The following is a 288,358-nucleotide window of genomic DNA, read 5'->3' on the forward strand; positions in this document are numbered from 1 at the left end:
AATTCACAAAACTAGCACTGCAAATAATTTTAGCTCTAGAATTTCTTTTTTAAACACTTTTTGAAGAATTTATAAGTATTATGGGATTTACCAACTAACACGTTCCTCACTTTGGAATTCCATGTGATTATACCACATTGAGACAAATTTTTCACCTATTAGTGGGCAGGCAGCTCATGTAAACATTCAGAGGGAAGCCTTTTGTGGCTTGGTGAAGAACTGGAAGAATAGGGGAGAGAATCTTCTGATAGGTTCCTAAGTTTATTTGGACTGGACTTTTCACTTGCGCTGAAGTAAAAAATACATAATGCATCCATACACCATGGTCTTTTATATATACCATCATTATTTCTTTAGTATTTCTCAGAAATACTAAAAATTATTTAAGAAAAATAATTTCTTAAATTATTTTTAGAAAGCCATGGGAAAGCGAAGGTTCAACTGGCCCCACTGACCCCACAGTTATGGAAACCTAATTTCTATGGTCTGCCAAACAGCTGGTTCCGGTAGTGGGCCAAGAAGAGATAGAACAAGATTTTATTCTTCCTGGAATAATACTAGGCAACTTGGGAGAGAAACCATCAAACATCACAGGATCTTGGACCCTGACTGTAAGAGATTTTAAAGAATAAAGCCTGACACCTGTTTTCATTCAAAAGACTGAGTTAAAACCTAAATTACATGAAATCTTCAAAATATTCCCTTTTCCCTCTTAGAAAATGGCCTACAAAGCCCTATGCTGTCATCTCCACCTCAACCTTTGGCCTCATTTTCTGTTACTTTTGCACACTGATGTGCCTCTAGCCACATCAGCTTCATGGACAAGACGTACTTCTACTGGGAGATGTTTGCATGAACAGTGCTCTCTCTCTACCTGGAACTCCCTGCCCTCACCATCTGCACAGGAGGCATGCTCTTATCTTTTGAGATCTTTCTCCAAGTTACAGTGAGGCTTTTCCCTGACCACCCTAGTTAAAACCAAAAAGCAAAAATCTACCCTCTGCATTTTCTATCTCTTCTGTTTTATTTTTTGCAGACCCCTTACCACCTTTTCACATACCCTATCATGTATTCATGCCATTCCCCACCAGAAAGCCTGCTCCATGAGCTCCATCTCTATCTTTCACTGCTATATTCCCAGAGCCAACAGTACTATCTGGCATACAATAGGCACCCAATACATATTGCATGAATAAATGAGTGAACAACCCATGTTCAAAGTCGCTAATAATTTTCACAGAGTCATACCCTGGAATTTAGTAACCGAGCAGGACTAGACACAGATTTTTCTGACATATCCTTTACAAAAATTAAATAATATGACAGTAGCATGTTCAAAAGACTTTGAGATAATATAGGTACCAGTCTGAAACATAAGCCTCCTAATATTTATACAGACCTTTTATAATCAAAAAGCAAACTTACACTAGCACTCTTTTAATTCTCCTGACTACCCTATCAGGCATAAATTAATGTCTCTATTTTACAGATTATAAACTTGATGCTCAAAGAGATTTAAAAGAAAGATAGGTTAAGATACAATGAGATCTATTAAGCATGGTCTCCTTCCCTCTGAAACACTTCATTCGGCAAAAAAAGATGCACTGCAGATTTCCACTGAATATAGTTCTCCTAGTACCAAATTTAAAAATGCAGTCCAATGTGCCCATAACATTTCAGATAAATTCTTAAGGCATAAAGCAAGTGTTCCATTAGTATCAGTCATCTGGATTTCATCCCTCATTTTGCCATAAGCTTTTATGAACATAATTCTGAGGTCCAAAAATAGTTGTATAACAAAATAGTTTACTTTTCTTCTTCATACATATTTTGATTTTAAGTTTGTGTGTGTGTAATTTGTTTTGTTTCAGTTTGAGAGGATTTACCAGTCTTTTAAAGCATCCAGGCCTACTTTGAACAAATCCAATCACCCAAAAAGGTCGGTATATTTAAAAAAAAACAAAACAAAACAAACAACAACAACAAAACCACTCAAGGAAACTAAAAAGAAACAGGAAGGAGAAAGGGCAAATAATTAAAAAAAAATAATTAGCTGGGGAAAATGCAAAAGTTATTCCATTAAATTCTAACAATTTTCAATGAATTACCTGCCTGTAGGCTGCAGGCAGATTGGTCTTACAAGCAACCTGTACTTCTGTCAATTTTCTGCCCTAGGAGAGAAAACCTTAGTAGTGTCTCATCTTACAGTCCAAAGGGTCAGGTGGAGGATTTCATTGAGTTCATTATACAGTATACAGGTCCCAGCAGAAGCAGAGCCTGAAATGGATAAGCTTTGTTGAATCATAGAGACAATCTATTGTATTCCCAGGTGCTATGACTTTACTCTTCCTGGTAGCTGAGCATCGTTATGGCTTGCACTTCACAAGACTGAGAAATGGAGGAAAGAAGGCTCCCACAAAGGCTTGTATAGAGAGCACGGCCAAAGGACTCTCCTGTTATTTTAACTGGTTGTGTCAGTTGTTTTATTTGGCATCTCACTTTAGATTTTTATAAAACTTAGTGCACAAGATGACTGCCTGGGGGTTGACCACCATGTGAGTATTAAGTGCTATAGAAAAAAAGGAAACTGATCATTAATGAAGTTAATTCAAATTATTTTATTTTTAAAGTTTATTTATTTATTTTGAGAAAGAGAGAAAGAGAGTGAGAGTGGAGGAGGGGCAGAGAAGAAAGGAGAGAAGATAGAGAGAGAGAGACAGAGAGAGAGAGAGAATCCCAAGCAGGCTCCGTACAGTCAGCACAGAGCCTGATGTGGGGCTTGAACTCCCCAACCGTGAGATCATGACCTGAGCAGAAGTTGAACACTTAACTGACTGAGTCACTCAGGCACCTCCAAATAATTTTAAACGTAAGTAACTGAAACAAAAGGAAACAAGCTATAATGGTAAACTAAAAAAAAAAAAAAAAAAAAAAAAAAAAAAAAAAAAAAAAAAAATTCCTAGAGTATTATCAAAGAGAGATATCTCTTTGCTAAACATTCTAGGAATGTGATTTGTATTCATGGTTTGTGACATCTCCACATTATTTCCAGTGGCTTATAAACTATTAATGTGCCTGGGTTAGATACTGGCATTTTTCCTCTTAAATGCAACCCAACGAAGCAGATACAAACATCCAACACTTTTGCTGAGTATAGTCCTTGTGTCTACTTGTGAGATTCTTTGGCCTGTGAAGATATGAAATTTACCAGATTTGATGACTCTAAGAACTAGAAAATCTGGGCCTACAAGATATACTCAATATACCTTTTTAAAAAATGTTTTATTTTTTGTTATTGAGAGAGAAAGAGAGAGAGAGAGAGAGAGTGCACACAACCAAGGGAAGGGCAGAGAAAGAGGGGGACAGAGGATCTGAAGCTTGCTCTGCACTGACAGCAGTGACCTGATGTGGGGCTTGAACTCACAAAATATGAGATCATGACCTGAGTTGAAGACAGATGCTCAACTGACTGAGCTACCCAGGTGCCCCAAGATATACTCAAGATATCTTAAGCAAATGCCTCTACACCACAGCTGTATGGAACACTCTTTTGAAATCCAACCAAATAAAAATTTCTCTCAATGCCAAATGACAACGGACCTTGAACAACACAGGTTTGAACTGCATGGGTCCATTTATACATTCAGTACATGCAGTATTTTTTACAGAATAGTACTGTAAGTGATTTTCTCTTCATATGATTTTCTTAACAACACTGTCTTTTCTCTAGGTTTTTATTGTAACAATACAGTATACAGTACATGTAGCATAAAAATATGTTTATGTTATTGGTAAGGCTTCTGCTCTACAGTAGGCTATTAGTAAATTTTAGGGGAGTCACAAGGTTATACATTAATTTTCAGTTGTGTGGGGAGTCAGTGCCCTGTGTTGTTAAACGGTCAACTGTATAATAAGGTCACAACTAGAAACTCACAAAATTTAACTGATTTATAAGAAGAAAGAGTAGGATTTAAGGTCTTTTCTATGTAAAATGTGTTTACAACAGAGACTTTTGGTTTCAAGAAAATTTATCTGGGGCAATAATATATATTGTAGAACACAAGTTAAATATGTTAGCAGCTATCTTTATCAAAATGGTAAGCTAATCCATTATAGGAACAAATCCTAAAGAGAATGCTTCCTAGTGTAGTAATTAGGAAACTATGCAACAAATTCTCTGCAAATACAACAGTACTAAATGTGTCTTTTATGGACTTAAGCCACACACATGTGCATTGTGGTATATTTATAGACAATCTATACATTTGCAAATAAGCATTTTTTAAATTAGAATATTAAAAAGTCCTTATAATAAATGGAAAAAAGACTAAAAAAAACCCCACTAAATTCATAGCATCTTAGGCTCCAAAGGAATATGTGCTTCACTTCTAACTTTAGTGCCTTAAGGTATTATGATATTTAAGTCATTCTAGGAATGGAAAAAATCATTTGGCAACCATGACAAAAATTATTTAACAACCAGCCTTGAAACTCTACTGAAATTATTAATTATAAACTTGATTTTTACAGCCTGATACTTTTTTTTTTTACTAAAACTAACTAAAATTAAGCTCCCAATTTAAATAGATGAAGATGAATATCAAGGTGCCTTCCTATTTAAGAGTTCAGAAGATAAAACCTCTATTTCCTGGCTTGGTCTGAGAATAAGCTTCCCATGCATTACACTTCAAAGTATTAGAAGGCACTAACATTACATTTAATGAAATTTAAACATGGGATCAGGGGACAAAGATGGAATCAAAACCATTAAAGAAGTTTCATTACTCCAGAACCCCAATTATGGACATCTCTTGGGATAGTGTGTGTAGTGTATGGTGGAGCATAGGAGAGAGTTCTGGTCAACAGAGGTCAAAATGAGTCATCTCTTCAAACTCTACCCTATCAAAATTAAATCATCTCAGGAAGTTCCACTTTCTTGCGTCTTACTTCTCCACCCTTCCATCATCTTTAAGACTCTCCTGTGAACAACTTCCAAATGTTCATCATTCCCCTCTGGCTTTTGAGTTTTAAGTTACTTGATCAAATGTCAAAGAAGGCTTTTATTAGTCTTGAGACTAGAATTTAGCATAATTTCAGGAGCAACTCTTAGAAATCATGACTTAAATGATAGCTACATAAATCAAAGAATGAAGCTCTACCACCTCAGTGGAATAGGTTACTAAGAGGGAATTATTTCACTAGTGTTATATTATTCATAGGAAAGAGTTTTTACTCCAATATATGTCATAAATTTATTTATTTGAAATGTTGGGGAGGAGCAAAGGAGAAAGTGATTTTAAATATCCATTGGCTACACTCTTGTTTTAGGAAAATCAATTAACTCAGGAGTAGGAAAATGCTTATGGCACAAGTACATATTTTTATGAGAGCACACATCATAAATGATATGGCATTTTGGTGGGAGGGGTGCATATTTTTACTAGCACACATATCTTTATTGACATGACATTTGAAGAGAGGTGCACACATTTTTTATTAACACACATACCTATGATGACATTTGGACATACATGATATTTTGGCAAGAGGATCCTTAACCCTTTCCTCTCAGGCCTACCAGAATAGAGAAAGGAATCCAACTGCCTTCCTAGCTGCCTTCCCCCACTCCAGCTATTTTTGCCTCCAAGTGTTTGAGTCTTCCCAGATAACAACCAGAATCAACTGCCAAACCTGTGAGTGAACAGCATTCAGATGGCTCCAGCCCACGTTTCAACCACTGTGTTAGAGCAGAGACAAGCTGTCCCTGCTGAGCCCTGCCTAAACTGCAGCTTTGTGAGAAAATTAAATATTGATATTGTTTTAAACTACCAATTTGGGGGATGGTTTGTTACATAGCAAAATATAAGTGGAACACAGACCTTACTTCTACCTGTAGAGAAAATCAGTTTCACATAGAAAAATGGCTAAATGGGTAGTCTCCAAACTTCTTTGATCACACACAATAAGTTGGCTTACTTATTTATTGTAAGACTACACTAATGTATGACTACACTAATGTATTACATATAAATATAGCCCTTTAGAAGGTTCAGCTAAAATCAGAAATTCTAATATTTTCTCCCTGCCCCAAAAGGATTATCATGCTCACCCAACTTTGAAAACTTCCGGAGTCAGTATGTGAATTGTTTAGATAATAGCTCTGAAGCTCCAGGTGATTAGACAACCCACTAGTCAGGAACGGATTAAAAGTGCCAAGGTTTGTCCTCAAACCTTGTTATTTATATATCATTAATATCATATATTATATATCAAATTATATTTGATTTATAAATATTTATATTTGATATATATATATCAAATTATATATCATTAATATCATATATTATATATCAAAGCATGTTATTTATATAATCTTTTTTTAAGTCACTTTAACAAACAATGGAGACTTTTAGAATAAACAGATGTCTTGAAATTTTAAATGAAAATTTCTCAAATCTGGTATCAGCTATGCAAGTTATTTGTTACAAGTATCAGTTAAAATACAGTAATTTATGAGGCATTCTCTTTTTAAGAAATTAAACTGGGTCCCAGCAAGTCCCCATAATAAGATCTACCCAGTTGTTCACGTTCAGTGGTGATTCCTGAAAGCAGACAGCATTGTGCAATGGTCAGAATCACTATCTTGCAAAGACAGTGTAGCTTGGTGGTTCAATGCTCTGAGGAAGCCCACTGCTCTCCACTTAAAGATTGTGTATCCTTAGTCAACTACTTCAATTTATTTGTGCAATTTCCACTTCTGCAAGTGGGGATAATAATGAAATCCAACTCATAAATTTGTTATGAGGATTCAATGAAGGATATAAAGCTCTAAGCACCATGCCTAAACTGAAATGAGTGCTCAATAAATATTAACCACTGATTTTTGTTATTATTGTTCAGAAGGAAAAGAATTACATTTTAAATTTGAGGAATTGAGAAAATATATATCCTGCCTATAAATATTATTGCTTAAGTCAAGATCAAGACATAAAACTAACCGAATCTTCTGTTCATGCAATCCCCCACTCCTCCACCCCAGCTCAACCTCAAATTATTTATAAACGAGGCAACTGAAGTAGAGGGCAGAAAAATGTCTTATCTCAAATAATAAAGTTAATTAATGACAAAAGCTGTGTCAATGTGTAACAGAACTAAATGTATAACAGAAATACCAATGAATTTTAGAGTCATTCACTGGGAACTGTAATATATATCTTGAGGCTCTTGTGTACAGCAAAGTAAAAATATGTGTAATATACTGCTTCTTACACAAATGTAAGGTAGAAACACTATTATAAGCCATAGTTCTTAAAGAAAAGCTAATACCTATTCTCCTCAATCTATTTCAAAAAACAGAAAAAGAGGGAAAGATTCCAAGTTTATTCTATGAGGCTAGCATTACCCTGGTACCAAAACCACACAAAGACACTATAAAGAAAGAAAGTCACAGAACAAAGTTCATTATGCCTAATGAACATTGATGTAAAAATCCTCAACAAAATATTAGCAAAACAAATTGAATAATATGTTACAATAATTATTCACCACAAGCAAGTTGGATTTATTCCAAGGATACAAAGATGGTTCAATATCTTTAACTCAATCAACATAATACATCACATTAACAAAATGAAAGATAAAAACCATATGATCATCTTAACAGGTGCAGAAAATTCATTTGACAAAATTCAGTATCTGCTCATAATAAAAACTCTCAAAAAAGTGGGTTTAGAGGAGACATTCCTCAACATAATAAAGGCCATATATGAAAAACCCACAGCTAACATCATACCAAATGGGGAAAAGCTAAAAGCCTTTCCTCTAAAATAAGGAACAAGAGAAAGATGTCCACTCTTGCCACTTTTATTTAATATAGCACTAGAAGTCCTACCTACAGTAATCAGACAAGGAAAAAAAAAAAAGACAAAAGACATCCAAATTTGTAAAAAAGAAATAAAACTGTCACTATTTGCAGATGACATAATACTACATGGAAAACCCTAGAAACTCCACCAAAAACCTATTAGAACTAATAAATGAGTTCAGTAAAGTTGCAGGATACAAAAAACTAATACACAAAAATCTGTTACATTTCTACACTAATAATGAAGTAACTGAAAAAAAAATTAACAATCCCAATTATTATTGTACCAAAATATTATAATACCTAAGAACTGATATAACCAAGGAGGTGAAAACCGTACACTTTGAAAACTATAAGACGCTGTTGAAAGAAATTAAAGATGACAGAAATAAAAAGATATGCCATGCTCATGGATTGGAAGAATTAATATTGCCAAAATGTCACACTGCCCAGAGTAATCTACAGAGTCAATGCAATCCCTATCAAGATACCAATAGTATTCTTCACAGAACTAAAGTAATTAACCTAAAATTTGTATGGAGCCACAAAAGACCTTGAATAGGCAAAGCCATAATGAAAAAAAGAACAAAGCTGGAGGTATCACAATCCCAAATTTCAAGATATACTACAAAGCTATAGTAATCAAAACAGTATGGTATAGGCACACAAATAGACACATATATCATGGAACAGGATAGACAGTCCATAAATAAACCCATGCTTATATGGTTAATTAATCTATGACAAAAGAGGCAAAAATATATAATGAGGAAAAGATAGTCTCCTCAATAAATTGTGCTAGGAAAACTGGATAGCAAAATAAGGAAACTGGACTATTTTTTTACACCAAGAACAGAAATAAACTTAAAACAGATTAAAGATCTAAACATGACCTGAAACCATGAAACTCCTAAAAGAAAACATAGGCAGTAATCTCTTGGACATTGGTCTTAGCAAAATTTTTAGTCAAGGTAAACAAAGCAAAATTAAACTAAAACTACACCAACAATAAAAAGCTTTTGCACAGTGGAAAAAAAAACCATAAACAAAACAAAAAGGCAACCTGCTGAAAGGGAGAAGACATTTGCAACTGATAGATCTAATAAGGGGTTAATATCCAAAATATATAGAGAACTCATACAACTTAACACCAAAAACTAGTCCAATTTAAAATGAGCAGGGGACCCAAACAGACATTTTTTCCAAAGAAGGCATACAAATGGCCAACAGATACACGAAAAGATGCTCAACATCAGTAATCATCAGAGAAACGCAAATCAAAACCACAATGAGATAGCATCTGATACCTATCAGAATGGCTAATATGAAAATATATCTAAAGTATTGGTGAGGATGTGGGAAAAAGGGAACTCCTATGCACTATTGGCAGAAAATGTAAATTGGTGCAACCACTGTGGAAAACAGTATGAAGCTTCCTCAAAAACTTAAAAATAGAAATACCATATGGTCCAGTAATTCCACTATTGGGTATTTACTGATATATGTGCCCCTATGTTTATTTCAGTGTTATTTACAATAGTCAAGATATGGAAGTAACTTAAGTGCCCATCAACAGACGAATGGATAAAGAAGATGTGATATATAAATACACACACACACACACACACACACACACACACACACACACAATTTATACACCCAATGGAATATTACTCGGCCATTAAAAATGATACCTTGCCATTTGCAACAATATGGATAGACCTAGACAGTATTATGCTAAGTTAAATAAGTCAGATAGAGAGGGGTGCCTGGGTGGCTCAGTCAGTTAAGCATTCAACTTCAGCTCAAGTAATGATTTCAGTTTGTGAGCTTGAGCCCCACTTCAAGGGAGCTCAAGCCCTACTTCAGGTGAACACGAGCCCCACTTTGGGTAAGCCCCGCTTCTCTATTTACCCCTCATGGGATTCTCCCTCTCTCTGCCCTTCACTCACCTGCACCCTTTCTCTCTCTCTCAAAAAAAAAAAAAAGTCAGAGAGACAAATACCGTATGATTTCATTTATATGTGGAATCTAAAAAAACAACACAAATGAACAAGCAAACAACACAAATAGAATCATAAATATAGAGAATAAACTGGTGGTTGCCAGAGGGGATTGGGGTGTGGGAATGGGCAAAATAGGTGATGGGGATTAAGAGGTACAAACTTCCATTTATAAAACAAAGTCAAAGGGATGAAAATTACAACATGGGGGATATAGTCAATAATATTGTAATAACATTGTATGGTGACAAGTGTTAACTACACTTATGGTTAGCATAGCTTATTGTATAGAGTTGTCAAATCACTACATCGTACACCTGAAACTAGCGTAGTATCTATCAACTATATTTCAATTAAAAAGAAGCCACAGTTCTTAATTCTAGTTGTAATATGTTTTACGCCAATGTTTTTCAAACTATATATAGGTGTTTATGCACATGACTTATGGAATCCATTTGGTGGGTGGCAACCAGAATTTTACCAGTATTAAATAGAATAGAAAATAACATTTCTAGTAGTAAGTTTCAAATTTGTTTTGTGAAACTGTCATAGAATAATACATTTGTGATCATGTAAAAATGTTTTCTCACTAGACAAAATGTTTAAAACCACCATATCAGTAGTTCTTAAACTTTTCCAGGCCTCAAAATCACCCACAGAGCCTCTTAGAAATATAGATTTTCAAGGAAAGCAGGTTCTGTGAGAAGCTCCATGGGCAATCTTGCTATATGGAAAGATCTACATGGTACCACTTTATGAGACAGACAAGAGAGAAAAAGAGGTATACATTCTTACTTTCTCTACTTGTTCCTAACAATTAGATTTCCATTGCATTAGTAAGATTTGGTAAGAAAACTTTATATATTGAGGACTGCTTCAAACATCTATTGAGGAAAATGCACTTAAAACTCCCAAATACTTTATTAGATCACCAACCAAAAGGGGACAGGAGCTGACCCCTGAGTTCCTTAAATGCTTTATACCAGCCCTACAGTGTGAAGTGCTGGCAGGTCATGAGTGAGACCAAACATTGATCCACTCTCACTTTCCCACCTGCAGATCACAGTCTCGATATAAGCTGCCAGGTATCTATCATTCATTCATTCCATAAATATTTATCAAGCACCTGCTGTAAGCCAACTTCTATATTAGGAGCTGGGGAAATAATGGTGAACAAATTGCTCTTGCCTCTGTGACTGGGCAAGTTTATTCCAGTCCTGGTGACAACATACAACATGCATTACTTGAAGCAGTGATGCTCTAAAGTTTTCATATTTAAAACAGTATAGCTGCTAAAAGAACTTTGATATCCATTGTCTCCTTAAGTCTGTATAGCAATGGTCTAAATTATTAACAGATATTTAGTATTAGCCCATTTTTACATTAAAGAAAGAAAAATCTAAAGGGGTTAAATACCTTGTCTAAAGTTAAACAAGATGTAGGTGGTGGGACCACAATTCAAACCTGAAGGTTTGACCCCAAATCCTGTGCTCTTTCTTTTTTTTTTTTATTTTTTTAATGTTTATTTATTTTTGAGAGAGAGAGAGAAAGAGCATGAGCAGGGAGGGGAAGAGAGAGAGGGAGACAGAATCTGAAGCAGGCTTCAGGGTCTGAGCTGTCAGCACACAGCCTGACACGGGGCTTGAACTTACAGACCATAAGATCATGACCTGAGCTGAAGTCAGACACTTAACCCACTGAGCCACCTAGGTGCCCCTATGTTTTTTCAACCATAAAGTCTTGCTGCTCCTGACTCTTCCCATTCCTGGGCTGATGACAGATGAAAATGAGGAGGAGAACATGAGGCTCAGCGCACCAGGCTCCTACAGAGCCTACTTTGCTCTTGGTGCTTCTGTCTGACTGCATTGCAGGAAACAGATATTTCCATCATAAAGGGTTCAAATGCTGAAAGAAGGTGCTTACAAAATCTTTAGAAGTGCTGAAGGAGAAGTCAGACGACCCCACTGGGCTCACACCACTATACCTTTAATCTAGAGCTTGAAAAAACTACAGCTCACCTACAGGAACATTCTTGATGGCACCAGAGTGACATAAGAAAAGGCCTCTCTACGATGTCTCATGCAAGTGCCTCCTACTGGCAAAACCTGTATTGCAGCCAGACCCCTACCTGCAAGGGAGTCTGGTCTTCCAATTCCTGGGATACAGGGGGAAATACAGAAAGATGGGAAAAGATGTCAGTTGCCAATCAACAATATTCAACACCAATCATTCCTTTCTCAATACTTTCTGTGAGGCTGCCATCCTCCCAATTTTCCATTCCCTCTTTAAATTCAATTCTATCTTCTTGATATGCTGAAATAACCCCTCAGTGGTGTCTTCCTTAACTCCAGTGACAACATTGCATTGTAGGATGCAAACCTTGACCACCTTCTTCCTCTCTTTCTGAGTCAGCACCTCACTTGTTGCTGAGGAATTGAATGAAGTGCCACTCTGTAGGACATGAGACCTGTTCTCCTACACAGCCACTTAGGAGCCAGATAAGGCAACTGGAAATGTAGAAGAGGTAGTTCCCCAAGGAATGAACCTCGACTACTGGAAAAAGGGAGATAGGGAGAAACCAGGCAGATAAACTCCCTTTCCTTTATCTTGTGTACTACTTCAAGGTACAGTGCTTCCTTGCAAACTTTCTGGAGAATTCTCTGCTGCTGATTGAACATGCCTGCTGAATCACCTTTTGCGTTGCTCTATGGCACTCAGTGATGCAGTCAGTCGCCAGCATGGTGACACATTGTGTTCCAATGAATTACACTTGTTCATATCTTGTGATTACATCTGGCAAATAATCCATTATACAATCACTATTTCAGATTCTCTTTCTAGAGGGCCTACGTTAAGTGACATAGATTTGGCACTACAGTAAAACCTTGGTTTGTGAGCATAGTTCATTCCAGAAACATGCTTGTAATCCAAGGCGTATTTTAAGAACCCCTGGTTTGTGATCATGTGATGTTCCGCATCACGTACTACTCGTATTGCAAAATGTCGCTCATTTATCAAGTTAAAATTTATTAGAAATGTTTGCTCATCTTGCAGAACACTCACAGAACAAGTTACTCGTAAGCCAAAGTTTTACTGTATTAGCATCTGCAAAGCAGGGGTTCTGAGCAGAGCTGTGCATCAGAAATACTTTATAAAAATTATATACGTTCTTGTCTAACTTGAGGCTGACTAAATAAAAATTGCCAGAAATGGGATGGAACTTAGGTATGTATATTTCCCTAAGTAATATTTTTTTTAAATTTTTTTTTCAACGTTTATTTATTTTTGGGACAGAGAGAGACAGAGCATGAACGGGGGAGGGGCAGAGAGAGAGGGAGACACAGAATCGGAAACAGGCTCCAGGCTCTGAGCCATCAGCCCAGAGCCTGACGCGGGGCTCGAACTCCCGGACTGCGAGATCGTGACCTGGCTGAAGTCGGAGGCTTAACCGACTGCGCCACCCAAGCACCCCAGTAATATTTTAGAAATCTATCAATTAGCACCAGCACAGAACTAGGATCAGGTCCACAGATCTGATCTTGCCCTCCCCCACCCCCTGCCACCCCCCACAATGACCCTAAAGTATTTACCAAGTAACAAAGAATCTTGTTGACATTGTATATTGAGAAAGGTGTATGACATCATTAAGCAGAAGCCAAAAATGAGGAGAAAAATGCTAAGGAACATGCTTTGGGTGGCATAACTAAACAGGTGTGATAAGCTTACAGCACAAGAAGGCTAATGAACATTTGAGGAGTTACAGAAAGTTGATATTCAGAGTTTTGTAAGAGGTTAGCACATCTCATTACACTCTTTACCTTTCCTTTCAAATGTTTTCTTCAAAAAAAAAAAAAAAAAGATTCAACAGCAGCCAGCTGGTAGCATGCATTGTCAGTAAGAAGTGACGTAAGCCAGGCTAATTGATCACTTTTTAAAGATTAAGTGGCCTATTCTCTGTAATAGGACATACAGAAAACAGCTTTGACAGCAATGAAGTAGTTTACTGAGTTCTGACTGCCAACTGAAAATTTAAATCATGCTTATTTTTTGTAAGGTAATCCACTCACAATAGGCAATTTACATGATCTCATCCTATAAGAAAAGCTCTGATCCTCTTCCTGAACCTTCTACCTGCTGTGTTGCTGTGATGCACCTGCATTTTGGAAAGATGGTTGAAAGGATAGGGTTGTAGAAGGACCTGAAGATCAATTTGCCTTGTGTGTCTCAGGCAGAAACAGACTCTCCCTCTGTGTAATCACTGAATGAGTTCCAAAGGCCTTTATGTCTTCCGTGCAAGCTCCAACTCTCTAGGTCTCATTTTCTTAGCTTAAATATGAGATAATCATAATACCATTTTTACCTAATTGTGATGATTAAATGGAAAATATAATTAGCTTATCAAATTGAATGTGTACTACCAATATTACACATTATAAGGAAGGCCTGCTTTAGGGAACTATTCACATCCTATAATCACTCTTTCTCTTCAGGGTCACACATCTTAGCTTATGCTTCCTCCTGCTCTTAAGTATAGAGGATTGGGAGAAGCAGCAGCACTGACAATTCACAGCTAAGGGTGAGATGTGGAGAGTGTGGGAAGATTAGAAGAAGAAAGCAAAGAACGCAAAGTTCAAGACTTGCCTTGGAATCCTCCCTCTGCTCCTTTCCAGCTGGATGGCTAGGCCTTCATCCCTCCTGGATTCCATTCCCTACTCGGTAAAGTGTGGAAAATAACAGCTACCATTGTTGTGTTTGGCGATTAAGGAGGACTGTGTATGTAAAGTGCTAAGCATCCTGACCCAAAGTAAGAACAACAAATATCAGGTCCCTTCTTCTAGGTGGCCTGAAAAGATGGAGCAGTGGGGGTGGGGGAGGGGTGAGGACTTCTCCTTGTATACATATACTCTGGTCCTTTTTCAGAAATGAGGAAAAGATATTTCTTTCTATGTCCCTCTTTTATAGATTTCCTCAAGTGGCTCTTAAAACTGCAAGCTGTATCAGAAGCCCCCAATCTACCTTCTTTATCATGAGAGATTTTTAAGAATTGCTCAGTACTTTTTACGAAATATATCATACTGTTTCACTTTTCTTGATCAACCTCCCTCCCAACCTGCCTCTTCATGAGAATCACCATGGCTTAAGTATGCTGAGACTTAGGACAGGATCTAGAGAAATCAAGTCAGTTTTAATGTATTCAATAATTCAGGTTTCAAACTAAATTTTAAATGATTTTTTGAAGTCCAAGATCCTTATTATACCAGATAGCTAACTTGTTGAGTATTTATAAAATGACACCTAAAATCTGAAGCCTTCTTGTGACCATTTGTAACAACAGGGAAGCACTCTGAAATTGGGACACTCCTGAAAAATCAACAAATGATCACAGCAGGTATCATGCCCCAGGGCAAGACTGTTTGTTCTGTGAGGCTTGACCAACTAAGGATGCCAGTGGAAATGCTGATTGTCTGTTTTTAGAAAAGGCTGATAAACAGACTGCCTTTTATACATTTGCCTTCTTCGAATAGCAAATTTCCCACCTCATGGCCCCTTACCCTTACTCAGAATATGAGACAGACCTCAGTCTTTGTGCCCACCATCCTGAAAACTTGGCTCAGGGATTCCCTACTTCTAAGATGCAGCAGATGGTGAAAAAGAGTGCAGTCATTACCCAGGACAACTGAGTCTTCGATTTACAAGACTGCTAGGTTTGGTTTGGAACAAAGACAACAGACCCATTGGCACTACAAGATGGCCTTCCTATTACTCTTGTCCTTAATTGCCTGTGCCGCACATATTGTAGGCCCCAGCCAGCCCATCGTTTTCAGTTGCTCAAACTCAGGAACCAAGAAGAGGTTTGAACACTCCTGCCCTAAACATCCCCAGGAGACCTTCTCTCTCTCCTACTGTTTAGTGTTCATAAATTGCTTCAAGATGGGGATTTCTCCACCTGGGTCCTCCTCTATGCTCTTTCAACGAGCAGACCATCTCTGAGATCCTTCTCTTATTCTAACAGTGCTCCTGATTACTCTTCACTCTTTTTACAACTTTTTTAACACTTTCCAATTAGAGATTTCACTCGAGCTCTCTCTCATCCTGAACCAAATGGGACTCATTCATTTATTCACTCATACAAATTTAACAAGTACTTCCTATGAAGGCGGCACTATTTCAGACACAAAGAACACAGTAGTATTAGATGAAGTCTTCACCTTTATGGAATTTCTTTCTGTGGTGACAAATAAATTACAATTAATTAATTTATACTACAATTTCAGGTAGTGACAAGCATAATGGGAATATACATCTAAAATCAGTATAAAGGCTCTATAGAATAATTTGGTAAAAATGTTGGAGGGAAATTCTATTTTAAGTAGCAAGATCAGGGAAAAACTGAAGAAGTAACATTTCAACAACAAAATTAATAATAATAATAGTAATAATAAAAATACTGTGATGTAAAAATCTGGAGGAAGACATTTCCAAGGAGATGGAACAATCAGCAGATGCTCTAATGTGGAAATGAGCTTGGCCACTCATACTTTGGCAAATTTCTTAATTTCACTGCTGCTTTGTGTTTTGTTTGCTTGCTCATATCCCTGTGTCACTTTTCAATTAAATATGCCAGTGAAAAGAAGCCAGTTTTGTATAACTCTTTGTAAATCTTCATAGAGTATCAAGCCAAAGGCATGAGAGAGTATTTATTAAATGTTTTGATAATGGTGAAAGCTACAGATTTCTCCTACCCCATGCAGTCTAGGGGAACACATAAACAGTGACTGTTATAAATGCTCTTTAAGTAAGAGCTCTACTCTGAATAAATAAGTACTCAGAATGACAACACAACTGGTTTTATACAAATGGGGAGGGGATAAAGTCTGGGGTAGGAGGTCATTTGGTGCATTTCAAGTATAGGAGAAAGGGACTTTCACAGCTCTGGAAAAAGCAGGAAAAACTAAATTGTAATAACTTCAAGATGACAGTTAACCAGAAGTGGTTACATAAGAAACATTCAAGGGAATTTTAATGTGCTGCAGCAAACAGGATTATAGGCAATAAAATTTCAAGGTGTATTCTAGTTAAGTCCTAAAGATTTTTGCAGGGGTTTTGAAAAGAGAATGCAAGTGTCTAGAACTTAAGGGAGAATTTGTGCTTCACTCAGCAGAAACTGCAAAACATCTACACTTGCTCTTTGCTGCAAAACAAGCAAATAGCCAGTGCCTGTCTATACAGGGGCTACCTGTAGGGAGTTCTTCGGAGAGCTCCCAAGAAGGCACATTTCAAGGACTATTACCTTTATCTAGACTCCCCATTAGTCCACAGGGCTCTTTATGGTGCTCCATGCAGAGCTAAGCCTTGTGAGTAATTAACCCCAGGGTGGCTGAAAAATTAATTTTCAGCAAGTAAGTTCTACTTACAAGTGGAATCTAGCCTTCTAAAGGGCAATGGACCAGGTCTTTCACTTCTTTTTGGGTCTCAGAATCCAGCACAGGGCTAAATACATAAAAGGCATTCAGCAAATATTTAATGAATGAACCATGTCTCAAAGGGTTTGCTGCTATGGGTAGTCTATGGGAATGCAGTGTTTACAGGTACCTAAAGTTAGATATTAAGTTATAAATTGTCCTTGACTCAAATTGTAGTAAAAATCTTTTTCAGACTTATTTTGTAATTCTATATAGGTTATAGGGTTGCCTGAAAAAATACAGGACTCCCAGTTAAATTTGAATTTCAGATAAACACAGGTAAAATACTGCAAGGAACACTAACTTATACTGAATTTTTTTTTCTTCATTGCTTACCTGATTTTCAAATTTAACTACACATCCTGTATTTTTTATTTACAAAATCTGGCAACTCTATTTTCAGCTGTTAGGTCTTGAATCTGATTGAATTTGTTTCTCTTCTTTTCTCTGATAATTGAAGTTTAAAAAAAAGATATTTTAATAATTTTTAATCATTCCCCTTTAAAATTAAAAACATATGAACTATGTTCTTCTCGATCTTATTTAAAAAGATATAGAGGAAGAAACTCCAGAACATATGCAATATGATATTAATGCATAGAATGGCATTATCCGTGGTGCCTAGTGTAGTTTATGTTGAATTTTGCTAAAAGAAAAAGAAAAAAATAAATAAAAGAATAGGGTTTCAGCTGTTTTCTAATGACATGGCCAGATGATGCCACAAAATCTTGGCATTACTGATAAGTACACACTGTGCTGGAAAATCAATAGTTTCAGAAGGGGATCCTGAAGGGAACTTTCCATTATGGAGGTTAGAAATAACTTAGCCCCATACTCATAAATTCCTACTCAGGGTGCTCCACATCCCTAGGCAAGAAAGCACAGGCTTTGTCCTAACTTCATAAACTGCTAAGCTGGAATTAGTAATTTTTTAACTACTAAAGGTCTACTTTTTAAGACTTTTTAAACTATTTCTAATGCCAGTGATTGAGTTGAGAAAGCAAATAAAAGAACGGTGTCCCTGTACTTTAAGAAAACCTGATAGGCTGGAAGAGAAGCTTAGGTAAGCAGATAAATTTTGGAAGTGGTTATTTACATTAAATAATAATTCATTTCCACACTCCACTAAACATTAGTCTCTGGAGCCTAGCATTAAAAAATATATATCATTTACTCCTTTGCCAAGAGTTGCTAAACAACTTTTCAGGGTCTTCTATATATTTAGGCTGTGAAAGTTGAGTCCTTGCTCATTTTAGAACTCCGTGTTTATACACATCTGCACAATGGTTTGTTGTTATATTTAGTATTGCCCTTCCTTAAAACTCTAAGGTAATATGAATTCCTCCTATTATTCTGCAGGAAAACACAGCCTATAACTCAGCTGTCTTAAACCTTCTTTCTTTTCTGTAAAACCAGTAGGTAAAGTTTCTCTACAACTTTGAAGTAAAACACATCATTTTATTTTCACTCCTTCACATGTTCTCCTAATACTCTAAGTGCAGAAGACATTAAAAAAAAAAAAAAATAAAATTCACTATTCACCATTATTTTTACAAATAAACTCACTTCCCAAGAAATAGCAAGGAAGGGTCACTCAGTCTTCATTTTTTAATAAACTTTTGAAAACAGTTTTAGATATACAATTTGTGAAGATAGTACAGACAGTCCCCCATTTCCAACACCCACTTTCCCCATTGTTTTTTATTTTTTTTTATTTTTTTTCAATGTTTTTAATTTATTTTTGAGAGAGAGACAGAGCATGAACGGGGGAGGGGCAGAGAGAGAGGGAGACACAGAATCGGAAAACAGGCTCCAGGCTCTGAGCCATCAGCCCAGAGCCCGACGCGGGGCTCGAACCCACGGACCGAGAGATCATGACCTGGCTGAAGTCGGATGCTTAACCACTGCGCCACCCAGGCGCCCCTCCCCATTGTTAATGTGCTAGGATACATCTGTCATAATAAACTGATATTGAAATATTATTTCAATAATGCTATATTAAAATTTCTTCAGGTTTTACCTAATGCCCTTTTCTGTTCCAGGATCCTCTGCAGGATACCACGTTACATTTATTGGCCATGCCTCCTTAGTCTCCTCTTGACTGTGGCAGTTTTCAGATTTTTCCTTGTTTTGATGATTTAAGGAGTACTGGTCTGATATTTTATAGGATACCCCTCAGTTTATATTTGTCTGATGCTTTTCTCATGATAAGACAGAGATTATGGGTTTTGAGAAGACCACAGAGATGAAGTGCCATTTTCATCACATCAAAGCACAGTTACTTTTTTCATCCTTTTCCATACTGTACACTTTGGAAGGAAGTCACTATGCACAGCCCACACTTAAGAGGTAGGGATTTAAGCTCCATCTCCTTGAGGGGGCAGTATTTACATAGATTATTTGGAATTCTGCACTGGAAGTTTGTCTCTTTGCCCCATTTATCCATTCAATTCTATTTCTGTGTGAACACATGGATATTTTATACTTTGGGTTATAATCCAATACTACTTATTTTGTTGCTGTAATTGTTCCAGCTTGGGCCACTGAAACTTTTTCAGTTGGCTCTTGTGCTGTTTTGACATGCTCCGCATCGTTGTGGTTTTTAACTTTTTTATTTTATTTTAGCAGATCATTGCTTTTTGGAACTACAAGATGGATTCTCCAGCTTCTTCTGATATCTTCTTTGCTCTATCTCTAGATTCAGCCATTCATCCAAGGAGATCTGGTTCCTTTTTTTTTTTTTTTTTTTTTTTTGGAGCATGGCATTAGAAGCCAAGAACTGGGCCTTGATAGGTGAAGGCTACTGTCATTTTGAAATCATTTCTCTTCTTCCTCTCCTACCTGAATGTATTTGCCATTAGACTGAAGGATATTCATATCATTTCTTTCAAATTTGGTTCTAAAAAGGCAATTAGCTAAATTTCTGAAGTATTTGATGATTTTAGCACTTATTTTACTTTATATTTAAGGGCTGATTTTAATTTCCTTGTTTTTTGCTTTTTTTGGGTATTTTTTTTTTCCTTAAATGAGTAGAATGGTTAGGTAATGAGCTTCCTAAGGAAAGAAAGGGTGGGTTACTTCTCTCCAGGCTTAGCTAGGTGCAGCCTGGTAATTCAACTAGAAATAGCAGGGTGTATCTAAGTCTAGGAGAAGGTTAACATATACTGTCTTTATTCAACCTTTGCTTAGAAAGAATTATATGATGGCCACAGACATGTGAGGGACTCGTTATAGAAGGATGAAGAGGTTGCAACAAAGGAAGAAGCGAGTAACACACAAATTCCATTATCAAACCAAATAACCATCTTGTATTTTTTATGATGTATATGTGAGGGAAGCTGGCTTTTAATATGGAGGGTCTCTTTCATAGATGCAGTGTCAAGTATGCATTCTATCCAACATCAGGACTTTAAGCGGTTTTAAAACCACAATATGTCCTATAATAGCCTAAGCTTACCAAATTACCATTGCTACTAGTATTGAGAAAGTCTCCAAAATTACACAAAGAAAAAAAATTAATAAATTAATCTATGCCCCTGGTCATCTGAATAGGTGAGATTATGTCAAATGCTAGTCAAAAGGGCAGTTTATTTGCACCCAACACTCGCACACACGCAAAGCGTAACCTATTAGAATGCTTTTCTTCCACTTCTCATTCCAATTACCAGCTTCCAATACTTATTCCCCTTCTCCCAATGTGAAGTCTGAATAATACTATAGAGGCTCAAATTATATACAACGACTGATGACTGAATTGCACCACTTGGGCTACTCATGAAAACCAAGGCCCACTAAAGCCTATTAGAGCCCTGTAGTCCAGATCCATGAGTCTCTACTGTTGGTGGCAAATAGGTCTGACTTCTGCAGCTGCTTAACATTGCTAAGTTCATACCCAGGGGAAAAAAAAAAAAAAGAATGGCACATATTAGCTAGACTCTTTTGGAGCTAACTGAGCCAGTCAGAGATAGGTTGGCTGAAAGCTGAACATTTTAATGTGTGCTCTAACCAAAAATTTGCTGAGGGCTAGTCTTCTCCCAATATTGCCTTGTCTTTTCTCATGGAATTGAGTTGGTATTCAGAGGACATGGTCTTTAGCCAGCACAGACATTGAAGACAAAAGACACAAACCAATAGAAAAAAATAACTTCTTTTTATTTACAAGAAAAAAAAATCCAAATATTGGATGCTGTAAACAAAATTCACAATCTGTTCCCTCTAGCACTGATTCAAACATGTCAGTTTTTAAGAGTCCATTCTCCATCAACTCCTTTTCTGCCTGTGACACAGTCTAAAGTCAAAATATTCCAAAGGGTGACCCAAGGTGCAGTTTGCTGCAATAGGACATCTCAGAGCAGGCAATGGTTGTAGAGGTCGGAGAGAGAGACAGCCAGCGGGCAGAGCCTCCTCCATTCTGCAAAAGGATTTGCAGCAAATTTTGCCAAATTACCTTGACATCTTCCACCTTTGTACTTTTAACCATATATTTTGTTAGCAAGCCATTATTACAACAAAATATTACACAGAGATTCTTTCTTGGCACTGAAAAGGCTATGCTATAAGAAATCTTAAAGAAAGAATATATTCAAATAGGTGCTATATGTAATTTTTTTTTTTTTTACTTTTTGGTTTCATCTAACACACGTTGTCTTCAAACAACAAAAAAAGCTTATTTTTGAACTGCTGACAGCTTTCAACATAATACATTTCATTTACAAAATAGTTCACAATATTTATTTGACAAGCACTGTTTTGAAAACAACTTTATGCAGTGAAGCAATCAACGATACGCTAACAGAAAGGGATGACAAAAACAGTATGTTTGCTTTTCTTTGCATTTCTTCCGTGGCTTGGGTCACAGATATTCTTCCATCCTTGCATCATTTGGAGCCACATTAAAATAGTCCACCCACTACCAAAGTGAGCAGATACCTGACCCCACGTCAGGAAGGGAAAAGTCCATCTTGATGTAGCACTTCTTGAGGCAACCAGATTTACTGCAAATCCAGTCAACTTTTTAAAAGGGCACTGTCACAGGTTAAATTTTCTCTGACATGCCAAACTGGACAGGTGAGAAGAGCCTCCAGAAGATAAGACTTCTTCCTGTTTTAAAGTTAACAGCACACTAGGCCAGATAAACACAAAAGCAAGCAAATCACAGGCACTAATCAGGAGTTGAGAGCTGTTCTTTTCTCTGACCTATACACACGGCTCTCTCTCACCAGACATTCAAACTCTTAGGTTACACATCCACAAAGAGAGACATCTATTCCACTGTTTTGTTCAACTACATATGCACAAGACTATAGTACATACAAAAGAGAAATAAATTATCTAAGTTTTAAAGTAACTGCTGAAGGTTGTCTTGAGCACAGCCTGTTCTATCTGAATGGCAGGTGTTGGCACTTCCAACTATGCTACCAACCCTGGAGTAAAGCAAGAGAAGGACATAAATATTTCAGAAAATAAATGGAAAGTATTTTCAAATAAGGCCCCTCCAAATAAGAAATCTGTGTCATAAATTAACAGCAGACTGTTCCTATGGCAGAGCCAGAGATCTCCAGATTCTTTTTCATATAGTGGACGATTCACTTCTCAATAGTTAGGATAAGAAGGAAGTAGACAGATAACCATCTGCTCCTATGTTCCCGAATATTCCCTTCGTTTTCTTTTAGAAAATCCAAAACAGGTAAGCAGGCGGAGCTCTGGTTTCTGACAGTTAAGTATCAGGCTTGATCTGCAAATGGAATAATATTGCCTGGAAATTCAAAATTAATTCTCAAACCCAGGGCTGGAGTGAGGGAGACTGAGCCAACATGGGAGAAGAAAGAGTTCCCTAGGAAACAGTGAGTGGCAGTGCAGTAGCTGTTACAGCTCAGACAGAATTCACAGGGAAGCTGCTACAGCAGACCCATCAAGTTCCTCTTAAGGCTTCAAAGAAAGATGTGCAAAAGGTAGTTTCAGATGGATTAACCTAGAATTGAACATGAGTGATGCCTAGATAGCAAACAAATGACACTGCCAATAGGATGATGCTATTTTCTTCCCCAATCCCTCTTGAACTTGATGACAAAAATATGGTAGGTTCTTCAGAGGAATTGTCATAGTAAGCAGTCATCCACTAGAGTTGAGAGGAATTGTGCGGTTGTTTCACAACACAAAGGAAAGGTTTGCATGTGTTAGCTTTGTTTTTAACAAACGCATTTTCAGAGACCAGTATCCAGAGGAATTAAGAGGTGGGGGAAAGAATGGTTTTAGGATTAGCTGTCACTGAACTGAAATAGGGATGCCAGTTCATTTCACAAAGGTTTAACTGGTCTCTTGGGAAAGAGATAATAAAGTTGGATCTGATTCAATGCAAAGTGACTGAATTTTAAGTACAGTACTAAATATTTAAATGCAGTGTGATAACCAGATCAAAGATGTTTCATATTGGCATGAATTTATAAAATTTCATATATAATATACATCTCATATATAAATTTTAAGCAATTGTGCAAATACTCTTTAAAAAGGATAATTTCACATTTACTAAATTCTAGTGGTCCTGGAATGCAGAATGCATTCATTAAAAAATTCATTTAAATATTAATAAAGTAGTGTTCAGATCACCAGAAATTTTATTAGCAGTCAGGGATTTAAATGGACTATCACTGATCCATGATCCACTGGATTATACACCATGGAGGCATGCAAGTATTACACAAAATAAAAGGGTTCCTACTGTCAAAATGGCAGTTCAGTACAAAAAGAGTGCTCTGCCAAACAAATATTCTCCCATTTGTAGAATTCTATGGCTCACAATAAAAGGAAAAAAAAAAAAACACACTCACTAAAAATGTATACTCTCTGCTCTTCCTATCAAATATATTACTTGCTTTCCTCCTTCATTTGCTTTAATTTTCTAGATGTGGGTTTTAATTCATCACTGCAATATGCCCACGTCTCATGTCATCCTGTTGAAAACATAAAAGCACACAGTATTTAAACATTTTCTATTTGCTACATTATTCTAGACCATAGTCAATGTACTGTGTGTATATATATACATATATGAAGTATGTATATATATATATACACATAATATACACATACATACACATGTACCTATGATAATATCACACCAACGTTAACTTTATACAAGTATTTGCCAAGAAAAAATAGGGCATTTCCTCCACCATTCACAAGCTTATATGTTGTTTTATTTTCTTCTTGAGTCCCTGATAAAATAAAATAATCATTAAACCATAAAATTTTTCCACTTCAAATTTTCAGAAGGCAACAGGCACTTTGATGTTTATTGGTGTGTAACAAATATAGTAACTCTTTATATATTCTACTATATCTCTTCTACTTGGGTATTTTTATCTGTTAAATCTTTGGTCCTTGAGCATACTTTCTTTGTTACAGCTGTTTTTGCTTGCATTTTCACATTTTAAAAATGCAAGCTATGCATGCAGCTGGAAATAATGGATTGTGTCATCGTAAGTTCTGCTGTTTGTTATGAGAGCTGCACCAACCTACTACTGTTCATTAGGAGCAAGCTGTTTCTGTTAGCGTAATAGAATGGTTCCACAGAAAGCACTTGCTAAAAGTCTCAGATAGTAATCCCAACGTTGGAGTACCCTTTCTTCTTCCATTATTGTTACTATCTGAACTTCTGAATTGAAAACTAGGTTGGGGTAAGACCTTTTTTTCCTCTGCATTTTCCCTTTTGTGAATTCCATGTTATAAGAAACTCTCCATTTTTTCCCCCTATGGCAAAGCTATGGGAGCAGGTACTGCAAACCCATATTGTCATCAAGCATTTTTTTTCCCTTGTCATTTTAAGAGAACCTGGTTGCTTTTAATGACAGGTCTTTTTGTTTCAAGATAGAATCCAATTGGGTAGGAGGAACAGGTGAGAGGGTTGGTGGGTGAGGAGGGTGGTTTTGAGATCAAGCTCCCATATTTATGAAGAGATCCACAAGCTTTGCCAAGCTTAAAACCAGGAGCAGATCATCATTGCACAAAACACATCTTTAATCAGGGCTGCGTCACTCAGCCTTTTTATTTGTGAATTTATTTTCCCTATCTTGTCTGAAACAGCTTCCCCACAGGACACTTTTAAATGATTCTTAATTGCAGGGTAGCCAAGTGGAGTATGTCTGTTGCTGGCACGTGAATACTGGCTGGACCTGGGCGATGTAGTAATTGCTAAAGTTGGCATCTGCTACATAGGGGGCTGGCTGGTAATAGCAAGTGACATTAGCCACATTAGGGATGACATTTTGGTCAGCTAGCACCCGGATAGCCAGCATAGTGATAAGGTTTAAAGTCTGTCTTCTTTCATGTCCCATCAGGCACACCGTACTCTCATTCACCACTCCATGAAGGGTCATGAGATAGTCATACTTGCGGTCTTCCAATCCCACGAAGTGGTTCTGCAGATAGGACTCCAGTTTTCTTTGCTGCTCTCCAATGTCTGAGAAGTCGATGAAAAACCTGGAACACATATACCTCTGAAGGGTCTTGATTTCATCAGAGGCAGGCCTAAAGCCCCTCACTAATAGATTGCAGTACTTAAGCAGGCCGCCCCCTCTGATTTCCTCTGGGTTCCGGGTGGCAATGATCTTGTTACAAAGATGATCAAAGGCTTCATGGAAATCACCATAGACGCTCTCACCAATTATTGTGGGGTGAAATGTTTCAGTCATTGGGTTCTCTGAACATTCATAAAAGAGGAGAAGAGAGTCTAATTTGATTTGAAAAGAATCTACACTAAATTCAAACTGCCTCCGGAGGGAATCCACAAATTTCAGTTCCACATTTTTGCCACTGTTGTTTGACAAGGATATAAGACTCCATCGGTCAGAGTCATTGCACACTTTAACCATTTTCTGCACATAAGCTTCCTACAATTTAAAAGATAAAACAAGATGAGAAGACCTAGAAAAAATAATAAGTAGATAAATACATCTTCTTCACAGTTGAAAATTATTTTGCTCCTTCCCTTTTGTTTTGTCAAGTTTCAGCAAAACACTACCTACAGGCTTAAACAGTCCTCTGAAAGCAGAAAAAAAACGCATTTAACGAGTGGTTTTACCGTCTGGGAAAGAAACTAGAAGTAATAGTTTGAGGCTTTTGGCAGACGTAGCACAGTACTAAAAGGTTCTGTTGTCATGTCTGACTTCTGAAATGTTATTTTTTGAAAATGGTCTTATAGATACAATATTCACACAACATCCACACAATACTCGAAAGACAGAAGGGCATACAGCAGAAGGTTGGTCTGCCCCTCACCCTTGTCCCTAGTGAACCCAGTTGTACTCCCCCTAAGGAAACTGATGCGACCAGAATCTTGTCCCTCCAGGGGTACTCTGAAACCCAATATGAACTAAATTAGGACATTCTGGGAGTCTAATTCCTCATGCAATTTTAATTGTATAAAACACGCTTTGAACCAAAGTGTGGGGGTGGGGGGGGGGGTTCCCACAATATCCCTCACACGTGAACCGACCAGGAGAAGCACCACACATATCCTTCACACACCGAGTCAGCCTCATGCAGCTGGGAAATCTCATCACATTTTCCAATACACCAATAAGCCCACTGACTCCATTCTGCTTCAGACTGCTCTCTCCCCAAAGACTAGATCGTAAAATGACTCAAAAAAGTGACTTATATCATTTCATTCTTTCACTTAATCAATCTACTCTGGACAAGACTGAAGCAAGGAAAGCCAAGAGTTAAAAAAAAATAAGGAAGAGAAGGGAGAACAGAGGAAGAAGCAGAAGAGTAGTGGCGCTGAAGAACCAAGTGAACTAAAACATTCAATATCGTCCATGCACCTTAGTTTACTCATTAAAAACAAAACAAAACAAAACAAAACAAAACAAATATAGAAGCATGCCCAAACCCGTCACGGCCGCGGGTCTGTGGCATCAAACGGACGCCCCTCTGCCCGCCGCACCCCAGCCCGGTCCGGGCGAGGACCCAAACCCAGTTCGGGTGGCTTTACCTTGAGGGTGAGTGGTGTGATCTTCTCTTTGTTCACCCCTTCGGGTAAGAAGTCCAACAGGCAGTCCAGCACGACGTCCTTCACAGTCTGAAACTCCTCTTCCCCGCGCAGGTCGGCGCAGAAGATGAGGTCCAGGTCCTTGTAGCCCAGGCCGCTGTCCTGGTGCAGAACGTGGCTGGCGGCCGAGCCGTTGAGGCGCACGTCGCGGACGCCGATGCGCTTCTCGGCCAGGCGCCGCCGCACCACCTTCACGATCAGGCTCGGCTGCAGCTCGAGCGTCGGGAAGTTGCCGCGCCCGTGGATCGGGATGGTCTCGCTCAGGATGCCGTCCAGCCGCTGCACTTGCTCCCAGTTTAGCACGTTGCAGTGCGCCGTGGGGCTTTCGCAATAGTCCAAGCAGTGCCCGCCGAAGTCGCCGCCGCCACCGCCGCCGAAGTCGCCGCCCAGGGGTATGTAAGCGCCGCCGGTCAGTTCGTCCTCGGCCATGGCAAAGTACGCTTCGCCTTCCGCCATGAAGTGCCCTCCGAACGCCACTTGGCCCTGGTCAGTCCTAAAAGCCAAAAGGGGGAAGGAGGGCGGTGAGGACTCGCGGCACCGGACAGGGGCCCAAAAAGGAAAAAGCGCGCCCCCTCCCCGGTCCCTCCGCAGGCTCGAGGGCTTCTGGGAGACTCTCCCTCCCCAGACTCCCGCGGTCCCCAGCCGCGCGCCGCGCCCCGCAGAGAAGCCCCGCACCAAAAGTATCTCTGATGCATCTGGAAAGTGCAAGCGGGAGTCCCGTCTGTGTCACCTGGAGGCGGCCGCCCCTTCGAGGAGCGCAGCGAGCGAGGAACCGCGAGGCGGCAACACTTCTAGGAGCAGCGAGTGCGCTCCCGGCAGCGGCGAGCCACTTAGTCCTTCCTAGACCCCGCCGCCTGCGCTGGCCACTCCCGCCCCTCGCCCCCGCCCGCGCCGCTGTCGCCTCAGCTGCGGTGGTCCCGGAGGTGGCGGCTCCAGCTGCCGCCGTCGCCGCCGCACACGCTACTGTCTCTGGAGCTTTAGCAGTTGTGCGGGGAAACGTCTTCACTACTTTTTTTATACCAGGCCTTTCTGCGCTTCCGGGGCCCAGGCGCTGCGCGCTCGCCACACCCTCTTCATCTGCATAGGGCGCCGCCCCCGCCCGCCCTGCGGACCGAGACTGGCTGAGCGGCGCGGCGAGCCAAGAGGTCCGTAGAGCGCAAGGCCGGTAGCTATTTGTAAGTACATGTATATGTGCGTGTATTTGTACATATACTTAACTTAGAGACGGTCTTTCGCGCCTAAGCCTCTCTATTCTTTTTTCCTCAACGGGAAGACCCTGAAAATGCCTCGAGTTGTAAGTGGCCCGAAAAACTGAATCACGAGTAAAATCACGCAAGTGCAGAAAGTCGCCAAACATAAAATTCTCTGATTCAGTGCGTCCTTATAGCTTAATGATGGGGCTCCAGAGGTTCCTCACGACCTCCCGCTTAAACAGTGTATCGGTATAAAGCTAGACCGTTTTTTTTAATCAAGAAACGCTGTCTCGGTGTGAACTATTGAGCCCACTCGTCCATGCAAATCAGTCTCCGCGAGTGAGGGGAAGGGCTTACTAACTGTGTTTCGATTCTCGAAACCTCGGGAAGTGCCTGGGAGCTCCGGGCAAGCCCGAGGAGACGCGGGGGCGGAGCCGCGAGGTAGCGTCCAACTCGTGCGCACGAGCCGCTCCGGGCGGCCGGGAGCGCGGCGTAGGCCAGCGCGCGTCACCGAGCGGACGCCCCGGCGGGTCGGGCGGCTGGGCGGGCGAGCGGCCAATAGCCGAGGACTGCGCGGGCCCGGGGTGCGGCGCGGAGAGCGCGCCGCCGCTGTGTCGCGCGAAGAGCTGCTGCGCGCGCCCGGACGCACCGTGGCGCGTTCTCCCGCGGACAGAGGAAGCGAAGCGCGTTCGTCCCAAGCTAAGGTTTGCTTTTCTAAAGTGAATACAGATGTCAGTGTGAAATTGTCTAGTTTTCCACAAAATGTGACAGGTCGAGTCTAAAAGATGAGTTTTTCGAACCTGCTTCAGTCACTTTGGCAGTGCGAAAGGAGTGTAATGGTTACTCCCACACGAGCTCACCACCGAGTTTGCTAGAAAGCTTCCTTTCTTGCGGCCATCTATTCCGGCCGCACGCTCTTTCCAAACTAACTACTTCATGCAAAGGCTGCGGGAGGCAGACTGAGGTAGGGCAAAGAGGAACATGCTGGAGAAGATGAAGGCTCTCCCTGGACCCTGCACAATCTCGGGCGCCTGGCATGGGAGGAAGAACAGTCCGCCCCGCGAGATTTGAGGGAGCTCGGTCCTACTCGCCCAAGCTGCGCGCCCTCGGTGAGGGGGTGGGGGTGGGGAGAGGACGGTTACCCGCGGAGCATCCAGATGCGTGGCAACGCCGCCCCCTGCCGGTGCCCTGCGGAGCCGTGTCCCAAAGCGCAGAAACCGACTGCACCTTAGAAGCCATTATCCTTCAGTGTCCAGCCTAGCACTGTAGAGGGGGTTGGGGAAGGAACGTTAGGACCACCACACAATTCTCCCAGGCCCATTGCCTCCCTAAAGGACGTATATTCCCTTGTTCAGCCTTCCACACGTGAATCCATTCTATCCAGGCATTCAGAAAAATTACATATGTGTATATTTATGGTTTGACCAGTTATTACGTGCCACGCACCAAGCTAAGTGCTGAGGATGTGAGAATGACTACACTTCACACAGTCTAGCCGGCATGACAGACAAGCATGTAATTATGGTTCAGCCTTACCTGCATCGTGGGAGAAGTATGTGCTAACTAGGATCAGGAGGACTGGGAGAGAAGACCAGAAGAGAGGTATCATTTGGACTGAATCTTAAAAGGTGGACTTCACTTCTATAGCTGAGTAAGGAGACAGGCATTATCAATAAAGGGAAGAGAGCCTTAGAGAATGTTTGAGAAAGGATTATAGACTGCCATGGTGGAAGGGATGAGATTGGTGGTGCATTTGGATAAGGTTTGTGGGGTTCCAGGAATTTATTGAGCGCCTCTGGGCTCTACTCAGGGCTTTACACCTATAAACTTCATTAAATCTTCAATTTAGAAAGAAGGTATTCTATGTCCGAGGGATTTAGAAGCAGAGCAACTGAGAGATAAAGAGACTTGCCCAAGTTTCATGGCTAATACGTGATTGGGCCAGACCCTGCACCCGACCCATTTGACTGTGTGAGTGCTGTTTAGTCATTTTCAAGAACAGGATTATTTGTAGTTTACCTGTACCTTCTCATTGGAACTCAAGACTTAAGTACAAACAGCAAAAATACTTAAAAGAAAAAAAAAAAAAAGACCTGTTAAAAACGTTACTTTCAAAGGCCAGTGTGAATTCTGCCCCTTCTAAAAATATGGCCAAAGGGGTAAATCATGCATTAGGTACAGCGCAGCAAAAACAAGGGTTTAACCCTGCTGCTGTTACTTTATGCTTTATTTTAATCCTATCTCTAAAAAGTGAAGGAAAAATAAAAATAAAAACAAGTCTCAGAGCTGTAAGCACCTGTACTTCAGGCATGCCCAGAATTTTGTTCCGTGGGGCTAAAGGAATGTGCGTTTTACCAAGTTGTCCACATAAGCCTGGCACAAGGACTCAGCCACACTTTGCACTGTCCTGACAACAGCCACTGCAGCCCAGTTCTTTAAATGAGGATCCTCTCCCAATCAGAGGCTGCCCGTCTCTGCCCAGCTGCTCCATGGCCTTTTCAAAGAGTAGACGGCATGGCTGAGAGGCAGAAGTAGAGTTTGAGGCCAGACATAGAAGGCCTGCTATGCATGAGACCCCGCACTGAGGAAAAGAGGAATTTTAGTAGCAGTGGGTAAGTGCCCTTTTCCGAAGCTGCCAGGGCTTTGTGGCTGACACTTCCTTAAGCCTTTATCAAAGTATTTCCCACTCCCCAGTTGGATTCCCCTCTCACAGCAACCTTCCATATTTCCATAATCTAGACCTTGCTACCTCCTGTACTAGGACATCTGGATAGCTTGTTTTTGGAAGTACTTGGTGAGGCTTTGACTGGATTCATACGTGCCTGATTCATAGTGGCCACTCTATAGGTACTGTTGAATGAAAGCATCTGTTGTTTTCTGTTTCTCTTCTCCTTGTCTTCAAACTGAGATAATATTTACATTCTGGGGGAAAAAATGTTCATCCTTCCATGAATTTTCAAATTTTGCAATTGCAAGCATTTATTTTTTTCTGGATAACCAAAATAATTATCACATGAGAAAATCTGTACTTTCCAAATATATTCATAACTTAGAGGTCTTTCAACATAGTTCAACACTCTTAGTTTAAATTTAGGTTCAGAGTTGCTTTTTTTCCCCCAGCCTTCAGCTTCTGAACCTACTTGGTAAATAATTTACCGTCCCCCATTTAAAACAAAACAAAACAAAAAAATCTACGACAATAAAATGCTATGAATCCCTATCTGAAATTCTTAAAAGAAACCTTTACCTATACTTTTGAAAACACTTGTAGTTAGCTGATCTTGGTTTTAAAGTGACAGTAATGATCAGTCTAATAATAAGAAAAGAAAAAATTCAATTTTGGTCTTGATAATAGTTATCATTATTGAGTTTGTTACAATGTGCCAGGCAGTGTCCTCAGTATTTCATATACATTATCTTCTTTTAAGCCTTCTGCAAATCTCAAAACTTTACATGTTGCATACCCATTTTTCAGGTAGGGAAAATAAAGCAGAGGATGGTTGAATAACTGTGAAAAGTGGCAGAGCCTTGGTGCAGACCCACACGTGTGCCTCCTCTCCTAGTTCCTTTCATTCTGTGAGTCTGCCTTGTCCCTGTCTTCTCATTTACCTTATAGACTTAAAACCGATTGGAACTCCACTCTGCTCCTTTCAAAGTACTGGACATTCAGATTGGACACAACATTGAGAAATAAGATATTTTGTCTTGAAGCAACTGCCGAAATGCAGAGTGGCCTAAATGGGCTGAGAGTTTCTTCCACAGTCACTAGTGACCTGACTATGGCAGTGGAGAGCTAGCAAGCTGGCAGCCTTACAGAGCTTACAAGTAACTCTGTACACACTGAAACATAGTGTGAAGTTTGAGTCTGCCCCCAGGTTCATGTAGCAGTGATAATACCTTTCCCATTTTGCCTTGTCTGCTTCCTATCCTCTAAAACCTTTCTTAGAAGATAGGAAGAAGACAAATACATGATTCCCCCAAGCTCATACCCAGAAGGAGAGAGAAGAGCCCAGAAAACTATTGTTAAGACTACTACTTCTCTGTCCCTCAGCCCTATAACCAGTCTCTCCCCATATTCTTGTCGTATTCTTAATCTTTCCATATCAGCCCTCTCCGTACTCTCTATTGGTTTTCTCCCTTCCACTGCTTCTGCTCTTTGATCCCTTCCACAAAAAGTGACATAACCCTGTGGAAGCACCTTGCAGTCCAGGCAGAGCAGTGGCAGTGTGAGGAATTTGAGCCACCCCTCCTCTCACCCCATTGGATACACTGCCTTCATAGGGCAAATCCCAGTGATTCCTGAAGCCACTAAGGGACAGAAAGACATCCTCTTCCAAGCATACATATGCACCAGTCTACATTGCAGAGTAAACTGGAGATTTCCCTGCTGTCTGGTTAGTGTTAGTAGAGCAGCAGCTAATCAGAGTGCTTCATGTAAAAACTAAAACTCGGGAACCTACATTACCTGTTTTCCCAGGGAAATGGTGCTGTGAATGGCTTTCCCCATGCTTCTTCAGGGAAATAATAAATGTTTTTTATTCAGGGCCTATTTAAGCCCAGAAATATCCTAAGCCATAAAACTTACAGATAAGTTTGGGAATAGCAGCTCAACTTTTTATTACTTATATTATATACTTGTTAGCAAGCAACAGGTTAACTTTTGTAGTTTTAAACCTTTCAACCCTTTTTATTCTATAACATCTAATTTTATCTTCAAAATTATTCTGATCAATGTGCCATCCTAATTTTAGAAAAGAAGAAAGGCCAGGTGATTTTCCCCAAGTTTATAAAGTTATTAGTTACTATCAATCATAGGCCAGCACTCCTTTCTCTTGGCCACACTGTATAATTTTACATCTGTGTGAATGGATTTAAATGATAAGTTCAGTTTGAAGGCATCCTCTAGCTACACAGAGGGTCATTTGTGTAGACTATGTTCACACTTGTGAATGTCTTACGAAAGCATCACTGCTCTACTCTTAAGCATCTTGTAAATGTAATTTCCTAGGTGTTATTTTTAAGGATGTTTATTTGAAGTCTGTGACCTCATAAAAATAATTTTATACACTGTCATGGATCAGTGAGCTTAGGAAATTCAATATGCAAGCAGCAAAATGTGGTGAACAGATGTACATCATCACTCCTAAAATCACAATTGATATAGATTGTCCTTTAATAGAGTTCTTCGTCAGAAAGACTAGCCAGTATTTTCCTGTTCTACTATCAGTGCTAATTATGCCATAAGTTCTTCCTGTTTTGACATCACAGTGAAATGCTTGCCGTTTCAATCAATGTTGTAAGTCCTGGGCCAGACATTTTCCTTACTCCAAACAAGAGACATAAAAAGTTGCATTCATTTGGCAAACTGTAAACTAGAAATACACATATATTTTCAAAAACTACCAAACAATGAATAAACCCTTATTCTCTAAAGTAATATTTGTATTATGAGTTTTTCCTTCTGTAAGTTTGTACTAGAAGAATGTTTAACTTCTCAGAAGAAAATGTTAATGTTTACTTCTGGTGCTGGTAAAGCTTTGAGAAGGGTCCAAGGAGGGAAATATAATAAATTATCTTTCTTTTTAAAAAGGAATTTGGTCGGGGTGCCTGGTTGGCTCAGTCAGTTAAGCGTCCGACTTCTGCTCAGGTCATGATCTCATGGCTTGTGGGTTTGAGCCCTGCGTCAGGCTCTGTGCTGACCATTTAGAGCCTGGAGCCTGTTTCAGATTCTGTGTCTCCCTCTCTCTCTCCCTCCCTGACTCATGCTCTGTCTCTCTCTCAAAAATAAATAAACATAAAAACATTTTTTTAATAAAAATAAAAAGGAATCTGGTCAAAAATACCTGTGTACATTGTAGGGGAAAAAAAGACCGTCTTCTATGGGTATAGCTAGTTCATTCTGATATTTTTTCCAGTCAGTTCTTAACTTGGACCTATGTTAACAGTTTGACAGTTGATTTCTTTTATATGAGCTTTCAGCATTTTAGAGATATTTAAAAATACTATATACCTACTTTACTAGCACCATTTTGATATGCCAAAATCAGAAATTGCATAACTACCATATGAATTTGTAGCAGCTTTAGAAGGTATATTTACTCATATGCATAGACCATACATTAATTCAATAATACCTCCTTGTTTGAGATAATTTTTTTTTTAAGTATTTCAGGCATCACTATGTTTCTAAAGTCTTTTCCTACTAACTTCATCCCTTACCTCAAAATTTTCTGCTGCCAAAGAAAGAAATTACAATTTAAATAATATAATTAATGTTATCTTGATGTTTGGGAGAAATTACTAATCAAAAAACACACTGTCTTCGAAAGTGTGAGAAACTGAACACAACAAATGACACACAAAATGTTTTCTTAAAGCTACTAGAATCATGATCATTTTTAAGAGACAGTTTTGTTTTTTTTAAACTGTGCAAACTGGACTCTAGGAATAGAAATCTGACTTGAAAGTCCTGGGTTTCTTAGGTGAAATATGAGTGAGAAAACTAGCTGCAGAGTCTCTGCAGGAGGTGGGGGAACACCAAGACACCTAAACTTATTCTAGCAATGTGGGATAAAATAGATTCAAGTTTAATTCCCTAATAAGAAGAAAGGCTTCAAGATGATGGAATTAGGCATTGCTTGAGAAAGTGTAGGGGGAAGAAAAAAAGAGCTATCAAAGTTATTGACATTTGAAACAGAAGCTTCTGACTGGAGAAGATTGGTTTCTTATAAGCCACAACTCCAGCAGGGGTGCTAGGGATTAAAACGGAGTTTGGACTAACACATGATTAAGTAGCCACAGTTTAGATAAGTAAGATATCTCTGAAGGGCAATAAAAGAACTGCCCTCCAGGTTTTGAAATTTGTAATTACTCAATGAAGTAAGTGTTTAGCATAACGCAAGTGACATTCTTAATTTTTCTTAGCAGAAAGATAGCATATTAAAAGAGAAAAAAAATATATGGTGCCTGGGATTCATTGTCTCCATATCATCCCTGGTTTCCGTTAAAATTCTAAAAACATTTATTTTTTCTTAACTGGCATTAATTTGGCTGCCACATGCTGCTCCCATCTATTTAACATGAGTTCTGTATGAAGGGTAGTTCAGAATGTATGGCTTTGCTGTGTGTTAAAAAATAAATGCTTCATGCAAGTACTTGTGACCTGTCTGGTTGTCTTCCTCTTTTCCTTACATGTCTTTGAACATCATCAGTGTCCTTATGTGGGTTACAGGACTTGTCAAGGAGGTCAGCATACTCAGAAGTGACACAGGTGCCTTTTACACTGCTAAGCACTGGAAATACCTGCAAGGTGAGTCCATTTCATACTCAGAGTAGTATGTCCATATTTTAAATTCATTATTTAAAAAAATAAAATCAACAGTAATAAAAATACATTAATAATAACTATTATATTTGGGGCGCCTGGGTGGCTCAGTTGGTTAAGTGTCCAACTTCGGCTCAGGTCATGATCTCAAGATTTGTGGGTTTGAGCCCCATGTCGGGCTCTGTGCTGACAGCTCAGAGCCCAGACCCTGTTGTGATTCTGTGTCTCCCTCTGTCTCTGCCCCTCCCCCGCTCATGCTCTGTCTCTCTCTGTCTGAAAAATAAATAAAGCATTTTTAAAAATCTCTTAAATAATAACTATTATATTTTACTTTAAAATGTGTCATGTTTATATAATACATTGCAATGTATTCTATTTTGTATGTTACTACTCTAGACAACAAGAAGAGATGACTTCAAAATATTTCTGACACCAAATTACCCTTTGCATATTGGATAGGTCTTATTTTGAGTCACACTTTCTTCATAAATCAAAGAAATTGAGTTATCATGACTAACTCATAATCCACTTTCTGTCTAAAGATAGCAAACATTTGAACTAAAAAATTGAAAAACAAGCTAATTATTTAGATGTTTTATCTACATGATATTAAACAGCCAGATATCTGGCTAAAGTTTTTGTTTTTAATGGGGCAAAATGGAAATTTCAGTTGTTTTCTGTATTTAATTAAAGACCAATTTGAATGCCTGTATTGATCAAATTAACCAGAGGTTCTACAGACTGTACTTTATGCTGCACTCAAACGTGGGTAGCCTAAACTCAGCAACCCTCCGGTCCTAATAGTGCACTCATATCTCTGAGTTTCAGTGAGAGGGAAGGACGTTCAATGCAGCTGCACTGGGAGGTGAGAGTGTGTGTACACAGGTATTTATATCTCCCCTGATTTTTTTCCCTTGACTATTCCTTCACTCATCCTTTCTCATTTCCTATTCATTTATACAGATGCATAGCTATTGAATCAGTCTAGTGCTATCAGCCACTATTAAGCTACCTTTTATGAATCCTTAGTTTTGATCACTCTGACTACCTGAAATTCAACTGGCAAATAATCTAGATTAAATGGCCTAAATATATTCTGTGTGTCTATCGTAAAAAATACTCTCTTTAGGAGGATGTTTTCAGTTGAAATGTGGTCAACTTTAAAGTTTTAATAAATATCCTCAGTGCTATTATGAAACTAAGTTTCCAGTTTTATGATCATTTGATGACTAATTTTTCTGAACCCCTAGTTATATATGATAGATAGGATTTTATGGGGGATTTAACTTTTCTCCCTTTTATTTGCTTTTTAACACTTCTGGGAATCCTTCAGAAGCTTCCACCACTTTTCTGTTTTATATCAAGTAGGGTATAAAGACTAATCAATTTGAGATTTCAAATTATGCCTTCATACATGTAATACAAAATTAAAAATATACCATTTACTTTGATGAGGATTTTATGTTACTACTTACTCAAATTCTTATTTTTTGACTGCACACCCAGTGTGGAGCTTGAACTCATGACCCTGAGATTAAGAGTCACATGCTCAGGGAGCCTGGGTGGCTCAGTTGGTTGAACATCTGACTCTTGGTTTTGGCTCAGGTTATGATCTCTTGGTTTGTGAGTTCAAGCCCCGTGCCAGGCTTCTCACTGACAGTGCAGAGCCTGCTTGGGATTTCTCTCTCCCTCTCTTTCTCTGCCCCTCCCTGGCTTGCTCTTTCTCTCTCAAAAACTAAATAAATAAACATTAAAAAATAAAACTAAATTTGCTGATTCTAGTACTTGATATCAAGTGAAATTATACAATATTTGTCTTAAAAAAAAAAAATTCACATGCTCTACTGAGTGAGCCAGCCCCCTTAATTTCTGTACTAATAAATGTTTTGACTAAAATTTGTGTTCTTATTCTTAGAACATTTAAGCATTATGACTGTGTGCCCAAATCAAAAATTAAATTATGTGGTATAAAAATACTAATAAACTTATGAGGACAAAAGGACTATATATTTTAAATCTGTTTAGTTCTTCAAAATATCTAAGATGCATGGTCATCCATCTACTGTAGAGGATTCAGATTCCTCCTTCAGTTTATTTCCCTCTGACAATGACATTTCATATTAGCCATTGTTAAGGTATAATAGGAATGAAATACAGGGGATTTAATTCAATATTCACAAACCCACAGAGATATCATCATACTCTCCCACTTAAAATTAAAGGCTTTTGCACATTTAGTTGAAAGTACAGACTAAAACGGTGCCTGGGTGGCTCAGTCAGTTAAGCGTCCCACTTTGGCTCAGCTCATGATCTTGTAGCTCATGAGTTCGAGCTCTGTGTCGGTCTCTGTGCTGACAGCTCAGAGCCTGGAGTCTGATTTAGATTCTGTGTCTCCCTCTCTCTCTCTGCTCCTCCCCCACTTGTGCACATGCGTGCTCTCTCTCTCTCTCAAAAATAAATAAACATTAAAAAATTTTTTTAAAAGTGCTGAATATAAATAATCAGTTTTATAAAACTGAAATGTAAGTTATTCTCTCAAAGTCTGTGGACAAATGTGATGTCTCACTAAAGAGCATTGTAGTTTTAAACAGTTTTAAGTCTCTGACTGTGACTTCTTACCTATTTGTATGGTTTTCTTCTTCTTTGACCTCAGTCCAGCTTGCTTTCATTTGGGACTAATGCCATATTTTGTTTGTTTTTGTCTTTAGTCAATTTTGACTAATAAATCCCTACAATATATTTTACTGTATTTAATTGCACTAGGAAATTGGACTTTGATTACAATTAAGTAGAACATTTCAAATATAATATCATTATAGCATAAGTTGTTTCAACAATTGTGTTAGATTACATTATCCAAACACAGGAAACAGTCAAATTTCTGACTTGGTCATCCCCTGCAGGCAGTGATCTGCTGTTTCTTGCCAGTTGAAGTCTGTTATCTTGTTACTGCTCTCACTGTCAATGGATTATCCTCACAATTCCATAAATGATGTTGAACTTCCAATGGTTTCCTGCAGTTCTTATCTATTACATTATTCAAGAATAAGATAATTATTTTAAACAAAACAAAAACAATGAAGAAAGAAAGAAAACAAGAAAAGGCTGTTCCTAAAGAACTTCACAAGCCATTTCAATCAGGATTTAGGTAATACCTCAAACCCTAGCCCAAAATAGCCAGTTCATTTTGTATTTAATAAATTGTAATTCAAAGAAACTTGGCCCAGGAAGAAACTGGATTTGTTCCAAAGGTCCAGAAGCAGTGGAGATCATCTTTCCAGTTTCTTTTAACCTTATGGCAAGGCTGCCTTGGTTAATGCACATCTTCCTTATTCATTGGTTGGGAAAGTCAATGGCTAACATGGAAACAGCTGAGTAGATTATTCTCAAGTGAAGTGGTTGAGAGTTGGATGCAGGAACCCTAGGGATGGATATTTTCCCCCTAGTTCTTGACATAGAATCTTTCTATTAGAACTTAGAGCTAGTCTCTTTAAAAGCATCCCATGCTTCATGTGGGCCATGGTGAACTCTCTTCAAGGTTGAGCCTAGGAGGAGAAGTGGGGTGAGTAAAATATTATCACAAATCTTTGTTGAGGAATTATGGGGGACTGGAAAGACATGTATCATAACACCCTCAGAACACGTACATTCATATCATAGCTTTGGGGAAATGGTCCCCTAGTACTGAGGTGAAAAGGAATAGACAGAAGAATATGATACAGGGCCAGGCTGGGAGAGCAGGCTGGGCAATATTAAATGAGAAAATACATATAAATATATCTTAGTGCATGCCTGATGCCTTGTAAGCTAACTCTTCCCAAGATCTGGAGTGGAACCTAATTCTTAAAAATAGAAACCATCAGTAGCAGAGGGAGAGTCCAGGGACCAGGTGGTACTTCTAAGCACCAGGCCCCTGGGGGTTCAAATGATAGTCTCAGCCTTCAGGGAATCCTTTTTCAGGGCATCCACTTGGAGGCCCAGGGAAATTTAGTTGATTCCAAGTACCACCTGAACTCAAAAACTCAAAAGCAAGTATATCCTTCATTCCCATCCTCTCAAGTGGCTGCTGGTGAAGGGTTACACCATGTACAAATATCTGCTTGTAGACTTGGAACTGCTGGGATAGAAATAGGGACTTTCAATCCCTAGGACAAAGAGGGTTATAGTGCCCCTTCAGCAGGACTACTCAAAAACATCTGGCAAGTTATTCATGATTTCCATAACAGGAAGGGTCTCCAAAGTTAGAGAAGATATTTCAAGGATAGAAATATCGTTCTTATTAAAAACAGCATATAAAACCCTATAAATAAGTTCTGAGTCAAGAATAACCCTCAACTAGCAGGAGCTGACCCCACCAGCAGCCTCTGACCCTTGTATCTGAGCACTGCCTTTCTCTAGGGCCTCTCACTCTACCTCTGTCACCAGACAGCCTCTCTTTAATTTGTTGACTTACATGTAGTCACAGCCTTCCTTTTCTTCATTCTTCTTAGTGAAACAGTGACATGTAGCATTTTAAAATGTAATGTGATTCAATACTAAACAAAAATTAAAAGACAGTAATAACAGAAAAGATGCTTCACATGAAGTCACATTTCCAAAGTCCAAGTTCCTGATTTTAAGATGAATACAACCTAGCCCTTAAAAATGTACAATCTCCTGCTCTGGGTCTTTTTCCCACCACCCCAACCTGCTTGGTACTTGGTCAACGTTCTCTAGCTGCCACGTTTTTTCTGCATTTCTGCAACTGTGGTAAATTTTTAAATAGGCTGAAATAGATAGTAAGGAATGACTTCATCTAGAGTGTCCAGAAAGCTTCCCTGTAGAGAAAATAAGGCAAGATCTAACGGACAAGCACCAGCTAGCCATGAGAAGTTGGGAAAAGAGGGTTTCTGGCAGAGGGAACAGCTTGTACCCAGAAAGGCAAGGATTTGGTGTCCTAGAGGAACTGAAAAAAGTTCTGTGGGGCCAAGGCATATTGAAGAAGGGAGAAAATACAGAAGATCATTCTGTGGAAAAAGTAAAGGGCTAGATCATAAAAGCCACTGTGAGGAGTTTGGCTTTTAATATAAGTGTAAGAAGCCACTAAAGGCTTTGAGCAGGGGAGTACCATGATCTAATTTATCTTTTGAGGGCTTTCTTGCTGCTATATGGAATAGGGAATCGAAGAGAAAAAAGTGGAAAAAAGAGAAACCAGTTAATACGCTACTGCAGGTATCTGGACAAATGATGATACTGGCTTGGATTACTGTTTTCCAATCTGTGGGTCACAACCTTTTAGAATCACACAATGATTTTAGTAGTCTTAACCAGCAATATCCGTGAAATAGATGTATAATAGAAAATATGAGGCTATCCTATCATTTCATGACATTTTCATCAAGTTTGTTATGCATATCCACAGAGACATGCATATATTAGATTGTACTATAAAGTGGCATACCACTCTGCATAGTGATCAGAGAAGCCACTGGCCTAAATGAAGGTGTTAACAGTGGAGGCGAAAAGAAGAGGGGATTCATCAACATAAAGATGTCTCCAGATACATGAAATAGAAGAGGTCATCTTAAAAATGATGTAATGATAGAAGAGAGAGTTCTGTGATTATTTTATTTTATTTTAACTATTACATTCCTATATTTGTACTCTGTTCTTTAAAAAATTATTTACAACCTATGCAGAGTAAAAATATAAAAAGATTGTACCATGAATATAGGAAAACAGGAAAATGACAGATAACCAGAAATTATTTTTGGAAGTCTACATATAAAAAGAATTGGAATGTAACCTGATGGTCACCAGTAGTTCTTTCTCTCACATTTTTTCTGGATATTACTTTTTGGGGTCATCGATATATCTCTAGCAGTGATTATAAGCAAATTCAGAATATTTACAAAAAATATGTATACGGGGGAGGAAATAGTAAAGTATATCTATTCATTCTTCATTCCCTCTAAGAGAGAATGTCCCTTGGTCTTCTGAAGCAACGATTCTAACTTTGTTGAACTTCTTCACAACACACAACCAATCTCTGTTCGGTTTAACATATAAAGTCAACACCATACAACTAACTCTTCAAAAACTTGCATTGTCACCACAGTGAGTAATAAAAATATACAGCGCCTTGGGTAAGATGTCATGTTTATGTTTTATTTTGTCTAATATCAGATATAATACATCTCTTACAGAAGATCATCTTAGCAAATATCTCTAACCATATCTACTTGAGCAGCTTGGATTTAAAGTGCTATTTAGGATAAATTTTTAACCTGATGAGAAATAGATTTATATTAAAATCACTGAAACTCAGCAACTTGCCTGGAAAGGGTACATGTCATAGGCAATTAGCAGATGCAGAAATCCTTTAATTATAAGCCACACCCTTAACTGGAAGCCTTTATACTCTGCTGACGAAAGGCTGAATCCAATAATACTTTTTATTTCACACACTCATATATGCACACCCACAGTCTATGAGCATGTTAAGACCCATATGTACAAACACCCATTTACAAATTGCTAGATGAAACCAGCATTTACTCCCTACTTCCTCTGCCATTTAAAGATAGCCAGTTTACTGTTTCATCACCTTTCTTCTTCCTGAGATCCAGTTGTAAAAATGCGTTTCTCTCCCCTCCTTCTGTCAGATACCGGTCTTGCTTTGCAGTAGGTGACAGGCAAAAACTATAGTTGTGTTTCAACAGTAAACTCTTAAAGATCTACAGAGTCAAAGGAATGAGTCTCTAATTGTAGAAAATTAACTTCCAGTGGGAGCAGCTCTAGTTGCTACTTGAGATGCCTTTGTCAATGTTTCTCAAACCAGACCACCCAGGTAACTAACTGCATATGCTGCATGTCCATACATTTATTTGTTTGTTTTTTAATTTTATTTAAATCCAACCTAGTTAACATATAGTGTATTAATGGTTTCAAGAGTAGAATTTAGTGATTCAACACTTACATATAGCACCCAGTGCTCATCTCAAGAAGTGCCCTCCTTAATGCCCATCACCCATTTAGCCCATCCCTCCTCCCACCTCCTCTCCAGCAACCCTCAGTTTGTTTTCTGTATTTAAGAATCTCTTACGGTTCGCCTCCCTCTCTGTTTTTGTTGTATTTTTCCTTCCCTTCCCCTATGTTCATCTGTTTTGTTTCTTAAATTCTACATATGAGTGAAATCATATATTTATCTTTCTCTGACTGACTTATTTCACCCAGCATAATATACTATAGTTCCATCCACGTTATTGCAAATGACAAGATTTCATTCTTCTTGATCACTGAGTAGTATTCCACACCACATCTTCTTTTGTTTTTTGTGTTGTTGTTGTTTCCAAGAGAAAGGGAGGGAGAGAGAATCCAAAGCAAGCTCTGCACCATCAGTGCAGACCCCAATGTGGAGCTCAAATCCACAAACTGTAAGATCATAACCTGAGCTGAAACTAAGAGTCAGAGGCTTAACCTACTGAGCCACCCAGGCAACCCAATACCACATTTCCTTTATGCTTCTATCAGTTGATGGACATTTAGGCTCTTTTCATAATTTGGCTATTGTTGATACATCTCTTCTTTGAACATTGGTGTTCATGTGCCCCTTCAAATCAGCATGTTTGTATCCTTTGGATAAATACCTAGTAGTGCAATTGCTGGGTCATAGGGTAGCTCTATTTTTAATTTTTTGAGGAACCTTGATGATGTTTTCCAGAATGGCTCCACCAGTTTACATTCCCACCAACAGTGCAAAATGGTTCCCCTTTTTCCACATTCTCACCAACATTTGTTGTTGCTTGGGTTGTTCATTTTAGCCATTCTGACAGGTCAGAGGTGGTATCTCATTGTAGTTTTGATTTGTATTTCCCTGATGATAAGTGATGTTGAGCATCTTTTCATGTGTCTGTTAGCCATCTGGATGTCTTCTTTGGAAAAGTGTCTGTTCGTGTCTTTTGCTCATTTCTTCACTGCATTATTTATTTTTTGTGTGTTGAGTTTGATAAATTCTTTATAGATTTTGAATACTAACCCTTTATCTGATATGCCATTTGCAAATATCTTCTCCCATTCCATCAGTTGTCCGTACATTTTGACAAAGCCACCCAGAGAACCACTCCTGACTAGAACCACTCAACGAATTGTGCTGCTGATTCTACTGTAAAGCCATTCCTGTGCCAGATGAACCACAGAATTTCAGCAAGTAAGAAGCTAAAGACAGGGTAGCATCATGATTTTCAATCTGTTTCTTCATTTCCAAACCTCACAACAATGTTGAACTTCTCTGTAGAAGTTCAGTTTGGTTTTTATTATTCACTGAGGAAGTCTGGTACATATAAAAGCTTCCTCTTAGCATAGATAAGATTAACAGGCTAACAGTTCTTTGGGTAAGTAGGATTAATTATCAGGAAGCTGTTGATAGTTCACTGCTGACCTATAAAAACCTGGTAAAAATGAGGTCAACTAAAATAATACATCCATTTAAAGTTTGGGTCATATAAGACGTCATTAAGGATCACATTATTTCAGCAAAGAAAATATTGCAGAGAGCGCTCCTTTTAAAAGAAAATAGTTTTTCTGCTGGAGAACTTCCAAACCACACCATTGCAAAACCTAAACACTTCAAACCATTGAAAGCTAATGTTTAACTGTCTGGTTCTCATCTTGAAAACCTTTTCCCTCTTGGTAATTGGTTTTTGTTGAAATCCAGGTGTCATTTGGCTTTTAATTTCAATTATGTTCCTTATGTTTGGCCAACATACTTTCATTTCCCAGGGGTTACTTTTTTATACCCCACATAGTATAGAGTGTATTCTATTCTGCTCTGTGTGATTAGGAGAAGTAGTAATCAGCATTTTACTAGAGTTGGGGAAAACAGTAAAGAGCAGGGTTAGCCCAAGGCAGGATTGTGAAATGCCTGAAATTGTTAAAGCCCTTGCCTCCTAATTTGTCACTTAACTCTTTTTGTGTCCTAATCTCTGTGAAATCTTGGTCAGCCAAGAGCTATATGATCCCTCTGAGCATTAGTGTCCTCCTCTTTTGGAGGATGGACTGAGACCATGTGTGATGCATTGCACAACATATGGCCTGATACATAGTAGATGTTCAGAAATGTTTAGGTCACCATTCTCATGCTCATTAACATCTCCTAAGCCTCAGGACTAAGGGATATTTAATGCCGATTTATGATGAAAATACTTATAAGAATGTTTCCTTTTAATAATTTTATTCTTGAGGATTGGAAAACTTTCCAAACTCAGAGGAATGTGTCTCTAATGCTGACATTTTAGGTCCTATAGGAGGAGAAGAAGAGATGTATCAGGTTAGGGGAAGCTTCAGTGCTCTGCAGTGATGACAGCTGCTTGTTCATTAGACTGACCTTGCTAGGGAAAAACCAAAAAAAACCTAAAAAACAAAAAACACACAATGATTGTGTGAGTCAGGCATGGAGGCCAGCATGTGGGACCTGAATGCTCTTACCAGAGCCAGAGAGCCCATTCCCCAGTTCAGTTCCAAAACCACTTTTCTGGCAGCCCACAGATTAGATTCTTCCACCTTTCTCCCACCATCAGCCATTCACTGAAAGTCTAATTAGTGAATTTTTAAGTGCTGTAGTGACAGAAACAGGTACCAAATTTGAGAGGAATGAAGCTTATATAATTATAGGGGCCCTCTTTAGTAGAAAGAATGCAAAATAATAAATAATAAATACAAGGGTGAATATTTAATTAGAATAAGAAATCACCACAAAGTAGACTTAAGTATATTTTAAAAGATGATAAATACCACAAAACATCACAAAATCCATAAAAATAATGTTTGTTAATTATCTTCCTTACACACCCTACCGTGTTCCCCCCCTCCCCCCGTTTTTTTGGTTGGTTGGTTGGTTGGTTTGGTTGTATACTCTGCGCCCTCTTGTATTTCCTGGTAGGAGAGAACTTGTGAGTTAACATTGCATCAAATAAAACCAAAACCTTGCTTACAATTTTATATGTAGGATGGTTTGAAGAATTTCCCACAAATGAACAGCTGAACATCTCAAACATTTTTTTTCCTCCATCACCCACATATTTCTGGCATTGTAGGGGTAGGCTCATATAGCATTAGAACCTCTAACCCTGTGTCTTCATTCCATGACCTCAAGTGAGTAGGCAGTGGGAGTATTTCTGAAAGTGTTCCTGCATGAGGACAGGCATCAATAAATTAGCTACACCTGGAAGTTAATGCAAACCACATAACTGCATTTCACTAAACTCAAACTAAAATGATCTTCAATTCAATTTCCCATTAGCCAGATACCCAATATGTCCACCCTGAAAATTTAAAGATTTTTGAGCTTCACAGAAAATTCATTTCTGCACAGAGGGGTAACCCAACCCACCTGAGGATGAAGGAGAGGTCCTACACTCTCACTTTACAGAAAGAGCTCTTTCATACTGAAGTACTTGGTAACTTACAAGACTTATACAGATGTAATAAAAACAAAATTAATATTATCACTAAAGTCCATTGTGCCTAAGCACGAAGCAGCCTCAGGGACAGAAATTGCAAGAGGAGAGGAGGAAAAGAGAAGGAATTTTTGTTGTTTTTTCCTGAACCATCAAGAACCTGGTTTTCTCCTGCCCGCTCCTACAGCCAAGGCAACTGAAAAAGCAACTTAAAACTTAAATTGTGTTAAGAAATTTTTTTGTCTGGTTCAACAATTTTAATTACATTATTATTAAATTATTACATATTTATCATTATTAATGATTATTTAAATCCTAACTCTGCCACTACCAAGTTATGAGAGCTTGAACAAATTAGTTTGCCATTGTAAGCCTCAGTTTTCTCATCTATAAAATGGCAATAATACTTTCCTTGCAGAATTATAGAAAGGTTTAAATGCATAGCATAGTTATACTGCTTGGCTCCTAGTAGATGACTAAGATAGTGCAGCTATTATTTCAGGTGTTAACAATAAGGGAAGAACCAAGAGGGAATGTTAGACAGGCGTCCAGGGACTCCAGATGTGCCAAACACAGTGTGAAAGATCAAACTCTATAAATGCTGAAAGGGATACTTTCAGTTTCAGCTTTTCCAGTTTGCCCCAGGGTTCAGTGGCAACACACTGAAAGTGACCATGGTGATATGACAGCAGTAGTACTCTATGAATAGCATTTGTCAATAAACATGAGGCTTTTAGGAGGCAATAGTAATTCATATCTAGCTCAGATTTGCCTTCTGACGTATGCTTTAATTCTGAAATTGCAGGAGATTTCTAAGTGTTCTAGCCTCAGAGAGTTTGGTAATTGAACGAGAACAGCAAAATGCCCCTGGTGATATCTGCAAAGAACTGACATTGAGTGCCTAGCAGGTAGCAGGGGCCCTGTAAAGGTTTCTTGAATTCAGCTAAAGTGATTTATCCTCAGGAGGCCTGCGCACTGCTGCTTGGGTTGGATATGGCTAGGCTCTGAATAGCATGAGTTTTCAGGTAATTTGAGGTAGCAAAGCACGGTCATTAGTGATTGGCCCTGAAACCAGACCACATTAGGGCCTAAATCTCAGCTCTAGCACTCAATATCTTTATAACTTTGGGCAAGCTACTTAAATTCTGTGTCTCAGTTCCCTCATTCTGAAGTGAGGATATTAAGTACTTCATAGGATTGTGGTGAGTATTAAAATGAATATTAAATGAGACAATGTTTCTAAAGGGCTTCAGAGTAGTGCCTGGCACATTGCAAGTACTCAGTAATAGCTCGTTCTAATGTTAAATGGGTTATCTGGTGGAGTGTCCACTGGGTATTTGGTTTCGTGTATCTGGCACTTAAAAAAGAGATAGTAATTAAAGATAAATTCTAGATTTTTTAGTTGTATTAATTTCCTAATTAGTGGCTAATTAGTTCCCTAATTAGTGGCTGCTATTTAACTTGGGTTTTAAAACAACAGAAATTTATTCTCCCACAATTCTGGAGGCCACAAGCCCCAAATCGGTACCAATCAGCCAAAGTCATGATGTCAGCAGGCCATGCTCCTTCCTAAGACTCTAGAGGAAAATCTATTTCTTACCTCCTCCAGCTTCTAATGGCTGCAGCAGTTCTTGTATTGTGACCTCATCATTCAAATTTGTATCTCACATTATCTTTTTCTCTGCTATCTGTATGAAATCTCCACCTCCCTCTCTCCAACAAAGACACCAATGATGACATTTAGGGCCCACCTGGATAATCCAACATAATCTAGGATAATCTCCTCATCTCAAAACTGTTGTCTTATTTATATCCACCAAGATTCTTTTTCCAAATAAGGTAATATCTGCAGGTTCCAGAAATTGGGACCTGATGTCTTCAGAGGCCATTATTCAGCTTACTACACTAGTTAATATATGATACTGTAAGACACAGGGGAAAATGAAATTACCAGATGAAAAGAGATCTAAATGTAGGACCCTGGGAACCATAAACATTTAACAGGGAAGCAAAGAAAGAAAAGCCACTACAAGGAAGTGAGTGAGCAAAGAGGAGCAGTTAGAGAAGGAAACAATGGAGATAGGGATGGGGGAGTGTTCAGATTCCAAGGACATAGTAAATTTCAGAAAGGACAGCATGCCAGAAACAATTCAGAGAATCATGAAGAGTACTGGGAAGGATCATTGGGTTTAACTATTAAGAAAAAATACTCAGGAGGAGTTAAGATGGCTCCATGGCAGCATTGAGACCCTTAGCTTGTCTCTTCCCTGAAATGGAGCTAGACCAGCATGAAACCATTTTGCACACCTAGGAAATTGATCTGAGGATTAACACAACAATCTGCATAACTTGAGCTACAGAACTCAGCATGTACGTGGTGTGGAGAGATGCACTTGGGGAGAGAAAGACTGTGGAGGGTAGGAAGCTGTTTTTGCAGAGAGAGGACAGAGAAAGGGGGAGAGTCCAGTGCACTGGAAGAGTGTAGGAAAAACACTCTCCCAAAAGTAGTTGGAGAGAAAGAGAGAGAAAGAGGAAAACACAGGGGATGGAACAATAGATCTGTTCCCCAAAACCACTTATGGGAAGAAAGGAGAGGGTTTCAATACCACCAGGATTCTATAAGCAGTGGGTCACAGAGTCTGAAGTTCTGGAGCTCAGTGCCTGGCAGTGCTCTGGTGAGGAAGCAGGGTGAGTCCCTAGTAACACGCAGCGAGATCTGATGGATCCATGTGCCACATGGGGAGAAGTGGTTAGCCTGCTTGGAGAACACATGGTAGAGGCCATATGGCTTTCTCACAGGCAAAGATACCAGCAGACCTCCGAGAGCATCCACATTTGCTGGTGTTGGGACAAAGACACCAGAGTATGGTGAAACTTGGCACCAGATGTGTGTTGTGATTTTCCATAATCTGAACCTCTGCCGCTGCATGATCTCATGAATGTTTTCTGGGTTAAGCTGGCATCTGGCCATTGCTCCATGAGCCCCCCCCCCCCTCCCCCAGGGAGTCGGTGTGTGTCCAAGCCTCAAGGGTCTTTGAAGTGTGGGGTTTTGATATACAATCCCATCTGAGATAAAACTCTGGAGTGAGTTGCCGCCTAGCAGGTGGATGGCTTGGACACAGGGTAGAGGTGGGGAGTGGGTGGAGGCCTGAGACAAAGGGAGGAGTGCTTGATTGTGGGCTGATGAGAACACAAAGTTCCTGTGCCAGAGACTAGAGAACTGGGTGAAGCCATTTCTACCTCTCACATGCATGCACATCCACCCCAGTAAGCTAAACAGCATCGCCTAGTGGAGAACAGAGCCATTACACCAAGCCCTGCCCAACTGTACCCTCCAAACACATCCCCTAGAAGACAAGCAGAAGTCCCTCCGTCTGCTTATTGTATGGACTGTGGAGTGCTTCATAGTTTGTGTTCTAGGGAAATGTTGTAACTTCATTTGGGTTTCATTCTGTTTGCTGGTTCATTATTCACTTTTTTGGTTCTATGTTTCTTTAAATTTTTTCCTTTTTTTTTTCTTGGATATAGAAAAATTTATTTTTATTTTCTTCTTTTAATTTTTTTAATTTTTTTTACTTTATTTTGTATTTTTTAGTTTGTATTCTATTTAATTTACTTCATTTTATTGTATTTTATATATATTTTTTAATTTTTAAACTTTTTCTTACCTTTTTTTTTTCTTCCTTTTCTCCCCCCCCCCCTTTTTTAAATATTCTATCAAGCTTCTTTCAACAAGCAGACAAAACACACCTAGGATCTATCTTCCTTTATTTCATTTTTTGTTTTAATTTTTTAATTTTAATTTTTTATTTTATTAATTTTTTTCTTCCTCCAAAATGACAAAACAAAGGATTTTACCCCAAAAGAAAGAACAGGAAGAAATGACAACCAGGGGCTTAACACAGATATAAGATGCCTGAACTAGAATTTAGAACCACAATAATAAGAATACTAGCTGGGGTCAAAAGACATAGAAGCCTTTACTGCAGAAATAAAGGAAGTAAAATCTAGTCATTATTAAATTAAAAATGTTATAACTGAGATGCAATCTCGAATGGATGCCATGATGGCAAGCATGGACAAAGCAGAGCAGTGAATCAGTGATACAGAAGACAAAATTATGGAGAATAATGGAGCAGAAAAAAAAGAGGGAAACAAAGGCAAAAGAGCATGATACCAGACTTAAAGAGAACTCAGTAACTTGTTAAAAAGGAATAACATCTGAGTCATAGGACTCCCAGAAGATAAAAAGAGACAAAAAGGGGCAGAAGGCTTATGTGAGCAAATGATAGTGGAAAACTTTCCTAATCTGAGGAAGGACAGAGACATCAAAATTGAAGAAGCACAGAAAACTCCCATTAGATTCAACAAAAACTGACCATCACCAAGGAATATCATAATCAAATTCACAAAATACACAGACAAGGAAAGAATTATGAAAGCAGCAAGGGGAAAAAAGTCCTTAACCCATAAGGAAAGATAGATCAGGTTCACAGTAGACCTATCCACAGAAACTTGGCAAGCCAGAAAGGAAAGGCAGGATATATTCAGCATGCTGAATTGGAAAAATATACAGCCAAGAATTCTTTGTTTGCCAAAGCTCTCATTGAAAATGGAAGAAGAGATAGAATTTCCCAGACAAACAAAAACTGAAGGAGTTCGTGACCACTAAACAAGTCCTGCAAGTCATTTTAAAGTGGACTCTTTGGAGAAAAGATGAAACAAACAAACAAAAAAGACCAAAAGTAACATAGACTTGGAAGGACCGGGGAACATCACCAGAAACACCAACTCTGCAAGCATCACAATGACACTAAATTCATATCTTTCAGTACTCACTCTAAATGTCAATGGACTAAACACTCCAGTCAAAAGACATAGGGCATATGAATGGATAACAAGACAAGATCCATCTATATGCTGCTTACAAGAGACCCATTTTAGACCTAATTACACCTGCAGATTGAAAGTAAAGGGGTGGAGAACCATCTATCATACTAATGGTAATTAAAAGCTGGAATAGCCATATTTGTATCAGACAAGGTATATTTTAAAATAAAGACTGTAACAAGAGATGAAGGGCATTATATCATAATTAAGGTGTCTATCCACCAAGAAGATCTAACAATTGTAAATTATTTGTGCCTCCAACATGAAAGTACCCAAATATATAAACCAATTAATCACAAATAACTCATTGATAATAATACCATAATAGTAGGGGACTTCAACACCCCATATACAACAATGGACAGATCTAAGCAGAAAATCAACAAGAAAACAATGGTTTTGAATGACATACTGGACCAGATGGACTTAACAGATATATGCAGAATATTTCATCCCTAAAGCCTCAGAATACACATTATTCTCAAGTGCACATGGAACATTCTCCAAAATAGATCATGTACTGGTACACAAATCAGCCTTCAACTAATACAGAAAGATGGAGTTCATATCTTGCATATTTTCAGACCACAATGCTATGACACCTGGAGAAAAAATTTGGAAAGACCATGAATACTTGGAGATTAAAGAACATCCTACCAAAGCATGAATGGGTTAACCAAAAAATTAAAGAGGAAATTAAAAAGTACATGGAAGCAAATGAAAAAAAAAAAACATGACAATCCCAAACCTCTGGGATGCAGCAAAGATGGTCATAAGAGGGAAGTATATAGCAAACCAGGCCTTCCTAAAGAAGGAAGAAAGGTCTCAAATACACAAGCTAACCTTACAACTAAAAAAGCTGTAAAAAGAACAGCAAATAAACCCCAAAATAGCAGAAGATGGGAAATAATAAATATTAGTGCCAAAATCAATAATATCAACATCAAAAAAAAAAAATAGTAGAACAGATCAATGAAACCAGGAGGTGGTTCATTGAAAGAATTAACAAAATTGATAAATCCCTAGCCAGATTGATCAAAAAGAACAAGGAGAGGACCGAAATAAATAAAATCACGAATGAAAAGGAGAGATCATGACCAGAAGTGCAGAAATACAAACAATAATAAGAGAATATTATGAGCAATATTTTGCCAACAAACTGGGCAATCTGGAAGAAATGGACAAATTCCTAGAAACATACAAACTACGAAAACTGAAACAGGAAGAATTAGAAATTTTGAACAGACCCCAAATCACTAAATAAATTGAATTAGTAGTTAAAAATCTCCCAAAACACAAGAGTCCAGGGCCAGATGGCTTTCCAGGGGAATTATACCAAACATTTAAAGAAGAGTCAACACCTATTATTTTGAAGCTGTTCCAGAAAATAGAAATGGAAGGAAAACTTCCAAACTCATTCTATGAGGCCGGAATTATCTTTATTCCAAAACCAGACAAAGACCCCCACTAAAAAGAACTATAGCCCAATTTCCCTGATGAACATGGATGCAAAAATTCTCAACAAGATACTAGCCAACTGGATCCAACAATACATTAAAATAATTATTCACCAAGATCAAGTGGGATTTATTCCTGGGATGCAGGGCTGGTTTAATATCCACAAATCAATCCGTGATACATCACATTAATAAAAGAAAGGACACGAACCATATGATCCTCTCAATAGATGCAGAGAAAGCATTTGACAAAATACAGCATCCTTTCTTGATAAAAACCCTCAAGAAAGTAGAGGTAGAAAGATCATTCCTCAAGATCATAAAAACCATATACAAAAGACCCACTGCTAATATCATCCTCAATGGGGAAAAACTGAGAGCTTTCACCCTAAGGTCAGGAACATGACAAGGATGTCCACTCTTACCACTGTTATTCAACATAGTGTTGGAAGTCCTAGCCTCAGCAATCATACAACACAAAGAAATAAAAGGCATCCAAATTGGCAAGGAGGAGGTCAAACTTTCACTGTTTGCAGATAACATGATACTCCATATGGAAAACCTAAAAGATTCCACCAAAAAACTGCTAGAACTGATCCAGGAATTCAGCAAAGTCACAGGATATAAAATCAATGTACAGAAATCAGTTGCATTTCTATACACCAATAATGAAGCAACAGAAAGAGAAATCAAGGAATCAATCCAATTTACAATAGCACTAAAAACCATGTAATACCTAGGAATAAACCTAACCAAAGAGGTGAAATATCTATACACTGAAAACTATAGAAAGCTTATGAAAAATTGAAGAAGACACCAAAAAAAAAAATGGAAAAACATTCCATGCTCATGAATTGGAAGAACAAATATTGTTTAAAATGTCAATACTACCCAAAACAATCTACATATTCAATGCAATCCCTATCAAAATAACACCAGCATTCTTCACAGAGCTAGAACAAACAGTCCTAAAATTTGTATGGAACCAGAAAAGACCCTGAATAGCCAAAGCAATCCTGAAAGAGAGAACCAAAGCTGGAGGCATCACAATTCTGGACTTCAAGCTGTATTACAAAGCTGTAATCATCAAGACAGTATGGTACTGGCACAAAAACAGACACACAGATTAATGGAACAAAAGAGACAACCCAGAAATGGACCCACAAATGTATAGCGAACTAATCTTTGACAAAGCAGGAAAGAATATCCAATGGAAAAAAGATAGTCTCTTCAGCAAATGGTGTTGGGGAAGCTGGACAGTGAGATGCAGAATGAATCTGGGCCACTTTCTCACACCATACACAAAAGTAAAATTGATGAAAGACCTAAATATAAGACAGAAAGCCATCAAAATCCTAGAGGAAAAAACAGGCAACTTCTTTGACCTTGGCTGCAGCAACTTCTTACTTGACATGTCTCCAGAGGCAAGAGAAACAAAAGCAAAAATGAACTATCGGGACCTCATCAAGATAAAAAGCTTCTTCACCACAAAGGAAACAATCAGCAAAACTAAAACACAACCGATGGAATGGGAGAAGATATTTGCAAATGACATATCAGATAAAGGATTAGCATCCAAAATCTATAAAGAACTTATTAAACTTAACACCCCAAAAAACAAATAATGCAGTGTAGAAATGGGCAAAAGACATGAATAGACACTTTTCCAAAGAAGACATCCAAATGTCCAACTGACACATGAAAAAATGCTCCACATCACTCATCATCAGGGAAATACAAATCAAAACCACAATGAGATACCACCTTACACCAGTCAGAGTGACTAAAATTAACAACTCAGGAAACAAGAGATGTTGGCAAGGATGTGTAGAAAAGGGAGACATTTTGCACTGCTGGTGCAAATGCAAACTGGTGCAGTCTCTTGGAAGACAGTGTGGAGGTTCCTCAAAAAAATTAAAAAGAATTACCCTACAACCCAGCAATAACAATACTAGGAATTTATCCAAAGGATACAGGAGTGCTGATTCAAAGAGGCATTTGCTTCCCAATATTTACAGCAGCACTATCGACAACAGTAGCCAAAGTATGGAAAGAGCCCAAATGTCCATTAACTGATGAATGGATAAAGAAGATGTGGCATGTATATATATATATACATACATGTGTATATACATGTGAGCATGTACACACACACACACACACACAATCAAATACTACTTGACTATCAAAAAGAATGAAATCTTGCCATTTGCAACAACATGAAAGGAACTGGAAGGTATATGCTAAGTGAAGTAAGTCAGTCAGAGAAAGACAAATACCATATTATTTCACTCATATGTGGAATTTTAAAAAATGAAACAGATGAGCATAGGGGAAGAGAAGGAAAAATAAAATCAAAGAGGGAAACAAACTGTAAGAGACTCTCAAATACAGAGAACAAAGTGAGGGTTGCTGGAGGGGTTTTGGGTGGGGGAATGAGCTAAAGAGGTAATGGACACTAAAGTGAGCACTTGCTGGGAGGAGCACTGGGTGTTATATGTAAGTGATGAATCACTAAATTCTATTCCTGAAATTATTATACTATATGTTCATTAACTTGAACTTAAATTTAAAAAATTTACAAAAAAGAAAAAAGTATATAAATTTGACCAATGTGGATTTATTAGCATGTGAGAGAGAAAGCCAAATTGTGGTGGATTAAGAATAGAATCACTTACCTCTGTGATATACTTTGTGTATAGGCATAGATGGAAGGGAAAATGGTACAAACCCACATCTTGACAAACTGCTCTTCCATCTACTCTCAGTGGTGTTTTCTTTCGATTTCTAACAACAAAAGCTCATCAAAGGCCCTGAACTTGCCAAAGTGTACATGGCTCATGATTAGAATGGGCGGGGTGCCTGGGTGGCTCAGTCAGTTGAGCGGCTGACTTCAGCTCAGGTCATGATCTCGCGGTCCGTGAGTTCGAGCCCCGCGTCGGGCTCTGTGCTGACAGCTCAGAGCCTGGAGCCTGTTTCAGATTCTGTGTCTCCCTCTCTCTGACCCTCCCCCGTTCATGCTCTGTCTCTGTCTCAAAAATAAATAAACGTTAAAAAATTAAAAAAAAAAGGGGGGGGAAGGCACTGACTCCTGCCCATATAAATATGTTTGCTCTCCAGCTCGAGAGGTTGATGACAGAGGCTTATTCATCCTTGTAATTGCTCAGCCTACTCTCTCTCTAAGGTGTTAATGACTAGACTAGTCAAACAGTGATATTTTTAAATCTTATACTCTTTTGCAGTATCTTCAAGAGGACTCTAAATATTAAAGTAAATAGTTTGGTTTTTTTCTGTAATCATTTAGTCATCCAGGAATCATTATAGAGCACAATGTGCTAAGAATTGTATTGGGGATAATGTAAGACATATTACAGATAATGTAAGATTACTATAATACTAATGGTTAACATTCTAGTGCCTTGTATGTGACAGGAACTGGTTTAAATACTTTATATATCAACATATTTCAAAATCTGATGAGAAATGAGACACTAGTATGATGTTAGTATTATTGCCCTATTTTATAGAAAAGGGAACTAATGACAAAGATAAGGAAAAGTCACATGGCTAGGAAGTATGAAATGTGAGGCCTATTCTCTGAACCAATATGCTGTACATTTTTTTTCAGCATCTGCAGGAAAACACCTCTGACACTTATTTGGGGAAGAAGCATACAAATAAGCATTATTTCTAGTGATATAACAAAAATCAAATTTTGACTTTAAGAGAATCTCATAATACTGAAAATCCTATCTACTGTTAATTTTCTTATTTATTGATACCCACCAGGTGTTAGGCAATGTGGTAGAAACTGAATTTTCAAAAATGGACAAAAGCGCCTGTCCTCACGTTCAAGTGAACTGTATCTTTCAATTTCATGTAATAATCAGTACTATCACCATAGTCCCAGAGCTGATTGAGATGAAGCCAACTTTCCCCTAACTGCATATGAGAGAACAGCACAGACTCATTAGAAGAAGAATTACATTTTATGGTAGAAACTACCACTACCCACTGCTGAAATCATCTTTTTGGGAGAAACTGTACTATACTGAATCATGGGTGAAAAATATCACAGAAACGGGGTGGGGGGAGGAAAGGAGAGGAAAAGGGAAAAAAAGAAAAGGAAAAGAGAGGAGAGAAGAAGGGAAGAAAGGGAGAAAAATCATATATGGAGAATGTTTTTTTGCAGTTCACTGACCTTTCAAGCATCTAAATCAATAATCCATAGAGGCAAATCCAAATTCATAGAGGCACTATCTTCGTAATATTGAACAGCTCATTAGATATTTCTGGGTCTGTTTCCTGAGGATTGTATTAGCTGACATTTAAGGTAATTTTCAGTCCACTTACTGTGACCCTCAGTAACAGATATAAGGAGTTAAGAGGAAGCCATAGAGCTCTTCATGTTCCACTTCCTACCCACTTACAAGAAGGAATCTAGAGAAATTTCAAAACCTCAAGTAATCAGAATAAGATAGCCCATTCTGGACCTCTACAACAGTGAAACATGAATCCTCAGAGCTCTGGTACCTTCTCTCTTTCACCCCTGTGATAGCCCCTTCCCATCAGAATTTATCATTAAAACTCATATGCCTTTTATCCCAAAATAAAACTTGTCCTTCATCTCCAGGCATAGTTGCCTGATAAAATATAGCAAGCTTGGTGGAATTTGAGTGGATGTTGTGTATTTTTATTTGCTGAGTCTGGCAACATAGCCAAGGTCTCTCAGTGCCTTAGGAGAAAAGGCACCATACCCAGGAAGACTTCCCTGATCACCCAGGCTACGTTGAATTGCCATTTCACCTCCCTCAGTAGTCCCTGTCTTACTCGTGTTAATTTTCTCCATAGTATTGATAATCATCTGAAATGTGATACATTTTATCTGATTGCATTTTGGGTTTTTTTCTCTGTTCTCCCCTCCTCCCATGAAGATGAAAATCCTACAAAACTATAGGTATTTATCTACTTTGTTTATGCTATCCAGTGCCTTCAGTAATGCCTCATACAGAAAATATCTGTCAATGAATTATGAATTTAGTCTCTTCATTTGATGTCAAAAATATTGCCATTATAATAAATATCATAGGTAAATTGAAAATAACTAATTATACAAATAGCTGGTATTTACTGAGCATATAATATCTACCAGGCAGAATACTAAATTTATGTGTATTAACTCACTTAATGCTCACAAAAATCCAAGAGGTAGGAACTGTTATTCCCATGTTACAGCTGAGTGAACTGGTAATAAGAAAACAAACAAATGGTAACTTGTCCCAAGTCACATAGGATAGCATTTGAGATTCAAACCCATCAACCTGACTCTAGATTCTTGAGTACTTTACCTGAGTCCTTTCCTTGAAAAGAATGCTTTTACTTAGGGACACTAAAAATGCTAAAAAAAACAAAACAAACAAAATAAAACAAAAAAACGAGTTAAATGGTTGCATAAACTATTAAACGGTTTTGAATGAATAAATTACTGCCCGGGCCAAATAATTTTATTTAGTGGATTCCTATATGTGAAGTAAAACCTGGCTATGGACAAATTAAGACATTTTTATATAACAGACAAGTCATGTTAATAGAGCATTTGGTTAGAGAGGAAGATGAGGGAGAAAGGTCATAGCTGCTCATCTTTTTTTCCTCAATTTGAAACTGAGAATCTTGGCTCCAGCGGGCAGTAACATATAACTGGCCAAGATACCACATATATATTTAGGATGTTTCTTAGGACTTCATAAAGACAGTGAAGAGATTTGTAGGTGATAATTGAAACCACTCTCCATTCTAGAATGAAAAGTATTTTCACTTTACTAACAATTAATTTGAACACAAATATATGCAATTCTGGGTAGGATCTGATTTAAATTTCTAGTTTCTCCTCACTAAGGAACAGACTATACTCCATACCACGGACACAAAGGGAATCCCCTCTATCTTACCCATTCAGAAAGCCCTTTTCTTCCCCCCTTGTGTGTTGACTGTTTTTAACTCACACTGCTCTGTGCTGGGTTCCTTTTGTATCAAGATACTGTCATTTTCACATTATTCTCAATCTCTACTAAAATTTTCCAAGTTTATGCTAAGGACTTCCTATTATTTGGTTTGAACACCAGTATGCTATACCAGTACCAGGACCCCAGTAACAACTCATGCAAAGCAGTAACCTAGTGTTGTTATTGGTTAACTACTATTTGCTCTTTTATGGACAATGCTTTGCTTGGTCTTCTTCAAAAAATCTAACCCAGAGATCAGCAATCTATAGCCAGAAGGAAAAATCCAGCCAACAGCCTGTTTTTGTATAGTTCTAGTACCTATGAGTAATTTTTACAGAAAAGCATTTGCAATCAATTGGATGATAAGGAACAATAAAGTTGAACCTCAATTAAGTAAAATGTTATAGTGAAATAAAAATCCATTCATGGATAGGCTTGTATTACAAAAAATTGTACTCAGTTATTATTATAGTTTAAATGTCAACAATAAAAATTGTGGAAATATTTTTTCTATATGATATGTAAGTACCTACTTCTTGTACTCAATTTGGCCTCTTAGCCCACAAAGCCTCAAATATTCACTATCAGGTTTTTTACAGAAAAAGAATACTGATCCCTGATATAATGTTTAGGCAGTAGGATTCAACAAAGGCCAATTGGTAATTTTTTTTTTTTATAGAGAGTAATACTCTTCCACCAATTCTAACTTTATATTTAATTTAAATACACCATTTTGTGGTGTCATTTTTAAAATTCATATTTATTTGCCACACACAGTGTTGGTTTTTTATGGAGAGGGGAGTATTGTTGTTACTATTTTTCATGTTCAAAGGATGCTCACCTTTCTAGCCTGTCTTGTCTGTTCTATTGTCACAATTGACTATTATTAAAGCGTTCCTTCAGGCACCTTGATTTTGGTGGATGCCAAATTATGTGCAGTGCAGTATTAAAAGATAATTTAGATCATCTAAATATATACCCCTATAAATCTAGAAAGTCTTTTTGTTTGGGGTTATTTCTTGCAATCAACAAAAATGTTAATGATTTTGTTTTCCCAATTGACTACCATCTGTTTCAGAAAAAAAAAAAAAATGAAAGAGAACTTGCTAAAGAAAACTTGCATAAATATCTATTTATACACTAAGGAATCCCTTTAGTTATCCCAAGAAAAGTATGGAGCATCATTCGTGGAACTATAAAGACACAGTTGTGATTTGTTCCATAAAACTCTCCCCCTTTTTTTCCTTGGTAGATATTGAATCACAAAGGGGGAAAGGAACACATAGGATTGGCCACATCCCCAAAGCTCTATCTAAAAGCCATCATTGGGGGCACCTGGGTGGCTCAGTCGGTTAAGTGTCCGACTTCGGCTCAGGTCATGATCTCACAGTCCGTGGGTTCAAGCCCTGCGTTGGACTCTGTGCTGACAGCTCAGATCCTGGAGCCTGCTTCGGATTCTGTGCCTCCCTCTCTCTCTGGCCCTCCCCCATTCATGCTCTGTCTCTCTCTGTCTCAAAAATAACCACTTAAAAAAAAAAATAAAAAAATAAAAGCCATCATTGGATTTAATCAGGCCAGGATTATGGAGCAAATAAATTCAACATGGACTTGGAGCTGTTTATTCATCACTTACCTAATCCACTCAGCACACCTTTACTGAGAACTAAGCAACTGTTTCTGCTTCAGTGGAAATTATAGTTAGTTTAATCCTATTCTGCCAGTTAACCCTAAGAGAAACTATAATTCAGGTAAATATGTTAGCTATTTCACTTTGTTTACCTATATTGCCTTCACCTTTTTAAAATTACCCTTATTGTTGCCCCTTGGATACCAAAGATTTGTAGTACAGCCCTTCGATTCCTGCCTTAGCTTCTAAGTCAGAACCTACTCCTCAAGACACCATCACATCCTTCCCTATGGCTCATATCCAGGCCATTCCCCATAGTACCCCAAACCAAGACTTCCCTTTTACTGCTGTATTTTACCTCTTTCCCATCTCATTCCTTCAAGATCAGATTGATTCTAGTCAACTACCGCTTTAGAATGTATACTCATTTCTCAGACTTCTGAATGAAAATAATAGCTAACGTTGATCAGTTTTGGCACTTGTTCTGTTCCATACACTTTACCCAAATCAGTTAATTTCCCTCTCACTATAACCTTATGAGGTGAGCACTCCTATCATTTTGGATTTTGAAGATGAGGAAACAGGCACAAAAAATGTAAACAATTTGCCCAAGGCCGCCTGCTGAGAAGTGGAAGGGCCAGTATACAAAGCCAGCTGGACAGGGTGGTAGCTTATACTCTCTCCATTGCCTCTAACAAATAGGTCATGCATAGATTTTAAGAGGTGATCAGCCAGAGGTAGTCTTTCAAGTATGTCCTTACCTCAAACAGAGACTACTCTGAGGAGGGGAATTTTGAACTAAGGATGAGGGTATAGGCATCCTTGCTTGTGGGGAAAGACACTTAGTAAAAAGACATCCTACACTGGTCAGTGTTGAATCTAGAGGCCTTAAAGGAAAAGTTCCATCCATAAAAGAGGCCCATTTCTTGAAAAATTAGAAATGAATAGCCTTTAAGGCTTTGGTGCCCTGGCTTGGTTTACCTTATTTCTGTGCATAATCCACTGGGACTCACCCAGGTGTTTTTTCTGTTTTGTTTTGTTTTTTGTTTGTTTGTTTGTTTTCCACAGCAGTAACAGGATAATCCAAGACCAGGTTGCAGCCAGGTTGAAGAGCTATCAGGTTCAGCCAGGACTTGTGAGTTACCCACTCTAGTCAGAGGCCAAGTCCTTCAGAGAAATCCATTTGTCACATAAGGAGAAAAAGGCCAGAGCCAGTTGACCAATAATCCAGGGTTTTCTGAGCTACAAAATCCTTCAAGTGTGGGATGTCATGTCAGACTAGGCTACTGAGAAGTTATACATGAATAAAACTGCCAGAATGAGTTTCCGTTTTGACTTTTGTGTATGTGCCCGTCCTCCAGAAGCTGTGTTGAATGTGTCAAAGAGGCCTTCACTTATGCACTCATACTAAATAAATGACCATAAATGAATTGTAGAATAGCTTCCACAGCATTCCTAAGCTTTCTGGCATCCCCTTCCCACTCCCTCCCATGGGCTCTGAAACTGACTGGCTTAGATTCCAAAAGAATGGAGACAATGTGACCCCTCCCTTGGTCAAAAGGAGTAGTAGTAGCTTTAGGTGCCCGAAATGACAAAAATCTATACCCCACAGCAGTGTAACAAGGATAGAGATGGGGTGAATTCAGTTATTATCACCAGATGCCAATCATTCTTGCCAATCTAGCAAGGAGAGTTTTAACTTCAGGGCTAGTGTTTCAGGTTTTGACCTTTTACACATAATTCTTTACTACTTAATACTCTTGCTTTTAACTGATATTTGATGTTTAACTTGGATAAGCTAGGTAGCAAGATACTAGAGTGTTTCACAGAAAGGTTTGCCTGTTTGTGTGTTTTGTTTTTCTCCATATATAAACCAGTCTGTATATATAAAGCAATTTAGGAGATTATTTGATATAGATTTTTGAGGACATCAGAGAACCTTCCAGAAATCCAAGATATTCTATGAAAATGTGCTCTATGTCCCACTTAAAAGACAGAGTCTACTACGCTGCCCAAAGCCACATCTTCTACACTCCGCTATAGGATGCAGCTTGACTTTTCAAATGACTGGACTAAGGGCAGATAGGGAGACTGTTGAGGGGGTAATGATTGCTGTGTCAGGCTTACAGGAATTCAAGGAATGTAGAGGAGCCATGATTTCAGAGCTCCTGGAAGTCCTTGTTTCTTTCCTTCCCTTTTACCTTCCTTCCTTCCTCTCACTCTACTCTTACTATTTATTATTGTGGAAAGAGTAAGTAACTTGAAATTTGGGTCAAAAATCCTGGCTTTACCATTTCCTATTTGCTAGGGTCTTTCTCACATGTAAAATTGTAATGATACTCACCTCACAGGTTAATTTTGAGTATTACATACAACATTTGGGAAGTTGAGAATAGCCTGATGCTTAGCAAACCCTCAAAAACTAGGGCCACTAAAGCTTTCATCTGTTCAGATAATGCTGGAAACCCCTTTAATTTTGAAGAGGCCTTTTGATTAGAGATAAAAGGTGATAAAAATCAAGTCAATATGTTAATAGAGTCTATTCGAGATTTTGATGAGAGTGGAGCAAAGTTCAACTGGTCTTTAGAGATTTCTAACAGGAAGGCCTTTGGGTGGTGAATCTCACTTTATGCTTTAAATTTGACCAGATTTCTTCAGAAAACTCAGTTGCAATGGGAAGAGATTTCAAGCAGTTAGGTTAGCTCTATCTAAAGAAATAATCAAACTAGGGTTTTCTCCTTTGTTTTTCCATCTACTTTTTAAAGAGATTGTAAGAATTACATATTAACGTAGCATTTTAAAGTATGCTATTATTTTTTAAAGATTTATGTAATCTCATTAATAAACAATAAATGACCAGAAAAGAAATAAAAGGAATAAAAAATTAAGGTGATAATAGTGCCAGTGTTTATTGAGCTCTTATCCTTGCCAAACCCAGTTCTAAGTGTTTTCCATGTGTGAATCCATTCCATTGCACAACTTTATGATGTTAGATACCCTTACTGTTTCCATTATATAGGCAAGGAAACTGACTAGACCAAGGTCATAAAGCTAATACTGGCTCCAGAGCATACACTCTTATGGCCACATACATACCTAGTCTTCAGTTCCAAGTTATTGACTAATCAAGCAGATGGAATAGTTATCCCAGGAGTATTTTATCCAACTTAAAAGTCATAAGACCTTAGATTTAGGTAGCCAACAGACCTTAGATTTAGGTATATACTGCTTAATGTGAAAGGGGAGTTGGTAATTGTCTTGTTTATTCATAATCATATACACACTTGATCTTAGCCAAAAGGCCGAGAAGCAATTATTCACAATCATGTAATGTTAGAGCTCAAAAATATAGGGAACATCTAGCCAACTCCCTGATTTTACTCATAGATAAATTAAGACTCTTGACTCCAGTTATATAGTTAATTAGTAGCAGATCCAGTTCTATAGATCTATATATCTATATATATCTATATCTATATATAGATATAGATAGATATAGATATAGATATATATATCTCACATCTTCTTTACCCATTTACTTAATTGATGGACACTTAGGTTGTTTGTATGTATTAGCTACTGTGAATAATACTGCAGCAAACATGGGAATGCAGATATCTCTTCAAGATAGTGATTTGGAAAAAGAAATATAGTGATTTCATTTCCTTTGAATATATACCCAGAAGTGGGATTGTAGGACCATGTGGTAGTTCTATTTTTAATTTTTTGAAGAACCTCTGTACTCTTTTCCATAGTAGCTGCATAGTAGCTGTTAAATTTATCCTAGATATTTTCTCCTTTTAGATGCAATTGTAAATGAGATTGTTTTCTTAATTTCTCTTTTTGATGAGTCCTTATTTGTGTATAGAAAAGCAACAGATTTTTATATATTGATGTTTTACCCTGAAATGTTACTAAATTTGTGTATTAGTTCTAAAAGTTTTTTGATGGAGCCTTGGGATTTTCTGTATATGTTACGTGCAAATAGAGACACTTTCACTTCCTCCTTTCCAGTTTGGATGCCTTTTATGTATTTTCATGCAGATTTGCTCAGGATAGGTTTTCCAGTACTATGTTGAATAAAGGTAGTGAGAGTGGGCTGGGCATTCTTGTATTGTTCCTGATCTAGAGGAAAAGCTTTTAGGTTTTCACCATTGAGTATGATGTTAGCTGTGAGCTTGTCATATATGGCTTTTATTATGTTGACACGTGTTCCCTCTATACCCAGTTTGTTGGCATTCTACAGCATTCTTGTAATAACAGCACTGAAGACTCACTATGTGTTAAGTCATTGATTTATATTTTGCTATTTAATCATCCCCAAAATCTTATTAGATATTTTCACATTTGTTTTATAGGTGAGGACTTATATGGTCTATGTATGTATGATCCAAAGCTCATACTATTAACATTTACTTTAATAGAATAATATTTTATAAATCAGATTTATTACTTAATTTAAATAAATTGAGACCTAAAAGAGTCCAGTTTAGTTTTTTTCCAGGTTATTTGACGTAGCTCTGTCTTCAAGTCACTGAGTAGTAGTCCATCTCTCCGTAAGACTAAATTGAAAACATTAGTAACTTATGCTACCTGTTGTTCTTTCTTGTTTACATAAGAGAATGAAGCAGAAGGTTCCACAGGCTAAAGCGCTTTTCTTCTAAGTGAAAATCCTTTCGTAAGTGAAAATCCTTTTGAAAGGTACTAGAAGCTATTTTTAGTTTCATGATTCATTCTAAGAGCCTTTGTTATTTAGACAGCAAATGTTAGGAGCAGAGCTGAATGTCTTCAGTGTGTGCAATAAAGTCCAGCTGGTATCTGTGTGCTTTTCAAACACATGAATCTGACCACCATTCTGGAGGAAGTGGGAAATTTTTCATTGTATTCTGGTTGCTGCATAAACAGGATAAAATGACAGCCCAAATTAGGAAGCAGTACAGAATCCTGATAATTTTTGCAAATAATGCAGGTTTATCTGTTTCTGCTTTTGCTTTTGTACGTTATCGTTCTTCTTGTTTTGTATTTTCTCCACTCCCAACTGCCCAGTTCAATTAACTGGTCATCAAATGATCTACTAGTGAGGCATATCAAAAGGTGCCATAATCCAAGAGAACCTAGTGGATTTACATACTGATACTTACTGATATTAAATACAAATTAAAATTAAATATTGTTCTTTAACAAATAATTAAATCAATTATAAATGAAAATAATAGTTTGTATTAATAAATTAATATCAAAGTGCAAATCATCCGGGCAACTGAAACTCTAAAGAAGAGGTGCAAAAGGAACTATATAAGCTGAACATTTAAACTAACTGCATTGTGGGGCGCCTGGGTGGCGCAGTCAGTTAAGCGTCCGACTTCAGCCAGGTCACGATCTCGCCGTCCGGGAGTTCGAGCCCCGTGTCAGGCTCTGAGCTGATGGCTTGGAGCCTGGAGCCTGTTTCCGATTCTGTGTCTCCCTCTCTTTCTGCCCCTCCCCTGTTCATGCTCTGTCTCTCTCTGTCCCAAAAATAAATAAAAAACGTTGAAAAAAAAATAAAAAAAAATAAACTAACTGCATTGACAATTCCTATTCAAATTTAAAGAAAACACACACACACACAAAAATCAACATTCACTTATTTCTAAAACTCCATATTTAGTAGGAGCCCTCAGGACCAATTACATGTGTTTGACTAAAGTCAAATGTTGATCTAATCTTCATGATATTTTATACTTTGGGTATAGCTTCACCATACCACAGAACCATCTAAAAAGCAAATATAAATTAATCACATTAAATTATATCTTATAAAATAATTTTATGCTCATTACAAATCATCCATTATCCTTAAGCCAAAACTTATCACACATCTTCACATCCATGTTGTATAAATTATTAATTGATGTTCAAAGGGCTTAGCTTAAATGAAGAAAAATTTAAGTACATTTGGAAAGGAACGACTTTTTGCTAGTCAGTTTTGAACATGTACGTTTTAGAAATAAGGAACAGACTTCTAATAACTGTAATAAACTACACAACAAAAACAAAACTAGAAGTAAATATTCTGTGTTGTGTGATTCAACTCTGTGACTACCAGACTGGATTTGTGATGTTTCCTTAGTATGTGGACAATTTTTTTAAGGCTTAAGTGACAGTTCATATTTTAAATTACATTTTCCCTTAATAATGGCTATTTGATTACCTTTAAGATTTGAAGGTCTCTATAGAAGAATTCTAATCTATTTCAAACCCAGCACTTTATTTAAACCTCAGGAATGGCTCTTTAAATCAGAAGGAGATTTCATAACTCCAACAGTCTATGCTGGTAACAAGTTGTAGAAGATTGTATTTTCCAAGAAGGCTGCAACAGTAGCCTCCATCCCACACATTCTACTATAGTGTGGCCCTCCTCTTGAATCTCTGCTGGTTTATGATTACCTGATAAATAGTAGAATGCAGCAAAAGTGATGAATGTGATTTCCAAAGCTAAGTCAAAAGAGCCAATGTAACTTGTGACTTGCACACCGGAAAGCTTGCTTTTGGAGCCTTCAGTTGCCATACAGAAATTTCAACTATCCTGAGACCACCATACTGGGCTGTAGCCCTAGCAACATGAAGAGACCACATGTAGGCACTCCAGTCAATTGCCCAGCTGAGATGCCAGTTAATAGCCAGCATCAACCACCATATACATATGTGAAGAACATCTTGAGATCAATGATATCCAGTAGGAATATAATATGAACTACATATATAATTTAAAATGTTCTATTAGCCACATTTAAAAAATTAAAAAGAAACAAGTGTAATTAATGTTAATATATTTTATTTCACCCACTATATCCAAATATTATTTCAATATATAATCAATATACAAGTTATTAATGATAGTTTAAATTCTTTTTTTCATAATAAGTCTTTGAAAGTGTGTGTGTGTGGTGTGTGTGTGTGTGTGTGTGTCTGTCTGTCTGTCTCACGTAGAGCACAACTCAGTAAGGTTAGATATATTTCATGTGCTCAGTAGCCATCTGTGATCACTGCCTACTGTATTGGACAACACAGTGCTAGATGATTCCAGACTCCTGTCATCATGTTTCTCTGACCTTCTGTCAGCCATGGAGTTTTCCCACCTGAGCGCTATGTAACGTAGGGGCCTCTCCATAGCCTAACTGGCAAGATGCATATTTTGAGCTGCTAAGTTTGGGGCAATATGGTGAGCACTGAGAGTGGAACATAGGTACCACTAAAAAATGTAGGTTATGAGAACAGATGTGTTTTTGCCTCTACTTAAGCTTATTTTAGAGAAAGGCTAAACCATGGAATCTTAGAAGCCCCAAGAAAAGCCATTAATGAGCATTTATTCCAACCTCTTGCCCAGTGCCAAAATCATAAGATGATCCACACCAAAAAGTCTGTTCATCTTTCCTTGATTATTTACAAGCTCTACCTCACACAAAAAAAATGTACTGGATTTTTCAGCAACTGTGATTTTTTTGAAGATTTTCTTTATATTAGATAAAAGTTACCTTGCTAATTCCTCTGCAGCAGTTCTATTCTGGCCTCTGAGGCTGCATATCTCAGCTTGCTGATGTAACAGCTGTTCAGAGCTTTGAATATACAGATAGTGATTATATTTTCCCTACTCCTGTCACTCCACCCTCTACACCACCACCAATATTCCTTTTTCCAGGCTGAACATTCCAAATTCCTTCAGTTGTTCCTGTAAACAGAACTTTACTATAACTTTACTACAACAAACTTTACTATAACAAATTCCTGGCAACTCTCTACTTTACGACTCTTCATAAATCCCAAACCTTACAATATATTACTCAGAATAGAATATATGCTTCCGATATGGCCTGACCAATACACAGTTCAAGAAGACTGTACTACATGATGTATTTTCATGAAGGTAAATTATAATTGTTATTCTCAAAAGTTATTTTAATGAAGACAATGTTCTCTCCATCTGAACAGACTTAATCCTTTAGCTGCATGCAGCACCTTAATATAACTTAGGAGGATCCCAGGACTTAGGAGAAATCTAAATGTGAGATCTATATAAATATAAGGTCCTTTTATTATTAAGTTAATATCAACCTAAGTATAGGCCTTGATGCTTATTTCCGTTACACTTTATCTTCCTGGTTTGGGCTCACCATCACAGCTCATGGAGAACTTCCCTTAAAATGTTACTCAGTCTGGTGGACTGATTCAATAAACATATACTAAGCATTTATTTTGTGTAAGACCTAGCATTATTGGTTCTCCCCAATGCCTTAGAAAGTCTATAAAACTTTAAAAGCCTTTAGGTCGTCCATTAGTTGCTCACAGATATGTCAGAGTTTTTTAATCAAAGAGAGTGATTTGATTCCAGCCTCAAGATGCTGTTCTTTATACCTCTTGATCCAGAACCTTGGGACAGGCTGCCCAGAACAGTGATGGCAGCAGTAGTAGCACCAATAGACCTAACTTCACTTTCGGGGCTGGTATAAGGTCACTTGCTCTGTTCCAAAGCTCCTGAAGTCAAAGCAAGCTAAACACGTGGCAGAATAGAAGAGCCTTTTTAATTAGTAGAGATAACAAATCAAATGACTCTGGGGGCACCTGGGTGGCTCAGTCAGTTAAGCATTGGACTTTGGCTCAGGTCATGATCTCATGGTTTGTGGTTTCAAGCCCCACGCTGGGCTCTGTGCTGACAGCTCAGAGCCTATAGCCTGTTTCGGATTCTTTGTCTCCCTCTCTCTCTGCCCCTACCCTGTTCATGCTTTGTCTCTCTGTCTCTCCCTCCCTCTCTCTCTCTCTCCCTCAAAAATAAGTAAACATTAAAAGAAAAATTGGAAAAAAAAAAAAAAAAACCTCTCAGACTCAGACTGGTACAGGGCCATAGGCAGTTAGGGGTCAGGAACTTATAGAGGGGGCTCCATTTCTTTGCAAAGCCTCTAGTGACACCAGACAGAGGAACAAGCTACAACATTTGGGCTTATCATACCAGTACACAATATACTCCACTGAAAGAAACCCAAGAGAGGAGCATATTTTTCATGCTCTTTTACTTCATTTTTTTTCTGTCTCCTATAATGACATCTATATAAAGTATACCAACCTTAACTCTAAATTCACTGAAAACAATGTGACATAAAATAGCAAGTTACTTTTCAGATTATGGTATGGCAAAGATATATTACTGATTTCTTCTCACCATCTCATGAATATTTGGAGGGACCTTATGTATCAGCTAGTAGTACACACTAATTTACAGGAGAGGATTGAGCTGGAGTGGGTTACTTAAGATTCACAGCAAACTAGCAACAGCACAGACTACAATTTTCTATCTAATGAATTTCCTCTGTGCCCTACTGATTAAGCAATTAAGGAGTTAAGCAGCTGAGAAGATCACATACACACACATATGCATACACACATTAAGTTGGGAGTGTGAGAGGAACTGGGACTGATACTTCTAATCTGATTCATGGTTGTTTCCCTTCATAAATGGGAACTGGATGGACCAGTTTTCTATTTCTGTTTTTGTTTTTTGTTTTTTTTTTTTTAAGCTGCAGTGAACTGACATTATTTAATGCATCCACTGTCATATAGCCCCGTCTTCATTTCATGCAGTGTCCCAAAATTCCATCAACATCTATAGAAATATGGGATCTTACATGACTCTGTTCTAAATGTGGGATTTAAAATAGAATTAACAAAGAAGAATAGGAGACAATTATGGAGCATTTTCCAGAAGAGGGGTGATCGTTAAGGGAGTAAGAGTAATGAATTTCTCTAGAGAAAGGAAGATAAAATGTGAAGCAAATAGCATCTAAAAATGTAAACCTGGAAACCATTAAGAGGGAGATGACAGACGAATAGTCTTGTCTGTAGTAGGAGGTGGATGTATGGGAAACTAGTGGAATGGCGTGTGAAAAGGTGGTTTTTGGTACAGTCTTGACACTACCTGGATATGCCAATGTGAGCAGGCCACCTTTACTGCTTCTTGCACAGAACAACAAATAATTCCAGAGTGAAAACAATTTGAGTACACTTTATATTTGTAGTATCTTGTGGGACAAGTTTCAAAGAAATGCACACCTCCCAAACATGGCGTTGATTAGGACTAATTAACACCAGCTTTATTGTACACCATGAGAGAGCAGAAGTGCTCAGACTTCACTTTTTCATCTAAATCACTCTGTAAAATCAAAACAAATATTTAATTTGAATTGCCCTGTCAGGAATTCTAGAAACTGTGCATTTATTAGTATTTCATGGTTTACCAAGTACATTCACAGATTGTTTTATTTGGCTCTCTCACCAACCCTGTGAAGGCTGCTATTAGTCACATATCACAGATGGAAAAAAACTGAGTCTTGAGAAGTTCAGTGAATAGCCTAAGATTACCCAGTGTGTAAGTCCGTACTGGGGCTCAGACCCAGTTCTAAATTCATGTCAAGTTCTCTTTCAACTGAACTATTACAGGGAATAGTATTGGGCACCTCCTTGGGTCAACTGCCTGCGGAACAGTCTTTCTGATAGAAGTAATGTCTGTTAAGGTGGTAAAGATACCCCTAGCCACTCTGAAGAGTTAAACATTAGACCAGAGCCTTCTCTGAAATTTTAAATTTAAATTTAAAAATTTAAATTAAAAGAATTAATTTTTTTTTAATGTTTATTTATTTTTGAGAGAGAGAGAGACACAGAGAGATGGCACACAAGCATTGAAGGGGCAGAGAGAGACAGAGAAACAGAATCTGAAGCAGGCTTTAGGCTCTGAGCTGTCAGCATAGAGCCCAATGCAGGGCTTGAACTCACGAACTGTGAGATCATGACCTGAGCCAGAATCGGACACTTAACCGACTGAGCCACCCAGGTGCCCCTGAAGGACAGTTTTAAATTTCTCAGAGTGGTTCCATGGAAAGTCTGCCATAAACATTATGTTAGTGGATCATGTGATTGCCGTTATTGTGTATAGGAATTTGGAATTTCTAGGATTCTGTAAGTGTATTGAAACAGAAACTTGAAGCATTGACAGATTTTTAACCTTTACATTTTCTGTAGAAGATGAATTATGTAGGTAACAAAATGTTTGGATTTACTTTTTAATTGTTTTTTCTGCTATAATCTCACCTTTTCATTTAATCTTCAGAAATTTCTCAGTTACCTATAGTTTCATGGTTTTACATTTTCTGAGCCAGAGACATTATTAAAATATTCACTGATATTTTATATTTTAGTGCTTTAGTTTCAGTTTCACTTTTAGTAAATTGACAATATTTTTTAAGGATATATTAGAACCATTTTGTCTGCTATTGTGTCAATGCAATTTCTTTCTTGTTTTTATTTATGTGAGTCATTTTTTGCTTTGTCTACTCACATACATATCCTTGTTTATTTTTTAGTGGTTTCCATACTTTGTTTTCTCTTGCCTAGTGGCTGTTAGTATTTTTCCTCTTTCAAAAATCACGGTCCATTTTAGGGGCACCTGGGTGGCTCAGTCAGTTGAGCATCTGACTCTTGACTTCAGCTCAAGTCATGATCCCAGAGTCATGGGATTGAGCCCCATGTCGGGCTACATACTCAGCGTGGAGCCTGCTTAAGATTTGCTCTCTGTCTCCCTCTGCCCCTCTCCCCCATTCACATTCTCTTTCTCTCTCTCTAAAAAACAATAAACAAAATAAACACAAAAATCACTGTGTTTTAAATAGATTTTTAAAACGTGATATTTTGCTAAATGAAAGGTATTCTGTCACTTACTTACCTGCTCAGTTACCAAGGTTGCTTTCTCATCATCTCCCCAAAGCAAGTTTTCCTCAGGACTTCATTTTATGTCAAAAACTTGGCAGGAAAAGAAAAGGGTCATTATTTAACTCCTTTTAAAGTCCAATAAGTTGCATTATTGGCAGTGTAAGAAAAAATCTATTGAGGATGACAAACTGGGAGTATTGCCATTTTGATGGACACTACTACTGGACAGGCATAAGTAATATCAGTCCCAGAAACTGATTCTCAGACTGAATCTGGATATAAAAATCTAACATTTCTATTATTTTTTATTTTCTTAATTCTCAGGCTGATATTTAAAAAACATTGAAAGACAAGGGGCACTAGGGTAGCTCAGTTGGTTAAGCGATCAACTCTTGGTTTCAGCACAAGTCATGATCTTGTGGTTTTGTGGTTCAGTCCCCTTGTCTCTGAGCTGACAGCTCGGAGCCCGGAGCCTGCTTCGGGCTCTGTTATCTCCCTCTCTCTCTGCCCCTCCCCCACTCATGCTTTATCTCTCAAAAATAAATAAATGTTCAAAAAAAATTTTTTTATTATTTTTTTTAATGTTGATTTATTTTTGGGAGAGAGACACAGAGCCCAAGCAGGGGAGGGGCAGAGAGAGAGGAGACACAGAATCCGAAGCAGGCTCCAGGCTCAGAGCTATTAGCACAGAGCCTGATGTGGGGCTTGAACTCAGGAACAGGGAGATCATGACCTGAACTGAAGTCAGATGCTTAACTGACTGAGACACCCAGGTGCCCCCCCCCAAATTTTTTTAAAAAAATAAAAAATAAATAGCTATTTAAGGTGCATGACATCCTACATTTGGAGAGCATATTTTACAGTATTGCTTTGATTCTGGAAGCAACCGGAAGAGCTTTGCAGAGAGCACACACTAATAATCCCAGTTTCAAGGTGAGGCAAGTAGAGGTCAGAGGGTCTGAAAAACTCACCAGAGGACCAACAGCTAATTAGAGGGAGATCCAGGTCTCTAGATTCCTAGTCCATGTTATTTCTACTATTTGGGTTGAATGACTTTTAAATTGCTGACCCTAGAATTTTTCAAACAATCAAAAGGGTAAAATTCATATGGTTTCTCAAGTCAGCTTCCTACAATGAATGTTAGTTGTTGTTGTTTTTTTTTTATTGGAGGAGGGCATGGAATAGGAGGAGATAGTTTTGAATTTTGTATAGTTCCTAATTACTTTGAAGATATTGGGCAAACATGTAACTTAAGTTCATGTACTCTTTTCTCCTACAAAGAGGAAGTCAGTTAATTAATTGTGATAACTATTAACATTGAGAAGTAACAAATGGTTTGGGGAAAACTGGACAGCTACATGCAAAGGAAGGATCCTGGACCACCTTATTGTACCATACGTAAAAATGAATTCAAAATGGATTAGCAACATAAATATGAGACCTAAAACCATAAAAATCCTAGAGGAGAACACAGGCAGTAAGCTCTTTGACATCTGCGATAGCAACTTCTTCCTAGATATGTCTCCTGAGGCAAGGGAAACAAAAACAAAAATAAATTGTTGGGACTACATCAAAAGTACAGTGAAGGAAATAATCAACAAAACTAAAAGGCAGCCTACAGAATGGGAGGACATACTTGCAAACGACATATCTGATAAAGGGTTAGTATCCAAAATCTGTAAAAAAACTTATAAAACTCAACACCCAAATAATGAATAATCAAATTAAAGAATGGGAAGAAGATATGAATAGACATTTCTCCAAAGAAGACATACAGATGGATAAGACACTTGAAAAGATGCTCAACATCACTCATTATCAGGGAAATACACATCAAAACTACAATGAGATATCCTCTCACCCCTGTCAGAATGGCTAAAATTAACAACACTAGAAACAACAGGTGTTGGCAAGGATGTGGAGAAAGGGGAGCCCTCTTGCACTGTTGATGGGAATGCAAACTCGTGCAGCCACTCTGGAAAACAGCATGGAATTTCCTCAAAAAGTTAAAAATAGACCTACCCTACCATGTAGCAATTACACTACTAGGTATTTACCCAAAAAATACAAAAATACTAGTTCATAGGGATATATGCACCTCAATGTTTATTGCAGCATTATCTACAATAGCCGAATTATGAAAACCACTCAAGTATCCATCGACTGATGATTGGATAAAGAAGATATGATATACATACATACATATATGTATATATGTATTTCGTTATATATAATATATATAATATATGTATACATGTATTATATATATATATAACGGATAATATATATATATATATATGTGTGTATATATATATATATATATAAGGAATATTGTCCAGCCATAAAAAAGAATGAAATCTTGCCATTTGCAACAGCATGGTCAGAGCTAGAGAGTATTATACTAAGCAAAATAAGTCAGAGAAAGACAAATACCATATGATTTCACTCATATGTGTAATTTTAAGAAACAAAACAAATGAGCAAAGGGGAAAAAAAGAGAAAGGCAAATGAAGACACAGACTCTTAACTATAGAAAATAAGCTGATGGTTACCAGAGGGGAGGTTGATGGGGGGCATGGGTTAAGTAGGTGATAGAGATTAAGGAGTGCATTTATTGTGATGAGCACCAGGTATTGTATGGAAGTGTTGAATCACTGTATTATACACCTGAAACTATTGTTAGTTAACATAACTAGAATTTAAATTTAAAAATTTAAAAACCTGAAAAGTAACAATTTCCATATGTGAGGTCTAAATGTTTATTGTACATATGCTGAGTTTAGTTATACAATAATACAGATTAAAGTGTTTTAATAAATGTTCAACCCCAAGCAGATTTGACAACACCTTTCTGAGTCGGGTATCTCTATGTCCAGCTATCTATCCTTAAGAGTATCAATAGGTCTGTACCACTGAAGAAAAAATCAGAGAAACAATTTATTAATCATTCTAGATACAGTCAATTTGAAATGTGATTATGAGGAAGTAAAAGCATAAATTTTGTGGTCAAGCTTCATTATCAAAGCAGTCTATGCTGTGCTAGAAAATTTCAAACCTTATATTACTATGGGGTTTAACAAATGGGTATGAGGAAGATACACCATCAACCTATGTTACCAAATGAAATATTTAATCCAAATACCCACTTTACCCTCTGATCTTCCTCAAGACAGTTTAGCTCTTTTTATATCTGAGATTCTACCTTCTTCTGGACTCTATCTTGATTGGTTGATTTTAAAAGAAATTTTAGTAGTAATCAGAATGGAAAGTCAATAAACTTAATGGAATTGAGAAGGGGAACATGGGAAGAGTTCTAAGGTAAGAAATTGTCCCCATTCAGTCAGAAAGTAGAGAGCTCTTGATCTCAAAGGGGATGCTTACTCCCAACCAGGTGACAGAGATTTTGTTGCTCTGTTGCTTGAGACTGTCTCTGTGCAGTGCCTTCGCTCTAGCCCAACTGCCATTTCCATCTTCAGAGAGCAACTTTAATAAAACACTCTGGCCTGCATGGAGGAGCAGAGAAGCCATTCCTCTTTAATCAATTATTTAGTGTGTCATGCTCCCCAACCAGCAGGTTCCACATAATTTCCATTCTCTTAATGCCAGAAAGAGGTCTTTATTTGTAAACAGCATGTTCCAGGAAGCTCCGTACACCTGCCATCAGTAAAGCACTGCTCAGTACTTTGGAAGCCAGTGACTCAATGGTGTTTGTTCTGTTTCTTTTATTGCTGCTTATGGAGGATTATGTACAAAGAAAATTAAAGCCTTAAAAAGCAAAACAGTCAGTTCTGCCAATACTGCATTGATAAAAACTGTGCTACTGACTCCTGTTTGCCTCACAATTAACCCAGGATTTTTAACAATTTAGTCCCAATGGAAACTTTCTGATTTAGTGTTTTCAGGGATAAATTGTGCCTTATAGCCAGAGCAGGCAAAATATCATTAGTGGTTAAGAGTGAGGGCTTTGGAGTAGACCACCTACATTTGGATGCTAACAGCACAGCTTACTAGCGATATGCCCCTGGGCAAGCTCCGCCTCAAATTTCCCATATACAAATGGAGATAATAATAGTATCTACTTAATAGGGATTGTATGAGGATTATATGGATTAGTACATGCCAAGCACTTAAAATAGTGAATAGAACATGAGGCTGTCACAGGCATCCGTTCAGGTGTCCAACTATCCCAGTGTTACTGTGTTCATCTTCAGAGGCAATATGCCCATGCTCATGGTAGCCTTTCATGGATCACGGCCACAGAAGTTATAAATCAAACATCACCTCAGTTCTTGATTCTTTATGACAGCACAATGTACTGAAAGAGCACAAACTACTCCTAATTAATATGGGCTGGAAGTGAAAAGACCCAGATTTGAGTCCATGTTTGTTATTAACTCAGGCAGGTTACTTTTCCTTTTGTCCCAGATTTTTGAACTATAACAGTAAGGAAAATTTTCCAAGTCCTATCCAGACTTACTATGCTACAGTTACTTGACATTTGAGGGGCAAAGGGAAAACCCATATGGTTGGGTGAACTGGAAATAATTTATTCAGTGAACATTTGCTTGTCACATACAGTCTGGAGAATGATGCCCTCCTGGAGTTTACGTTCAGGAGAAGAGAATCCATCACTCAATAAGACTAACAGATAACAAGAAAATTCCAGGCTGATAAGTGCTATCAGTAAATTAACACATGGTAAAAGGACATGGAGGGAAGGTTACTTTAATTTGGGTGGGAAGGAAAGTTGTCTTAGAGATGTCTTAATTTGAGAGCTGAAGGGCAAGAAGAAGTCAACCATGTGAAGACTACGAGAAGAGCATTTCAAGCAGAGGGAATGATGATTCAAGTCCTAAGGCAGGAACTCTGTGAAACATTTGGGAACAAGGGGAAAACAAAGAACGTGGGAAGAAAGAGTGGAAAGAGATAAGGCCCAAAGGCAGGATAGTATCTTGTAATCTTTATAGTCATGCTAAGGAGTTAAGGTTTTGTCCTAAATGTTATTGGAGACATTGAGCTGTTTCAAACAGGGGGGAATTGATGACTCATTCTGATTTGTAGTTTATAGTGTATATTTTTGGATAAAGACTGGTTCTAGAAACCTCACTTAAAGAGGCAGTCATAATTTCCTGACCAGGGAAATAAATTGGTTACTTATTAATTCATTGGTTCTGAGTTCTTGTCTCAATTTAGCTCTTCATCACGAGGGCATTTGGGAAGGTCATATAATTCTTAACTGCCTCCTTTAGTGTCAGAAAAACAAGAATCAGAACATTTTCTCACCCTGAGTTTGGAAGTGTGATAAGAACAGATTACAGCTGTGAAAACCTTTTGGGTTGCTTTAAGTGTAATGTATTCTATACATTTCTAATTCAGTGTTGTCAAGTGTTCTGTATTCCTGTGGGAAATGGGGGCAAAGTCAAGGAGGGGACATAGAGTGGATATCTGCAGTAGTAGGTCATTAAAAATACAGACCTAGGAGTCAGACTACCAAGTTAGTATCTCTGCAATCCTGAGAAAATTACCTAATGCTATTTGTATATTGGTAATACTAATACCTGATTTATATGGTTACTGTGACTATTAAATAATGCCCATATAAAGTACTTAGAACAGTACCTTGTACTTATTAAGTGCCCAGTTAATAATCACTACTCTGTTTGAGCTCCCCAGCTTGCCCACTCCATTCATTTCAGGTGACTCCCATCGTGCTGTATTTATGGATGCCCTGTCATCCACTGTGGAAGCTGGGGATATGGTTTACTCTCTCTCCCACCTCTGGCAGCCAAGTGCCGGTGACCTAGTCTGTATCAGAATTAATATGGTACAAAGATGGTGGTGTTCCTAGATCTTATTCACATTTAGGCTGCCGTTGCTAAATGAGAAATTTTGGGTGCTCCTCCATCACCTTCATCACTCCTGCTGTTTCAAGGTGCTTGCTGCTTACCTGTATTTTCCAAGTTCAGTACTTCAGCCTCCCACCGATGCCATGAATTCCACAAATATCCCACTAATTCATTTCTCTCGGTTTTAGACAGCCAGGACCAGTCTTATTTAATTGCAAACAAACCACTCCTAATTAATATGGGCTAGAATCTTCCATCTGGCTCTCCTTCCAGCATCGTCTCCTCGCTTCCTGGTTACATCTTTTAATATGGTTGAGTTGGCAGATGACAACTAGTTATACTAGAGCTTATAACTAGAGTTATACTAGAGCTGTCCAGTCTTGCCTAGCTAATGATATTCCCAGAGCTGTCCAAAATGCTATATAGTGGAAAGTTTTCTTTTCACTAAGGACACTGTCACTACATCCCTCCTCCTCCAAGAAACAGAAAGACAGGTCCCTTCCACTTTCATATTCCTACCACACAGTTGGATATAACAGTAGCACTGACCACACTTTGTTTTGCATCAGAATTATTTGAGTGTGTTCTGTTTCTGCTCTGGATTGTTAGCACCTAGACAGAAGTAATTACTAATTCTTATTTTTAAATTAATAGTTAAGATACATTTAATTCATTACTGTGATCATCTTTAAGAATTAAAATGTTGTAGATATGGGGCGCCTGGGTGGCGCAGTCGGTTAAGCGTCCGACTTCAGCCAGGTCACGATCTCGTGGTCCGTGAGTTCGAGCCCCGCGTCGGGCTCTGGGCTGATGGCTCAGAGCCTGGAGCCTGTTTCCGATTCTGTGTCTCCCTCTCTCTCTGCCCCTCCCCCGTTCATGCTCTGTCTCTCTCTGTCCCAAAAATAAATAAACGTTGAAAAAAAAATTAAAAAAATAAATAAATAAATAAATAAAATAAAATAAAATGTTGTAGATAATACTTAAGACTCCCTTTGATAATTGTCTTTAATCCTGGTCCCCTTCACTCCCTGAGACTAACCACAGTCATCAGGTTAATGTAGGGCCATCAGAATGGCTGCCAGACTGTCACCAAATAGCCTGTCTCCAGTGGGAATAGCACTCCTGCCATTGTGCAGTAGGAGGATCTACTTTGGAGGATATTCTTCCAGGGGTGTTTACTATGCATCTAATGATTATGGAGAAAATATATTGTGTGTGTTTACACAGAATACTAAACTGGATATAAGTATCACTTTGTATAGTTAGTTTTTCTCTGAATCATGTGGACACCTTTCCATATACAAACCTACCTCACAGTCTACAAATGATGGATGATTTTCCATTGTATGAATATCTCATGGTTTATTTTGCCAGTCTCTTATTGATAGACATCTGAGTCACTATTATAGACAATACTTCAATGAACATATTGATACATGTCCTCTTGGGTTCAAGTATGTGTTGATAAGAATTGCTGACTTCCTCATTCATAATATGTCCCCATCACATCATCCAGAACAAAATCTGCCTTGTAGTGAGCCCTTAGTAGATATTTTTTTTGAACTAATATGAATGATCCCAGCTCATGCCACCTCTTCTAGCTCCTGTTCCCCAAATGGGAATCAAGTTCAAAGACAAAGTGAGCTGAGACCCATACTGCCTGTGCTGAGACCAGAGGCACCTCCTCAATTCTAGAGAAATCTGGGAAGTCTTTCTACTACAGGACACAATTGAGTCCAATATTAATCATTGTATTTAAAAGACCTTATTGAGGGGCACCTGGGTGGCTCAGTTGGTGTAAGCATCTGACTCTTGATTTCTGCTCAGGTCATAATCTCACGGTTTGTGAGATTGAGCCTAGCACTGGGCTCTGTGCTGATAGCACGGAGTCTGCTTGGTATTCTCTCTCTCCCTCTCTCTCTGCCCCTCTCCTGCTCATGAGCAAGTAAACATTAAAAAATATGTATCTTATTGAAGCAGACAGAAAACAAAATTTAAATTAGCCTTAAAGAGGTACTTCTATAAAAGCAAGCAGAGCCATTTATTTTCATAGCAACCAAACTTACCGACATATCCTTTTCTGCAGCCCAAATGCCTAATATTTGCAGATGAAAAAATTGTCCCCATCATGAACACTAAATGATATTTATGTAATGTCCGTCTGTTCCACAACTTCCATATACTTCATGTGACTTCATTCACTCACAGCAGAGGTACATTAATAGCAAATGCTAAATGATGAATTATTTCTCACGGGAAAGATAGTTAATTTCACTGACACCGCTCCCCCCCCCCCCACTCCCCTGCATGTGTCACGATTCAATGCATCACCCTGTATGAGGAAGCAGACCTATGGAGAGGAAGCAACAAAAAAGACAAATCAATGCAAAGCTCTGTGATCCAAAGCTAAGGTCATTTTTAATGGAATAAAAAGGCACTCCAAGGCTTTAGTTATTATACCACAATCACATGCCACTGTGCCCTCAACTATAATTATAGCACAATAATACACATCCTAGGAATTGTTTCTAAGTGGCAATGAATGCTGGGAGAGGGATGAAAAAGGATTACTTGTCAGGTAAATACTAAGACTAAAAAAAAAAAAACCAAAAAACAAAAGTAAATGCAGCATTGGTGGAAATAATCCATTGTTTCTTCTATTGGAATATCTTTTACTTTGTCCCCTCTGCTAGTCACCAGATGTAAAGCATCCTTCCCTTAAATAACATTGATATTAATGTACATACTATTGCAGGATTTCAGTTACCAATCATGGGACTATTCCTTATTTTAGAGGTTATATAGTTTGTGAATTTTCTGATGGTAGGGGTCAAATCATGCATTTCTTGGCAGTGGCAGCAGAGGATATGTTTATGGCAACTGGATCTCTAAATAACAGTGTACTATTTCTGAGAGCATGTGAGAACAATGTATACAAAAAGCTCTCCTAACTGCTTTAGGCCCTGATAGTTTTCTAGGTCTGCTACTATGTGCACTTCATTAAGCATGTTTTCTTGAAATGACTTGAGTCAGTTTGTTTTCTTTGTATCTTAAAGTCCCCAAACTGAAGAGCAGTGAAGTGTCAAGATTTGTTACAACCTATCATAAAAAGTAAACCCAATTCTTGGACTGTGAGGTCCTTTTCATGAATTGGGTTTCTGTACCTTGGCAAGGACCTATGTTTTCATCTTTCATTCCAAGTTACTTGTTTTAGTTCATATTTTTTAAGCTAAATGCAGTAGAGTCTAGAAGACAAAAGAACATACACAGAAAGATACTTCTCATAAGTAATCTTACTCCACTTCACCTCTGTATGCTAAGCAAGGCTACTCCTAACATATGCGACTATTTTAACGGTTCCCATTGAGTTCCTGTAGAGTTCTCAGAAATCACATACTGTTTCTTCACCAGGAATTATGATTCTGTTCAAGTGGTGAGGAGTAGATTAACTGAAGCATTTGGGGATATGTTACTCTGATTTCCTTTCTAAATTAGAATTGTTTGTTGAAGGAGGAGGGGGGGAGAAAAAATGTTGGACATATTTCACGTTAAAAGGGACTAGATGTTCACTACGTTTAAAGAAATGGTGTTTTAATTTTTACTTCTACTTCTATAATATTACAGTCAGAATTCAATTATTGGCTCTATTTTTTTCATTATCAAAGAAGTACTGTCTCCTTGCCCTTAGATACCCAACCCAATTGGGTGTGTGAGTAGATTTTTCCTCCCAAATATTCTTTAAAAAAAATAATTTTCGTGCTACATAAATGGTTTCAGGGTAGAGAATGAAGGAAAGCTTTATAGCTTATTTATTGTAGAACTAGAAAAACCCCACTGTAGCACAGTCTCAAATATGAATTAATAAAAAAATAAATAAAATATCAGTGTTACATGTAAAAATAAAATAATAATATCCCACTATGTATTCTCTAAATGCAAGGATGGCTTAGTATTAGGACATTTGTTCATATAAAAATTATTAATTTATAATACATATATTTTTAATTTTTAATTTTAGAGAGAGTACATGTGCATGAGTGGGGAAGAGGGGCAGAGGCAGAAAAAGACAGACAGAGAGAGAGGGAGGGAGGGAGGGAGGGAGGGAGGGAGGGAGAGAGAGAGAGAGAGAATCTTAAGCAGGTTCTACATGGAGCATGGAGCATGGAGCCTGACACAAGGCTTTATCCTACAATACCGGGATGATGACCTGAGCTGAAATCAAGAGTCAGACCACTCAACTGACTGAACCCCTGAGGCATCCCTGGTTAATTTATAATATATTCTCTTACTTAAAATTATTCTGGATGTGATTGCCAATACGTTCAGAAAACATGTAATAGGTGGTATAAATATTAGAAAAGTGAAAATTATCAGTATTTGCATATGGGATGATTGTTTTTCCTTCTTGGAAAACCCAAATGGAGTGGCTTTAAAGAAAATGTTAGAACTAATATGAAAATTAAGTAAGGTGACTTGTTACATATTTAATATAGTTCCTCATATTCTGATGATAACCAGATAGAGAATATAAAACATGATCAGTTCATAATGACACCCCAAAATAAAATAATCTAGGTGTGAACTTAGCAAATAATATGCAGTACTTCTTTACTGAGAAAATAAATGGAAATTTTCTATATTGAAAAGAAGTTTGTCATTTCCAAAAAATCTAAAGATTTTGCTCTCTGTAATGAAAGTTCTCAAATGACAATGTGCTTTTTTGATATTTAATCAAGTAATGATGGTGAACTTAACTTGTATATTATCAAATGTATCACAAACCCAATACTGAATAAAATATAAAGATATTGGTACAGAAGTAGAACAAGAGACCACTGAAAGAATAATAAATTCAGAAATATGCTCAAACATAAGAATTTGGTATGTAATAAAGGTAGCACTTTAAATCAGTGAAAGAAAATATTCTATTAATGGTGTTCGGACCACTGACTACACTTGGAAGACAGTAAAGCTAGTTCCTTACCTCATCTGTTTTCTTACTTTGAAATAAATTCTAGATGGTTGATGTTAAAAAGAAAAGAGGAAAAGAAAAGAAAAGAACAGAAAAGAAAAGAAAAGAAGGGGTGCCCAAGTGGCTCAGTTGGTTAAGTGTCTGACTCTTGGTTTTGACTCTGGTCAAGATCTTGTGGTTCATGAGTTTGAGCCCAGTATCTGGCTCTGTGCTGGCAGCATGGAGCCTGCTTGGGATCCTCCCTCTCCCTCTGACTCTGTCCATCCTCTCTCTCTCTCTCTCTCTTTCTCTCTCTCTCTCTCTCTCTCTCAGAATAAGTAAACATTAATAAAGAAAATAAAACATAAAACCACTACACAAAAATACTGATAAACTATTATATAATCTTTATGTGAGGAAAGCCTGTCTAAGCATAATACTCAGTGCAAAAACAATAAAGGAAGAAAGGGTGTTATATTTCCTGTGTAACAGCTTGAAACACAGGTATGTCAAAAAGCATTTTTAAAAAGGTTAAGAGACAAACCACAAACATTGAAAATATTTGCAACACAAATAGCAATATTACTTCCTTTTATATGTGTGAATACACTCACATAAATATTTGGAATCAATGAGAAAAAATAAATTCTCATACAAAAGCAGGCAAAAGACATACATAGGAAACTCATAAGATATGCAGATACTCAACAGAAATGCTCTTCTTGTAAGTAATCAAAATGCAGGTTAAAACAAGATAACGGTTTTGGACTTTCAGGTTGGCAACAGTTAAAAAAGATAATACTCATGTAATTATGAGATTGAAGAATGGATCTGCTCACATAATTCTAGTGGGAATGATTGGAAATTAGCATATATTGTCCTGAGAACAAAATATGCATTGAAAGCATTTAAAATTGCATATTTCCTTGGTACAGCAATTCTAATTTTTATCTCCAATAAATAATTGAGAAAATTAACAAATCATGCTTATACAAGAATGTTTATAGTTGTTAAGAACTAGAATTTTATTAAAATCTCATCATATGACCCAGCAATCACATTCATGCATGTATTTGTCATAGAGAAATAAAAATTTACATTCTCACACAAAAACCTGTATGCATTTATAGCAGCTTTGTTTGTAGTAGCCAAGCAGTAGAAGCAACCCTAAATTCCTTTCAGCTGGTAGAGAGATGAACAAACTTGGGCACATTCTATTCAATGGAATATGCAACAACTTAGATGGATCTTATGGGTATTGTGCTGAATGAAAAAAGCCAGTTACAAAAAAAAATGGTATACAGTTTGATTCTATTTATATAACATTATTGAAATGCCAAATTGGAGAGATGGAGAACAGATCAGTGATTTCCAGAGGCTAGAATTAGAAGGGTGTAACTATTAAGCGACATGAGGAATTTTCTTTGTAGTAGTGTAACAGGTCTATGTTCTATGTTAATGGCTACACAAATCTGTACATGTGATACAATTGCATAGAACTACACAAACACATACAACACACATAAGTGAATGCCTATGAAAAGTGGTAAAATCCTAATAAGTTCTGCAGTTTAGTTAATAGCATTGCACAAATGTCAATTTCCTAGTTTTGGTAATAATATGCTATGATTATGTAAGGTGTCATCATTGGGGAAACCTGCATGAAAAGCACATGAGAGCTCTCCTATTTTTGCACTTCTTGTGATTCTAAAATTACTGTAAAATAAAAGGTAAAAAAAAAAAAAATGCTACCAAACCTCCTACACCCTCTTTTCAAATGGTTTCACTGACTTAACCTTTTCCTGTCATTTGGCCTATTTTCCCTTTCCAATTTGGATTTGATATCTCCCTCTCTTTCTCTTCTCTCTTCTTTGAAGAATTTTATTCCTCTTATAAGACACTTCGAATATTCAGCTTTGTGGTTAGTATGCTTTTGTCTTATTACCATACTAGGTTGTAAAGTTTTTGAGAATGGAGACTGTACCATTTGCATGTTAGTATCTCTGCATATTTGCCATTTACAATGAATGTGCACAACACTGTTCCCAACATAATTTATATTCAATGATGTTTGATTAATTTACTTCATTTCATTTAATTCTTTAAATTCCTCTTAATCATAGAAGAGTAAAGGGGCTAAAATACTTGCCCCGGTACTACACTGTGGTGAATATCCTTAACTACTCTGAGCATATAAACATAAAGATAAAGGTATTGAAATATACATAAAACATTTAGCATGTTGTGAAGTTCTCAATAATAATATTTACTGGATTAAACTAAAACTAAGATTCACTTTTTGTGTGGAAGAAGAAAAGTGAAATTTCCATGCGAACTCCATGTAAAATGTCTCTGAATTCTTGAACTATTGGGATTATGAAGAAATTTGTTATATAAATTGAATTTTGATGATGAATATTGGTGTTTTTTGTTATAGCAGCTCCAAAAATCAGAAGAATCAAATTTCCAAGTTTCTAAATATTTTGCTATAATTGTATTTGTCTTTTGAGGCAGAAGATACAAAATGATCTTGCTTGAAACTTTCCACTGTATACAGCCTAAGAGTTTCTTTGGAGGAAGTCAAGGAAGTAAAAGTTTCCAAATGCTTCCCAAACCTGCTAGTCTATTGTAATGAATGTGAAAGTTTCATGGCTTCTGCCTTCTCATATCCTTAGTTAAGAAATTGTCCCTCATACACTGCTATTTTGATGGGTTAGAGAGACAAGAACATTCTCTTATTTATAATTAAAATAAAAAAAATTGTCTCTCATAGGGAAAAAGAGACTATTTTATACAGTATTTGTCAGAAGGCTTTTCAGCAGAGATTATGTAAATTCATGTATGTACTATTAGTAGCCTGATGGATAGCATTAATAAGTAATATGATGAGTAATATGAACAAATGCTCATATTAGTAGCATTTAATAAAACCACATGGGATTTGATCCCCATTATATTCAACATTCTCTGACAAGTGAATGACACAGAGTCATAATTTTATTGGGTTCTTTCCTTAGAATGTATGTGGATAAACTTGAGTTACGATTTGTAAGCTATTGGCATGGCCAAATTCAACCATGCTTTGAAGACACATGCTATAAAAATTAAAAAGTTCTCCCACAGTCTAGTTTCTTTTATGCTACACATTGAGCTCCTTTTAGGAAAAAATAGGGAAATGAGGGACACACAGAAAAATCTGAGTTCTTCTATGTCTTATGCTGGAGGTTTTGACTTTTTTGTGTGTGTTTTGTTTGTTTGTTTGTTTGTTTGTTTTTTGACTCTGCTTTCCTTTGGACAGAATCAATGGTTTGAGATGAGTAGTCTTTCACTTTGCCTCACTTTACTAACATAAAATGCCACTTGGGTGTGGCAGTATGGAATGTGTGCCCAGGGAAGAAACCAAAAAACCTACACTATTTGTCTTATTACTTTCAGCTATGGAACAAAATGAGGATGACTGATTTTTTTATTAGATGACAGACATGGTTTTATCATGCTTGGGATGCTTAATGCAAATTCACTTTTCCTTTATCCCATTATTGGCAGTAAAGGCTGATTGTTCATTCATTTAAGATACTTACCTAATACCACTGAAGATTAGTATGCAATAGTATTTCTCAAATCCTTTTGGATATAATGTAAAATTGGGGTGGGGGGGAGGGACACCGAATACAATATGTGTGCTGATATCTCCCAGTCCAGGTACACTCTTTACCCTTCTTCACCCAGTGTCTTGCCAAGGGCAGTGGCTGAACTCTGTGGATTCTACATCAACAGATTTCCTTGCCCTCTGATTTCCAGTTTGGTTTGACCAATGGTAAGCAGCATCAGGAGGTTGGAATGCAGGAACAGAGAGAAATTGGAGTATTTATTTCCCTACCTATCTCTGCCAGGCTATGTTTGACAGTGGCTGTATTTCCTACCAAAGCTCATATCTGTAAATCCTTTCTATCACTGTTGCTCTTCCAGATTCTAATAACCATTCTTTCCCTTCCCTCTTCAGGCTGGGGTAGTAATGGCTACCAGGTACTTTACCATCCTTTCTTGGGGTTTTTGGCCGTGCCTGCACACTTATAAATCAGTTGTCAGTTGAGTGGGTCACCTGTTTTTTGTCAGGACTCTGACTAATAAAATGTGGGAATGCTTATAAGTATTTTAAAACAGCCATATGATGGATAATGTATAATCATTAAACATCATTTCTATAAATAATACTTAACATCATGAGAAAATGCACAGAATGGGAAAGAGAGGGATATAAAATGATGGTAAGAATTTGATCTAAATTTTGAAAAGGTAGAGTGTGGGGCTGTTTGTATGTATAAACAAAATTTTTTAAAAAAAAGATTGGAAGGAAATATACTGAACTATTAAGGACTTGTCTAATTGGTAGATTTTAGAAATGTTTACAATGTTTTCTTTTGCCTTTCAGATTACTTATTTTGAGCCTACATTATTTTACAGTCAAAATTATAAACAAGTTCTTATTTATGTCAATAGATGTCTGTTTATATATGTGTGTGTGTGTGTGTGTGTATTTTTTTCTTTATACCAGAATCATAGGTTAAGGAAGTCTATAATGTACATTTTCTTTAAAGTAAATTTTACCTAAGAAAATGATTTTTATTGTCTTAAAATGCCATATGTGTTCTAAGCATAAAATTATCAGGGTATGCTGGATGGAAAAGATCACTTATTTTAAGTAAAAATTTTACAGAAGAAAGAGATAATATAGAATTCTATAAAATTGAAATATTTCAAGACTTTAAATAGAAGACAGTTCTTATCAAGATAGGATAATAGTCATTAAAGTAAAGCAACAACTCCTACCATTTCTATAGTACCTTTAATTTTTAAAGCCCTTGTACATACAGTAGTTCATTTTCTTTTCCTAACAACCCAAAGAGAACTTTGTGTCCATTCCCCGCCCCGGAAAATTTTAGCACCATGCAAGACTCTGAAGTATGGACATTTAAAACTCTGGAATCCACCTGCATATGTCAGTTTTCAGGGCTAACTAAATGTGATTAATAAAGTTATAGGCTATGGTTAACCAAATTTTGTTCAGGAAAAAACCTTTGAATATGTAAATAGGAGCATTGTGATAGCAATGCCCAACTGTTTCATAGTCTAGTCCATTTTTTGGTAAGAAAGGAGATTTTATTAATTGTTATACATGAAAAGAGTTGTTATCAAATAATTAAGTATGGGGTGAGAAAAGAACTCAGAAAGTGAGAGAATAAAAGATAAAGTAAGAGCTAATCATAATAACCTAATTAATATTATGCTGATTCCTGGGATTTAACTATATTGTATGATCAGTGATCTAAATGCCAATAAATAGAACAGATTTTTCCCAGGTTTTTTGCTTGTTTGTTTGTTTTGATTTTTAATTCAAAGTTTTGTTTCAGGGTAAGTTTATGATAAGCTCTAATGAAATAAAATACTCTTTTCCTGGGCAGCTAGTAGAAGCAGTTTAGGTTCAGAATACCTAATAATTTCTCCTGCACAATCAGTCTCACACATTGCTCTATATCTAGTTCTACTCTTTACATTTTGTTTCAATAAGATAGATAATCATTGTAAAGAGTAAAAATAAAACAGTTGGATTAAATAAAAAATTAACAACTTTTCAGTTCTCCCACACCAAACCTACTCCTCTGGGATAATCACTTAAAAATTGTGTATTGCCCCACGTGGTTTTATGTAAGTCTGTGTGTATGTGTGTGTTCCTTTGATCCTTTCCACACAAATAAGTCATACTATTCATACTGTTATATAATCTGAGTTTTAGAAAAATTTAATAATAAATGATAGACATTTTTGCTTATCAGAGCATATTAATCTACTTCATTTTCCCTTCTCCACCAAATTTATCTATCATTTTAAATTGCATAAATATACATACATTCATTTTGTTATAAAATCTCTTTCAGTTTTCACTACTATCTCTCTGGGACATACATGAGGAAAGATCCTATCATTAAAGACTCCATATTATGAACCAATATTTTCCTTTTTCCTCTACTTTCCTGCCTATGCTTTCTCCATACTTCGTATATCACACTCGAGCACAATTGGCAAGTACAAACACATGGCATTACTAACTGTAAAGTGGATGGATTTCTGGTCAGAAGCAATGCATAAACAATCTTCAGGCTAAATCTCAGCCAGAGTTGCACATTATTTTATTTGATTGGCACAAATATGAGGCATTCTTGGGGCTGCCTCCCTTCCTATCATTTTTTCTTCATTCATTTTTCTCCTTACAGCTGTCTCTTATAAAAATCACATCCAGAGCTAGAGCAGTCTCTTTAAGTAGAAATAAAATATTATGGATTTCTGCACTTCTCCATTATGCAACTAAAAATAAAGCAAAAATAAACCTGTAAATAAATATTATATACATATATTTCTTGATTTTGAAAGTTTATAGTGCATTTCTGCTTTTTTTAAGTTTGTGATTCATTGTGATTTTTAAAATTTTAAAGCAATTTCCTTTTTATAAATAATTATATATTTAAATATTTATACCTATACTTACATATATTTATATCTAATTGTGTTCATGTTTTTGTCTTCTTTTCTTTAAAGGCCTCACAAACCCCATAAAATTTGGATATGTCTTTATTATTTTTCTTGTACCTTTACATATTTTACAAATATTTCCATATATATTGAATATTTATTAAAAATAATAACATTTTAAAAAGAAAAAAAATCTTTTTCTTTGTAACTGCTGATCCTGGGGCACCAGGGTGACTCAGTTGGTTGAGCATCCAACTCTTGATCTCAGCTCAGGTCATGATCTCAGGGTTCATGGGATCGAGCCCTGCATCAGGCCCTGTGCTGAGCACAGAGCCTGCTTAGGATTCTCTCTCCGTCTCTCTCTGCCTTTCCCCACCCTCTCTCTCCCTCTGTCTAAAATAAACTAAAAAAACAAAAAACAAAAAACAAAAACCCAAAACTGCTGATCTTTCTCTGCTGTTCTATTCTAATTCCAGTTCTAGGTTTCTGTTTCCCTCCTTATGCATCAATTTTTATTCTAATACTTAGTTATCTGTGTTTCTATCTTATTTCTCCTTCTTACTTCTTACCTATCATTCCACCATCCCTTCCGATGCACAGTCTTCCTTCATCTTATTCTAAGTCCCAGTTTTCTATTCTTCTAGAAAAGCATCTTTCATTAAAAAAATTCCTGTCTCTTCTATTTTGGCTGCTGTTTTGACTTCCCTGACACTTTGAAACCTTCTGTTGCCTTCTTGTAGGCAATATACTCCTCATCCTGCAGACCTGACCCAGAAGCCTCCCACAGGATGGGCCTTACCAGCAGCTCTTCATCATAATGCCCATTGCTGAGCACTCCCCTTACCATTACTCTCACCCCACTCCTGTCTCCAAGGCTTTTATGGGACCTTGCCTGTGTCTGACCTGGTCTTGGGGAGAATGTAAGTCCCTTCTCAGAGGTATTAAGTACAGTGGAGAAATTACTTGCCCCTCTCCTACGTGCTTTATTTTCCATGAATACTAGTGCTGTCATCTGCTTTTGCAGGCTCTAAACTTGAGTCCGCTTTGATATTGCCTTCTTTGCTTCCTACATCTAGGCTGGTCTTGCGAATATTTTGTTTTTCCTAATGTTTAATTTCATCTCCATTTCCATCACTAGCTTTTAAACATTTATTGCCAATAATATAATGATGGTGATGATGATGATTATAAATTTTTTTGGTCCAGACACTGTGCTAAGTGTTTTGTCTTTATATTTTACCTAATTATCACAAAAAATGATGAAAAAGATATTATGCTATTATTATACTTTTTTTTTATAAGAAATTCAGGTTTAAGCATATGAGTAACTGGCCAAAGGTCATTCAGCTTATAAATGCCAGAGCCAAACATCAAATTCAGGATATTTAGCAGGAGTTATCTCCTAACTGCAAGTCTGTCAGTCACTCTACTCCTTTTTTATCTGCCTAAATTATTACTTCCATATTTCTGTATATTAACTTTACAATAGCTTTTTAGTATCTACATAATAAAGTTCACACTTCATTGCATTAACCCTAGAGCTAAACTCTCTTTCTGTATTTTGTTTACCCATGCTTTCCTTCTTTATCTAACCTTATTAAATTGTCATCTATCTTTCAAAGCATTTTTCAGTTCTCACCTTCTTTATGAAGCCATTTTCAAGCCCCCAGCCCATAACCATCTCTTTAATTCTTTAGCAATTGTCATATGCTGCTTTATTTATTTATTCATTTATTGCTTCTTCATGTGATCATATTTTTCTCCCCAATTAGTCTGCAGCATTTCCAAAAGCAAGTATAAGGATCTTACATCTTGTTAGTTTTTACAACACTTATCAAAACATCATATAGTAGGAACTCAGAAATTGTATGTTGATAGTTTTCCTGAATTTTCTATAGCAGACTTTCGAGTCTTATTTTAGTAGTTCACACAAGAGATATATAAATTAATCTGAAGAGTTTTTAAAGGTGATATTCTGGCACATTTCTTTGTACCAGACAACCCCTCAGTGATATCTGTCACTTGTGGCTAGTCAGGTCCCCTGAGGCCACTCAAAAAGTTTAACACTAGGGACTGAGTCATAGCATCAGGTGTTCTTAAGTTCCCAGAACGTCTTGTCATCATTTCTTACAAAGCAAATTGAAACTATTGCTGAAAAGGAGCAATAAGATGATGAAGAAGATGAAAGACTAAAAGAAGATGAAAAGTGCAGCGAACCTGAAAACAACCCAGAGGGCCAATTTTAAGGATACTAGAGCAAACACATTATAGCTCTCAGCCTCATAAAAGACTTTAAGAAGATTCAGTCACTGAAAACCAGGACTATGCAAAAGGAAAGGAGATAGCTAAAGGGGCCAGGAGATTGTGTCATCAACTCCATTTCCTAATTCCTTTCACACACTTAGAATCATGACAAAGGCAGTTATACTTCTGGTTTCAGTGAGACCAAGGGGTTAATAGGAATGGTGGTTGTTGGCCCTGGGAATTTCTGTCAGTGATCCTGTAGCTACACCAATATAATAATTTTTAGAAAGTTAATGCTTTCTCTTTCTGCTCACTTAAGCAATATGAATACAAGCATTTTTAGAAAACTTTTTAATATTTATTTATTATTTTTATTAACTCATTATTTTTATTAACTGAAAACATATATGAAGTAAAAACACTATGGAAATTCAGCTTCCAAACGAGTCCACAATCTGCCTTCCAGCCATATTGTTGCCTCCAGAATTCTGGAGCTGCCTTCAATGAAAAGGCAAATTTGTTGCCATTGATATCATGTCCCTTGCAATCCCTCTTGAGGAGGTAACGTATTCCATTCCACATTCAGTTTCTAAACATTGCTTCCTTTTGGAATCACCAACCTCCTTCCAGACCACTGTTCCAGTATCATCATTGAAAATCCCATTTGTATGTATACCCACAGCATCAAGGTTTCCATCTTTCTCGCTTTTGCCCTGTCACCTCTCCAGGTGACCTCAACATAGTTCTAGGACACCTGACTCTCACCATCTTCTTTTACTCTGTTCTTTATACCATTAAATCTAAAAAGTGGCCTAACCAACAACCTACTCTCGATTTCCTCAATTTCAATGACTTTTATTTTCATTTATGTTTAAAAATATTATGGCTACTTGGAGCTTCTTTATTTTTTAAATATCACCTTAAATAAAAGTTTCCTTTTGTGCCCATAGCTTTCTATACTGGTGCCCACCTGTATATTGCATATTGTCTTAGGGTTCTCCAGAGAAACAACCAAAAGAATGTGTGGTTGGTTAGTTGGTTGGTTGGTTGGTTGGTTGGTTGGTTGGTTGGTTGGATGGATGGATGGATGGATGGATGGATGGATGGATAGATAGATAGATAGATAGATAGATAGATAGATAGATAGATTTTAAGGAATTAGCTCATGCAGTTGTGGAGGTTGGTTAGTCCAAAATATGAAGAGTAGGTGTCTTAGTCCATTAAGGTTGCTGTAACGAAATACCACAGTCTGGGTCGCTTATAAACAACAAAAATGTATTGCTGACAGTTCTGGAGGCTAGGAAGCCCAAGATCAAGGTGCCAGCATTCTTGTGATTAGCTCCAGATTAGCCAGTACCTCCTCACTGTGTCTCAGACAATAGATGGGGCTAGGAATCTCTGTGGGGTTTCCCTTATAAGGCGCTAATCCCATCTATGAAGGCTCCACCTTTATGATTTAAGCACCACCTAAAGGCCTCACCTCTTAATAGCTTCATCTTTGAAGATTAGGATTTCAACATATGAACTTGGGAGTTGGGGGACACAAACATGGACAGCAATAGGACAGCAGGCTGGAGACCCAGGGGAGGGTCACAGTTTAAGTCTAAAGGCAGCTTGCTGGCAGAATTCCCTTTGTCTTGGAGGAGGTCAATCCTTTTATTAAGGCGTTAAACTGATTGAATAAGACCAATCCACTTTATGGAGGGCAGTCTGCTTTATCTAAAGTCTACTGGTTTAAATGTTAATGCCATCCAAAAAGATAAATTCATAGAAACATCTAGAATAGTGTTTGATCAAAAATGTGGGTACTATGGCCTAGCCAAGTTAACATATAGAAGTTACAATCACATACATACAAAAGTCTCACCAGGGCTTCTGGTAGATCAAAAGCTCCTGTTAATCAGTTCTATTTGGTTTTGCTTCTTTGCCTTTCTTGGCTGCACATGTCTACTTTGTAATCACCCTCAAAATCCTTTCCTCAGGCTTTCTGTCTTATCTGCTTCACATTAACTCTCCATTTTCTTTTTCTAATTTTTTTTGTTTTTGTGAGACAGACATAGCACGAGTGGGGGAGGGGCAGAGAGAGAGGGAGACACAGAATCCGAAGCAGGCTCCAGGCTCTGAGCTGACAGCACAGAGCCCCATGTGGGGCTCAAACTCACGAACCCACGAACTGGGAGATCATGACCTGAGCCGAAGTCTGATGCTTAACCGACTGAGCTACCCAGGCGCCCCTAACTCTCCATTTTCACTGCCATCACTTGCTCATACTCAGCCTCTACTCCGCCACACCAAACAACTCCACTTTCAGACTTCCAAGCATTCTTCATGAACTTCACAACACTTTTCCCCTATAATGCCTTCTTACCATAAGTACCCACTTTCATTCTGCTGATAGTATCTCCACAAAGACTTCAGCAAATCCCCATTCTCCCTCCCCAGGTTCCATTGATGTCTCCCTCTCTTAAACAGTCTTGGATTTTTATTCACACTGTCAATAGAGCTATTGTTCTCACTGCTAAATTCTAAGCTTCATCAGGATATTGATTTCATCTTTATAGCCACAATAAATTTTTGATATAACATATCTGTCTTTGTGGGAACCCATTATAATTTTATGAGTTTAGACAAGCTATCACCTCTATTGCTTCTGTTTCTTCATCTGTAAAATAGAGATACAAACCTCACCAAACTATTGTGAGGTATAAAAGAGATTATGAATCTAAAGTACTTAGAACAATACCTGGGATCTAGTGTGCACTAGATGTATGGGAACTATTATACTAATAATAGGTGTTATTGTAACGATTAGATTCTACTAATAATCAATTAGTGTGCTATTATTATTATATATAACTATTACTAGTATATTTATTACTATAATAACTATTATAACTATTTTAACATGTGTTTCCATCATCCTTCAGCAAGGGTGTACTGGAGCTAGCTCATTTGATTGTTAATATTTTTAGGAATTTAATCAGCCAATTGTTAATTATTCTTATTAAAAATTAAATTTTAGGGGCAACTGGGTGGCTTAGTTCATTGAGTGTCCTCAACTCTTGATTTAGGCTTAGGTCATGATCCTAGGGTCATGGGATTGAGCCCCGCTTTGAGATTTTCTCTTTCCCTCCCTCTGTCCCTCTCCCCAACTTGCTCTCTAAAATTAGAAAAAATATTTTTAATTTTATGAATTTTTAGTTCAATAGATTATATTAAAAATAAAGGTCGTGGGGCGGCTGGGTGGTTCAGCAAGTTAAGTGTCTGACCTCAGCTCAGGTCATGATCTCACAGTTTGTGAGTGCAAGCCCTGCATCAGGCTCTATGCAGACAGCTCAGAGCCTGGAGCCTGCTTCAGATTCTGTCTGCTCTCTCTGCCCCTCCCCCACTCACCCTCTGTCTCTTTCAAAAATAAATAAACATTAAAAAAAAATTTTTTAAGAAAAAAAATAAAGGTAATAAATATTCAAAGCTCATTGCATCTCATTTATTTTACACTAATATCTGTGCACTTGAGGTTATTTAGTGCTATTATATCAGCATGGTGAAAATACCATATGATGGTGTGCTACAGAGAATCACTTTCTAACTCCATTTTAGTGATGTTGTATTGGTAGCTTGAAAATGGTCATGATAGCAATGTTTCACCATGGAAAGTAGCTAACATTACAAATCAAGGCCTGATTTATTGTCTTATTGATTGCTTAGACTAAAGAAAGTAATGGAGTAAATGTAAATTGCACTTAGTGTGCTGTGTCTATTGCTGAAGATGAGTTTTCTATTTAATGAATATGACTTTTGTACAAGAGTTAGTACTAGCTCAATAGTAAATCCTGTATCAGATTTAATGACAAAAAAATTATTGGAAAAGAGGTAGCAGGTTGGATATGACTTTATTTGTTAAATCATGGTTGAATTGCATACGAAGTTCTATAAAAACTAACAAAAGCATTCTATGAGAATCAATTGGATATCTGGAATTTACAAAAGAACATTTCATATTTTATTATTTATAAATTATGTGTTACACATCCTTTATAAATGTAAAATCTGTAATAAACATACATGTATGTACATATATATACACACATATTTTTTTCCTAAGAGCTTTATTGTGAAATATTTGCCAGCATGTCACTGCCTTCAGATTTTCTTCTTTTAAAAAAAGAGAAAAAAAATAGTTTTACTAAGGCTGGAATTCAAAGTGAAAGGAGACGATGAAAAGGAAAAATTGGCATCACCTGAAGTAAACCATGAAATCATTTAAATGAGAATATTTGGAATTAGTTAGCTATCGGTAAGTAACAAACTACTCCAAACACAGAAACTTAAAATGATTTTTTTAATGTTTATTTATTTTTGAGACAGAGACAGAGACAGAGTGCAAGCAGGGGAGGGACAGAGAGAGAGAGAGGGAGACACAGAATACAAAACAGGCTCCAGGCTTTGAGCTGTCAGCACAGAACCCGATGTGGGGCTCGAACTCATGAACCATGAGATCATGACCTGAGCCAAAGTCTGATGCTTAACCAACTGAGCCACCCAGGTGCCCCATGGATTTTTTTTTTTTTTTTTTAATGCTCATGAGTCTACAGTTCAACTCTACATTCAGGCTAGATCAGCCCTAATCCTGGGCTTACTCATGCATCTACAATCAACCAGGGTGTCACTTGGGACCTAGCTGGTCTAGAATAGCTTTACTCACATGTCTGGTTATTGACTAGGGTGACGAGTAAATCGGCCTTATGACTCTCTACCAGCAGGATAGCCTCCGCTTAGTTCATAGCACCTAGGCAGTATTAATACGAGGCCTCTTGAAGCCTCAACTCAAAAGTGGCATAAACTCACATTCTCCTCATTCTGTTAGCTAACGTAACTCACAAATCCAGCTCAAGACCCAAGTAGTGGGAAAGTAAATTTCCATTTCTTAGTGGGTGTCTGTGAAGTACATTGCGAAGGGAGTGGATATTAGAGAGGCATGAAAGATTTGGGTCATCAGTCTACCAGTGTTTTCTACATCTACATATGTTTATCTCAGGATAGAGCTGAAATACTGTTTATCTTGGTTAAGCAAACTGCCTGTGAATGGAATCAGGCCAGCTATAAACAAACAAAAATCTTCTTTGTCTCTGAGTTGTGGTCCTGCTATCCTCCCCCATTTTCTGCATATTAGCAATTTTAGTAGATCTAGTCTAGAAAAGGGTAAAATATCTGGAATTTATAGTTATGGTTCCTCCTTTTCACACAAAAAAGAAGTCCATATAATGCACATAAGGAAATAGAATCAAGTTATCAAGGAAAAACTTCAAAGAGATTTAGTAGAATTAAGCTGAATAAAATTTAACATCCCTAATACCAAGAAAAATATACTCAAAATGCTGTGAATTACAAAGGGTGAGAAATAGACACCCAAAACAAATATGCAAAGGGAAAAAAGTAGGGGGGGGGAAATGAATTGCTTTGCTTTTGGATAGCAAGCCTAAGATTAGGAAGGAACTACATTGACATATAATCCCTTTCTCTTTCTTGAATTGGATGGCTGTTTTGTTGACTCCTGTGTTTTTGGCACCTAACACAATATCTGGCACTGTAAATACTTAAATATTGAGTTAATGCCTGAATGAATGAGATGGGAATGATATTTGTAGAAAAATTAAAATCATGTATGCATTTCAGTAACATTTTCCTTTTTAGAATCACTTCCTCCATAGTCTTCAAAAGTAAGACAGTAGAGGGGCGCCTGGGTGGCTCAGTAAGTGTCTGGGTTTAGCTCAGGTCATGATGTCACGGTTAATGAGTTTGAGCTCCATCAGGTTCTGTGCGGACAGCTGAGAACCTGGAGCCTGCTTCACATTCAGTGTCTCCCTCTCTCTGCCCCTCCCCCGCTCATGCTCTGTCTTTCTTTCAAAAATAAATTGACATTTAAAAACAATTTTTTTAAAAAAGTAAGACAGGGGGCGCCTGGGTGGTGCAGTCGGTTAAGCGTCCGACTTCAGCCAGGTCACGATCTCGCGGTCCGTGAGTTCGAGACCCGTGTCAGGCTCTGGGCTGATGGCTCGGAGCCTGGAGCCTGTTTCCGATTCTGTGTCTCCCTCTTTCTCTGCCCCTCCCCCGTTCATGCTCTGTCTCTCTCTGTCCCAAAAATAAATAAAAACGTTGAAAAAAAAATTAAAAAATAAAATAAAATAAAATAAAAAAGTAAGACAGTAGAAAGGAAGGGCCTCTCAAATATTGGAAAGTATTTGAAGATGGCGTGGTTCTTTTTGGAGGCTGCAGAGGAATTCCAGAATCATACTAACCTTCACATTTACTCACACTAATCAGCCCTGTTCCCTCAGCATATCAGTATAATCCACACAAATAATACCCATGTGTCTGTTTATAGTGCTGCTATGTGCAGATCACATTCACCCATTTGGTTTTCAATCACAGTAGTGACTAACTCTCAGGTTATTTAGTCAATCATATCATATAATCCTCCCTGCTGATTCAGAATAGAATTAGGGAAGAAAGGAGAAAAGAGATATTTAATATTCATTGAGTGATTAAGAACCAGGACCTATCCTAGAGACTGTAAGTACATCATCTCATTTGACTATCTAAAACAATTCTTCAAGATAAGTATTAAAATTCCCATTTTACAGGTGACAAATCAAGAAATTTACAGAGAGAGTCAAGCAATTTGGTCATGTTTATGGTTTGTAAGTGGGAAATGTGGGATTTGAACTCTAGTATGTACATCTGACTATATAGCTTTTGTTCTTTCTACCCTGTAACTATACTATCTCATCTGCTGTGTCCTCCTCAATCAAAATGAGCCTGTTCTTTTTATTTTTATTCCTTTTATTTTTATTTCTTTAATTTTAACTGGGAAGAAATTTTATAATTTATTAGTAGAAATGTAGTAGAAAAAAAAAATAATTCCTAAGCTGCTTCTTCCATTAATAGTGCTTCTGGAAAGCACTATCAACTGAGTATTCCATGTTTCAGCCCTCAGAAATGTATATTCTCCCCAGTTACTGTTCGTTCTGAAACAGAATTCCTCTTTACCCATGACTAAAATATGCTCCTCCTTCTGCTAATGAAGATCCCTAGTACTGCTTTACCCCTGGTATCATTCATCCAATTCTGGTTGGCACTGATCCATGGCTGCACTCCCAGAATCCGTGCATTCCCAAGCCAAACCATTCTTTTATTTCATATTATGTCTGCTTTTATGGAGGGAGTCTCAGAGAAAAGGAAACAGATATAGGCTGTGTAAATAGAGCATATTGTAGGGTTGGGAGTGAAGTAATTTCAGAGGAAGTTTGAAATTTTGCTAAGTAATAGCAATTATAAAGTTTAAGTACAATTACATGTAACCACCATACATAATATGAAAGAGAATGATACCATAAACAAGTGGTAAGAGAAGACAGAGGCAGACATCAGTGCACACACAGGGATAAGAAAAGAGCCTTCTGAGGATTAATATAATTTCTTTCAGAGGCAAGCGCAAGGTATTTTAATTCCACTTACTCTTCTATTTGACTTAGTTTTATGATCTATGATATTCCTAGCCAAGTATTTTCTAATCCAGTACTTCTCAAACTTGGTTGTGCATGAAAATCACCCAGAGAGCTTGTTAAAATGCAGATTCTTGATCCAGTAGCTCTGGGGTGGGGTCTGAGATTCATTTCTAACAAGCTCCCAGGTGGTGTCCATGCTGCTGACTCAAAACCTCACTTTGTTTTTTGTTTTGTTTTTATTTCTTTTAATGTTTATTTTTGAGAGAGAGATAGTGTGAGCAGGGGAGGGGCAGAGGTAGAGGGAGACATAGAATCCTAAGCAGGCTCCAGGCTTTGAGGTGTCAGCACAGAGCCAGATGAAGGGCTGGAACTCAGGAACCCTGAGATCATAACCTGAACTGAGGTCGGACGCTTAACCGACTGAACCACCCAGGTGCCCCTCAAAACCTGACTTTGAACAGCAAGGCTTTTATCTGTAAAACAGTCTACTGGGGAGTGTGGGTGAGGAGAGGAGAAAGAAGATCCAATACCTTAGCAAGTGAGGTAAAAAAGAACATTTGTAAACTTTACATTTTTAAACTTTTTCACTGTGTACTATAAGCATTGACATTCCTTATAAGACTGGTTTCAGAAACCTGGTAGGTTTATCTTTTAAAAAAAAAACAATATTGGGGCACCTGGGTGGCTCAGTTGGTTAAGGTTCCAACTCTTGATTTCGGCTGAGGTCGTGATCTCACAGTTCATAAGATTGAGCCCCGAGTCAGGCTCTGTACTGACAGTGCAGAGGCTGCTTGTGATTTGCTCTCTCTCCCTCTTTCTCTCTCTCTGTCCCTCCCCTGCTTGCACCTGCTCGCTCTCTCTCTCTCTCTCTCAAAATAAACAAACAATATTTATTTATTTTGCTGACCTCTGGGATTTGAGACTAGTCTAGTTCCTCAAATATTAAAGCTATGTTTATGTAACTGAAAATGAATCTAGACTTTTACTTTCAAAAACCCAATAAGATTATTTTTTCTTATAGGGACGAGTTTGTGAAGCCACAAAAATCAAAGCATTAATTTCGTTCATTTGTATGGATGTACATATGTCATCTAAATGAAAATTATGACTTTTCAACACAATTTTGGAGTTTCTTGTTGATAAGCAATGATAAGTTTCAGTCTACCCAGGGATAGCCTAGTCCAAGAAAAGGCTCCATAAATGTAGAGGGACATAGGTTTGCTCCCTTTCTTACAGAAGCTTCAGACTAGAAAAAAGAATAATGGAGTAAGATTTTTTTTTTAATTTGTAAAATAAAGCAATATCTTTATCAGTGATGTTATCACTTCTCATGCTTCTCATTTCCCAGTTTGGAAAAGCAAGGCACAGAGAGGTTAGGCAACTTGTTCAGGATGGCACAGTCATCAGTCCAGAGGAGGCATGAAGATGAAATTCAGCCTACCAACAGAGATGGCAGAGTTCCCCACCTCAAGCCACACTGCAGGCATACTTAGAGTCTGTCCAACTTGGCTTTCCAGTCCCCTCAACTTCTTGCCCTAATAACATGCCATTGGCCCCTTGGAGAGTCTGTCTTTTATCATTGAATTTTCCAGGAAGTTTCTAACTCAGTTTGCCGGTGAGATGTTAAGATCTAGGTTTCAGGAAAAGTGGCTATCTTATTTTTATCAATAATTTTGCCTTGATCCACTGGTATCCATAGTAGAGTTCCCTTGCTGCTTCCACAGCTCTGATCATGCACAATGAGGATTTGAGAAATCTGTAATCTTCCTTTCCCACCGCAGCTTACTCCCACTCCTTTTCCATGGCTCTTCCTAGCCACAACTTATAGAAGCACATGATTCTGCCACTCACCCAGTTCAGTTATTCAGAGAGTCAAGAAAAGAAAAAGTGAACTGTCTTATTTTGGAGAAACGTTTCCCCTCACAACACTAAACATTTGCTCTGTCCCTCACAGCTGGGATGATAAAGTAATTTATAGTCTGAATCAAGATGCTTTGAAAATGAAAGGGGAAGGGGTGAGGTTAAAATTAAGCCCATATTATAAGCATAAATAGGAACTGTCCTGTGCACACAACATATGGCTTACATGGGTCCCATATACAGAGTCCTCTTAGATACCACTGGAAGAGGTCTTGAATGCCAGGACGTTTGGTGAACCCTGAGCAGTTCCTTATGAGTGAAATGTGGGGTTGCACTTCTAGAAGTTCCAGTACATTATAACCTTCAGGTACCAGTTGGTTTAATAACTTTTAAGAATTTATAATGAACACATGCAGAGATATGTGCAAAGCAATGGATTAGAGGGACAGCTAAGGCTTATTTTAGTGTTTTTGTTCTTGCTTCCAGCTGATTTAGAACCTCTTACTGTTGGATGTAAAACATTATGTTTTCTGACCACTTAAATCAGACACCAATGTTGGTCAAGAAAAGAAAACCAGGAAAGTTTATATTTAATTACCTTTGGCTTTCCACTTCCATTCTTTGTTTAAAAGCCAAGCTTGTGTTTAATTTAAAAAGGAAATAGGGGTCAGAATGATTAAATTATGCTAAGTAGGTGTTAAAATGCTTTTATATTATAACACATTTTAAAATACAAAGGTTCCCCTGTGGAGTGACATCTGGTCTTCTCATGGACAAATGCAATGGCAGAGAGGAATGGAGAGTTGTATTGTTTTAAGCTGCTTTATGGATTCCACTTCTAAAATATTTTCCCCTCTACCCTACAGCTCTCATTTTCCTAACTCTGAGTACTCTTCAGTTTATCTGCAGCCCCTGTTATCTTTTGCAAATGTTAGTTTGAACCTGTAACTCACTAGTGTAAATCCTTTCAAGGGTACCCCATAAAGGAATTCCAAGATCTTTAATCCAATTTACAAAATCCCTGTATCATCTCCACTACCAGCCTTATCACTAAGCAAGTAATTTGCTCTCATTTGTTGAATGTTTATAACTGAAGATAAAAAAGACACGCCAAGGCCTCTCCCTCAAAGGGCTCTCTTTGAATAGGTAATTACCCTACTGGTATTGAAATGGACTGAGACTCCCCCGCAAGGGCTAGTTTGAGCACAGTTTTTATTTTTGTTTTGCTGAACATGGTGGTGATTGGGGAAGCAAATAAGAGGAACGACAGGGGACTGAAAGTGTTTTGGTCTAGAAAGCAGGTCAAGGAACTGGGTCCTAAACTGTGGAGAAGAGCTGAAAACTGGAGAAGGGAGAAGAGAGACCAAGAATGGAGAAGAACTTTTTGAACCACTTTTAAATCTTCTTCAGGTTGTAAGAACTCATTCAAACAAGGTTAAGTTTATGTTTTGTGCCATAAATGTGGACCATCTGGCTCAGTGATTCCCAGTCTTGGCTGTACATTAAAATCACAAGGGGCTCTATAAAATGTTAACTCCTAGGATTCATCTCCAGATGTTCTGATGTAGCTGGTCTCAGGTGGGGATGAGAAATGTAATGTTTAAAAGCCCCTAGGTGACTCGTGAGGATTAAATGAAATTACACATGTGAATGCACTTTGCACAGAGCTCTCTAAAGGTTAGCTCTTATCAATGGGACAACTAAATCAATTAGCCACTGAATTTCAAAGCGAAGGGGAGCTATGGATTCTGCTAGGGCACAAATTCAATGTAGAACAGATTTTGTACTAAATCTTGAAACCTAAGTTAGGTGAAAAAGGGGGTCTTGCAGCCCAGAAGAAGAAACAGAATATGCAAAGGAAGAAAGGCGAGAAATAACATATTCTTTGTAGGATATAAGTTTCATTTTCTGTTTGATCAACAGCCATTTTTGCATACTTAATTCACGCTTTCTACTGTCCTGTTCAATGGAGGCATAAAGGTTATTCACAGAGTAAGGCTGTCCTCCCCCCCATGGTGCTTAAAAGTGTAGGTTGGGCAAGTTGAACTTTAAAGATACCTTTAGGAATAAGCAGGGGACAGGAATGGCTTTCTATAGTGAAATTCTCATTCATCGACTAATCCTGAATTAAAGAGATGGATATGAGGAAGAAAGAACTGAAAAGTTCCAGTGTGATTAGGCCTCACAGGACTAAAGTGTGTAATATAGTGGGTAATGCGTGATGGAGTTTCACATGCGTCCTTTTCATGGCACACTGCAAAGTACTCTTCAAATCTAAAACAGCATTATTATTATTGACTCTTCACAAATAAATGTTAAAAAATTAATTATAAATTAATATTATAATTTTAAATTAATTATTTCCGTTTTCCTAAGGAGATACATGTATGAATCAAGGGCAGCTGACTTGGTCAGTCCAGGGGAACAAGGACCAAGAACTAGGGAACCCCTGGACACTGAAGCTGTTCCATAAAACAATCATGAATTGACAGGGGAAGCTGGAGACTCAAGGAAGACCAACTGCAACACATCAATTAGTACATTGGTTTGAACATATGGTCCTGGGACTAGTTGTGTCAGTATCACCTGGAAATTTGATAGAAATGCAAATTCTCAGTCCCCACTCAGGATATACAGAATCAGAAACTCTAAGGCTTGAATTCAGCAACCTGTGTTTTAACAAGCTCTCCAGGTGATTTGATGAAGTTAGAACTTCAGAACCAGATTAGTGGTTCCCACGACTGGCTACTTATTGAATCTATTTAAGGACTATATTAGTTTTCTAGGACTGCCATAACAAATACCACAGACTGAGTGGCTTAAACAACAAAAATTATTTTCTCACAGTTGTGGAGGCTGAAAATCTGAGTTCAAGAAGTCAGCAGTTTATTTCTTCTGAAGTCTTTCTCTTCGGTTTGTTTTGGCCTTCTTCCCCTTGTGTCTTCACATGGTCTTCTCTCTGTGCACATTTGTGTCCTAATTTCCTCTTCTTATAAGGGTACCAGTCATATTAGATTCCAATTCATCCTAATGACTTCATTTTAGTTTAGTTACCTATCTAAAGACCCTATCTTTAGAAGCAGTCACATTTGAGGTACTGGGGGTTAGGCCTTCAACATATGAACTTGAGGGGGTGGCACATAATTCAGACCATAACAAAGGCCTTTAATTTAAAAAAAATTATCAGTGTCTCAACATAAGACCAACTAAATCTGAATATTTAGTGGTGGAGCCCAGAAAAGTTCATTTGTGGTTCAAATGTGTAGCTAGGACTGAAAGCCAGGTGGCTATAATAGATGAAAAGTCAAAAAAGTGGACTCACAACAGGGACTCTGGTCATTAGTGGTCACATGCTGCACAGTCAGGTGGGCAGACCCTAGCAAGGATGAAGAGAGTTATAAGGTAGCAGGAACTTGATCATGGGAAGTCTGTTGAGGGCAGCATAAATTGCCAAGCCCTAAGGCAAGAGTTGAGGAATTCAGGGCTAGTTCGTAAGAAAACAGTATCAGAATGGGTGCAAAAGATTAGAACTCAGCTGTGATCTACACAGCTGGTATGACTCTGGGATTACAGGTTTCTGACCAGGGTTCCTGTCCAGGAAGTTGTTCCCAGGTCTATAGGATGTAGCTGTAGGAACTCAAGAGATGGCAGTGAAGGAAGTCAGATGGTGTCTGAGGCTTCTACAAGACATCCTGCCTTTTGATATCTCCAATACATCTCTTTAGAGGGTTTGTAGAAAGAGAAAACAAGACAAATGGCAACCAAAACCAAACCACTGACCTGAAGATATAATGTTTGCATGGACTTCTGCTGTTGTGTGAAAAGCTATACAATTCTAGTAAGTTCCTGGACTTTATTTCATGTGGATGATGGGGTGTCTCACAGAGTGGTTGATTAAGCTTCTAATCACCTTTGTCAAAGCCAATAATCTCGGCTTTGTTCTCCCTCACAGAAAGGAAGCCAGTCATGTTCAAATTGTTGTTATTAGCTCCATTTCCAACACCACAAAATTAAAGGACTGTTGCAAAGAAATAAATGGGATCAGGAAGAACATACAATCTCTTTGAAAGAGCTCACCTCCTCACCCTCATCTACCCACCTGGCCCAGAAATGGAAGAATTACAGGGAACCCAGCTGAGTAATAATGTTATTGATTCCCTGCTAATCGGATTTTTCTCAAGTCCAGCAACAGTCAAGTGTTTACAAGACTTCTCTTTTTCAAAACAACTCAAAAGTCATTCCCAGCAGAGAAGCTAGAAACCAGAAAATCAATAATACAGAAACTGCTACTAAGGATTTTCATCTACCCAGTGAGGAGGATATTTATTTATAGAAAAACTGGCCACTCCAGTTTAGTGTGGTAATAACATGGTACAGCTAGTTCAAAGAGTGGCATGGTTGAACACAGCCTTGTATTATGCCCACTGTAAATGGTCTGTATGAGAAAAAGCCTATAATTTAGAGAGATTTGCCATGAATGGTAAAGTCGAGGTCATTGTAACAGATACTTTTTACTAGCTCTATTTGTGGAGATGGCATGTAAAAGGAAGGAAAAGGGTTAGCTTCAGGAAACTTGGAAGGGGAAAGTGAGCCTCATTTGGTTTTACCTACATGAGAACTATATGATGCCCAGTCTGAACCCATGAATGGTTGAAGACTTATTTATTACAAAGCCATAGAATTTTTTTAAATGGAATATATATTTTACTCCCTAAGGAACTATTTCTCCACTGTTCTACTTATACTTATCTCTCTTTACATCTTGAACTCTGGGTAAAGCTATGTACTCTTTTCAGTTGCATTTTTATAAGGTTTATCATTGGATAGAAGTCAGGAGACACTGATGTGTTCAAAATGTGAAGCTATTTTCCAGGGAACTCCTTGGGGTATGGTCTGTTGACCTTCTGTAGTGCATCCTATCCATCTTTGTAGTTGCTGCTGGAAAGCAGGAGGTGCAAATTATAGGTGTGGATTCTCCAAAGCCAGTCTCAAAAGATCCATGAAGCAATCTTGTAGACTTATTTTAAAAATAATCATCAAGGAAATATTCTGTTAGGAATTAAGGAATAGTGGATCTGAACTTTAATCTCTGCATGCTTGTCTACCATTGTCATTTCCAGTTTGTATCAGCTATGATGAATTCCCAAGGATGACATTTGCACAATGGTATGCTGACAGAGGTTTTAAACTGGCTTTCCAGGGAAAATAGCTCTGATTTGTATTGTTTTACAATTTCCATGGTATAAATATTCCCATGTGGCCCATTTAAAGCTACTGACATGAGTCACTGAAAGCAGAGTTAGGAAAAGAATATATAACTATGTAGTATTTCTATGTAGCATAACCATGTAGTATTTCTAGAATATGGATATAGCTAAAGTTTTAAAAACCCTCAGAAGTACACATAATGATAAAATGTAGTAAAATTATTAGGAACTGATGAGTTCTAAGTATTAATGAATTTGTTTTTAATATAATTTATGTAAGTTTGTGTAATTTTTAATAATGACTGTGTTTATCATCTAGCTTGAAAAATTACACCAAACATAAAATTGGTTCTCATGAGGCAGTAGAGGTTAGTACCAGCACACCACTGGTCCTCCAAAAGGTGAAGCGTAGATTTATGAATTAAAGAAAAATCCAGGCCCACAACATCAAGTACTAGGTAGTATGCAAAACCTGTGCTTGTGAGCAGAGACGAAACTGAGTAAATAGTATGACAGTGTTGGGGGAAAAATCCAGAACCAAATTTTTAGATTCCTGCCTGTAAGGCAGAGGTTACCAACTAGTGATCTAGAGATGTGTTTTCTTGGGGAGTTCTGATGCCACTGGGCCAGTTTGTCCATTATTCAGGGCAGAAATCAGCTAGATCTGAGGGGTGACTGCTACCTTTGGGCCACATTTGTGAACTCTCATTCACCATTGTCCAAATAACTCTTTGTTGTCTCTTCCCCATAGCTTGTTTCACTCATGTATATACCTCTGAAGGTTGGAGCACTTCAAAATCAAACTTCACTAAATATACCATCTCAAGAAGCTTCTGCTTCATGCCCTTAAATAACAGCTGCATGCTGATGATACCCACGTTTATATCTCCATGTTGGACTTCTTTCCTGAACTACAGACTCTCATATCTCACTGCCTTCTCACCATATCTACTTCAATATTAAAAGACATCTCAAACCTATCATGTTTGAAACTGAACTCTTGCTACAGTCTTCACCAACTCGGAAAATGCCTACTCCATTCTTTTAACTTCCTGGCCAAAACTCACAGAGTCATCTTGACTCTTTTGTTTCTCTCTCTGTCCCACATCCTATTCATCAGTAAGCCTTGTCAGCTCTACCATAAACACCAGAAACTGCCATTTTCTTTTTAATCACATTCAACACAGCTTCCATAATCTCTGCCCAAGTTATTGCAATAGTCTCCTACTTCTGTCCTCATCCACCTACAGCCCATTCCCCAAGCAGCCAGTGTGAGCCTTTTACAATATGATTTGAGTCATGCATTTTCTCTGCTTAAAAACCTCAATGTCTTCCATTACACTTAGAGTAATAGATAGTCTTCAAGCCTTTGTTTCCGCTTTCCCTGTCTGAATGTTCCTTCCCCAGATGTTCCTATGGCTCTTTTTCTTATCCCCTAGGCTTCCCAGATGTAATCTCCTGACCTCTCTATTTAAAATTTCAACCTCCATAAAAATTTCCCATTTTAACTTTTTTCTTCATGACAGAGACTTTTCTCTGTTTTGCTAGCTGCCAAGTCTCCAGCACCTAGAAATAATACCTATTATAGTAGAGACTCAGTAAATATTATTTGAGGGGATGGATATCCTGCTTGTAGGCAGAGATATTTCAACATAATTAGGGAAGAGTGGTAAGATAGGATTTAAGAAAAGGTAAAGAAAAAAGAGTTTAGGAAAAAATAGGTAATTTTGTTGGGCATCCGAACCTAATCTCTTCAGATTTCCTGCTGGGAGTCAGAGAAGGTCATGGAACTCTAGAAAACTCTAACTCTCTTGGTGTGGAATAAAGGAGTATCTAAGGACAGACTGTGTGCTCTCCTAGAAAGAGTGTTACTTTTGAAGTCAGGTAAATGCTGTTGCTGCTCTTAACCATTGTTTGCTTGGTTATGTGACTTAATCCCTCCAAGCTTCTCTTGGTTCTCTTCTTTGAATTTTCTTCCCCCTTTTAGACAATAGGCTTTTCTGGCAATTTTAATGCCTTGTTTTCTTAAATGCTATCTTCAGCACTTTCTCCAGTACCCTCTTCTCTAGCCTGATAAGACCATCTCCATGATTTTCCTCATGCTACTTCCTCAACCTGATGAAAACAGACAATACAAACTCAACCACACTCTCTTTTCAGATCAAACTGCCTTTGTGTTCCCATGGTCCTTTCTTACCCATCTCTTTCATAACTTCAAAATGTCATGGGAAAGTGTGAGACTTACAGCTGAGTCCATCAGGGGATCATTATTTCATAACCATGTTGACTTGAATCAATCACTTAAACTTTCTAAGCTTCAGTTTTCTCATGTAGGCAATAGTAGGTCTTAGAGATGGACAGGTAGAAAGACCTAGTGCTTCTGGTGACAGACTCTTAGGGTTGTATTGCAGCCCTACTATTTTTTAGCTGAGTAAAGGAGCGAATTAGTATCTCTAAGCCTCAGTGTCTGCCTCAACAGTAGTATAAATAATAGTACCCACCTCATAGGGTTGTTGTGAGGGTTTGTTAAGGTATAAAGCACCAATACACTGTCTGACATATGTCAAGCACTCAGTCCAGGTTAATTATTACTATTATTATTATGGGACTGTTGCAAAGACTGCATGAACTACATACGTGTGGTAGACATTTATTTGCCTCTCTAGATCTACCCCCCAACTTTCTGTATCCTACTTTATGCTGGCTCTAGGCCACCTGGAAGACTCTATCAGAGGGCATCTTTGTCCTCTGGCTCCAGTCAGGCCAGTGGAGACATGAACATGAGGAGATGGGCTTCCTCCCTGGGAAGGCTCCATAGGTCATCTCTCTACTGAAGGCCACAGCTCCCATCCAAGGGCTCTCTACTCCTTCTCTGGAAACTAATAACCACTCTCTCCTCTTGATAAGACTTCCTGCTATTATGAGCTCTGGGATGCTATACCATCTTGGTTTTTTCTTCACCCTGTCTGCTTCCTTCCACCCTGTCTGTTTGTGAGTAGTCCCTTTATCAAACTCTACACAGTTTGATCATGTGAACTGCTTTCTGCCTGAAATCCAGTTGATATATTGTATGTCAGAGTAATTTGTGAAGTTAAATCATACATGCCTTTAAGCCTTCATTGCTATTTTTCCCTGCATCCCTAGCAACTAGCAGTTGCAAGAATAAAAAGAAAAATCCATTGTTCTAAATTAAAAAAAAAATCTACTCTCTACAAAACATCTCCTAGATATCCCTTAAGAACCTCCAACTCAGGATGTCTACTATTGAGTTGTCTACTATTGCCACCTCATCAATCTGCTCCTCCTTAAACACTTGTTAAGGATATCACCACCATTCTGACTACCTGTGTGAATGCCTCGAGTCATTTGGCCTCTCCCTGGGACCTCATGTCCTAATAGTGCAAGGGGAAGGCAAATATCAAGAAAGTTGGATAGAACAAGTAGCACTGATCTGAGTACCGTTTACCCCGTCTTCACAACTATTTCTTCAATTACACTTTCTAACACCCCTCCATAATTCTGGTCACAAATTACTATCATATGATAAATATCTTACAATCCTGTTTTATCCGCACAGACAATAAAGAGTAAAAATATACTCACTAGAGAAGGTTTTTGAGGGTGTAAGTGTGTCCTATTCATTGTTTATTCAAAGCACTCAGCAGAGCTCCTGGCACATGGTAGATATTCAACAAATGAATGAGTAAAAGAGAGAAACTTAGAATTAACTTTTTTCTGAAAAAAGTTATGTTCTTTTTCTGACTCTTTTTGACACAATATTGGAAACAAGTCACTTTAAATGGGACTGGCTTTTTTCAAAATGACACTTCTCCTTATTAGGTGTTCTTTGCTAAACCTTTTATAAGAAGTATTAGCATTTCTCATCCACACCAGTGGACAAAAAACAGTACCAGGTGCTAAGTGCCTCTGCAAAGTGAACACCTTAGAGCCACTGGAGAACTGAGGATGCCTCTGTTGCTCCATAAGACTTTGCTTCTGTGACTTCCTTCCATCACTCTCAGTCTCAGGCCTCTTTTTCTAAGCTTCCAGGTTAAAGTCCTTTTGCTATTGTCAGTTGTTTGCTTGAACCATAGCCATTTCCAGCTGTTAGCTGTAGTGCAGTAACCATTTACAGGCCTATTACACTTCCTCCTGGAGATAATTGATGCTAATGAGGCATGAAGGAACCATTGGAATAATTGATATAAAAGTTTCAGTTTCTTTTCCTGGAAAAGAAAACCCTCAAATTTGATCATGTGTGAAAGTAAGGCATTGCAATGAAAGGAACTGATTTAAAAAAATAATCATCTTTTGTCATTAAACTACCTGAATAGAGAGGGTGGTTGGTCCAAGGCAATGTAATTGAGATTCATGTTTATTATTCCTTTGGTCCTGCCCTAATGGGTTCATGAGAATTGACTATAATGAACAAACAGTGGTTCTGATGAATGAGTTTATTGGTGAATTCATAAAACATATGGTAGGCTTCCTCTGCCAGGAGTATTTGGGCAAAGGAAAAGCAAATGAAAATCAAGAATAAATAAATGATATGACATAAAAACAATGTTTTGAAACAGACCAGAAAGGTCAATCAATTAGGGTTTTATTGATCTGGAAAAAAGGAAATCCCAGTTCTATTCTAAGCACATTTGTGTAAAGCTCTGCTTAAATTGGATATGAAGATTGTGTTTTATTAAAACCCAATGGATGCTGCCCCAATTTCCACACTCTTCTGTGTTGTCACAGTTTTGTTCTATAAAATTCATGCTGTGAAATTAATGAATGCTATATATACAAGGAGCAGTTACCATCCTTATATTAGTCTGGATAGGTGAGTCTGTGGTGTTCTGTATATACAAAGAGCAGTTACCATCCTTATATTAGTCTGGTTAGATATACCTATGCTGTTCTATTAAAAAAAACTCAGAATCACAGTGATGTAACAACAAAAATTTATTTCAGTTCTCATACAAAATGTACTGCTACTTCAGATAATTCTTTAATCTTGCTTTACTTCCCATTTTAACATGTACTTCTAACATGATTGATCACTTTTATCAGAGAAGAGGGTACTGAAGGGTCTTCTACCAACAGTTAAATACTCGAGCCAGAATATGTCACATAATATCTGATGTCAAAGACTCAGAACCATTACTGTAACACAGAAGTGCTATAGAACTGCAATCACTAGGGCCACAGTTCCCTCTAAGTGCAGACCATAGTCAGGACTTCTCAGCTTATGTCTTCTTCTGCCTTGGAGGATGCCACATTTTTTCCAGAAGATTATAGTAGGAGGGATCCTCAGTTTTACTTCTGGCTTCACCATTTCCAAGGTGAGTGACCCTGGACAAATTATTGAGTTTCTCCAAGTCTCACTTTTCTGATTTGTCAGATGGGAATAATAGTATCTACCTTGTGGGATTTTGAGATTGAAAGGAACAATATATGAAAAGTGGCTAGCACTGAATAAGAACTCAAATAAATGCTTTGTCATTCAAAAAAGTGTAATCATACCCAAATATGTACTTGCTAGCCATGTCATCATACCTTCCTCATCCATGGAGAAATGCCTGGGAGAGAAAGAAATAAAGCAGCACTGGCCAGAGAAGACTGAACTAGGGGACAAGCAACTGTTTGGGTCTAAAATCTCAATATAAAGATTATGAAGTGTCTGTGTCACTAGAATGAGAGTTGTCTCTGGTCCCTGCAAATGCTATACTATAAGTGAATTTCAGTAAAATGCTATACTATAAATGAACTTTTGCAAGTTCTTTGAAAATGGCAGTGGTAGACCATAGGCAATCTAATTTTCTGGAACCTATTCAAAGCTGACTTAAGTTTACTTTGAAATATAAACAATGGTCTATATCAGCCTTGTAGATAAAGCCTGCACAAGACCTTACTTAAAGGTACACTTTACTTTTTCAGCTTGCTTTAAGAAGAGGTATAGATGTAACTGTATGTAAACAAAACCCCCATGTGAAAATTTTGAATTATGTAAAATAATTACAGGTATAATTCCTCACTTCACAACAGGATTCAGGAAAGAATCTATTTAAATATCAATATTTCCTGCAGTCTAAAGTGTTATGATTTGCCAACAAAATTTTAAGAATACAACTCTAACTGTATAGGTATCTGTGATGGCTGTGGATCATGACCAGAAGACATCATTTCCCTTCGTCCTTTCTGCAGCTTTCCAAAAGATTCATGTCAATATCCAAGTAAGCATAATCATAGGAATTTAAATTATGATGATTTCCAACCCCCAGAGAAATATTATTTCTGGAATTACTATATTATTGCAAATGTCTACTTTTCAACAACAACAAAAATGAGGCATGCAAAGAAACAAGATTGACCCATAGTTAGGGAAAACAAAACAAAACAATCTCTAGAAGCTGCTCCTGAGGAATATGTACTGACAAATTTACTGTTCCTGTTGTCAGATTTACTAGACAAAGGCTTTAAATCCGTTAGTTTAGATATGTTCAAAATACTGAAGGGAAACATGTCTGAGCAGCTAAAGGAAAGTGTAAGAACAACATCTCCAAATGTATCAATAAGGACCTAGAAAGTATTTTTTAAAAACTCAGAAAGTCTGGAGTTGAAAAGTATAGTAACTGAAATGAAAAATTCTGTAGAAATGCTCAACAGCAGATCTGGGTTGGCAAAATAGAAAAACAGTGAATTTGAAAACAGGTCAATTAAGTTTACCCCATCTATAGAACAAAAATAAAAACAAATGAATGTGAACAGAACCTTAGAGAATTGGTGGAACACCATCAACTATACCAACATAGGTATAATGGTAGTATTAGGAGAGAAGAGACAAAGAAGCAGAATATTTGGAGAAATAATGGCTGAAAACTTCCCAAATATGATTTTAAAAAATAATCTTCACATCCAAGAGACTGATTGAATTACAAATAGGATAAACCAAAGAGATCCACACCAAGATACATCATAATAAAACTATTGAAAGTCAAAGACAAAGAGAAAATCTTGAAAGCAACAAGAGAAGAAACTCATACATACAGGGGACCCCCAAGAAGGTAACAGTTGATCTCTCATCAGAAGCTACAGATGCCAGAAGGTAGCAGAAAAATATATTTAAAGTGCTGAAAGAAAAAAGATTGTCAACCAAGAAAAAATATCCTTCAAAAATGAAGGAGAAACGAAGATACTCCCAGACACACAAAACCAGAGAATTTATTGCTAGCAGACCTGCCCTACAAGAAATATCACTATGAATAAGTGTGTATGCTTAGAAAGAAAGAAAGAAAGAAAAGGAAGGAAGGAAGGAAGGAAGGAAGGAAGAAAAGAAAGAAAGAAAGAAAGAAAGAAAGAAAGAAAGAAAGAGAAAGAAAGGAAAGAAAGAAAGAAGAAAGAAAAAGATCTAGATAAAATAGACATTCTCAGAAAGCAACTTTCAGAATTGATCAAGGAGAAATAGAATATCTGCATACATTTATAGCAAGTAAAGAAATTGATTTAGCTATCAGAAATTTCCTGGGTGGCTTAGTCAGTTGAGTGTCCAACTCTTGGTTTTGGTTCAGGTCATGATCCTAGGGTCATGGGATTGAGCCCTGCATCAGGCTCTGTGCTCAGCATGGAGCCTGCTTGAGATTCTCTTTCTCTCTCCCTCTGCCCTTCTCTCCGACTCACACTCTCTCTGTCTCTAAAAACTAAAAAAAATTTTAAAAAAAAGAAAAGAAATAAGTACAAGGAAAATACATAGGATTAGATAGTTTCACTAGTGAATTCTACCAAATGCTTAAAGAACATCAGTCCTCCACAAACTTCCCCCCAAATTAGAAAACACTTCAGAACTCTTCTTATGAGGTCAAGATAACACTGCTACCAAAACTAGACAAAACTAGATGTCACAAGAAAGGAAAAATATAGGTAAATATCTTTTATGAATGTAGACAAAAAAGTCATCAAAAAATGAACAAAACCTAGCACATTGAATTCAATAACCTATAACAAGGATTGTACACCAAGATGAAATAGAATTTATTTCAAGAATGCAAGTTTGGTTTAACATACAAAGATTACTCAGTGTAATATATAAGAGTCTGGCTCCAGGCCAAAATTCTATGTGTGATCTTTCAGGCCTGACTAAAAACAATTACAAAGTTTTATCTGATAGGCCTCTTAGGAAAAGCTGCCCCACCAACACACACACCACACTTAGTGCATAGCCATTGTATCACATTCTCTACTGGGAATTGCAGTAAAGGATTCAGGTCCCTCTGGCCATCCTTGCTCTTATGAATATGTGCTTTCTTAGTTCAGGAGCTTTCATTCAGAGCTTTCCTCCTTATTGGAGGAGCCTCAGCCAAAGCCTCTCTCAGGTGCCTCTGCCAAGCCCACTTTCTAGGGGGAGGGGAGTTGAAACACTTTTCTCAACTCTGACTCAATATTAAGTATTTTTACACTAATAACCCTTCTCTCTCTCCCTCCCCTGTATCCCTGGGTCCATAAAACATCAGGACCCTTTTGTTTGGGGCTCCCTCAGCAGTGAGATGATCCCCCTGTCTGCATTAATATATCTGACCTCCCTCCCATTATATGGGGAAACAGTACACTGGGGGAACTAGTACTTTCTCTTGTTTAGTTTCTTGCTTACACTAAAAGTCTGACTGTTACTTTCATTTTGGCTTGTTGCTTTAATTGACTACCTAGAACCTAGACAGCTGAAAGCTCAGGTCTCTCCAGCTATGCTCTGGACAATATACCATATTAATATAATAAAAGACAAAACTACATCATCTCAATAGATGAAAAAAAATTTGACAAAACATAACAGCATTTGATTATAAAAACACAATAAACTAAGAATAGAAGCGAATTTCTCAACTTGATAAAGGATATCTATGAAAACTCCCTGCTAACCATACTTAATGGTAAAAGACAAAGTTTTCCTCTTTTTTTTTTTTTTTTTTTTTTTTTTTTTCCAACGTTTTTATTTTTTATTTTTGGGACAGAGAGAGACAGAGCATGAACGGGGGAGGGGCAGAGAGAGAGGGAGACACAGAATCGGAAACAGGCTCCAGGCTCCGAGCCATCAGCCCAGAGCCTGACGCGGGGCTTGAACTCACGGACCGTGAGATCGTGACCTGGCTGAAGTCGGACGCTTAACCGACTGCGCCACCCAGGCGCCCCAAGTTTTCCTCTTGATATCAGGAATAAGACAAAGATATTTCACTCTCATCAGTTCTTTTTTTTAAATTATTTAAATGTTTATTCATTTACTTTTGAGAGAGAGAGAGAGAGAGAGAGAGAGAACACAGCAGGAGGACAGGAAGAGAAGGAGACACAGAATCCAAAGTGGGCTCCAGAGCCTGATGTGGGGCTCAAAGTCACAACCATAAGATCATGAGCTGAAGTTGGATGCTTAACCAGCTGAGCCACCCAGGCGCCCCTCTCATCAGTTCTATTCAACATCACACTTCATGTTTTAGTCAGAACAATTAGGCAAGAAAAAGAAACAACAGGCATTCATACTGTAAAGAAAGAAGTAAAACTATTTCTGTTCCCAGATGGTATGATCTTATATATAGAAAATTCTAAGGAAACCACCAAAAACTATTAAAGCTAATAAATGAATTCAGAAAGGTTGCAATATATAAGGTATGCAAAAGTCAACTATATTTCCACACACCAGTAATGAATAATATGAAAATAAATTTGGGAAAATATTTGCATTTAAAATAGTATCAAAAATAATAAGGGGTGCCTGGGTGGCTTAGTTAAGTGTCTGACTTTTGGTTTTGGCTCAAGTCATGATCTCACAGTTCATGAGTTCCAGCCCAGCATCAGGCTCCTCGCTGGCAGTGGAGCCTGCTTGGGATTCTCTGTCTCCATTTCTTTCTGCCCCTCCCCTGCTCACACATGCATGTTCTCTCTCAAATTAAATGAACATTTAAAAAAATAAATAATAAAATAGTAATAAATTTAACAAAAGACATGCAAAACTTGTATACTGAAAAGTATAAAACATTGTTGAAAGAAATTTTAAAAGATATAAATAAATGGAAATACTTCCCGTGTTCATGGATCGGAAGACTAAATATGGTTAAGGTGGAAATACTTTTCAAATTGATCCATGAGTTCAATCCTCATCAAAATCCCAGCTTCCTTTTTTGGAGGAATTGACAAGCTGATCCTAAAATTCATATGGAAATTCAAAGGTCTGAGGAAAGCCAACACCACCATCGGAGAAAAAAAAGAATAAAGTTGGAGAATTCACTCTAATTTCAAAACATACTATAAGACTACAGTAATCAACACAGTGTCATACTGGCCTCGAATGGACGTATAGATCAATGGAATAGAATTGAGAGTCTAAAAAGAAAATCCTTCTAGTTAATTAGTTTTTCACAGGGGTGCAGAGATGGTTGAAAGGAGGAAAGAATAATCTTTTCAACAGGTTGTGCTGGGACAGTTGGATATCCACATGCCAAATAATGAAGTTGGATCCCTACCCTACTCCAAATAAAAATTAATTTAAAACTTTATATTAGATCTAAAACTATAAAACTCTTAAAATAAATCATAGGCATAAATCTTTGTGACCTTAAATTAGGCAATGATCTTTTAGATAGTAACTCCAAAAGCACAAGTTACAACGAATAGAAAAAAAAAATAGGTAAATTGATTTTATCAAAATTAAAAACTACTGCACTTAAAAGGAAACCTTTGAGAGACAATCTACAGAATGGAAGAAAATATTTGCAAATCTCATATCTGATAAGACACTTATTGAGAATATATAAAGAACTGTTACAACTCAAGAACAAAAAGACAAACCAATTTTAAAAATGGGCAAAGGATCTGAATAGAAATTACTCAATACATAAAAAATGGCCAATAAGCACATGAAAAGATGCTTAATATCATTAGCCATTTAGGGAACTCCAACTCAAAACTGCAATGTGTACAACATCACACCCAACAGAATGGCTGGGATTAAAAACACAGAAAAATACAAGCACTGGCAAGGATGTGAAGAAATTGGAACCCTCTAATGTTGCTGATATAATTGTAAAATGATGTGGCCACTGTGAAAGATAATTTAGCAGTTACTCTAAAAATTAAACATAGAGTTACCATAAGATCTGGCAATTCCACTTCTAAGTGTATGCCCAAGAGAATTGGAAGCATATATATCCTTACACAAACTTATAGTGGATGTTCATAACAGCATTATTGGTAATAGCCAATAAGTAGAAACAATCCAAGTGCCCTTGAATTGATGAGTGGAAAAACAAAATGTGGTGTATTCACACAATGGAATATTATTCAGCCATATAAAAGGAATGAAGTACTGATACATTACACAATATAGATGAAACTTGAAAACATTATACTAAGTTCAAAAGAAGAGACACAAAAGACCAGATACTGTATGAATTCCATTTATATGAAATTTCCATAATAGACAACACCACAAAGACAGAAAATTGCATAGTGGGGAGGAATACAGAATGAGTGCTAATGGCTACAGTCTCTTTTGGGTGTGGTAAAAATGTTTTGGAGTTAGATAGGTAAGGATTGCACAACTTTGTGAATATACTAAAATACACTGAATTTTATACTTTAAAGGTATGAATTTTATAGTATGACTATAAAGCATTATAGTATAACTAAAAATTAAAACTCAGTATTTAAAAAAACCTGTAGAAAGATCTAAGAAGAAAATTGAAACTATCTTTATGACCTGGAGACAAGCACCACTAACATTCTTGAATATTCCATTCCAATCTCTTTCTTATACACATATATACATATTTTTATTAAGTCAAGTTTATGTATACATTTACATGTTACAGATACAGATATATAAATTTCCTCCCATGGTATTGTGAGGTGTTTTTTGTTTTTTTTTAAGGACAAAAATATTAAGACATATACTAAGGAATCCTTTTTCTGAAAAAATTGGCTAATATTGTGTCAGTATTTCAGTTTAAGCTCATCTGCTGCTTGGGCAAATATAAGAAAATGCTTTCTATGAGCAGGTATTCACCTTGAAAATAATTTTGAAGAGCGATGAAATTGAGTGCCGAGATTTACTAAGTACCAAAGTGTAGCAGAAAAATTGTTCAACGTGGTAGTTTTACAAAACTTTTTCTTTCTCTCTCAACATTCCTTCCTTTTATAAATATCTCTGTTTTTAAGTACAGGTCATAGTCAAAGGCTGTATGCTAACTAATGATTAACTAGCTGCCTTCATTATTTGCCAAGCTAATGTTGTACAGGAATACTGCATGTTGAATGATAAAAACCTTGGTTACCACACATTAATTCTGGTACAATATGTATTCTAAATGTTCCCCATTTGAGTAGGAATTTCAGTACATTTTAAGTGTTTATCTTTCTGCTTGCATTTCACTCAGAGACTAAAACAACACACCATGCTTTTCTAAGTACACAAACAGCTCCAGTGTCCTAATTTAGTAATAAATATTAGAAATAAAGACACCAAATTAAAATACAAAAGCATTTTTTTTAAATGTTTATTTTTGAGAGAGAGAGAAAGAGTGCGAGCAGGGAAGGGGCACAGAGAGAGGGAGACACAGAGTCTGAAGCAGGCTCTAGGCTCTGAGCTGTCAACATAGAGCCTGACACAGGGCTCAAACCTGAGCCGAAGTCGGATGCTTAATCGACTGAACCACTCAGGCACCCCAAAATACAAAAGCACTGTGATCCTTCCTGGTTACTTACATGACATAAATATTTTTCAGTTAAAGCAATTGTTCTTGTAAAATGGATCCTATTTATAGTATTGTAGAAATATTTCAGAAGATGGTTTAGGTTAAATATATGTCTAGATTATAGCCATTACAAAGCATTCATATAACACTGTTTTCTAGGCCTTTGATAGATTGGTTATCAGTTACAGCATAATAATGCCCCAATTTTTAGAAAAGACAATTGAAACGCTCATTGTTAAATTTGCTCAAACCCACCCAGTGACCCAATGGCAGCTTGAAAGTCTTGGTTCTTTAATTCCCAGGTGTTTCTTTTCTTTCCTTCTTTTTTTTTTTAATGGCTATTTATTTTTGAGAGAGAGAGAGAGAATGACAGAGCATGAGCAGGGGAGGGGCAGAGAGAGGGAAACACAGATCTGAAGCAGGCTTCAGGCTCTGAGCTGTCAGCACAGAGCCTGACATGGGACTCGAATCCATGAACCATGAGGTCATGACCTGAACTGAAGTCAGACCCTTAACTGACTGAGCACCGAGGCACCCCTCCCAGGCCTGGTTCTAATGCAGCTGGGTCACAAGGCCTTTATCATAGAACTCATAAAAACACATTTTATGTGAGACTAGTTAGAAAAAATATGACCTTTCAAATTATATCACCATTTTCCACATAAAAGCCTCAGCCAGCCTCTTAATTCATGCAACCTTTGGAAGCCATAAAATCACTCCAGGGAGAATTGATGTAGATTTGATTGGGTGACTGTTCCTTGAGACTCAGAGTGGGTAGGAGCCAGCCACCCACAGCACATCCCGGGAAATTGAAATCCACTCAACACAGGGAGAAATTTCCTGTGTGAGGAAGACTTGAGCCCTTACTGGACTTCCTAAAGACAGTTATTTATGCTGGCTAAAGGTTTAATCTTTATCTCTTGATTGCAAACCAAAGAAAACCTTTAGACTTGCCAATGCCTAGAAAGGAATGTTTCATAAATATTAATAAATACAGAACCCTGTAAGTGAAAATGCTAAGAGTATTTATGCATAAAAATTAAAGTTACCATAAAAGAAAATTCTTCCTGATGAAAATTGCCATATATAATGGAATTTCTATTTTTCAGGCAATATTATCCTCATTTTATGTTTTTTTTCCTCATAATAGGTGTACTCTTTAATCCCCATCACCTATTTCACCCATCTCTTCTCCCCGCCCCCTCCCCCCCCCCCCCACAGCTCCCTCTGGTAACCATCCATTTGTTCTCTATAGTTAATAGTCTGTTTCTTGGTTTCTCTCTCTATTTTCTTTGCTAGTTTGTTTTATTTCTTAAATTCCACATATGAGTAAGATCATATGGTATTTGTCTTTCTCTGATTTATTTTGCTTAGCATTATACTCTCTAGCCCTATTCATATTATCACAAATGACAAGACTTCATTCTTTTTTATGGCTGGATAATATTCTATTGTATGCACATACTACCTCTTCTATACTACCTCTTCTTTATCCATTCATCTATCAATGGACACTTGACTGCTTCCATAGTTTGGCTGTTGTAAATAGTGTTGCAGTAAACATAGGGGTGCATGTATCCCTTTGAATCAGTGTTTTTGCATTTTGGAGGTAAATACCCAGTAGTGCAATTACTGGATCATAGGGTAGTTCTATTTTTAATTTTTTGAGGAAACTCCGTACTGTTTTCCACAGTGGCTGCACAAGTTTGCATTCCCACAACCAGTGCAGGAAGGTTCCTTTTTCTCCACATTCTTGCCATACCAAAACTAAAGCTGGGATTTCTATCTTTTAATAAAGTAGTTTTACTTTGTAACTTGGTGAATGGCTGGTGAAACAAAAGAAAAAGCAGAGGGACTGGAAATTTTCTATTTTAATACCTTCAAAAGTTATCCTATTTTTAATACAAAGTTTTCTTTTTTTTTAAGTTTATTTACTTGAGAGAGAGTGCATGCATGTGAGTGAGGGAGGGGAAGAGAGAGAGGGAGAGAGAGAATCCCAAACATGCACCATGCTATCAGCACAGAGCCCAACATGGGGCTCCATCCCATGAATCTCAAAATCATGACCTGAGCCAAAATCAAGAGTTGGGTGTTACCAACTGAGCCACCCAGGTGCCCCTATAAAGTCTTCTTTATATTATAGCTTCATAATAGGAAATACTAAAAGGTTGAATGAATGGAAAAAATACAATTAAAGTTTTTGAATTTATGTTCAGTACTTTTTTTAATATAGAGATTTATATATACAGTTGTTGCATCCACACGACTCTAAAACAGAATGCTACGGGCACCAGTGACAGTCACAACAAAATTTTTTGCAATGAGAGGCAAGGCCAACTGATAGGGACCAACACTCTTGCCCAGAGTGTGGGTCCGAACAGCCGGGGTACAGAGTTTTTATAGCCGACCACATCGTCTTATCATCACCTGAGGACAGAACAAAGAATTAGTTCCCAGATGGGGGTGGAAACAGTTCAGACGTGCCTTTGCCCCAATCCAATCAAACACTAAACCAGTTGATTTTCCTTAAACTTTTGTTCCCTTGATTGATAGGACAAGGCTGTTATCTCTTAATCTACAGTGTTAAAACGAAACTGTTATTTCTTAAGGCTACAGGTTAGCCCTACACTACAATCTAACCCTGACACGGTGAGGTCTTATTCTGTATATATTTTTTAAATCTACTCTTGTTCATAAAACCTTATATTCAGCACTCCCCCCATGTAATTACAAATTCTATGAGAACGTCATGTTAAACTGCTGTAATATCCAACATGTAAAATATACCATAATTTATTGAAATATTACATTATTCAGGAACATTTAGACAATTTTTTAACTTTTGTATTGTAAATAACAATCCAGTGAACATCTTTGTGGATAAAAGGTTTTCATGCATTTCAGCTTCTGTTTGGAATCAATAAACAAATAATGTGTTAAATCACCTTCATCATTGAAAATGAAAATCATCAACAGCCTTTCTTTTTTCTTCAGTCATATTACAGTCTTCTTTTTGTGTTTATAATCATTGAATTTCGACTTAGGGCCAAGGAATCAGGTTCAATACTGCATTTTTACTTGTATGGCACTGATATTCCATAGATTTATTTGATGATAATTGCTCTGCCTTGAATAACACCACAAATTCATTTAAGATATAAAAATGAACTTTGAACAAGAGATAACTAGAAAAATTATCTAAGAAGGAGGCAGAATAAGTGATACTCTTGGCTCTGGTGATTTTCAGGCAGCTTTGAAAATCATTTTATCTTATGTTTTATTGCTATTCAGCTTAAACCCTAGTAGGGCCTGAAGGGACAATTTTTCAAGTACAGGTTTTCTTGTATAGCTTCCCCCTAGAAATGCCTAGAGTTCTCTGAACTACATTTGAAAACTCACTGGTTTGGGACATGTAACATAGCACATGCACTTTCATAACTGGGTGAACAAACAATTCTTTTTGTTTCAGGGAAATTTTTAAATGCAAAGTAAGGCTTGCCATCCTTAAAGGCAACATTGGCATCCTAGGACAGTTTTGGCCATCAGATTCTTAAGTGTTTGGCCAACAGCTGTGGCCAAAATGGATCATTGTGCCTAGTTAAATTTAGTTCTCTCTGACATCACACATCAGAGGAAAGCAGCACCACACATTTTTCTTCAGAGAGGGTGGAGATTTCGTATAGATGATTCAGAATCAAGGAATGAAAATGACAACAGACATTCAGATGTAACACTGAAAATAAAAATCTCTCCAAGTTTGTTGGCTAAAGAGACAGTAGAAAATTCCCAAGTAGAACCAAAAGATGTGACTCCTGTGGTTAGTGGCAAGGAGTCATTTGCAGCACCATCAGAAAGTAAAGGGGAGGCAACAGAGCAAGGCTCTGTTACGTCTGTTTACTAAGCTCTGTAGGCCTCACAGGCTATCATGTAGTCTTTTTGTGGAAACTAGATAAACAACATGCGTCACTGTGGCTTTTTCACTCTATCAGAGAAGTTGAAGGAAGCGCTCTATGAACTGTAGATATTTGCAGAGTACACATCTCTCCAAGCAATTATTCATTGTACAAAAGAAAGAAATTGAAATGTATTCTGCCAAAGACTAATTTTTTAAAAACCAAGTCAAACAGAAAAATATTTCTAAATATACAAATGCTTACCAAGGTGTTCCCAGAGGCACCCATGTGGGTGTGACACCCTCAATATCACCCTCCATATTTGGGGTTTTCCTGGCCAACTTTCTATCCCCAACTCAGAACCACTTCTAGGAAGTCTAGTCCTCTAAGATTTTTAATGTCTTTACCTGCCTCTAGCACTGCAGTCTTATGCTGCAGGCAATGAAAGGAGAGAGGAATCCTTTGCCCTCTGTTCACTCCACCTTCCTCTAATCTCTGCTTATCAACAGTTGTTGATTGAAGAGCTGATATATTGTGGGCTTGCCTCTTTCTTGTGCATATTAAGTTTTGATGGATCCTTACCCTTCCTTCTTGCCCCTCTTTTTTGTGATTTTAAGTGATTTAACAGACACATCCCTGAGGGGACTCGGGTGTGCAGGAAAGAACATAATGTGGAACAAACCTATTCCTTCCTGTCTATGGGTTAGTCTTATCTAACAAATATATTTAATTTAGAAGGCATTATCTGCCCCAGAAAAGTCTGATGTAAGGTCAACCTTTCCTCCCTCTCTCACCCCTGTTAATACCCAGCTCCCTTGCTATGCCATGTTTGTTTGCTCCCAAGGAAGACCCCTTCTCCCCACTTCTCCATTTGTCCCAGACTCTGGCAAAGTGAATTGTTGACATGAGAGTATTGTCCAGAGGCACAGTGATCATTGAACTCAGTGACAGATCTGATTAAGAAAGAGGAAGACAACTCTTTCTGAGTTGTGTGGCCTGTGGGCAGGGGTCCACAATGGAATAATGGGAAAGGAAATGGGTTTGGAGTCAATCAGACCTGGGTTAGAATCCTGGTTTACACAGACAAGTCTTTTAAACTTGAATGTCAGTTTTCTCATCTTTAAAATGCACCGCATAACACCCACCACAAGGAACTTCTAGATGAACTAAATAAACTAATGCATGTGAAATGACTGGTAGGTATAGATGATCAATCTCAGGGTCAATCTTCCTTACCTCTCCTGCTTAGTTTCATCCCTTCTATCTTCCCAGGCCCTCTTTCATCCCATATCTGACACATAGACAAAACAATTAGTAGCTGTTAACTGAATGAATTAGTGTGAGTATGCTAATAAATAGATCATGTTTGTAAAATGTGTATAGTGAAATCCCCTTTGTGACCAGCCCAAATTCTTGCTGTGCATAGAGATTTCCTTAGGCTCCAGAATTCCCCAGATGGACAGCAAGAGGGATACAGGTAAGATGAATGCTGCTGTTGTTTTTTATGTGCATCAGTGTATATAATTACACATCAAGTAGATTTGTGCATAGGGTAGATTTATACAAATTTTCTATTTCTAGGAAAGAGTTTCTCACATTATACTCTTCTGTGCTTACTTTTTAAAAAGGCCTTAAATAGTGTGGCCTCTGCCAACCTCTCCCATCTCATTTCCTGCCATCTTGCCTCCCTTCTGGTACTCCAACACCTTCTAAATTACATTTTACATAATTCAAAAGTACTGCTACCTTCTCAGTGCCTCTGCATAAGTCATTTCTTCATTAGATTCATCTTCCCTCAATCCCTCCATCCACTATCTATTAACTAATCCTTTACTCAATGGTTACTTCTGGGAAGACTTTCCTAAAACCACCTCCTCCCTTTTCATGGTTCTTTGGACTTTTCCTTTTTTGCCTACCATATTTATATAATCTTACTGCCTGCTAGTTTGTTGCTGTCTTCCCTTCTAAATTCTCATCCTCATGAGAGCAGAGTCAACATCTTTTCTGTGCTCTTCTGTGTCCCTACAGTACTCCACATTTCCTGGCACATAGTAAGTACTTTAAAAATATGTGTTGAAGGAATGAATGAAGAGATAAAGGAACTTCGCAAATTCATATTTTTTCTCCTCTTAAGGTAATGCTCCTATCAGTAAGAAATGGTTTGGTATATTTCCCACAGGGTCATTTTATATATTTGGAGAACTTGAAGATGACTATTTCTATCTTAGGCTTTGGTGTCTAATATTGTTAGACAATTACTCATAATAAAAAAAAACCAAACTTCCAGTGGGCAAATAGAAGAATTATAGGAAGAAACACCCTTTTTAAACAGGCAGGTTCCTTGAGTCATTCACTTCTAATGATCAGCAGAAGCAATTTTTTTTATTGGCCCCAATTTTATTACATCTACCCATGATTTTTCAATAAGGATCCAACTATATACCTGTGATTTCCTTCTTAGAATCTTTATGATGTTGTAGACGCAGGTATACTCCTTCAGTAAGTATAAAATGATTCATAATATAACATCACAGAATGTTTGACAAAGAAAATAAAAGGTAACTAGAGTTCAGTTGCTTAACTGGTGTTACTAGGTTACTATTCAGTAAACTTCCCACTAATCTTGAGCCTCTGATGTTTTCAATTCTATTTAACGAGGATTGGAGCTACCTTGATGTGTCTAGCCCTATAATTTATTAAGAGTCTGGCCATAAAGGTGGTTATTCATAATAACAGGAGGCTGAGTATGTTTTTTTTAAAACCCTACAGTTAGAGAAATGGACCAAATTATCAGGAAGGACGGTGATAGGAAACTTTGACTGACTGACTTTGATAATTTTTTTTCTTAGTATCTGACTGCGTGCAATTTTTCACAAGACTTACCTACCAACATAAATTGGTAATTTGCTGCCCGTTCATGGTATTAACATTTTTGACCTGTTAGACACATGTATTTTGCCTCTAAATGTTTTTGTTTTAATTTTTTTTAACGTTTATTTATTTTTGAGAAGAGAGCGAGCATGAGCGGGAGAGGAGAGAGAAAGAGGGAGACACAGAATCTGAAACAGGCTCCAGGCTCTGAGCTGTCAGCACAGAGCCCGACGCGGGGCTTGAACTCACAGACCTTGAGATCATGACCTGAGCCAAAGTCGGGCGCTTAACCGACTGAGCCACCCAGGCGCCCCTTGCCTCTAAATGTTTTTTAACACAGGTGGAAGAAAATTAAATGGTATGTTTTTCAATTGTTCAAGTTTGTGTAATGGCAACACAGCTTTCCCAGAAATGTAAGAATCACCCACAGACTATCATAAAACACAAATATTAAGTGATGTAAATGGAACATAAGAAATAGCTATGGACTTTGATCTTCATTTAGGCCTCATAGAGCTGTCAAAAAAAAAAAAAAATAAGAGAAACTCTTAGTAAATAAGAAGAGTCATTTATTTATCCAGGCAGGAAATCCTATGTATGTTTTAAGCAGCTAATATGTGTCGGGGATAGCACTGGGAGAAAGGGGGGCATGGAATTAAAACTGTGGAAATATAAAGTTCATAAGGTGCTGAACTCTGGGAGTCAGACCCCTAAATTAAATACTTATAGTAATGTTGGGCAAGTGCTTTCGTACATAAGCAAAGGACTAAGAGAATACAATGGGAAATTCTAATGTTTCCTGGAGGAGTTCAGAGGGGCTTCAGAAAGCAGGTAGCATTGAATAGGTGGATGCATATTTCTTCACCAAAATCTCCATAGGGTATTGAGGCAATCCACTGCACTGCTGAGCTGAAAGGTTTTGAAAGAAAATAAAACACATCAGAGGACAGATTGCTATTATCAATTACCTTGAAGTAAGCCCTTTTCAGTGGACCTTAGGTTCCTACAACTAACTCCAAGATAATATTAACAACCACAGCAATTACTAGTGGTATTACTAACATCCATTCACGATCTGTTATTAAAAATTATCATTTGGGGCACCTAAGTGGCTCAGCCAGTTAAAAGTCTGACTCTTGATTTCGGCTCAGGTCATCATCTCACAGTTCGTGGGATCAGGCCCCATGTAGGACTTAATGCTGACAGCACAGAACCTGCTTGGGATTCTCTCTCTTCTCTCTGTCCCTCCCCTGCTTTCTCTCTCTGTCTCTCTGTCTCTGTCTCTCTTTCTCAAAAATAAATAAACATTAAATATAAAAAAATAAAAAAATAACCTTTAAAAATTATCATTTACTAAATATTAAGAATCTATAGCATTTAATGTTAGGTACCAATCTCATTTAATTTCTACAGCCAAGTGATGAAAATATTATCCCCATTCTACAGATGAAGACTTTGAGATGAAGGGAGGTTAATTGTCTTAAGGTTATACCGTCAGGAGTAGTGGAATGAAGATTCAAAGTAGTCTGACTTCAAGGTGTATATTTCTACTTCTTACTTCAAATCCAGGGAAGTATTCGAGAAATAAATTAAGGTTTTAAAGGCACGAGACAGATAAGATGACAGGTTATCTCCAGTTAACAGTGAAAATATATGATTCATTGAGGCAAAAGGCAGAAGCAGAATGTACCTGGAAGTGGTAAACATGGTTCTTTTATCCTGGAAAACTTCAAACATCAAAAACAACAACAGAAAAAGCATAATATAATGAAACAAGTGCATGCATTCACCACCTGCCTTCAACCATTACCAACATTTTGCCAATTCTTTTTTTATCTTAACCTAACTCTTTTTTTCCTTGAGTATCTAAATGCAAATCCAGATAGCAAATTTTTTTTTTCTCTTGTAAATACTTCAATATGCGTCTCTATCTGATAAGGATATTTTCCTTCTATTACCATCATAGATACATTTGAAAGCATTATTTTCTTTAAATACAAAATATACCACTGAATATTTTCAAACTTAAAATGTAGCCTCTGTAAGAACAAAATAACAAACAAACAAAAAAACCTTTTAGCTCTACTATTTAGATATATAAAGTCATGTTGACATCATTAATCAAATCACATGCAATTGAATTAATTCTGAATCTGTGCTCGCTTCGGCAGCACATATACTGAAGTAATTCTGAATGATCAACTTTTTATCATTTAGGCACACATAACAGAATCTATAGGTGTAAGAAAGCAGAAATCCTTCATTGGCTCAAGATGAATGAGGACATGTATTGAATAATGATATACAACTTAAAAATGTGTCTTATGAAAATACATGGGACAGAATTTAAAAGTCCTGCTCTTTACATCTATTAGACAAGAAGAAAATGTACAAACACAAAGAAATTAGTGCCAGAAAACATAGATATGAGTACTCATTCAGCTATATATAATAAAAAGGACCAAAGAGCTAGAATGAATTCAATTAGACGTTTATCCTAGTCAATACCTATATCAAGTATACATGTGTCATTTTCATAAGCAAGTCGCTTTTCCTCTTTCAAAACCATTCAGCTAGGGGCGCCTGGGTGGCGCAGTCGGTTAAGCGTCCGACTTCAGCCAGGTCACGATCTCGCGGTCTGTGAGTTCGAGCCCCGCGTCAGGCTCTGGGCTGATGGCTCAGAGCCTGGAGCCTGTTTCCGATTCTGTGTCTCCCTCTCTCTCTGCCCCTCCCCCGTTCATGCTCTGTCTCTCTCTGTCCCAAAAATAAATAAGCGTTGAAAAAAAAAAAATTAAAAAAAAAAAAAAAAACAACCATTCAGCTATAATGCTTATTTCACATTCACCCTCACCCCAGTGTCTAGACCAAAGTGTCAAGTCATTATGTTAAGCAAGAAGTCAGGCTCTAATAAATACAATAGAATCAAGATAAAAATGATCCTTAGTTAAATGATTTACTGGCCCAACCATTTAACTAAGCACAAAGAAAATTAAGCATAAAATACAACTTTGCCAGAATATCACAATAGAGATTTCATAAGAGATATTGAAGCTGGGTCTACAAAAACTTAGCCAAATTGGGCTGGAAAGAAAGCAAAAATTTAAAGCAATAACAAAACAACAACAACAACAAAACCCATGTCTCATTAGCCATAGCTTGCCAGTAACTCCACTAGCAGCTAGAATCCCTAGCATTTTCCTCCATTGATCGTGAGGCCAACTTTTCAAACAACCCTATTCCTGAAAGGCCCCAGTGAAAGTCAGCTCCTACAGACATATGCTGACTCAGTTAAGAAAGGCCAGCCAAGCACCACTGAGAGCTCACCTGGTTGAAGGATCCATGAGCTGGTCAGTTCACTTCTGATGTGAGAGAAAGAACAGTTCATTTCTTCTCTAATTAGATACTAGCAAACTAAATGAGTAGATTCATAGAAGTAGGCTATCATTTTGCCACCTGGATGAGAAAACAAGAGATGCCAGAGATATGATTCTTCAGCAAATTGGCTACAGCTGCCAAATTGCAGATTTGGACAGCCCAAGACAGCAACTATATAACAGAATATCTGTGTTAGACCTAAAATTTTCCTGAAATATGTTTTTATATATCTTACGTTGCAATCATCAGGTATGTCGGGGTATATGCTAAGAAGTGCCCATTAGCTATTACTTGGTCTTTCTAACTGGATTGCCCTAGTGATAGAGCACTGAAAAGAGTGATTCATTTAAGGTTCATAGCTTGACTTTTTGTGCCTCAGTTTATTCATCTGTAAAATGAATGAGATAAACTAATATCTGTCTAGAAGTACCTTCTATGGGCGCCTGGGTGACTCAGTCAGTTAAGCATCTGACTCTTGATTTCAGCTCGGGTCATGATCTTATAGTTCATGAGTTCGAGCCCCATGTCAGACTTGCACTGCTGACAGTGCAGAGCCTGCTTGGGATTCTTTCTGTCCCTCTCCCCAACTCTCTCAATATAAACAAACAAATTTTAAATAAATAAATAAATAAATAAATAAATAAATAAAGTAGCTTCTAGTATTGAGCTGAACATAACATAAATAAGAAAATGCATTTTAAGTTAAAACTGCAAAGTATAATTTTTATCGTGGATGATTTTCCTCTTTAAGCTATTTTTTGTTCTTGTTTTCTTTGTGTTTTGTACCTACCTTTGTAGTACAAGAATGCTTAATATTTTACACACGAAAGAAAATTGGTCAGAGGTAATGGTAAAAACAGAATCAGATGTTAATCTACAAAAGTACTTAACTCTTTGAGGTCAACTATATTCTTTTTTTTTTAATTTTTTTTTTCAACGTTTATTTATTTTTGGGACAGAGAGAGACAGAGCATGAACGGGGGAGGGGCAGAGAGAGAGGGAGACACAGAATCGGAAACAGGCTCCAGGCTCTGAGCCATCAGCCCAGAGCCTGACGCGGGGCTCGAACTCACGGACCGCGAGATCGTGACCTGGCTGAAGTCGGACGCTTAACCGACTGCGCCACCCAGGCGCCCCAAGGTCAACTATATTCTAAGTAACAACCTCAAAGAACATGTAAGTAATGAACAAAATGAACTGTGATTTCAAGAAATAGATCATTTGCAACCTTCTTGGGTCTAATATTCGTAAACTTCTTTTTGGACTTCAGGAAAAGGATGCAGCAAAAGAAATTGTTTTTGTACGTATCACATGTTGATTTTAGGCTCCACTGAAGAATATGATTAGAGTTTGGCTCACAAATTGTTGACAGAAAAATTGTTTTAATATTTTATTTGGTAATTTTTATTAGTGAAAAGTATGAAGGTAAGGAAGATTAATGTCCTTTCTGTGTTTTATATACCCCTCCCTATTCTGTCCTTGTATATATATATATCAGGGAAGGATGTGGGATAAATGGGAGGAAAGCTTTATTTAAAAAGGACTATTTTTTCTGGCCAATTTTCAATCTCATCTAAATTCCTAAGAAAAGAAGATGTCTTCTGTGGAACTGCTACTTTGTAGACAGTTTCTGCTGTGATTTCAGAACAGCATAGTGATTTAGGGTGTTTACTCTGAAATCAAAGTTACTGAGTTGCTGTTTCTGCTCCACCACTTACTAGGTATTTGACAGAGAACAAATTATTTAACTGTTCAGTTTTTGTGATCTGGTCCATAGAATGGGAATAATGTGGAATAGTTATGAAGGTTCAATGAGTTAATACATAAAGTGCTTAGGACAGAGTAATTGCTCAGTAAGTTTTGCTTATTACTTTCAGATATATTGCACATTAAAAAAAAACACCTTTATTTGGCATGGCAAGTACTTTAATCTTCTTTGCTATGTTTGAAAATAAAAGATGCTTAAAGTAAAAAGAGAAAGAAAAAAAAAAATTATACTAGCTGCAGAAGAAACCAGATTTTAAATCTTACTTAGAATTGAAAAGGAAGACTCCTGATAAGAGAAGACCTAGTCATGCCAGAAGAAAAAATTGCCCATGAAACTTTTTCTTTCATGCTCATGAAACTTGAACTATTGCTACAGAGGCCACCTTGGGAAAGCAGGACCCTGCAGGCATTGGTGTAGATGCAGTCCCTTTGGAGAACAGCCCAGGGATACAAATCAAAACTAGCCAGCTTTCATTCTCTGTAACTTAGTGAGCAATTCTTGGGAACCTAAGTTCTAATAAATTAGTCAGGAGGGGAATAATCTCTATCATGTTCATAAAAATGGTCATTGTAATATTATGTATAATCATGAAAAAGTAAGAAATGACCTAAATATCTCATGAGAGAATGTCTTATTGATGAAATATTGTATCATTAATAAACTCGTACATATAACTTTAGCAGTATAAAAAATAAAGGTTAATATTAAGAGAAATGGGGGCTTAAAAGTGTATATACCGTATTACTGTAACTGTGCAAACACATATTTATAGGTATTTTATGTGATTATATAATTACAGGAAATAAGGGAATTGGGAGAAAACAACTGGGTTTTGTCTGGAGCAATCGAGTAAAATTTCTTTGAATTGTTCTATATTGGTGTTTAAAGAATAATACAAAATTAAAACACAAACACATATGAAATATAATGCTAAAACTAATCAATGAATTTATGTTTTAACAAACTGATAGTTTATAGATGGATTTCATTAATCCTTGGAGGATTTTTTACTGCCTTAACACTATTCGTAAAACAATGTGCATTTCATTTGTGTGATAGGATACCTATGTTATGACTTGGCAGGTTTGAAGTGAGAAAATATTTTGTTAATTGTTCAACAGTTAATAACTATAAATATTGGGAGGCAGAGTAGAAACCAAGATTATTAAACACCTACTATGCAATATGTAAGTTTTAAAAAAATTGACTTTTCATTGGAAATACTACAAGAAAATTATGATTAATAATACCAAAGTACAAAAATTTATCCAATACCACTCTGGTCAGGCTGAATGCTAGCCGCTAGGAATTTCATAAAACCACAAATGTACACTGAAAAGAGTATGTGTTCAGTCATAAATGGATCCTGAATTCCCTCACTGCTAACTTACTTCAGCAACAGATTTCAGCCTCATTCTCAGAAACATGACCTGGCAAAGCACACCTGAGCTGGGTAGACCCAAGGATTGGACAAGCCATCTCATGGCAGAAACCAGCAAAAGACCAACATGAGACCAAGTGACTCCTCCTCCCAATATCAAGGGAAATCATAAGGATAAACAGACACCATCTTGGGAAAGAAGAAAAGAAAGAGAGAAGCCACCATAATAAGGACTCAAACTTAGAACTCATAGGAATATTTACCTCAAAAAGAGATCTGAAATCTAAACAGACTATAAACTAGAGGAAGCAGAGAAACCATTAGCTGACAATACTTATCTCTTTCCTTGCCACCCAGAGGAGTACAGTGGGGGTGAGGTGTTTATAGGAACATTAGATAGGTGATAGAAAATAGGACAAATTCTCTTTGTTTAAGCTGCATATGAATACCTTTGTACATTGTAGGGTGGTCCTAAAGCAGAAAATACATTTTACTATTCTACTTCTCCCACATTAGAAATTAGGACATTTGGTTATACAAGAAATGACACTGAATGAATAAATCATAAGAGTTGAATGGAGCAAAGAAGTGTCCTAATTCATCATCCTGATTTAAGGTAGACTCACATAATTCAGCCCAGAAACCTTTAGCCTGGGGACCTGAAGCATTTATAGTGGGATTTGCTCTTGGTCTGTTGTGGTGAGGAGGCAGAACAGTCAGTCACTCTCCACCAAGCCTATCCTTTCCTTTCTTTCCTTCCATGTTGACTTGCAGGAAATTTTATTATTATTATTATTATTTTTACTATTAATAAATTTCTGCCCTTCCTCTCTCCACTCCTCATAGGAGGGACTGATATCCTCCTGGGTCTGAAGTGCCAAGAGGTGCAAGCAGTTACTAGAACTTAGTGACAGAGGGCAGAGATGGAGAGACCATGTGGAAAAGGCTGTTGGCAAGAGCTTGGCCTACAGTAGACAGATGCAGCCTACCCACAGTGAACTCATCCTTGAGCTCCATAACTGGCATCAGAGGATAAGGGAGTCTATTAATGCAGGTCAGACTCTTGGAGAAATGGCAGGGTGGAGCCTGGATCTGAAGAAGCAAATAAACAAGATACAAAAATAATTGGGATTGATCCCTCAACTTCAGGGTGATGGCTACCGCTAATCCATAGGCACCTCTCTATGTAAATTGGAAAAATGTAAATTGTAATGGATGTTGGACTCAGATTTATTAGTACACATAACTGTGCTTTTGTGAGAATTATGAAAAGACTATCCTTCTTCCAGGAAATATAGCCCAATGCCAGAGTGCAAAGCTTGGAAAGCAGATAGTGGGCTGGATTCCAGTCCCCATTGACCCCCCTTGGCTGAGCAATCTAACCAAGAATACCAGGAGTCAACCCTAATTGATGTGAGCCAACTTAAGTAAAGACATCTCCTTGTCAGAGCTATTGGTTCAGTGGTGGGTGCAGAGCCTAGCCCAAGCCAATCTGCATCTGACTATCCCCTGATTATAGCCAGTGGTTCAAGGGCAGGCACATGTCTTGATAGAAATGAAGTTCAGGACTTTAAGTCTGTGACTGCTCAAGAAGTTCTTTCCCCTACCCCAGAAATAAATGAGGAAGCATGTGGCCCTGGGAGATTATAAACCATAATGGAAGCCAGCCTAAAATGAGCTTGATGCCTAGAGAGAGAAAATGGAGAAAATCATCCAGAACTCTCATAATATCACAGCGTCAGAGTCAGATTATGCCTGAAGTCTCTACTTTTCAATTGCATTAGTTAATAAATCTCCTTCAGTTTTTAAGCTAGATAGAATTGGGTTTTCTTTTGCTTGCAAACAGAGACTTACAGTTCTTCTTGCCCTCCCATTCGGACAATGTAGGTTTTTTCAACTTCTTCATTTCCCAACCATTTGGGACCAGGAAAAAAAAAAATCTATTCAACCCAAACTGCATCTTCAGCTCAAACCAGATTGATTTTCTTTTTTTTTTCTTCAATATATGAAATTTATTGTCAAATTGGTTTCCATACAACACCCAGTGCTCATCCCAAAAGGTGCCCTCCTCAATACCCATCACCCACCCTTCCCTCCCTCCCACCCTCCATCAGCCCTCAGTTCTCAGTTTTTAAGAGTCTCTTATGCTTTGGCTCTCTCCCACTCTAACCTCTTTTTTTTTTTCCTTCACCTCCTCCATGGGCTTCTGTTAAGTTTCTCAGGATCCACATAAGAGTGAAAACATATAAAATATGGAACGCTTCACGAATTTGCGTGTCATCCTTGTGCAGGGGCCATGCTAATCTTCTCTGTATCGTTCCAATTTTAGTATATGTGCTGCCGAAGCGAGCACAAACCAGATTGATTTTCAACCATTCCTATATCTCTGCCCTTATTCTTATTTACTTAAAAGTGCCTCCAAAATTCTTTTGTACATCCCAAGTCATGTTTTCTTTCTGACACAATCCTTAGCATAATTGCTATTGAAATATCTTTTATATCATCTATTGTAACAATTATATTTGCATTTGTACACATTGCCTCCTCTGATACCTACCCAATATATCTTTTTCATACCCACAGTTGGATTTTCTTTTGGTTTTTTAATATTTTGCATTTAGCTTTCTTGCACACAAGTGTGAAGCTATAATAGCTTATTAGAGATACTGCTATAAGAAGAAATAAAAAACAACTGAAGTATAGCAACTCAAGAATTGGTCAGTTTTAACTATCAAGAGCTATAGTACAAAAATAGATTAAAATGTGGCAGCCCTAATCTCTGTAGTGATCAGAGCTTGTCTGACTCCTTACAACAACCTTTTAACCAGCTTCCCTATACGTGATCTTGACTTCACTTGCATACCACCCTCAAGAAGTTAACAATTACCTTCCTGATTGGAGAGGAACTGACATATAATAAAGCTTCAGTAGACATTGGTACGGTTCTTGCTTTACAGAATTGTGTTCAGGGATTTCTGCTTTCCTTACTTTCTCTTCCATGCCTTACAGTTTACTTTCCAGCATCTTCTTAACACAAGTGTTTTTTCTACCTGTGTCCTTTCTACATTTCCCTCCTCTACCTGAAATGTTTTTTCAGCCTGTCTTCCATAAACTTCCCAGCTTTACTTGGGCAATTCCTATTCAGGTTTAAGTCTGTCTTTTTTTTTTTTTTTAAACATTTATTCATTTTTGAGAGACAGAGACAGAGTGCAAGTGAGGGTGGGGCAGAGAGAGGGAGACACAGAATCCAAAGGAGGCTCCAGGCTCTGAGCTGTCAGCACAGAGCCCAATTTGGGGTTCGCATTCACAAACTGTGAGATCATGACCTGAGCTGAAATCAAGAGTCGGACGCTTAACCGACTGAACCACCCAGGCACCTCTTAAGTCTTTCTCACCTGTCACCCACTCCAGGAAAGCTTCCCCTTTCACTCTTCTGGAAGTTGCTCTTCCTTTGTGATCTCTTTTTTGTTCTCCCCTTTAATCTGCCATGCATATGTATTTATACATGGACTTGCCTGTTAGATTGAGCTTCATGACAACGGGGACCATTTCTTACTTCATTTTGTATCTCTATGACCATCAGAGAGAAAGAGCCAGGCTCTAAAGGGAATCCACATACAAAAGAACGTTTTTATCTCCTTAACAGTTAAGAAACCAACAACTAAGAATCTCATAAATATGGCTGAGTCAACTCAGAAAATTTTTGCATTCAAGTTAGACATTGAGTTGCTGTTAATTATGAACTGAGTAGGATTGACAATTTGAAAGTCAAACAAAATTTTCAATTAACATCTAAAACTGTAAGTAGCATTTTCGTTTTTCTAGATACCATCATAAACAGTTTTTTCCAATAGCTCACTAATCATATTCCAAATACTTTGGGCTACTGCTATGATGGTACCTTCAAAAAGAACCAGCAGAGACAAAAAAACAAACAAACAAACAAAACAAAACAACTATTGCAAAGCATACTTTAAAAATATGTCATAGAAAAATTGTTGGTGAAAAGAGGTTAATTCCAAATTCTGAGGGGCTTTATTCCAAGCTGCTTGGCTCTCATCTTCGTTCAGCAGGAACGAAGGGAATTTAAAAGGGCAATTAAAAGGCATTCTGATTTTTCTTAGGATGAAGTCTTTCTAATTGAAACCTGTCAAGAAACTCTCTCTTCCTTTTTGAAACCATGTAAAGAATATAACTTGCTTGCCCAAGGGTTTTGACCCAGCTGGCAATGAGTCTTCCTATCACCCAGACTGTTAATAATGTTAGACAGACTGGGCCCTGGACCAAAATGAGTGTCCACGATGAGGCCAGGCATGGCACATGGTTACTGTGTGGGGACCATGCAGTCTAGCAGCAGTCATGGTTGATCAGCTCAACTAGGGAGATAGTAGGGGGGGACCTAACTGATCTGGCAGGCCAGCTGAAGCTGGAATCCTTCATGAACTAGGAAAACTGTTGCTGGCCTTAGGGTACAGGTGGCCCTGTATATGGGTAAAGAGCACAGTATCTGAAAGAGAAAATAATGCAATGGTAGCTGTGACAGAGAAAGTTTTTTCAGAATAGAGGCAGTCAACCCTGTTTTTTTATAAATAACTAGACCCTGCAGCAAAGGGAAGGAGCCCCAAAAGCCCCATAGCCAATTGTCAGAGACCAGCTTGAGAGTAAAGAGAATACTGAAGGATGATGAACCACTGAGGCAAAAGAATGAAAGGACCAAGACTGCCACAGGCCTTAGGGCAGAGACATTGAAAACTGACCAAAACCACATTATTCTCTCTCTGATTAGTTATGTGTGTGCCCAAGATCACTAAGAAAGCATGCATATAATTTTCCTAGAATGCCACTTTGATTCCTTTCAATTAATTACCCTTTTATTTCTAAAACTCCATGTTAAAGTTACTAGAAGTTGTTCTTTAAGAGAGAGAAGAGATGCCAATTTATTTATGATATATTGTCAGCTATAAGATGTAGACTGATTATAGAAATATTAAAGAAAAAAAGACTGTCTTACAACCTATAAAATATTGTACCTAGGTTCTATCAGTTCATTTCATGGTAGTGTTTGGATGAATATTAACTTGAATGAGTCATCTAGGATGCCATGTACCCTAAAAACGTTCCCTACTGATGCCTAAACAGACGTCAACCCAGATGGGACATTGATGTACCAGTAAAGTATATAAAATTATGTCAAACAGGCAAAACCTTTTTTAAGGAGGGCATGGGATATATTTTTTTTAATCCAAGTATCACACAGTGTTTAATTCTTGCCCCTAGAGAAATTAAATTTGGATGAAGTTATTATGACTTGTTCCCAATCCTTTTCTTTGAAGTTACTCAGTTTATTTTTGTGATACTCTTTACTATTGCCATCACCATTGCTTTCATTTTGCAGTCTCTTAGAATTGCTGACAATCCAAGCCAATGGCCCTCAACCTAACTGCACATCAGAATTACCTGAGAAACTTTTGAAAAAATAAACACCTAAATTTCAAAAGCTTAATGACATACTCTTTTGGCTAGACCGTGGAGAAAATCTCAAACATTGTTGGTGGAAATTTAAAAAAGCATTCACCCCCTATGGAGAAGAGTTTGGAAATACCTATCAAAATGCCTTTTGACCCAGAAATCTTGACTTATAAGAATTTACCCCAAGGTATACTGCTATAATTATGAAAAAAAAAAAGTTTTCACTGTTGTAAATTATTATTTGTCATGGCAAAAATTGGAAACCACCCAAGTCTATCCATAGGGGCTGGTTGAACGAACCCTGCTATGCCCAGACACAATACAGCACTGTTTTACAGTAGAGCTATATAAAAAAGAATGAGGATCACCCCTGAGAATGAATATGGAGTGGAAAAAAGCAAGGTGCCAAAGAATGTGCTGTTTTTTATATATCTACACCTACATAAATACATAGTTGTTTATTTTTTCTTTTTTAAATATATTTTTTAAGTTGATTTATTTTCAGAGAGAAAGCATGAGTGGGGAAGGGACAGAGAGTGAGAGAGAGGGAGAGAGAATTCCAATCAGACTCCACACTGTCAGCACAGAACCCAAAGCAGGGCTCAAACCCACCAACCATGAGATCATGACCTCAACCAAAGTCAGACGCTTAACCAACTGAGCTACCCAGTCTCCTGTATAGTTGTTTATTTTGACCAAAAAAATAAAAACAAAAAACAAAAACAAAAAATAGAAAGGATAGATCAAAAGAATATATGTGGTTCCCTATCTGGGGTCAGCAGGAGAAGGAAGGGAGTAGTGACAGGAATTGGAAGGTACATGAGCCTTCTCTGAGTACAACGTTTTCATAGTTGTGGAAGTTTTGAGCCCTGGCAATATTTCATATTTTCAAAAATAAAATTATATCAATAATAATGAAAAAACCTAAAATTTAATTCAAAGAGAAACAAATGAGCTCAGTTTTATGTTACAATGATAACACAACTTTTAAATAACTCTTGAACACATTTCTCTGACTGTATACCCTTAATGAGATATTTTCAAGGTAAAAAGAACAATAATATCATGAACATTACTTAGTAGGATTGTTGTTGATTCTTAAAACTATTCTTTTGTGTGTACTGTAAGATAAAACAAATGAGTAAATATATTGGTGGTTTAAGATTCAGGGTTCTCATTGTGGGAGAAGCAATGTATAAATATGGAATGGGGAAGGTAAGGAGAAGCCCTGAAGTGTGGATTTTTAGTGGAGTTGTCATCATGAACTTATGATTTTAAAAATATTTTTAATTTTTTGAGGAACCTCCACACTGTTTTCCAGAGTGGCTGCACCAGTTTGCATTCCCACCAACAATGCAAAAGTAGGTGATGGGCATTGAGGAGAGCACCTGTTGGGATGAGCACTGGGTGTTGTATGGAAACCAATTGGACAATAAATTTCATATAAAAAAAGAAAGAAAATAATAATAATATTTTTATCTCAGATAAATATATTATATCTCAGATATATTTCCTATCTCAGTCAACCAAAGGGGCTCAGAAACAATTTCACCCAGAGGAAATGAACATTTTAGTACCAAGATCTTGGTTTTAAAACACCTATGTTCACTATTGAACAGAACCAGTGTTCCCTGGAGAAATGGTTGATTCCAGTTCAGAGACAGAGAACATACAAAGTGAGCCTGGAACATCTTATGTGAGAAAACAAAATAGTGTCCAGAAAATCATAAGTACACGTCAAAAAAACAAGGCAGCAAGTATGAAGGGCCAAATGGATTTTAATGGATTTTAAAAATCCACGAGTACATGGAGGTATTGGAGGAGGGAATCTTTTCTTCACAAAAGATGCCAGCTAATAAATGTAGGAGGAAAATAAAATTAGGAAATTACTGTTTTGCAATCTCCAGTCTGGCTCAGACAAGGGTCATCAATGCATGCTGAAAGTCCTGCTGAAAGTGTGTTCAATATAATATTAACACAGTATCAAAATATCATCCCATACATTATTTATTAATTATAAAGGGAAGAGGACACTTTTAAAATAAAAAAAAAATTGGTAGACATAATCTTAACCTAGTGACCAAACTTAGCACAAAATTAGCATATGTCATGTCCTGGAGTGATGCAACGGGATGGGCACAATAGAACCTGTGTAGTATTCTTACTGAAAAGGTTTAACCTGACTCTAATCGTGAGAATAAGATTCAGACACGTTCCACAAAACAATTACCCTAAACTCTTCAAAAATGGCAATTTCATGAAAGGTATAACATAGGTAGAAAAATGCTTTGCACTAAAAAATTCTAAAAAACAGGGCAACTAAATACAAGGTGTGTAATCTGTGATTGGAGTCCAGATTTTTTTAATTAGCCAAAAAGTACATTACTAAAAAATAAAACAGGCAAAAAATTACTGGAATAATTGAGACAATTTGAATATGGACTGGTCATCATATTCACTGGAGTATAAATCTTTTATTTTAAATCTTTTCCTTTACAGGCACCTGGGTTTCTCAGTTGGTTAAGTGTCCAACTGTGGCTCAGGTCATGATCTCATGGTTTGTGGGTTCAAGCTCTGCATCAGGCTCTGTGCTGATAGTTCAGCTTGGAGCCTGAGGTCTGCTTCAGATTCTGTGTCTCCCTCTCACTCTCTGCCCCTCCCCCATTTTCCCTCTGTCTCTTTCTCTCTCTCAAAAATAAATAAAAATTTTTTAAAAAATAAAATAAATCTTTTCTTTTAGAACTCAAATGATATGATTTGTGTGCAATGGGTATCAAAGTTTCAATGATCAAACATTAATATTTAAACATATAGCTATTCTACAGCATTTCATTTAATACTTTTGACACTGGTTAGAGTGTTTTATATCATAATGAAAATATAGTTTCAAGTGTAGAGATTGTTTTACATTTGGTAAACATAAAAGCTGAGGCTTATATGATTTCTCCGTTTCTCTCTCTGCCCAATCAACTTAGAATAATTGTTTTACAGCTAGTCAACCACATAAAAACTCACCACAGAAAGCAAATTAAAAAGTAACCACAACCAATAAACCAAAGAAGAAAGTAAATTGAAACAATTCATGCATATGGACAAGGGCCTTGACTTTTTAATCATTCTTTTCCTGTAATAATTAGCACAAGGCCTTTTATAGGACTGGTGCTTGTCATAGCTCAAGACTCAGCCAGTTAACTAACGGTACAGGGTACAACATGGGGATGCAATTTCCAGGACATGGAATACAACAGAAAAGCACTAATGATGACTAGAGCACAGAAGAGAGCTCCCAGTGATAGATACTACATCCCAAAGTGTGGGTCAAGCATGATAAAGACTTGGTGCTCAACTGCCCCCCTTTTTTTGTATACCTTCGGCAGACATCAGTTTTTCATTGCCATATTGTTTCCCGTTGTCTCGCTATCTCTTTCAGTCTACCACTTTTCAAAGTCACCACAAATAATAAATAAAAAATGCATTTCATATGAAATTTTAAAAAGACTGCAGTTCGAAAATTCTCTTGTTTCAGATTAGGCTAGAGTTGCAAGCAGAGGAGGGGCCATATTCCCACAGCTTTGGGAGGAAGCTTGCCAGGCTGTCAACCAGACAGGGATGAACAATGCTCAGTAACTTTCAGTTAGAAAGTTAACTAAAATATGGAAGAGCAGCAAAAAACAATTTCCTTCTACATTGCAGAACATATCATGTCCTCAAAACATAATATGCCAAATGCTTGTCTGGTTGCAAACTTAGTAAGAGCAAGAGGGCTGCTCCCATTTCAAAAAGGCAAGCTACTGATTGGGATAACAGAAAGTGAGTCTGAACCAGATGGCTACAAAGAAGTTTTCCTGGGGCTTGGTGGTATCTGCTAACCTGTGGTGTTTGAAATACCTTCAACAGAATTCTTGATTGTGGTTTCCCTGACTCCTTTATAAATAACACCCATGCTTTTCCACTCTGAAATTCTACCATTATCAATTTTCTTTCAAAACTAGTCTTTCAAGAACAAGATAGGGCATACAGTAAAGCAGTTTGAAATTACATGTAAAATGACATGTTTTTGAGAAATGTGTATGCAGCACTTTTTGTTTGCAAAATATTTTTTATTGCAAACATTCTATCTAATAATTCTTCCTAGTTATTCAGGGTCTGGCTCACCCTTAAATTACCTATGTGAAAAACAAGACAGGTAAATTTGATTTGAGTTAGCTGAACTTTGCATGCCTCCTAGCCAATGGAAATTGAAAAAGCTTGCACAAATTATGCAGTAAAATCAATCATCCAGTCATGATTAAAACCTTCAGCCTCTAAAGCTGTAGCTCAACTCATTGAACCATTCAGCCTTCATAAGGATTTTACTACTTTGTAATATATTCATTTTTTTCTTGAAAAAATTAAAGTCTGCCTTTCAGCTTCCATGGTAAAGTGTATAGTTGTCAAAATTACAGTTGTTGACTATTTAAGAAATGATGAGACCATTTATTTGCTCTGTGTCTTCTCTCTTTTATATTCCTGATGTTGCCATCTTTTTTCTCACAACTTTTAAATATAAACATGCCCAAGATTTTTCAATTTTATGAACTCTCCTGATTCTATGACCCCATCGATGTATTACTTTATTATTCCTTCTCATTTCAGTCAAACTTCACAGTCTTAATTCTGGCACTACCCAATAACTTTTCAATCTACTGAACTTTACTCTGTGCCCCAACCAATCAACTGATAAGTTATGTTCAAGTGTATCAATAGATCTCCATCTTGAATAACTAAACTTTATACCAATTGCTGTACGGCATAGCGCCTATAGAATTGTACTGTAATGTGCACTTTAAAACTTGTTAATAGAGAAGCCCCTGGATGGCTCAGTCAGTTAAATGTCTCACTCTTGATTTCAGCTCTGGTCATGATCTCACAGTTCATGAGATAGATCCCCACTTCCAGCTCTGCACTGTCAGCACGGAGACTACTTGGGATTCTCTCTCCCTCTTTCTTTGCCCCTCCTGGTTCGCTCCTGGGCCCTCACTCTCTCAAAATAAAAAAATAAACATGAAAAAAAATTGCTATTAGAGTAAATCTCATGCCAAGGTTGTTTTTTTTTAACTAAAAAACAATAAAATAAAGAGTTACAAATAAGTTTAGAGGTGACAGATATTACCTTGATGGTACTGATGTCTTCCCAGGCATATACACATGCCCAAACCCCTAAAATCATATACATTAAAAATGTGAAAATTTTCATATATCGGTTATACTCACTAGAGCTGTTTGGGAGAAGTATATCTTATAACCTTAATTATTTCCGACTCCAAACGGCACTTTAAGACTTCATTCATCTTTCTGGATCTGACTGATGCATCAGACTTTGTTGAGTTCTCTTTCTTGGCTCTCTATTTTTGCTTCTGTCCATTCCTTTTTTCTCTTGTCTGATCTGTATCTCTTCAAAATGTTGGAGTTTCTGACTTCTATCCCTGGTCCACTGCTTTTCTTACGGTACAGCTTCTCTTTGGACTGTCCTCCACTCTCAGGATCTTAACTATCTCCTGTATGCTAGTGATTTCCAAAACTAGATCCCTATTCATGATCTTTCCTCCAGATTTCAGACTTAATATTTACAAATACCTGTTAGACATTTACAATCTTGTGAAATCCACTAATATTCAAAGTACAATTTACCCTCAATCCTGCTCCTTTTATATTTCATGTCACTTATTGAATTCATATTTACCAAATCTTTTTTTTTTTTTAATTTTTTTTTCAACTTTTATTTTTTTTGGGACAGAGAGAGACAGAGCATGAATGGGGGAGGGGCAGAGAGAGAGGGAGACACAGAATCGGAAACAGGCTCCAGGCTCTGAGCCATCAGCCCAGAGCCTGACGCTGGGCTCGAACTCACAGACTGCGAGATCGTGACCTGGCTGAAGTCGGACGCTTAACTGACTGCGCCACCCAGGCGCCCCGACCAAATCTTAACTCTGAGAGCTTTGCTAGCCTTCTTGCCCTTACCTTCCATATTCAATTAATCAACAAGTCCCTGAAATTATATGTCTTAAATATTCATTAATCTTCTCTGCATCTACTATCACTAACATAGTTTAGTTGTTTCTGATCATTTTAATTCTGTTCTAGTTGAGTTTCTTGTTTCTAGTCTTGACTTCTTCAAATTTGTTCAGTGCACTAAAGCCACAATAACCAATGTAAAACAAAATATGACAACCATTCCCCTTCTTACAGTCCAAAAGTTTCCCTATGGCTTACAGAATAAAGTCCAAGCTTATAAGGGTGGCAAAAAGGATTTTTATAACCTGGCTTTAATCTACCATTGCCAAAAAAGATGCCTGCTTCACAATTTATTTAGCAATACCAAATGTTTATAATTTCCCATCCACATGGAACATTATCAGGCCTTACCTCTTGGTTCTGTCTGGACCACTCTTCTGGTCTTTACCCTGTAGCAATCATTAGTACCATTCACCACTATTTCAAAATATTCTCCTCTGGGTACATGATAGGATTGTACTCCCTACACCACTGAAGTTAGCCACAATCACGTGATTTGTTTTGGCCAGTGAAAAGTGAGTAAACAATGTGTGTCATATCAAAGCATAAGCCATTATGGAGCAAATGTATGATTTTCTATCTTTCTTCCTCCTGTCATGGCAACTAGCAACATTCCAGATGATGGACTGTCAGTTTCAGTCCCTGAGTAAGGAAAATGTCCTGAGATGGACATGAAACATAAGGGAGCAATGATCCTGTGTTGTTTTCAGCCCTTAAGAATTTTGAGATATTTACCACTGCAGCATATTCTAACCTATCCTGATACATACTTATTCTAATTTTTTAAATCTAATTATTACTATGCTTCAAATTTTACTTGGTTATTACTTCCTTTCAGAAAGTTTTTCTTGAATTTCTAGGGTATTTCCTTAACTACCAAGTGAGAATAATGGAGCTCCTGTAGGTTTAAAAGAATTAATTCACATAAAATACTTAAAATGCTAATTATCTAGATGTTAGCTTAATAATATGTGCCTATTTATGTGGTTGCTATTATGCCATAACTGTGTCAGTTACCTGATTTCCATTTCTTTCTATTTTTTATTTTATGTATATACATAACTCCTATATCCTTTATAAAAGAGCAATCTAGCCAATATATATCCCCAAATATCTTTCTTTATTAAAATGCCAACATTATAATTGCCAGTTTCAGGACTAGTTATGTCCAGAATAAAAAACGAGATGGTGTAGACACTGTAGTCAGGCTCCAGCTACACTGGATAGCCAAGGTTTTTCATGCAGCTAGTATCTCTGAGCTTTAATTTCTTCAGCTGTAATATAAAAATAGTAATGTGCAAAGTTTTTTGGGAGGAGGAGGATTGAAGTAAATCACACATACATAGAATTTAACATATCTGGTACATAGTAATTTTTCAATATGTGATTATCATTACGAGTTACTGTTATGCTTATCATCCATCATCACTAATTCTGTGGACAGGCTGTTGTTCTGGGGCTGAATAGGTTGTAACTTTGCCTTGCCTCCACTAAAATTTTAAGACTATGAGTTATCAAAGAGCAGGTATCCCCATTGCATTTTATTTATCCAGAATGCCACATATTTAGCTCAGTAAATATATATATTCAATTCAGCTGACATTTTAAGCAGATGTCTTGCTTACTAACCCAAACTCATAAGTCATCATGTTGAGGACAAAGTTAGGGTTATATTTGGATATGGCACAAATCCCAGTTCTCTCGCAGCTGGGAGACAGCCACCATTGGCATGCTACTGGTACAAAAAATTGCCCCTTCATCTGACCTGTAGGGAGTTGCCAACTATGATGTTGCTGATTGTTCACAAATACTGAGCATACATTTGTATCAGGAGATATGAGTGTGTCTTCTGGACAATGAGATACTGGAGTACCTTATCTGCAAGGTTCAGCTGGCTGGAGAATTCAAAACATCTGGAGGTTGAAATCTCTGCTCCCCTTTTAAGGTGTGGCAACAAAGGCAAACTGCCTGAAAGTGTTTGTTGAGCTCTATATGAAGGCAACCAGTGGAATGACCGACAAAAGACTATATTATAAATTGAGGAATTCTGTCACTTACCACAGAAAACCTCATGGAAATAAATAGTATAGAAATTTGAGAATTGGGGAAACTGGCTATAAAAGTATAATATATTTTGTCTGTATTTCATGCTTTATTTTCAGCACGGAGTGGGAACATGGGTGCTTTAAAACAGTTTATAGAAACACGATAACCTGCAGACCAACCACAATGAGGAGGGAAGAAAAAAAAAGAGAGAAACATTCTCAGAATAATTAGATGCAGTTCAGTAAACCACACAGAAAAATTCATCCGTAGGTTCTGACAAACTAGTATTGAACGAAGAGAATTTGTGATTATATTTCCATGCCACGTGGTTCAGATAAAGAAATCCTTATGATTAAAGTCACGTAAATATTATGACAGTCAACTGGAAAACAGATGATTTGTCCTTTTTGATGTGATGTCTAACTTGTTCAGTTTGCCCTTTAGATACTGTAATCATTGAAGGTATCTCAGAGATACCTGCAGAAAAGAAAACCAACGACCAGCCTTCATCCTACACAGTGAAGATATGCCATTTGGCAAGATGCCAGCCCCCCAGACCACACCAGCACTTTGGCATATGACAATGACAATGCTGTAGACAATAAGCAGCTGAGCATCGAGTCCTGAAGAGTCCATGTGATCTTCGTGTTCTGCTTCCTTGTGCAAAGCACATTCATCTTTTACCTACCTGATCACACATAGGGTCTAATTAAAGTAGCTAGCATGAAGACTTTGGATTTTATGAAAATGTGTGCATTAGCTAAAATAAATACATGCATGCATTAATTCTTTTAAAGTACCTTATTCTTTGTCTAGTTTGCATTTTGTTTATTTTGTCAGGCACAAGAAAAATTCTTTTTGGCCAAAAAAAGAAGTATTCAAAAAAAAAAAAAAAAGAAGAAAAAGAAACAGTTGCTAGAACATTTTATTCAGATCTCTTCCTGAAACTTTATCTGGAAAGTCATATTAGAAAACATAACATAATCTGCTACAATTTTAAAAGTGACCGGGAATTTTTATTATCAATCCTGGTGTTCTGACCAAAACTTTCTCTTCTACCTCTAAGGGCCAAATTCTGCATTGACAAATGCTTTTATTTGACAAATGCTTTTATTCATGGTTGATAAAGTTATTCCAATATTTTAGGAATTGGATGACTTTTTGGTTCATAATGATTTTGTGGGAAATGGTATTTGTGAAGAGAGTGGTGAACTGATATCTAATTTCTCCAGTGTGTGTGTGTGTGTGTGTGTGTGTGTGTGTGTTTTCTGGCTTAAACAATTAAATTTTGTTGGCACGATAGAAATGGTTTATTCTTTAAAAAATTTTTAATGTTTATGTATTTTTGAGAGGCAGAGTGTGAGTGGGGGAGGGGCAGAGAGAGAGAGACACACACACAAAATACTAAGCAGGCTCCAGGCTCTGAGCTATCAGCACAGAGCCCAACCCCAGGCTGGAACTCACCAACTGTGAGATCATGACCTGAGCTGAAGTCAGACTCTTAACCTATTGAGCCACCCAGGAGCCCCAGAAATGGTTGATTCTTACATATATTGCTTAATGTGGCAGAATGAAAGAGGGAAAAAAAAGATGCTGGACTTCAAAATTAAACCAGGAATTGAATTCTAACACAACCTCTTACTAGTTGCTTGAAAGCTATATAACTACTCAGAAATCTGGTTTCCTGTCCTTTCCTCCCCCTTCCCCTCCCTCTCCTTCCCTTCTTTCTTCCTTCCCTTCCCTTCCTCTTTCCTTTCCTTTGCCCCTCTTTCTCTTTTCTTCTTCCCTGCCTCTCTCTCTCCTGCTACCTCCCTCTCTTGCTCCCTCCCTCCCTCCCTCTCTTCCTTTCTTCTTTCTTTCCTCTCCCTTCTTTTCTCCCTATCTATCTATTATCTCTCTAAGCTATCTAGAACTATCTACATTAAAAGAGTATTGGGAGGAATGAACACATGAGAGCACACTGAACCTTGCCTGGAATGTAGTAGGCCCTATATAACATTAGTTTCTGTTCATTTCACCATTTTGCCATCTGAGAAGCCCCAATTTGCTGATGAACAGAACATCTAAGTAGGCTTTTCACACTTTGACATGCATCAGAATCACCTGTAAGTCTTGTTAAACACAGATTCCTGAGCCTTACTCACCTTGGGGTAGGCCTGAAAATTTGTATTTCTTTTTCTTTTTTTTCTTTTAAAGCACCTGTTTTAAGAAGCACTCCAGTTAATTCTTTTTTTTTTTTTTTAACATTTATTTATTTTTGAGAGAGAGAGACAGAGCATGAGCAGGAGAGAGGCAGAGAGAGAGGGAGACACAGAATCCAAAGCAGGCTCCAGGCTCTGACCTGTCAGCACAGAGCCCAATGCAGGGCTCGAACCCATTAACCATGAGATCATGACCTGAGCCAAAGTCAGACGCTTAACTGACTGAGCCACCCAGGTGCCCCAAGAGTTTGTATTTCTAAAAATACCCAGGCAACGTTGGTGCTTCTGGTCCATGGACACAATTTAAGTGTCATTGATCATTCTAACAGATGGCAAACAAGTTTTATCTCTTGGGCCACCTCCAATTGATTGGTGTGCTCTGTTGAGTTTTGAGGCCATGTTAGGCCAGAAGATTGTGTCTTTGAAGTGCTGAATATTTAACATCTCTACCCTCCCTGCAGTAACTTTTTTCTTCTTACCACTTTCCCATCTCTCAGTCAAAATGCTGAATCAACATCAAATTCCAGCAACCTGAAATCATCTGACCAATCCTCATACACAATCAGCACAATTCAGATTTGCTTCATCCACTTCCTGGTACCAAACCTCCTTTCAAACCCAAAGACACCTATGGACAGTCAGAGATGAATGCCCACATATGTCTATCAGCCACATAGAATGCATAAAGTCCATAAAAATAAGTAATAACAATAAAACAAATTAAAAATAAGTGTAACTTATCTGACTATGGGCCAGACCCTAAGATAAATGCTTTCATAAACATTATTTTATTTAATTCTCCCAGAAATTCTGTGAAATAAATATTTATATCCCACTTTAGAAATTAAAAAATGATGCTTATAAGAGTTTTCCTAAGGTCATCCAGAAAGTATGTTAGATATTTCTAATCCCAAAGGCTGTGTTTTTAATCCCTATAGAAGTAGGAAGCGAGAATACTGAAACATTTTCTCTGGTTGTTAGGAAAAACCTGTTGTCCTTTTGGGGTTAGGATTTAGGTTTTTTTGTTTGTTTGTTTTTAATGGGTGAAATCCATCATTTTAATGTCATATTTAAGTGAAGTACTGAATGCCCATGTAAATGGAGTTGTATGCAATTAAAAAGTCATCTTTCCTAAATATAAATCTGTATATGTGCTCTTGCCTAGTATTCTTTAGTAGTATTCTTTGTTATCAACTGTTGTTATTACAGAAGTACCTCATGTAAAAATTAACACATCTTAACTCAGGTCTGATGATTCTTGTTTATCCCAGTTTCTAAATTTAATGCATATTCAATGCTTGGTTAGGCTTTAATATTAAAATGTCCTTACTTTTTACTTGTAAGGCACCAGGGTGATTTTTGATTAAAGATTTCTTGCTTCTGCATGTTCATTATCAAATTAATTTAATTTATGTATATCCATGCATGATTCATTCCTTATTTTTAAGAAAAAGCATATTTAAAGTGGTCTGTTTATTGGTGAATTACATGCATGCTAGAAATAATTTGATATGACTGATTAAGAAGCAAAGGACTACTATAAAAATCATCCCCTCAAAGCTCTAGAGAATTTAGTTTGTGGTAAAAGCAGGAGTTGCCCCTCCCCTTGCCCCACTGGGTGTTATGTTTATAAGATTGGATAATCAAAGCCATTTTAAAATGTCATTCATTGTATTCCTTTTATGTTTGGAAAACGTCTCTGAAATAACATATTTGTTTGTGTTGATAGAAATTAATTTGGCACTTGCAAATGTTGCTTCAAGGATAGTACTATCAGTTGTTTTTAAGGTTTCTTATTCTTTAGGACAGCTCATACTGCCATTAGCACCATGAAGGGAAATAGCTTGGTATTTGTTTTTCTCTGCACCTTACGGAGCTGCTTTGAGATCAAAGAGATTCCTGTGTGAGAAGGAGGTCCACGGAGTACAGGGTGAACAGGCAGCTGATGCCAAACAGGCAGGGGAGTCTGATTGTGGAGACCAACTTCCAAGTCACCAAAAATATCAGCTGACTTACAGAAATAAGAATCACAGAATTGTAGAGCTTGGAAACCCAATGGTACATAAGAGAAAACCTAGTCTGACATCTTTATCTCATAATTAATTTTACTGAAGGAGAGAAAGCATCCCAAGGCCATAAAGCCAACTGCAAAAAAAAAAAAAAAAAGTTAAAATAATTACAAATAATGCTACCGGAAATCCTGAGAGTCTTAGCCCAAACCATGATTTTCCAGAATAAAAATTAAGTGACACATTCATCATTAAGCACCCACATGTAGGTGGGGAAGAGCTTCAAGACACTGTGGAGGAAGAAAACCAAGAGTGAAGAGTCCTTTGCAAAAAAGTGGAAATTAGTTTTATCATCTTACTCCATTTACTTATGTCTACAAACTCTTAAGAATGAATTAGAGAAACATTTGCTGAAAAAGTGAAAAACTCCTTTGGACTAGGACATCTTTTGTTATGTTTAGGAACAGCTTTGACAAAAGTTTGATTTCCATGGTGACTTCCAAGAAGTTAGATTCAACAGGGGACCTACAAAGAGATGACTCTGATCATAAGAAGAGAAGCACTAATACAGGATCCTGTATGAAAAGACTGGGAGGACACAAAGGAGAAATTTTGCCCACTCTGCACTCTGGCCCATGATGTGATATCCAGCATTAACTGTGGTACCATCCTGGCTTAATCACAAGACTTACAAGGTTGAAACCATGATTCTAAAATAGACCTTATATAAGCAAATTTACTATAGAATTTGGGTCTACAAAGGAGGATAAATATAGTAATACAGTGTAAAGCTGCAAGTTAACACACACACACTAACAAATAATGTCCCCAGAATTAACTCAAAATTTTACTGAAGGAAACTTAAGTTGTCGTATTTATCAGTACAATGAGTAAATGTTTGCCTTCTTTGTCAATAGGTAGTAAAGGTACTTAAATAGTATAGGTACCTGTTTACTTATTAGGCTGGTGTTGATTCCCTTGTTGCTCTGGGAGATGGTTAAAGTTGATTTCACACTCTAGCCAAAAGGCTTCATATCTCTACTTTGGGAGGAGCGGATGGCTTCTATTGCTGAAAGCCAAGGTGTTCTCTATGTGATCAGGCCCTGCCTGTGTGTTTGTTTAAAGCATTTCTAGCAGTGTTGGTGTTACTCTAAGTAACCAGGAATTGTTTTCTTTTTTGGATATCGTAACACATTTACACTGGCATTCATGACAGTATTCAGGAGGAGGAAATGATAATATGAGATTAGCAGCTAGGTGATTTGCTATGTATCCTAGGTGGACTATTGACTATTTCCTGAACATACAAGCTCTTTCATGCCTATGTTAATTGCACACTCCATCTTAGCTGCTTAGAATACCCTTTCTTTCCCAACAGTGCATTCCTAGCTACCCTGAAGACTCAATTTTCTTTATCTTTTGTATTAGAGAATACTATATGTATAGCATTACAGATTGCTTTTCTCATCTAACAATACATTTAGGAGATTCTATACTCCATCATTCTATATCAGCATATATAGATGTATTTTTAATAATCCACTGCCAGTTTCTCTTGGGTCACATAACATAATCTGTTTAACCAACCACTTACTGAAGGATGTTAGTTATGTCTGCTGTGTGAAATTACACAAAAGGCTTCAAAGATCCTGAGTTTGTATGTATGTATCTTTGAATGCATGTGAGCATATAGCTAGAAATTACTGGGTTAAAGAGCATATTTATTTTAAATTAAAAGAATGCGTCTTTTATAGTTATCCCTGTTAAACTTCACTTTGTTTGTCTCGACCATTCTGCCAGCTGGTTTTGAGTGGTTCACTGCATTAAACCACCCCTCTCCCCTGCCTTGTGCTTATGCCCTTCCATAAAGTACAGCATTGTCTTCTTAGTCCAAGTTTCTGGTCACAGTGTGCAGTGTGTGCATTGACCAGGGCCTGTCTGCCCATCCTGACAATATCCCATGGGGCCTCTTAGTCCTGGGCTTGTTACAGAGGCTCAGTTTCCTATGTCTGAGCTCTGAAACATGCTTAGAAGAACTCTCCTGAAAAGAAACTATAAACGGGGACGTTTCTGCCATATTTAAATGAGTGTTGCTCACCCCCACCTCACACCACTCATCCTGCCTTCTCGTAGTTGTTTTTGTCAGCTGTATAATCAATCCTGGTGACTCATATCTTAACTACTGAGGGAAAGAAGATGAAGGAAAAGCTCAGAGAAACAGGTTCCTGATTTAGCATATAAAATCTACTGACTAAATGAACAGAAGTTCCGGGTTTGTTTTCCATCAACTAATATACTTAAATGTTACAAAATCATCTGATTTATCAGATACATTCACAGAAAGTTTCTTTTTTTTCTTCTTTCCTTTAAAATAGTAAATTTGGCTCCATAGCTCAGGGGTTAGAGCACTGGTCTTGTAAAATAGTAAATTTAATTATTGAAAAACAAACCCGGCCACTGGTTGACCTAACTCAATCCCCATTGCCCTTCGTTTCATTTCTTACTATGCTCATCTTATTTTCATCTGCAGATGACTAAAATTTATTCAAATTCCTTAGCATATCCATCCAGATCTTTTCCCCAGATCTTTTTAATCATGAAGCACTGCCTACACATACCCACAGAACTATGTCTCAGGGCATGAGATGTCCAAACTCCTCTTCAGAGGACAAAAGGGCGGGGTAGGCAGGAAGGGATAGACTTCTTTCAAATCACAGCATGTCTAGACTTATACCCAAATACATTGGTTCATGATAAAATAGTAAGTAGGACTTTTGTGGAAAAATATATGGTAGAGAAAACAACACAGAAGCTTACATCCTTTGAAAATTGGACATAGCATAGGGTTCAGGAATTGTCTAGCCACAGGTTGTTTACATGTGGTCTGAGCATTTTCTTAATGTGATCCTGTACTTAAGTGTATATAGGTTCAGCCAGAAAAGAGAAAGATGAACATCAAAGTTGTTGCAATGCCAGAAGAAAATTACAGGGTGTTTCCATGTTTGAAAGATCACTAGTTTTCACTATTGGTTTAGGGCAATGAATTATCCATAAATAAAAACCTTAAAGACCTCTGACGAAAAACATATACTGTGTTTACAGAAAGTACAAGTTTAATGAGTAGGAGCTCCTATCACAAAAGATCAAGTGTACTCAATTAGGAAAAAAGAATTAGAGGAACTAAAGACATTGAAGTAGTTTTGGAAACATTCTGCCAACACATTCTAGAGGTGTTTTCTTTTTTTCCCCAATATTGATTTATTACTATTACAAAATAAAACACTAAAAAGGTTTTAATAACTAATTTTATTAGGAATATTTGTGGGGTGCCTGGCTGAGTCAGTTGATAGAGCATGCAACTCTTGATCTTGGGGCTGAAGGTTCGAACCCCATGTTGGGTGCAGAGATTATTTAAAAAGGTTTGTAACTAATAATGACTTCCACTTATTGCTTGCTTACTCTGTGCCAGGAACCATACTAATAAGTTTACATGCATCATCCCATATGAACCTCACAACAGTCCTGTTTATTGGTCAGCACAGGTTCTGTAGCTATGACAAATAAACCCATATATCTCAACACAGTTAACAACATGCAAGTTTATTCTGATGAAATTCGGGTCAGGTAACTTTCAAGGGTGGATCTTCTGCTTCCAGATCACTTCAACAGGGAACAGTTAAAGATTGCACAATAGCAAGAAAATTCTTTGGACTAGAAGTGACATAGATCACTCACTTTTTTTCACACCTCATTGGCCAAAATGAAGTCATATGTCCAGACATAGCTGCAAAGGAGCTTGGAAATGTAAAGAAGTACATGAATATTTTGTAAGCAGTAAGTGTCTTTTTCATATTCTATAAAGTAGACATTATCTCCATCTCATAGATGAAGAAAGTGAAGCATTTCCATACATTCTAAGCTAAGGGAAGTAAATCTGGAATTCAAACCCTAAACTCCAACCAGCTGCTCAGCTCTGGGAGCCATTTTTGTTTTGCAAATGGTGATACAATGCCTTATTCATCTTTTTATAAATTCTATATACTGACAAATCAGTAAATGAATTGAATATAGATATAATATGGCTTTTCCATGAATTAAGTCATGTAATTATTTCTTAACTCCTTAATTACATTATAATTGACAGAGTCCCATACTTGTTATCTCTACAGTCCGAGAACACAGAACTCACAATGAAAGCTCATTAAATATGTGTTAGTTGACTGAAACCATTTTTAGCTTCCCATTAATACTTTCAGTTTTGGCTTGATATTTGCATTTTTACCTTGTGATAGCAGAAGAATAAATAAAGACAAAGTCCTTTCAAGAAAAAAAAGAGATTTATTTATTTTCATTTTTCTTGGCTTGCTTGATTTTTAATTCAGATAAAACAGCAATTTAAAAATTATTAAAAGCTGACACATACCATAAAGTAGCAGAAAAGGAAACATTGCTTCCAGTCAGTCATCATGATTTGGGCTATTGTATTCTTTTTAACACATTATTTTCTATTTCTAGGATAGTTATGATTTTACATGAGTTTTTACCAAATTTCTTTCTCTGCCTTTCCATATTTTTAAAAATTTTCTATCCGTTTTATTATTCTTGTATCCTCCTATTTTGTTTTTTTTTCATTTCTTCTATTCTCTGCTATATTATCTTTTATATTTTAAAATAATATTCAGTCTAGTGTTTATACGCTTCTTCATTCTTTTTTTTCCTAATTGTTCCTCTCAACTGTCCAGAAGTTTTTATTTTACAGCTTCAACAGGACTTCTTTGTACCCCCAAATAACACTCTCCTTGGCACCAACACACAGTTAAGTATCACTTATGGATTTAACAGGTGACATCAACTTTTTATAATGTCTTTCCCAATGAATGTTCATTTTCTTTATTTTGTCCAAGTTCCTATGATGCTTTTTTGTTCTGTCCTTTCAAGAGATCATACATTTTTTTCTAACATCTCATCTTTAATTATTTAATACCTTTATCATCCTGTTCATTTGATGGTTTTGTCACTCATTTTCTGTATAGCATCTATATAATTTATGTCTTAATGAACAAGTGCTCTTAATGCTTTTTCAATTATGTCTACGTGTATGATTTCATCTATTTGTACTTAAGCGCTTTAAATAAAACAACCAGGTAATCAAATCTGCTTGAACATAGTTTGTTTTGTTGATATTGCTGTTTTTATAATCAAACATGAATAAAATTAAAGACAGCGAGTATTTCATGATTAATGTATTTTTAACTAATGAGCTATTTTCTTTTGTTTTAATTAATTTATTTTTAAATTTACGTCCAAGTTAGTTAGCATATAGTGCTATAATGATTTCAGTAGTAGATTCCTGTGATTCATCTCCTATGTATAACACTCAGTGCTCATCCCAACAAGTGTCCTCCCTAATGCCCCTTTCCCATTTAAGCTATCCCCCACCCACAACCCCTCCTGTTTTGTTTTCTGTATTTAAGATTTCTAATTCCATTCTATTGTGGTCAGAGGACATTCTTTATATAATTTCAATCCTTTGTATTTTATTGAGTGTTGCGTTATAGTGCAACATATGATTTAACCTGGAGAATGTTCCTTATGAACTGGAGAAGAATATATATTCTGTTGTTTTGCAGTGAAGTTTTCTATGGATGCCCTTTAGGTCCATTTGGTCTATGATATTGTTCAAGTTTTCTATTTCCTCCCAGATCATCTGTCTAGTTGTTCTATTATGAAAATTCGGATATTGAAATCTGTAATGATTACTATTGAATTGTTTATTTCTTCCTTCAATTCTGCCACTTTTTTGCATCATATATTTGGGGGCCCTGTTGTTGATGAATATATCGGATAGTTTTTCAAGGTTAAAAAAAAGTCTCATGTTTTTTTCCCTCCTTGTCCCCCTCTTTATTTTTGCTTCCCTTCCCTTATATTCATCTGTTTTGTATATTAAATTCCTCATATGAGTGAAGTGTCATATTTGTCTTTCTCTGACTGGCTAATTTCGCTTAGCATAATATCCTCTGCTATATTATATATCCTCTTGTTCTATCCACATAGTTGCAAATGGCAAGATTTCATTTTTTTTGATTGATGAGTAACCCCAATGAGTTATTTTCTTAAAATTGTCATGCTAACTGATGGGAACCTCAGCACTGGCATTTTAAGGGTTGCCATAAAAATAAGTCTTAGGGTGCCTGGGTGGCTCAGTAGGTTGAACGTCCAACTTCAGTTCAGATCATGATCTCGTGGTTCGTGGGTTCAAGCCCTGCATTTGGCTCTGTGCTGACAGCTCAGAGCCTGGAGCCTGCTTCAGATTCTGTGTCTCCCTCTCTCTCTGCCCCTCCCCCACTCGTGCTCTGTCTCTCTCTCTCAAAAATAAACATTAAAAATAAAAAAAAATAAGTCTTAAAAAAATTTTTTAACAAATATTAGGTTCCAGACATCATGTTGTATACAAAAGTCACATCAGAGAAAAACATAGGCAAAGTGCAGACCTTCATAAAGCTTCCATTCTGGCCAAGGAGAAAGAAAATAAAGCAAACAGAGCTATAAAAAGTTGTTATGACAGATATAAAACAACTCAAAACAAAAGATACGTAAGGTATATCTACTGTCAATAGTGAAATAAGGAAAGACTTCTCTAAGGCAGTCATATTTAAGCTTCTGTCTACTAAACAATAAAGTTCTTATAGGAATAGCATGGGATCTTGAAGAGAGAAAGAACTCAGTGGGTTTGTATTGAGAGATGTTTGAATTTTATTGTGGAAATGGGAAGCTCTTGAGTTTTAAGCAGAGAAGCAGCATGCCTGTAGTATTGTTTGCATCAACATGTGTTTATTAAACACCTACCATGTGCCAGGCACTGTTCAAGGCACTGGAGATACAGCAGTCAATAAAATAGACATAAATATCATCTAATGGTGGAGATTTCCTTCTAGTATTTTAAAAGTATCCTAGTGATTGTTAGGTAGAGAGGGGAGTGGGACAAGCAAAATTATGAGAATAAATGGTCAGAAGACATGAAAAGACACTTTTCCAAAGAGGCATCCAGATGGCTAACAGACACATGAAAAGATATTTAACATCACTCATCATCAGGGAAATACAAATTAAAACCACAATGAGATACCACCTTATACCTTTCAGAGTGGCTAAAAGTAACTACTCCAGAAACAACAGGTGAGGATGTAGAGAAAGGGGAACACTTTCGCACTGTTGGTGGGAATGCAAGCTGGTGCAGCCACTCTGGAGAACAGTGTGGAGGTTCTTCAAAAAATTAAAAATAGAATTACCCTACAACCCAGCACTTGAACTACTAGGTATTTATCCAAAGGATACAAAAATGTTTTTGAAGGGGCATGTTCACCCCAAAGTTTATAGCAGCACTGTCAACAATAGCCAAATTATGGAAAGAGCCCAAATGTCCATCGACTGATGAATGGATAAAGAAGATGTGAGATACACACACACACACACACACACACACACACACACACGCACACGCACACGCACACACACACAGGAATACTACTCGACAATAAAAAATAATGAAATCTTGCCATTTGCCACAATGTGGTTAGAACTAGAGTGTATTATGAAGCGAAAAGAGAAAGACAAATATCATATGTCATATCATATTACAAATATATGTGGAATTTAAGAAACAAAACAGATGAACATAGGCAATGGGAAGGAAAAATATGGTAAAAAGAGAGAGGGAGGCAAACCATAAGAGACTCTTAAAGACAGAGAACAAACTGAGGGTTACTGGAGGGGAGGTAGGTAGGTGGATGGGCTAAATGGGTGGTGGACATTAAAGAGGATACTTGTTGGAATGAGCTCTGGACGTTATATGTAAGGTATGAATCACTGGGTTCTGCTCCTGAAACCAATAGTACACTGTATGTTAACTAACTTGAATTTAAATAAATATTTTTTTAAAAAAAAAGGATAAAAAAAAAAGAAAGAAATGTATCACAAGAGTCCAGCAGAGAGATGATGAATGCAGCAGTCCAACTGAAAAAGTCATCTACCCTGGGATGATTTTATAAATAAGATGCTTTGTGGTTTTTTTAAGTTTTTATTTATTTATTTTGAGAGAGAGAGTGGGAAGGGCAGAGATGGAGAGAGAATCCCAAACAGGCTTTGCACTGTCAGTGCCGAGCCTGACATGGGGCTCAAACTCACAAACCATGAGATTATGACCTGAGCCAAAATCAAGAGTTGGACACTTAACTGACTGAGCCACTCAGGCGCCCATAAATAAGATGTTTTGAATGCATCGTCCCTGTCTTTTACAATCAAACTAGGGCAAAATTGAAAACTACAAAGTTACAAACTAATATACAGCGAAAAATACACATTAATCATTAAATCAAAATAAATCGTATACAAATATAGATTCCAGATAGACTAAAGATCTTAATATGGATAAATAAAACCAAAATATAGAGAAATATTTTCCCAATCCTGCTGTGGGGAAAGCCCTTATAAGCATAATATGAAACACAGAAACACTAAAAGAAAAATTGTAAGGTTTGACTACATAAACAAAAACCACTTTTGTAAAGCAAAAACACCATAAATGTAGTTTAAAAATAGCAACAAAATGGGAGTGGGGAGAATTGACATCATACATACAAAGGTTAAAATATAATACAGAAAAGCTTCCAAAAAATCAATACAAAGCATTTTTTAGAAACACATTTTAATTTTTGTCAATATTAGCATGATATATTCCATCTAACTTGACCACCTGCTACTGTGCTTATTCAACAAATTGCAATAAATGTTTATTTAATCCTAACTCATGCCAAGTGTTAGAGTTCAATATGAACAAAACAGATGTATACCACCTTCTCATGTAGCTTACAGTTCAGATCTGATATTTATATGATAATAGCATTTCATAGTCACTATAGATGCTACAAGATCATCTTTCTACAACACCAATAATAATAAATAATCTCAATGTCTGTTTGTCTTTCCGCATAGTTCTATAATTATTTCCATTGTTCTTGGGAAATCTACCTCTCACACTATGAAGTTCCAAAAGGGGGGTTGGGTATTTTTTGAAGGAATACTTCCTGTTTCCTAATTAATCATCCTTTTAACAAATTTACTGAGTCACACTCTGTACCCAGGCTGTAATATATGCTAGGACTATAAAGGTGAGTCGATATCGTTCTTGCTTTCAAGGAACTTATAGCCTAGAGGGAAGATAGACTAGTAGATCAACAATTATGGAGTGGTAAGGTATATGCTATGATAGAGGAACATATGGGACTGGATAGGAATATAGAGAAAAGACATCCAAATCAGTATTTGGTTGGGAAGAAAGTCTATGGAGGATTTTGGGTTGATGGTGGTAAAATTTAATAAAAATTCTCAAAGACAGGTAGGTTTCAGCCAAGTGAAGGAGAGGGGACATTCTCAGCAGGGGGACTAGAATGTGCAAGAGCACACAATAGTGACTCAAGGATGTGCTCGGGGAAATTGCTAAAGAGTAGAGCATGCATGACAATGAATATAATAAATTAAAAGGCAGATAAGGAAGCTTGTGTTGAAGATTTTAAGAAGTATTCTGAAGCAATGGGGAAACAATGAAGAAATTTAAGGAGGGGTTTGACAAGATCCATTTAAATTTAACAATTTTACCCTAGAAGTATTATAGAACATAAATTAGGTGGCAGTTGCGTTAATCCATCTCAGAAGTGGTGGGAACTGAATGAAAGCAAGGCTGGATCAGCTATATGATGAATATGAGAAAAACTTAAAACATAGTTGATGACCTATCAGATGGGAGGGATAGAAGCATAAATGAAAGAGAAGGGTTCGAATGACTCCAAGTTTTCTAGTGTTGATGCTGCAGTGAATAATGGTTCTATTCACAAAGATGAGGCTTTAAACAAGGGGAAGTTTGGAAGTAAAGAAGATAAATTCCATTTGGTCACATTGGATTTAAGGTGACTTCACTATCTAACTGAATATATCCAGGAAGTTATAATTTGGGTCTGGAGCTCAGGAAAGATGACAGGACTGAATATTCAGGTTTCTTACCATACAAATGATAAGAGAAGTCATGGCTTAATATAAGACCACCCATAAAGATGATATAAGTATCATCATATCTTATGAGAGAGATTCTTTAGATTGGTACAACTGGGGAATGTTTATAATGAAGTATAGTTCTATGCTGAACCTTTAGAAGAGGGTAGAACTCAGGTAAACAGAACAGTAAGAGAGGGATGTTCTAAGATAGAAAGAATATGCAAATATAGGAATGTCTATGGGATATACATGGACCAATAGTAGATTCGAGATATTTAAAGAAGGTAACTTAGGTAGGAAGCATGGGGTTTAAACTGTGATAATGGAATTCAAATGGGAGGTAACTGAAGAATCAAATAACGTATCAGAGAAATAATTCATTGATCTGAGTGTATAATATCAATAAAAAGGAGAAAGAGCGATCTAAAATGATTTTGAATTTTGAATGATTTGAATTCCTAAATGATTAGGAATGTTGATAAATATGGGGCTATGTTGAGAGAAAGCTGTTTGGAGCCAAAAAAAGGATAAGCATAGATTCAGAACTGTTAAGCTTCAGAAGAGGACCCTGGTGGAGATATCCAATGGAGAAGAGCTTGAGCTCAAGTGAGTATTATGGGGTAGGCCAGGAATTTTGAAGACATCTAAGCACAGATGGTTGTTGTAACCATGAAAATAGATAAGATCCCTGAGGAAAAAAGGTAAGCAGAAGTTTGCAACAAAAGCTGTGCCCATATTGAGAACTTAAACAGCACAAGGAATCTATTGTGTAAGATACATCCATAAATAGCAGAGAGGGCGGCTTCATTTTTATCAGTGCAGAAAAAGAGCTTTTAAAGGAACCATCAATGGTGCCAGAATTACTGGGTAGAAGTGGAAAAGAAGCATTGGATACATCATAGATTAAGAGCCTAATGGTAGTCTTAAAGAGAACAGTGTATACGGAAACTAAATCACATTCACATATTCTGTAAATAACTATTGAGCATCTACTAAGAGCCAGAGTCTGAGCTGAATACTAGAATCATAACAGAGCATAAAATAGGTGATGTTCCTAGCTTTATGCTTTATACTTTAGATAGTAAAATGGACAAATAACCAGATAATTAGAATACGATGTAATAGGTGAAGGTAAAAATAGGGGGAGGTCAATACTGATGAGAGCCCACAGAAAGACCTGGGGAACAGTTAGTGCTGTGTTGTTGCTGCTGTTGTTTGGACAAAGTGATGCCAAAGTCAGACAATGGAGGGTAATTGGAACGATCTGAATATTGTGTTGGTAGAGGAGAGAAAAAAGTAATCCAGGAAGAGGAAAACATGTTCACAGACTCTGAGGCATGAAAAGACATGATGAGAACACAGAGTGGAGAGATAGGACATTATTAGAGGTCAGATTGTGTAGGACTTTGAGAACTGAGTTAAAGAGTTTCAACTGCTTTATCACAAGACTAATGAGGAGCCTTTAAGAAGTTAGATTGCCACAAATGGACTTGGGGTTCAGAAATGTTCTTCCAGATGCATGTGGTGTGGCAAAAGGTTTGCACGAGAGTAAGACTGGACAGGGGATGAGAAGTGGTGGAAGGAGAAGCCACTGACTGAGAGCAAATACCGGGTTGGACTGAGAATAGAAGTGTCTTCTAAAGACTTAAAGTTTCAAATAGCAATGGAGAGACCATTGTGTAGTTTTTTTAGGTGTTTTTTTTTTTTTTTTAATGTTTATTTCTGAGAGACAGAGCATGAATGGGAGAGGGGCAGAGAAACAGGGAGACACAGAATCTGAAGCAGACTGCAGGCTGCTCAGCACAGAGCCCCACATGAGGCTCGAGCCCACAAGCAGTGAGATCATGACCTGAGCCGAAGTTGGATGCTTAACTGACTTAGCCACCCAGGGGCCCCGACATGATTACGTTTTCAACAAAGACAAATATGGATTTTGTTTCGCTCAGTTAAGGGCCCAAGTAATGTTAGGTAACCTAAGTGCACAATGGACTATTTAACAAATGCTATAAACTTTATGCAGCAATGCTAAGTGAGCTAGGAGGATTAAGACTTTAAGCATGCTCTGGGGCTAGTGATTAGTATGACATTCAAAGTAGAAGGCTATGAATCTCATAGATAAATAATTATGTTGGAACTGCTCATCTTTGGCTAATATCATCCAAAGATGGATTATCTAATAGCTTTTACCTTGAAAAAAGTTCAAAAGCTGATTTTGGAGAGAGAAAAGAGTGGGTGAGTAGAGCTAGAACCACAAAGCTCTAGGATGGAAGTGGAGGTAGACAAGTAGGAGGGAACATTGATCATCAGAAGTTGGTCACTTAAATGCATTAAAAGATTCTACAGTACAAATTGAGAGATATATCATATGTGGATCCTGATAAACTCAACAGAAGACCAGGGCAGAGGGGAAGGGGAAAAAAAAAAGTTACAGAGAGGGAAGGAGGCAAACCATAAGAGACTCTTAAATACTGAGAACAAACTGAGGGTTGATGGGAGGTGGGGGGGGAGGAGAAAGTGAGTGATGGGCATTGAGGAGGGCACCTGTTGGGATGAGCACTGAGTGTTGTATGGAAACCAATTTGACAATAAATTTGATATAAAAAAACAAATTGAGAGATATAGAAATATCATATAAATGCAAAATATGATGAATATGACAGGGCAATATGTCTGTTTTGTTCATTAATCTTTCCCCAGAGTGGTAATGGTGCACAATAGGTTTTAATAAATATTAGTTGAATGAATGAATGAATTTATTGATAATACTTGACAGAACATAAAGGGCAGAATTACTGGGGGGAAAAAGATGCAAAAGAAGGAAATATTTCTTTAGCTTTAATTTTGAAATTAGTGTTACGGAGCTTGCTGAGAAATAAAGATCTAGTAAGGGAATGAGTCCAAAAGGAAAGAGGCTTTTAGAAACAATAATACACAGAATGTGAATACATCCCAAGAGCCTTCAGTTTATTGACACATCTTCCCCAGTCTGATTATGTAAATGTACAATATTTAATATATTTATTCTGAAAGGCACAGAACAAACCAGGATATCTTCCTCTGCAGCATCGTGTGTCGAGAGACTTTGGCTTTGATCCTTCGCTTTGTATTTTAGCATAGGAAGTCTTTTAGGAGACATTTGACTACATATACTCAAACAAAGGCTTAACTGTTTTAATACAACTCAAATATTAGAATTATAAACATTGACAGTAATCTACATCTTTTAACCCATTACATTTATAAGTACTTTTCATTTGTGTTAACTTATTCCCCAGTGGGAACAACTCTATATATAGAAAAGACAGAGATATTTCATAGATGAGTAACAAATGCTCAGGATTTACAGGATTTATTCTGGACCACCTGATTAGAGGCCAAGCAGGGACTAGAATTTAGTGTGCCCAACCCAAAGCAGCATTCTTTCCAGTACCCCACACGGACAAATCTCAAACCACAGTTGAGTCACATTTTAGAGCATGGCTATGGCCCATGCTACACAAGCTCTCAGTCTGGTGGTTTAAACACCACTTGGCTTCAGTGCAGAGCTTCAGCCCAGTGACCCAGTGCTGAGTCTGAGTGCATTGTGGAAATCTGGGTATAAATCCTAAGGCAAACGTTGTCCTTTTCCAGAACAGTAGGCACTGGCATCCTTTAGTGTGCATTTTGTTCAGGGTAAGTAATTGTTCTGAGGTCAAGACAGAGCGTCTGAGCCATAGACTTCTACCAGCTTTCTTTCATAGCACTGGGTCTGGGTAATGTTTTGGGAGACACCAGGCAATTTGCCTTTAGATGAACAAAATAAAAAACTGCAAGTAGCCACTCCAGAATTACTTTATGAAAGACTTAAAAAATACTGTGATATAAAAATAAGCCTATTTTTCTGTCCTTTTGGTGAATATCCTAGAAAACTGATTCTGAAGGCAAGCATATTCTATCCTATACCAAGAGGTTTGGTTTTTCATTCTTCTTTGCCAGCTATGCAACTTGGTTCAGAGCACTTGCTTTCCTTGAGCCTCAGTTTCCTTGTAAGTTAAAGAAAAAAAAAAGTCCTCTTCCAAATCTATGATATCATCATTTGAATCTTTTAAATATTGAGACTTGATTGAGTTACATTTTTATAACTGGAACACTAAAATATCCCAAGCATAAAGATAAGTCATAGAAACACTGAATCATGTTAATACCTGTCAAAACTGGGGGTTAGTAGAAATACATCGGAGGTACGACTTTTCATATCTCTTTTTTTCCTCTCTGAGGTTTCTTGAGTCCTTATTCATTTACCCAAGAAAGCTTAATTTAGAATTGGCCTGATTCAGAGTCTTTAGGATTGGTTAGGAGAGTCCTAAGTGCCACTTAAATGCCACCTTCCATTTCCTGGGCAAGAGTGCCTGGGCTGGCACAACCCCACAGCCCAGCAGGGCAGTGGCAGTTGTGGTAGGAGCTGCAGAGGGGTTGCTGTTTCAGCCCCTAAAATTAGTGCCTAGAGAGCTGGAAATTCCGGTAGTCTCTGATCAGATGGTCCGGAACTAGAAATAACAGGAGTGAGAAGTTCATGAAAGAGAAGGCTACAATCCCAAGGGAAATTTGCACAAGTGCTGCACACTGCTTTCAGCAAAAAAGATTTCTACTCCATTCCTTCCTGGCTGTCTGTCTGCAGATCTTCTGTCTCCTCCCAGCTATTGACATTTAATATCAAATCACATGGCACCTGTGTCTAGACCCATACAGAGAGAACACCAACCCCCACCTCGCCCCACCTCTCCTGTCCTCTTTCCTCTTCCTCACATTCTTTCTTTGTTTTTCTTTGTCACCTCCCCTTCTTTCTGATTGCAATTCCTCAAACACAATATATTTCCCAGCAATTCTTACACACTTTTTGAAATTTCAGGCAAGGAATAAACATAAACCAAAATGCTCAAACTTCATGTTTAGTTTTTACATTGCCAGAGGCGGGGATATGATTTTGCATTACCAAAAGTAATGTTGGTGTCACATTATCTATTAAGATCCCAGATAAACCCTGAAAAGACCTGTTAAAGTCCATGTAAGACTTCTCTCCCCAGCCCCATCCCATGGTCACTCATTCAGTGACTGATCAGGTGACTTGTAAAAGTATAATTTTCCAATAAAGGGGGAAAATATATAATACATGTCAGTACCAATAGTCACTTTTTGCTAAAAGTACCGTACCTTTTTGGAAGTAAAATAAATTATGGATCTCTAAATTGGTATTCAAAGCTGGCACACAACAACTCTATCTGGAAAGGAGCAGCTCATGATTCCTGACAGTGAGGCAGGGAGCTGATACAAATAGGGGAGACATTGATAGTCTGATTACTCAACCACTGAACTGATAATTAAGAGGAAGGCCTGGGTTTATCTACATCAAGATAAAGAGCTCCAGGAGATTAACCAGAGTCAATGTTTGAGAAGGGGAATATCAGTTAACTTACTTCTTAACTATTTTGAGAGTGTTGGTACTAAGCAAAAGAATGACAAGGGCAGTAGGTACATCCAGTCTTACCCATCTTCAAGCTGTGCCTGTAAATTCAGTAAAGCAGAATAATCTATAATTATTTACATGACAAAGGGAAGCTAGTCAAATACTATAGATTCTCTGCTCATAGACCTTATACTCTTCCTGTATCAATTTTCTTACCTTCTTCAAGTCAGTCTGGCCTATTCATGGCCACTAAGCATTTGACAACATTAACTTCCCTGTCTGAAATCTCTTCTCCTGTCCAGGTTGTGGTGCATTGTTTCCCATTTTTCAAAACCAACTCCAATACCCTAAGCGAAGCTTTTTTCCCAATAGACTCCCCTGGCAGAGTTAAAAACGTTCTCATGGGGGTACCCCACAAAATTTCCTTTTATAAAATTGAGCACATTATATTGTAACAAACTGTGTACGTGTCACCACTTTCCATGTCTTCCCTCCCCATCTTACCTCTGAACCCGAGTTTCACTGGAGTAGAGCCATTTCTTAGTTATCTTCTTATCCCTAGCACAGATCTGACATATAGTAAATACTCCATAGATACTGAAGATGCATTGAGAAGGTAGCTGAAGTCGTTAGAGATGGAATTGGAGATACCAGGGGCCCAGCAATAAATTCACAAAAGTTCATGGAAGGGAAGGCCTTGGAGAAAGCTCTCATCTCTCCATGGTATATTAGATAATATCCAGGAGATAAGTAAGTTGTATGTTTGTGTTGTAAAATTTTGAAGAGTATTGTATTCAGCAAAATGGAATGAACTTTCTATAACTGTTTAGGAAAATAAAGGCAAGGAAACCATTCATGAACATGCTTCAGTGATAAGAAAAAAAAAGTTATCTGTCTGAAGTCTCAGATAAGGACTAATCCCCATTAGTGAATTCTGGGTTAACTCCTACATCCAAGTTTCCAAAATTCAGAGTGGAACATTTAGAAGGAAAAAAAAATCTGTAACTGCAAGTAGAGCAGTGAGGAGTACCTCACAAACATAAAAGAATTATAATCTCTAGTTTTCTGTCTTTTTACAGAAAGCTTACAAATGCTTCCACCCTGCATAATTAATGTAATGGTATGAAAAGCTACCACTTATAACTTCCCACTGTTGATCAGACGGGGAGATGTCCGGGAAGGCTGGGAAAAGCTTGCTGTTACCTCACGGATTCTGGGAACAGATTTCACTCATCTGTATGACTTCACGCACGTTGGACTTGAATCTGAAGTGAAGTCCAAGACAATTTCACAAGAGATGAAACTTAGAATTTTTCAAAGAAGGGAAAATAAAACATCATCCATGTCTGGGCAAGAGCACTGAGGCAGACTCAACATGTGTTTATGAACATTGGAGTGATGACTTATGCATGCTTGAAGGAGGCAGAAATATATTCATTTTTCTTTGCACTTATCTCTATGCATTTATGAGGTACAGAAATTTGTGAGCCCTGAGACAGAAGCAGAAAAAAAAAAGACATCAAGAAGACGGCAAAATTATACCACAATTTCCACTGAGGTGTGGTATGTGAGAACCTGGAGGCAGAGACCAACAAGTGGAGTTATCCACTGAGAGGCACAGGTGTGGCTCTCTATCTGGCTTAGCCTCTCTAAGAAGCACTGAGGAAGAACATGAGAGGAGAAACGTCAGGCCTTGTATTCAGAAATCCACTCTGGGAAGACACAGCTGTGAAGACTGCTGGTTCATCAGAGGACAGGAGGCAGAGCAGGTTTGACAGGAATGGGATTTGTGCTGCTGACAGTTCTGTTGTGCTCTGTGCTGGTACAAGGCTATAAGAGAAGCAGGACAAAAGGGCATTGATGCTCTTTGGCTCTGTCTGAATGAGAGAAAGTTGTGTAAGGGGCCAGCAGGCGGGTAGAATGAATGGCATCATTTAGAGCCAGAAGTCAAGCAGAAGGGATGGGGCAGGAACATTTTCATTTCTATGTTCCATCCACACAGTCCCTAGAATTGTTCCTCATATACTTGGGAACTTGGTCAATATTAAGAAGAAGGAAGAAGCACACTTAGAAGCATGAAGTACCATTGAAAAAGACTGAACATGGGAAGAGGGGAAAAAAAAATGGGGAAGGCATACTCATTTGGAAAGTTGAGGTCAAATCTGTAAGCTTTCAGCCCGATTGAAAAGCTGATTCCAAGCTTCTTGCATAAATTCAATTTTAGGGTCTTAAAGCAGACAAGACTGAGTTAGTGACTTCAGCAAATAAAAGTTTTCCTTTGTTTGTTTGTTGCAATAGAAAGAAAGAGAAAAGATAAGGTCCAGAATATCTGGCATTGCTGAAATTCTATGCTATTAATGAACTGGGTTGGGGTGGGAGGCTGGGACTGAAAGGCAAGAAGCTCATTAGTGGCTTCTGTGGAGAAGTGTGGGGCACTCAATGCTGGAAGGAAATGGAAAAGCGGCCAGTTAACAGCAGGAACATCTAAATCATCACACTTAGGAGGAGAACTGGAAAAACAAGACAGCATTTTACCCTCCACAGAAAAATAATAGTGAAAGAAAGCCTTCATTGAGTATATATTCGGAATGTCTTAAGTCAGGCTGCTAAATAAATAGTTGCTGTTGATGAAGGCAAAAAGATAAACAGTCATTCATAACGGTCAGAAGGGCAGGGAGCATCAGCTCTGGTATAGAGTGCACCTTCAACTCTAGATCACTAAATCTTACATACCTCAGGTAATACTGACTCAGAAATGACCATATTATTGCCCCCCTCTGTCTGTGGCAATACTAGGCCCAACTTTAATATAATATAATATAATATAATATAATATAATATAATATAATATAATATAATATAATATAATATATAATATAATATAGCGTGTTGGCCTGGGTCATATCAAACAACCGATCAATGTTTATTAACTTTACCATGTGCAAGATACTATGCTAGTCACTGTGGGGAGACATGGAAGCATCCCTCCTCTCAAAGCATTTCCTATGTATGTTGAGTAACAGGATGTAAATGCATAAAAGGATAATGTAAGCAGCAGTGCAATTCCCAGCATAGCAATGAATGGCCAAATGATAAATATTCCAGGGATTGAAAGGAGGGCAAGATTGCCAGAGTATGAGGCATTCGAATGGACTGTTCAGAGACAAAAGTACATTTAAGTTGAAAGGGAGTTTATAAAGCAATACAGTCCAAACTTTTTAGAAATGAGAAAGTGAAGGTCCTAAGAAGTAATAATTTATCCACAGTGTCATAGCGACTAAGTAGTCTTTCAGAAGGATTGAGTATTTGAATCCCAACTCCATCATGTATTTCTGGAAAATTATTTAAACTGTCTACACTCAGTTCATGAATAAAGTGGGAGTAATAATACTCAGCACAAACTAAAGGAAGAATTAACTACGATTATTATTATTATTACAATTATTACTCAGACATGATATTTTTCCCTCTGATCCAAGCTCAGCCTCAAAACCTTTCTCAACACAGACCACCAGCTTTTCCTAATTGTACAGAATTACCAGTGATACTAAACATACATTTTTAGTCATATAAAGGAGGTTTTTCCTGTTATTGATGACAAAGATCTATAGACATATTTTAAAACACTTTTTTTTTAATTTTTTTAACCTTTATTTATTTATTATTTTTTTTATATATGAAATTTATTGTCAAATTGGTTTCCATACAACACCCAGTGCTCATCCCAAAAGGTGCCCTCCTCAATACCCATCACCCACCCTCTCCTCCCTCCCACCCCCCATCAACCCTCAGTTTGTTCTCAGTTTTTGAGTCTCTTATGCTTTGGCTATCTCCCACTCTAACCTCTTTTTTTTTTTTTTTTCCTTCCCCTCCCCCATGGGTTCCTGTTAAGTTTCTCAGGATCCACAGAAGAGTGAAACCATATGGTATCTGTCTTTCTCTGTATGGCTTATTTCACTTAGCATCACACTCTCCAGTTCCATCCACGTTGCTACAAAAGGCATATTTCATTTTTTCTCATTGCCACGTAGTACTCCATTGTGTATATAAACCACAATTTCTTTATCCATTCATCAGTTGATGGACATTTAGGCTCTTTCCATAAGTTGGCTATTGTTGAGAGTGCTGCTATGAACATTGGGGTACAAGTGCCCCTATGCATCATTACTCCTGTATCCCTTGGATAAATTCCTAGCAGTGCTATTGCTGGGTCATAGGGTAGGTCTATTTTTAATTTTCTGAGGAACCTCCACACTGCTTTCCAGAGCGGCTGCACCAATTTGCATTCCCACCAACAGTGCAAGAGGGTTCCCGTTTCTCCACATCCTCTCCAGCATCTATAGTCTCCGGATTTGTTCATTTTGGACACTCTGACTGGCGTGAGGTGATACCTGAGTGTGGTTTTGATTTGTATTTCCCTGATAAGGAGCGACGCTGAACATCCTTTCATGTGCCTGTTGGCCATCCGGATGTCTTCTTTACAAGTGTCTATTCATGTTTTCTGCCCATTTCTTCACTGGGTTATTTGTTTTTTGGGTGTGGAGTTTGGTGAGCTCTTTATAGATTTTGGATACTAGCCCTTTGTCTGATATGTCATTTGAAAATATCTTTTCCCATTCTGTTGGTTGCCTTTTAGTTTTGTTGGTTGTTTCCTTTGCTGTGCAGAAGCTTTTTATCTTCATAAGGTCCCAGTAATTCACTTTTGCTTTTAATTCCCTTGCCTTTGGGGATGTGTCGAGTAAGAGATTGCTACGGCTGAGGTCAGAGAGGTCTTTTCCTGCTTTCTCCTCTAAGGTTTTGATGGTTTCCTGTCTCACATTCAGGTCCTTTATCCATTTTGAGTTTATTTTTGTGAATGGTGTGAGAAAGTGGTCTAGTTTCAACCTTCTGCATGTTGCTTTCCAGTTCTCCCAGCACCATTTGTTAAAGAGGCTGTCTTTTTTCCATTGGATGTTCTTTCCTGCTTTGTCAAAGATGAGTTGGCCATACGTTTGTGGGTCTAGTTCTGGGGTTTCTATTCTATTCCATTGGTCTATGTGTCTGTTTTGGTGCCAATACCATGCTGTCTTGATGATGACAGCTTTGTAGTAGAGGCTAAAGTCTGGGATTGTGATGCCTCCTGCTTTGGTCTTCTTCTTCAAAATTCCTTTGGCTATTCGGGGCCTTTTGTGGTTCCATATGAATTTTAGGATTGCTTGTTCTAGTTTCGAGAAGAATGCTGGTGCAATTTTGATTGGGATTGCATTGAATGTGTAGATAGCTTTGGGTAGTATTGACATTTTGACAATATTTATTTTTCCAATCCATGAGCAGGGAATGTCTTTCCATTTCTTTAAATCTTCTTCAATTTCCTTCATAAGCTTTCTATAGTTTTAAGCATACAGATCCTTTACATCTTTGGTTAGATTTATTCCTAGGTATTTCATGCTTCTTGGTGCAATTGTGAATGGGATCAGTTTCTTTATTTGTCTTTCTGTTGCTTCATTGTTAGTGTATAAGAATGCAACTGATTTCTGTACATTGATTTTGTATCCTGCAACTTTGCTGAATTCCTGTATCAGTTCTAGCAGACTTTTGGTGGAGTCTATCGGATTTTCCATGTATAATATCATGTCATCTGCAAAAAGCAAAAGCTTGACTTCATCTTTGCCAATTTTGATGCCTTTGATTTCCTTTTGTTGTCTGATTGCTGATGCTAGAACTTCCAGCACTATGTTAAACAGCAGCGGTGAGAGTGGGCATCCCTGTCGTGTTCCTGATCTCAGGGAAAAAGCTCTCAGGTTTTCCCCATTGAGGATGATGTTAGCTGTGGGCTTTTCATAAATGGCTTTTATGATCTTTAAGTATGTTCCTTCTATCCCGACCTTCTCAAGGGTTTTCATTAAGAAAGGGTGCTGGATTTTGTCAAAGGCCTTTTCTGCATCGATTGACAGGATCATATGGTTCTTCTCTTTTTTTTGTTAATGTGATGTATCACGTTGATTGTTTTGCGAATGTTGAACCAGCCCTGCATCCCAGGAATGAATCCCACTTGATCATGGTGAATAATTCTTTTTATATGCCGTTGAATTCGATTTGCTAGTATCTTATTGAGAATTTTTGCATCCATATTCATCAGGCATATTGGCCTGTAGTTCTCTTTTTTTACTGGGTCTCTGTCTGGTTTAGGAATCAAAGTAGTACTGGCTTCATAGAATGAGTCTGGAAGTTTTCCTTCCCTTTCTATTTCTTGGAATAGCTTGAGAAGGATGGGTATTATCTCTGCTTTAAACATCTGGTAGAACTCCCCTGGGAAGCCATCTGGTCCTGGACTCTTATTTGTTGGGAGATTTTTGATAACCGATTCAATTTCTTCACTGGTTATGGGTCTGTTCAAGCTTTCTATTTCCTCCTGATTGAGTTTTGGAAGAGTGTGGGTGTTCAGGAATTTGTCCATTTCTTCCAGGTTGTCCAATTTGTTGGCATATAATTTTTCATAGTATTCCCTGATAATTGTTTGTATCTCTGAGGGATTGGTTGTAATAATTCCATTTTCATTCATGATTTTATCTATTTGGGTCATCTCCCTTTTCTTTTTGAGAAGCCTGGCTAGAGGTTTGTCAATTTTGTTTATTTTTTCAAAAAACCAACTCTTGGTTTCATTGATCTGCTCTACAGTTTTTTAGATTCTATATTGTTTATTTCTGCTCTGATCTTTATTATTTCTCTTCTTCTGCTGGGTTTAGGCTGCCTTTGCTGTTCTGCTTCTAGTTCCTTTAGGTGTGCTGTTAGATTTTGTATTTGGGATTTTTCTTGTTTCTTGAGATAGTCCTGGACTGCAATGTATTTTCCTCTCAGGACTGCCTTCGCTGCGTCCCAAAGCGTTTGGATTGTTGTAATTTCATTTTCGTTTGTTTCCATATATTTTTTAATTTCTTCTCTAATTGCCTGGTTGACCCACTCATTCGTTAGTAGGGTGTTCTTTAACCTCCATGCTTTTGGAGGTTTTCCAGACTTTTTCCTGTGGTTGATTTCAAGCTTCATAGCATTGTGGTCTGAAAGTATGCATGGTATAATTTCAATTCTTGTAAACTTATGAAGGGCTGTTTTGTGACCCAGTATATGATCTATCTTGGAGAATGTTCCATGTGCACTCGAGAAGAAAGTATATTCTGTTGCTTTGGGATGTAGAGTTCTAAATATATCTGTCAAGTCCATCTGATCCAATGTCTCATTCAGGGTCCTTGTTTCTTTATTGACTGTGTGTCTAGATGATCTATCCATTTCTGTAAGTGGGGTGTTAAAGTCCCCTGCAATTACCACATTCTTATCGATAAGGTTGCTTATGCTTATGAGTAATTGTTTTATATATTTGGGGGTTCTGGTATTCAGCACATAGACATTTATAATTGTTAGCTCTTCCTGATGGATAGACCCTGTAACTATTATATAATGTCCTTCTTCATCTCTTGTTACAGCCTTTCATTTAAAGTCTAGTTTGTCTGATATAAGTATGGCTACTCCAGCTTTCTTTTGGCTTCCAGTCGCAGGATAAATAGTTCTCCATCCCCTCACTCTCAATCTAAAGGTGTCCTCAGGTCTAAAATGAGTCTCTTGTAGACAGCAAATAGATGGGTCTTGTTTTTTTATCCATTCTGATACCCTATGTCTTTTGGTTGGCGCATTTAATCCATTTACATTCAGTGTTATTATAGAAAGATACAGGTTTAGAGTCATTGTGATGTCTGTATGTTTTATGCTTGTAGTGATGTCTCTGGTACTTTGTCTCACAGGGTCCCCCTTAGGATCTCTTGTAGGGCTGGTGTAGTGGTGACAGATTCCTTCAGTTTTTGTTTGTTTAGGAAGACCTTTATCTCTCCTTCTATTCTAAATGACAGACTTGCTGGATAAAGGATTCTCGGCTGCATATTTTTTCTGTCTAGCACCCTGAAAATCTCGTGCCAATTCTTTCTGGCCTGCCAAGTTTCAAAAGAGAGATCAGTCACGAGTCTTATAGGTCTCCCTTTATATGTGAGGGCACGTTTACCCCTTGCTGCTTTCAGAATTTTCTCTTTATCCTTGTATTTTGCCAGTTTCACTATGATATGTCGTGCAGAAGATCGATTCAAGTGACGTCTGAAGGGAGTTCTCTGTGCCTCTTGGATTTCAATGCCTTTTTCCTTCCCCAGTTCAGGGAAGTTCTCAGCTATTATTTCTTCAAGTACCCCTTCAGCACCTTTCCCTCTCTCTTCCTCCTCTGGGATACCAATTATGCGTATATTATTTCTTTTTAGTGTATCACTTAATTCTCTAATTTTCCCCTCATACTCCTGGATTTTTTTATCTCTCTTTTTCTCAGCTTCCTCTTTTTTCCATAACTTTATCTTCTAGTTCACCTATTCTCTCCTCTGCCTCTTCAATCCGAGCCGTGGTGGTTTCCATTTTGTTATGCATTTCGTTTAAAGCGTTTTTCAGCTCCTCGTGACTGTTCCTTAGTCCCTTGATCTCTGTAGCAAGAGATTCTCTGCTGTCCTGTATACTGTTTTCAAGCCCAGCGATTAATTTTATGACTATTATTCTAAATTCACTTTCTGTTATATTATTTAAATCCTTTTTGATCAGCTCATTAGCTGTTGTTATTTCCTGGAGATTCTTCTGAGGGGAATTCTTCCGCTTGGTCATTTTGGATAGTCCCTGGCATGGTGAGGACCTGCAGGGCACTTCCCCTGTGCTGTGGTGTATAACTGGAGTTGGTGGGCGGGGCCGCAGTCAGACCTGATGTCTGCCCCCAGCCCACCGCTGGGGCCACAGTCAGACTGGTGTGTGCCTTCTCTTCCCCTCTCCTAGGGGTGGGATTCGCTGTGGGGTGGCGTGGCCCGTCTGGGCTACTTGCACCCTGCCAGGCTTGTGATGCTGGGGATCTGGCGTATTAGCTGGGGTGGGTAGGCAAGGTGCACGGGGGCAGGAGGGGCAGGCTTAGCTCGCTTCTCCTTAGGTGATCCACTTCAGGAGGGGCCCTGTGGCAGCGGGAGGGAGTCAGATCCGCTGCCGGAGGTTTGGCTCCGCAGAGTGCAGAGTTGGGTGTTTGCTCGGAGCGAGCAAGTTCCCTGGCAGGAACTGGTTCTCTTTGGGATTTTGGCTGGGGGATGGGCGGGGGAGATGGCGCTGGCGAGCGCCTTTGTTCCCCACCAAACTGAGCTCTGTAGTCAGGGGGCTCAGCAGCTCTCCCTCCCTTTGTCCTCCAGCCTTCCCGCTTTCCGAGCAGAGCTGTTAACTTATGACCTCCCAGATGCTAAGTTGCGCTTGCTGTCGGAACACAGTCCGTCAGGCCCCTCCGCTTTTGCAAGCCAGACTCGGGGGCTCTGCTTGGCCGGCGAGCCGCCCCTCCGCCCCGGCTCCCTCCTGCCAATCCGTGGAGCGCGCACCGCCTCGCTGCCCTTCCTACCCTCTTCCGTGGGCCTCTCGTCTGTGCTTGGCTCCAGCGACTCCGTTCTGCTAATCCTCTGGCGGTTTTCTGGGTTATTTAGGCAGGTGTAGGTGGAATCTAAGTGATCAGCAGGACGCGCGGTGAGCCCAGCGTCCTCCTACGCCGCCATCTTCCCTCCGATCCCAACCTTTATTTATTTTTGAGACAGAGGGAGACAGCATGAATGGGGGGGAAGGTCAGAGAGAGAGGGAGACACAGAATATGAAACAGGCTCCAGGCTCTGAGCTGTCATCAGCACAGCCGGACGCGGGGCTCGAACTCACGGACCGTGAGATCATGACCTGAGCTGAAGTCGGATGGTTAACCAACTGAGCCACCCAGGCACCCCAAACACTTTTTTTTTTAATGTGCAATCTAACTCCTTTCTTAAACCTAAATTATTTCTTGGTTAATTTTGCAGTTTCCAAGCCCCATGAGGATTATCTCCATTAGTTCAAACCAGTTACTCAGAGATTCTCCAAAATACCTGATTGTTCCCATAGTCTGCTTCAAAATGCAGATTACTTCTTCCTTTTTAGATATGACAAGCAGTGTTATGGTCTAAATTTATTATGTGGCATGTCCTGAGGATGTTCATTAGCTCTCTTACACTGAGAAAAGCCAAGCTTCCCCCACTTCAGTCTTGCAGATGAGGAGGCTCAGGCCAAATACAATCACCCCCAGTTGTTTTAAATGTTTCGGTCCGCCGTCATTTAACTATTTTTCATTTAATGGGCAGAGCAATCCAGGAGCCACCAAATGTTAAATGTGGGAAGGGACTTTGGAAGTGATTTAGTTCACTTCCATCTAATGCACAGTTCCTAGTCACTGAAGATTATCTTCTAGGGCAAGTTGGAAGTTACCCATACCGTTTATTCAGCAAGTCTGAATTAAAGACATGTTCATCACCTGAAGAGTGAAAACAGCTGGAGCAGGAGCATCAGTGAAAGAGAACCCACCTATTCAGTAATCTTCCTACCAGGCCATTGACTGCTTATCCAATTCAGTGCAATATTGTATTTACATATGATACCATGGGACCCTGAGATGCAGAGCTAAAGAAGCCCTAATGCTGAATGATCAACAATATCATTAGTAAAAGATGGAACATTGTGAAAATAGTTGAGACCAAACATGCTTGTCCTCCATGGTTCAAAAGGGCACATTTGCAATGCAGCAACACCCAACTCTAGAAATGGGAAGATGTTGGGATGGAAGTAGCATGGTGACAGTTCCCTCCAGATTGTTCAATGGGAAGATTGTGTGTTGTATCCAGCTTCATAATGGAGAGAATCTAAAAGGCTTGCTGAAAAATGCTGATGAAAGTGCTCAGCTGCAGACCACTATTTACCTCCTTTGATTCACTAAAGTATAAATAATCAAAATGATACATAAATTTAATTGCCGGTGTCGTATAGTTATTTTTGAGGAACAGCCACAAATCTGAGATCTGGTATTTAACAAACAGCTCAGGCTACCTACTCAGACTAAACACATAGTGTGTTTTCCAGGCTGTAATTTTATAAAAACAAAATGTCTTGAAAGAGAGAACAAGCTAGTACGATTGCTTTAAAAATCACTTTAGGAAAAGTTTCCTTACTAAACTAAAATAAAACGTAGACAATCTAACCCATTTTGCTGGCTGGCCCTGATCCGCCACCCTGCTGTGCCATGTTATTACCTTCATTTCATTGACTTCCCACACGAATATCTTCCCTCTACCAGTCTTTAGGAGCAGGTAAACTCTTCTCTCATGGGGTTTTGTTTCTCCAAGAACAGAGGTTTACATATTTTTTAGTTCTAGACTCTTTAAACTCTTAAAAATTAGAGACCCCAAAGACTTTTTGTTGTGTCTGTTGTATATATCAATATTTAATTTATTGGAAATTAAACCTGTCTTTATAAAAATAATTGTTTTAAAGCCAAATACAATTTAGTGAGAAGAGTGACTTTTTTTTTTTACACTTTTCCAATATGAATCTCTTTAATGTCTGGATTAACAGAAGAAAGCTGGATTCTCATATTTACATCTATGTTTAATCTGCTGGGATATGTTACTTTGGTTGAAGTATATATGAAAATCTATCCCCATATAGATATGTATATAGAAAAGGGAAATTTTTTTTTCAACGTTTATTTATTTTTTGGGACAGAGAGAGACAGAGCATGAACGGGGGAGGGGCAGAGAGAGAGGGAGACACAGAATCGGAAACAGACTCCAGGCTCCGAGCCATCAGCCCAGAGCCCGACGCGGGGCTCCAACTCACCGACCGCGAGATCGTGACCTGGCTGAAGTCGGCCGCTTAACCGACTGCGCCACCCAGGCGCCCCTAGAAAAGGGAAATTTGATTCTAATAACCTTTCAGAGAATTATGGATATTCTTCTACCATTCTACTCAAAGTCAACTAGTAGTAATTTCTTACAAATTAGTTGCAGTGTGAAGTCTGATATTATCAATGAACTTTTCATATTCTGTTACACTAAAACCCATTGGTATATCTTGCATTTTGAATGGATCTTTTACTCATGTATGATTTTATAATATTATGCATTGGTCATTTTCAGTTGTTATTATACAGTATCTTTAAAAAATCACACACTTCAATGACATCACAGTTGCATAGAAAAGTCTTGAAGTATTAGGAGCTTTCAAGCTCATGCCGATGGACATGTTTTTCAAAATTCTGAATATTGCCCTAAAACTTGTATTTTATCATTGACCAAAAATACTGTCAGTTATTTTCCTTGAAGAGTCAGGCTCACTTTGTTCATTTTTGAGAACATGTGTACCCATCTCTGAACTACCATGGTCTGTCTCTCAGACATTATTTCAGATAAAAAATAGTGAAAACTGGCCAGAACCCAATTAATTGCACAAGTACTTTTCCTGGAGATAACCACCATACTTTGATAGCAGAAGTGATTTGCATGTACTTCTCATAGAATATCAAAAAAATGTATATTCAAGGATCAAAACAATAAATTTAGTAATTTATGCTGCTTCAGCATAGACAATTTAAGTGAAGCTGCTTTTTAAAAAATTGTTTGTTTATTGTGACTATTTGGAGAAGAATACAATGACCCTTAGTACAGTTTAGAACCACTGCCTTGATTTGTGCTGAGGCACCAGCAGTTTTATTCACCATTGTTTTTGCCCTATCAATGCAAATGTAACACAGTGAGAAATGCAAATAATGCTTTGTATTGTTATGAAAATAATTCTGACCTGCAGATACCCTAAAAGTGTTTCAAAGACCCTTAGGGATCCAAGGAACAAAGTTTGAAAATCCCTGTCTAGTCAAGTCAGCATAATTTTATGTAACAGGAAGACTATCCCAATGGATAGCAATAATTAAGAAAATTTCTTCGTAAGTGATTTTATAATAAAGCCAATGAGAATCTCAAGATATAAGAATGTTATGTTCCCAAAACAAAACCTTTTCCTCTTCCCCACAAATCTGGCCTATAACTCTTGATTACTTAAATTCATCTGTACTTGAGATCTTGCAATAAAATGGAAATAACAAAAGCAGCTATCTAATAGGAGTGTTTGGAAGATGAGATAATTCCAAGTCAGGAGAGTACTTAGCACAGTGCCTGGCACATAGTAAGTGTAAAATAAATGGTATTGGCTACTGTTTTTTCCATAATCCTTCAACAGCCTTAATTTCCCTCACTGTTGCTCAAAATGGATATCCTCCCTTGTGAACATTACAGACATTTCATTTTTTCACAAGTGCAAGCTCTTCATTGACGACATCTCTGACTCATGAGTGTGAAGTTATTTACAGTACTCTTCTGTGATAAAAATATAACTGGGCTCCTCCTTTTAGTGTTCTCATATCACAATGCGGTTTCATAATTTCTTCCTAAAAGATTTTTAAAAAGAAACTTAATGGTGTCAAGGAAAAACTTGAAACAAAGTGCAAAGAGCCTATATAATAAATACCTACTTAACAGTCAGTTAAGTGACCGACTCAGTACCAATTTAGGTCATGATCTCATGGTTCGTGGGATTGAGCCCACATCAGGCTCTGTGCTGACAGTGCAGAGCCTCCTTGATATTCTCTCTCTCCTTCTCTTTCTGCCCCTCCCTTGCTCCTCTCTCTCTCTCTTTCTCAAAATAAATAAATAAAGTTTAAAATAAATAAATAAATACCTACTATATTGTATCTATAAGCAAAGGACAAGAGGTAGCTCTCAGCCCTTGTACAGTATGACTATTAACTCAGAATGATGAAAATTATCCTGAAAGAGTTTAAGAGTTTCATTATACAACTCAAGATTTTAATGGATGAACAGCATAAAATATTACTCTTGACATGACTTGACTTTTTCCTTTATTAGAAAATATTTTTAAATAGTTAAGGAACAACACCATTAGCAAAAATATTTAATTTTTCAGAATATTATGCTGGGTGCCGGCTGGCAGAGGATGAGACATACTGCTTAGTACAAATTCCGCAGGCTGAATGAAGGCTTTGAATTTGAATGAATGTTCACATACTTCACAAAATGTTGCCTTCCTTCTGGCTCAGACTTTGAGAAATACCTCTGTCGGTGTTTATACAGTTTTAGGAGGGCTCCACGGTTTATGATCAGATTAGCCTATTTTCCTTCCAGTGCATGGCTCTCAAATCCACATGTGGAAGTGTTTCTCTGAGACCAGGAATAAGGTAAGCATGTGCTTCAAAAGTTCCTACAGTCGTGAATTATCGAAGTCTAATAAGGGTAATCAGTTTGAGAAATACTAGATTTCAGATGAGATTTTAGCAAGCTAGATTATAGGGAGAAAAACCTGGGTTCTTAAATACTATTTGAAAATAATATTCGAAAGTAAGTCCTCCCTACCCCAGTCCCCTGAAAACTAATAAAACATCTATATGAGTTTTAGGCAACAACTTCCATGTTAAAAATGAAAATTAGATATAGGATTGGGGCAGTGCAAAGTATGTGGGTAATTCACCATCTGTGTCTCTGCTGCATGCTTCTGAAGTGGCCTTGAGATGGGGAAAAACTGAGTCAATGGAAAGACTCCCAGACACTGACACTGGCTGTGCTCATGTATAGGCATGGATGATGACATGTTTCTAATCCATGTATGGACATTGAGCCAGTGAGTGGTACCTCTGATAGACCACTATGAAGAAGAGCTGTACATTATGGATATCAACGTCTAGAAGACAATGGTTGGAACATATCTGTCTAAGCACCCTCTTACCAATCAAAAAGTCTTAATATGCACTTAACTGTGTTTAATGGACTTACACTCCGATCATTGGATGATAATGTTCATTTCAACAACATGCTTTGTGCAGATCATAAGCCTAGGAGAGAGCCACCATAAGGGTCAACGTGTGTTAAAGAAAGGGTGACCAGTGAGCAGAGTGTTCTTGGCTATAAGAAGAAAAGAATATGAAGCTTTGCCCCCTTAACAGCAACATGTCTTCAAATATATACATAAAGACAAGTGAATGAGTGAGTATGTACATGAATAGACAAAGGGATCACCAGTAATCCATCAGTAGAAAACCCAAGCATCTTCTACAACTTGCATAGATACTGTAATGAATAATTCACTTTCTTACTTTGTTTCTGCAGCCTCTTGAGCTCAACTTAATCCTTGCACAAAGTGACAGCTGGAAGTAGTATTTCACTTTTATAACTTTCAGAACATTTCTTGCAGTCAAGTATTTGGTTTTGTGCCCATGTTTGTTTTTGCACCTCCTTGTGCTACACAGCAACCCTGCCTTCTCCAAGCCAAGGCCAGACAGTCTGGGAGACAAATTTCAAATGGCTGACAGTGCCAGGTTCCAGATATAAAAAGTCATCTTTCCTCTGTCTCTCTCTTTTTCTGGTGACAGAGAGAGTGATTTCTCTGCAATGTAACATTTGAAATTATGCCTAGCTTTTGCTAACGATAAGCAAGCTGCCAACTCTGAAAGAATTGGGAGGACACAGGATTTGAGAGCCCAAGCAGTGTTGGGAAGTTTATTCCTCACCTACTTGTATGGTTGTGGTAAGAGCCAACCACACTCAATCACCCTCTCCATTTCCAGGATTCTGGACAGTCCAGTGAGACAAAAGAAATGCAGACACACACCACACACACACACACACACACACACACACACACAGAGAAGTAAAATAAAATAGACAAAAGTAGTTAAAAGAAGAAAAATAACTAGACTTTCTAGTAAAAAAAGTAAAAAGAAAACCAAAGACATATTACATATAGGATAAGTGTCTTTGATCATATCATAAACATCAAAATTAAGGTAACATTAATGTCAAGAAAACTGTGGAAGACTTCAAAATTAAAGGCTTAAATGTTTACCTCTTCGAACAAGTTGTCTTCCCTTCAGTTGAACTTGCAAAGTATTTACTGTCTCTGCCTTTGACACTTTATACCAGCTTTAAACATAGTAGGCATGAGTTACAGTGAGAATTATGAAAAAGGAAATTCTGGGGAATCAAAAGCCAGAATCCTATAGCTTTTCATTTCCTCCCCACTCTTACTATCAACAACAGACTTCACACCATCTCTGCTAAATTTCAGATGCCAACTCCTCTCCATTTTTATTACCCTCTGCAAGTATCATCTGTATATTATCACCTTATTAAATTTCTGTAATGGTTCCCAAAAGTTCTTCAGTTGAAAGCAAAACTCATAATCATAGGCTTCTCAATTTATCAGCTGCTAATTCCTTCATTAAACACTTATTGCACACCTAGTACATGTCAGGCATTTAAGAGATGTGGGAAATACACAAATGAAAGATGGGCTTATAGTGTTGAACAACATGCAAAACACAGTTTTGGAAGAGAAACTGATATATAAATCGCCTTCCACCAATCAGAGTGATGAGTGCTACAGGTTGAAGCATATGGAAGTCTTTCTGAGAGAGACAATTATTTGTTTGCTTTAAAATAAAAAGTAGACATTATCAAAGTGAATGAAGTCCACTCACAGGGAACAGCATGATGTAGAAGTGCACAGAGGAAAGAAAGCACATAGTTCAGGGAAGCAAAAGAGAAACAGCATGGCTGGAGTATAAAGCATACGTGGCAGGTGATGAAACCATTCTATTAAGTAAGAGATAGCTCACTAAAAGCTCTCAAAGGGTTTGCATTTTAACTCTAGTATAATGAGGTGACATCAAAGATTTTAAGCAAGAGGATTTAAACATGATAACTTTTTGTATTTTAGAAAGATTTCTCCAAAAGTTCCGTGGAGAATGGATTGATAATAGGACCAATCCAGAAGTTATTATAGAGGAGAGAGTATGGAAAGAAAGATATGGAACGATGAAATTTAGAAACAGAACAGAAAACATCTGGTCACAAATTGTATTGGGGAATTATTGTTGAGAGCGAGAAAGCAACAAGATTCCCAGCTAACAATTTTGTGACTTTAAAGAATGATCAGATTTGGGAGGAGAGATAAACTCAATTGTTGACATGGTGGCTTTTTAAATGACCTTTGCATGTACAAGCCTCTGCATGTAAGGCATGTACTGGAGCAGGAGGAACATATTTAGGCGTCATCAGCCTACTATTTACATATATATTAATTAAAACCCAGGAAAGTAGATGAGGTTTATTTGAGTTTTATACCTAAAATACAAATCAATGATGTAAAAGTGAGTCAAAAGAGTGATGTCATGAAGCGATGGGAGAAGAGAGTTTCAAAAACGAAGTCATCGGGGCGCCTGGGTGGCGCAGTCGGTTAAGCGTCCGACTTCTGCCAGGTCACGATCTCGCGGTCCGTGAGTTCGAGCCCCGCGTCGGGCTCTGGGCTGATGGCTCGGAGTCTGGAGCCTGCTTCCGATTCTGTGTCTCCCTCTCTTTCTGCCCCTCCCCCGTTCATGCTCTGTCTCTCTCTGTCCCAAAAATAAATAAATAAATAAAAACGTTGAAAAAAAAAAAACGAAGTCATCAACAGTATTAAACACAGCAAATCTGCTGGAAGTAATACTTGACACCTCTTTCTTATTTCACTGGCAACACAAGTAATATGGTCACAGAAGGCAGAGAAATACAATACACCTTGTGTCCCGAAAAAGAACTAGGATATTGGTGTACAGCCTTCATGAGGATATTAGGGCATCGCTAGATACAAAAGGTTATTAGGTTTAAGGACAGATTTTTGTTTGGATTTTAAGAGAAAGGTAATGGCACAAGTGAAATGCATTTCCACAGCTCACACTTTGTGCTCTTGTGTGTAACCTACTCGGTAAACATCATTTATGTCCCTGCAGGAATATCCTTCCTACTACATTGGCTATATCTTCAAAACTCTGCTCAAAAATTACTTCATGTGGGAAGCTGTCCATTGATGAGGCTACTTGGCTGCATGTGTCTAATTCTATTTAGGTAAGTATATTTCTTCATGTTTTCATTGTTGACTTATTTGTGTCTTTTTCACGTGTTTCACAGTCTTTCCCCCTAACCTTCTAGAGGGCAAGAATGTTCCCTTTGTTTCTTTTCTTTCCATGTGGTAACTGGCCACAAGGTATATTCTCAATCCGAACTGTTTCTTTATGGCCAGAGAAGTCTCTTCAGCAGAGTTCTTTTAATCTGACCACCCCTGAGGACATAGAGTCATTTATACAATGGTTTATAAAGAAAACTGCAACTTGTTTTTTTCCATGGCTGAAGAAGCAGGAAATTGAGCAGCAGTGGCCTAACTCTTATGGAAACTCCACCCTGTGTACTGGCACCATGGTAATTTTGCCTAGACTGCTTTCTGGGACTAGCCCAAACCTGTCAAGCTCTCACTTTAAAAACTTGCAGATGTATCCACCACATATTTATACACTCACATTTATTTGCAGAGAAGTTGCTACCGAGATGAGACACCTCATCAAGGAGCCTTACAACTGAGTTGTTTTTATGATGACAGATTTACACAGGTATACCTTCATTCTCTCATCTGGTTCTCCAGGACCATGGCCATATATGTGCAGAGTACCTGTCTGGGTTCAGAGTACAGTCTGACCTGCAGGACATGTGTGCTAACTGGCACCTACACATCAAAACCATAATCTAGGCCTCACTAGCTCAGTGCAGTCTCCTGAGCTAAACTACCACAGATATGCAAACTCAGAAGGGCCTTAGAAGTGAAGCAGGTGCAGATGCATTGTGGTAAGGATTTCCATTATGCTCAGAGCTGAAAATTCAGATTCAGTCATTAAATTTTTGAGCTAGGAGGAGTCACAGAAACCACCCACACACAAAATAAATAGGCCAATACATAACCCAGACAGACCAGAAGAGAGTTTTTAAAGAAAAGGGGAAATTTGTCAAGAGTGTGTTTAATGGGAAGATGAGTTAGGCAGGAAGGACAGTGTATGATTAGAAAAAAGCTAAGCAGGGGCTATTTGGATGTGTCCTAAGGACAGGATCTATTATGATTCAGTAAAGCTACTAAAGATCTTTCTCAGAGAGGTGAGAAAATGCAATTTTTGGCCCTAATTCCACTTCTTGATTCAGAGTAAAAGAAATACTAAAGAAGTCTCACAGCCAAATTGTAATCATAAATAATTTTCCTCTCAAGTGAGTTGACTCCAGTTGGCACTTATCAGCTTACAGGTCAGCACAAATGTTTTTCTAATGAGCCATAAAAGGGGAAAAGTATAGTCTAGACTGGCAGTCAAAAAACCTGCTGCTTTCTTTCAGCAATTCGACTGAGTCTGACTCGGGGTTACTGGCCCAAACTGATAATATCAGCTCCCTGACATATTAGGTGCCAACAGGATCTCACCTTAAGTGGTGTAAACTATTGTAACAATGGGCAACGTGTATTTCAGGGCTGAGTGGTCTGGGCCACTGACTGGCTTCCAATATACTCACACATTTCTTTTTCTTTTTTTTTTCCCTTCTAGTCCTGCCTATATTTCTACTTTTATTCAATGCGTCTCCAATCTGATACGTTTTAGGCCTTGCTAGTGGTTCCCACTAGAAGCTTTATGGAAGGGTTAAAGAAGTTGCTGTCTCATTATTTGTAGTGAAATGCTGCTGAAATGGAAGTTCCATAAGGGCAAAACTGTGTATGCTTTGCACATAGTGGGTCCTCAATAAACATAGACATGTGGTGTTTAATATGTTTTCAGTAATTGAAACTCATTTCTCTTAAATTTTCTGATGAAAATATGTATGAACAGTATTGAGGTACTATATCCTATCCCCATTCCCCAAACATCTTAAAGCACCAGGAGCAGAAAGCTGCTTGTTAGAGACTGTTTGCATCTCCACAAAATTCATAAACTGAAATCTAATCCCCAATGTGATGGTATTTGGAGTGGGGCATTTGTGAGATTATGTCATTAACGTGGAGTCCTCTTGAATGGAAGTCCTCCTTACATAGGAAGAGACCAGCAAGCCAGCTAGCTCTCTTTCCACCACATGATGATATAAGAAGTTAGCAGTCTGCATCCTGGAATTGGGCCTTTATCAGAGCCTGACCACACTAGCCCTCTGATCTCAGATTTTCAGCCTCTAAAACTGTGAGAAATATATTTCTATTGTCTATAAGCCACCCAGTCTATGCCTTTGTTATAATAGCCCAAACAGCCTGTAATACTGTTTATAGAGTACCAAGTCTTGAGTGTTTCCAGCCAGCCTCTCAATCAGTAGTTGTATTTCAGTAAAATCAAGAGAATAAAAAGGGAAATAGAACCAGGAAATAGTTTGGATGTCCCTAACTCATTTTACTCATTTAGAACAAGACTTCACAGGATTTTGGAAACTCATATTGTCACTGTTGCCTTTCTAATATTTACCCCAACAGCTAAAATTCTCATACCATAAAAAAATTAAAAAAAAAATAAGTTAAAAAAAAAAGAGTACAATACAAAGTCTTTAGCAAACTATGAGGAATGTGAGCCTCTTATGGGGAGGTGCTGGGTTGCAGCTCAAAAGACTTGTTGGAAAAGGAATAGGTCCAAATTGTAATAAAAAGAAACAAACAATGCTTAGCACTTCTGATCTGTAAACAAGTGGAGATGTTTTCCAATTTTATACTTCTAGTAACTAATGTCCGGCCCTATCCCTTCAAATTCCATTGACTGGTAACCAGCACAGGCCAGTTAACTAACTACTTTACTGAGTCCTATGGTGACCAATGAAGACTTACAAATCATTATTCAGTTTTTTTTTTATGACATATTGTGAATTTAGAGACGAAAATACCGAAGTCACCTACTATAAATTTAGACTTCTACTTTAGATTTGAGGCCTTTTTATGACAAGGGCAATAGAAATTTTAGAGTAAACCATCATTAGCACACCCAGCACACTACCTTCCAAATCTTTAGGAAAACCATCATTCTACAACCTTCCTGTTTGAAAACAGAAACACAGACTACTTTTACCCAGGAGACCCAGGAGGGTCTTTGCAGATACGTGCCATTCCTACAATCTAAATAGAAGGAAATGACTTAAGAAATACAAAGATCTGTAATTTCTTATGCTATAGCCAGGTAAACTGAGTCTCACTCCATTGACCCAAGGGCATGGCTAAATATTTTAACTTAATATCACAGTTTGATTTTGTGGCATACTTTTTGGCTACTCCGTATTAACACAGGTGATCTAGTGGTGCATTCCCCAGTTTCTGTGTTAACCCTGGAATGCCCATCAGAGCTGCACCTCAGTGAGGGAAGTTAGTATTTTCCAAAGAAAGAGAGCCCAAAGGAATGATATTGTGATAGCCTCACCCCATCTCAACATGCCCCCTATTCACATCCGATAAACCTTTTAAATCTAGAAATGGAATGGCCACCTTATACCTTAGCATATTCAGGAATCCTTACATGCCAAGAGCCAACATTATAAACAAAAAAGTAATCTTTAGTAGAATAATTTAAAACCAACTCTTGTCTCCTTTCAGGCACTGAAAAGAAAAAAAACTTAAGAACTAATGAAATGCTCTAATTCACAGGTAAAACATCATTAGATTTAAATCTGAGTCATTAGATTTAAATTGACATACCCTGAACAATGTAACTTAAAAAAATTCATTTTTAGAAAACAGATAAAACTGATGGTTTTTTTACGGGATCTGAATTCACTTAGAAAGAATATGAAATAGCCACTTTCTATTTAAAAAAAAAATGAGTTCTCTGATTTGGACAACCTGCAAAATCCCACTTCCTTTCTCCTAAAGAAATATCTTTGTTTATTCTTTTGAAGATTAAAAAATTAACATTTTAAACACTTTATGTTATTGTTAGTAGTTGGAAAAAAGTATATACAAAATTGGTTTAGATTTTTCAGAAAATTTTAATTATATCTAAGTGGTATACTTTTCAAAGAAAGAGGGAACAGTTTAAAACAAACAGACTCTATTTGCTTGTTAAACACAATTCCACTAAATTTCTAAACTTCTAAAAAAACTCATGACACTAAAGTATTAATCAGAGTTTGTCAACTGGCACGTATGGTTCATAGCAACATCCTGGTCTATCCGAGACAACCTTGCGATTTCAAAATAATAAACAGTAAGGAATTGCCATCAACCACAGTGAACACTGCAGAACTTTCATCCAAGTTAAGGCAAGGCACGTGATGACAGTTGAAAAAGCAACAAGGAAATTAATAATTGTAGAAGACTTAGCATGAGTTAGAACACCTCAAGAAGTATCTCACTTAATCTTCACAGTAAACTTTAAAATACATTATTAACCCCATGCAAAATAGGAAGAAACCAAAGCTCAAACACAAAGTATTTCCCCAAGGTCTGTCAGGGAGTTATCAGTGGGGCCTTAAGGTACAGGCACTATGAACTGAACTATGTAGCCAGTATAGGAGTATATTTGTGTTTTAAGATCACACTGTACTTCTGAACCCTCCTTGGAGACACTGGTGACTCCGTTAGCAGTCCTGGCATGTTACAGAAGACCTCAGTGAGTTTGCATCCAGATCCTGAGGCTCAGTTTTACATATGTGAGTAATAAAGCCAGTCAGAGGCAAAATTGCGAAGTTGGCAGATGTGGTCTTTATTGTTTCCACCCTACTTTGCCCTGAGGCATCCTGATTCCTTGCAGATGCCTGGCCCCTTCAGTTGGCCCAAGCACTGACTGGAAATGGCCACTCCAGCCCCTATAACACCTCATACTGCCTTGAGTTATAATCACCTGAGTGTCTACCTCCCCACACTCTCCACCAGATTGTGAACCTCTAAAGCACATAGAGAGCATCTCATTTTTTCCATGCTCTATGATACTTACCCCAGAATGGGTGCTCAGTGAGTATTTGTAGCAAAAATAATGAATATAAGACTCTTCTTCCTCCCAACACTAATCAAAATATTCTAGGCCTATAGTTCCACCTTACAGTTCTCCAAACTTTGCTTCTTAAGATGACAAACAACTAATAATATGAGCGGTTAACTTATTAAGAAATGACTTACTGCTTGAGTCAGATCTTGTATATCAGTATTGTTGTATATGTGTGTATATGTTTTGAAGACTAAATACCTAGTCTCTGTAGTACATAAACTGACTACTTTAAACTTGGGCAGTTGGACACAAGTTATTAAAGTGGACAGTATCGGGGCACCTAGGTGGCTCAGTCGGTTAAGCCCCCAACTTTGATTCAGGTCATGATCTCGCAATCCCTGAGTTCGAGCCCCGCGTCGGGCTCTGTGCTGACAGTTCAGAGCCTGGAGCCTGTTTCAGATTCTGTGTCTCCCTCTCTCTCTGCCCCTCCCCCATTCATGCTCTGTCTCTCTCTGTCTCAGAAATAAATAAACTTAAAAAAAATTTTTTTTAATAAATAAAAATAAAGTGGACAGTATCTCATTAAGATTGAATATGGAACAATAACAATGCATGGGCACAACCAGCATGCCAATACCTAGGGTGATGTGGTTAACAACAGTAGAAAACTACAGGTGAATGTTAATACTGCACATTTGACATATGTTATCTTATTTAATCCTTAAAACATTCTTTGAGGCAGATACTACTCCAGTTTTATTGAAGGGGAAAAAAAAGTCCAGAGAAGTTATATATCTTGCCAAGACCAATCATGGAGTAAATGGTAGAGATAGCATTCATATCTGGCCTAGCAATAGTTCTCTTTTACTATGCCTGAATCCCTGGTCCTCAAAGTTATTGTCCAAGCAGCAGCTGGAGGACTGATGACTTAATCTACTCCAAAGAAGTTTGCCATGAGGACTAGAATTATCAACCCTCTGTTCATATGACCAAAGTGAGAAATGTCAGGGTAGAGAAGAAAAAAATCCATCTGGGGCACAATTATCAGAACCTTGGCAAGGACTGCACCTAATATGCCAAGAGTACCCTTTCTCTTATGATAGAAGCCCTTGCCCTGGTAACCACACAGCTATTTCTGATTCTGAACCAGCCAGGTCTCCCCAAGAGGCCCTCTCCAATGAGAACCTGGAGGGTTTCTATAGCAATAGCCTCAATAAAGATCCTATTTAATTAGAAATTCACTTCATATCCCATCAAGATATTTCAGTTCTATCTAAAAGTCACAACACAAAAATAAAATTCAAAACAATCTTGTGGCTGATTAAATGGAGACAGTGCAAAGAATGAAAGACTGACAGACAGGAAAAGGGCCTAACTCTTGTCTCTGACACCAACTGTGAAATCTTGGGTCACTCCCAAATCATGCTAAATGTCAATTTTCTCAGCAACAAGGTTGTAATGATGGCAACTAGTTTTTAATATGCTTGTGACAATTATATGAGATAATTCATAGAAAACATATAGTAGAGGTTCAATGAATTATGGCTCTTATTATATTGGAGACTTCTGTATATTTAAAAGAGATTGTTGATATTATTTTAAAAGGAAGTTGTGAATATTGACAACCAACCTGATATTCAAATCCGTTTTTTCCTAAGAGGAATTCATACTGAAATGACCTTAATTATTTGCTGGTAATCAACATGTAGTTAGATCCTGTGGAGTATATCACAAAGCCTCTCGTGTTTATCCTGTGGGCATGAAGACAATCAATAGGGCTTATACAGTTAGGGGGACTCATGACTGTTTAGATAACCATAGTGGCGATTATTATATATCACCCTGTAGTAAATTTATAGGACTTTGTAATAGCCCTGCTCAGTTTTTAGAAATGTATTTTTTTCCAAAGAGTACAAACCTCTAGTTATAAGATGTACACAGGGGTATTTTTAATCTCCATTTTACTTAGTGTTTTATCAGCATTTGGTCCTGACATCTCTTTGACTTCAGGTGTCTTTTTTTCTTCTTTCTTTCTTTCTTTCTTTCTTTCTTTCTTTCTTTCTTTCTTGTATGTTTTATATTTTAAAAATTTTATTTATTAATTTTTTAATATTTATTTATTTGTTTTGAGAGAGAGAGAGGGAATGAGTGGGGGAGGGGCAGGGAAAGGGGGTGACAGAGGATCCAAAGTGGGCTCTGTGTTGACAGCAGCAAGCCTGAGGTGGGGCTCCAGTTCATGAATTGTGAGATCATGACCTGAGCTGAAGTCGGACCAACTGAACCACCCAGGCACCCTGTTTATTAATTTTTTTTTTATCAAAAACTGCATACTGCCCTAGCTGAGTGTCTTTATTATTGTTTATTTGTTTGTTTGTTTTAGTTGAAGTAGAGTTGACACACAATGTTACATTAGTTTCAGGTGTACAATATATTATTTTTTTATGATTGCATATAAAACATGTTCATTTTTGAGAATTCAAAAATCTTAAACATTATAAGGAAGAAATGAATATCACCCCATATCCTAATATTAACATTGGGTTTATAATCTTCGGTTTCTCTCTCTTTCTCTTTTTTTTTTTTTCAGTCTTCAAATGTGTGTGTGTACCACAACCACACAACTCTTTTAAATGTGCTGTTCACATGAAATATGTGATGACTATTAGATGTTCTTCTAAACATGGTTTCTAATGGCTGCTTCATGTTGCATCTTAAGAATTTCTTGTATTTTTTTAAACAATTCTTTTTTTTTTAATGTTTGTTTATTTTGAGAGAGAGAAAGTGTGTGTGAGCAGGGGAGGGGCAGAGAGACTTAGAGAGAGAGAATCCCAAGCAGGCTACACACTATCTATCAGTGCAGAGCCTGACATAGGGCTCAATCTCATGAACAGTGAGATCATGACCTGAGCTGAAATCAAGAGTCAGACACTCAACCGACTGAGCCACGCAGGCAACCCTATTTAACCAATTTTCAACGGGAATTATAACTTTATTTTTAATGTTTTATAATTTTAAATATTGATGATGAATATAATTGTAGACAAATTTTTGCACATATTTCTTTTTTTCTAAAATAATTTTATTTTCTATGACACATTTGTAAATTTTCTGTGAAAATAGATTGCACATTTTCATTCTTTGGATACATATTTCAATATTTGTATTGAAATACACCTCAGTTTATCAATTTTACTCATGAACTACCAACTACCAATATTTACTCAAATCTACAAACTCTGGGCATTGTGATAAAAAGATCTACCAGTTTGATAGGTAAAAATGCTACCAAATTATTACTCTGATTTATAAGTCTTTCTGACTTGTGAGTTTGAGAATTTTTCAGACATTTATTGAACATTTGTTACCCCTTTTTAAAGAATTATCTATTCATAACCTTCTCCCAAAATTCAATTGGTCTTTATCTATAATTTCAAATCATTCAGAGGAGCTTCTAAAAGACTAATAATATAAATCTTTTCGTGGTCCCATATATTATAAATATTTTTCTCAGTTGGTCACTTGTGTTTTCTTATTGCTTAAGGTGTTTTGATTTTCCATATTGAGACATTTTTCATTAGTCAAGTCTGTCAATCTTTTAAAAAGAAAATAACAAAATAACAAGACCCATGTAAAACAGATAATGTAAAAAGGTATCAGAAATAAAGCAAATGCACTTCAGTTAACACAAAACAGTATAAATTGCTTAAACTTCCTTATTAAAAAATAATAATCTCAAAGTGAGTTAAAAATATAAATCCAAATTTTTAGAAGATGGTCATCAACAATGTTTATTTAAGGTGAAAGGATAGTAATTAATGCATCGGTGAAGGGCAGATAATAAGCAAGTAACATTTGCAATATTGGAATGAGAAAAATTAGAATTCAAGGCAAAACAAAATAAAAACATATGACAAAGAAGTACATTTTATAGTAATAAAGTAATGATTTGTAAGAAAGAGAATAGTCACAAAACTCTACAAGTTGAATAGTAAAGAATCAAAATACATAAATCAGAACTATTAGAGATTCAAGGAGAAATTAACAGAAATATAATATATTTATATACAATATATACAATATATTTACACTAGTAACCAGGTGTATATATATAAATATACATATACATATATATACATATATATACACACATATGTATATACATATATATACATATAAATATATTGTATATAAGTATATATACAATATATTTATTGTAATAGTGGAACTTATGACTCAGTCTTTGACTGTTCAAGTAAACAAACAACAATAACAATAAGAAACCAAAAATAAAGACGATTTGGATAAATTTATTATATTGTACACCTGAAACTAATACCACTGTATGTTAACTAACTGGAATTAAAATAAAAACTTAAAAAAATTAAAGGATGAGTAAGTAGATATATATCAAACTCTGGCCAAAATAAAGAGCATCCTTTTTCAAGCACCCATTTAAAACATAAAAAATACCACTGTTCTCAAAAATGTAACTTCTGAAAAAGTGTATACACTGTATACAATCTGATCACAAAGTAGTAACACTAGACATTACTAACAAAGTATAAACAAATAGAATGAAATGGGTTGGAATTGTTTTTTTTTTTTTAATGTTTATTTATTTTTGAGAGAGACAGAGCTTGAGCGGGGGAGGGGCAGAGAGAGGGAGACACAGAATCTGAAGCAGGTTCCAGGCTCCGAGCTGTCAGCACAGAGCCCAATGTGGGGCTCAAACCCACGTAGGGTGAGATCATGACCTGAGCCGAAGTCGGACACCCAAACGACTCAGCCTGGAGTTTTTTATATAAATAAAAACAACTTGACAACTCATATGAAATAAGGAATTTAAACACTGTTTACCAATTACATCCAAATTGTTGGCAGAGTCCTATCTAAGACTTTAAATGTTTTAATTATTAACAAATTATTTTAAGCATAAAGATAAATTTTTAATCCTGAATTTGTGCCTCAAGTGGCAATTGCACAAACCTAGAAAGGGGGTTTTCATGACCACAAAGTCAGTAAAAACCCTCACTAATAATGGACAAAGAAAGGAACCAGTGCCATCTTGAGCTATGTTAATACTCATTAAAGGACCAGATAAATACCAGAGATGATCCCCATTCTACTATGTACAGCATCAGCCTGCGTTCCTCTTCCATGTCCCACTTCAGGGATAGAAGACATTATGTGGCTCAAATGGAAGGAGAAATAGGAAGAAATACTAAAAATATTGGGAAGAGTAATGCTCTGACTTTCTACTCAGTTTACCTGAATAAATCTCTCACTTTCCTTTTGCTCCCCAACTTTCAGGAATAATATAGCATAAGATATGGTAATATGAGGGGAAGATGATGGCCATATTGTCCAAAAGTATAAGGATATTAACAATGCTTTCTTCATCTCTTCCATTTCTCTAAAGGGTGGTGCTTTTATAGAGATGTGCATTTGCGGTTGGGGGAGTCCTTTTTATTAAGAAGCATTGTTGACTTGAGACAGAAAGGACCATCAGGATAGAAACCTAGGGAGGAATACAAGGAAAACCTGGTTACTGGTGAAACCTCTTATATCTGTTTTTTAAAAGTGAGAGGGAAAAGGTGTGCTTAAGTTCCCTTCTAACTAGTTTATACTAGTAGGAAAGTTAGGAAAAGATTCAGGATAGAAGCATGATCAAAGAAGGAAAGAAGTGCATCTGGCTGAGATGAACTTGAGCTGCATTTTCTGGGTTCTTTGAACTCTGTAGCTAGGATGATAGACAGATGCAGAGGATAACATCAAGTCATTGGTCAGTTCATGTCTAAGAAATGTGTTCGGGGTGGGTGTTAAATAGAGAATGTAATAAACCAGAGAACTTCCAGAAGAGAGGGGCTATGGATGATAAAGCATCTGAAAACCACATTCTATGAGCTAAAGTTGTTTAACCTGAAAAAATATGATTTAGATCAGGGGATTTTGTGTATATAAGTTTATAAGAGGCTTCTAGGTCTCTACGGTTTCAAAAGGGTAAAGCAAAGGGGGAAATGGTGCAAATTATAGGGTGACCACGTATGTTTCCAAATTGAGAACATTAAAGCAATTCCAAGATGAAAGTGCTGCCTTTTGGAGCTAATGAGGGCCCATCATTGGATGTATCTAAACAGACAGTAGAAAAGATTATCTTATAAAGTCATGTCATTCCTTCCTTCATTTATTCATTTTATGGAGCATCTGGTGTGGGCTAAGCCTGTGCCAGTTGCTGGGGAAGAATAAGAAGAATAAAGCATGGTCTGGCAAACAAAGAACTCTCATCAGGAGGATACTGATACAGTTTAAGAAGGGTGATGGGAAGGAAGCCAGCAGATGGGGAATGCATGTGGACTGGCAGGACTTGACTAAGAGATAATTCTAGGGGAAGGGGCACAGAAAGAAAGCACCCAGCCTCAGAACCAGAATCAGCTCACCCACCCCTCTCTCTGCAGTATAGCAACTGCACAGGCAGTCCCTGAGGGGTCAAATCTCTGCCAGAAAAGGAGCTCCCAAGGTCCAGAAGAGTGTTTCTGAAAGTGGTAAACTTACAGGCCTAGAATCTTAATTGAGGTTTCCTTCTGGGCCCCAGTAGTGTCAATATATAAATAACCAACTTAGGCATTGAAATGCTGATTGGCCTTATAAAAAGTTGAAAATGATACATACATTTGTAAGTGTAATCTCCACTAGATGCTTCTAGTTTACACTCACCAAAATGCCTGGCTGCAATCCCAATAATAACTGCATGGGAAAACAAAGCCCAAATTGATTCTTGACCTTGGAGTAGCATAAGGAAGGTACCCTGACTGTGTCAGCATCAGTCTCATGAAAATAACTGTGGGAATGTAGAGAGGAAAAAGAAAAAAAAAAAAAAAAAGTGGGCAGAGTGATAAAGGAAGATAAGATTAAGTACATATAACCAGCATCTACCTTGAGTCAGTATATCAAAACTGTTTTTCATTAATAGCATTTTCTAGTCAGATGTTACCCTCAGGGTAAAATGGGAAGATCAACAATGTGTGTAGATGAAGTTAAGCACCACTGAGTGAGGGCACTTCAGCACTCTGAGTACGTGCTGTCTCTTCCTCTTCTAACTACTTCTCTTGATAGATGATAGATAGATAGATAGATAGATAGATAGATAGATAGATAATAAATAGCAAAAAGTAGGTAGGTAGGTAGATAATAGATATATAGATGATAGATGGGCAGCTGGGTAAGTAGATGTTAAATATAGATAGATACATAAGATTTTGTGATATCACACTTTTACACAACTTCTTTGGTCACTATTAAAATGCATATTCATTGAAAAATAACATATTATTCTGTCAGACATTGATGCTCTCTAGGACTAGAAGTGCAAATGCAGTGTCACTGCACTCCAAATCTTGACTTGAAAGATTGTGAAAGGAAATGAGAATCTTTTTAAACCAATGAACATGATATTGGCCACATTGTAGGTGCTCAGTGACAGCTAGTTTCCTCTTTCCACATCCTTACCTCTTGTACTTGCTTCTCCCCTAAATAAGGTAAAGGAATCACATTGCTGGAGTCATGCTCATTCTCCAACTAGGTGGTCCAGTCTTGGGGATTATGACAAGGACAAACTCCTCATGTGCCTCTATTCTTTAGAATAACATATTATCCTGCCACCTGTACTACCCTCTCCTCTCGATAGGTCCTCAAAATAAAGTTGATTATCTCTGTTTCTTCTTCTTCTTCCAGAGGAAATGAGATTTCAAGTTTTAGTTTCTTTTCCATTTAACTCAATTTCATCAAATTCAACTCAAAAATATTTTGTGTCTTTTAAATACTACATGCTATGCTGGGCATAGCTACCTGAGGTTACAAAATGTACAAACATGGAGTTACTGGACACCTAATAATTCTGAGAGACTCAAGCCAATCTAAGTATGGTTGGGGGGCTTCTCATATATGGGTTTCACTGCTCTCCTCACTTTTAACCTGAGGTTAAGGGGAGCGCTGTGAATCACCCTTCACTCATAGACATTACAGAGTCCTGGACATGTACAGCACACTTTTTTCATTTTATCACAATTCTATATTTGAATGAAACAGCAACATTGCTGCCTTTGGAGCCCAGATTAACCTAATTTGTTAATAAGGCCATGACTAAGTTTATCTGATATCCAGGATTTGGCAATGGAGACATTAAAAGGTGTGTGCTTCTTTTCCTGTAAGTATAGGGTGTGGCTAAAGCAATAAAACTGCTTTATTTCCAACTTTGACAAATTGGTTCATGTCTACAAAATTACCAGCTCAAGGAAAACTCTTGCCATTCAGGCATTTTCCACTTATCCCTAACATGTTTTGATCAATCCTTCACTATACCTCTCTCCTTTCTAAATGGCTTAAAACAATGACAGTGTGATTAGGAGAGAGATGCAAGACATGTTACCTATGGTAGTTCCAGAGCTTTCAAAACTATAAAGGATGTGTATATCTAAATCCAATCTTCAGAGAAGGTAAGAGGTGATTGGTGCACAAGCAGGTGGACTTGATCTTCATGTGATCACAAGCTTCTCTCACATCACCTTAGGTTCTTAGCCTCTCCTTCTTGCAGAGCATTTTTTGAGGAAGTCGATACAACACTGATGTCCTGTCTCCAGAGTGGCAGACACATCTGTGCCTCTTAAGGGAAAATTACCTTATTAAGTCAAAGATTTTAACTCCTAATACCTAACACTTACTGAATCTGTACCATGTTTCTGGCACCATGCTCAGCACTTTACATGAATTATCTTAGAGAGGATAGATAATATTACTCTGTCTACTTTATAGATGATAAAACTAGGGTTTAGAAAGTCACTGAAGCAATACTAACAGTAAAAGGCAGAGCAGGGATCTGACCAGACCTCAGTAACCGAGCCATACTCTTAATTGCTATGCTGGATTTCCATGAGAAGAAGAAACTCTAAAGTCAGAATAGCCTGGCCACTCTGTTCCCATGTGCAACCAATCTCTCTTCTCTTGCCATAAGCCAGATTTTATTGATCAAGCAGAATATAATGTACTCACATCCTTACACATACACTTTTCACATATAGAGTCTTCATGAATATATACAGAAAGTAGAGATATTTACTAACAGCCTTATCTTTGAAAAATAATGAACATCAGTCTACAGGGATAGTGAAATGATAAGATGATTATCAGTTTCTGGTAATTTGAAGAATTCTGGTAAATCTTTTCTCCCTTCACAGAATATTCCACATACTGTTGGATGTTGGAAAGCATATTGTATGAGGTTCTTTCTTTTGGTGAACATTGCCCATTTTGTGATATCCCTCCTATAAAATGCAAATACTGCTGGAAGAGTAAGATATTAAGTCATGAACAACTTTGCATAAATAATTTTATTATAACCATCATTCCCTATGATCCAGAGAAGATATTAAGGGTGCCTGAATGCAAAGTGGGCCTCAGGAGGAAAAAAAAAGACAGAGAGACAAAAAATATAGTAGGTATGTAGGATCCGTCTCAGAACCAGTGAACAAGTTGGCAGATTAACCAACACATGGTGGTGATGGTATATCTTTTATTTTAGGGGGAGCTAGATGTTTCTGTTTCCTAACACAGCAGTAACTTTCTTAATGTGATTGTGATATCTAAGTTATTTCCAAATGTTGTTTGTGACCTCTGGGCATTCTCAGCATTCTCAGCATTCTCTGATTCTATGCCTAGTGATTACCCTTATTGTAAAACACTCCAGGATATTTTCCAAAATTTTGTAGCGAATAAAAAAGATAGACCTGGGATCCCACTTCTGGGAAAATGGAGTAGACATGTCTTTCTCTATTCTTCCCACTAAGTGTAACTAAAATCCATTGATATTATATATAAAGCAAACATAAATAGACTTTGAAAGATAGAAGAAGGCAGTCTGCCTATGGAAATCAAGATCCAAGGAACAATACAGCAGTAAGTTATCTGGATTTTCTTTGTTTTATATATCCCAGACTAAAAGCTGAAAAAGTCAGAAACCCAGAAATACTAATGAGTAAGGATTAAAAAAAAGTCCACAGAAAGGAAATAGAAGGTATAAGAAAATGTAAATTTTAGAAATTAAAAATATAACAACTGAAATAGAAAGCTCAGGAGATGGGCCTAGGAGAAAAATAGAGGGGAAAGAAGAAAGAATCAATGAACCATATGACAGAACAATAGAAATTAGCCAGTATGAAAAAAGGAGGAAGAAAGAAAGAAAGAAAGAAAGAAAGAGGCCAATATGAATAACCAGCCCAGAGAAAATTCACTGAAAAGAAGGAGGAAGAGGAGGAGGAGGAGGAAGAGAAGAAGAATGAGAAGAAAAAGAAAATACTTGAGGGCCTGTGAGACTATAACAAAATACTAACATTTTTGTCATTAAAGGGGAAGAGAAAGAGAGTGGTGCTGAAAACATACTTGAAGTAATAATGGTTGACAATCTTCCAAACTTGATAAGAGACATAAAGTAACATATTCAAGAAGCTTAGCAAACTATAAATAGAATAAAGCCAAAGAGATCCACTCCGAGATACATCATAGTTAACTTGAAATGACACATTTTAAAAGTGCTGAAAGAAAATAACTGTCAACCCTGAATCCTATACCCAAGAAAAATATCCTTCAGGAATGAAGGAGAAATCAAAACATTCTCAGATGAAGGAAAACAGTTTGTTATTAGCAGACCTACCCTAAAAGTATAGCTAAGTAAAGTCGTCTGAGAAGAAAGGAAATAAAAAGAATCTTGGAACATCAAGGAAGATGAAACTGTACAACAAGCAGAAACATGGGTTTCAAAATACACCTTTATTCTCCTTTGGAATTCTCTAAATTAGTTTGATGGCTGAAGCAAAAGTTTTCACACTGTATTTTGCACTTCTAAATAAATGTAAAGGAAACATGTAAGACAATTATATTATAAATGTGATAGTATAAAGGGATGTAATGGGAGATAGGGTTTCTATACTTCACCCAAACTGGTAAAATGACATCAGTAAACCATTATGTTATGCATATATAATAGAATATCTAATCATATGAAAAGCTTTTTTTAAAGTTACATGAAGAGATACATTAAAAATACTCTAGAGAAATAAAAAAATGGAATTCTAAAAAATATTCAAGTAACCTTCAGGAAGGTAGGGAACAAAAACACAGAAATGAAAAACCGAGAAAACAAACCAAAAACAAAAAGTAAAATGGCAGACTTAGGTCCTAACTTATCAATAATTGTATTAAATATAAATATACCAATTAAAAGACTGAAGAAACCAAATTCATAATTTAAAACTCCCCAAGAAAGAAATCCCCACACCTGGATGTTTTCACTGGAGAATTTTACCAACTATATAAGTAAGAAGTAAGGCCAATTCTACAAAATCTCTTGCAGAAAATAGAAGAGAAGGGAACACTTCCCAACTCATTTTACAAAACTAATGTTACCTTGATGCCAAAAACCATATAAAAACATTACAAAAAGAGAAAACAACAATATATTCTACCACATTAAGAGGCCAAAGAAGAAAAATCACAGGATCATATCAATTGATATAGCAAATTAGACAAAATTTAAAACTTATTCATGTTAAAAACTCTTATAAAAATAGAAATAGAGAAGAGTTTCCTTGGCTTGATAAAAAGCATCTAAGAAAACCCTATAGCTAATATTATACTTAATGGTTAAAGATTAAATAGTTTCCCCCTAATATCAGGAACAAGGCAAGGATGTCCCCTCTTATTACTTTTATTCAACATAGTGCTTGAAGTTCTAGTCAATACAATAAGGCAAAAAGAGGAAATTAAAAGCATACATTTCAGGAATGAAGAAATCAAACTGTCCCTATTTGCAGATGACATCATGATCTACATAGAAAATTTCAAGTAATCTACAAAAAGACTGCAAGACCTACTGAGTCCACCCAGGTCACAGGATATAAAGCAAATATACAAAAGTCTATTTTATTTCTATACTGGCAGAAAGCACACAGACACCTAAATTAAAAACACAGTAAAATTTACAATTGCTCAAAATATGATATACTCAGGTATAAATCTAGCAATATATGTATAGGATTTATACTGAAAACTACACAATGCTGATGAAAGAAATCAAAGGTTTAAATAAATAGGGAGACATACTATAATTAAGACATAATTAAGATGTTAATTCTTCCCAAAATTGATATGTAAGCTTAATATCATTTTTAGCAAAATCCTAAAAACAATATTTGTAGATATAAGCAAAAGTATTCTAAAATTTGTGTCGTAAAAATTTTTCAAAATAAAAAAGAATAAAGTGAGAGGAGCCAACCTACCTGATTTCAAGACTTATTACATAGTAAACACAGAAATAAACCCACACAAATATGGTAAGTCGATTTTTTACAAAGCTACAAAAACAATTCAATGGAGGAAAGATAGTTTTCCTAGCAAATGGTATTAAAGCAATTAAACATCCGTAGGCAGAGAGAGAAAAAGGAGGAGGAGAAGAAGAGGAGGAAGAAGGGGAGGAGGACAAGGAAAAGGAAGGGGGGAAAGCAGGATGAGGGAAAGGAGGAGGAAGGGGAGGAGGGAAAGGAAAAGAAAGAACTTAGTCTTTTGTCTTATACCTTATACAATAAATAAATAAATAAATAAATAAATAAATAAATAAATAAATAAATAAATAAAATGAGATCACAGGCTTAAATCTAAAACAGAAAACTGTAACATTTTTAGAAAAGACATAGAAAATCTTTAAGATCTAAGCCTAGGCAGAGTTCTTAGACTTGACACCACACACACAATCTATAAAAAGAAGCTGCTAAACTGTACTTCATCAAAATTAAAAACTTTTAATCCATACAAGACTCTGTTAAGAGGATGAAAAGACAAAGCTACAGACTGGGAGGAAATATGTGCAAACCACATACCTGACAAAGGACTGATATCTAGAATATATAAAAACTCTCCAAACACAGCAACAACAACATTAAAATCCTGTTAGAAAACAGACAAAAGACATGAAAAGATATTTTATGGAGGAGAATACACAAATGGCAAATAATAAGTACAAGAAAAATGTTCAGTATCATCAACCATTTGGGCAATACAATTTGAAACTATAATAAGACATCACTATGTATCTATGAGAATGGCTCAAATAAAAAAAAAATAGGATAAAGAATGCTGGCAAGGATGAAGAGGAACTGGATCTCTTGTATATTGCTGTTGGGAATGTAAAATGCTACAGCCACTCTGCAAAAACAGTTTGGAGGTTTTTAAAAGTAAACATGCAACGATCATGTGGCCCAGCAACTATACTGCTGGATACATTTTTCCCCAGAGAAAAAAAGACACATTTATATAAAAACCTGAACACAAACTGAACACAAATTTTTGTAGCAGCTTTGTTCACAACAGACTCAAACTGGAAACAACCCAGATGTTCAAAAGGTGAATGGCTAAACGAACACCATACCATGAAATACCTAGCAATAAAACAAACTATGGCTATATAGAATGATTTGGATGAATCTCCAGAAAACTATGCTATGTGGAAAAAGCCAGTCAGAAAAAAATAATATACTACATGATAACATTTTTATAACATTCTTGAAATGACAAATTATGGAAATGGAAGACAGATTAGTGGTTCCAGGGGTTAAGAAAGGGATGGGGGCAGTGAGATGTAGATGTGGCTGTAAAGGGCAATATGAGAAATCTTGTGGTAATGGAATGTTTTATTTTATTTTTTACTTTTTGTAATGTTTCATATCTTGACCGTATCAATGTCAACATCCTGGTTGTGATATTGTACTCTAGTTCTGCACTTACCATTGGGGAAAACTGGGAAATGGGTCCATGAATATCTATGTATTCTTTCTTACAATTACATGTGAATCTACAGTTTTCTCAAAACAACCCCCCCAAAAAAAGCTAATCAAAAATATAATACCCTGAAGCCTCCAAAATATAATATACACAGGTTATTTGAAAAATATACATTTTGAGATATACCAATATGCTATTTGGTATCTTCTACCAGATGTTTAGAAACTGAAATTTTTAATCACAGAGATTAAATAATCTATGTTAATTTAAAAAAAGAGAGAAAGAGAGACGGGGGGCACCTGTGTGGCTCAGTGAGTTAAGCATCTCACTCTTGATTTCTGCTCAGGTTACAATCTCAAGGTTTCTGAGTTTGAGCCCTTTGTAGAGCTCTGCACTGTCAGTGCCTGCTCGAGATTCTCTCTCTCACCCTCTCTTTCTGTCTCTCAAAATAAATACATAAACTTACTTAAATGAGAGAGAGAGACCTGGAAGAGGAATGGCAAACATTATTGAACTCAGAGATATTCTTGATGCAAAAGAGGATTATAGTGAAAAAGCAATGTCTGTCATGGCCCTTGGAGGTGGGGAGATCTGTAGTCTTTGGGCCATGTAAATTGCCTTCCCTGATGTGGAGTTTGGAGTTTTAAGCTAAAGGTTTTATTAGTAGAATCTCTGACAGCTCGGGAGCTCCAAAGACTAGAACTTTCCAAAACAGCAGTCATTTTAGCATCACTCAAAACCTAGAGTTTAAAAGTGTCTAAATCCCCTGGGCTGTCAGTCTGGCTGTGCCTAGTAAAATCCCTGAGCTACAGAGTTGGCTGTATAGCTGATGTTCCACAGTGATCATTTGCTGGCCCACAAATACATTATGCAGTTCATTGCTCAGGAAAATTTTCTCTTTGTTTGAGTTACAGGGATTAAAAGCATTACAGTTTAATCCTTTTGATGCATCCAGGCCATTTTGAAATTGAATGTTTTTCTATTAACTCTCCTACGGGGAACCAATTCACTGCCACTGTAACAACAGAGCCCAACAATCCTGATTAATTACAGAATTTCTGCCCTTCTTCCTCCATGAGTCTATCTAAAATGTTTAATAACAAAAGCACTTAAATAATTCTATGGGCTTAATCAATATTTCATATAATTTGGAATAAGAAACCTCAAAGTCTTTCAATAAAAATAGTAGGAGAGAGAGATAAGGGCTAGTAGACTGAAGAAACTGGCATTTAAGAATTCATATGCATTAAAGGCTCAAGCCATGTCAACTTGCACCCAAAAATGAATCCATGTTAGAAAATCAGCATAGACTTGGTTTATTACAATTATTGAAGTGAAGAACATGAGTTAATAAATTAAATTATACATTCAATTCAGAAGCTGTAATGCTGCTGTCAGATTTATAACTTTCAATTTATAAAGACCAAGGCATAATAAACTGTTAGGGAGGGAGATTGTCTGCTCATCAGATCTGCATTCAGAAAGATGGGTTAGACTGAACATTCTCCATATGGGGACCACAAGATGAATAAAGAATTTGACTTTGCTTTCCTTTGTCGGCAGTGCCTGTGGAAAGAACTTTATCAGAAGGACATGCCTGATGTAGAAAAATGAATGTAATACTTCACTTTCTACACTACAGAAAATGGAAGAAATCGTAGGGGAAATTTTAAGCATTTCAAACACAGGCTAGCATATGTCAAAAAATAAATTTGCCCAGTGAATAATAAAAGAAAAAGTGGTGACTTCAAAAGATTTAGCATCATAGGAAGACCACAGCATGGAATGTGTTTCTGTGCTTAAAAATCAAAATTTGTACCAACTTAAAATTCACAATCACTTCAACATCATTTCTCACTGGCAACCTATTTGGCAAAACATTTCATACATCGACAAGGATAAGCTCTATACGTGACTATTATGGTATTATCTTACTTTCTTGAAAAGATAGGATTCATTTTCAGAGCCCTACTTACAGGCATATGCTAAAGAACAACAGCTATGCTGGGGAATCATTCATAGCTGCTTAAAGACAAAGCAGTATGTTGAACACATCATGAAATTATTATATGATGTGCATACACAGAGTCCTCAGAAATGAATTTAGCCAGTTGGCATGAGTGAAGTGAAATACACCTCTTTGAAATTTGAAAGATGAAGTTTAAGAGGTGTTATTTGTCAATCTCATAAGAAAATCATCATCTGCTTTTTCCCTAAATATTTTCCTGAAGTTGCACTCTTTCCTCAAGATCATGTGTGCATTCAAATATTATAAAATTCATTTCTTTACTTAGCAATTCATTTCTTTACTTTGATTCATTTGGGACACCACAGACTATCCATAGAATTTCCATTTTTATTCTCTAATAAGTATTTTCTTCCTCTTTTCCTTTTGTGTTTTCTGTTTACTTTATGTAATTTGAATTTAATCATTTTACCAGTATTATTGGGCTTCTATATTTGCATAAGGCATTATGCTAGATGCTGGAAAAGATATCCTCCCATTCAGTAGGTTGCTTTTTTGTTTTGTTGATGGTTTTGTTTGCTGTGCAAAAGCTTTTACCAAATAGGTGTAGTCGCTATAGTTTATTTTTGCTTTTGTTTCCCTTGCTTCAGGAGGCCAATCTAGAAAAATATTGTTATGGCCTATGTCAGAGAAGTCATTGCCTATGTTCTATTCTAGGATTTTTATGGTTTCAGTTCTCACATTTATTTCCCCCCCCCCCCCCCCCCCCCCGCGCCTCCAAGTTTTTATCTAAATTTCAACTAGTTAACATACAATGCAGTATTAGTTTCAGGGGTAGAGATTAGTCATTCATCACTTACATACAATACCTCGTGCCCATCACAAGTGCCCTCCTTAATACCTATTACCTATTTAACCCATACCCCCTCCCCACACTCTGATATGCAGCATATCTTTTTTCCATTGAGTATACTTTCCTGCTTTGTCAAAGGTTAATTTCCCATATAGTTGTGGATTCATTTTTGGGTTTTCTTTCCTGTTCCATTGAGCTATGTGTCTGTTTTTGCACCAATACCATACTGTCTTGATCACTACAGCTTTGTAATATAACTTGAAGTCCAGAATTGTAATGCCTCCAGCTTTTTCCTTTTCAGGATTGCTTTGGCTATTTGGGGTCTTTTGTGGTTTCATACAAATTTTAAGATTGTTCTGTGAAAAATATTGGTGGTATTTTGATAGGGATTACATTAAATGGGTAGATTGCTTTGGGTACTATTTGGGTACAAATATTTTAACAATATTTGTTCTTCCAATCCATGAGCATGAAATGTCTTTCCATTTCTTTGTGTCATCTTCAATTTATTTCATAAGTGTTCTATAGTTTTCAATGTACAGATTTTTTTACCTCTTTAGTTAAGTTTATTCCTAGGCATCTTACAGTTTTTAGTGTAATTGTCAATGGGTTCAATTCCTTGACTTCTCTTTCTACTGCTTCATTATTGTATAGAAATCGAACAAATTTCCTTTTTTTTTTGTAATTTTTTAAAATTTATTTTTGAGAGAGAGAGAGTGCAAGTGGGGAAGGGGCAGAGGAGGGGTGGACAGAAGATCAGAAGTGGGCTTTATACTGACAGGCTGACAGCAGCAAGCCAATGCGAGGCTCTACCTCACAAACTGCAAGATAATGACCTGAGCCAAAGTCAGGTGCTCAACCCACTGAGCCATCCAGGAACTCCACTAACAGATTTCTGTACATTGATTTTTATATCCTGTGATTTTACTGAATTCGTGTATCAGTTCTAGCTGTTTTTTTGTAGAATCTTTTGGGTTTTCTCTGTAGAGTATCATGTCTGCATATCACCATATGCAGATATAGTGAAAGTTTGACTTCTTTCTTGACTATTTGGATGCCTTTTATTTCTTTCTGTTGTCTGATTGCTGAGGCTAGGGTGTCCAGTAATGTTAAATAACAGTGTTGAAAGTGGGCATCCATATCTTACTCCTTCCATGTCTCAAATTTAATTCTTTAATCCATTTTGAGTTTATTTTTGTGTATGATGTAAGAAAGTGGTCCAGTTTCATTCTTTTTCATGTAGCTGTCCAGTTTTCCCAGAACCATTTATTGAAAAGACTGTCTTTCTCCTTTTGTATATTCTTGTCTCCTCTTTCATAGGTTAATTGACCATATATGTGTGGGTTTATCTGGGATGTCTATTCTATTCCATTGATCTGTGTGTCTATTTCTGTGCCAGTACCATACTGTGGAGAACAAGAAACTCTCATACATGGTTTGTGAGAATATAAATTGGTACAGTCACTGTGGAAATCATATAGAGGTTTCTCAAAAAAATAAAAATAGAAATGCTGTATAATCAATAATTCCCTTACTGGGTATTTACCCCCCCTCAAAAAAAAAACCAAAAATACTAATTTGAAAAGATATAGATAGTCGTTTGTTTATTGCCTCATTATTGTTAACAGCCAAGATATGGAAGCAAATTAAGTATCCACCTGTAGGTGAATAAATAAAGAAGATGTGGTACACACACAAACACACACACACACACACACACACACTCACAAGAATATTACACAGTCTTAAAAAAGGATGAGATTATGCCACTTGCAACAACATGGATGGACCTAGAGGGTATTATAAGTGCAATAAGTCAGAATGAATAAGTCATGGGAATAAAAGGCATGGCATAGGGAATATAGTCAATGATATTGCAATAGCATTGTGTGGTGACAAATGGCAGCTATACTTGTGGTGAGCATAGCATAACATACAGAGAAGTTGAGTCACTATGTTGTACACTTGAAACTAATGTAATATTGTATTCAACTATAGTCAACTTTAAAAATTATTTTTAAAAAATGCAGAGTCAGAGGCCCCTCACCAGTCCTGTTGAATTAGAAGCTGCATTTTAAAACAACTCCCAGGTGATTAGCTTCCAATACAGTAATAGGATTGGACAAAGGTTTGATATTGAATGTGAATTGAGTTGCTAAAAATCAGCCTCAGAGCTCCACACAGTAGCATTGGCAGAGCAATCTTGGAAGAACTGCTCTATAGTCATTTTCTAGTGCTATATTTAGATTTTGAATCTTACCTGGTCTGAGGATAACTGAGCAATTGGATTGATAGGAATCCATTAAAATAAATAATTTAAAGACCTCAAGAAACCTCTCAAATTAAAAGATGTCCCAGTTCTGCTTGTAATTTTGTGTTATCAGATTTTTAAATGTAATTCAGAATTTTCCTGACATCACTAGCTTACAAGTAACAATAAGGTCAGATTTACTTTAATACTCAAATTACACAGATTTCTAGCTCCCTAGTGATTAGAGGAGCAATACCAATAAAGTTATCCACTAACCCAGCCTCTAACACATTACTTAAAAAAAAATTATTGTTGTAAAATACAGATAACATTAAATTTACCACTGTAACCAGTTTTGTTTTTTTTTTTTTTTTTTTTTTTTATTTTTTTTTATTTTTTTTTCTGAAATTTATTGACAAATTGGTTTCCATACAACACCCAGTGCTCATCCCAAAAGGTGCCCTCCTCAATACCCATCACCCACCCTCTCCTCCCTCCCACCCCCCATCAACCCTCAGTTTGTTCTCAGTTTTTAACAGTCTCTTATGCTTTGGCTCTCTCCCATTCTAACCTCTTTTTTTTTTTTTCCTTCCCCTCCCCCATGGGTTCCTGTTAAGTTGTAACCAGTTTTTAAGAGTACAGTTCAGTGGCATTAAGTACATTCACATTGTTGTGAAATCATCACCACGATCTATTTCCAGAACTTTTTCCTCACTCCAAATAGAACTTCCATATAATAGTTAATAACATATAATAGTTAATAGTTAATAACTTCCATATAATAGTTATTAAACGGTAGTTCCCTGTTGCCTCTTCCCCCAGTCCCTGGCAACCACCATTCTGCTTTCTGTCTCTATGAATTTGACTATACTAAGTACTTCATGTAAGTGGACTCATGGAGTGTTTGTCCTTTTGTGACTGGCTCATTGTACTTAGTATAATGTCTTCAAGATTCATCCATGTTGTAGCATGTATCAAAATTCCATTCCTTCTTAGGGCTGAATAATATTCTATTATCTGTATAGGACACTTTTTGTTTATCCACTCATCTATTAATAGATAATGTGGGCTGTGTCCACCTTTTGACTATCGTGAGTAATACTGCTACTACAGCTTACTATTTTATTTTACTGAGTATAAAACTATCGAAAGCTACCTTTATCCTGCTGTTAAGCTGAGCAAGTTAGGCACATTTCATGGAAGCTGTCACCACAAACGTAATGGAGCCCTTGAGGGAAATACATCCCATTCCACTCAATTGTTGCTAAAGTTCAGCATGACTGCCAAAACCGAGACATTCCACTGCAAGTTCTAGCTACCACTGCTCTGATATTTCTTCCAAACACAGAATTTCTAGTGGGAAGGAGAAGACACCTTCCTCCAGCATTAAACTTATACTCAAAACTGATGGGTGCCATGTGTACAGTACTGTCAGCCATTTCTTGTCATTCAGAGTCAGGCAATTCCCCCAAAGCACTCCTTGGGTAGGTTAGAGGTTATCCCAGTGCTAGTCAGAATATTCCAGAATCAGTTCTCCATACCAACAACCCATGGCCTAGGGTGCAATGTAATAACCCAATATGTATCCCTTTTCCTTCAGTTTCCCTGGACTATATCTTGATAACTTTAATTTCCGAGAATCTCATTAGTCTTGCCATCTCACCTCCATGAAGATTAGTGCCAGTCCCTTGGATGTGTTTTTAAAACTTTGAATCACAAAGTGAAAGAACTGAGATCTGAAGTGTTTTCATTCCATGACCCCTCTTTGTTGCAAACTCTTTTTGGGAATGTGTACCTTATTAAAACCCCCAAGATCTATAAACCACTGGGTTTCATGGAGGGGCATGAGGACTCCATCCTTCTACAAAACTGGAGCCAGCCTTGGCTCAGTAAAGAAGTCCCATTGTATTCTCTTCAGAACAGAAGAGAATCTCTATGAAACTAAAAGATGCCATAAAAAATGGTTCTTCCCAGACCAAGGGAATCCACCCAAAGGAGAACGGACAGCTCGTCTTCAAGACAAATTTTCTAGTGGTGTATATATGCTATCATGTGACACAGACGTGATGGTTTGTAGAGACTGATCACTCCAGTTCTGCAAGGAACATATAAACTTTTGGTGCCTGCATGCCTTGAGGCACCCTGATGGACCAGTACACAGATTGCAGTGTCTGGAGCAAGTGTGCAGGAGGAGGTAGTGTGTCTGACAGAGGAGAGTGGCACTGGTGTGACTCAGAGTGGTTTCAAAGCCTGTACAGGTTCTGGTGCTCACAAAGATGCTGATGCCAACTTATGGAAGCATCATGTTTAGAAAAAGCAGACTGTGGGTAGCAATTGCATACAGCTTTGCTAGTCATGGCCTTTGCCAAAAGGGACTGGAACTGAAGAGCAAAAAATGGCACATGCTATGGTATGTCATAGGGTCTGTGCCTGAGTACGTGTGGCACTCCTGGGGACGCTGTCAATGAGAGTGAGATGAAATTCTGACTCACACTGTCAAAGGGCTCCCATTACTTTTAGCCTGGATTTCCTTGGACTTAGGAGGCACATGGCTCCTTGAATTAGGCACATATAGGCAAATTTGAGTGTTTCTTTAAGATAACCAGATGATCAAGTTTTCATGTCTCTTACCTCATTTCCTAGACAGGATTCTTTTTTTTTTTTTACCATACTATTTGTTTCTAATAGTGTCTTTTATGTTTCTAAGAATGAGGAACATGTAACAATTTACTGCTTTTAAACCTTTGCCATCCTTTTAATGTAGAGTAGGGGTCACAACTTCAAGGACAATAGGGTGATCAAACAGATAAATAGGTGTGAATGAGTGACATGCTGATTACAAGACAATAGGGAATGGCTGGAGAAAATTGCAGTCCCTTTCCAAAAGCATGCTACTTCATTGAAAAAACAACAACAACAAAACAAAACAAAACCCCAAACAAAAAACTCTGCTAGGCGTAACAAAAGCTGTCTAGTGGCCATATTAAGCCAAGAGGCCATGAGCATCATCACCCTATCTTCATTTTTCTAACCCTCACCACATAAAAGTTGATCTCACTGCAACACTGCTGGGATCAATGATCTCTTTTCATGATTAACATGGAAGAAACCAACAGAAGCATGTCATAATATTGCTCCAATTATCCTAGAAGCTGATCAAAAGCAGGGACCCTACCCTACTGTTTCATCTTTGTATTCTGTGTATCTATTCAATTTACAAATACTAGACATCATGATCTCATGGAGAAACCATATCAGATAAATAGGAGTGATAATACCTAACAACCATTAAGTACCCATTTCTTGCTAGGCATTGTGCTAAGAGTGCTCCATATGCTCTCTCATTTGCTCTTCCAACCAACTTATTACATAAGTACTATCGTCATCCCAAATTTACAGATGAAGAGATGAAGGCTAGAGTAAAAAAAAATGGTAAAGCAGAGATTCCATGATTCCAAAGTCCATAATTTTAACCAAAATGTAAATACTTATGATAAAGCATGCAAGTGAGTCAGCAGTTCAAGGATTGTGCAATCAGGTGGAGCAAAGATATTGAATGTAGGTAAAATTTAACAGAGAATTATTGCTTGCAAAAATAGGCCTTCGATACATTATACAGAGAGTAAGAGCAGTGAGTCCAGGAGAGTTTGGATGGGAGTTTGGTGGTGGGAGGGGGACATCAGTGGAGTAAAGGTGAAGTGGGGTCTGACCAGGTGTATATGGAGATAGCCTTGAAACCCAGCTCTCCCTCCCTCCCTCCTCCTTCACCTTTCATCTGTCCACTTATGTAACTTCCAGCTAAGAAAAACTAAACTAAAACTTTGAAAAAATACTCTATTTCGTATATTTGAAGCACATTTGATTTTCCTGTCCACCTCCCAACCCACCTCTGGGGATCTGGCCTCTATCAAGTTAGGAAAACAGAAAAATGTAAACTTTAGTAATGTAAAGAAAAGGACAGAGACTTTCCCCTTCATAGCACACCAGCTATGCTCTAGGCAGTCAATTTGATTGTATTGTGGTTGTTTCCCTTTGAGGGAAGAGCTGGAAGAGATCAGAGAGGATGAACCCCCAACTCCCACAGGAATCTGAAAGGCAGAGCAAAGTGCTGCTCTTCCCTGTCTCTGTACTCTCTTTGTGGGGGTGATTTCTAGCACTAATGTTTCTGGCAATGAATACAATTTTCCTACACTACTTAATGTCACTGTGTGATGGTCAACTTTATATGTCAATTTGTCTTGGTTACAGCACTCATGTATTTGGTAAAACATTATTGTAGATGTTTCTGTGAAAATATTTTTATGTGAAATTTACATTTAAATCAGTGGACTTTGAGTAAGGCCTCCATAATGAGGTGGGCCTTATCCAATCAGTTGGAGGCCTTAGTAGAAAAAGACTGATCTCCATGGAAGAAAGGGTAATTCTACCAGCAGACTACCTCTGGGCTCAAACTGTAACTCTTCCCTGGGTCTCCAGCCTGCCAGTCTACCTTTTAGATTTTAGACTTTTTAAGCTTCTTTAATTGTGTAAGCCAACTTCTTAAAATAAATCTCTATCTCTGTATCTCTTTCTCTTTTTACATAGAAGATGATAGACAATAGATAGATAGATAGATAGATAGATAGATAGATAGATAGATACAGGTGTATATTAGTCAAATTTCTCCACAGAAATAGAACAAGATGTGTGTGTGTGTGTGTGTGTGTGTGTGAATAAGATGTATATGTATATGTATGTGTGTATATGTATGTACATATACACACATACATTTCTCTGTGGAGAAACTTGATTAATACCTTATTTTATCAGTTCTAAGATATACTTGTTTATGTGTTTTAACATATGAAGTCATAAGGTATCTTAAATTTGATATTATTTTAAATGAAGTATGGTTTTTCTTAGTATTTGAGAGAGTATTCAACATCCTCTCAACTAGAATATGTAGACCAGTAGATTGCTTTATTGAGCCAGCTGATTACAGTACAGCCACTGTCTATGATATGTGTAGTTATGCAGTAACTTCTTTCCAAGGATCTAGCAACTCTGTGAAGTTTTAAATAATTATTTTCCATAATCCTATCATTCAACTTCCATCTGTAAACTCTAACAATAATTTTTTTCTAAAAGATGAACGTTGTGAACGTAATGAAGGCTATAGAATCTTAAGGGAATGTTTTGGAAAGGGACCATAGAAAGCAGTAATATATTTCTCTCAAGTAAGCCTCACCACACTTCAGTCCCACTCTCTTTTCAGCACAGGTTTCTAGCACTTTAGCCACATTATTCTGCTGCAGATGGTAGCATTTATTTTCTTCCTAGGTAAATTTTCAGAAGAACTGGATAATTGGACAATACTACAGCACCTTTTGACATTCTAGGTCCTTACACAAAGCTAAGAGCTCCTTGAAGGTAGGAATAGGTCTTAGGTGTGTGTGTATCTCTAGTACTTAGCATGTGTACATGGTATACACGGACATTTGTCATTACGTGCATGTCACTGGGGGCCCCTGGGTGGCTCAGTAGGTTGAGTGTCCGACTTTGGCTCAGGTCATGATCTCATGGTTCATGAGTTCAAGCCCCAGGTCAGACTCTGTGCTGACAGCACTGAGGCTGGAGCCTGCTTTGGATTCTCTGTCTCCCTCTCTCTCTGCCCCTCCCCCACTTGTGCTCTGTCTCTCTCTCAAAGATAAATAAACATTTAAAAAAATTTTAAAAATACATGCATGTCATTGAATATGTTGCCTACATTGTGAAGTGTTGGTGAATGTCCAGGCATCCGAGGGAGGTTGTCTCCTTTAGGTTGTGTAAACCTTGAAGGTAGCTTAGTCAAAATAACAAAAGGTTTGGTGCCATCAAAACACTGATTTTAGTACTGGTTCTGCCACATACAGGCTGGGTGACTTTGGAACATTAGCTGACTTTTCTGAACTTCAAGCTTTTGCACTTGGAATGGGAACATTATAATGTAGATGTTGAAGAGTTTTGTGAGGGTTAAAGTAATTTTTGAAAGAAACAGGCACTTCATACTCTCATAGAAGTGTGGTAGGTAGCTCTCATTGTTCCATCACCCCTTTCCTGCTGCCCCTATTATAGCACTAAGCACAGTACCTAGATAGCACTTGAAAGATATTCAGTCATGTTTGTTGAATGAATCACAAGTGTCTTGACAATAAATATACACTATGCTTGGCTTTTTATAAAAACATGCAATAAATTTTACAGCCTCACTCTTACAAATAAAAAGTAAAGAATTGTTCATGGTGTGATTGTCTTTTACCCCAAATTTTCAGTATTTTCAGCTGACGAGCCTTCAGCTCTACTGTATTACTCATGTTCTAATCTCTCTCTCATTTAAAAAATTTCATCTTAATTTAAATGAAAAACAACCAATCAACAAACAAAACTATAAATACTTTAAATCACAGAACTTACCTCAAGTTTATGGTATTACCAGGTTGAATTTTCACGTGGGGAACCAAAATGCTTATTTCTAGTTTTTAAGAAATAATCACAACACTGATATTTTAGTGTCAAAATGATTTCCTCTCTCTTTTCTTTCTTTCCTTCCTTTTTCTCCTGTCTTCTCCCCTACCCACCATCTGTTTTTTGGGAGTTCAATAAATGAATCATCCAACAGGCGAACGAACTCTGGATGACACAATACTTTAAGCCACATCTGAAATGAATTGAAAGTTTAAAAGGCCGCATAACATCAATTGGTGTGCATGCTCTTCTCGCTGAAAGACAATCAGATGCCAGAAAGCCCTTTTGTAACACACTGTCCCAGGAACTATCAGTTCCAATATCCACATGTACATTCTTCATGGGAAATATTGGCAGCCATTTTGTACTTACTGTTGTACTTCATAATTCTTCAGATAAATGATTTACACATTATGGGAGCATTAAGTCAGAGAAGTGAAACTAATAGCTAGAGGAAAATGTCAAAACCAAGTTTCAGGTGGTAGTAGGAAGAGCAAAATCTAGACAGACTAGAGGCTGAGTGCAGACAGATGGAAGAAAGGTAGGAAGGAAAGAGGTATGGGTTGGTGGATGGATCTAGGGCCAGATTAATTCAAAAGCCCGAATCAAATTTCAACTCTAAGCTGTGGAAATTGAGCAGAAGCTTAGTTTTTTTCCAAACAACCTGTTTCCAAACAGAAACTTCATGTATTCAATGGAACCATTTAGCAAATACTCCATGTAAAATGTTTAAGACACTGGGGATATATCACTGAACAAAACAGAAATCTGTAAACTCAGAGATTTTGTTCCAGTAGGGAAAGATATAATAAACAATTAATGCAACCAATAAATAATGTAATTGAAAGAGACAGAGAAGTGCTATATACAGGAAGAAAAAAATCAGAGTAAAGAGTAGTGTAAATGCTGGAGTACCAGAGTGGAAGTTTCAGTTTAAACAATGTAGTCTTTTTTAAAATTTTTATAATGTTTATTTATTTTTGAGAGAGAGAGAGAGAGAGAGAGAGAGAGAGAGGAGTGTGAGCAGAGGAGGGGCAAAGAGAGCGAGAGACACAGAATCTGAAGCAAGCTCCAGGCTGTGAGCCATCAGCACAGAGCCCAGTGCAGGGCTCGAACCCACGAACTGTAATATCATGACCTGAGCTGAAGTTGGGCACTTAACCAACTGAGCCACCCAGGCACCCCTAAATGATGTAGTTCTAACATGAGGATTACTTAAATATCAATTATTTAAATGATTGAAAATGGCAGAATCACAAAAGTAAAAAAAAAAAAAAATTATAACATTACAAAAAGTGAGGAATTTTATGACATATTAAAAAAAACAAAAACACAATTTTCATCAAACTTAAATAAAATATATGCTGTGCATATAACACCAGAAAAGTCCTAAAAACATTTCAGAGATAATTACTTGTCTATATTCTTTTTTTTTAATAAAACACTGTACTATTGGGGCGCCTGGGTGGCGCAGTCGGTTAAGCGTCCGACTTCAGCCAGGTCACGATCTCGCGGTCCGTTGAGTTCGAGCCCCGCGTGGGGCTCTGGGCTGATGGCTCAGAGCCTGGAGCCTGTTTCCGATTCTGTGTCTCCCTCTCTCTCTGCCCCTACCCGTTCATGCTCTGTCTCTCTCTGTCCCGAAAAATAAATAAACGTTGAAAAAAAAAATTAAAAAAAAAAAAACAAAAAACACTGTACTATTAAAAAAAGAACACAGGTATGTGGATTTTACTTACTGACAAGGTTAAAGTCCTTTAAAAACAGTGTCATCTCATCATTGTCCATGTGACTGATACTATTATCTCTATTTTACAGGTGGGGACATTGAGGGCCAAAGAAATGTTTATATGACTAAACATAATGAGTCAGTGGTAAGGATTACGGAAAATGCATGTCCTAAGAAGCATGCAAATGACTTCATCTTACGTGGCTTTGGCTATATAAGTTACATTATCTCAGCAGTTTTGTGAACATGACTTTCTTCATGATTATTCCTCTTCCTGTCTGGTTGTCCCAAAGAGACCTGGCTATTGAGAAAAGTTCAGTGAGAGCCGAGGATGAGTACAAATGCTTGAGAAATGCCATAGCAATATGCTGAAGGTGCCACGCTACAGAGTTTCTGTAATGAACAAATTCAGGAAAAAACTACTGCCAAGCAGTTTCCGTTCCAAGGGTTAGTGTTTGTTTTTTTTTTTTTTTTCCTCCTAGAAAAGTTTTTTGGCTCTCACTTCACAGGAAAGTGACAAAATCTTTACAGTAAGTCAGTCCCTTATCTCCTCTTACTTTTTAAATCTTAAGAACATGGTTAATTCCTGGGGAGCCTGGGTGGCTCAGTCGGTTAAGCATCCGCTTCGGCTCAGGTCATGATCTCACCGTTCATGAGTTTGAGCCCTGAGTGGGGCTCTGTGCTAACAGCTCTGAGCCTGGAGCCTGCTTCAGATTCTGTGTCTCCCTCTCTCTCTGCACCTCCCCTACTCGTGCATGCTCTCTCTCTGTCTCAAAAATAAGTGAACATTAAAATAGTTTTTTAAAAAAACAACATGATTAATAGCATGTATGTGTGGTTTATCTAATGAACTTGCTGATTACATTTGGCATGTGACAGCAATGGCAGCAACCCCATTAAACTTAGGCAATAATGATTTCTTTAATGGAATTCAAGATGAAATTGGGAAATTTGTCAAGGAGAGGCGAGCTTGTCAGGTTGTCCTATCACATAATTCAAAATTTTTGGCCAAGAGAGTGCAGCTAATTACATATTTTCTATATGTTGATCATTTTGAAAATTTTCCAAGTTACTGCAGACTAAACTTAAAACAGGATATTGTATTAATCAAATCCTAAATATTAATATGTTCCTTGCCAAACTGGTTTCCTTGAAACCTCTTTCATTTGTGTTACCCCACTGTTTTCCCATGAAAGCGATGAAGATAAATGTGCAATGCTGTTAACGCATTTTGCTACTTGGATTATTATGTTCACACATTTACACACACACACACACACACACACACACACACACACACACACAGAGATGGAGTGCCTAAAAAAGGCCCCTGAATATTCAAACTATTTTTGCTCAAAGTTCCTTAATTTATCTACCTATCATTCCATTAGTGGCCATTTTCCTTTCCTTGAAAGGTATCAGAATTAAAACTCCAGGAATTCCAAAATAAACAACTTCTCCCTCCCTTTGTCACCCTTGTTCTGTTGCTTCTGACCTTGACCCTAATAACTAACCAGGCCTTATCAGAGCCAGTAAAACTGACTTGGGTTAAGGTCAATTTAATTAGAACTTGCGTGTGTCATCAGGTGTATGAATTTTTCTCCCTTCCAGAAGGAGGCTAGAAACATGAGAAGGGAGCCCTGGTCTGGTTTGAGAGAAAATAAATTGGTTTCACTATGACCACTGTGACATCTGGCTATCTAATATCTCAGTCGGATTACAAGTAGGTGCCCTACACACAGCTCAATAGCTACACAAGGCTATCAGAAGGAAACTTTAACTGGTGAGAAAGCTGGGGCAGGAGTTGTCCAGGAAAATGGGTACAGGGTAACATCAGCCAGCCTCCAGAAGTTTTGAGAACTTGTACTTGGCTTCCAAGAACAATTCAGGTGTTAATTCTGGTTTATAAAACTGTCTGTGTTTCGGATACTAGTTACCTTAGAAATCAGCTCTAAGGTTGTAAAGAGTTCCCAGATTTACACTTCAGACACCCAAGAGTAATATCCTTCCATGAAAAGCCAAGATGACTAGAATTAATGGTGGCCTTAATCTGACAGAACCCTATTTTGCACCTTCAGTTCCCACTCCCACCCCCAGCTTCCCTTACTGAGTAGAAATGTGAATGTGGGGACACTTGAGCATGAATAGCTTCATTTTGCTGAGTTTTCAAATATTCAAGGTCCAATTTGAGAAGAATTTAACAGTAAATTCAAGTGTATATTTTAATAAATTCTTGTTTATGACACTGTACCATATGATTATTAGAATATATATTTAAACCATTATATTCTCACTGGTAAGCACACATTCTTACGAGCAGTGAGATTTCAATAAATTAGGAATCATCCTCTATAAACATATTTTTTTTTAAATCTGCATTTTATTTCACCAGGTTTTTAAAGGTATCTGGCAGATTTTTTTTTTTAACTCTTTTGTGGGATTGATTTAACCTGCATACACTTGTACCTTTACTGTTATATTCCAATTACTCAACCATCATCTCATTTTTCCAAGAAATTCTGAAAATTCTTTGATCCAAATAGTGAACTGTTGAGGCTCTCTGGTAATTCACCCTAAGTATTCCCTGGAACCAGTAGTATCCTCAATGCTCAATGCTACTCCTTTTAAATATTCTGCAGCATGTTCTAGGACCATTCTGTGACATTCCTTTCATTTGCAGCTTGTCTTCCTGATATTTTCTTGACAAACAGTAAAACAGAAGCAAACCGGTTAAGAGGCTTGCCTCGGGCCATACAATAGATTAATACAATAGATACAATAGATTAATAACAGAAATAGGATTGGCATACCCTATCTCCTTGAAGAAAGCTTTTTGTGTGTGTGCATTTCTCTACCAACTAAATTACCCTGTATACTATCAGCAGACAATCTAACACAAACTGTTGCATTTCATTTTTGTGAAAACATGGAAATGGACCACAGACACATGAGAAGGCCATATAAAAGAACAAGAAGCAAGTAGAGTGAGAGTCAATTCAACGTTTAAGTACGAGTAAAATACATAACTGACATTACGTACAACCAGAAGTGCATAACTTTAAAATTGGACAGTTACTGATAGCCTTAAACACTCTTAGACTGCAGAGATCAAAAGCAGAGAACTACTGTGCTAACACGCTAGGAAGACCAGCAGTTACTCATTCCCTGTCATAAACTCACCAGTACAGTCACTAGCATAAGAAGTAAAGATTGTTAGCAATGTCTAACCACCTAATTGCCCAAGTAACCGTCTTTTCTTATTGTCTTGAGCACGAAGGAAGTGGCAAGCCAGTAGGACTGTAATCTGTTATCTGTTACCACTGAGAGCAGTGTCATGTTGTGACACCAAGACAGAAAAAGGTCAGGGAGACAGATATAGGGGAAACTCATCCAGTTAAGTTTGTACTAGACACTACCTTCATCTTTCCTTCAAATGACTCACTTATAACTGTGGGTATACTGTGTGTGGATGTGTGTCCATGGGAAGAAGGAAAAAAGAAATATTTGAAGAAAAGTTTATAAAAGATAGAATAGGGTGGGCAAGCGGTGACCGCACCTGAGAAGATAGTCTCCCGGTCCCGATCCACATGCCTATGAATCAGTTTTGTGTGTGCACACACATCCCCATGAATTAGTTATCTCTACAGATTATTGCATCGAGAAGCCCAAACACTAGGTGGCAGAACGCATGATGAATCCTCATGTCAGGACCCTTGGATAGTGCATACAGTGGAAGTTGGGTAGCACGTGTCAAAGGCACACTTGTTCGAGTCACTAGAAAGCACGTGAATAAAAGTAAACGCAAAAGGAGCTAAATTGTACTGCTGTTTTACTGAAGCTCACCTGGCTGCCAAGAATGGTCAAAACAGCTTTTTGATTGCTTGTTTTAAGCCGTAGAGCTTGTAGCTGTTGGCTATTATGATTAAGACATCAATTTTGAGAAAATCCTTTAATTGTTATACTTTTTAAACCTTAATGCCTGGATACTACTCTAAAGATTTCCTCACCTCCCTCCTGTCCTACTCTGTAAAATGTCGGTTCCACAGTTCTTCCAGGATCCAATGCAAAGCTGACTAGAAAGATCGTAAAACTAGAGAATCACAAACATTTAGATAAAATAGTTCTTTCTCTCATGAACTAAAAACTAGTGTAAACTTTTAAGTATTTTAAACTTAAAGTTAAGCTTCAAGTAATTCTAGAATCAGTTAATATGAATTATGGGATAATAACAATAAAAAATCATGTTTTTATAACACTTTGGCTCTGTAGAAAAAAATGTTTAAACATTCTTTGTTAAAAAGTGTTTATTTAGTTTGACAGAGAAAGAGTGTGTGCGTGTGCGAGGGAGGGGCAGAGAGAAAGAAGGAGAGAGAGAGAATCCCAAGCTGGCTTCACATTGTCAGCACAGAGCCTGAGGTGGGACTCAGTCCCAGGAACTGTGAGATCATGACCTGAGCTGAAATCAAGAGTCAGACACTAACCCTAATGAGCCACCCAGGTGCTACAAATGTTTAAACATTCTTAATGAAATATCTTAAGAACCTAAATTGAAAGAAAGAGAAACACTTACTTGAAGAATTAATATGAAGGCTGGTTAAATTATTTTGCTGTAAATTAGCAATTAATTAGAAATTAAATTAGATATTAAAATATTAGATATCAGTTAGCTGTGAAAAGGTGTGCCATGTAAGCATATTCTGACTGGACCCTTGAAGATCCATGGATGGATTTCAGACAGCATACCCTTTAAAACTGTATGAAAAATTGTGCACCTATGTGAAGACAGCTTCCATCAGAATTTCAGATGTGTTCAGGACATATATAAGAAGGCTTTAAAAACACTGACCCAAGGTAATGGGCATTTAGGAGGGCACCTGTTGGGATGAGCACTGGGTGTTGTATGGAAACCAATTTGACAATAAATTTCATAATAAAAAATAAATTAAAAATAAATAAATAAAAACACTGACCCAAAGGCTGTATCTTACACAATTCAAATATTTTTAATGCTTTTGCTTTGCTTTTTTTTTAATGGTTTTCCACTTAAGGTTGTTATACTTAACTGAACTAATAAGGTATTATCTCAAACTTTTATAATAGTTGGTCTGTGCTCTCACTGCACACTGCAAATTTCTTTTCATTCACCATGCTATGCAGAAAAAAGGAAAGAAGGGGCTAATAGAAATAAAACTATCTTATAAACTAGTAAGAGTGGTTTTAGAACCTTAGAGAAGGTTTGGCTTATTTAAAACCAAAACAAAAATGCATTTCAAATATATTCATAGGCACTATAAATATTTTATTAAAAGGTTATTTGGCAATATGCTTAATGATTTGCAACTAAATAATAATCTTTAAGCGGTATAGACTTTTTTACTTAAACTAATAAGCAGTCTTTCATTTCCAGAACAATCTCATGAAAAAAAAATGCATAGTGTCTCTTCTTTGCTGTCCAAGAGAAATGAGCAAACTGGGATATTTTAATCCAAAAGATGTATTTTTCTTCTTCTCCAGATTTCTGTGCATCAAAAGCATCCTATCAGGGACAAAAAGAAACTTTTTACAAAGCTGATAGTCTAAAGTTTGCAGTGGCAAAGGACTTGTCAACACAATTAGGAATAAATAATAAATGCTTGATTGTCAATATGCATCATGCAGTTGGAAGGAATGTGTGGTTCTTTGTTCAAGCTGTTTTGTTAACTTTATATAAACGTAATTCAAGAGATGTTTTGAAGAAGCCATAGATTCCAAGTATTGGAGCCTTATCTTTATCTATATTCTGATTAAGTATCAACAAGTTTTGAAAGTTGACTACAGACTTACCTAACTCATAAGGCATTATCTCAAACTTTTGTAATATTCAGCCTCTGCACATATTACATCTGACTTTGTCATAAATGGACTCCAAAATCAAAAAGAGAAAAAAATTTCACAGGAGGAGCAAAACAAGATGTTTGAACATTTCACTTTTTGGTCAAATTGTCAAGGGTATGGTTATTGTTTTTCTATAACCTGCAGAAAAATTTCTGAACTCTTTATTCTTTATGTTTGAAGTTTTTATAATTTTATCCTAAGAATTACATGTCTAGATTTGCTTCCCAATTTAGCAGTGTGCTTATTAAGGTTTTAGGACCAGAGAAAACCTGAATTCCAGCCCCAGGTCCATCATTTACCCACTGATGGACCTCAGTCACTTGTTTAATGTTCCTAGGCTTCAGTTTTCTTGTGTATAAAATGTGTACTGCCTCATTTAATACTACAAACAACCTGACTCATAATATTTCTGTGAAGATCAAATGAGCTAATTTATAAGAAGCTGTGCAGTGTCTGACACAGAGTAACTGCCTAGTAACTCTCAACCATCGTTATTAAAATGTACTTATACAAATGCTCTGCTCCTGCCTGGTTGTTTACTCATTGTACGCGAAGATGTATTCTATCTCATCTTCATGCCTTCTCAGAGGAGGCCACACATCCAAATGCTGCTCATACATCATGTCTCTCTGATATACATCCTCATAAAATCTTCCCTGAGAATTTCTTCAAACTCTTTTTTCATCAGGTAATTATTGACTACACCTATCATTTGATAATTAAGTTTTACTGACTATATGTCATTTATGTCTACTTCCCTAAACTATTATTTATGTAATTATCTCAATCTTTGTTGTTTGTGATGTCAAGGATTTATGGTCAGTATCCCAAACCAGACTGTAAATTCTTTAAGGACAAGCATATCTTACATCTTTTTCTATTCTCTATAATATCTAGCAGAATATATTATTCTGTATGTACCATGTACTGTTGATTTAATTTTTAAGTCTGTGTGAGCAAGAGACCGAGAGAGAAACAGACAATCTAAAATTTTCTTAAATATATTTGCTTTTATAGAACCCATGCCTATATTACTGAGCCATACAAGGGGATTTGGATTTATGAGAAGTTGTTAACAGCCAGTGATGTGCTGGAGCTAGACTATACTATTACAAGAGCCAATGGTGTGTATCTCTTTCCCAGTTCTGTAGGTCATGATGTCTAGTTGCCAATTTGAAACAGTCTGTATTAGGAGTATTTATACTATGGGAATTGGCAAATGCTACAAATCTGGGCTTTCTTTTTCTCATCTCTTTTATTCTCTTGTATTCTTTCTTCCTTTATTTCCTTCCTTCCTTTCTTTTTTTTCTTTCTCTCTTTTTTCTTTCTTTTCCTCTTTCTCTCCCCTTCCTCCTTCTCTGTACTTTGCTTCTTTCAGAACAAGTTATTATATATTTACCAGGACACCACTGGTTAGAACCCACAAAGACAGATTTAGAGACATCCAAGATGTGTAGAGATTTAAATACATCTTACCTATTGAGCAAACTCAGATAATCTATAATTGTTTTCCAAAATCAGAGGGCACTCTGTGCACATAGAAATAACATATTCGTATGTTATAATTTACAGTTACCACTTAAATATTAATATACTCTGTAGGTTTCCTGTCTCACATTTAGGTCTTTCATTGATTGTGAATTTATTTTTGTGTATGGTGTAAGAAAGTGGTCCAGTTTCATTCTTCTTCATGTTGCTGTCTAGTTTTCCCAACACCATCTCTTGAAGAGAATTTTTCCTCTATTATATTTTATTTTTTTATTTTTTTTTTTTGGAAGAGAGTGTGTGTGTGCAAGCTGGGGAGAGGGGGAGGGAGGAGAGAGAAAGACAGAGAGAGAGGTAATCTTAAGCAGGCTCCATACTTACACAAAGCTTGGTGTGGGGCTTGATCCCACAACCCTAGGATCATGACCTGAGTGGAAATCAAGATTTGTAGGCTTGGGGCACCTGGGTGGCTCATTCAGATAAGCATCTGACTCTTGATTTCAGCTCAGGTCATGCTCTAACAGTTTCATGGTTTCGAGCCCCATGACAGCTGACAGCACAGAGCCTGCTTGGGATTCTCTCTCTCCCTCTCTCTCTGCCCCTCTCCCACTCACACTGTCTCTGTCTCTCAATACAAATAAATAAACTTTATTCAAATTAAAAAAAAAAAAAGAGTTGGAGACCTAACCGACTGAGTCACAGTCAGGCACTCTGGTGCCCAGAGACTGTATTTTTTCCATTGGATATTCTCTTCTGCTTTGTCAAAGATTAGTTGACCATATATATAGCTGTGGGTCCATTTCTGGGTTTTCTATTCTGTTCCATTGATCTATGTGTCTGTTTTTGGGCCGGTTCCATGCTGTCTTGATGACCACAGCTTTTTAATATAGCTTGAAGTCTGGAATTGTGATGCTTCCAGCTTTGCTTTTCTTTTTCAAGATTGCTTTGGCTCTTTGGAATCTTTGTCATAAAAAAGAATGAAATCTTTTTTTTTTTTGCATTTTATTTTATTAATATAATTTATTGTCAAATTGGCTAACATACAGGGTGTAAAGTGTGCTTGGTTTTTGGGGTAGATTCCCGTGGTTCATCGCTTACATACAACACCCAGTGCTCATCCCAACAAGTGCCCTCCTCGATGCCCATCACCCATTTTCCCCTCTCCCCCGCACCTCATCAACCCTCAGTTTGTTTACTGTATTTAAGAGTCTCTTATGGTTTGCTTCCCTCCCTCTCTGTTTGTAACTATTTTTTCCCCTTCCTTTCCCCAATCGTCTTCTGTTAAGTTTCTCAAGATCCACAAAAAAAGAAAGAAAGAAAGAAAGAAAGAAAGAAAGAAAGAAAGAAAATTTATAAGTGAAACCAACAGTGAACTTCTTCCACTTGAATACATGTATCTTTGTAAGTTATCTTTTTCAGCTGTGATACCATCAGAACTGCATATTAAAGAAAGCTAATCTTGAAATAATAACTTCAAACAGCAGTATCAGCCAAGATTTTCAAATATAATTAGGCATATTCATTAACATCAGTCTCATTAACCATCATCATTATTATAAGACAGCCAAAGGTATTATAGATCATTAATAACTAAAATAAAAATTATTCTAAATATTCATTTTATTTTCACATGTCTTTTTAAAATTTCCATGTGTGTATGCTTTATAATATATACAAATAGCACTAATACAATGTTAATGTAGGAAATTTATGGAAAATAAATACGTTAAGGAAAAAAAGAAAATGAAATCTTGCCCTTTGCAATAATGTGGATGGAACTACAGTATATTGTGCTAAATGAAATAAGTCAGTCAGAGAAAGACAAATACCATATGATTTCATTCATTTGTGGAATTTAAGAACAAAACAGATGAACATGGGGTGGTGGAGAAAGAGAAAGAGAGAGGGAGGCAAACCATAAGAGTCCCTTAACTATAAAGAACAAACTGAGGGTTGCTAGAGGGGTGTTAGGTGAGGGGATGGGCTAGATGGGTGATGGATATTAAGGAGGACACTTGTTGTGATGAGCACTGGGTGTTATATGTAACCAACAAATCACTAAATTCTACTCCTGAAATTAATCTTACACTATATTTTAACTAACTAGAATTTAAATATATATATATATATATATATATATATATATCCTTTGCAAATGATCTTGATACTTGGCAGGTAATCCATATGTTTGTATACTGCAGCTATGCCCTTAGGGATTATTTTCCAGGGATGCTATGCATGTATAACTTGTAATCCTTCTAAGCCATGAGCTCCTCAGAGAAATTTACTGAATTAAAGACAAGTGTCAATCAAGAGCTATACCAATGATGTGCTGGACTCCAGTCACTCAGGAAAAAATATATGTATGTCTATTTATTACTTAATTTTAAAATTTAACATTTTGAAGGGGAAAGCAAACTTAAAATAAAAAGAATATGTTCCAGAAACTAAATAATTATCAGTGCACAATTATATACTCAGCCTTGGAGATACAGGTAAAGATTGCAGCAGCTGTTTTTTAATGTCTCCTTTTGTCATTTGTTCTGTAATTCAAACTTCAGTTTTTAAAAGTTTCCATTGTCTTCATTAGGTCAGCAATATAATTCTTGAGAAACTTATATCTATTCTATAAAACAATGAGCTTGATTTTTTTTTTTCACAGTACCTCCAGTTCAAGTCCTGGAGTCAGCCCTTAGCCTCTCTCTATTGCATTCAGAAGTAGTCTTCAAAGTGAAGAGGGACAGGAACAAGAGGAGGGCACATTAGTAAAATCTTGGTTTGCACATGATCTATTTTTTTCTGCAATGAAAAGGTCTGTTATGAAGGCTGATATAAAATACCACTGAGAATAAAAATGTCATTCCATATCCTAATCACATACTAAAAGTCCAGTGATCCATCAGAGACTAACACAAGACTGTATTGTATGTGAGCCTAGAAATTCATCTCCTATTTCAGGAAAACTAGAAACTTTCTCTTACCACAGAGGCACTGTGGTTAAATCACCTTAACCAAGAAATCCAAAGGAGAGTTGAATCCTCTGTCTATAGTGACACAGACATGGGGCTCTAACTCCCTTGCATAAGTTAAATTTAATGGTCGGACTTCCTCATTTGCAACTTCCCAATTATGCTGGTTCAGGATTTTGGTCCTGGAATGCTCCTTGCCAGAGGCTGAGTGCCTCATGTTCCCATCCTCTAGCAGCAGCTGCCTACAAATAGACCAAATCTAGGACCGACCTTCTCTGTTAAAATGAAGATTAGCAGGTATTAAAGACATGTTAGCATTTAGGTGAGGGTCTCACCCAGATGTTAACAGAAGAAATCAAAGAATATTTGGGGTCGAAACTGTGCATCTGTGAAATATATTCTGTGACAGGAACAGACATTCCAAGTATTTGTCTTGTGGGAATCACTAGAACCTTCCTGCTCACATTCTAAATGAAGAGAGTATCCGCGATGGGACGTCTAAATAGAGACCCAAGATTATGGTGCTTACTGGAGCAAAGCAGCAAGGAAAAACATCCAAACTAAAAAGGCAGTTTACTCTGTAAACAGTAATTTTAAATTGACATTTGACGTCAGATAAGTTGAAACATCTGAGCCTGAATCCTGTGCCAAATTAAAACATACATGAAAACCATACTTTGGGGTTGCAGACCTTTCAGATATGGAGTGGTAATATAAGTATATTCTTTACACATACCTGTTCCTAATCACGTATCTTCCATGTTTAAAACACTTCAGTTGTTTCCTATTTCACTGTAGGACAAAGTCCAAACCTCAGAATGGCAGGCAAAGCCTAATGATCCCACTCCTCCTGCCTCACAATTCACTCCTAGCCCCTCTCCAAACCAGCTCTGGGTCACTCATAATACATGTCTCCCAGTGGCCTTGTTTTCAGACCTTTTCACAAGCTATTCTGTACCCAAAGTTCTGGCTGATTCCTACATATTCTGGAGGCCTCAGTTTGGGCCTTTCTTCTGAGAAACCTTTGCAGACTCCTAAAGGCATGGTTAGGTGCCTATTATATTTTCCCCATATGCCGGGTACTTCCTTATGTGACACAATGAGATATTTTAAGTGTCTGTTTACTTGTCTCTATCTACTAATAGGCAGTCAGCTTTATAAGGGCAGGAGACAGTTCATTTTGTTCATGCTATCTCCTTAGCATACTACCTACCTGTCGATAATCACTGCTTACTTAATGAATAAATTAAGCTCTTGTAACATTCTAGTTGATTAGTGACCACAAGTAGCTGAATGGTTAGTGTCATTGCAGGGAAATTCATGGGAGAAGAGAACTTGTCCTGGTCATTGTACCCACAGCACTAATATCATACCTGACAATAGTAGATGTTCAATAAATACTTATTGAAGAAAAATTTGGAATACTGAGTAACCTTTAAAGTATAATACATTGCCTTTGATATAGTGGTTAATATGATGTTAATACTAATAGAGAGTTTCAGATCTGTTAAAATCATAATAGCCCTGGGAGGGAAATTGCCATTCTTATTATAGCAATCATTACTACTCTCAATATTAATGATTTTGCCTATTATAGATCAAGAATTTTTCCCTCTCAAGTATTGTCCTGAGTAAATATTTTCTTTTTCTTCTTTTTTTCTATTTTAGAGAGAGAGAGAGAGAGAGAGAGAGAGAGAGAACGAGTGGGGGAGAGGGGCAGAAACAGAGAAAGAGACAGAGACAGAGAGAGAATCCTGACAGAATCCCACGACCCTGGTATCATGATCTGAGCCAAAATAAGAGTCAGATGTTCAACTGACTGAGCCACCCAGGTGTCCCAGTGTTTTCTAGTCTATTGAGTAGTGTTTCAGATTTGCATCTTTGATTTTCAATAATATGTAGCATCCTTGAAATATGGTATTTTTCAATTACATAAAAATGCTTCTTGGTTCCTACAATAGAAACATGGTTGGGTTTCTATATTCCTCAAAGAGAAACACAAAAGAAGTTATTTGTACACATCTTCACCTAGAAACCTTTTAGAGAAAATCAAAACATCTAGCTAGAAGAGTGTCTGAGGGATGATCTAGTTCAGCACCACACTTAGGGGTGAGTGGTCTCTTCCTCCATTAAAGGAAGAGAAAGGCAACTAGTATTTGACTAGTCTACTCCAAATAGTTAAATATTTTTCCTTAAAAACAACATTAGTCCACACACATACACATCACTCACAATCATTACATATACACATAGTGCAGACAATTTGCATAACTACTATAAATGATGAAACACATACCTACCTGATCAAGGAGAGGTAAGTAGTGTATGCTTAGATTTATGGCAATCCCATCATACCCACATAAACGGTACTTTCCACCACTCCCTATCCTTATCCCTACCATTAGAGTGAATCTCTTTTATAGTCCCAAGTCAAGAAAACATGTTGAGTCATAATGATTATTGTGCTATAAATTATATTACTATAAAACACACCCCTATTTTATTTTTAATAAAGTAAAAGAATGACAACAAAAAATAGTTGGATATTCAAATATTTGAATACTTAAATATTCATCTCATATCTAGAGAAATGTTTGAAGTTTGAGCCTCCTATGTTTTTTTTTTTTATAATTTTTTTTTAACGTTTATTTATTTTTGAGACAGAGAGAGACAGAGCATGAACGGGGGAGGGTCAGAGAGAGGGAGACACAGAATCTGAAACAGGCTCCAGGCTCTGAGCGGTCAGCACAGAGCCCAACGCGGGGCTTGAACTCACGGACCACGAGATCATGACCTGAGCCGAAGTCTGCTGCTTAACCGACTGAGCCACCCAGGCGCCCCGAGCCTCCTATGTTAAGAAGAATTCACAAATTACAAAGTTGGCAAGGTCTGCATATCTTCCTTGTCTCTCACATAGCACACTGCTCCTCATCTCCATAGCTCCTCATTTGGGCCTGGCTTCTTAAAACTTTCTTTTCTCTGCTTGAACTCAGGAATCATCAGGAAAAGCCAGTAACATCAGTGGTGTCCATTGAATGGCTCAGATTTGAGAAAACCCAGGCTTCTGGAAGCAGTGATAGAGCAGCTGCAGCTAGAGGCTCCCACATGGTGGCCTGGAGAATATGGTATTTCCATCCACAAACCAAGCACCAGGAGAGTCAAGGTGAGAGGATAATAGTGGGGCATCTTACATTGGTGGCAAAAGAAGAGTTTCAGGAAAAGCAGGGTAGGTGATACTGGCTCTCCAGTAGGTTACTCATCAGGTGATGTGTCAGGAGCTGATATTCACATTCAAGGTCAGGGATTCAGGAAAACAAACAAGAATAAGTCAGAGTCCAAGGTCAGGAGCGAATGAGGGAGCCAACCAAAAAGGGCATGAGAATAGAGTTTTGAAAACAAAGATCAAAGTAGAAGGAGTTTATCAAGCTGAGCTTGGGTCAATACTGGATGATGATAATGCTGAGCCACCAAGTGTTGGTCTAAATGGTTCATAAAGATCCTCGAAAAGGGTGGGCTGGGCCTTCAGGTATGTTTAGAGACACCAGACTTGCAGAGAATGGGGAGACAGAGTCTTGGAATTGATTTCTGGACCTTTCTCTCTAATCTTGTGATTTCCTTCAGAATTCCCTGCACTGGCTTCATGGCTTTCCTATACATATAATTGATCCTTTCCATTTATGTAATCTCAACCAAAGGATCGCCCTTTACCAGTTAAAATTATCCCTTTCCACATCTCCAGAAGGCTATCACAAGTCAAGAATAAAGCAAGTTCTCAGCAAAATCAGCCCAGTGAGCACAGGAAAATTTTGAAGCTATCCTGCCTCTGTTTCTCACAGTTTTTATCTCATATAGGATGGTAGCCAGAGTAGGAAAGTACACTCAAGGAGAAAATATGTTGTACTGATAAAAGGTAAAAATGCCTGACTAACTGTACTTAGGGCAGAAATAACTACAGCTGACCACGAATCAACTATGTATCACTGCCACTAAAAATAATCACACCCATCCCCTCTTTCCACTTACCTGTCTTTATCCCTGATAAGGTCTTGTTATTGCTAATTTGGATTCCTAGAGTTCTCTGTTAGACAATCCCACAGCAATTGATTTTTTCCCTGCTCCAATCCTATCTGTATACCAAAGCCACTGTCATTTTTGTCACTCTGCTATTCCATATATTTCAGTGGTTATTATTGCCTACCAAATTAAGTTCACTTTTCTTAATCTGATCTAAACATTTTTGCAGCATTACCTTCCACCATTCAACCTGTACCCAAGGTATCTGTAAACGTTTATTGTTCTTAGTTTTCCAGATACATTTATTCCTTTCTCCCATCAGGTCTTAGTCTTTGCTTTTTCCTGCTGAGCATCTCCATCTCTACCTGATAAAATCTTACCCATTCTTCTAAATACTGCTTAAATGTCTAAAGTATCCCCTTTCAACCACAGACATTTCCTCACCTCTTCAATTTTCCATAGCTCTCTATCTCTCATGCCAACTATACTCATCACATTCTGTGCTGAATGAAGAGCTTTCTCTGTCCATGGCATACAGCTTGCTGTTATTAATATTCATAAATACTTGTTGAATTCAAAAGAAGAAAGCATGATTCTTACATATATAGACACACATATATGAACCGCACACAAACAACACTATTTCATAATAGAGTAATATGCCCAATAAAGAAATTCGGAACTTTTTTTTTTTAAATGATACACTAGCCTCCACAGAGAAAGTACAGAGATTCTAATCTAATAGAGACTTGGTCACCATGCAAAGTGTACTTTCAATTTTGTGAAGATTGATTTTAACCACCATCTTCTTGAAAAGATTCATGTCTGAAAAATGCTTTCATAATCTTTATGGAAACCACCATGTAGTGAAATGAGAGAAGAGAATTGAACTAATCAGGAAATTATAAAACTCATATTTTGGCCGCTTAGTCATTCTGGTAAAATATATGGAAGCTGAACATAGTAGCCAGGGGCTTTATTTTTTTCTTTATCAAATCATACAGTTAATTCAAAAAGAAATCTCCATAGCAAGGTTTGTTTTGTTTCCTTAGGTTTCCTTAGTAGTCATTTCATAAATAAGAGCATGGGTCAGGATAAGGATAAATTTTAAAGCCCTCTTAATTTAGAAACACTGACTTCTACCTTCTTGGTATCCAAATAGTGTTGGGGGGAAAATGACATATTCCACATGACTCTGAAAGTAAACATGATCAATATCCTGAAACCCAAACTTGACATGGCTTTCAATTTTAATTGAAATCAGTATAGTTTTATTTTTTTATCATTCATAAACCTCTTTCCAAAAAGACAAAATACATACCTAAACCACTAATTTTGATTTTGCAACAGCAAAACAAGTTTCGTAGTAAAAATAGAAGAGCTAAGAGAATGAGACGTTTGGGTACTAGTTCTAATTCAACCTCTGGCCGTGTAAACTTGGTAGAAACACCTCACCATATATATATCCCATCTCCAGTCTACAAAATAAGGAAATAGTCATTTTACCTTACCTATTTCATGATGAGGGTTGAATGAAATAAATTAAGAGAAAGCATTTTGTAAATTAAGTATGAAAATCTCTGATGATCCTGATGCCGCTTCTCATTAACCCTGCAATGATCTCCATCCAGGACCTCTGCAGTTGGGCTAGCTGTCTCCCTATCCACTTCACTTAACTGTCCTAACAGATTCCATGGTTTTCTAGTTGCCCATACTCGTGAGAATCTCTGGTTCTTCTGGTCTGTTCAGCTGAGTCTCGCGCTTCCTTTAGAGACTTCATTCCCCCATGAAACTTTCAACCCACTAGGATCTTTGTTTTCAGAATTCTTTGTACACTTATGCCCTCAACCTCAAAGAGAACATTAGTTTATGACTTTGTATATTTCATGTATTACAATTTACAAGTGTTGGTTCCACTAGAGTATGAATTTTTATGCATAAAGACTGCATCATATGCCTCTTTCATATAACTCAAAGTGCCTAGCTCAGGGCTGAGCACTTCTTAAAAAGAATGAACTGCTTGTTTCCTAACTTTCTTTTCCATAAGTTACTGACTAACGGATACTTAACCCCATAATTTCTGATATCTAGTCAATCATAAAGTCTCCTATGTTTAATCTTCAAAATAAAGTCTCAAATATACCCACTTTTCTCTTTCTCCCTTCTCACATCCAGATTTCATCAGCAGCAAACACTTGTTTACTGCACTCTCAGCAATGGCTTTCAACTAGTACACAGAGCCAGAAAAATTCACTTTTAGAAATCCAATTATGCCTGCTTTCTGCTTAGAGCCTTTAAATGTTTTTGTTTTTGCTTTGTTTTTTATTAAACTTTAAATAAAATCCCGATGCCCAACAGTGGCCTCCAAGGCCACATATGCTCTGGCCCCCACCAACTTCTCCATCCTCATTGTGGGCCACCTTCCCCATGTCCCTCTATCCCAGGCACATGGACTCCTCTAAGCTCCTCTCAGAGGCCATGGTCATTTGCCTTAAGGCCTTTGCACATGTTGTTTCCCCCTCCTCAAAGTCCTTCCCCCTTCCCCCTTCCCTGGCACTTTGCATAATCAGTTCTTTCTCTCCCTGTACAGAAGCACCACACTTGCTTTTTCTCCCAGTTCCTTCTCTTTAGAGAGGACTGTTTAAGCAATTCCATCCCATACGCTGTTTATTTCTTTCATCTTACTTATCATGATGAGTAATTATTCGTTATTTTTTATTTACTTCTGTATTATTTCTCTCGTCACTAGATTGTAAGATTCATGAAGGTAGGAACCATGTATGTTTTTTCCATCATTACGTATTCACAGTACCTAGTACAGCTGTCTAGCACATAGAAAACACTCAAGTATTTGTTGAAGGAAAATTTAACAAGTGAAATTTGAGTAATATATGCCAGGTGCTGGAAACACAAAGTAAAATAATTCCAGTCTTGTACCCCTAATTCCATGTTCAGTGATGTCATCATGTTGGTGGCTTAAATTTGGCCATGGTGAGAATATTACACAAGACAAATCAGGAAATACTGCAAATCATGGCTTCTCTCCATGCTACCCCTGCCCTGAATGACAGCTGGTTTATAAGCATATCATTCCAGATAGGAAAATGCATAATTATAAACACATGTGCAAAATGTTATGGGGGTTTTCAAGAAATAGTACTGGGAAGACTGAATGTGCATGTACACAAGGTGAAGTTGGACCCTTACCTTACACCATAATGCAAAAATTAAAATGGATCAAACACCTAAATGTAAGAGCTAAAATTATAAAACTCTTAGAAAAAAAAAATAAGAGAAATGCTTTGTGCCATCAGATTTGTTACTTTCTTCGCTATAACACCAAAAGCATAGGCAACAAAAAAGAAAAATAGATAAATTAGACTCCATCAAAATTTAAAGCTTTCATACATCAAAGTATACTATCAACATAGTTAAAAGGCAATGTACAAAATGGGAGAAAATATTTACAAATCATGTATCTGATAAGGTATCCAGAATATGTAAAAACTCCTCCAACTCAAAAGCCAAATAACCCAATTAAAACAGAGGCAAAGATATGCAAATAGCCAAAAAGTAGATGACATTATTAATCATTAGGGAAATGTAAATCGGTCAAACTCACATAAGATACCATACCACCACACACAAATTGGAATGATGATTATTATTTTTTAAATATAATATGGCAATTTTTGGCAAGGGTATGGAAAAAATTGAACCCTTCTGCATTTCTGGTAGGAATGTAAAGTGGTACAACCGTTATGGAAAACAGCATAACTGTTTCTCAAAACATTAAAAATGGACTTATTATGTGATCTGTCAATTCCATTTCTGGGTATATTTTCAAAAGAATTGACAGCAGAGACTTGTACAAATATTTGCATGCCAAAATTCATAGCAGCATTATTCCCAACAGCCAAAAGGTAAAAGCAACCCATTGTCCATCAACAGATGAATGCATTCACAAAATGTGGCCTCTACATACAACAGAATAGGACTCAAAAATGAATACTGGGACCTCATCAAAATAAAAAGCTTCTGCACAGTGAGGGAAACAATCAGCAAAACTAAAAGGCAACTGACAGAATGGGAGAAGATACTTGCAAATGACATATCATATAAAGGGTTAGTATCCAAAATCTATAAAGAACTTACCAAATTCAACACCCAAAAAACAAATAATCCAGTGAGGAAATGGGCAAAAGACATGAATAGACACTTCTCCAGAGAAGACATCCAGATGGCCAACTGACACATGAAAAAATGTTCAACATCACTCATCATCAGGGAAATACAAATCAAAACCACAATGAGATATCACCTTTCACCTGTCAGAATGGCTAACATTAACAACTCAGGCAACAACAGATGTTGGCGAGGATGCAGAGAAAGAGGATCTCTTTTGCATTGTTAGTGGGAATGCACGCTGGTGCAGCCACTCTGGAAAACAGTGTGGAGGTTCCTCAAAAAACTAAAAATAGAACTACCCTACAACCCAGCAATTGCACTACTAGGCATTTATCCAAGGGATAGAGGTGTGCTGTTTCGAAGGGACACATGCACCCCCATGTTTATAGCAGCACTATCAACAATAGCCAAAGTATGGAAAGAGCCCAAATGTCCATCGCTGGATGAATGGATAAAGAAGATGTGGTATATATATACAATGGAGTATTACTTGGCAATCAAAAAGAATATAATCTTGCCATTTGCAACTACGTGGCTGGAACTAGAGGGTATTATGCTAAGTGAAATTAGCCAGACAAAGACAAAAATCATATGACTTCACTCATATGAGGACTTTAAGAGGCAAAACAGATGAACATAAGGGAAGGGAAACAAAAATAATCTAAAAACAGGGAGGGGGACAAAACAGAAGAGACTCATAAATATGGAGAACAAACTGAGGGTTACTGGAGGGGTTGTGGGAGGGGAGATGGGCTAAATGGGTAAGGAGCACTAAGGAATCTACTCCTGAAATCATTGCTGCACCATATGCTAACTAATTTGGATGTAAATTAAAAAAAAATAAAAAATAAAAAAATTAAATAAAAAATAAAAATAAACAACAGAATAGAACTCATCCTTAAAAAGGAAGAAAATTCTAATACATGCTACAATATGGTAAACCTTGCGGACATTATGCTAAGTGAAATAAAGTTAGCAAAAGGACAAATATTGTGTGACTGCACAGTGTATGTGGTACTTAGAGTAGTCACATTCATAGAGTCAGAAAGTAGAGTGGTGGTTGCTGTGGGCTAGGAGGAGAGCATAGGGAGTTCTTGTTTAATGGGTGTGGAGTTTCTGTTTAGAAAGATGGAAGAAGGCTGGATGTGGATGGTGGTGATGGTTGCACAACTGTGTGAGCATGCTTAATGCCACTCAACTGTACATTTAAAATGATTAAAATGGCACATTTTATGTTATTTATTTTTTATCAAACAAAAATAATTTTAAAAAATGTTATGGAAATATAACAAAGCAAATAACTGGATTAGGAGAGGTTCTGATGAGGGAACTAGGACTTCACAGGAGAAGAGGTCTGTTCTAAACAAAGAAGGGAAAGCTATTTCTGGACAAAGGAAAAGTATGTACAAACGAAAGGAATGTGCGAGTGTAGGGTATATTCAAAGGATGGCAGTTTGGTGAAGGCTGGTTACAGGGATGAGCCTGAGCTGTAACCACCAAAAGATCCCTATAGTTCTGAATCAAAGAAATAATGTTTCATTTCTACTTACTTGTAACTTGACAGCTGACATATTTTGTATTTGCTGTCCACCTGACTATATAATTAGCCAGGATAACCACTTTCCCATTCTTACTAGATTTCAGACAATTTGCTCAATTTAACAGTAAACTTGAGGGTAAGAATATTTGCCCCAAAACTGGAGAACTATTTTACAGATGGTAGGCAAAAGAAATTTTCAACATCCAACAGCCAGAGTGAGAAGAACTGATACCAGTGCATTCCAGAGCCAATGCACCCAAGCCTAAGCCTGGAGAGAAGTCTTAATTCTCTCCCTAAGATGCTTTCAAGAATTATTAAAAATTGGGGCACCTGTGTAGCTCGGTCGGTTAAGCGTCTGACTCTTGATTTCAGCTCAGGTCGTGATCTCACGGTTCGTCAGTTTGAGCCTTGTGTCGGGCTCTGCACTGACAGTGCAGAACCTGCTTGGGATTCTCTCTTTCATCATCTCTCTTTCAACCCTCCCACACTGGCACTCCCTCTCTCTTTCTCTGAAAATAAATAACCTTCAAAAGAGAGAATTATTTAAAAGTTTATTACACTTTTTTCTCAGTAATCTAAAAAGTAAATGTTTTAAACCTAAGGTTAGTGCTTTATTTTGCATGATTAATCGTATGGATCTATTATAAAGTAGACAAGGGGCGGCTGGGTGGTTCAATGGGTTAAGTGTCTGACTTCAGCTCAGGTCATGATCTCACGGTTCGTGTGTTTGAGCCCCGCATCAGGCTCTGTGTGGACAGCTCAGAGCCTGGAGTCTGCTTCAGATTCTATGTTTCCCTCTCTCTCTTCCCCTCCCCCGATCGTGCTCTGTCTCTTTCAAACATAAACATTAAAAAATATATGTATTATAAAGTAGCCAAATGAATCTCACATATTGTTGCCACTTTGACCATAAAGAGTTGACCAGAATGAAGCAGTGAGGTGAATATCATAATATTGTGTCAATATGATTCCGCATGGGTTATATCAATATCATTAAAGTGTGAAGCAGTGTTTCTAACACCAACAGCAGTTGGATAACTTTACATAGGAAAACCTGCTTCAGTTCATTTAAATGGATTGGGATGGTCCACACAAGTTCTCAGAGACTTATCCTAAGGTCCAAAGTTTCTCCTAGGATAAGGTCTCATATACCAGAGGATCTAAATAAAGGAAGGAATGAGCAGAGAATGAATTCTAAACAAAAGAAAAGAAAAAAAAGAGTTTGAGACAGCAGAGCCTCTTTCATCTGTTTCAGTGCATTAAATATGGGTTAAATATCTGCTGAGAAGGTAATTTGCAGGCCATCAAGTAAAAAGTAAAGGCATTTCTTCTGGACAAAATACTTGTCAGTTTTGATCATGTTTCTTCTTTTCATACATCATCTCACTCTACCCTCTTTTGTTCTTCTTTCTCTACTCTCATTATAATCTTCAGGAGAACCTCATTTAGTTAAACATCTCCACCCAGTGTCTTAGGAGAATGAGGTTGCTTCTGTCTTTTGGGTTTGGTTTTTCCTGTAAGTATGTTGTAAAAACCATATTCTTCCTTCATATCAAAACACAGGCAGTTTCTTTCCAATTTTAGTTTCCCTCTGTGAACGGCAACCTGTAATCAAATTTGTGGCAGATAAATACATTACAGGGCTTTTCATTTTATAAGTGCTGCTGTTGAACTTGGGCATACAATATGGGAAGTTAAAGAACATTTTTCAGGCCAATCATTAATCTCCTCCTCTTTGTTCCCATCACACTGTAACTCCACCTTTATTAGTGCCTATACCAATTTCAGTGTGGTTAGTATTATATTATCTACTCCATGAAGGTAAGATTAAATTTAATTTACTCTTTCATTCAACAAGCATTTATTGAGTAGCAGCTGTGGGCCAAGCACTAGACTATTGATTGGAGATATAAAGAGAAATCAAATAGAGTCCCTCTCTTCAAGGAGCCCACTTTGTCCCTATTCTGTCACATGTGCTATATATATGTTTGTTCAATTAAATCACTAGATCATGCTTCAGCTTGAAGATGACTAAAGGACTTTGGTCTAATTAAATAATTAGATGTTTCTGTAATGTTCTCACCACACGGCATCACATGCTTGTTTCCTCTTGAGGGTCTTCAATATTGAATATTAAAGGAACTATATGTAGCCACAAAGATGGCAGAGAAAAGGAAGTGAAAATGTCTATCCAGGTAATACAGAAAGTGAAGAATGAGCCCAGATGGAAGTGGAAAGCAAGAATTGACCATGTTTTTTTGCATCTATGTCTGTGGTAAAGGGCAGCCTCGTTGACCTTGGATAGTTCTAATTCATACATGGTTTTTCTACTTTTAAAACTTGACCAAATTCAGAATTCAGAGAGGCTAAAGCTGAGCTACAATTCAAAGTTTTCACAAGGTTGGGACAAGTCATCAACTAAAATGCTTCTTTCATGTCTTCATATGGTATCCTGTAATCAGGGATCAGGTATGTAGACACAGGTATGTAGACAGAGATGAAGCAAGAGACTAAGTGGTAAGACCACTGTGGCAAATTACTATCACACAAATATCTGTGGGTAAGGCGGCTTAGAATCTCAGTCGGCCTCTTAAAGTTTATTTGCTTTCTTGGTTGTATTACAGATTAAACCAAGTTCATTTTCTGAGTTTCTATTTAAGAAGTCCTTGATATAAAATAATCATTTCAACATTTATCCGACAGTTATTGAACGTTATCCTGTGCCAGGCCCTGTGTTGGGGGGTTGCAGGCACAAAGGGAAATATGACATGCTTTCAAAAAGCTCCCAGTCCAGTGGAAGAACAAACAAGTGTGCTGCTGAAGACCGGATTTCTAATCCTCTTTCAATTCACAATTTCTCTAGTCACATATGTCTTCCTTTTATTCTTTTTTTTTTCTTTTTTTTTTTTCTTTTTTTTTCAACGTTTTTTATTTATTTTTGGGACAGAGAGAGACAGAGCATGAACGGGGGAGGGGCAGAGAGAGAGGGAGACACAGAATCAGAAACAGGCTCCAGGCTCCTAGCCATCAGCCCAGAGCCCGACGCGGGGCTCGAACTCACGGACCGCGAGATCGTGACCTGGCTGAAGTCGGACGCTTAACCGACTGCGCCACCCAGGCGCCCCTGTCTTCCTTTTAAAGAGAGTATTTGCTAACTTGATACCCTAACCTTTTGAGACACAAATCTGGAAAAATAGGGACAAAGAAGATACAGGAAATGGGAGCAGGGGAATAAAGGGATAAAGGGGCTAAATCAGACCCTGTAAGGAGAAAGAATGAAGTAGTGAGATAAAAAGAGAAGTCACATGGAGGGGCGCCTGGGTGTCTCAGTTGGGTAAGCGGTTAAGAGTCCAACTTTGTCCCAGGTCATGATCTCACAGTTCATGGCTTTGAGCCCTGTGTCAGGCTCTCTGCTGACAGCTCTTAGCCTGGAGCCTGCTTCGGATTCTGTGTCTTCCTCTCTCTCTCTGCCCCTCTCCCGCTCATGATCTGTCTCTCAAAAATAAATAAACTTTAAAAAAAAAAAAAAAAGAAAAGAAAAGTCACATGGAACTAAAGCTGGAGAGCATTTTGAAGGCTGGTTTGTAAGCAGCTCTGGAATATAAGAGTTTATAATATGGAGGGTAAGAAAAGAGAAGAATGGAGAAAATAATTCTGAGAAGAGTTGTTCTGAAGTAGAGTTGAATCCCCTCTGCCGTTTAATTGAGAGAGAAAAGTAAATTTAGAATATATTATGAAATCATTTTTGGCCTGTCAGGCCATGCTTCTTTGTGTTTAATTCTTACAAAGACTGAGCCACATGGGGCCCCAAGATTTAGTGTGCATTTGGAATGCAGCATCTATAACTGGAGTGTGTAAAGGAGCATAAATGTTGAGGTTCACATTTTGGAAACATCAACATTATTTAGCTAAGCAGAGCTTTCCTCAGGCTGGAGTGTCCTAATGGGTGATTTATTTCAATGTAGCATTATCTTATAATGGTCAAGCTGTATTGAATGAATGAATTAATTAATTAATTAATTAATTAAAATTTTAAAAAAGCAAGGCAGGTATTCAGTAAAAGATGGAAAAGGGGTGGGAAGGAAAGAGCAAAATAGAAATTCAATGGCTAATAAGGTTGGAGGACATAAGGAAGAATGCAGACAGTGGGTGGGCCTATGAGCTGACACTTGTCATCCTCAGCTCTAACATCAAATACTGCCATCTCAATGACACTCACTCAACCTCTCCCAAGGGAAAATAGTCACAGTTTTACATGATATTAAACAAAAATTGTCATGTTTTAACAGGATTGTTGGTTTTTCTTTCCCCTTTAGAGAAGTTAGTGGAATGTATTTCTACACCCCATTACAATATTATGGTACAGTATTATGGGAGTAGAACAGATCAACATGAAATAGCACGGCATGTATAAGAATTTGCAAGTTGTTCCTTGGAGCTGTAACAAATGAATAAACATGCTCCATATGGAGCATTTAATATGGGCTAGGCACCAGGCTGAGCCCTTTACTTGTTTCATCTCATAATTCTAACAACATTCCTAAAGTAGATGTTATTATAATCCCTATTTTATGAATTTAGAGGGATTAAATAACTTGCCCTAGATCATACAACTAGCAAACAACAGAATCAGGATTCAAGTAAGCAATTAAATTCCACTGCCCATGCTCCTAACCATTTGACTATACCACCCCTCGTGAATGTTGTAAAGGGAGGTCTGAGCTTTATCCTCTAGGTCAGTGCATCTATAACTAGGGTATGTGTTCAGGGTACATGAAGCCAGAACATACATGTGGCCATTTGCCTAGGAAATCAATTGTACTCAAAGATCTGGGAGGGAAAAATCCTACTCAAGTGAAAAAATGTTAAAAGATAATGATTTTAAAACATCTTATAGGAAAAATTAAGACATGTTGTAGATTCATATGTAAAATTTTGTGAGTTACAAAGGTAAAAAAAAATGTGAGATTTTGGTAATTTGTTCGTAATTTTAGCCTTGGCTCCCTTTCCTCCAGACTTACTCATGTTCACTCTTTTTTCAGGGCTTTCACAGAGATTTTTGTGAAGTACTGCTTTAGGCGTGAAAGCTGTGGACAGTTTCAATAGCATTCCATAGTCAAGTTCACATTTTGGAAAGCTTTTTTACAAGTGAGGGAGAAATACAAGGAAAGAATCAGGTTTCTCTAGTAGAATGGGGCATGGATTATACAGGGCACTGAGCTCACTTTTAGACAGTGAATTTGAGGGGCCTGGGGAACCTCCAAGTGTGTGTCTGTTGAGGACAATGTGGATCTGGAACTCCGGAGAGAGATAGTTCACAAAGACCTTTTATCACCTTCTTGTACTGTCAGCATTCAAGATGGGGTCCCCACCTAGTACCTAGAACAGTGTTTGGTACAGAGTAGGAACTTGAAAATGACTTGTTGAATGAAGGAAGTACAAATAAGAGGGCATGCATGTATTAATAATGTGTTTGATGAGATAATTCTGTTTATGGTAAACTGCAAAAAAATTATTTAGAATTAATGTTTTGTATCTATGTACATATTAAATTCATAAATACTTTATAGGGTTCATATGGCATAATGATATTAATCCCTGTAAGAAAACTACTTTCAAGAGCACAGAGTTTTTTTAAATGTTTTTCTTTATTTTTTGAGAGAGAGAGAGAGAGAGAGAGAGAGAGCTCACTTGCACATGTGAGCCAGGGAGGAGCAGAGAGACAGGGAGAGAAAATCCCAAGCAGACTCCGTTCTGTCAGTGCAGAGCTTGAACCAAACTATGAGATCATGTCCTGAGCCAAATCAAGAGTCAGATGCTTAACTGATTTAGCCACCCAGGTGCCCCAGGAGAACAAAGTTGTTTGTTGTTTTTTGGGGTTTTTTTGTTTGTTTGTTTTTTTAAGTTTTATGTTTTGGGAGAGAGAGCATGAGCGGGGGAGGAGCAGAGAGAGAGGAGACAGAGGATCTGAAGTGGTCTCTGTGCTGACAGCAGACAGTAGCAAGCCCAATACAGGGCTCGAACCCATGAACTGTGAGATCATGACCTGAGCCAAAGTCAGATGCTCAACCGACTGAGCCACACAGGAGCCCCTGAGCACAAAGTTTTTATGTAGTCCTACAATATTATTTTTTGGTTTGGCTTTAACCAAATTGTGGAAGGAGTCCAAATGTCCATCAATAGATGAATAGATAAAGAAGATGTGGTATGTATACACAATAGAATATTACTCAGAAAATAGAATGAAATTTTGCCATTTGTAACAACATGGATGGATCTAGAGAGTATAATGCTAGGCAAAATAAGTCAGTCAAAACCCTATGATTTCACTCATATGTGGAATTTAAGAAACCAAAGGAAGAAAAAAAAGACAAACCAAAAAACGAACTCTTAACTGTAAAGAACAAATTGATGATTACCAGAGCGGGAAGGGCGGAGTGGGGTATGGGTGAAATAGGTGAGGGAGATAAGTACACTTAACTGACGAGCCCTGAGTAACATATAGAATTGTTGAATCACTATATTGTATGTCTGAAACTAATATAACACTGTATGTTAACTACACTGGATTTAAAATTATTTGGCTTTAAAAACACCATTATTTGATTTTTCTAAAATGTAAAGACATTAGTAAATGTAAATGTTCATCAAGAGCTCTTAAATAAACCCTTCTGTCAGAGAATAGGAACTATCCCTTTAAAAATCTCTGACAGGATTCTTGGCTGCCACTGCCATGTGCTCTGCCAAAGTTTGACCTTTCTAAAGTAGTAATTGGATATGTATATGTGCAATTTTTATATATGTGCATAAGTGTTTGTGTGTGTGTGTGTGTGTATGTTTGTACCTACTTGGATGTATATGTTATAAATATATGTATCACAGAATGCTTGTATCACAAAATACCATTTCCTGTTTTCCAATCTGACCTGTGCAGTATGGCAAATCATTTGAATATTTATTTTGCCTCAAAATTTTCTCTCAGTGCCTTCATTACTTTTCTTTTTCTTTTAACTGTACAGCCATATTTCCTAAGAGACCTACTACTTCTGAGTTTCCTAGTTACAGCTTTATAGATTGCTAGGAGTTCTGTAGCCTTTTATTACTATGAGATTGAGTTCTGACTTTATGACTCACTTTCTGGAAGTCAATTTTCTCAACCCAGAGTCCATTTAATTTCACTGGCCATGATAATTTTGAAATAAAGTCATATATGTCCATAGATAATACTTTAGAAACTATTATCAGCTTGGTTTTACATTGAATTCCATTTTACTGTTCATATTGGGCTTTATAATATTTACTTTCTTTAAATGCAACATTAGTGGGAAAATAAAATTTTATTTTTTGTAGTAAACTTTTCATAGAGGGTGCGGGAATATGTGTAAATAAACACTGCTACTGTTAAGGCTTATAGGTTTTAGTCTGCCTTATTTCTATAAGTCATTGAGTAACTATGTGTGGTTGAAAAACAGGAACTAGACTACGTGATTCCCCTCTGAAGCAACCATTTAGAGATGTGCATTATAATAGTGCTCTGTGACTGCCTACTCTTGACCTTAACTTCTAACTGCCCTCCCACTCCTAATACTTTCATTATGCTTCCTGAAGCCCTCAGCCCCTGGCCCTGCTACTAAACTCACTCCACCTTCTTGCCTTAATTGAAGCCTCACTCTACCCTGAGACACTCACTACTTCGCCATAAGTCTCCCCAAATGGAGAATGTGGCAGTCTACACCCACAGTGTCTCAGAATGAGGAAGTAGAGCTCAGGTTCTCTGCATCTAGTGGTGCTTCACACCAGTCATGTAAAATCCCCTTCTCCTTAAAGGTCCGTGTTTTCCAGCCACACCATATTCCACCCTTCCTTGTAATCAGAGTACCTGTGGATTCCACAGACAATTCCCCCATATTTACTAAACCACTTTAGCACCCAACTATGGTCTTCCCTTTCATGCCACTTTCACGGTCATTCTGGGTGATATCCTGTCCATGCAGTGTCCAAGTTTCATAATTTCCTGACCTCATCTTCATTACCACCTTCTCCATTTCAGCCATTCTCTGTTATGACAGACCTGTATTGTGGCATCACTGCTTCACCTCTGAAAACCTGAATTCAGCTATCTCATTTTTTATCACAACCTCACTTAGCAATACTTCAATACCATGTTCTTCATATTCATTAAGTTCTCCAAACACCTGATGGCTTCACTTTTTCTCTATGTGCACTTTTCTGTCTTCCCTTCTTTCCCTATCCATCTAGGAATCCAAAGTTTATTAAATCAACATATTCTTGCCAATATTCTCAATAACATTAACGTACTGTTTTTCCAATTGTTCTGGACTAGCAAAACCCCAATCCTGGACCAATCCATGTGTCTACCACATCTATATTTAAAGCTGAATAAAATCATAAAAACACATCCATTGATGCCAATGGAAAGTAATGTCTTCATCTCCAACAAGATCCTCAGTGCTGCCTGGCAATCCTTTCATGCTATTTCAATCAAGTCTGTCTATCCCATTCTCCATAGTGGATTGCAAATCTCTGCTCTCCTTTTTTAAATTTTTTTTTCAACGTTTATTTATTTTTTGGGACAGAGAGAGACAGAGCATGAACGGGGGAGGGGCAGAGAGAGAGGGAGACACAGAATCAGAAACAGGCTCCAGGCTCTGAGCCATCAGCCCAGAGCCTGACGCGGGGCTCGAACTCACGGAGCGCGAGATTGTGACCTGGCTGAAGTCGGACGCTTAATGGACTGCGCCACCCAGGCGCCCCAAATCTCTGCTCTCCTAGAACCACCTATACTACCACATCAACCCTCACTGTCAGCACATGCCCTTATCTCCTGCTTCACAGAGAAAATAGAAGCTATCATTCAAGAGATTTTTGAGCTTCCTGCCCCAAACCGTGTGCATTTATTTGAATTTGTCCCTGTCCTTCTACTTTCCCTACTGCCTCAGTAGATGAGATATCCATTCGCCCACTTAAGTCTGATGCTTCTACCTAAATACAGGATCCCATTATTCTCACACACTCAGAAACTTGCTACTTTAATCTTTTACTTAATCTTTCCCTATTATTAGTTCTTTCCCACCAGCATTAAATATTTTCGAGGTTTTCAAAATTAATATTTTTTCTTCATTGACCTCACACTCTTCTCCAATTTAATGCAACATCAGAGGGTTCTTTGCCTTTCTCCATTCCATATTTGTACAGAGAATTCTAATTTCTAACTATAGTAGCAGTATACTTAATAGTGTGCTCTATCTTACAATATATAAAATTGATTCAAATTACTACAACCTCATTACCAAAAAGAAAATTACCATGTGAAGTTCAATATTTCTTTGCAACTATTCTTTTTTTTTAAATTTTTTTTTAACATTTATTCATCTTTGAGAGACAGAGAGTGAGACAGAGCATGAGCAGGGAAGGGGTAGAGAGAAGGAGACACAGAATCCGAAACAGGCTCCAGGCTCTGAGCTGTCAGCACAGAGCCTGACGCGGGGCTTGAACTCACCAACTGCGAGATCATGACCCAAGCTGAAGTCTGACGCTCAAGCGACTGAGCCACCCAAGCACCCCGACAACTATTCTTTTTTATTCTCAAGTTAGCATACAGTGTAGTCTTGTCTTCAGAAGTAGAACCCAATGATTCATCACTTACATGAAGTGCCCTCCTTAATGCTCATAACCCATTTAATCCACCTTCCATCCATTTACCCCCATCAACCCTCAGTTTGTTCTCTGTATTTAAGAGTCTCTTTTTGTCTTTAGAATATAATTATAAGTGTACAGTCAGAGTACTAGGTTCAAAGTTATTTTAATCAATTCTTTTTATGTGTATGGTTATCACTTTGACAAAAAAACTAATTTATTTCTGTTTGTCTTTAGTTTTAGGGTTTATTTTCTTCATTTTTTAAAAAGTTTATTTTACTCTTCGTGTATACACAAACTTCTACATAGTTCAAATTAAAAGGTAAATTCAAAGAAGTCTCATTCACACCCTATCCATTCCATCCCATTCCCACCCACCCCTGATGGGTAATCATTTTCACTAAGTTCTGGTACATCAATATTGCATTTCTTTTTTTTTAATTATGTATCTTTATTCTTTTCTCACCCATTTTTCTTCACAAATGCTACCATGTCATTATGTACACTTCTTGTGCTTACTTTTTTTATTTAACAATACATCCTGGCTCAGGTCTGTAACATTATTTTATGTTATATTTACTCTGTGTATTAATTATATTTACTATGTTTCTGTATGTGATATTTCTTCATTTTTTACTACTTCTTTTGGTATTTTAGAAGGATTTTTCTTTTCTTATAACTAATGCTTATAACTTTTTTTAAAAAATTTTTTAGTATTTATTTATTTTTTAATGTTTATTTATTTTTTGAGAGAGAGAGAGAAAGAGAGACAGAGCACGAGTGGGGGAAGAGTAGAGAGAGAGGGAGACGCAGAATCTGAAACAGGCTCCAGGCTCTGAGCTGTCAGCACAGAGCCCGAGTGGGGCTCGAACTCATGGACCGTGAGATCATGACCTGAGCTGAAGCCAGACGTTCAACCGACTGAGCCACCCAGGTGCCCCAATAACTTTTCTAATGTCTTTTGTAAAAAATAGTCCACTTTTCCCTGAGGCTTCTATTTGGTTTGTCAACTTTAAATGACGTATTTTGACTGCACATATTATCTGTACAGCAGTGAGTTTATTTTACTCTCTAACTTTTCTCCCCACTTTCCCTATCATTTTTATGAGGAGTTGGTTTATTTCTATTTTGTTAGAACATGTCATTCTTACATAATTTTCCTCTACCCTTTGTTTTGATCATAGATCCACATTGAAATATAGTCAATATATACTGTCAATCCAGGTCAATATTCTTGATCAACATAGATACAAAAATTCTCAACAAGATAATACCAAACTGAATTCAAGAGTACATTAAAAGGATCAAGTGGGATTTACTCCAGGGATACAAAATTGGTTCAACATTCACCAATTTATTAATGTAATATACCATGTTAATGAAGTGAAGGATAAAAACCATGTCATCATCTCAACAGATTTAGAAAGACTTTTGACAAAATCCAAGAACATTCATGATTAAAACTCTTAACAAAGTGAGCATAGAGGCAATGTACCTCGACATAATACAGTTCATATTTGACTAGCCCATATATAACATACTTAATAGTGAAAAGCTGAAAACTTTCTCTAAGATCAGGAACAAGACAAGGATTCCCTCTCTTGTTACTTTTATTCAACATAGTATTGTAAATCCTAGCTAGAGCAGTGAGGCAATAAAAAGAAATAAAAAGCAACCAAATAGGAAAGGGAAAGAAATAAAACTGCTCTATTTGTAGATGATATGATATTACATATAGAAAACCCTAAAAACTCCACAAAAAAACTGTTAGAACTAATAAACAAATTCTATAGAGATACAAGATACAAAATCAATATACAAAAATCAGTTGTGTTTCTATACACTAATAATTAACTATCAGAAATAAGTATAAAAATAATCCCATTTACAACTGCATCAAAAAGAATAAAATACCTAGGAATAAATTTAACCAAGGAGTAAAAGACTTGTACACTGAAAACTATACAATATGATGAAATAAATAAAGCCAAAGAAATGGAAAATACTCTGTGCTTATGGACTGATAGAATTAATATTGTTGTAATGTCCATATTAATGCAAAGCAACCTACAAATTGAATGCAATCTCTATCAAAATACCACTGGCATTTTTTACAGAAATAGAAAAAACAACCTTAAGATGTGTATGGAACCAAAAAAGACCCTGAATAGTCAAGGCAATCTTGAGAAGGAACAAAGCTTGAGGCATCATATTGCCTGATTTCAAACTATATTACAAAACCATAGTAATCAAAACAGTATGATATTGGCTTAAAAACAGTAACACAGATCAGTGGAACAGAATAGAAAGCCCATAAAAAACTGATGCATATATGGTCAATTGATTTATGACAAAAGAGACAAGAATTTACAATCAAGAAGGGACAGTCTCTTCAGTAAATGGTATTAGGAAAACTGAAAAGCCACATGCAATGATTGAAGTAAAAATGAAGGAATGGTAGCCACAGAAAGAAACTGGACCCCTACTTTATGCCATACATAAAAATCTATTCAAAATGATTAAACACTTGGATGTAAGACTTAAAACCATTAAAACTCCTAGGAGAAAATGTAGGGGATAGGTTCCTTGATATGTCTTTACAGTGACTTTTTGGATTTGATACCAAGAGCAAACGTAAAAAAAATAAGAATAATAATCAACAAGTAGCACTACGTCAAACTAAGAACTTCCTGCACAGCAAAGTAAACCGTCAACAAAATGAAAAGGTAACCTATGGAATGGGAGAAAATATTTTTAAATCATATATCTGATAAGGGGTTAATGTCCAAAATATATAAAGAATTCATACAACACAATAGCAAAAAACAATCAAACAAAACCAATTAAAAAAAAAGGCAGAGGAACTGAGTAGACATTTTCCCAAAGAACACATACAAATGGCCAACAGCTATATGAAAAAGTGCCCAACATCACTAATCATCAGTAAAAGGCAAATCAAAACCACAGTAAGATTTCACCTCACAACTGTTAGAATGGCTGTCATCAAAAGACATGAGATAACAGTTGTTGGTGATGATATGGAAAAAAGGGAGCCCTTGTACACTTGGAAATGTTGCTTGGGGCAACAATTAAAAAATAGGCAGAAAAAGAAATTGAAGTTTCTTCAAAAATTAAAGAATGAACTGCCATGGGGGTGCCTGGGTAGCTCAGTCAATTGACCATTAATTGATTGCAGCTCAGGTCATGATCCCAGTGTCATGGGATCGAGCACCGTGTGGGACTCTGCACTGACCATGGAGCCTGTTTGGGATTTTCTCTTTCTCCCTCTGCCCTTCTCCCTGCCTCTCATGCACTCTCCCTCTCTAACATAAATTAAAAAAAAAAAAAATGGAACTACCATGTGATCTAGCAATTCTGGATATATATTCAAAGGAAATGAAATCACTATATCAAAGAGATACCTGTACCCCCAGGCTCATTGCAGCATTATTTACAACAGCCAAGGTATGGAAACCACCTAGGTATCCATCAAAAGATTAATGGATTAAGAGAATGTGATATCTGTGTGCATGTGTATAATAATATGTAATGTTATTCACCCATAAAAAATAAGGAAATATTATTTGCACCAATATAGATATACCTAAAAGGTATTATGCTAAGTGAAATAAACCAAACAGAGAAAGACATAGTGAATCATCTCACTTATATGTGGAATTTTAAACAAACAAAAAACTCATAGAGACAGAGAACAGATTGGTGGTTGCCAAGGGCAGAAGGTTGGGGAGGACAAAAATAGGTAAAGGTGGTCAAAAGGTAAGAACAGTTATAAAATAAATATTGGGGCACCTAGGTGGCTCAGTTATAAAATAAATATTAAGCATCCGACCTGGTTCAGGTGGTTCAGTTTCATGATCTTGCGGTTCATGGGTTCGAGCCCCATGTCAGGTTCTGTGCTGACAGTGCAGAGCCTGGAGTCTGCTTCAGATTCTGTGACTCCCTCTCTGTCTGACCCTCCCCCACTCACACTCTGTCTCTCTTTCGCTCTCTTTCTCTCTCTCTCTCTCAAAAATAAACATGAAAAAATAAAATAGGGGCATCTGAGTGGCTCAATCAGTTAAGTGTCCCACTTCAGCTCAGGTCATGATCTCGCGGTCCATGAGTTCGAGTCCCGCATCGGGTTCTGTGCAGACAGCTCAGAGCCTGGAGCCTGTTTCAGATTCTGTGTCTCCCTCTCTCTCTCTGCCCCTCCCCCACTCACACTCTGTCTCTCTGTCTCTGAGAAATGAATAAACCTTAAAAAAATTAAAATAAAATAAAATAAATAAAAATAAAACAAATAAGTCCTGGGTATACAGTGTATAGCATGGTGACTATATTTAACAATACTATATTGTATATTTGAAAGTTGCAAAGAGAGTATATCTTAAAAGTTCTTATTACAAGGAAAAAAGTGACTATGTGAGATGATGAATATTAACTAAACTTATTTTAGTGATCATTAACAACATATACATATATCCAAACAGTATGTTGTATACCTTAAGTGAATATAATGATATAAGTCAATTATATCTCAGTAAAACTAGAAAAAAAATCCAATTAGAAAATAAGAATAAGAAATAAAAGCTAAGAATAGATGAAATTCTTGAAGGTTTGTGCCTGTGGGTAAAAGGACTTAAGGGTAGAAGAGAGGAGAAGTAAAGAACTAATATTTCCATTATAAACTTTTAGGAAATATTTGACTTCATAAAAAATGAGTATGTGTTTGATTTAAAATAATTAAAATAGATTTTTCTCCATCTGGTATTTATATTAGTGAGTGGAGTAAGATAGAGATCTAACAGCATAGTTTTCCAACTGCCTGTCCAGTTGTGACTAGGCCAATTTTAATTACAGAGAAAAGAGTTTTTTTCTTTCTTTCTCCCTTTCTCACGTTATTATTATTTCATGGAGCACCAAGAAACAAAAAAATATAGACTTCTACACATACTCAGTTCTTCTTTTTCTTCAAGGTCAATGCCATACCCTTAGATAATTTATACCTGCTTTTATTCAGGTCATATATGGGATGATCAGATAGGTTAGAAACATCAGGTGCAATATCAGAACTGATTGTTTAGAGGATGGACACATTAAGAACATTTGTTTCAGATAGGTGTTTCCTAAAAGTCTCCAGTACTCTCTATTAAATGTATATTAAAATAGTCTAGCACGGAAATAGCCAATAAGAACATGCAAAAATATTCTGTATCACTAGAGGGAAATGGAATTAAAACCACAATGAGATACACTACACATCCACCTGAATGACTAAAATTTAAAAAGCTGATAACACCAAATGTTAACAAGGATTTGGAGCAACTGGAGTTCTCATAAATTGATGGTAGGAATATAAAATCATACACCCTCTTTGGAAAGTTTTCTGGGAGTTTCCAGAGAAATTAAACCTTCATCCACTTCCTATGACCAACAATTCCACTTCTAGATATTGAGCCAAGATAAATGAAAACATAAGTTTGCTCAAGTTGTTTCATTCATAAAACCAAAAACTGGAAGCATCTTTGGTGTCCATTAATGAGATAAATAAACTGTAGTATATTCACATAATGAAACGCTACTTAGGAATATAAAAGATCAAACTACGATACAAACAACATGAATAAATCTCAGAAACATTTTTATAGTTAAAAAACTATTATGGGCTAAACTATATTTCTCCAAATTTAGATATTGAAGGCCTAACCCTTGGTACCTCTGTATGTGACTATATTTGGAAGTAAGGCTTTTCAAGTGGTAATTAGGATAAAATGGGGTTGTATGGGTGGGCCCTAATACAATACGCTGGTGTCCTGATAAGAAAAGGAATTTAGGACACAAACAACACAGAAATAGAGGGCTAACCTTGGAGGACACAGCAAGAATGTGATCATTTGCAAACCAAGAGAAAGAAAAAAACAAATCTGCTAATACTTGCATCTTGGATGTCTAGCCTCAGAACTGTGTTCAATACATTTCTGTTGTTTACACTATCAGTCTGTGGTATTGTTTATGGTAGCCCTAGCAAACTAATACAGAAGCCTTACCCAAAAGAGTACATAATGACTCCAATTTTATGGAATTCTAGAATAGGCAAAAATACTCTGTAGTGAAAAAAAAAAATATGACAATTGTTGCCTCTGAGGAGGTCATTAACTGCAAAGGGACATGACAGAAGTTTCTGGGGTGATGATAATCCTATTAATAAAGGATTTTAGAGAGTTAGTTACCTTTCTGAAGCATGACTGACTAATGTGGTGTTATTAATGTGTCTAATGTGTAAGTACTAAACCAAGGGCATTTTCCCTTTCTCTAATGCTGATGAATATTTCTAAAACCTCTCATTCTTTGTCAGCAAATTGAATAGTATATTGGTCGTGCATTTGTCAAAACTCACAAATGTTCACTTAAGATTTGTGCATTTCACTACACATAAATGCTACATCAAAAGTAAAAAAAAAGACTATAAGCAGTCATTGAGCCCACTTCTGACATTAGAAGCCATTCTCTTCCCATTTCTTTTATTGCTGCTGTTGTATACCCAAGCACTAGTGGTACTATTGTATTTTGCATTTTTTGACATTTTTGCATTATTTGCATATTTGCTAAAACCTATGGAGGTGAAATTCCCTGGTCAACATGCCTCTACTGTGTTCATTTAGCCAAGAGAGGTTAGATGAAGAATGAAGCTGAGTTGAGAAAATACTTAAATTTTTATTCCCTGAATAAGAAGAAGAAGGAAAAAAAAAAAAAAAAAGCTCAGTTGTACCACTGGCCAAAAGATTTTTTGATCCTTAGCCAAAGTGAATTTTATGAAATGAAAAAAAATACATTTATAATATTCAGGGTCCTGAGTTGAATTAGTGGACTGAGAGAAGCTAATTCTCAAAATTATTTGAGGAATAAGGAAATAGAATTTGCAAGAAACTAGGTGATAGCAGCTGGACCTGTTCATAGTAAGTGGTTCTGGTTTTTTTAAGGTGTAAAATGAGGAAGCCTCTAGACTGGTTCAAAGTTCAGGTATGTTTTGTACAAAGGAGAAGAAAAACTCCACTGTTCTACCTATTTTCTCCTGTCTATGGGTTGTCTAATCTGTAATCCAGATATTAATATTCTGCTTGTTGAAAATTCTACCCTTATGTCTTTTAGATTCATATAATTTCTCAAACTGCCTCAGGGAATCAGCTACATAATCTCCATGGCATTTTGATTCTTTCTGACCTAGATATCAAGTTCCTTTGTATCTCAGGGAGTCAAATCTTTTTTATATCACTAAACCTTCTCATTCAACAGTTAGAAAGTGGGTAGGAAGCCATGGTTAAGGGCAGTCCACAGAATTATGGCGCCACACATCTGATCTTAGAAGAGGGAAACAAACAGTGGTCCTAAATCTATAATATTTGGGTTGAGGCACAATAGAGGATCTTTATTTATATTACTAGAGCTCTTCTCACAATTGTGAGCTTTTGGAATATGCCTGAAAAAACTTATCTAGCTTTCAGCATAAAACACCTCTGAGGAAATCTTTTACTGTCTGAACTCCTCACTTTTCTCCTATGTAGTCTCTTGTAAATGAAAGGATATTGACTAGAATTGGCCAGAACTTCAGAAGGATCTGGCTGAGGGCTGCTGTTGGTCTGTTGAGTTACCCTAATCTCATACCATTTAGCAGTGAGAACCAACACCTGGTTATAATTCCAAGGACTCTTTATGAGTTTTCCCTGAAATACAAATCCTTATTTTTTAGGGCCTATATTTCTATAAAAAATATTACAGAGAAGTATATTTTGGATCCCATTTATGTCTTTCTAAGAATAATAATTCATAAATACATAAATCCTTAAATGAGTAAAACCTTAAATAAAAGCCTTAAAAAACTGAACAGAATGTAAGATCTAAATAAGAAAAGTGATGTGAGTAATATTATTATTATCCCTGAAGTTTCTGAACACTATGTTATCCTGTTCAATTTGACTCTGAGTACACATTGGATTAGGAATTTTGCTCCACTTGTGAATTCTTTTGTGACAGTCCTTCAAAGACAATCTACTCCTCCAGATGTTTTTTGAGTTTCTTTCTGGTTGGTCATTCTCTACTTCACATAAACTCTTATTCAAGTATAGATCATAATCAATTGAGGCCTCAGCTAATTCCTTTTCAAATCCTCCTACTGCTTAGATGCAATGAAATATGAAGCCCATTAATTCCCCCCAAAAACTAACTGTGCTATGATGGTTTACCTTAGCCCAAATCAATAGGAATTAAAAATTCCAGAACAGTAATGACCCAATCAATAACTCCATAACTTGGGGCTTATAATCCAAACCCCAAGAAGTAAATAAATAGATATTTGTGGAGCCTGATTGCACTTTTGATCACATTTTTACTTACTAAATATTGTTTCTCAGGATATGACAAGATGGAAAGTAAATGAAAATATATTCATCTCTAAAGCATCCATAAAAGCAGTTCTCCTATGTTCAGTCTCTCAGGCTTCTTTAGAATCCAAGCTAATAGAAAAATAATAATTTGATACACACCCATTTTTAGCTAACCTCACAAAAGGAGCTTTTGAGCTATTGAATCTATATAAGACAACTGTACATTTCTCAATTCAGTTTCCAGAAGATGTTAATGTAGTAAGTCTCAATTGTATGCAATGATTGACAAGATTCAATTACTTTTTGTATGGAATCAATTTAATAGATAATTGAAGATTATATTAGCCATTCATTAGGTATCATTAGATAATACCATAGTGCTAGAAGGGAATATAAGTTATGTCAATGGTTCACTTAAATTTTCATCCATAGGAAATCTGAATGTATTAGATCACTTTACACATACTCTCTCCAGGCCTTTCTGTGAAGTGTTGGATGAAAAAGAAACTTAGGTTGTTAAACTCATTCATCATATTATTTTACAGTATTAAATGCAATCTCTATGATAATCTAAATGTAATTCCACATATATTTTTAAGATGTCAGCATTACTAAATATTCTAAATCAATTCATTGCAGTCTCCTCACCTGGAAGTGCTAAATTGTGAAATGATTTCATTCTAAAACTTAATCTGAGCTTCATCATCACTGCTAAATTGCATCATCACATATTTATTAGAGTGAACAGTATAACAGACATAAACTAACAAGTATGGAATGACAATTTCTGTCACTACCACTAAAAATTAATAATAAAACAATTAATAGCACTTTTTTTCTGTAAGGGGAGAATGTTTCTTTTAATGATACTTTTTTTAAAGTTAATTTATGTATTTTGAGAGAGAGAACATGTGTGGGAGGGGCAGAGAAAGGGGGAAAGAGAATCCCAAGCAGGCTCTGCACTGCCAGCATGGAACCCAATGTGGGGCTCAAACTCATGAACTGTGACATCATGGCCTGAGCCGAAACCAAGAGTTGGAGGCTTAACCGACTGCGTCACCCAGGCTCTCTGAGAATGTTTCTTGTAAATACATAGATAGAAGATAAGTTGAAACCACTGTTGACCATACATATTCTAGGGAAATAAAATTAGCTATCTTATATCTTGATTTAACAATGCCTGTAGGGAAAAACATGATCTTTCCTTTTCCTTTGAGCTTCTTCCCTAAAGCTATTAAATTCACTTTTACTTAAATCACTCACTCAATGACTCATAAAGTTCATATCTGTTTCTAAAAGATAGATCTAAACAGAAGGTTCAATAACTAGTAACAACAATAAGTAAAAATATTTTGGGAAACTGTCACTCATGATAAGATTTTTTTTTTTTTTCCCAACGTTTATTTTTATGTTTGGGACAGAGAGAGACAGAGCATGAATGGGGGAGGGGCAGAGAGAGAGGGAGACACAGAATCGGAAACAGGCTCCAGGCTCTGAGCCATCAGCCCAGAGCCCGACGCGGGGCTCGAACTCACGGACCGCGAGATCGTGACCTGGCTGAAGTCGGACGCTTAACCGACTGCGCCACCCAGGCGCCCCATGATAAGATTTTTAAAAAAGAAATGATAGAAGTATAAATATCCATTGGAAACTAGACAACTCTGGGATATCAAAGCCTGGGAATCAGGATGACAAACATAGCAAGCAATAAGAAAACCCAAACAGAAAAGTTCTCATTTACCCAATCATTATTAACTAGATGATGAATCTATATAGCTTATGTATAAAAAATACACAACAAAAATCTCTCATTATTTCATATATTCCAAAGACTATTAGGAGAAAAATGTCAAGTTGGCAATTTAATTTATTTCTAAAAGCTTTATTGAGGTATAACTGATATACTAAAAACTATGAATATTTAACGTGTATAATTTGATTGGTTTGAAATATGCATACATCTGTGAAGCTATCACCACAATCCAAGGTAATAGACATAATAACCACCAACTCTGAAAGTTTCCTTCTGCCAACATGGTAACTTTAAACACCAAAAATGTTACTATCTAGGGGAATTCAGATAAAGGTACAAAGGAGATTACTAGCATTTCTATGGCTTCACAGTACAAAACAAGTTCTTTATATTTTGTAAATTCCGTAAGCCCCCTCAGCTGAAGGGAGTGGAGAATGTACAACTACAATGTATCATCAATCTCATAAAATAAAAATATTTTCAAGAAAATATATTTTGATACAGACTTGGTTAACATCTACCCCAAATGGGATAATGAAGCATTCCCAAACTGGTTTAAATAACTAATCTTAAAGAAATTATGAGTATAATTTCCTGCCTGATATTGAAATTGAATTCCTTTATCTTCTCAGATTAAAAATATTCAATCCGTAAACCTCCTACAAAAGAGTAATTGATCTGTGAAAAGTCAATGTCACAATTTTAATTTCATTGTATATTATAAATTGAAATATAAAATAGAGAAAACAAACAGAATAAAAACTAAGATTGCTAGTTAACCTGTTGCATTCATATATGAGAAATTTTAACTAATTACAAAGACAATGAACTGATTTCAAAAACAAACACTCACCTATCTATGTTTTACTTCATTAAACATAATGAACCTACCAACTTCAGAATAGGCAGAAAAGAAACTTTGACACACCCCATTGTCTATTCCCCAGCCTAGAGAGTCACTCTATTCATTAATCTGAAGGTTTCACTATCAATGTTGAGTCAAATTTCTGAATCAGCCAAAATATGAATTTCCAATCCTCTCTGCACTCTTACCCAGTAAATCTATAAAAATATGGAGAAATTATAATGTGCATTAGAGAAATAGACTGTGAATTGTACCTTAGAGAAATAGACTGTGAAATGGAAGAGTTTCCATCTGATGCCAATACAACCTTGTTTGCGGGCTAGGCATTTTATATATCACACTGTCCTACAGCTAGAGATATAAAAGTCTACAACTCCCAAGTGTGCAGTGAGTAGCACACACACTATGTAGCCAAAAAAAAAAAAAAAAAAAAAAAGAGATTTTCAAAGCTCAAATGAATACAATCCCATCCTCCTTAGTCCAAAAGGAATAAACTTTAAGGACTAAGTTATGATAAAAACCAGAAGAAATGTTTAGAAAAATGCTTGGTATCCTCAGTAAGGTAAAAGAAGACATGGTTTATATGATGAAACAGTAGAAGGTGCTAAGAAGTGAACAGACTGAGATTTAAAGATAAGAGAGTGAGGGGTGGGGCATCTGAGTGCCTCAGTCAGTTAAGTGTCCAACTCTTGATTTTGGCTCAGGTCATGATCTCACGGTTTGTGAGTTTGAGCCCTGCATCAGGCTCTGTGCTGACTGCACGGAGCCTGCTTGGGATTCTCTCTCTCCCTCTCTCTCTGCCCCTTCCCTGCTCGCTTGCTCTCTCTCAAAAAATAAATAAACTAAAAAAAAAAAGAATAATTTTTAAAAAAGAGAGCGAGGGGCGCTTGGGTGGCTCAGTCAGTTAAGTGTCTAACTTTTGATTTCGGTTCAGGTCATGATCTCACAATTAGTGAGTTTGAGCCTCGCCTATTTGGGATTCTCTGTCTCCCTCTCTCTCTGACCCTGCTGCATTCACACTGTCTGTCTCTCTCAAAATACATAAATAAATGTAAAAAAATAAACATGAGGTATTATAGAAAGTTCAAGTAAGAAATTTAAATATGCAATAAATAAAAAGTAGAGACAGCAAAAAAATTGCACAATTTAAATCCATTACTCATTGATAAGAATCAATGATAGGGTATTTCAGAATGTAAATAGTTAATATTAAAATATTCAGTCAAAATGGAAGGAATGTGTCCATCATAAGAAGTCTACATGTTCTTAAGAAAGTTACAAGAGTAGAAAGAAGCAAGAAGTTAGAAACAAAGCAGTAACCAAAAATACAGTGAAAAACAATTTTCCCAAACTAAAACAAAACAGTGTGTGAATATACATTCATTTATTACTTACATAATTATTGGGGGTCATACTCTACAATATATATTGAGGATAAATAAAACAAAAAGGAACATATGCCACATTCTTGCCTTTGTGGGTAATTGGAGGGGCAGATAGATAATTCTATGAATAAATATAAAACTACAACCAAGTCAAAAGTATATGGTGTATAAGAGCATGTGATGAGGGATTTGGCCTAGTCAGGAGGTCAGAGATTTCCCTGAAGAAGTGAAATTTTATACAAGGTCTGGGAGGCATTGAGAAATAACCAGGGCACTGTCCCAGGCAGACAAATAGCATATGTAAAACCTTTAGTAAAAATGAGCATAACATGGTTTAGGAACCATAAGAAGCCAAGATACTCAAGAGGAACATGTGTAAGATGACAATGCAGAGGTGGGTAGGGGACAGACCATTTAGGGTACTGCAGGTCAAGGACTTTAAGCATTTTTCTAGCATAGCCTTCAGTAAGAAATACTTTTTATACCATAGTCCACTACACATACCAATATATACATATATAGAAATCAATTTGCTAGTTCATGAACGCATTTTAAAAAAACACTATGAGGGGCGCCTGGGTGGCGCAGTCGGTTAAGCGTCCGACTTCAGCCAGGTCACGATCTCGCAATCCGTGAGTTCGAGCCCCGCGTCAGGTTCTGGGCTGATGGCTCAGAGCCTGGAGCCTGTTTCTGATTCTGTGTCTCCCTCTCTCTCTGCCCCTCCCCCGTTCATGCTCTGTCTCTCTCTGTCCCAAAAATAAATAAACGTTGAAAAAAAAATTAAAAAAAAAAAAACACTATGAGGGGCACCTGGGTGGCTCAGTAGGTTAAGCATCTGACTTCAGTTCAGGTCATGATCTCATGGTTCGTAGGTTTGAGCCCCGCAGTGGGCTCTGTGTGGACAACTCAGAGCCTGAAGCCTGCTTCAGATTCTATGTCTCCCTCTGTCTCTCTGCACCTCCCTTCCTCCCCAGGTTCTCTCTCTCTCTGTCTCTCAAAAATAAATAAATGTTAAAAAAAAAATTTTTAAACACTAAGAAATAAAACAATACAATAGGACATATAGAGTAGGCAACAGGTGATGAAATCTTTTTAGATTTATGTACATTATGTATGTTTTACATGTGTGTATATAGATGCATTCACATATGTGTATTTCATGTATATAACAATTTTTTTAATTATCTTACTATCTAACAAATTGATTTTATACCTCATCAGTGGATCCTAACCTGCAGTTTGAAAAATTCTGTGGCAAATACAAGTTAGAGATTTTGCTGTTTCTTCAAAAGCCATTGAGGTCATTTAAGCAGATATGTAAGATGAATAGATATGAATTTGGGGGGGAGAATAATTTCTCTGGCTACAGTGTGGAGGTTTTTTTTAAAGAAGCAAGTCAGAGGTTCTTAACAGTGAGAGTCCAGGTAAGACATAACAGTGGCTTTTTTGTTTTGTTTTGTTTTGTTTTGTTTTTGTTTTTGTTTACCTTGAAGGGTAGCAGAGGAGAGTGAGAAAGATTCCAGAGATGATTAGGAGTAAAAAATCAACAGGACTTTGTGATAAAATAAATGTGGACACAACTGTCAAAGATGACTGTTTGGTTGAAAGGGGCCTAGAGTATTATTGAAAAGAGATCCAAGAGTAATAAAATATTGGACTTACAAGAATAAACAAAACCATCTAACAAGAAATCCTCCAGAAAACACATGTTACTAACAGAGAAATTGAAATTGGGTTGGCTTCAGACTATTCTTTTGCAATGTGAAATGCCAAGAGGCAATGAAAAAATAAACCACATAATTTTGAAGGAAAAAAGTTGGTGAGCTAAAGATGTTATGCTAAGCCAACTTGTCATTCAGGCATGAAGGAAATAGAAAGTTATTACAAAATACAGACATATTGAGAAAAATATATCATCCAAAATCTTGAAAAGAAATTGCTTGAAAATATGCTTCTACCAAGAGATAAATCCAAATTTAAAAATAAAGAATAAGGAGGTTGTAGTAATAAAAAAAAAAGGAAAGAAAAGATTAACAGTGGATAATTAAACCAATTTAAAATAGAATTGATTTTAAGTGATTATCAAAAATAAACTAAAACTGAGCACAAAGTAAGAAAAAACTTCCTGAAAGAAAAGATGGATATGATAAAAAATAGTTAAATTGCGGGGCGCCTGGGTGGCGCAGTCGGTTAAGCGTCCGACTTCAGCCAGGTCATGATCTCGCGGTCCGGGAGTTCGAGCCCCGCGTCGGGCTCTGGGCTGATGATGGCTCAGAGCCTGGAGCCTGTTTCCGATTCTGTGTCTCCCTCTCTCTCTGCCCCTCCCCCGTTCATGCTCTGTCTCTCTCTGTCCCAAAAATAAATAAATGTTGAAAAAAAAAAAAATTAAAAAAAAAAAAATAGTTAAATTGCAACATTAGAGTCAAGCATAAAATATATTAAAATATATTAAAAGGTGTAAATTCCTTACCTAATACAGGAAAATAATAACTCAAAAGATGTAATCGCCCTAGATTTTGATGATTAGAAAATTCAGGGTATAGTTTTGAATAAATGAAAGAATAGCTACTAGTCAAATCTAAAACATAGTGGAAATCTTTAAAATATCTGAATTTGAAGTTTATAATAATATAAAAAATCATTTAAAGTAGCAAAAACCCCATAAAAGAGAATGGGTGCATTAAAAAAGCAAATAAGGGAACAACAAAACAAAAATAAACACTTAACACAAGACAGGAAACATTAAACATATCACTTACAGAAATAAAAAGTAGAAACCCCCATTTTATTTATTTGTTTCCTTGTTTGTTTATTTATGTACACTCCACACCCAGCGTGGAGCCTACTTAATGTGGGGCTTGACCTCATGACCCCAAGATCAAGACATGACCTGAGATCAAGAGTCAGACACTCAACTGACTGAGCCACCCAGGTGCCCTGAAACTCCCACTTTAACGACAAGACTCTTAAGATTGTTTAATTCAACTATAAACTCTTTACACACTAACATAAATTAAAGTTTACAAAAATTACCTTTTAAAAATTACTTAGGTCCAAATAATTTACCAGTAAGATCTTTCAAGTATCTAAGTTATAAAGATTACCTAATTACCATTCTACATACATTACTTGACTGCATAAAAAAAAGGAAAAGACTTTCAGTAAATTTTCTGAAGCCAACACAATTCTTGTGACACAATTTAATGCATCAACACCTTCAATCACTTGAGGAACTGATTTATAAATAATGAGGATAAAAATAAAAATAGAAACTTTAGATATATGACCAAATTTATTTATGAAGGCAGTATTCAAGGTTGTATTCAAATTCAAAAAAGTTAGAAGAAAAACAAAACAGAACCTAAGGAAAGTTGAAGAAGGAAAATTTGGAATAATTAAAATACGTGCATACATTTGAAAATAATAGTTTTTTTTTTCATTTCAAAAGTTGGTTCTTTGTAAAAACTAATACTCTTTGATAAATTTACCAGAAGAGGAAAAACACAAAGATAATTAGTAATGGGGAAGCATATATTGGAGAAGATGGCAGAGTGGGAGGATCCTGAGATCATTTTATTCCACAGACACATCGAGGCAACAACCAACTCCAAAAATGACCTGAAGGAGGGAAATCACAAGCATAGAGAAGCAAGGAGATCAGACCCCATATTGAGCACTTTTATCCTGGGGACTTTCACTGGGAAGAAAAATCCTATAATGTCTGGCTTTGAAAATTAATGTGTCTTAACTCCAGGAGAACTGGAAGCAACAGGAAACTGAGTCCCCACTCTTAAAGAGCCAGAAAACTAAATAACTTGGGTCTGAGACAGCACAGAAGCAGCAGTTTGAAAAGTTCCCCAGGTACACATGAAGGAGATTTGTTGACTAATCTTAGAATGTGTGCCAGAGGGGTAGGATCTGTAAGAGATTTCTCAGAACACAAGTGCTGACAGGTGCTTACCCTCCCCCAGCCTAGAAAGTAGGATGCTTGTAGAAGCCAATTCTAACACTCTCCATCTACCCTGTCAGTACTGTGTGCCATTCCCCATCAGACCCACTCACCCACCCCATGGGTCCAGACAGGCATCTCTCCAAAGCAGCTCCTGCCCCACCATACCCAGCAGGCAGCCAAAGCTGGGATCAAAGTGACTCTCACTCTGGGAAGGGAAGAGAAAACCTTATACAATAGTGCACCCATAGTTCCTAATGGCAGGTGGGCCTAATAGCTGACTGTACGGTGGCAGGCCCTGCCCTTTAGTATGCCTCCAGATGTAGCAGAAGCTAATTGCAGACAGGCTGAATGCTGGCCCCTCCCACCAAGGAGCTCACAGTGGTTACAGCCAAGCCTCTCAACAGTGCATAAAGAAACCCTGTCCAGTATGCCCACAGCAGGCAGATTGGGTCATTATAGCCATCTAGGCTAAAGGCAGTTATGGTCCAATCATAATAGTAGAGCACACACAGCCCACACAGGGGACACTCCTGGAGCACCTGGTTCTGATGACCAGGAGGTATTGTGCCACAGGACCTTTCTACATAGGGCCACTACTTCAAGACAAGAAAACATAGCTGACATACCTAACAGAGTATAGAAGATATAAAAAGTCAGAGCTGAAAGATGCAATAATTAAAATGGAAACTACACAAGAGGGAATCAGATTAGAAGATACAGAACAGATCTGTAATCTGGGAAAAGGGTAATGGAAAGCAACCAGCCTGAATAATTAAAAGAAAAACAGAGTAATAAAAAATGAGAATAGATAAGAGAACTCTATGATGTCATCAAGCATAATAACATTTTCATTATAGGGATCCCAGAAGAAGAGACAGAGAAGGGGGCAGAAAACTTATTTGAAGAAATAATAGCTGAAAACTTTCCTAATCTGGAAAAGGAAACAAATATCCAGGTCCAGGGAGCACAAAAAGCCCCTAACAAAATGAATCCAAGGAGTTCCACACCAAGACAAATAATAATTAAAATAGCATAAAATAATGATAAAGAGAGAATCTTAAAATCAGCCAGAGAAAACAGTTACATACAAGGGAAATCCGATAAAGATGTCAACTAATTTTTTAGCAGAAACTTCGCAGGCCAGAAGAGAGTAACATGATTATTCAAAGTGCTAAAAAAGAGAAAACTGGGATGCCTGGGTGACTAAACCAGTTAAGTATCTGACTCTTAATTTTGGCTCAGGTCATGATCTAATGGTTCATGAGATTGAGCCCTGTGTCAGGCTCCATGCTGACAGCAGGGAGCCTGTTTAGGATTCTCTCTCTCTCCTTCTCTCTCTGCCCTTCACCACTCATGCTTTCTCTCTTTCTCTTTCTCTCTCTGTCTGTCTCTCTCCCTTTCCCTCTCCCTCTCAAAATAAATTTTAAAATAAACTTAAAAAAGTAAAAGGAGAAAACCTACAATTAAGAATACTCTATTAGTGGGGCGCCTGGGTGGCGCAGTCAGTTAAGCGTCTGACTTCAGCCAGGTCACGATCTCGCGGTCCGTGAGTTCGAGCCCCGCGTCAGGCTCTGGGCTGATGGCTCGGAGCCTGTTTCCGATTCTGTGTCTCCCTCTCTCTCTGCCCCTCCCCCGTTCATGCTCTGTCTCTGTCCCAAAAATAAATAAAAAACGTTGAAAAAAAAATTAAAAAAAAAAAAAAGAATACTCTATTATTAAGACTATCATTCAGTATTTAAGGAGATTAAGAGTTTTCCAGACAAGCAAAAGTTAAAGGAGTTCATCACCACTGAGCCAGCCTTACCAAAAAAAAAAAAATGTTAAAGGAAATTCTTTAAGTGGAAAGAAAAGGCCATAACTAAAAAGAAAGTTATGAAAAGGAAAAAATCTACAGGTAAAAGCAAACATAGTAAAGGTAATAGATTAATTATGTATAAGCTAGTATGGACGTTAAAAAACAAAAGTAGTAAAATCAATTATATCTACAAAAAAATTAGTCTAAGAATACACAAAATAAAAAAGAATAAAATATGTTATCAAATACATAAAACATGGAGGGAGGAGTAAAATTTTAGTCCTTTTAGATTCTATTTGAACTTAAGCAACCATCAACTTAATATAGACTACTATATACATAGGTGTTACTTATGAGCCCAACAGTAACCACAAATAAAATCTGTAATGGATATACACACACACACGCGCGCACACACACACACACACACACACACACACACACAAACAAGAATCCAAAGATAATATTTTAAAAAGCCATCAAACTGTAAAGAGAGCAAGAGGAGAAAAAAAGAAAACAGAGAACTACAAAATAATTAACAAAATGGAATAAGTACATACCTATTGATAATTAAATATAAATGGACTAAATGCTCCAATCAAAAGACACAGGATAGCATAATGGATAAAAAAAGGGAGTGGGGGGATACATCTATGTGCTGTCTACAAGAGACTCACTTTAGACCTAAAGAAACCTAAAGACAAAAAGTGAAAGGATGGAAAAAGATATTCCATGTAAATGCAAACAAACAAACAAATAAAAAAGCCAGGGCAGAAACACTTATATCAGACAAAATAGACTTTATAACAAAGACTACAGCAAGAAACAAGACATTACACTATGATAAAAGGACCAATTCAACAAGTGTCTATAACAGTTGTAAATATCTATGCACCCAAAATAGGAGCATCTAAATACATAAAGCAAATACTAACAGACAGATAGAGAGAAATTGATGGTAATAAAATAACAGTTGGGGATTTTAACACCCCATTTACAACAATGGATAAATCATCCAGACAAAAGCAACAAGGAAACAATGGCTTTGAATGACACATTAGACCAGGAGGGTTTAACAGTTATTTACAAATTATTCCATCCAGCAGAATACACATTCTTTTCAAATGCACATGGAACATTTTCCAGAATAGATCACATTAGGCCACAAAACAATCTCAATAAAATTTAAGAAAATTGAAATCATATCGAGCAATGGTATAAACCTAGAAATCAATTATAAGAAAAAACTGGAAAATGCAAACACATAGAAGCCAAATAATGTTCAACTAAATATCCAAGAGATCAAATGAATAAATAAAAGAGGAAATTAAAAAATACATGGAAACAAATGAAAATGGTAACACAATGGTCCAAAATCTTTGGAATGGGGCCAGAGCAGTTCTAAGAGGAAAGTTTATTACAGTACAGGCCTACCTCAAGAAACAAGAAAAATTTCAAATAAACAATCTAAACTTCACATAAAGGAACTAGAAAAAGAAACACAAACAAGCCCAAAATTAGTAGAAGAATGGAAATAGTAAAGATAAGTGCAGAAATAAATGAAATAGAGACAAAAATAAAAACAAAAAACAAAACAAACAAAAAAACAATAGAAAAGATCAGTGAAACCAAGAGCTAGTTCTTTGAAAAGATAAACAAAATTGATAAACCTTTCACTCGATTCATCAGGAAAGAGAGAACTCAAATAAAATCAGAAATGAGCAAGGAGAAAAAATAAACCACAGAAATACAAAGAATTATAAGAGAATACTATGAAAAAATACTATAAAAAAGTATGAATACAAATTGGAAAACCTAGAAGAAATGTATAAATTCCTAGAAACATAATCTTCCAAGACTGAATCAATAAGAAGTAGAAAATTTGAACAGGCCAATTACTAATAATGAAATTGAATCAGTAATCAAAAAACTCCCAACAAACAAAAGTCCAGGACCAGATGGATTCACCTGGACCAGGTGAATTCTACCAAATATGGAAGAGTTTATACCTGTTCTTGTCAAACTGTTACCAAAAATAGAAGAGAAAGAAATGTTCCAAACTCATTCTGTAAGACCAGAATTACTCTGATACCAGGACCAAAGACACAACAACAACAACAACAACAACAACAGCAACAAAACTACAGGCCATTATCTCTGATGAATACAGATACAAAAATATTCAACAAAATAGTAGCAAACCAAATTCAACAATACATTAAAAGATTTTCCACCATGATCAAGTGGGATTTATTCCAGAGATGAAAGCGTAGTTCAGTATTCACAAATCAATGAATGTGATGCAGCACATTAACAAGAGAAAGGATAAAAACTGTATGATCATTTCTAGATGCAAAAAAGCATTTGACAAGTAGTACAACATCTATTCGTGATAAAAGCTCTCAACAAAGTAGGTTTAGAGGGAACATACCACAACATAATAAAGGCCATATATGAAAACCCAACAGCTGACATACTCAATGGTGAAAAACTGTAAGCTTTTCCTTTAAAACCAGGAAGAAGATGAGGATGTCCACTCTTTCTACTTTAATTCAATGTAGTACTGAAATCAATCTTATCTGCAGCAATCAGATAAGAAAAAGAAATAAAAGGCATCCAAATTGGTAAGGAAGAAGTAAAACTGTCACTATTTGCAAACGACATGATACTATATTTACAAAACCCTAAATACTCCAGCAAAACACTGTTAGCACTCATAAATAAATTTAGTAAAGTTGCAGGATATAAAATCAATGTGCATAAATCTGTTACATTTCTATACACTCATAACAAAATAGCAGAAAGAGAAAATGAGAAAACAATCCCACTTACAATTGTACCAAAAAGAATAAAATGCATAGGAATAAATTTAACCAAGGAAGTGAAAGACCTATACTCTGAAAACTGTAAGATACTGATAAAAGTAATTGAAGGCAACACAAACACATGGAAAGATATACCATGCTTATGGATTAGAAGAATTAATGTTAAAATGTCCATTTTACCCAAAACAATCTATGGATTTAATGCAATCCTGATAAAACACCCATAGCATTTTTCACAGAACTAGAACAAATAATCCTAAAATTTGTATGGAACCACCAAAGACCTCAAATAGACAAAACAGTCTTGAGAAGAAGAACAAAGCTGGGATGTGTCACAATTCCAGACTTCAAAATATAATACAAAGCTATAATAATCAAAACAGTATGGTACTGGCACAAACATAGACACATAGATCAGTAGAATAGGCTAGACAGTCCAGAAATAAACCCATACTTAGATGGCTAATCTACATACTACAAAGGAGGCAAGAATATACAATGTGGAAAAGACAGTCTTTTCAATAAATGATCATGGGAAAAGTGGACATGCAAAAGAATAAAACTGGATCACTTTCTTTCACCATACACAAAAATAAACTCAAAATGGATTCAAGACCTAAATGTGAGACCTAAAATTATAAAACTACTAAAGGAAAACATAGGCAGTAATCTCTTGGAAATTAGCCTGAGTGACATCTTTATGGATGTATCTCCTCAGACCAGGGAAACAAAAGCAAAAATAAACTATTGGGATTACACCAAACTGAATAACTTCTGCATGATAAAGAAAACTATCAACAAAGCAGAAAAGCAACTATTGAATGGGAAAAGATATTTGCAAATGATATATCCAATAAAGGGTTAATATCCAAAATGTATATTTAGATATAATAATGTCCAAAATATATAGAACTCTTATACCTCAATACCAAAAAAAAAAATCAATTTTTATAAAAGGACTTGAATAGATGTATTTCAAAAGAAGATACACGGGAGGCTAACAGACACATGGAAAGATGCTCAACAACACTAGTCATCAGGGAAATATATATCAAAATCACAGTGAGATATTACCTCACAACAATTAGAATGGCTAGTATCAAAAAGACAAGAAATAATAAGCATTGGTAAGGATATGGAGAAAAAGAAACCACTATTGGTGGGAATGTAAACTGGTGCAACCACTGTAGAAAACAGTATAGATTTCCTCAAAAATTAAAAATAGAAATACCATGTGATCTAGTAATTCCACTGGGTACTGAGTATTTACCCAAAGAAAATGAAAACACTAATTTGAAAATATATGTGCAGCCCTGTTTAATGTAGCATTATTTACAATAGCCAAGATATGGAAACAACCCAAGTGTCCATTAATAGATGAATGAATAAAGAATATATGTTACGTATAAATAGACAATGGAATATCACTCAGTCATAAAAAAAGAATGAGATCTTGTTATTTGCAACAACATGGATGGGCCCAGAAGGGATTATGATAAATGAAGTAAGCAGAAAAAGACAAATGCCATATGACTTACTTATATGTGGAATCTAAAAAAATGAAGCAAATGAACAACAAAAAAAAAACAGATGCTTAAGTACATAGAATAAACTGGTTGTTGCTAGAGGGCAGGTAGGTAGAAGGAATGGGTGAAATAGGTAAAGGATATTAAGAGGCACAAACTTCCAGTTATAAAATAAATAATTCAAAGGGATTAAAAGTACAGCATGGAGATATAGTCTATTATATGGTAATAACATACAGTGACAAATGGTGACTACATTTATTGTGATGAATACTATACTTCAATAATATTTTTTTAAAAAGAAAGCCTATATAATTAAGAAACATGGGAACATTTTAAATTATAAAAGAATACTTTATACAAATATGGCATACAAATTTTATACAAATATTTTAATATGAAAATTATAAATATTTAATAGTTTATAATAAAATATAAATGATCAAGACAACTCAACAGGAATAAAATGTCTTAATATGTCCATAGCTATGGACATTATTTTTCAGATTTCAAGGAAGGTCTAGAATCTAACAGTTGTATAAGTAAGATCCTTCCAGTGTCAAGGAACAGTTATTTATCATGGTCTACATAGAACTTTAGAATATTAAAAAATGTGGAATGCTATTTTTTAAATTTTTTTTAAGGTTTATTTACTTTTGAGACAGAAAGAGACAGAGCATGAGCGGGGGAGGGTCAGAGAGGGAGACACAGAATCTGAAACAGGCTCCAGCCTCTGAGCTGTCAACACAGAGCCCAACGCGGGGCTCAAACTCATTAACTGTGAGATCATGACCTGAGCCGAAGTCAGATGCTTAACCAACTGAGCCACCCAGGAGCCCCTGTGGAATGCTGTTTTTAAAGCATTTAATAAATAAGCACATTCTCATAAAAATTTTGGCGAAATATAAGAGACAACAGTATAAAAAGAAAGCTACACAATTTTGGTTGTAAATACTGGGTGGGGGTGAGGAGGGAATTGTAACCAACTGAATGTTAACAGGAATTAGCAAATACCACTTCAGGACATTGGAAAAAGGATAATTTCTTAATAAATAGTGTTCAGGCTCAGGCTCATATTGAAACAAAATAAATTAGATCTCAGCATATAGCAAGTTGAACAATCCAAGTGGATAAAATTTAAGTGTAAGAAATGAAACTATAAAAGAACCAGAAGAAAATTTAGAAATACATTCACAGAAATTTGGAGTAGAGAAGACATTTGTAAGTATGTTACAAATAAGGGTTATAAATTTCTATTGTTTTCATTTTTCACTACCTGCCCATCTCTTACATAATCTGGCTCAACTCCCATTGCTTCACTGAGCCTACATGCTTTAGAACCATAAATCAGCTCCTCATGCTATCCTCAAAGGCCCCTTGTTTCAACCCTTCTTGTTCTTGCATTCTCTGTGGCTTTTGACATGCTTCTTCCTGAAGTAAGTCTATCAATCCCTGGGATGAAGCAGGATTACCTTTACCCTTTGTACTCTTTGTCTCTGGTGACTGCTCTTGTCAATCCTTTACCCCCAACATAAGCTTTTTACAAGGTTGCAATCTTTGCACCTTCTCTCAATTATTAATACTTTCTCTTCTGTAAAACTTATCAATTCTTAGTAATTCCTGAACTATCTATCATTTCTAGAAGGATGACTCCCAAATTTTTAGCTGTCATTGACTCCTCTCTTAAGATGCAAGCCCCCATCTCCAAAGGCTCAGTTGATGGTTCATAGGGACATCCCTTCAAACATCTTGTTTCAAACTCAAGAGACTTAAAAATAAAACCCCCTATCCACCCTAAGCATTTGCTTACTCACCCAGCTTTCAGTTCATAGGTCTCTCAAATGCCTAGACCTGATATCTCTGAAACCTGCCCTTCAGACCTTTAGGTCTGGCTCTACTCCTCATTTAGATTAGTTAGCTTGTTTTTTGGGGGGTATTCTTAGTCTTGATTTCTCCACCTGTAAAACAGAGTTAAGGTGAAGCTCAAAAGAGAAGGTGAGGTCATGGGTGTTACTATGATCTGTAAATTTAGACTGCTATGTTCATACTGTGTACAATTTTTTCTCACTCAGCCTAGAACATGGCATAAAATAGACACTCTGAAAATATTTCCTGACTTACTGAAATAGTGAATGAACCAATGGTTGAACTAACGCAACCTATATTTCTTTTGAATGCCTATGGCATTGACTATATGCTATATTGTCCTTTTGGCTCAGGTTATGTATTACCCAGTCTTTTTCTAGGTACATTTTCACTATAAGTGTCCTGACATAACAGACATTCAGATTCTTGGGACTAGATGCCTTTCTAATCCTACCTTGTGTTACTCCCAGGGCCCAACAAAGTCCTTTTTTTTTTTTTTTCAACGTTTATTTATTTTTGGGACAGAGAGAGACAGAGCATGAACAGGGGAGGGGCAGAGAGAGAGGGAGACACAGAATCAGAAACAGGCTCCAGGCTCTGAGCCATCAGCCCAGAACCCGACGCGGGGCTCGAACTCACGGACCGCGAGATCGTGACCTGGCTGAAGTCGGACGCCCAACCGACTGCGCCACCCAGGCGCCCCAACAAAGTCCTTTTAATAGCAGGTATGCACTAGTAGTATTTGACTTTCCATCTCATTCATAAGTCTTAAGTATATATCAGCTAAATTTTTCCATTAAAGGGAACTGATGCATGTTATTTTGCAAGCCCATATTCTTTAGGCTTCCTTTATGCATATTTTAAATCATGACTCATATCTTGTGGTTCAGAAACTAACACCAAACAGTGATTTTAATGGCATGGTGAAAGAGGGTTTAGTCAGGCCTCCTCACTTTTCAGATTTGCTTCAATCCAGTCATAAAATTCCTTCCCTGTTGAATCCCAATGGCCAAGGGCGTCTTTACTTTGATAAGTGTAATTTAATGAAGCTTCCCCGGCTATATTAAACTAAGCTGTGCTGTGGAATTGCAACTACCGATAGTACCAGAAGTCAGAGCATTTTTTTTTTCCTTTCTGTATTCACAATGGCATTTCCACACTCAAACAAACAACAACTTTGCAGTCTTTTCTCCACCTTTCTTAGGAAAACTTGCTCCCAGAGGGAAAAACAAAGCAAAGAAACAGTCCCCACACACCGGCCAGTAGCACAATTATGACAGAAGGGGAAATATGTACGTGTCAAACTGCACAGGCTTTGGGTTATCTAGTCTCTATGAAGAGGACTTTTCAGTTGGATTTGAGTGGGTGAAATTGCTGTTTCACTCACAAAAGTATTTTTATTACCAATTTCCCAGAAGACTTTTACTCATAGCTCTATCTTTATTACTCTGAATATTGGCACATTAAATATACTAAGGTTTAACAAAATAGAAGTGAATGAATGATAGACACTTCCCTGTCATGTCTGAGCCCAACAGGGTTTTACATCTCATAAGTTATAGGTGACTGCCACAGGCCAGACTCATCAAATCCACATGAGACACATTGAATACAGATGTCATAGGCCAAAGGCTCAGTATATTTATTAGTCTGAATGACTCTTTAATTTCCCTTTCTGGAATAAATTCCTCCAGGGATGTGGCTTAGACAATTTTTGGTCCCTCATAACTTATTTTTAAAATCAGCCAATACAGAACTTATAATACAGAATGCTCAAGAGTTTCACTATGAAAAATGTACATTCCTAAGTTGTAATCCTGCACTGCTCTTCTAGGGCTGCTGTAGCAAAGCATCACAAAGTATCACAAAAGTATCTGGAGGCCGTAAATCCAAAATTAAGTTGTCAGCAGAGCCATGGTCCTTCTGACGGCTTTAGGGAAGATCAGTTCTAGGCCTCACTATAGTTCCCAGTAGTTCCCTGGCTCAGTGGCAGCAAAACTTCAATCTTTACAAGCCCTGGGTGGTTGTGTCCAAATATCCCCTTTTTATAAGGACACTGATGACCTCATCTTAATTTGATCATCTGCAAAGACCCTATTTCCAAATCAGGTCACATACATGGGTCCTGGTAATTAGGACTTCAACATCTTTTTCAGGGACACAATTCAACCCATAACAGCTCCATGCAGTCCTGCTGTACATGCCCTTTTACAGGGGAGAGCAATGAAAGTCAGCTTGAGCATCGCAGAGATCAGATAGCAACCTTGCTATCTGAAGCCACAGAAATGGCAATGACTTCCACTCTTCCAAATCATAATTCATCGTTTTTAAAATATTTTAATGTTTATTTATTTTTTTATGGAGAGCACCAGCAGGAGAGGGGCAAAGAGAGAGAGGGAGACTGAGGATATGAAGCAGGCTCTGTGCCGACAGTAGCAAGCCCAATGCAGTGCTCGAACTCACAAACTGCAAGATCTTGAACAGAGCTGAAGTCAGACGCTCAACCAACTGAGCCAAAAAGATGCCCCATATAATTCATAGTCTTAAGTAAGATCACATTTGGGTTTTTTTCTGAAAAGTAAGAAAAAACGTCCAGAATGGAGAAATATTGATCCACAAATAACCATCAGACTAGCCTTTTCCATATGCATCACGAATGAGAAGCAAGATTTGGGCAATGCCCAGCTACCCCAGTTATAATAAGCAGAAAAGATGCAAGCACTACCTGACATTGTTTCTCAGGGGAAGGGAACAAAACCCTTTAAGCTGACAAGATACACACAAAAGTAATAAAGGACAACATTTTGGCAAATGGGCTTTTGATGTTTTTACAAGCTTAACACTTAGCATTGTGTAAGCTTTCTCCTTTGAAATATGCAGGTAGAACAATTTATTTTCTTTTTCATTTGGATGTTCTCTAGAACATTATATTCAACTCTAACAGCATGTTGTGATTCAAGTGGTTTCTCAAGCTAAGTACATTTATGATAATAAACACAATAATACAAAATAATAACTAACATTTCGTTCTTCCCATGTGCTATACTTTGTCATAAGACCTTTTCTTATTTGAACTCACTTAATCTTTACTGTAACCCCGTAGATGAAACACCATTGTTTATCACCATTTTATAGAAGAGGCACAGAGAGCTAACTTGCCTAGGGCCACAATGCTACTGAAAAATGGAACTGAAATGTGAACCCAGAAAGTTTGGCTCTGGAGCCTGTGTTTTATAATATTAACTTCCAGGGCACCTTGGTGGCTCAGTTGCTTAAGCGTCCAACTTCGGCTTAGGTCATGCTTTTGCAGTTCATGGGTCAAGCCTGCGTTGGGCTCTGTGCTGACAGCTCGGAGCCTGGAGCCTGTGTCAGATTCTGTGTCTCCCTCTGTCTGCCCCTCTCCTGCTCTTGCTCTCTCTCTCTCTCTCTCTCTCTCTCTCTGTCTCTCAACAATAAATAAATGTAAAAAAAAAAATTAATATTAACTTCCAAATCTATAGTTTTTAAATGTTCCAGTAAGCCAAACTATAAAAACTGAAGTTCTTTTAACTACCCTTTTGAAGTTATGTTAGGTATTGCTACCACCTAGATGAAATTGTTTACTGAAACCAACATTATAATTTTTTACTCACCACGAGTATAAGCTATTTGTTTATCTTCACTGATTTTTGGTTTGTCTGTTTTTTTTTTTTTTGGCTTTATGATACTCTTTCCCAGGTAGGCCCAACTAAAGGAAGGTTGGTTTGGTGAATAAGCCTGGTTACTCATACAATCCTCTGGGGTGTGTGTGTGTGTGTGTGTGTGTGTATAATATATATATGTATATATATATGTATATACATATATATATCAGAGAAGTAGAAACACACACACACACACAGATTTAATACAAAGAATTCACTTGTGTGATGGTGGTGGTTGGCTGAGTAAATATGTAGGACTGACCGTCAGGAAAGGCGGTCGCAGAGGCTGGAACTCACAGGCTCAAGCTGAAGCAGCTGTCATGGACAGAATCCTTTTTCTCAGGAAACCCTTAGCCCTGCTATAAAGCTTTTCAGGCATATTGTCCAGGATAATCTCTCTGAGTTAAAGTCAACTGATTATAGATATTAATTACATCTACAAATTCCCTTCATAGTAACACCTAGATTAGTGTTTAGTTAAATAGCTGAGGACTTTAGCCCAAAGTTAACATGTCAACACACATTTTTTACATATTTATATACACATATATAATATATATTTGTATGTACATGTTTGCAGAGAGGGAGAAATTATATCTTCCATTTGGAATTAGGTTCTTGGACAGTACAATTAATAATACAAAAACACAGCTTTGGGCATTATCTTGTGGAACTACTTCTTAATGAGAAAAGGGCTTTTTTTTTCTTTGAAAGTTTCTGAAGAATAACTTTTATTCAGAACTTTGTTTTGAAATAAAAGTATTCAGATGAAGAGGACTTAGTTGTAAATTCTTCTAAGAGAATTGTAAAGTTACTAAGTTTCTCATATAATTTTACTTACAAAATCTTTCCAGGAAAATATCCTATAATGCAAACAAATTTAAGTATTACCAGTTTATGGAATAGTCTGGACTTGGTGGGGCTCTGACAGAAGACAACTTTTCTTTCACATGGCTTTCCAAACCATTTCTTTTGGACCTCCCATCTACACCCATGGGTGATATCTCAGGCAGATCTCAGCTTTTCCAGTCACTTCAAATCCCATTTTCTGGTATTAAGAAAACCACTCCAAACTCATGTTCTCTCACCCACTAGCTGCCTCCAACAACTCCTGGATGATGGGAAATTGGAGAAAGAGAAGTCTGAGGTGTCCAGATGCTAGCTCTTTCTGCCATGAGATTCTTTTTTTTTTTTTTCAACGTTTATTTATTTTTGGGACAGAGAGAGACAGAGCATGAACAGGGGAGGGGCAGAGAGAGAGGGAGACACAGAATCAGAAACAGGCTCCAGGCTCCGAGCCATCAGCCCAGAGCCCGACGCGGGGCTCGAACTCCCGGACCGCGAGATCGTGACCTGGCTGAAGTCGGACGCTTAACCGACTGCGCCACCTAGGCGCCCCTTTCTGCCATGAGATTCTTAAGTAAGTCCTTCAGAGACCTCCTACCTTCGAGGGACATCTGATGCTGAACTCTTCCAGGTCACAGGCTGCACTTTCAGTATGGCCTATTTGACTCTCCCTCACTTATGCTCTAAATAGTGCAAACTCTTATAGCTGGGGTTGCCTCCCCTCATCTGGCAGTGCTCTAGGAAAGTGTCCTTTCAGGATGGCTCTAGTCCAGCCACTTTCATAACATCTACCTACCTCTTGGGAAACTCAGCATCTAGGGTAACATACCATCTCCAAGGTAGCCTTTCATCCTTGCTTTGCCATTAGGGGAAGCTACATACAGCCCCTTGATGCTATGCTACTGCAGACAAGTGACAAACACCAGACACTCCAAATTCTAAGAAATAAAATTAGGCCCTCCCAAAACTTTCCAAGAGCATTCTCTTTCCACTTGCTCTTAAGCTCAGAAAAAGGCTTGCCTAGGTGTGATTTAATCCAGTTGGAAACTGTTGGCTCCTTTCTCGTAGACAATCTCCATACATGGTGCTTCTGAAGCATCAACTGTTTGGCTTGAGTGAAGGTGATAAGCACAGACCTTCCTACCAAGCCTTCACCTTTCTTCCAAGAAATCCTCCCCTAGTCCCGAACTTCCTTCTCATCACTTTTCTTATCATTAAACCGATGGTAAATGATAGATTGCAGAACCACTCTTATCATCTCTTAGCAAGTCCTGCATGGATAGCCTAGCATCACTCTTTAGAATGCATGGATGTTTGACAGCACTGACTTCTGCTTGGAGCCTCAGCCAGGACTTTTGACTAGGGTACATTCTCCTTTAACATCTTTCTACAATTTAAGGAAACAATTATAGTTTAAGTAATAAAAAATATGTCTTTACCAATTAGTCTTTGATTTATTAATATATGTTGCATCCACAAGTATAGTTCTGAAGTAGAAGCTCTTTTCATGACATTATGAGGAGGAACTTCTGCCTGTTCTTTAGGAGTAAAATCTGTTCATGCTTTGGGAATTTATCATAGCACTTCTGGGCTTGTTATGGAGTGAATGTTTGTGTCCCCTAAAATCCCTGTTGAATCCTAACCCATATTGTGGCTGTAATTGGAAATTGGATCTCTAAAGAGGTAAGGTTAAATGAGGTCATAAGTGTGGGGCCCTGGTCTGATTAGATTAGTAGCCTTATAGGACCAGAGAGCTTGCTTGTTCTCCCCCTCCCTGTGGGTACACAAGAAGAGGTCTTGTGAGTGCATAGTGAGATGATGACCACTTACAAGCCAAGAGAAGAGGGTTCAGAATGAAACCTACCTTGCTGGTACCTTAATCTTGGATTTCCCAGCCTCCAGAACTGTGAGAAATAAATTTCCATTATTTAAGGCACTCAGTCTGTGGTATTTTGATATGGTAGTCTTTGAAAACTAAGAGAGGGCAATTCACAGCTCCACTTGCCCATTCATATTTTCTCTCAACAATTGTGTTTCCTGGATCACTAGATTAAGAGATCTCCATCACCATACTAGATCTAATCCTAAATGTTTATCCTATAAATACAGTCTTGATGACACATTGTCTATAAGAAAAAAATACACGTTACAGGAAGAGGATCAAATACCAAAGAGTCACATTAGCACATAACTCACTTGTCATTTAATCCAAATTGCCAGTAGCATATGACAAAGCAGATTTAATTTGGAAGCAGAGAAATAGAAGCACTAGGAAGGATAGAATCAGGGCCTCCATTAGGCACTGTTCATAAAATATTTGTGTGAATCAAAAAAGGCAACCATTCTGTGAGTTTTTTTAAGTTAATTTATTATTACATGACCAAACCCGTGGCACATAGTCTAGAGAAATAGGAATGTAGGCAGCTTCCTCCACTGGCATCACTAGGTGACCGCAACCAAGGAGGGTGATGAATGGCTCTCTCCTGTTGTTATTTCTCCCATCAAAATTAGTCCCACTTATGGTTCATCATGCTGGATGATGATTCTAAAAGATTCTGTCAAAAGAGAATCTCTTCGACCACTCATTGAAAATACTATTCATCCTTTCTAGTTACTCGATGCCAAATCAATTCTGGTTCAAGACCAAAGCTAATATTAGAAGAAAAAGAGTTTTCAAGTGTTTGTTTATTTTAAAAGAACAAAATCTACCCTAGGGAATAGTGGAAAGTATAATCCTTCTCTCCACAGGGGTGTGGTAGTAGGTGTTATGTGAGGCCAGGCCTGAGAGAAAAGACAAGAAAAGGTTTTTTTCCCATTTTCAGACTAGCCATCTGTGACTTAGAAATAAAAGTAAAAAAAAAAAAAAAAAAAAAAAAAAGAACAGTCTTTAGGAATCTTTGCCTTTCCTTTTGCCAATATCTTTGAGAGTTCACTTTCTGTTCAAAATGTGAAAGGGACATAATTATTTCCATGTCTGACTAATATGTGCTTGTTTGTGAAGGGCTATAATTCTGTAACCCATGTGGATCATGGTCTTGGTGTGTATTGAAAGTAAAAAATGAGAGCTGTTTTCATCCTGGCTCCTCTGCTGACTGAGTCACCATGTCCTTGGGCAAGTTATTTCCTCTCTGTGTACTCGCTTTTAAAAACAGAGAGATAATAGTGTTCCTGACCTCCTTCCCTCACTGAGATGTTGTCAGCATTAACAAGCAAGAGACCCATATTTTTAGAATAGGAAGAAAATTGCTTAAATTTTTAAATATTTTCCTTCCCATGGATTTATTTTTTACATCTTAAAATTCCTAAGTGCATCACAGTGCAGATTTTGTGAGACAAAGGACATCACAAAGGCAGAGTTATAGTTGACTTTAGGGGACAAATCATTGGAGTCTTTTTAGTTTCCTTATGAAAAGGACAAAGACCAATGACATTTATTTATTTTGGAGACATTTTGCAGAATGTAAGTTACCAAACAAATTTTAAAAATTATAGAATGAGCTAATAAGAAAAATAAATATATTATAGTAAAAATAATGATAAACTGAGAGTTGAGGTGAAAATCTAGATTCTAGATATCTTGATTACTAACTTATTTAAGTCAACTTAGCTTCTCTAAGCCTTTTTATTAATGTGAGACATGAGAGAAGATGATAATAGTTATCAGGTCTAGAGTACTAAATTGAACAAGATTCAAATGAAATAATATATATAAATTTTCCTTAAAATGATAAAACACCGTGCAAACACTAGGTTTTGTTGCTACTGCTGAGCCAACACCAGTCCCTCTTTCTGGTCACCACAGCATCACCTCATCTGCTTCAAGGACAGTGGTTACACCAATTTTCTTGGGCATGAAAACAGTGCCAGCATGTTCCACATAATTAGAGCTCCCACCCAGCCATTTTTCACTTTGACAGGAAAAAAAAAAAAAAGGAAGGGAAGGGCTGTGTTCCATGGTTAGGCCAACCTTTGATTCAGATGTTAAATGAAAGCTTTGAAGCAGAGGTGATGGGTCTGTGCTGGCTAGGGAAATGAACTGTCTCCTTCCAAAGAGCCTTAAGTTTCCCCTACTTCAGGGTGTGTCAGCAGAGACACAAACAGAGGGTCAATTTTCCATACAATAAGGTTTGGAGTGTTGCCAACCTAGTCAAGGGCTGAGGGAAAGGTTTGTGGAAGAAGGCTTTCAACATTTTCAAATATTGGATGGCAAGAAAACATTTTTTTCTAGATGACATCTAAGGTCTCCTCCAACTCTGAAGCTCAATTAGTCTCTGAATCAGCAAACTAGAAAAAATTAAGGAAGCACATGGAATTTCCTTGACTCCTTTGTCTCCTGTTTGAGATCCAAACATTCTGAGTCATCTCAGAAAATAACCTGTATTTTCAACTCACCAGAGTTTGTTAGCCTTCTCTAGCCACTCCAGGCCATCCTTACAATTCTTTGTTCTTTGTAGTGAATTCCTCTCAATTGTACACCAGATTGTAAAGTCTGTGGGTATACGAATCATGCTTCTGGCTTTTTATTTCACTTTGTAACCCTGATTCCCTGAGACTCACACTTGGTTGAGTCAGCCATTCAAGGGTAGCTCTTTGTGTGTTTTTGCCTTTCTTTTACTGGTCCTTGGACATCACTCCTCATGACTGGTAGCCACACATTTCCTCCTGATGCTCTGCTCTACATTTCTCCTCCTTCTGACTATTCTTTATGTTTCCAGACACCTAAGTGACATCCACAGACCATGTACAGAAAGGCCCTCTGGGAAGTGAGCCTTGAGGTGCTGGCCACGGTGGGCCTACATGCTGCAGAAAGATAAAATATACTCAGTGTAAAAAAATCTCAACCATCATTCCATGGTGAAAAATAAATATTAGCAATAGACAGGGAAGGGAAAAAGAGAGGTGTGCCTGAGTGGCTGAGTCGGTTGGGTATCCAACTTCGGCTCAGGTCATGATCTCACAGTTTGTGAGTTCAAGCCCCACATCGGGCTCTGTGCTGATGGCTCAGAGCCTCGAGCCCACTTCAGATCCTGTGCCTCCCTCTCTCTCTGCCCCTACCCTGCTCACACTCTGTCTCTGTCTCTCTCAAAAATAAATAGACATTAAAAAAAAGAAGAAGGAAAAAAGAGAGACTTATTTCTCAAAACTGAGTATCAAGTGATAACTGTGCATTATTTTAACTATGAGGTGATTCTAAGAGCAAACAGAACAGAGAACTTTTAGAAGTTGGAGTTTTACCCCTCTATTTTTGCCCTACCACTTTCTACGTTTGCTTTAGACTCTTCAGAGTAGATCACCCAGTTCAAAGAACATTCAGTAGGGAGTAGGAGTAGAGTGAGACAGAAGAAGAAACAGAAAAGAAGGAAAGATCAGTCATTCTGATCTGTTCAAAACACTATGTATATCTTCATTGCCACTGGTGCCATGAAAGTGGTTGTTACAATACTATAAAATGATAATAATTTTAGCCCCTTGGATGGAACACAGTAGATTAATAGTTCAGCTTTATGTACCAGTTACTGAGACAAAGATGCAAGTGCCCAGGGCTAAGGACTAATTTAGTATGAGAATGTGATAGACTAATGGTCCCAAATGTTTACAACTTCTTGTTATCCATGCCCTTTGCAATGTACCTTTGCACATCTTCCCTTTATTAGGTGAGATCTGTTTTTTCACCTCTTGAATCTGTGACTTGCTTTGGCCAATAAAATGCCATAGAAGTGATAGCATGCTAGTTCTAAGCTTAGGCCATGGGAGACCTTGAATGCTTTACCTCTCCCTCTTGGAATTGGCCTACCAGCATAAGGAAAAGACTGGGTTGACCTGCTGGATGAGAAAAAACACATAGCCCAGTCTTCCACATCACCCAAACTATTGGCTAGCCACCTGAGTGAGATCCTGCTAAAACATTCTATTCCTAACCAACCCAACAATGCACAGAAGATGCATTAGTGAACTTAGCAGAACTAAGCAGTGATCAGTTAAGCAGGGCCCAGAACTACCTAGCTAGCCCATAGACTCATGAGCAATAATAAATGAAGCAAAAGAGAATACAGAGTCATTCAGTCAATAGTTTGGCCAGACATTTTGCCTACAAAGAAAAGCCCATACATAAATCTGAAGCTAGCCAGAAGCCTAAGCAACTAACTTTCAGAGTTCACATTTTTACCAGGGCTATTTGGAATCCAGAGTGGGTTGTTCCAAAATCAGATTCAAAGGCCTAGAGAAAATTTTTAATAATAATAATCTTAGAAGCTAACAAATGTGAAATGCTTATTTCAAAGCCACCATCTTCTCTGATTTCCATAAACATGGGATGCTATTACCCTGGTTTTATGGAGCAGAGGTTGAGGGTAAGAGAAGCTAGGTAGGTATCAAGAGCTAAGATGGAAACCATGGTTGTCTGATGCCAAAGCTCAGTTTATGAACACTGCACAGTAGTGGCAACCAAGGACCAAGGTGTGAGGCAACTGTCCTATTCACAGGGGAAACGGGGTTGGGGGCAACTAAGCTTATTCAGAATAAAAGGAGACAAGGGGGCAGCTGGAAAGAAGGCAGCTGCTTAACACCTGTCAGATGTTATTGCAGCAATAAACAAGCCCAACAAATCTTGCTTCCCTCCAGAGAATATTTATCTCCATGGTGAAATAATGCAAAACTGAGCAAGAGTCAGTCATAACCCGGGAGGAGGGAGGGGGGACTCAGGGTCACAGAAGCTTAGCAGATTGCTCTTTACTCTCTGCCTCTGACTCATCAATCCCGTAGGAGTAGCACTTGCTTGCTATCAGCTCTCCCAGTCATCTCAATAGGCAACAGGAAAGGGGGACAAAGCCAGCAAAAATCGTATTCCATTGTAAGGCTCTTAGACTTGATTGGTGACGTCTCAGTGTCCCCTGTGAGCACCACAAAATATTGTTACCGACTCTCTATATGTTTAACCTACCCAATCCTCATGAAAATTACCATATTGCGTGCTCTTTGAAAATATCCTGTTTTTAGGAATCAAATTATAAACTTAACCCTTTGTATAGAATTAATAATTATTTTCACTCTCAACAGCAACTATGAGATCTGTATTAGTATTCCCATTTTACAGATGAAGAAATTGAATTTTGGACAGGGGTAAGCAACTTGCCAAAACTCACAAAGCTGAGCCCCAGTCAAACCTAGGTTGGCAACTGTCAGAACTCATGCTTTCAACTCTTATCTATCGTCTACTATGACTAATATGCCAATAGAACATTTTTTAGTATGCCAATAAATATTCTGGATGTCAGAGTCAAGGATAAGACTCATTTTGAACTCTTGTCTATTTCTCTTTAACTAACAATTTGGAAATGGTACTGAAGATAGAATTCCAGAGTTGTCAGCACTCTGACAGGTAAAATCTGTGCATCTTAAGAATTATTTCCCCTCCAATATTATCATACTTCCAGAGTCCTTACAGCAAATTTCAACTCCACTGACATTCAATGGCAAAACCATTAGATTTCTCTATGGTGTTTACAGTTTATTTTTCAAAATTTACACTTGGGACACAGCTCCCATTTATGAATCAATCCCACTAGTATTTTTCTGAGCTATATTGAGAGGTCTGGAATATGTTTTCACCCAACCAATCTGCTGTTGTTTGGGACGCAGGCACAAGGTAGGGTGCACTCAACCGAAGGATGCATGCACCTGGGGACATGCTCTGTGGATTATTTTCTTACACTCAATTCTGTTATGGTGAGTTTTTATATGTTGGATTCCTGGATGGCAGGTGGAGGAATATGAATGCCAGATATCCAGAAAAATCATGGTTTTCTTACCATTTCCCTGTTCCTATGCCTTTGTACTTTCAGGAAGAGTATGTTTGAAGTTCAAGTTTCTGTCTATCACAATTCTCATTGTGTATGACCACAGCATAGTGGACTAGGAGGGCATCCAGGTCCTCTATATCAATCTTCTCCAGTGCATGGAGTCCACCTGCTGCATTCTTTTTAAGAGTATACAACTTTTGCTTGAATGTTTTCAGTGACAGACAATTCATTAATTCATGGGATAGTCCAATTAATTATTTGAATCATTCAATTTACCAGTGTGACAGATATTAAAAGTGTCCTCTATATGTCAGGCACTGCCCAGAGACAATAAAATATCCTATACTTAGGACACTAATATTCCAAAATTAGAACCATAATCAGCCTTCCTTTAGCAGCTAAACATTGTTTTACTGGCTCTCTTTTTTAAGAATTCACAGGGCAAATTCAGCTTTAGACACCCAACCCTGCAAAGTAATAATCCTTATGCCCATGGGAGAAACTTAATGTGACGTTGCTATCAGTCAGATACATCTTCCTGACAGGGAGTGGTAAGACCTTTCCTTTTGACAAGAGAGAATAGGAGAGTAGTTTCTGACCAAGAAAAAATAGGAAGGAAGATCTACTAGTGCTGAAAATGTTTATCTGTGGTTAGACTTCATTGTTTTAGCATCAGAGTTGACAGTGCTAAAGAATGTGAAAACAATGCAGGATTTGTTATTAGCACACCCCTTGGTGCCATGACCAACACTGAATCTTCCATGGCTTCTACTGACCACTTTCTACTTCTTCAAATTTCTTTTTCCTTTGCCTGTTTGCTCCTTCTCAACTGCCTTCATTGGCTTCTTCTTTTGTTTAGATCCCATAAAAGTTAGCATTCTCCGGTGTATGAATTTCTTCCCCATCTTTTCCTATACTACAGATTCTCTCATGTGGCTCCCATGGCTTCCACCAAATCTAGAAGTTGACAACTCTTCTCCTCAAGGCACATCAAGTTATCCCCTTTTCCTGCCCCCTTTGCAATCTGGCAAGCTCATATTCATCTTTCAAAAGTCAATCCAAATGTTATCTCTTCTGGAAGACATTTTCTGACTCATCTAAGCAGTTATTAATGTCTTCCTATGCATTGGTTAATGGTCAAAAATATTGTACATCAGACACCAGACATACTAAATGCTGTGCTGGATGATGAATGTATCGCATTTAGGAAGATAGAAAGTCTGTACTCCACGGGGCATATAATCCAAGAGAGAAGACAGAGGTTGTACATGTAATTTAGGTACATTGACTATTATGAAAGAAGCTATGTGTTATAGGTATCTATAGTGTAGTTAAGGCTGTCCAATAGAACATTCTGTACCTGTGAAATGTCCTATATCTGCACAGTCCAATATGATAGCCACTAGCCACGTGTGACTGATGAATACATGACATGACCATTACAAGTAAGAAATTAAATTTTTCAATTTATTTCATTTTAATTGATTTAAATTTAAATATTCAGCTAGTGGCATCTATATTGAACAGTGTAGTTTTAGATGTTAAGGCAGTTTTCCCTAAAAGAATGAGATTTATTGCTCTTGGAACTGAAGGATGAATAGATCTGAAAGGCAGGTGAGAGGTAGAGAGAATATTAGTATATAGCATTGTAAGGCCCCAGACTCACAAGTTCATATGCCCTGTTAATCCCACGCCCACCCCTTAGCTTTTGTAAACTTAAAATAGCACCTGACACATAGTAAGTGCTCAACATATATTTTCTTCTTATTATTATATTATTATTATTATTATTGAGTTCTGGTTTGTAGACTTATTCATAAGTTTTATTAAGTAATTTCTCCATTTATGCACTGTTAGCCTCCATTAATTTCATAAAAGTGGGATCTGTCTCAAATTCTTTTCTATTGTGCCATAGTATTCTAAAGAGTTCTGTGCAGGCAAATTTACTCTCCATATGAAACATTCTACATTTAGGGGAATTAAATTTCAATGAGGACATAAATAGTCAAGTGATGATCATTTCCACACACTGGTTCTGAGCCTTACAGCATCCAGGGTCAGAGCATGGAGTTAAGCTAATCTATTCTAAGAACTTTCAGTTAGTCCTTAAACTAAATCTTATACCTCATGTCCTCCATAGATTTGGATTCATTTGCAAGCCACTTTCCAGTGATAATTTTGCCTGTTACATGAAGTGTAATCCCACCTCACACCCTGCTTCACATTGCAATCAACAAGAAAGCATTCCCATCCCTTTTCTACAGGTACAATTTTAATGTTGTTGCAGTATGCTTTTATATATGACATGGGAAAGATGTGGGCAAAAGAAAGTGCTATTTTGGAATACATGCTTGTCAACACTTAACAGGTGTACTATAAATACTGAAAGAGCTGTTTTTAACATAGCAAATTCCTGAGCATACCTGCAAAGGCCAATAATGCAGGTGGCTTGGCAATCTGAGCAGCTGATGCCACAACCTCACCCCCAAAGCTAAAAAGGGGCTTCAGCTTATTTTTAGACAGCAAAAGCCACCCAGATATCTCTATAGGGTATGAAGAGCTATGGACAGATGAGAAGAAATTGGATACAGAGAACTGAAAAAAGGAACTATCAATGAATTTCAGGTGAGAGAGAGAGAGAAGCAGAAACTAACAAGAGCACAGCAAGTTCCTTCTCACTACCAAGCCTAATTCTGCCAATTTATGGTCAAGAGAGCCTTCCAGATTTTATCCAATGTTCAAGACCTAATTCAAACTCCACTTGCCCCACAGATCTATGATGACCTGTTACTGCTGAAACCCCAGTATATTTGTCTTTAATTTATAGGTTGGCATTAATTATATATTGCCTTACGTTATTCATTAAGATTTTACATGCTTTGTTATTATCTCCCCACCCAGAATATAAATTTCACAGAGCAAAACAGCTGTGACTTGATTATCCTGAATTCCCAATGTTTTAACATGGATCAGGGCACCTCATGGAGCCCTTGATAAGTATCTTCTGATTTATTCAATAACATGCTAGAAGATAGACCAAATAGTGAGATTAAAAAAAAAAAAAAGGCAAGGGAAGGGGTGCCTGGGTGGCTCAGTCGGTTAAGTGTCCAACTCTTGATCTCAAGAGTCATGATCAAGTTATGATCTCACAGTTGTGAAATGGAGCCCCACTTCAGGCTCTGTGTTGACAGCACGGAGCTTACTTGGGATTCTCTCTCCCTCTCTCTCTCTGCCCCTCCTCTGCTCGTACCTGCTCTCTCTCTCTCTCTCTCTCTCTCAAAATAAATGAATAAACTTTAAAAAAAAAGAAGCAAGGGAAAAAGAAGAGAAGGGTGCAGGGCTGTGCCCTAATAACAGCAGCTAAGCTTTCCTGAGATGACTCAGGACAATAGGAACATCAACAATGATGAGCAGACATGGAATAAATGGTTTGGACACTTGAATTCTGATGTTCTCTTATTATTGGCTAACAAATAGATTACATCTTCCTCTGACAGTGTATAAGGGACCAAGTTCTTTAGAAAAGAGACACCTATTCCAGTGTTAAGAAAAGATCTATATAAAAGGGTTTCCCACTCCAGAGACTTGTGAAAATTCCTAATCAGACAAAATCATCTGACCTGTGGTCCCAGAATATTAGAAGTGGAAGGAGATTCAGATTTAATCTGACCCCAGTACCATTTCACCATTAAGAAAACTGAGGCCCTGTGATACGAAACGACTTGTTCAATGCAATATATCTAGTTAGTGGCAGAACTGAATCTAGAACCCAGGATTTCTAATTTCAAAAGCCACGTCAGTTTCATAAGAAGTAACAATTCTACTGGCCTAGCCAATGAAAACTAGCAATGACTCATCTGTTTTCCTCCTCATTTGATTCCTTTCTTTAATCATCATGGACCCCAATCACTTAAACTATCCTCCCACCAAAATTGGATTTTAATTTCCTCATCTATATGTCCTGTTGCCCCTGCTCTAAAAACCCCACACAAAATGAACCCAATCATCTTCCTGTTCCAGTACTCCCCAAGGCTGCTGAAAACAAATGGAGAAAAATTGTACAATCACATAAAAAATTATAATTCTCACTTACTGTACACATACCACAGACAACATTCCTTTTGCTTATTATTGATCAGCTCCCTCTCCAGCTCTCGGCAGCTGTTCCAAACTATCACCTCTCTCCTTTGTTGCACGTGCCTCACTCTTATTAGCAGCCTCACCTGCTACTTCCCAGAAGAAATGAATGCTTATGGTATAAGCTACCTCAACCTTCCACCCAATGTACAAAGTTACATTCATTCCCACTAAACTTTACTTCCTTCCCTCCATTTTCCTGTTTACTTCTTCAGGACCTGATTCTATCAACACTCTCTTTCTGCTGTGTAACCAACCTCCCCCTCTTTTCTGGCTTCTCTTCAGCACATAAATATTTATTTAAAATATATCCAAATATTTCATATATCTTCAAGAAACCCTATCTTGACTCTGCATAAGCCCTGTGGCCATCACCCTACCTATCCTCTTCAGAGCCCAACTTCTATGCAGGATGCTATTTTTTTTCAAGTTTATTTATTTTTGACAAAGAGAGTGTGCTTGTGAGCGTGAGCTAGGAAGGGGCAGAGAGAGAGGGAGACACAGAATCCAAAGCAGGCTCCAGGCTCTGAGCTGTCAGCACAGAGCCTGACTCAGGGCTCGAATTCACAAGCCGTGAGATCATGACCTGGGACGAAGTCAAACGCTTAACCGACTGAGACACCCAGGAACCCCGGGGACTCTATTCTTGATGACTCTAATTCCTTGCTTCCCATTTTCCCAACAGTACACTGTAAACTGGTGATTCTTGCCCTTAATTCTGAAAATGACTGGAAAGGTCACCTATAACATCTTAATGCACAGAGATCATTTTTGTATATATTTTTTATTATGGCAAATATATGTAACATAAAATTTCCCATTTTAATCATGTTTAAGTACATAATTCAATGACAGTAAGTACATTCACAGTGCCATGCAAGCATCACCACTATCCATTTCCAGAAGTTTTCATCAGCACAAACAGAAATTCTGAATCCATTATACAATAACTTCTTTTCTCCTCTACTCTCAGCCACTGGTAAGTCCTTTTCTATTTTCTGTCACTATGAATTTGCCTATTCTAGATACCTCATGTAAGTAGAATCATACAATATTTGTTCTCTTGTGTCTGGTTTATTTCACTTTGCATATTTTCAAGGTACACCCATGTTGTAGTACGTTATCAGAATGTCATTCCTTTTCAAAGCTGGATAATATTTTATGTGTATATGCCATATTTTGTTCATCCAATCATCAGTTGACAGACATTTGAGTTGTTTCTACCTTTTGGCTATTGTGAATAATACTGCTATGAATATTGCCATATAAGTATCTGTTCTGCTTTCAATTCTTTTGTGTACCTAGCCAGAAGTGTGATTTCTAGATCATAAGATAATAATTCTATGTGTAACTTTTTAGAATCTACCAAATTGCTTTCCACAGCAGCTGCACTATTTTAATTCTAACCAGGAATGCACACAAGTTCCAATTTCTCCACATCCTTGCCAACATTTGTCATTTTCTTTTTTTTTTTTTTAAGAGTAGCCATCCTAGTACATGTGAAGGGTTCTTATTGTGGTTTTGATTTGCATTTCCCTAATGACAGTGACGTGGCACATCCTTTCTTGTGCTTAATGGCCATTTGTATATCTTCTTTGGAGGAATGTCTATTCAAGTCCTTTACCCATTTCTGAAGGGCCTTTTTCAGGTTTTTTTGTTGCCAGAAATTGTCACTTTTAGCCCTTTTCTTATTTGACCTCTCTATAGCATTTGCCTGAATTCTAACTAGAATGATCTCTCCCTCTAACTATATGACATCCCTCTTTCTTATCTCTTCTCTCCCTACTCCCATTGTTCCATATCAATATCCTCACTAGCTCTTACAGCATTTAATCCCTCCCCACTCTAAAATTTATTGAACGCTTTTTATGTGCCACTTTGCTAAGTGTGTTACATGTATTCTCTCCCTTTATGTTTAAAACCATACATTAGGTAGTTGGGATTATTAGAAATGCCATTCTATAGATATGAAAACTGAGGCTCAAAGAAATAAAGTACTTTGCTTGAAAATCTATTTTGTAACATAATAATACCTCTATGACTGGAAATACTCAGACAAAAATTATGTTAACAAGCCTCAAGGTATTGTTTAAGTGATAACTTCGTTGCTTAGTACATTGATTAGACATCACAAACTCAAATGTTCTTAGAAATAAGACAGCAGTTAGTCTGCACAAATGAAGTAAGTTGAGTATCAGACAGTAGAAGATGGTGGAGACTGTCTTGGGGACTAGAGAATATGTGCCTACCTGCATGTATTTGAATTTATACATTTTCATAGCATGATGAAGTTCAAATATAACAAATGTGAGAGCTAAATTCTATACTTAAACTGCCAATTGTACTCCATGGACTAAAGTTTTAAGATAATTTCCAGCTTGAAGACACAATCTGAAATGGATAACATAATTCTCAAACAGACTATTATTGATGTTTATATGTGCAAAGAACTGTGAGGAAGATAACACCATTAAGAAATTTAGTGGTGATGGGGCGCCTGGGTGGCTCAGTCGGCTGAGCGTCCGGCTTCGGCTCAGGTCACGATCTCACAGTTTGTGAGTTCGAGCCCCACGTCAG

General features: G+C 37.3%; 2 protein-coding genes and 1 non-coding gene across 4 annotated transcripts; 1 reads left to right on the forward strand and 2 right to left on the reverse strand.

Annotated features, from left to right (window-relative positions):
- Positions 1–21,461: 21,461 nt before the first annotated feature.
- TENT5A (terminal nucleotidyltransferase 5A) lies at positions 21,462–28,403 on the reverse strand. Of its 2 annotated transcripts, none has more exons than XM_047860162.1 (3): positions 28,115–28,403; positions 27,328–27,877; positions 21,462–26,221 (listed from the first exon to the last, which is right to left on the reverse strand). In XM_047860162.1, the coding sequence occupies exons 2-3, from the start codon at positions 27,838–27,840 to the stop codon at positions 25,445–25,447; spliced, it is 1,290 nt and encodes a 429-aa protein (XP_047716118.1). In that variant the 5' UTR covers positions 27,841–27,877; positions 28,115–28,403; the 3' UTR covers positions 21,462–25,444. The 2 variants fall into 2 exon arrangements, with proteins under 2 accessions (XP_047716118.1, XP_047716117.1); XM_047860161.1 differs by having other exon boundaries at positions 28,060–28,403.
- Positions 28,404–28,778: 375 nt separating this feature from the next.
- LOC125166462 (uncharacterized) lies at positions 28,779–228,634 on the forward strand. Its single transcript, XM_047860368.1, has 6 exons — positions 28,779–28,826; positions 28,886–29,281; positions 35,809–35,886; positions 112,325–112,414; positions 183,177–183,291; positions 228,563–228,634. The coding sequence occupies exons 1-5, from the start codon at positions 28,779–28,781 to the stop codon at positions 183,252–183,254; spliced, it is 690 nt and encodes a 229-aa protein (XP_047716324.1). The 3' UTR covers positions 183,255–183,291; positions 228,563–228,634.
- Positions 134,447–134,553, reverse strand: LOC125166968 (U6 spliceosomal RNA). Its single transcript, XR_007152646.1, has one exon. It is a non-coding gene; the product is annotated as a U6 spliceosomal RNA (small nuclear RNA).
- Positions 228,635–288,358: the final 59,724 nt, after the last annotated feature.

Source organism: Prionailurus viverrinus, chromosome B2, assembly GCF_022837055.1.
Source record: "Prionailurus viverrinus isolate Anna chromosome B2, UM_Priviv_1.0, whole genome shotgun sequence".
Taxonomy (NCBI): Eukaryota; Metazoa; Chordata; class Mammalia; order Carnivora; family Felidae; genus Prionailurus; species Prionailurus viverrinus.

Coding starts and splice junctions, on each gene's coding strand:
- TENT5A (XM_047860161.1), bottom strand. CDS start 28,079: ATGCATCAGAGATACTTTTG. Junction 27,878..28,059: donor ATGCATCAGAGATACTTTTG/GTGCGGGGCTTC, acceptor TTTGGCTTTTAG/GACTGACCAGGGCCAAGTGG. Junction 26,222..27,327: donor TCACACCACTCACCCTCAAG/GTAAAGCCACCC, acceptor TTTAAATTGTAG/GAAGCTTATGTGCAGAAAAT.
- LOC125166462 (XM_047860368.1), top strand. CDS start 28,779: ATGGGGCTCCAGAGGTTCCTCACGACCTCCCGCTTAAACAGTGTATCG. Junction 29,282..35,808: donor CGCGTTCGTCCCAAGCTAAG/GTTTGCTTTTCT, acceptor TGTGGGTTACAG/GACTTGTCAAGGAGGTCAGC. Junction 35,887..112,324: donor GCACTGGAAATACCTGCAAG/GTGAGTCCATTT, acceptor CTAACTGTATAG/GTATCTGTGATGGCTGTGGA.